The following is a 269,509-nucleotide window of genomic DNA, read 5'->3' on the forward strand; positions in this document are numbered from 1 at the left end:
GAAACTGCTTCTGTCCATAAGTTCCATTAATAAACAATGTAATTTTGAAGTTGCCAATGTCTTTCTTCTGTCTCTCGACCCTGGGAAATTTTCCCAGTACTCATAGACACATGATTCAAATTAGCCTAATCAAAGTCTTAATCAAAAGTCTGGTACTTGGGATGGGATGTTGCAAATTACCTAAAGCTGAAATAGGGAACCAGCTAAATCAAGGTAAGAGAAGTCATAAGTAGGATTCCTCTATCCCAATCCTCATGTGGGAAGCAAGGCAACTGATTACACTGCTCTATCTTGGGATTCGGACCCTTCAAGTAAGTTCTTTGAAAGAAGTGGTAGAAACACATTTGGGTCTTGGAATTTGTTTACCTCTTAACAGATTCAGTAAGGCAGCAGTCCCCAACCTTTTTGGCACCAGGAACCGGTGCTCCGATGAGAATCTAATGCTTGATTATCTGAGATGGAGCTGAGGTGGTGATGCTAGCGCTGGGGAGCGGCTGCAAATACAGATGAAGCTTTGCTCACTTGCCACGCACCTCCTGCTCTGCAGCCTGGTTCCTAACAGGCCACAGACAGGGTAGCGGACCAGTGGCCCGGGGGTTGGAGACATCTGCAGTAAGGTATTTTGAGAAAGGCATAGGCTGCCAGGCAAACTAGCCAGTTCAAAGAAAGATACAGAGGAAACAAGCAACAGCTTTGGTGATAAGAGATCGTGTTCATTTCACACTGTGTGCCAGATGCCATTCTGCATGCTCTACATGGCTTTTCTCATTCTGTTTCCACAATAACCCCACAGAGTTGGAGACTGTTGTTATCCCTACTTTACAGATAAAGAAAGTGAGGCTCAGGAAGGTGCAGTAACCTGACCACGACGACATAGCTAGAAAGTGGCAGTACTGGGAAGCAAACCCAGCCCGTCTTACTCTGGAGTCCATACTTTTAATCCTTCTGCTGGCAGCCAGGTGATGGCGAAAGGTCAGATAACATATGCCTTGCAGGACTGCAAGAGCCAGAGTCTTTGCTTCAATCTAAGGTGCATGAACAAATAGTAGGACTGGGGGCTTGGAGAAAGCAAAGAAATAAGGTGAGAATTTCTTCCCCCAACACCTCCTGCCACATAGAGGTGATCATTTCTACTAAGGTAGCATTCCCTGGAATGTAATCTGGCAAAGGCAAACCCCTACTGTGTCAGGTTTTCCCAAAGCTGAAGAATAGATTGGAATCACGAAGGTAAAGAGGAAGGGTATGTCCAGGAAGTCTGTGGCCGAGAGACAGAAATCACAAAGGTAGGCTCACAGTTTAAGGATCTGAGCCTGTGGCCCACAGAATTGCCGGATATCAGATCAGCCAGCATCTAACTATGTTTTTAAAGGGGTTTTATTACCAAGGAAATGTATATGGCCTGCGAACAGGGGCCTGGAATTCCTCAGCCTTATAGAAATCCTCAGGCTCCCTCAACACACCTTCCATAACTATGCCAACAGGGAGAAGGCTGCCACACGCCTACTCAGGCACCAGAGTAGATTCTCATAGAACTGGCCCCTGGTGCCAAAAAGGTTGGATGATCATGGGACATCCTGCTGCGAAACAGGACCATGGACTTGACTGGCTGACCAGAAACCTACTCCACCACCAGGGCACTGAACCCCAAAATACTCTACCCATAGAAAAAAGTTACAATTTGGATCTTTGATTCCAATGTGCAATTTCCCCTTCTCCTTTTTCCCAAATGGCAATTTGTGACCTGCAGTGCCTCAGTTTCTCCAACTCTAAAGGGAGATAATATTCCTATTTACCACATGGCATTGCTGTGAGGATTAAATAAGTTAAATAAAAAATGCTTAGAGTTCCTGGCACAGAGTTAAGTGCTCAATTAGTGTTGGGTGTGGTTTTGTTGTATCCTGGGTGCGCAGGAAATAAATTATTTGTTAATTTAGATTGTCAGAATGGAGTGGTCACCCATGGACTTAGCAGAGATGGACATCCCCTAATCATCCCAGACTTGCAACTCGGTGAGCTGTGACGTCCCTGTGGATGCAGTAACTGAATCTGATTTTTGACTGTTTCACTTGGGGAAAAGGTGAGTATGCCTGTTTTTTTTTTTTTTAGGGGGTGGTGGATTTTAAGTTGGATCATTCTTAAAATTGTGTAAGAAGGGCATGTATATGCATCCATACATCCATCACAGGACAGAAGGGAATAGACATCTATAGAATGTCGTCTAGTAACTAAACCCCATTTTATGACACTGGCCTCCCAATCCCTTCCCAGCCAGTCAGTGATAACTAACACAATAGAAAATCAAGGTGTTATGTTTCAGTTTCCCTGGAGGTAAGGGTGCTGAAAAGGAAATAGTAGGAAGAGTTAGAAAACCTAGGGAGGAACAGATCATGGTGGGCCGTAATTGCTAAACTACGGGATTTAAACTTCGTTCTTTTATTCGGAATTATAAGGATTCCAAGAGCTTCCTTCCAGATCCCTCTTTTGCAAATTCTAACAGCCTTTATAACCTGTGCTGCCCGCCTTGGCTCTTCCTTCCAATAGGATGACCACCTTGCTGACTGGTCAGTGTTAGTCTGGCTTTCCCTGCAAACCAGGAGCTCTCCACCAGCAGGGCCCTGTCTCAGGCTTCACCTACTTTCTCCAGCTCTGACGCAGCCCTGAGTACGCGGTTGGTACACAGTACGTAATGAACAACCAAAACCGATTTAGAACTACTTTATTTGAAGAGATTTTCTTCTATAGTTCTAAACACAAAAAGAACACGTTTTCAGTGAGTGCTTCATAAGCATCATTGTATATAAATGATATGATATTGTTTACATTTTAAGCCACACGTGAAATTGAAGACTCAATACAACCTTTTAAACACAGTTATCAGTCATAACAAAACATAACTATTCATTCTACAGATTATCATTTTTCCTAAAATGACTACTAGGTATGAAAACATTGTAGAGACATCTAAAGAGCCCCTATTAAGACTTTTTTTTTTAGAAAAATGACATGATAATACAAATTATATTTTCCTTTTCTTTACTAGTAACAAACTATGACATCCATTTGAGAAAGCACCGGCCAAACCTACCAAAGTATTTTCAACACACTTTTGCTCCTCAGAATTGACATCTTTTACATTTAGTCTGTCTCCTATAGGAATGGATAAAAATGGTTACGTCAAGTGCAGAAGTCAGCATGTGTAAACTGGTGTGCATTTTATATCATGTTCCAAAGTTAAGAAAATGAAAAACAAATACTCTTATGTGAATGAAACATGAGGATGGAAAACTAGCATTTGATAGTTATCACAAAGACAAAATCAACCGACTTTTAGCCTAGACTAGTGTCTAAATGACCATTTCTTTATTAATACTTTTTGTGAAAGTGTTTTAAAGGCATAGGTTAAAATGCACATGCAAACAGCTTGCCTCTCTCCCAATACTTACTTCCCTGGCTTTGCTCCTTCTTTTCACAGGCTCAAGGTGCTGAGCCTTCAGCTAGATAGGCTGTGGTGCTTAGTACGTATTTTTAAATAAAGCAGATTACACAATTAAAAAAAAAATGAAGTACATAGAAGACTATGAAAAGTAGTGAGAAAGAAACCATATCATAAAAAAAAAAAAAACCATGATTTTCAGATTTAGAGAAAAATTGGTTCATGATGATTGTTAGTAAACACAAAGGGCAGATTAAACCAGGACTGAAAGGGCAGCCAGGTCAAAGAGCTCCAGGGTGCCTGACAAAAGTGGGCATCTTTGAGAAGGATACTGTAGTTACGATTATGGTGAAGGTGAACATTTTCGTAAAGCAGTAAGCTCTTCAAGGTCAGGGATGGTAGCTTATTTACAGCTGCATCCCCAGTTTTTCGCATTGTCTTGCACATAAGACATTCGGTAAGTATTTTCAGGAACCCGGGAACTGAACTGAATCAGTTCATTGCTTTCAAAGCTATGTTAAGTGGTATCTACTCACCTAATTCATTCACTCCTCTAAGGCAGGGATGACAAATAAACCTCACCTCTCTCTGATGGACTGGGAATAGATGCCTGGAAGCATTGATGATGACCTGGATTCTGAGACCAATTCCTGGCACAGAGGAAAGGAGTGCCACTCATTCTTAATACCACCTTGAAAGAATGGTGGCACAGATGTTATATACTCCCCACCTCTGGTCTAGCAAGAAGGAACTCAATACTCACTCTTATTACCTTTCTGTTGCTATGCTGCCTCTGCATTAAGTGATGCTCATTAAATGCTGGTTGACCAGAAGGCCAAGGCCGTTCCATTCAACTTACCTATGTAGCCAGACAGGTAGAGTTATGACCGTACCTGAAAATTTGAAAACATGGCATCCACAATGCTCAATAAATAATCGTTTACTGAGAGAGAACAGGCATTTACTTGATTTCTCCCTTTGTAGACAAAGAGCTTTGTCCATTTCAGTATGACTTTAATTAGTCTCTAAGGCATTTGGAATTACTTGGGATTTTGGTTCAAAAAAATGGCAGAGTCAAACTCTCTTTGGCATTTGTGCTTAACCTTAATCTACTTATTTCTTACTAGTGTCCATAACCTTCTCAGTACTTCATTGTTATGACTTAACCAACACTATTAAAATAATCAACTCTTATACATTCAGCAGAAAAACTTTTAAAGAACTCAAAGAGGAGAAAGCTCTGAAAACAAGGGTGTTTAAAAGAAAGCCAGAAGGAATAACAGAAAGAACCAATAACCTCCCTCTTCCAATCTACACTCAGGACTCCTTCTCTGCCACTCAGACCCTTTTTAGTAAAACAGTTGCTTCTGGCAGGATGACTACCAGCGGGGGTCCTGCCAGTAACTCCCCTCTCCATAGTGGGAAGTCAGCAGGCTACAGAGGCATTTCAGACAAATAAGAAAAAAAAAAAAAAAAAAAGATAAAGCATTTAGAGAAAGGAAGAAAACAGCAGGATATTATCTAAGAGCAAAATCCTGGGGGATGAGGAGATTCAAAGAAACTTTGCTTTCATCACAGGTAGAGTCTTTGACATAACATTGGCACCAACAAGAGAACAAAGCTGAATTAAAATTATCCTCAAAATGTGAACCCAGCTGATGTGCATGGCAGGAAGGATGATGTCCCACATCCACAGATCTGTTCCTATTACACACTCTGCCCTGCCCAAGCACTGCTGGCAGCCCAGAGTCCAAAACCTTGTTAGAAGTCTGTATATCTTAGAGAGCGCTACTATCTGCCAGTACACACACACATACACACACATGCACACGCACAGAAATGCACACACACACATGGAACCTGATTTATAAAAAGAGTTTTGTGGATCAGAGTACGCCTTCACTTGGTCCAAGAATCTAATTGTTGGCATTAGGAAAACAGACCTCGAAGAATGCAATCAGGAAGTGAACTGGTTGGGAGGACTAATATTGCATTTTATATAATGTGGTTATTTACAAGCTAATCTCCAATTGTTTGTCCAGAACTAATGCAACCAGCTAGTATCTTAAAAATACATAAAGTTAAGCCTTAAAAAAGTTAAGCTTGGTAACAACAGAAGTTACACTATCTAAAATAAATTAGATTTTAAAATACCTATAATGAAATTATAGGTCACTAGAAATTCAATTCTATAATGAATATAAATTAATATAAACCTATTAAAGTACCATTCCCAGGAAAATTTCAGGTCAGAGTTTAAAAAAAAAAATAACAGGCTAAGTATTTGAGAGTAAATGGATATGGCTTAGAAACCTACAAATAGTGTTCTAAGCAGAGTACTGATAAGACTATTTGGCGACAAGATACAAAGATCTGTCTTCATGTCTACCATAAAGGCTCAACACGTTTTACCTAGTAGAAGTATTCCTGAAAAGTTGTGCAAATAGAAGTTTTACAACCATACCCTTATTTCAAATCTACTAGGAGGCCATGGTGGTAAAGAAACCCTGTAGTGACTCTTCTGAAAAACTGAAGCACTCTGTTGAAGTAAGTGACTTCTCTCTACTACACGTGCACAGTGAATGCACCCTGGAGGCACTCGGTAAGTGTCTGCTGGATGCACGAATTTGCCAGCGACAGTTTTTCTATGTGACTTTCTTAAAGTGAGGCACACTGTAACTGGAAGGTTAGAACAAAAAGGTGGAATGAAACTGATTCCATTACTAAAGATCAGAGAATTTCAGAAAGTGTTTTTCATTCAAAATAAAATTTCTATTGGCAGAAGCTTTTATCTTTTGTCAACGGACTAACTGAAACAAACAATTACTTGAGTTGGGTTCCATCTGATTTAACAACTAAGGCAAGTAGAGCTCTTTACCTAATTTCAGAAATACCACCAGATGCCATTCCACTTCTACAGAAGCTATCTCCCCTTCTCTCCAGCACAAATGTTTCACAGCTATTGTCACCTTACCTCACAAAAGCAAAGCGGGAATTAAAAGGCTAAAATTAAATCAGAAAGATGCCTGCTCTAAATATGACAAGGTTATTTTTCAACCTTAAAAAAAGAAATGAGTCAAATACACTGAATAAAAGTAACTATTAAAGGCCATTGTTTTTCTTATTTGGTATTTCCTTCCTGTTCCATCTGAATTTAAATTTAAGACTCAACTTTAAAAAAATATATCCATCCTTTTAAACAATATACCCTCTCTTCTAAACAATACAGAATGCCTAGCAATGTAACTTATCTGACCGCACAAATCTGCAATCTGCCATATAAATGAAGCCAGGTTATATCTATCTATTTACTCAGCATTAATAACTGCAAAAAAAAAAAAAAAAAAAGACTTGGAAAAATAGTTGAGAATGATTTTACGCAAGTATTGGTGAGGACTGAATGCTTGCAAGACTTCGTTGTAGGGTTCCATCATTATAAGTTTCCTGGAAGGTATTGTGCAAATAAAATATCTAAACATAGAACCCTATTTTAAACACAGTGGAAGTATATGTGGGTATAATCAGGGGTGACGAGGGGAGAATGACAGTGTTAATATAAATGTTTGTCAAGGAAATTAATAACAAGGAAATCTCTCACTTAAGGTACTAATAATATTCCAAGTGACCTAAATAAAACAGATTTTAAAATCATCTTTACCATTCATGCCAATTATTAACCAGACATGATGACTCTTCCTTTTGCTGATCAGTTTCAGTCACAGGCCTAAGGGTATCATATTTGGATGAAAATGTTATCATGGATCTGCTCCCATAATTTAAAAACCAATAATTAAAAAAATAATAAAGTTGGTCTCTTTTCTCCACAAGTTTTCAAGTAATTAGTTCAAGTAAGCTTATTTACAGCTGTTGTATATATGACCTACTTTAACTGTTTTCCCTTTAAAAATAAGTCTCCCTTGAAATGGGACACTACAACTTTTTTTTTTTTTTTTTTTGTCTCAAACCAGGTTTCTTTTAAACATTAAGTCAATTCAGTCATGTGTCTGCTTTCTTGGGCAGATAAAGAGAAGAAACCAGCAAGTTATGTCCGAAGGCTGGGAAACGCCTAAACGCTTCCCAACTATCTGAAAAGATGTTGTACTTGAGGAAAACCCGATGCTCCAAACTGGTTGACAGGGTGACGTCTCTGCTCATGATGTAGATGCCATCGTTATGGAGCGCACAAGTCAAGTTAAGACCTGATTTGGACGTGTTCTCCTTGAGGTAGAGCCACTGCCGGGTGACAGTGTTGTAGGACTGCACGGTGAGCATGTCCTCGCTCTGGCTGCTCCTCCGGTTGGGCCCCAGTTCGTGGAGACACCCCCCCACGATATAGATGGTCTCCTCGACAGACACCATCTGCTGCTTGCGAATGTGGACATCACACGTCTCGAAGAGCGTCCAGATGTCGGAAGAGGGGCAGTACTGCAAAATGTTCATGTTCCGGTCTGAAATGAAGAAAGAAGCCAAGTGACGACACAGCCAGGAGTGACACCACTGATTGCCTAGGTGCTATGTAAATGTCTACCGCCACCTGAATAACTTGATAACGCAGAGGCAAAACTATTTCAGAGGAGCAGAGGTTGGGAAAACAGTTTTGGAAATGGCTGGGAAAAGATGCGTTTAGAATTGTCCCCACTCACCTTGCATTCAAGCACGTCTCCTCCCTGGGAGGCTCTAAGAACCAGTAAGGCCAGGGAGATGAGCAGTTGTGCTTTGAGCACATCCCCTCCTCCCTGGCACCTTTCAGAACCACCAGCCTAATGTAAAGAGAACAGGAGCCTCAGAACCCTCATCAACATCTGCGGAACTACTGGCTCCTTAATACAGAGGATCTATTCTTGACAATGAATTCTACTATAAACAAGACAAGTGAGCCAAGCAGGATCTTCAGGAGCTGTCTAAAGGAGAGGACATAAAGTCAAGAAAAATGCAAGAAATGCAAGAGAAAAGCAATTCTCACCTGGCGTTCGAGCCATAGAATCGCTTGGCGATTTTGTTTCTCAACTGTGACTGACACCAGAGACACACTGGCAAAGGCCCTTCCCTCTCCCCAGCCTATCTCACAGGAGGTTAGCCATCGCGTGAATAAAGTCAGCCAGGAGATGAAAGACTGCTCCGACTTTATTTTGAATTAACAGTGTTTTAAGGAAAAACGTTTTCTGCTCTTTTCAAAAAAATGCTTGTGAAATTTAAAATATCTATTATCATTTTTCTTTTTTTAATTGTTCTTTTTTCCCCCTTTTCTTTTCTCCCTGAGGAAAAAAATGGAATATTTTAGCCTCAGCAGAGAAAAAAAAAATGCTCTGAGTTATCAGAAAGAAGGAACTTTCTGTTTGTTGTTATTTTTTAAACAAATAGCAAAATCTATCAGTATAAGAGACAGCTCAACTTGGGAGCTGACACATTACTAAAATAGTTTGATTGCTGCAGAAGCTAGTAGCAGCACTTGCTCCTGAGACTCCCGTAGTCAGCGGTGATCAAAGAGCTCCACCACCGTGTCTGGTACCGAGTCCAGTGCCTCCTAAGAGGGCATGGAGGACCTGAAAGGAGAGCGAGCCTGTGTGTGCACATGTCCCCAATCTGTAGAAATTTCAGAATTGTTACAGCTTTAGGGAACCGTCCTCCTGTTTCCCACCCACACTAATTCCTCTCTATATTTGTTTTTATTGTAGCCATTGTAATACAGCTCCTGTTAGGAGACAGTGAAAGGGAGTTTGGTCACTAACCTATCAAAAAGTGCTCCTTAGTAACCTGGCTTCTCACTGCATGAATAAAGACCTTATTCTAGTGAGGCTTCAATGTATTTCTCAGTTTCAGGTCTGAAGGTCTTTCCAGGTCTTCTGTAAATGTTTTCTCTCCTCACCCAACAAGGGCTCAGACCTGATGAGGTGGTTTGAGTTGAAGGATCTTTTCACTTTTACATTTAGTATTGATTCTGAAGTTTAACAAATCACCCTTCTTCTCTTTAGTTGTTACTCTTACTAGAATTGAATTTCTTTATATTTAAGTGCCTGCTAAATAATTAAAATAATCAAACAGTTATTATAAAAATCATGAACTACTACTTGTTAAATTTTAAAAGTCTCGCCTAACTTAAGACGTCGGCGGGCTAAGAACACAACTTTAAGTCCTGAATTTCTTTTCATGACAATTATGATTTAAGTACAAAGAACTATTAGGAAATGCTGGGAAGAGTAGAAGCAGAGGAGGAGGGAGGCTTTGGAATACAAGTAACTGCCCTGCCCTCTCATCTTAGAAAACTAGTTTTCAGGGCTTACACAAACACCCATCCACTCACATCACCTAACCATCCCATCATGGGTATTTGGCTTGGGGAAACTGGGACAGGAATCACAGTGGGTGGCCCGAGTGAAAAAGGTACATTAGTAGTGGCTTTTGAAACTAGAAAACACACAGGCAAGGGTTTTCCAGGTCAAATCTAAAGAACATTTACTCAGCCAAGGTCATGGAAAAACTAGGAAATCTACCAGCAGAGTACTCTTCGGGTTACAGTGCTGGCTATTAGTGCGTCACAGCTCCTGGTTAACAGAGAAGCCAAGAGATACATGTGCATTATGTCAGCCCACAGGGTGTATTCTGTGTTACAAACTTGAGGGAGGAATCAGAATTCTTGAGATGTTCACAAGCAAATAACGGTCTTTACTTCCCTAGGAGAAAAGACACACACAGGAATTCTCTGGAGGCTGTTGTTTAGTTAAGCATATAAAGCTGACCCCTGTAACCTGAACACCACTGATGAAAGTAGAAGAAATGACTGCTAGGTCTCATTTTTTTCAATTATTTGTAAAGAAAAGGCCGGTAATTATCTTTAGTGCAGAGTCACTAAAGAGGGACAATGGGAATAGCTCCAAAAGGGAAGTAACTTTGCAGTGAAAAAAAAAAAAAAAAAAACTCACTGCTCCCACGCACTCCTCATCACTGCCTCTCCTTCCAAGCATAAACAGACATACTGCTAGGAGTGAGCTGAATGGTGTCCTCAAAAAGGTATGTCCATCTCCTAACCCCCGGAACCTCCAAATGTGACCTTATTTGGAAAAAGGGTTTGCAGATGTAGTTAAGAATATCAAGACACGATCCTCCTGGATTACCCGGTGGGCTCTAAATCCAATGAAGAGTGTGTCCTCGTGAGAGGTAGACAGGGAAAGACACAGGTACACACAGAAGAGTAGGCCTGTGAAGACGGAGGCAGAGACGCGTCACACGACACTAGCCAAGGGCACCTGGAGCCACCAGAGCAGGAAGAGGCAAGGAAGGAGTCCCGCCCTCAGAGGGAGCACGACCCTGCCGACACCTGGATTTCAGCCTTCTGAACCCTCCGGAACCGTGAGAGAACACACGTGTTGTTTTAGGCCATTAAGTTTGTGGTCACTTGTTAAATCAGTCCTGGGAAACTAGAACACCACTGACCATCCTCCCCACCAAATCAACTGTTTAGAAGTACTCCAGAAGTGTTCACCAAAATCTTTTGCTGCCACAAAAAAAAAAGGTAAATCAAGTACTCATAAAACACCTTACATTTAACTTTTTTCTCTAACATAAATCCCTTAAACAAGGCATATTTGGTTATGGTGAAAAAATTTTAGTCACCTACACTATATTAGCCTGTGGACTTCTGTCCTTTACAAAGTTATACACAGTCACATGCAGCCTACTGGAGCCACCGGCATCATTTCTCCAAGCTTCTTATCAGCCCGAGAGAGCTCTGTCCTGCCCACATCATACCAGTGAGGAGTGACAGCTTGTTTCACTATGCCGGATGCAGTGGGACCTCTAAGAGTGCAGTTAGACTCTTTCTGTAAGTTCTGGGCATCACACATTCAAACAGACCAAATAAAGAAATGTTTCCGTGGCCAGGAGCTAACTTAGAAACAATTGCTTTAAGTGCGGGGGGCGAGAGAAAAGGAAAGGCACCCCTCTTCCTGGTGGTCCCCCATCGTCCTTCTTATCACAACCACGTTTTTCCTATCACTATCAATTAGGAAGCTTCCTACCAAGAACACCAGTATTAAAGCCTGCTGGAGAAACTTTTTATTTCCAAATTATTAACTATAAAACGCTCACTGAAAAATGTGGAAAACACATACGTACAGTTTAATAAATAGCACGACTACCTCCCACCAGGAAAGAAGCCTCTCACATTTGTGTTCTTGCTCCTCCTATGATGTGTGAACAAGAACAGCCCAGACCTAAGTGCTCGAGAAGGGAGAAGACGAAACCAAAGATCTGTGAGGACACTCTGGCCCTAAACTTCTGGGTGGGGAGGACTCGGTGTGTGTCGGGGGGAAGGATGAGAGTTACCCAGCCGAGTCATAAGATGACAGACTACGAGCCTGGTTTCCAGAGCAGAAAGAAAATACAGATTTGCTTCACAGCTCCCCCTACCCCCGTTCGACTTGCTCGCTCACACAAAGGCACCAAACGCCCCTCCTTTCCAGACCTCTCCTGTCATACAGGACTTGCTTCCTTCCAGACACGTAAACATACAGTGTGTAATGCACAGAATCACACTCAGGCACACGAGAGCACCCCCCTGGCACCCTTGCCCTCCCCCAGGCTGCCAAAGCTTACGTATATGAGCACCAATTACTTGGCCCCTTCACTTACCTCTGGTCGTATATCCTCCAATGACATAAATCTTCCCCTTACATTCACATGCGGAGAACTCAGCCAGAGGATTTGGTAAGGGTGCCACGAAATTCCACGCATCCTGCTCAGGATTGTAACACTCAACGTTAGAAACGGCCTGCCCACCAATGGCATAGAGTTTTGAATTAACAGCCACAAGTTTGAAGTTAGACCTGAAAGAGAAACACAAGGGCCCACAAAGTCAGTTCTTGCAATCATTAAGAAGACAATAGCACGGACTGCTAAAGCAGAATGTGTAATCTGTTGGACACGTGAAGGAAATTAGCCCTCCAAACTGAGTGCCATTCCGCCTAGGACAGAAGAATGACCAAATGGCATCTCAAATTTCACTCTTGTCCCCCAAAGTCCACAGAATGGTGCATTCTCCTAACTCTTGCAATTGAAGATAAGCGATTCGATATAACAAAAACTGATCTTGCTCAGCCTTATACCAAGAATCAAAGACACTTTGCATACACTAAACTCTTTGAAAACCTTCTTTCAGGAGCAAGAGCAAGTGGTCAGGGAGAAAAGCAAACACCCCACTCCCTTGTCTCTCTACTCAGAATGTTCATCTCACTTTTCCTACAGTGTGGGTAGGCTCCATCCCCGGTACACACCAGCACGGCCTACACACCCAGGCATGTGCAAAGTGTGGTTGCTAAAGGTTGGTTCAGAGACCCCATTACCATGAGCTTACCCAAGAGCAGGGCTCCTCACTCCTCCAAAAGAAGGCATCCTTTATGGTGCTTCATAACATATGAGGTGGCCTCTGAACTAATTAAAAATATTTTGCTCCAGCATTGTTACGGTATTTATACATGTTAACTCAACAAAGACTTGTATCAACCAGTGCTCACTCACTTAGCATAACATGAAATAATTTTTTTTAAAAAAATATACTGGTTTCAAGTCCCATATTCAGTAACAGAATTAAATGCTGCTCATTGGCTTCAGACACTAGATAAAAGTATTATGACTTTTGAATTAAAAAGGCAAAGTTAATATGTTTCATTGCAGCACACAGGGATTAATGGGCAGGAAGGATAAATATTTGGAAGTGCTTGCTGGTCAGTCTACTATGATATGTACAACAGTCTCAAGTCTACAAGACTATGAGCAGCAGCATGATACAAAGGAAAGATCTGGGGCACAATCAGGACACCCAGATTCTAATCCCAGCTCTGCCGATAACCAGTTTTCCAACCCAGACCCAACCACTTCATTTCCTCCTCTCTAGCATGGGGATCAAAGCAATTGGAGCTGATGGTTTATCAGAAAGTAGTGCACAGAGGTAAGACACGAGCATTACAATTTCTCTGTTTTCTAATATTTAAAATAAAGAAGCTGGACTAGATCAATTTGGAGGCCACGTTTAAGCACCAACACAATGATTTCTCCCAAAGTAACAGTATCCTAAGAAAAAACAATGAGGATAGAGACTGCAGATGAACAAAAGTATGTAAGAGGATAGTCTAAGGAGCAGCAATGAACAGGCCTGATCTCCTAACTGCTGTTTAATACACACTGATGCATCGTGACATAGAATGTATGTGAGTGGTGATAGCCACCTACGAAAACATTAAGACTTTTTAAAGGTGCTTGTAATGTTTATATTTCAATGTGCTTTAGTTTAGATTTGGTTTTCAAATCAGAGAGTGAATACTCTTCATCAAGAACCCCATACTGTCCATTAAACCCAGCCAGCCATTCCATTTTTCATGCCAATAGACCTCGCAGGGGTGGCAGTTACTGGGGGGTCCCTGGTTTGTGTTGCTTACCTTACTGCCAATGGTCCTTAAAATATGACCATGATGGCCTCTCTATTTGTGCAAATTTGAGGACCCAAAGGAAATAAAGCTTGAAAATAAGCACTAAATTTTACTAGCCCACAATTTGTTTTTGCTCCTCATAGATACACAGATAGTAAATTTTGTCAGATCAAAACAGTTTTTAGTATTCACCCAGCATAATCATTTGTCCTAAGCAAACACGGAAGGGGCTTCTTTTTGAGGCTGAATGAACAGGCAGTTAAAAGCAAATTCCATCTCTCCAGACCCCAACATGCTCGAATTCACTTGAAAAGAAGGGAAACATTTTCAACACTGAATTTATTTTAAGATAAAACTGCCACCCCCAAACGGACCACATAATGCAGAGGCACAATGCTAAAGGTTATGAGCCCAGGCTTGTACAGGGAAATCTCAGCTCCACTACAAGTCACTGCATTTCAATTTATCTGAGCCTCAGTTTCCCCAAGTATGAAGTGGGGATAAGAAAAGCACCATATCACATATAGTAAGAGCTGAAAAGGGTAACACTTGCAGAAACACGTCACTAGAGGGAATGCTTTCCTGCCTGCCATAAGCCTAAGTTTCTTTCCTTCAGGAGGGTCGGTTTCTCATCTGTCAAACGCAACAGTTACTGGCCGCAATGCATGCTGGGATTCTGCACAAAGTGCTCTCTCGTCCATAAATTCTTGCCATTTAGAGCCTCATTTCCAACTTTCTGAAAATAATTCTTCCACTCTTCACTGCCTGAATGGTAAAGTTATGAATCTAAGCTATCAATGACTTTAAAAATTATCATCTCTGCAGTGTTTTCTTAATGTGGATCCCTGACATGATACATTCAGGAGGCCGAAAAAAATTTTTTAAGCAAATAATTTGTTGTAGCTACATACTTGACTTACAGTAAATAGAAATGAAAGTGAGAAAAATTAGACGACTTAATTTCTACTTCACTTAGAAGAAACAAAAAGCTCTTTAAATCCTTAAAAGCTAAATAACATGAAACAGGATAAACACCAGTGCACAGATATCAATGCTTAACAACAGTTGTATCCAACTGCAGGAAGGCAGGATGGCACAGATGTCTGAGTGGCTTAGAGTACTGGGCCTGTGACTATGTGCAAGGTAATTAAACTCGTTGAGCCTCAGTTTTCCTTGGGGGAAATGGGACCAGTAATAATACCCAACTCTCGGAGATGCTGTTAGCATGAAATAGGAAGTGATAACTAAAGTAGTGACCACAATATGCTGCCCAGAGTAAGAGCTCAAGAAATGTAAACCGTTGTCATGACTTGCTGAATACAAGTTTGTTACCATTACAGTGAAAATCAGAGTGAAACTGCAAGATCCTTTCTCAAGTCTTTTCTCAGCCACTAAGAAAAGGAATGTACAGTCTGTGGACCATCCAGGTCTCTTTGTCTCCTCTTTCCCCCTCTGCTGACTACTTTCTGCCACTTCCCTAAGCATTCACCTCCCCCAGGGAACAGGAAGGGGAGAGAGGAAATGATAGAAAACAGTAGTCGCAGGTTCTACCTACTACCATCTCCAAGAAACTCCAGTGCACCAAGCACTTTAAACTGTTGGCCAAAATTGGGGGAGGGGGATGAAAAGACATAAGTTTTCTTTCTTTCACACTATTCTCAGGCTCCACTGCAACATAACCATAGAGTACAAAATCTCCAGATGGCTGCACACCTCTAAAAATGCTCTAAAATACTAAACTTTGGCTCAGAGGACAGAGGACAGCTCAGTGTGACAACTCTAATGCCAGGAGACTGTACAGTCTCTCCCCTAGCCTTGCTGTATTCACACGCTGATCAGGAACACACACCCCAACTCCTATTTCAGAGCAAAAGTGCAGGGAATGGAAGGGACTAGAGACAACTTCAGAAATAGAGAAATTAAGGAACTGACTGCAGCCCCAGTGGCCACTTTCCGCAAGTTATTACTGATTAAAGTGAGGAGGCAAAGCATGCAGTTTTGTGGGCACCCAAGCCTTTACATGTGAAGTGTTGTCCAGACAACTCCTGAGAGCAAATCCCTGTTCATGAGAATGTTGAATACCTGGGCTTTAAAGCATCTTCTCAAAGAGTGATTTGTATCCATATTGCCATTTTCAAGGATGTGGGCATAGCACTAAACATTTCTTAGCTGCTGCTGGTCACATAGCACCACGTTCTCCAGGCTATAAAGGGCTTTATAAAATCTCCCAATCCTAGAGTTCTTGTCTGTCTCTTGCTATTTAAGATTCTGGGATCATTGCACTGTCCAGTGTCTGAGGAAAGCAGGCTGCTTGCTCTGCATTTGACATCTTTGTCAAAGTAACACAGTACAGATATGTTCCCAAGGCAGTAAATCAAGGTGGATGTGAAATGCTGTGTAAAATTGGCCATTTTTCACTCTGGGTTCTAAGTTTCCTCCAGTGTTTCTGGAACCTGTGTTGAATGCATTACCCAGGAAAAACCCCTTTGTATGTTTCATTTTAACTTATCTCATCATTGAAACTCAATAATAAACTCCTTGCAGGCAGGAACCATGTCATCTTTGTTTTTTATCCAACGATGACTACAAAAATGCTGGACAAAAGGCTGTAGTGCATCTGAGGCACACATGACGAAATTTTAAGAAACAGCACAGTACCACGAAATATCTGTGCTCCATTTTGTGGAAGAAAATAATTTTTAAAAGGAAAAAATGTAAATCTATATGAAGATGGTCACTGCCAGTCTACAAGACAAAACTTGTAAATAATCTAAACATTTATACCTAGTTAATGAACATTTACATTTTGGTTATGCTACTGATCACACACCTTGAGCAATCTACTGAACTTTCTGTGTCTCAGCTTCTGCCTCTGTAAAACAGGAACCTGCCTAGTACGTCCGTGCAAAGAATACGTGAGGCAAAACCATGCAGAGTAGTTGGAACAATAATGAGAACTGAGTAAATGTTCAATTAAATGTTATCTATTATTTTTCAGCTGTTCTAAATAACTATGATGACTTATAAGATAAAAAAAAGTTCAGTTACATTTGAAAAGAATATAAAATTATACATTGACTTTTAGTACAATAATATAAAAATATATGCCACAATTCAACGAACCACGCATTTCAAGCAGCTATTGTTTTTGGACCCCATCTTAGCAGTAGGAAAATATAAGCATTGAGTAGGTAATTGGGCCTGACTAGGAGGAAGAGAGACAAACATAAACAAAAAATCTCAATTCAAGTGGGGGAAGCATGCTAGAGGAGCAGAGTTTGACCATTTAACCAAACTGAGGTTCAGGAAGGGCCTCCTAGTTGAGATTATGTCAGATCTGAATCAAAGCATGAGACAGATAAAGAGGGGTACAAACCCCAATATGGTATCCAAAATCAATTAGAAAATAGAATGGAAAAAGTAACTGTGCAGAAAAAAATATATAGAAAATATTTAAGACTAATCCTAACAAGAAATATACAGACTCTACAAAGGTAATAAAAGAAACTTTTCCTAAAAGACCAAAAGACCTAAATAAATACTAGAAAAACAAACCATTTTCTACCTGTAAAATATTATAAAACTGTAAATCCTCCTCCAAATTAATCTATCAATACTATGTAATCTCAATCAAAATTCCAATGGGACTTGACAAGCTGGTTTTAAAGTTTACTTGGAAAAGATGTGCAAAAAAAAAAATAGGCATGAGAATTAAAATAAAACAAAATAACAAAGGGAGTCTCTGTTCTACCAGACAATAAATAAAATAGATTACCAAGCTACAGTAATTTTAGAATGTATTACTGATATGGGAATGGCCAATCTGCCAATTTAAAAACAGGAAAATGAACATATGATAACTAGGTTTTGCAAATCACAGTGAGAAGGACTGAGGTTACTGGTACATTTAGAAAATATGTTATAATCTTATATTATACTTTATATGAAAAAAAAAATCCCAAAGAGATTCAGATTTAAATGCAAAAAGACAAAACTATAAAATAGATGAGATCGGTAAGTACTTATATATTCTTAGTTTATAAAATCCTTTTCTAGGCAAGATAAAAAGTTTATAGGATATACATGACAAGTCTGACTACAAAATAATTTTACATTTCTTCATATAAGCACACACCATAAATCTGAAGTCCCAAACTGGAGGCTCACAAGGCCAGGTCTGGCCTGCCTCTGTTGGGTCTACAAGGTTTTGTTGTTGTTGATGTGTTTGTTTTTTAAATGGAGTAAAAATTTTAAAAATCTGGATATCTGAAAGTCTGGCAACACCTTTCCTCACTTCCTCTTGGCAATAACCAGCTGTGGCTGAGAAGTGGAGCCCTCTTGTGGTGGGGCGGTTGCTCTCTGGTCTATCCTAATTCCCACCCCCAATTCATTGATTTTACCAACCCAATCACTTCAGGCATTTCATTTTTGAACTTTACAATAAAATAAAGGCAGGGGAAAACATGTGCAACATTACCTAAGAGACATTAATATCTACATACATATGACTTCCTAAATAAATATGAAAAAGATAAACAAGCCAATTTTTTTTTTAAATTAGTAAAGGCCACTTACAAAAGTATACAAAGGGCTAATAATCATACAAAAAGAATAATCTCTGAATCAGAAACATTCGCATCACTGTTTTCGCCCCTCAGATTGGTAAAAATAAATGATAACATCTTGTCTTGGCAAGAGTATGTGGAACTGGCAAGTTCAAACACTGTTGATAGCAGAGGAAATTAGAATAATTTGTGGATGGGCAATTTGGCAGGAGCTACCAAAATTTTAAATGTACAGACACTTTGCCTCACTTATCCAGGAATTTCAGGAATTTGCTATATAGAACTAACTCTAATAAGCCTAGTAAGAAATGCAAAAATATACCAAGATGTTCAATATAGCAGTGTTTATAATGGCAAATGGAAGCAATCTAAATGCTCAAGAATAAGGGAAGGACTAATTACATTATAGTATGGCCATGGCCTGAATGAACTATTACAAAGCCATTAACAAAAATGAAGTGAATTTATATTTGTTGATACAAAAAAAAAACCTTTCAGATGCAGTATACTGTTAAGTAGAAACATTAAGTTCCATAATAACCAACATAACCTCATAAATCTGAGTAAAAATACACATACGTTGCATACACACCCCCACATATATATGCATATATATTTTTCCCTGTTAAACACTATCAACATACTTACATTTATATGACTACACATGTATAGTTTATAAATATATGTACTTATGTCTACAGACTCATCTTTTACTCTATAGTTTTTCATATAATTTGCATTTCATCGAATTATGCATTCCTATATTCATCTAATTAGGTATTCCTGAATATCTTTTTTTTTTTTTTTCAAAGAAGACAGAAAGAGTATTCCTAGGGGGAAAAAAAAGACTACCAAAAATTTGTGAAGAATTTATAAGGTATTGTGTTTGAGTTGTGGAGCTAGGGGTGGCATGTTGAGCATGTCCATCTGATACAGCTGGAGACACGTGTAGAAGTGACATACGACTTGCTGGGCCTTCCACTCCTAATCTGAGCACAACTCATAACCGCTGAATGCTCTCGAGTCACTTCAAATAAAGCTCCTAGAATTTGTTTAAAAAAGCTTCGAATACGAAATTTTAATATGGTATCGTCTCAAAAGTGTAAACAACACACTAAAAAGGGGCTGGAAGTAAATACGTCAACCTGTACATGGTTACTGCCTCTAGAAGGAGGGAGTAGGAGCGAGACTTTCTGCTCCTTTATTCTTTTCCATTTTTATGTATTATTTTTGATCATCATTAAAGAAGCAGGCTTTCCAAAATGAATTTTATATTATAAGAGAAAAAAAGCCAATATTTCCCACTGACCTGGGAAGGATCCTCAAGCCAAGTAAACACGTGTAATGGCCTCCCCATTCCTATTAAGAATTTCTTTGATAGAAAGTGAGTCCCCCAACTCCCTGTTCCACACTTCCGGACAGAAAGTCTAGTGGGGCTGGAGATGGGTACAGGTGGACCAAAAGAAAGGGTATTTCTTGTCCTTTATTGGGTTACATTGATTCTTCTCCCGACTTCTGAATGGCTCTGGGCCATCCTGGGCCCTACCATCTTTACTTCCTACCACTTCTTCCTGTGTTTGCTCTTTGCTCTGTTTTCCTATTCCTTCCCTAATTCCTTTATCTACTCCCCTAATCGCCCCCTTTTCTCTTTCTTTCTTTAAGTAACCCATGTTCATGGTGAGAGGAATTTGCAAGATGGAAAAGGCCAGGGTGGGTGGAAATATTCTAATAGTGTAGGTGACCACTTCCAGGCTCAAGCTGTGGGTCAATAATGATGACTGCCTGGGGAGGAAGTGAGATGCAAAAAAAGAAGATAAAAAATGAGAAAGGCAACCCTACTAATATATAGCAAATATTAATACAATTCTATTGATTATCTCCTGGCCATAGATTGGTGCCCAAGTGTGGAAGGCTTCAAAGTCATTAACAACAAAAAAATCCCCCAAAGTTAGTGTTACAGGTTACTGTCCGTGTGTCATGATCAGATCCTAGAAAATAAAAATGGTAAAAATAAAAGCAAAATTAGTGACAATTTTTAAGTATCTCTCTAGGAAACCACAACATGTTTGGAGGCAAAGAAAGCAGGCTGCCTAAAGACACAATACCTGTAAGGAAACTACTCAGTTAGTTGACCTCACCCTGGTCTCCTCTTCCTTGAAAGTTCTTAGTTCACTGGGAACTTTGCCAGAGTCAAGGCCAGCAACACTCCTGGAGATGTCATCTCCACCTCAGTACAACCTCCTGTGACTGCTCCGTAAACATCAGGGGAATGAATTAATGAAAAAGTGAATGAATGAATGAGAAAGAAGCAGTGCTCTGCTAGGTGCTTACCTCTTCTGGTTCATGGAGGCCACCTGGAGCCACTCGTTGGTGCTGGGATTGTAGGAATGCGCTGCAGAGATCTCCTGGCTAGTGATCCTGTACCCGCCCACTATGAAGAGGTAGTTGTCCAGGATGGCAGACCCGTAACCTCTGACATTGACCAGGTCGGGAGGAAGATTGTTTGCCAGCGGGAACCAACGTTCAGTCATCTCCTCATACCTGAGCATGGACGGGGGCTCTCCCTGGTAGGGGTGAGGGGCCAAGGGTCCCCCCAAGAAATCCCCCAGGGCCACCAGGACAGGAGTCCCAGTCATTCGAGCCTCTCTCAGCCTCTGCTTCAGGGTGACATCCCCTGGAGCTTGAGCAGGAGACCCCAGGAGGTGGAACTGGGGCTTGCACAGCACCTCGTGGAAGTGGACGACCATGAAGCGCAGGCAGGCCTCCTGCAGGTCGGGCAGCCCATACACCTGCGCCAGGCGGTACAGCTCCAAGCAGTTGGTGAGCCGCACCTGGGACAGCAGCAACTGCAGCAGGGACGTGACCTGCAGGAAGGAGGCCGCTTCCACCAGCTCGGACAGCAGGCTCACCTCGTCCATCTCCTCCTCTTCCGCTGCTCCCCCGCCCTTCTCTCCGCGCGGGCCCAGGAGCCAGCCTTCGCGGGCCCCGCCGGCGTTGATGAAGTCGAGCACCAGGCGCAGGCCCGGGGCGCTGAGGCCGCGCAGCTGCTGCACTTCGGGGCCGCCGGCCTCCTGGCTCAGGGCCTCGCGCATGCCGGAGCGGTACAGGGCGCGGAAGTAGTCGCTCTGCTCGATGAGCTTCCTCTTGCTCACCGGGTAGCAGCGGTCCTCCAGGCGGATCTGCACCATCTCCTCCGCCGACATGGCTGGGGGCCCGGGGGCCGCGGGGGTGCCCGCCAGCTCTGCGCGCTCGGCTCCCAGCGCCCGCGCTCGCCGGGGTCCGGGTGCGGCGCGGCGCGGGCCGGCGCGGGGAGGAGGAGGCCGGCGAAGGGCCGCCCGCTGCTGCCTCCCGCGCTCGCCCGGCCTGTCTGGGTCGCGGCTGCGGCCCCCGGGGCAACCCCTCCTCCGGGGCCCAGGCGCGGCGGCTCGGCCTCGCTCCCCCAGCGCGGCGGCCCTGCGCTTCTGGCCCTGCTCAGCTCCCGAAAAGGGCCGGCTCGTCGCGGGCCGCGCAGCCGGGAGGGGATCCCAGCCCCCAGCCTGCAGCCTGCAGCCTGCAGCCTCCTCCCACGCCGCACGTCGCACTTCCGCCCGCAGGACCCCTGCCGCCCGTCAGACCTGCCGACTGGATCCGGCTTTCGGGGAGGGCTGGGAGCCTGCGGGCCTCGGCGGCCCGGGCGGCGGGAGGCGGGAGGCGCAAGGCGGGAAGGCGCGGCCCCGCAGCCTCCCCCGCACGCCGGGCGGAGCGACTCTGCAGCCTGCCGGGTTCTGCAACGAGGCTCGCGCAGGACAGGAGGCCGGAGGAAGCCAGTCTGATTTTTCTTCCACGCTGCTTTCCAAGAGGGGAAGGAAAAAGGCAAAAGAAAGGAGCGTGGGAGATAAAAAATGAAGAAAGTCTGGGGTCCGGCGAGTCAAAGGGGCATCACATCTTGTATCGCCCATCTGGCCATCAGTCCTGTTTGATGTCCCAGGGGTCCGGGGGTCACTGGCCAACTCTGGACATGTAGGTGGCACCTAGAGCTGAGTCTTAGGAATGGTCATTGTGTAGGTAGGAGCCATCTTGCAGGGAAAAAAACAAAACACACAAAAAAATCCCAGCCAGATGGCAGCAGGTTCTGCAGGGCTCAGTGCATGGGTGCACCCGATGAAAAGGTTTGGGAAGCAGAGGAGCTTGCTTGTATTTGCGGCTGGGCCCGTTATCTTCTTAAGCTATTAAAAGAAAGAAGTAAAGCTCAACTAAATGAAATTAGAACACATGCTTTCAAAGTGTTTTCTAACTTATGGGAACGTCATTTCTTTTCCTACTTCATTTAACGGAATGTTAGCTGTGGGCATAAGGTCGGACCAGTTTTGCTCATATTTGCTTGCATGGTGGCTTTAGTTGCCACCCTCATAACCCTTCCTTCCCCTACCCCTGGCCTCACAGTCCGAGGACTTAGGAGTTACTTCTTCTCCATCCTCCTTCACCAAACACTGCAAATAGAAAGCTCACCCCAAATAATATGAAGGACTTTGTATTGCTCACAAGATATGAATTAATCCTGCGGAGGTGGGTATTGTTAGGTTACCTTTGAGTAGAAGAAGAGATAGGATTGGGAGGGAGCAGAGGGTGTGTTCACTCTTATCTTACAAAAAACCCTTGAAAACTTTCCCAGATCAAGATTTGAGAACCAACTATAATAATCCTCAACTTGGAGAGAGTATATGATTGGACTTTTTCTTATTACAAGCTTCAGCTTTCTTCTTGAATGACAAGTTGTTAAATAATTTCTTCATAAATACATTTACCCTATTTCAAACAGAAGATACCTCCTACGACGCTGATTAACATGTTATGTTACAACGGGGGAAGGGTGAAAAACCACAGAAGAAAGCCCTATCTGTAAAACAAGAAATCCTTTCAATACATTGTTCAGTTACATTTGTGCTTCTTTCTGTGTAATTTAGCTGCTTCACAGTGAAGTAATGTCATCCATTAATTTCTTTATAATATGCCATGAATAAGGAACTAAAATTTTAAAGACATAGAATTCTAGTAGATTCTGGCCTCCCTGAGAAAAGTGAAGGAAACAGATGGATCTATGACTGACTTGCCTCTTTCTGTTAGACTGAAAAGCTTGTAGCTTTTCACCTTGTTTCACCTGGCCTTTAAATCATTACTGATAAAACTCCATTCTCACAGGGATCCCTCACACTTGTTCTCAATGAGAGTGCAGTTGACACATTCTAAGTTTCTTTGGGGGTGAGTGACCATGAATTTAGCAACCTCTTTGGGAAGGTAAATTGCCATGTCCAGCATGAGGCATTTAGCTGGGGAACTTGCGCTGGGAAGAGCCCCCTGTATCAGAAAGACTTGGACCTGGGATTTATTTGTGCCTCCGTCAGCCAGCCACAATGCCAGATTCAGTGAGTAAGGCAAGAAGAATAGTCTCTTAGTCTTTCCTCCATCCCTTTCGAATCTTTCACCAATGGATGCTTTTGTTCTTCAACTGTCATAGATATGCCTCAGACTGGTATCTTCTTGCCTTTTAAAACCAGATCAAAAAACTCACACTCAAAGAAGGATGTGCATTAGAAAGGCAATTCTCACACAGTAATATCAGAGCAAGATCAACTTGGACAAGGAATCTGGGGTGTTAGTTTGACAATGCTGGACACTGATCAGGTAAGCTATTTGTCCCCAACAGGATAATATCATTTAAAATTGGAAGCATCTTAAAAGATCAAATCATTTTAGTAACACACAGTAAGTTTTCTGTTAAGCTAGAAATATGAAGTTAGAGCAATATAAATTCCTTTATTTATAAAAGACCAAAAATGCCATTTCCAAGCTTCATGAAAATATTGCTTACATATAACTGGAGGCATAATTTTATAGATCTGTTATTGACTGATCATTGAATAACAAAGGCCGGCCTTGGTGGTAATTATGATTCACCTTAGACACGTAACATCACAATCAGTTTTATAGAAGATTCCAGTAATGGTCAAACAGAGAATTAGGCTATTCTTTAAGAATTTATGGAATATATGCCTTTTGACCTAGAATGGCAAAAAAGCTAAGTACAAGATGTTTATCACAATGCTGCTTTTAATAATTAAAAATTGGAAAACAATGTATAATAGCAATAGTAGCTAACATTTTCTGAATGTTCATTATATACCAGACACAGTTGTAAGTGCTTTATATAGACTATGATACTATTTATGCTATTTTATAGCTGAGGAAACTGAGGTATGGAGTAAATTTTGGTACATATGTAGAATAAAACACGATAGAGCTCTTAGAACTTTTGATGTAGAAACAACTTTCTTTAGAGACACTGAAATATATAATTTTATACTGCATTTTTAAGAAACAGGTTCTGAAACAGTATGGATTCATTTATGTAAAACTATAAATGTATGTTTTTCAGACATGTCTAGAAGGATGTTTACATGTTACATCTTACGATGTTAAGATTGTAAGAGCTTGAATAGTTTTTACTTTTTGTACCTTTTAATATGATTTGAATTTTTTAAATGAGTGCATGTCAATTTAATAAAAGTGAAATATTTTAAGAAAATTAATGACATAGTTAATGTCAGGTCTCATTTCTTTAAAACAATTTCCATCAATTTTGTCAGCTGATGAAATGAAAATGTTAAATAAATAATACAACTAGCAACTTTAAGGATGAAATATTGATTGTCTTTCGAATGTCTTTTGAATTTAGTCAGCCTATGCTATTCATGTCCACTTAAAAATTAACTTTATTTTTTTAGTCCCTCCAATATTCCTAACATAACTTTTTGGGGTTTTATAAGCAAACAGCATTTCTTTTTCAAAAGAGCATATGGGGCAATTTAAATGAGTTAAAAGTAGCACAGTTCTTAAAGTGACTCTTTAATTCAGGTTAAATATCTTCAAGTGGGCAAAACTTCCATTTATTTCAGTCACTTATATCAATGTTTTCCAAACTTTTCAGGAAATTACCTGAGACACTTATAAAAATAAGAATTCTGCTTCCCAAACCATAGCTACTGAATCAGGCTCTTGGGAAAGATTAGTTTTTAGGGTAGAAATCTAATTTTTGAACCCCTCTCAAGAGTGCCCAATTGGAAATAAGTACAGTATATCACTGTATTGTATAATGCAATGATTCTGGGTATTTGAGGAGATTTGTACAAAAGCTATTTAGCTAGGTTTTCTTCAGAGTTGTAGCTGCTTACTGGTTTCTGCAATTTCATCTCACTTGGACAAATTTTGACGCTTGATGCTTCTGGGCGACATAGCTCAACTCGTTCTGTATTCCTCCCTCTGCCTCTACAGTCCAGTTTCTATCTCTCCTTTTCAAACTGCTTGGCTTCAAGAAGTTACTCATTTCCAAACTTACTGTTTAAGCAATCACCCAAAACCTCCTTTTTACAATTTTAAAGCATGCTTTCACATCAGAGTTTGTAGATTCTTAAAAATGCAACTTTGATCTTCACTTGGACATCATTTGATAGCGAAAGAATTAAACAATTGTGGATTGTCTCATTATCCCTTCAGGGAACATGAGAATGTCAAGGAATTATATATCACACAAAAGAAACTACATTTAATGTGACTGAAAGATGTGGAGGTTAAAAGTTAGAAAGTAGACTTTCCGGTTTATGTCCCCGGGGCATGAGCTAATTGAAATAGCTATGGAATCTCATAGAGAAAAGGAGTAATTTTTTGTTCACCTGTCCCTTACTTTGCCATTAGGAAACTTCTTTCTCCTCACAGAACAGATCAGTCAGATTGTTTGCAGGTAAGCAATTGAAATTTGCTTTCTATGAGTTCATTAGAATAAAATATTTATCACTTTCAGTATATTTTATGTGGCTTACGCAATGTTAGAAGTTAATTCATGATATAATTTTTGCTATGAAGAAAGTGAACTTTTGTTTTTAAAGTTATTCAGCCTTTTGAATATTTTCCTCTTTATTATCAATTATTAATAGTATGTTTCTAAAAAATCAAAGGATATATGATAATTAGGTTGTTAGGAAACAGAGAGAAAGAGGAATGTTCAAAGAATGTTAATTTTTGTGTCAAGTTTGAATGATTTATTGTGCAAAAAGGTATCAAAGATACACAGATCACAGGAAAGAAAGTTTCTTTTTTTTAAAAAAAGTACCGTATGTCATGCCCAAAGCTGATTACCACCAATGCTTTGTATAAAAATGGATACAAAAAAGCAACGGTTTTTTAAAAATGGGAAAAAATCTGAATAAATGTTCTATTTGCTTTAAAAATAGCAACAATTTTATGTTTTGAACTAATTTGTCATCTTGGATATCATAGGATATAAAACATGCAGTCTTAATGTAAAAGGCCATTTTCACTGCCTTTAATATATTTTCAAATGTTTTGGTACTGCAATTGAGGTAATTTTATTAATATTTAGAAATTTAAAACCATTTCACTATTTTCCTAATGCACACTTCTCAGGAACTCCTGGTTTCATCAGAGATAGTATGGCTTTATATACGTGCTTCCTAAAGAAGGCTGTTTCATAACTTCCAAACATGAACATCAGAAAACAGATTAGACAACCCCCTATTTGAACTTCCTTACAATTTTCACTGTGACTTATACTTTTCATTCTTGATTAAACAATATACACCTGAATGAGTATTGTATTCCATCTAAATTACGAGGCTGTTATTTTTGCTGAATCTTTAGTCTTCTCAGAAAATTTGTGGCTGCCTTTGGCAAAAAATGCCTGACCATGAGAAGTCACCACAATCTATATTTGACATTTTCAAAATCATAGCAAAATTAAAAATTTTTATTTTTGTTTTAGTTTTCATTGAGTTTCAAGATCTTTTATTTTTAGTAAAAGCAAAAATTTTAAACCAGCGCACAAATTGGTTTTTAGTGAACCTGAATACTAGAACTTAAAGTCAAGAAAAAAGGAGAGATAATTGAAAACAAATCTCTAGTCACAAGTTCCTTACCAACCCTACAGAAGTGCCCTTACAGAACGATGTCTTGTTTCTGGTGAAATGGATCCTTCCTTTATCTGACGTCAAGTGGCTAAACTATTGTTTTCCTCAAAAAGACTCTTGGCTAGGATTTGCACGTCTTTATATTTACTTAGTAAAAGGTGTTTGTGACTATTTGCTTTCAGAGAAAGAAGAAAAGCAGAGGAGAGAATCTACATCTTTAAGAGGCTAAGGGACAGAGTATTGAAATGGCTTGGAAAGTATTCAGAAGTGTTCACCTGGGGCTCAACAGGGATGAATCAAAAGAAAAATCAATAAACAGTCAAAAAACAGCCTCATTTTTCTAGAAGGTGACCTTCCACCCCGCCCCACCCCCCCACCCCTGCCCTGAAGAGTCCCAAGGAAGCTCTCCGAAGCAACAGCTCCGAAGTTGCAGAAAGTGTCCTAAACCCTGATGGTCAGCTCCAGCTTCTATCTGGATATCAGACTTATTGCTGAGTCTTCTTACCAGGGAAATGCATGTGGCAGTGGTGGCAGCAGATGTGATATTGTTCCTAAGTATGGGGTGGACCTCAGACTCTCTCTGCTCACCCACCATTTTTTATAGAGACTGCTGGATTCGTCGTTTCCCGGGTCTTCTCATTGACCTGGAGGAGTCTCAGAAGATGGGAGCTCAGTTCTTGAGGTATTATTCTGAAAGCACTGGCCAGAAATGCAGTAGGAGCTGCTGTCTTAGGAAGGATGGTAAGTATTAATGATATGCCTGAGCAAAAGGAAGAGGAAACTTCCGAAATGAAGAACTAAGGAAGGAATCCTAGGCAGAGGGTCCAGTGAACAGCTGAAAAAGACTAAGTAAGATGTCTTGACATGACAGAGAGGGAGAGAGAGGAAGAGACCTTGAGACTGACTATAGTTTTGGACAGCGTAGGCTGGGCTTACAAATCTAGTAATGACCCAGAATGCTATAGAAACTATAGGTAACAGAGATTCCTCTTTTCTTCACCAAAGTGTTAAAATATTTCCTTGAGTGTTCACTTAATATTCTTATAGTCCAAAAAGTAGCATATTTTATTTTAAAAATCTTTATGATAATTTTCTTTTTAAAGTTATTTGATATTGGTATCATTTCAAATTTTTGCAATGTGCTTAGTTGTGTTGACCAAATGTGAAATGTATTGAACATGATTTAGATTGTGATTCATATTTTGAAGGAAATAGGAAGATACATGTCAAATAACAAAAAGAGAGTAACTTTCAAAATATTCTAACAATTTTTTTTGTCTGAAATTCAGAATTAGGGTTTAATGTCATCCATATAATAAGACCAAAGCCTGTACTTAGGAAAATGTTTCATTGTTACAGAATTTCAAGTTACAATTGCCTAAAGACTTATTTTCCTTTTTCCAAGATTTTAAGAAACAAGGAAAGCAACACATGACTTTAAAATAATTTTCCTGGTGCGTCCATACTTTTTTCCCGTGATTTGATTCTGACTTGTTAATTGCCAATGCCTCCTACCCAATTATGCATGTAAGATTTCCAGATGCAAATTGAAGCTACTTGGAGAGTCTAAACTGATTACAAAAGACCTTAGTGTGAGAAGCTGTCACAAGCTAAGCCCTCAAAAGTTAATCAGGCACAGAAGAGAGCAATTAATTTATTAAAGGGAAATCTTTTTGAAAAAGTGGCCAATCAAGATTTTCACCTTAGAGATGCTTCTAATTCCTGGAAACCTTCAAAGAGGCAGGGTAAGGGAGGGTTGTACCTTTTCAGCATTTTCTCATGGCATCGACTTAGAAGGAAGCTCTGTGGCCTCTGCATTTTCAAGGTAAGATAAACATCTGGTAGAGTTACATGATTTTTGAGACTGTAGCTTTCAAGTTGTGACTCTTTCTCCAGAAGAAAGGACATGAACACACATACCAATTTCTAGCTGGAAGCAGAACTTAAAAAGGCCACAATCCTGCAATAATTGTTAATCTGCTCAAAACTGGGACTCTGAAACGTACACAAGGAGGAATGTAAGACACCTTTAAAAATTGTTTCCTATAGCACCAACTTTCTTATCATAAATTTAATATCTAAATTTGAATTTTTTTTATTCTTTTCTCTTAAAATATATAGCACAGTCCTTGAGGAATGTATATGTAATCTATAATGTATTAGCAAAGTATTATTGACTTTTGTCCTATTCTTTCTCCTACTGGAAAAAGAAAGGGTGTCCCAGAAAAAATGGGGGAGAGGCAACTAATTCTCTACAGTCAACTTTTCACAGAAGCAGTACACGTTCTGTCAACAGCAATTCCACAGCAGCTTTAGGCATACTCTGAGGTCTGGTGATCATATGCAATAACTTTGTAATTTTATTTTATTAAAGAAATTGATGCCTTTTGGCCAATAAATATTTCCCACCACTTGGTTCCTACTCCACTACGGCAGGAAGAAAATGTGTTGCACATTAGGGAGGGTAGACTGAAGACTGGCAGTCAACAAATTCGACAAGTTTTCCCAGTGATAACATGATATGTTTTAAGAAGCAAACGTACTTAGAAATGGGATACTGCGTTAGCAAGTGATGCATCCCTACCCACCAGAATTCCAGGTGCTAACATCCTTGTCCATCTACTGCTTTCCTCCGTGAATGGCAGTGACTAGGCTTTTCATTGGATGTGATTTTGCAACATGGGCACACCTGCAGTCAGCCACAGTCAAGGCTTGTTGCCATCTGGCCTCTCCCAGAAATGCAGTCATTACTTTTTTTGCCCTTATTACTCTCTCTTTTATTACAGTATTTGTCTCTTTATTTTCCTTTGTCTTTCTCTGGTGAATTCCAGTACCTTAGCATTCTGAGAGGGCATTGCACCTAGAAATCTGATATATATGTATAAAACCCTAGAGATTTCTGTAGTCAGTTGAATTTTTCATGCACATAGAATACTGGGAATGGGAAAGGATTCTAAGTAATCCTGTGTGGACTGGAATGTATAAAAGATTACTTAGAGAAAATCAGTGGGTATTTTCTTTTAAAAGGAAGGTTACTACAGTTCATAATGTTCTATAAAAGGTTTGACTACAGCCCTGTAATGTACTGTTAATCCAGTGTTCTTGAAAGAAATATGTTATCAGAGCACATCACACTGGTAGATATCAGGACGCCTGCAGATGGACTTTGCCCGTTTCCCTTTCAGTTGCCTGTAACTTGGCTGTCTTCTACCACGATCCTATTCATGACAACGTTAACTGCCTCCACATTCACTGCCCAACACTGGAAAGCTGCATTTTAGAGCCTGGAACTAGTGCCATTTTATACAACATAACAGACGGTAATGATTCACGTATTTTGTTTTTATTTTGAAGAATATTGGTAATATTCTAATAAAGGCATATATCCTAGAAGTTGGCTGATAGTAGCCATGTATGAATCCAAAACATTAGTCTCCAATTTACTCTGTCTGGGCATCCAGGGCAGAAAAATTTTGAGCTTCTAGGGCAGAAAACTAAAAGGGAATTCCCTTTAGTCTGACACATTCGCCAGTGGTAAGTTCAGTAATGAATTTATTGCAGATAACAAATCACGTGATTGAATAAGAGCTTAAGCATGATGTGTCATTTGTCTTAAGTGCCCTCAGCAAGAACCAAAGTAGGCATTTCTACTGAGGATACTACTAAGAAGTAATGAAAAAGCTAAATGGCAGTTTTGGGGTCCACTGACCCTGCGCACACGTATTCTACAAAGGTGGGTGTCAGGGACAGGGAAATATACCACCACTTACTGACATACATTAGCATATCATTAGTCCCAAAATAACAAGTATAGTTTACTTTAGGAAAATATATATTTAATTGTCCTTTGCCCATGTTTTATAACCTCAGGGTGCAAGTCAGTAAACATGAAAGAATAGGTTTTATCATCAAAATATGAGAGATTAATTTATCGATTTGTACTTATTGAACACCTAATGCTACAAGATGTGCTCAACATTACAGAAGATTGCAGCATATCTCTCTGCCTTCAAGTTCCTTATGATCTAGTTGATGTGGCAAGTCTTACAATTAGCCTAACACATATAATTAAATACAATAATGTGTGATAATCCCTCAAGTACAAAGTCTCCAAAGAAGGGAGAGTAAAGCAAGCTAGATAACCCAGAGGAGGCTTCAGTTAGAGGCAAGATAAGGAGTTCTGTATCGCACCACAGGAAAGTAAGAAAACTGGTCTTCTTAGAGTAAGGAAACATTTGGGGCTAAAATGAAAATATGGGTAAGGTAGGGTAACAGAAGGGCTTTGAACAGAGTGTAGAGTTAGGAACTGACAAAGGTTGTGTCTGGTTATGTTAATCTAGGAAAATTATACATAGGATGCAGGTTAGAAAATCTAGTCAGGGAGGCATTAGATCTGGATAAGGTCATGCAAGTTGCAACAAAGAGGAGAGATGGTTCCCAGCGCATTGGGAAGGGATTGGGTAGCACTTACTTTTTGGATAAAGGAAGGGAGGAATCATAATCACTTGGCAGTACAGATTCCACCATGGGTGATGGAAGAATGGTGATGCTGCTGAATAAGACAAACAGGCAGACAAAATGATTTCGGCTTTGGGAATGTTCAGTGATGACATGGGATGTCCATGTGGGAACCTCCAGTAGAACAAAGGAGAAATGAGATCAGAGCCCAAGAAATTGGAAAAAACTGGTGATGTGAATTTCATTGTCTTCATTGTAGTGGTACAATTGATGATAATCTCTTTGGAGAGAGTAGGTGTGAGATAAAGAAAAAACGCAGCAGAAGTCCAAGAACTAAAGATGGTAGAAACCACACAACCAGTTAGGACTAAGAAAAGAACCAGCAAAAGAAGGAAAAAATGAGAGGCAGGCAGTCTGAAAATTCTTCCAAGGAATCATGGGAGAATTTCAAAAAGAACATGGCCAGCAGTATCAAGGACAAGAGAGAAGCCAAAGCAATGAGACACAAGTGATCAGGAAATAAACTACTGATTATCTGAGAAGCATAGTTTTGACAGAACAGTGAGGATGGAAACAAGATGACAGAGGCCAAAAAGAAAGTCAAAACGGAAATGAAGGCAATGGATGTCACTGTTTGGACGGAGAAAGGCAGGGAGAAGGAGAGAGGGAGAAAGAAATAGTTGTGATCACTATCAGGGACCATTGGAAAGCTGCTGAGCGATTTTTCTTCCCCTTTAAAGGACAAAGTAATATTTGTGCTTGTCTGAACTCAGAGGGGAAAGAGTTAGTTTACAAGGAGAGAAAATACTGAAGACAAAATCAGGGCCCTCAGGTACTGGAAAGGAATGATTTAGGGCTTTGCTTATGATTTTGAATACAGTTACACTACTCAGGCCTTATTTTGCTCAACTATTTCAAATGGTTACTGTTTCTGTAGCTCTTGCACTAACACTCATTATTGTTGCCCTAAAGCCCTGGCAGACATGACATATTCTCCATAATGTATCCAAAATTTGTTCATAACACTGTCTTAGAAAGTTAAGATAAATTCAAATGTGGTCAGTACGTTTCTAACCCTTTCAGAAGTATACCGTGACAGAACTTGAAATTAGCTTAATTCAATAACACATAGCAGCAAAACCAAGACTTCTCCAAACTGTACTTTACGGTCCTCTCTTTTAAATAAAAAATAAAGTGAATGATGCCTTATTTATCTTTCAGGTATAGATCCAGATTTGCTGATTTTTGGACAATCACCTCCCACATATGTAAATACCCATTCTTCATCTAATAGATGGGACAGACTAAGAAATCTAAAAACTATGAGTTTAGATAAACTACGAACGACCATGATAAACCAAATGCTGTCATCAGTAGAGGTTCCGTCATCAACCACACATCAGGATTTGGTTGTAAACACAAGCAATACCAGGTATTCCAAGGAATTAACCACAGATTCTTGGGCAAGGTTTATTTCCCCGAATTATTCCAGTACCACAAAGATAAATAAGGTGTTATCGAGTACTGATTTGATCAACAATCCAGATAACAAGACTATTTCTCCTTTCTTTGTGCCCATAGACACAAAATTTTCTCATATGCCTATTCCATCCCAACTCAACAGCAGCAAACAATTACTGAACAAGACCAAGGGGTACAACAGCAAGAACCACACATCTGAGAACGAAGATGCAACATTGGATGGTGCGTCTGTGACTTCAAAGACGTGGCTAGTTCCTGTGGCCCTTGGTACCTCTGCCATCTTTCTTTGCTGTTGTATAGTCATCCTGGCATGCTGCCAAAAGAAGCAGGGCCAGTATAAACCAGGACAGAAAAAGTCAAGATCCAGGCAAATTTAAAAATATAACATTATGAAGGAAGACTCTTCATAGTAAAAACTGTAGAGATTATAAGCTTTTAAGAGTATCATTTTTAGTTTTCTATAAGGGCAGTTTGGTGAAAATAATTGCACAGGATACCCATTCTTAACAACTTTAAAAAATATTGAGGCTTGATAAACATAACTGCTTTTTAAATTATCTTCATTTTTTTGATTAGTGTACCTTTTGCCAAAGTTCCAAAATTCTGACCTCTGCAGTTACGTAACATCACATACGAGATAGTTTTAAGTGCTGTACATACATTAACTCATAGAATCTTTACAATTCTGTGTTAGGTATACTATTATCAACCATTATACTATTATTATCACATTATATAGATGAGGGAACCGAGAAGAGAGACTAAGTATCTTGCCTAAAGTCACACTGCTAGCAAGTAGGCAGTGAAGCCGGTACTTAACAGCTAGCCTGGTTCAAAAGTCCATACTCAAAATCACTGTTAGACTCAAAGCCTCCATTTTCTTAATAAACACGGAAAAAAGATATAGAGGAAAAGACTACCGTATCTTATTTGTCTCCAGTCAAAATCAAATTATTGTCACGTTAATAAAATTTTACAGTGGTTTGGGCAAAAGAACACTATAAATTATTGGTTGCTAACTCATGAGCAAATGCTTCCTGATTTTTCTATAGTTTTCTATGCTCATTTAATTAATTCTTCTCAATCCTAATCCAGCACCTGCATTTTTAAAACATCTTTCAGTAATTATGGCACTGAGATCTTTCAGTTTTGTGTTGATTTGTTTAATAAAGCTTGGGAGTTTTAGTTTACACCCTCCACCTGTATACATTGTTTTCCCAGGTACAAATATGAGCTCTAGGTATTTCAGCTCTGTGCAAGACCACTCTCACTTCTGACACCAACTGTAAGTTTGGGGTGGGTTAGGGGTCCCCAAATCACCCTTATGTTAATTTGCTAGAATTCACAGAACTCAGTGAGAATTGTTATACTCACCGCAGTGGTTTATTACAAGGGAAGAACATGGATTAAAATCAGTCGTAGAAACACATAGGAGAAAGTCCTGGAGGTTTGCAAATTCATAGCTTTCGGTGTCCCCTCCCCCTCGAGACAGGACACATTACCCTCCCAATGCCAGCAGGTGACAGTATACCCACAATACTACCAACTAGTTAAGTTTGCCTGAGCCTCAGTGTTTGTTTTTATTGAGGCTCCATTATGTAAGTATGACTGATTACCTGGGTGGTTGATCTCAGCTGCCAGGTGGACTGATTTACCAGGTGATTCGAAGCCCCCACCTTAAATTCCATTGTGACCTGCTCATCCCCAAACAAAGACACTTCTATGAGGTGTGACAGAGATTACCTCCCAGAAGCTGAGGGAAGAGACCAGAGCTTTGGGAAAGGTCAAATTCTTTATTATACATCATTACTCCTTCCATTTGCACCTGTGTATTACTACTACTGGACTGATTAATCTACTTTTTCACATTCCTTCAAAATGTTTTCTTCTTCAATCCTGTTTCTGCACCTGAGTCTTCCTTAACTCTATATGAGTCTCTAAATATATAACAATTCAAACATTTTGTATGCTTTAAATCTGATCTAAAACTTCAGTTTTACCTACTTTGCTTTTCATTCTCTAGTTCCATCCCATGAAAACACAACCTACCTCTCCCTCTTTTTTGTACTCAAGGCCCTACGGTTGTCCTTTCTAACCTATAGCCTCTAATACCAAATCGTACCTTCAATTTGTATAAATCTTTGGACGATTGTTTTGAAATTCCTTTTGGCTTTTATTTATGTTCTCTAATTTTGTCAGGCAAAATAAACCTTAGGCGAATAACAAACTCAGCAATTCCTTTATTTTGATTTTAATCACTTGAGGACAACTTTGGAAGTGGTAAAAAATGACTTACAGATACACCTAAAAACACTGACAGCTAAACTGAATGGAATGTTTCTTAGGGCAGTTCTCATTGTGTCATTTACTCCAATTGAGCTCAAGGTTCTTATACCTTATCTCTTTCTTGAGCTGTGGACGCTATAACTGGGGAATCGAGAGATGAATACCAGTTAATCTCCATTTCCACTTTTCTGTAAGCTTGGGTTTGGAGAAATAAGCCCCGGAAAATAGAAAGTAGGATGTTAAACAAAGTTGAAGCAACATAAAGTGATTCCAAAGTAGAAGGATGGAACCAATTTTTTAGGTAAGAAAAAACAAGTCAGACCTGCTTCTAATCAGAATTGGCATCTGCGAAAATGCATTGGGTAGACAGCAGCTATGTACACCGAACAGGGGACTGGGTTCTAGGCCTAGCGCCTCAAATTACGTAAATCATAATTCAAAAGTAACCAGTAAGTGCTAATTCATAGGGAAGCAAATGTAGCAGTTGACAAAATAACGACATGTATAATTTATAATATGTACATATTATAATACTGAAGTTGTTATGGTAGGAATAAAATCAAGACGCTTTAGAACCAGAAGAAAACAGAGATCTAACTAGTCTAATCACCCCAGTGTACAAATAAGAAAATGTGTGAATAATCATTGCCACTGTGCATTAGTATGAAAGAAATAACTTTAACTCTGAAGTAAAAATGTTTTTTTAAACATTTTCAACTTTATATTGAATTAGACAACAATCACATATAGATCATAAAGTTAATAGAACAAGCAATTTTTCTACATAATTCATGTCAGATTTAATAGTCTCTTCACTGATTCTTTGTAGTGAGAAAGGGTATTTTCATTGTCCCCCTCATTCTTAAGCCTAACAACAGACTTTTTATAATCTTCAACTTCTTTAGTACCAAGGAGCTCTTCCTTATTTACTTCCAGATTTTTCTCAGCAGCTTTAATTTGCAGAAGTGTTTTCAGGATATTTTTTTCTGATGCGCTATTTTTCCATATATACTCTTCCATGTCTGCTTCAGTCTTATTTTTCTCCCACTCTTCAGTTTTCTGAAAGGAAAAATCAAGTTCTGAATTCTGAGAAATATTATCCAAAACCAAAGTTGGGATTTCCAGGGGAAGTGCAGTTTGTAAAATGTGGAGCACCCCTGGTCAATACTTCGTATGTACACTCTGATTTGCCTCCTTTACCCAGCACTGCCATCCACCGGCACCAACAGCTTCAGGGCTGCACACTCTGTTATGTGAACACCTCGTTAGCACTCACAAACTCTAATTTCACTTATAAAGCAATACCGTTTTCTAAAAGATACAGAAGATTCATTTTTTTGCAGCTTTATAGTCCCTAAAGTCTAATACATCAACAGTTTACATTTTTGAAGTTAAAAATAATGAGTGGAGACTGTATCTTTTTAACATGCCGGTTGGGATGACAGAAAAGACCAATTATTATTATAACATTAAAAATGTAAAGTACATGTGTAATACATGATTTTCAGTCATAATGATTTTGTATATTCTGGAATTTTGTTTTGGTGTTATCTTTATTTTCTGTTCCTATAACACAAATAATTTTGCTGAGTCAGTGGCCTCTCCAGTGGCCTCTTTGCCTTTGGTGGGGCTTTTCTTTTACCCTTTGGATTTTCTTACAAAAATTACTATGCTATTCTAGGGAACACTGGTAGTTTTCGTAGTAATATAATTCAGACTTAACGATTTAAATGAAGATATAACATTCTGTAAAAAAAAGTTAAGTAATGCAGCTAATGCTCTGGTTCAAAGAGGTTCTGAATACTAGCACGTTCTTTCCAACTTAACACGTAACAACAACCTGAGCTATAGGCTATTACAGAATTGTCCACTATTCTTACATCTTTAAGGTGTTAACCCCCAAAGTTATAACATTTTTAAAGAATTAAAATAGAGGTAGATTTGTAACGCTGTCAGAAATATCATTTTATTTCTGAAAATTCCTTTTGAAAGAGACTCCAGCCTTTTCAGACAGGGCTCCAAGGCTCCTCAGAACTAAGTGAGCACCATGAAAGAGGTAAACAGTTCTCCCCCATGCCTCTCTCCCATCCCTACCCCCACAGGAAAAACAAAAAACAAAAACAAAAAACCCCACAGATTTGTCCCTCAAAAGGTAAAATAAAAGCCCCATCAAAGGCAAATAGGCTACTGGAAGGCTACTGACTCAGCAAACCCCAGTAAGGTCAATGAAGCCTAGGAAAGAGGCTCTCCTACTACAGAGACCCGAAATAAGGAGAAATCCCTCTTTCATCCTTCAAACAGGGTACCCTTTCTCCTTCAAAAGAAACCAATAGGATGTTGAGTGTTTCCTCTGATCCCCAAATTCCTTAGCCAAAGTAGGATAACTATACTCACAGCCCACTATACTGTCTGCCCCAGCTCACCAAATACAGAATTTATGGCTGAGGACAATGTCTCAACTCATGTTCTAGAAATATATTACCCAGTTGAGAATCAACTCTAAGCCTCTTTTTTATGTGGCAGCGAAGCATTAGGGGTGGCTGAGAGGAATGGAGTAACGTGAAACACCTTCTTATTGTGCCCTGCCCCACAAACTTGCAAATAATTTCTAACAGCTAAACTCTGAATTTGTACATTAAAAAAATTTACAAAATTACCCCACTCCACATATTTTTTACTCTAATACTTGGGGAAGAAATAAATGTAAGTCCCTTAAAAACAAATGCCCTAAACAAATGGTCCTATCCAATCTTGGGAATGCTTTATATGTTTCACGGCAGTGTCATAGTTTCTTCATAATTCTGATTCACAAGTGAAATATAATTAATTTAAGAGGCCAACAAATATATTTAATAAACTGTTAAGTAAAAAAGTCAATTAATCTTATTCTTGACTGCTAGAAGACAAGTAATTAAGAGATTATTATTTTAATAAATTAGTAGTTATTATTTGATTTACAAGAGTAATAAAGATTACTTAAATGTTTAAAAAATTGTAGGTTTATCAGGATTTTCTTCGACACTTTAAAATAGATGCTTAAACAGAAGAGATAACCAAAGTATATCCACTAATAATTTCCAACATTTTATTTACGTTCCTCTCACATTTGGTATATATAATTCTGCCCTGGTTTGCCAAGGTGTGTTATAGGTGTGCCATGATATTGATTCCCTCAGCCCTCAGGTGGCCAGGTGAGCTTGGAGTAGCAGGAGCACCCTTCTCCTTTATTTATGTCAGTAAAGAATTTTCTATGTGTGCAAATGACATGAAAAAGATTAGGAAATCCTGCACTAAGGGATAATGTATATTTACAGGAGAAAATTACCATTGCTCTAAACAGTTCCTGGTAAGAGAAAGTAACTGCATTCTGTAAAAAGTAAGGCTTCCTACTAATCCTTTATAGACCACAATGCAGTGTCGGGCTTCGGCTGCAAGCTGAGCAAAACTCATGTTTCGACATATTCTAGCTTTAGAATCCAAACTCTGCATAGTTGAATGTAAATTCCAAGATAATGATAGTAACAATATCATTGTTTTTTGTAGCAACATGTATGACTATTCATATACATTAGAGTGAATATTCTAATGGGATAAACAAGGCAACAAGTAGCTTCAAATCCATTCAGATCTCCTTTTGCTACCAAATAAGTTATGAAAAGACTAGGAATTTCCAATGCTTTTTTAGATTTCCAAATTATAGCTATAGGGGCTGTATATCTGCTATTTGCTCAAGGTCACATAGGGAGGTGGTATGACAGTACTTAACACGGGCTTTGGTGTTTTCTAGAACTGAATGTAAATCCTAGTTTCATCACTTACTACTGTGATAGGCTTGGATTTCTCTAAGAACTGCTCCACAGGGCTATTCTGAGGATTAAGAGGTAAGTAATAGCCATGTACTTAGAGCACCTGGCTCAACTCTTCATTAGCATACCCTCAAAATCTATGTTCCTATGTCAAGGACACCACTACAACTATCAAGCTGTAAATTAAACTTTAAAGGTAAATATAAACACAATAACACAATATCTGAAATTAATAAATCATTGTTTAAAAGTAGGCTGTATACAGCAGAAGTCAGAATTAGTGAATGCAAAGACAGAGCAACAGAAAACTATATTGTTATATATGAGATCTGTACTATGGGATTATAATTATGAGATTCTGAAATCATTTTTATATTATATTACTTCTACTTAACAGGTCCCAACAAATCTAAAATCAGAACAACTAAAGTATCCATAACAGACTGAATGCCTGTGTCTCTCTAAAATTCTTGTTGAAATGGAATCCCCAAAGTGACAGCAGTTAGGTAGAATCTTTGGCAGGTGTGGTGCCCTCATGACTGGAATTAGTGCCCTTATAAAGGAGACCACTGCTCCACACACACATAAAAAGCTCTTGCACCACGTGAGGACAGAGAAAGAAAATGTCATTTAAGAACTAGGAAGCAGGTCCTCTGCCAGTGCCCTGCTCTTGGGCTCCTAGCCTCCATAACAGTGAGAAACAATTTTCTGTTGTTTATAAACTACCTTATATACATAAAAATTAAAACTTTTTTTTAAAGTTTGTGAAAACGTATTTTGGGAAATTTAGTCTGGATCAATGCTTCTTAAATTTATTTTACAGTAGTTATCAATACAGTAAAAACCTATCATTTTTCTATAACTTCTAACTTTAAAAAAGTTCACAAAAAGAAACAATCAGATATTATGTACTTCTTAGCAGACGAACACAATACCAACTATATAGTAGTTAAAAAAAAAAATCACACTGGAATTTGATTAAGCCTCTAGATCCAACTATCAACTTAAAAAGTACACTATGGTGATAGAATCAAGTAAAATTCAAATGATGAGAAAGCCTACAGCAAAAATACATACTTTGTTAAACAAATAAATTGCAAGAAAACAGCTCAACAGAAAAAGCTCCCTTTTGGTCTGTAACTGCTATGGGGTACCCTTTCAAAAAACACTGAGAACCTACTATGTGCTGGGCAGTACTAGGAGAAATATATACAAAAGCATAGAGAAAAGCTCTATGAACTGTCTCATGTATCCATCATTCAGTTTCAACAATCAACTCATGGCCAATCTTGTTTCATATATGCTGCTATGCACTGCTCCCTTAGCATGTCCTTACTGAGTTATTTCGAAGGAAATCTCAGACTTTGTCATTTCATCCACAATATAGTAGTATTTTTCTTTAAAATTAAGGACTATTTTAAAAATCATAACCACAGTAACATTATTTTGATTCATGAGAGCCTAACCTAGGTTAGTTCACTCGTTCATTCAATTCATTTACTCTATTAACTAGCAATTCCTATGTGCAGATCATTGGCTTCCGACAGTTATGTTTCCCTGTTATCATCTTGCCCATCTGGCGACAGTTACTGGACAATGCCAGTAGAGTCTCTCGTTGGAGTTTAAATCTAAAGAGAATGAAATTTAGTTAATTTTTAGTTTTGTTCCTTTGCTCCCCCCTCTCCTCACCTCCACCTTCCTCGACCCTAGAGTGACATGTACCAAGGAACAAAGACATTATAAAGAATATAAAAAGAACAAAAGAATAATTTGATTTAAACCTATCATCTTTTTTCCTCTTACAAGCATAAATTCAATACAAAGAAAAAAGATATAATAGCTAATTCATGCAAGTCGGTTTGTTCTGATATGACAGAAAGTACAGAAAAAGCTGTTCCACTAAACACACAAATCTGTCACCTTCTACCATCTAATTTACAACTCCCTTTGCCTAGGACATGAATCATAGTAATATTCCACTTCTCATGATTACAAGTAAGGCATTGTGCTAATGAGGGAAAACCGTTTAACCATTTAAAAAATCTGAGTTCTTTGAAAATCATAAAAAATAGAGGTAAAGATCTATAAAGGATAAAAAGTTACTGCCAATTCTTTCAGTTATCATAGGTAAATTTTTAACTTAATATGTCAAGGAAGTCAAATCAGAATGTTTTTTAAAAATTTTTCTGAATGCTGACATGCCAGACATTGTACTAGATACTGGGGAAGTAAACAATAAAATGTACAGTCCTTGTCCTCAGTGATCTCAGTCTGATCGAGTTAGGCAGACATGTCTATAGATAATGACCATAAAAGTAATAAAAGAAATGCTAACTGAAAGAGGGAGGAGGGAAAAAAGGATGGGCGGGAAACATCTAGGAGAGATTATATGTGAGATGTATTAAAGGATTCAGGACTTTGCAAGTCTATTTTGAAAAAAGAATTATAAGCAAAGAACAGCACATGTAAAGTTATGAAAGGACACATTATGTTCATTATGGCTGAGGTACAGGATATATTACCCAAGTTTCCTGAGTAAGCTGATAATGAGGTGGCAAAAGGCTGTGAATAGACAAGCTAAGGAGTTTAGATTTAATCCTAGGTAATGGGGAATCACTGAAGGATTTTATAAAGAAATATGATACAATAGACTTGTTTTTTAGAACAATTACTTTAACAGCAATATGGAAGATGGATGAGACAGGAAAATCAACAAGGCTATTACAGTTTTTCAGGTAAAAGATGATGAATACGCATACTAGGCAGCAGTAGTAGGGATAAAGAGGAAAAAATAGTTTTAACAGCTATTTAAAGGCTAAAACTGAAAAGACCTAGTGACTTATCAGATATCAGGAGAGACAGAGAGGGAAGAAAAGAGTAAAACGCTCAGGTCCACGACTTCACATACTGGGAGGAAAGAACACAAACTTTTCTTGAAGGTCTTTAAGTACTTGGTAAGCTCTTGAACATCAGATGAAAAACAAAGTCTTGTTTGAAGGTAAGAGACATGAGAAATATCACCTTCATTGCAACATCATCCCACTCAAGAATCTAGAACAAGGGCCAACTGCCTACCATATTGATTCAAAAAAAATCTATTTATGTATGATAAATAAATCCCTCCATTTTCTTGGCCTCTCATTTGAATTCCCATCCCACACACCCTCAGCTGTGATATTAGACACATGTAGAAAAAATCTTAAAAGAGATATAGCAACCATTTAATCAGTTTCTTTATTAACGACACTCAAAAGCTGGGAAAAATTACAATCAGAACTCAGCCGCAGAGTCACCTGTGGAGCTTTAAAATGAAACACGTCTCACCACTAGAGATTTTGATTCCATAGGGTCCAAGCATCTGTAGTTTAAAAAGCTTCAAAGGTGAGCCTGATGCAAACCCAGGAGAAAAAAGGTAATAAAGACAGATAAATTTTCAATTAGTAGATTGTTAAATTTGAAAAGATAGCAAGTTAAACTAGCAGCTAAAGTTCAGGTTTGATTTTATCTCTTTTATTTCACAGTATTTTATAATAGAAGTCAAAGTTGAACAAAGCTAAATAATATGTTACCATGGAAAGAATATGAAAATTCGAAGCTGCAATTCACGTCTGAAGTCTTCAATTAATAAACTCTATAAACTTGGGCTAAGTCCTCTAACTCTTACTTTCTCAATGTATACAATAAAGAGATTGTAACAGATCAGTTTTTTGATTCCTGATTTTCAATGTTAGGACAAATTAAATGGGTAGCCACCATTAAATGCTTCTGTGTTAAAAACAAACAAACAAACAATTTTAAAGCTCTTTTAAAAAATGGAACGACACCTCCCTAACCTCCACCCCTTATAGTTTACTTTTGTATTCACCCAAGATGAGCATTTGAGACAGCACAGAGGTTAAAAAAAAAAAGAAAGTCAGAGACAGAGGCAGTTGACGCTCAGAGCAACACCACAGAACCACTTTAAAAAAAGGCCAGATGTGCTATTTGTCTGGAGTCAAGTAAAAGGTAGCATGTAAGAACTGTTTACTGTTACTGGTCTACCATCAATGCTCAGACTCATCGTGGGAGTTCCATTAATGTATTTAATTAGTTGTTTTTCTTTAATAAACACTTCAATATTAGTGTATGCATAATTAGTTTACACATAAGTTTATGCATAAAGACATTTCATGTGAAAGAGATGCATCTTGCTAGGAGTAGCCAATATTTTTCTAGAATACAGATTCTGTTAATATTGTCAAATATAAATTAGCATCATGAAATAAACTCATAAAAGTAAACATCTGTAGAGATCTTCCAAAATAATGTAACTATAACACTTTGCATTTAAATATTTTAAAAAACATGATAATCAAGTGGAAAACAAACCTGATCTACACATAACCAAAATCATACATCCATGAAAACTGAGTATCTAAACTGTTACAAAGGTTTTCTTAAAAATTGAGCATAATCACTGATTATTAATAATTTTATTAACAGATAATAATAATAATATATACCAGTAAGCTAAATTATTGCTAGCATCTAACAAGTATGCTGTTTTATATTACTGAAAAGGGAATTTATTACTTATCATCTTACCACAATGAAAACCTTCTACTTCAAAAGTCTATTTACAGACATCTGAAAGAATAGAACTTTTAGTATTGTTACCTAGCACTGACCCAGATACTCTGAAGAACAAAATACAATAAGGTGAGATGCATGCTAATGAGGGCCTTAGGATTAGTTAGACAAAACATACATGGAAAACAGTACATGATGCAACCCCACAGACTAAGACAAACTGTAGTCAAGTCCCACACTGACTAACACAAAATAAAATAAAATAAAATAAAATAAAATAAAATAAAATAAAATAAAATAAAATAAAATAAAATTTGTTACCTATGCAAAGCAGTAGCTAGACAAAGAATAAGAGGTTCATATATATCGAAGGGGCTAGTATCCAAAATATGTAAAGAACTCACCCAAATCAATAGCAAAAGCACGAACACCCTAGCTAAAAAAATGGGCAGAAAATCTGAACAGACATTTTTACAAAGACATACAGAGGTAACTAAAAGTGCTCAACATCATTAACCATCAGAGAAAGGGAAATAAAAACCACAATGAGACATCATCTCACACCTGTCAGAATGACATTATCCAAAAAACAAAAAGATAATCCTTGTGCACTGCTGGTGGGAATGTAAACTGGCACAGCCACAATGTAAATAGCATGGAGGTTCCTCCAAAAATTAAAAATTAAATATGGTGCAGCAATGCCATTTCTGGGTATTTGAAGAAAGCAATGACACTAATTCAAAAATATATCTGTACCTTCATGTTCACTGAAGCGTTATTTACAATATCTAAGACACGAAAAAAACCTGTGTGTCCATCAATGGGTGAATGAATAAAAAATACATGATATGTATATACACAGTGGAATGTTATTCAGCCATAATAAAGAACATCCTCCAATTTTTGACAATATGGATGGACCTCGAGGGCATTATGCTAAGGGCAATAAGTTAGGGAAAGATAAATACCGTATGATCTCACATGTGGAATCTAAAAAACAAAACAAAACAGAACAAAAAAAAATCTGAACTCATAGAAACAGAGAACAGATTAGTGGTTGTCAGGGGCCTGGGGGAGAGGGGTGAGTAAAATGGGTAAGAATGGTTAAAATGTACAAACTTCCAGTTATAAATAAGTCATGGGGATGTACTATAGCACATAGTGAGTCGAGTCAATAATGTTGCATTGTCTATTTGAAAGTTGCTAAGAGAGTAGATCTTGAAAGTTTTCATCACAAGAAAAAAAAGAGGGGTGACAGATATTGACTTGACATATTTTGGTTATCATTTCACAACATATACGTACACTGATTCATTATGATGTATATCTGAAACTAATGTTAATATGTCAATTATATCTCAATTTAAAAAAAGAGGTTCAAAGCAGGTATCAAAGTCATGAAGGATATATAAGAAATATATTCATACTGAAAAATAAAAAAATTGTAAATTATACAACCTTTATAACACTTTAATATTTATTGCTAAACCAATTTGCTTCTACTAGTGTTTCTCAATGGAAGAGACAACGTTTTTCCCCTTAGGTATTAACCTCCATATCCAACAACGCCTAGTGAATATCAGGCAACCAGTAAACATTTATTTGTCCATCAACCAACTAAAAGTTCATTTTAATGAAAGCACACTTGATATTTGCAATAAGGATGGTTAGTTACTCTTTCATAAATACTAAAACCACTGTGAAAGAGGTGTTTTCTCAAAAACAACTAGTAAAATGCTACGTCAGCCCAATGTTGACCTCCAGACACAACTCTGTATCCAAGGTGAGCATTTGAGACAGCACAGAGGAAAAAAAGAAAGTCAGAGACAGGGAGCTGACTCTCACCACAGAACCACTTTTTAAAAAAAGGCCAGATGTGCTATTTGTCTAGAGTCAAGTAAAAGATAGCATATAAGAACCCTTTACTGTTCCTGGTCTACCATCAATGCTCAGACTCAACCTGGGAGTTCATTTAATTATTTAATTAATTGTTTTTCTTTAATAAACACTGTAATATTGGTATATGCATAATTAGTTTATACATAGAGACACTTCACATTAAAGAGATGTGTCTTGCTGGGGTAGCCAATATTTTTCTGTAAATAAGCTATACAACCTGTTTGCAATCCAGGTCTGACTTACTTTTCCAGTCTCATTTCCTACCTCTGCCCTGTTAAGTCTTATACACTGGCCACACCAAACTTCTGCCTGCTCTGTAAACCCACAAGGCCTAGAGTCCTTCACCCACATTTCTTCATTCACCACATCTTCATTCACACTCCTACTCATCTTCCAAAAGCAGTCACCACTTCTGTGAAGCTTCCAAGGAAAATTAATCCTGTCTGAGCCTCTCACGATACTATGTTCCTACCTTTGTTAGCTAGTGAAACAGATTAGAGTTGACCCTTAAACAACGTGGGGGTTAGGAGCGCAACCCCCTGCAGGGAAAATCCGCATATAACTTTTGATTCTACATATATTACAACCATCAATTCCTTCCAGAAATAAAGGTACCTAAAGGCAGAGGCTCATTCATTTTGATAGCCTACAAATACTTATCGTTGTACCATTGTACACAAAAACAAAATCATTGCTGAATGCAAGAAAGAGTAAATAAAAAAACAAACACAGTTCAAGAGCTCTCTAATATAACCTGATAATGAATATGCACAATCACAATGAACCTATAAACCAAACATTAAATGGCTCTGCAAAAGGACTCTTTATTTTTTATCAGAAATATCTGCAACAAGGTCCCATTTAAAAATTAATTTTTAGTGACTATGAAGCTATCCAACTTAGATGATTTTGTTACATGACTTTTCAAAACCACTTTATTATAAAGCTAGATATATTTTTCACTAGCATCAAGACTATCATAAAATACAGGTAAGATAGCCAAAAATTCGTATTTAAAAAAGCAACCATTAGTAATTGAATATCAAAACCATCCAAGAACCCTTGGACTTAATTTCAGATCTCTGTTTTCTAAAGCAAGCGCCTTTTTCTTTCTCTCAGAGTCAATGTTTTAGTCTACCTTTCGTGTAAGTTACTTTCAAAATGTTTCATCCAATCATTTCTTAACTTAATCATTTGTGGAAGGTTTAAAGAATACCATGGAACAAAGCTATTTAGGAAGTTTTGTTACTATCAGTTATGTCAGAAAGTGAGCAGGATATATATTCTAAAAATTTAAATACAACAGGGCACAGATCAGACTACGTGAATGAAGTCTCTGACAAATGAAATGTGAGCTGTATACAGAAATTGTGAATAAATGAATTTAAAATTCTAAGCTTAATCTTTCATCTGTGTATTAACAACAATATTGATAACTATCGTATACTGAGAGCTGACTATTTGCCAGACATTTCATGTAAATTCTCCTCGATCCATCAAAAAACTGAGCATTAGAGGTTAAATGACTAAGGCTATACAAGTAACAATAATGGGATTCAATTCCAGGTCTGTACAGTTTTAAAGGTTAAAACTTAATTCACTCTTATGCTAATAATGTACTGGAATATTAAAACAAATTTCAAGTCTCTTTGCTTCTTCAAACTGCTAAAGTATAAATGGTCTGATGTAGATCTTTTTACCTTCCTAGCACTGCAATTATTATTCTTTGAAGCCTTACTAGCCTCTCTGCTTGAAGTTTATGCTTTGTGAAATCTGTTTTTTAAAGTCTACTTTGATACTTCTATAGTTAAATTGTTTTGAAGAGAACACAACAGTGACTTCCTTAGACTGAATGTCTTTTCAGAGACGTTTCAATACTGTGTGCTACATAAAACTACTACTTTCTTCTCAACACTACTTGCTACTTACGTGTTAAATGCTCTGAAACGAGCCTAAAAAATAAAGAAATGGTTTTAAAGGGGCTGTCTAAATATTTAATTAAATACCAGGGGTAACATTAATTTCAAGCATGAATTTCATGCTGGTAAAGGAAAAAAGGAATTTCAATTCAATAAAAATTCTGTTCCACCAGCTCTGCAAAATTTCACGGCTCATCTGCCGTTAAAGCTTCTTCACTGATGGTACTTGTTTAGAAAGGATCAAGAGCCAAGTTTAATATAGGAATTCTTTAATTATATCTGTTTACAACAGAAGTATGTGGCTACTTATTCTGGCATCAAAGTAATTAGCAGGCAAGATCAAAGGCTTTTTGCATGAATCCAGAATATAAACTTGTTTGGATTCTATGTCATAGAACCACAAGAAGAATCCAGTTAAGTCAACTTTCACTGAATTTATTTATGCCTGTCATTTCCTTTGGGGTAAATTCATTTAAAAGGCTGCTGGTAAAATAAGTCTCAAAACTAATTGGCTTTTATTGTTTGGTATTAACTCTTTAAGGGTAGCCATAGAGCTGTAGCTAATTCAGCCATGCTGCTAGTCATTAATTACCTTAAGCCAAAGGCATTTATAAAATCGATTGACAGGAAAGAGAGATTAACTTTTACTATGATGTTGCTCCTGAAGCCAGGAACTAGAAAATCCGGATCAATTATAATAATTAAAATACCTCAAAAGAGAAGAGTTACCTGCTTTTTCTTCTTTACAAACCTAGTGACAAAATTTTGTTTTCCACTCATCCCCTTGGGCTCTGTTTTAATATCAATGAAATGATGTGAGCAGGTTTAGAGAATGGCTTCATGTGTTCACGGAATTACAATAGTTAATGGAGAGAAGGTTCCAAAGGCCATCTAATGCAACTTACCTATCCAAGGAGTATGTTCTTTTCACCACAGCCCCAACTAAGTAGCTAAGAGAACATTTTCTACCTATAAGAGTAGGCCACTCCATCTTTACATGACTCTCTTAGAAAGGTTTTACTCAGTGAATTGAAGTCCATCTCATTATTGCTCCCATTTTGTTGTATCCCTAAAAGTCATGAAAAACAAATCTCACCCCTCTTTCATATGCAGCCCTTTGAACACCTAAAGAAAGTGACTCTTTCTCCAGCTATCTCCATTCAATCAAATGTTCCTAATATGAAATGCTATGGAGGCCCACATCTGTTGGGCAAGCTACAAAAAACTTAATTTTATGCATATATAAAATTATTTTAATTGTTAAAAATAATATTTACAACTCTGAGTTACCTAAATATGTTAGTTACCAACTTTAAGTCAAATGAGTTGATGCTAAAGCATAGCAAAATCTTCCTTATAAATGTATATGCTTATACTAAAACTCAATAAAGTCAGTCAGACACTAGACTATTTTTAATAATTAATTGCCCTTAATTGTCTCTAATGCATACCAGTGAAATGTTTACATGAAAGGCTATATGTTAACTAAAAATTTAAAATACCTTGTATAAAGTTCTGGAGCTTTGTTCTGCAGTCTATCTGGATAACAAGGCAAATTATAAATTCTCAAGTTATACATGTAATGATTATCCTTCATATCTTTGGCCAACTTTCAGCCAAAGTCAAAAAGACAAACAAAAAAAGTTTAAGATTTTGAAATTTCCAAACAAAGTCAGAAACTCTGAATTTTAAGGGTATTTTAGTCATGTTATTTCTATAAGATTCTGAGATGAACTACATAATCTATTTCAAGATCCTCACTTTCAATGTCAGTAGAAGCTATCTATAACATTTCGTATATCCTTGGTATAGCTAGTGGTTCATTAAACATGCAATTGAGTATTTGATACACGCAGACTATTTTGAAAGATTAAAATATCATCTAAATTACACTGACAAAATGATTAATCATTCACACACTGTCACTTACCCAAGACTCATGGTATAAAACTGTTAGCAGATACATTGCATAATCATAATTCTGTCTCTTTAATGGGCACCTTCAAAAGAGAGAGAAGTCAAAATTCTAAAAATTCAGTATACAGAATTATTTACAAAATATACAAATATTAAACACAAAGGATAACTTATATTCAAGTATTTGCTATCTGCTTTAGGAAAATTTTGTTCTTAGAATAAGACTAATCTATGTAGTTCAAGACTTAAGATTGAAAACTTTGAGAAAGACTGATGATAGATGCTAATCTAAACGTTCACCTTGATTTGCCCAGGGCCCATTCTTTAAAAATGAGCTCCACTATATAAAATATTGCTGCAGTTGTATTTCAAATAGAACTAATGACCTAATATTAGGTAAAACTTGTCCATAAATATGAGACAGTATATTTAGTTTTTAGGTTAACGAAATAATATAGAAAAGGAAGAAATTACACTTTCTTTAAATATACAATAAAACCATGACTTTGTTTATACTTAACAGTTCTCTAAGTAGTTGTTACCATAAAATATACATACACTGACATTTGTAAACTTAGGGGGAAAAAGCTACACTGCTATTACAGAATTGCAAACAATAACATTTTAAAGGTATTTTTTAAGTTGTACAAACTAAAGTACAATATTTCACATTTTCTAAAGACAGCAAAAAAGAATATTACTAATATATTTCAAATCTATTTTCCCCTCAGACAATAATCATCTGAAATCATGGTTCCCAAGCTCTTTCCACCTCTATGCTATTGCCTTCTCACATCTCATGCTCCTTCTTCCAACCACTACACGGGATATAAAATCTAGTTGATATCAATACCTCCAAATTCTTTGAAACTCTGATAGGGAGGGAGAGAGGGTATCTGCCCACTTGCTTTTTTCTAAAGGCAGGTCTTCTATATTTTGACATAATTTAGAAATGACCAAAGTACAATTCTGGAACTAAAATAAGCATTTAGGAAAAACATACCAATAATGTTTCTTTAACTCAAATGACCTAATTTATAAATTCGCATAAATTTAATACTGCACTTATGAACTTCTTTGCTAGCACTAAAATTCTGCTTATTTACAAAAGTACCTTAGTAAATTAAATTTCCATATTTAAGAATTCTAATTGTGAATTATTAGATTTTTATGTACTTTGACTTTGTAAAAACCTTTTTAAGCATTAATCGCTAGTAAATCATACTTTTGTTTTCTTCTAACATCTTCGTTGAGTTTTATTATATAGGTTAAAAATAACAATCATTTAACTCATCAAGGCAAGCTTCTCCCTATATATAAAGATCACAGCAACAGTGGGCTAATGTGAGGATATTAAAAATATAAATCGGACAACTTCTCTGACCTATTAAGTTAATAAGTTGATATACAAAGCAATTCTTATTTTCAACGTCATTTCTTTAAAAAGGACTACAAGGGGCCTAGAGGACAATAAAAGAACACTTGTGACCAATCTGCTGAACTTTTCTTTATTACCTATCTGTCTTGATAGTAAGCACATCTGTGGTCTTGCAGTATCGCTCTCCTACAAGTTTAATAAGTTTCTTCTTTGCATGATCATCTAAATTCAAGCTGGAAAGTTTAACCTTAAAAATAGAAGAAAAAAACTTTGAAAAATATTATTTTATATACTTTTTAAATGAAAAAACAGTAGCAATATGATTTAAAGTACCATTAAAATCAGCAAAAGGAAACCTTTTCAAACTCTTTTCTATACAGAGTTAGCAACTGGCATGCATTATGAGGCCTGATCTTTTACTCATGGAAAAAATGGGAGAGGGAGCAAACTGCTTGGAATTCTTTTTTTAAAAGTTCTGGGCATTAGTACCATTCCTGAAAAAAATCGATGACATATCTCTGAAAAAAATGAAATTAGGGTGCTTATGAGTTGCACTAATAGAATTAAACTCAATTAGTATTAGTAAAGTTGGAATATACAAATAAATAAGATAAAACATAAAGACTCTAAGAAATTTCTACTATATAATTATGAGACTCATTTCATTTCAACTAGCTTAGGGGCATTTATTTTAAAAGATACAGATCTCTCATGGAGGCTGGAATACAGCATCAAAGAATCAAAAAGATATGAAATAATTCAGCTCAACATTTCTCAAAATGTTAATACTAATCCCACAGGCTGCTAAGAAGAATCATTTAAAAAGCCTACTTCTGTTGAATATATTCAGGAAATGCTGAGTTAAATTGGGTTCTTTACAAGAGAATTTCTTAGAGGTGGTAATATGTTAATGAGTGTTCTGAAATTTCAAGATTCAGGGATGTTATGTAATGATTCCCAAATTTATTTGACCTCAGATTTTATTTTTCAAGGGATAGTTCATGGAATTAATCTTCCTTAAAACGTATTTTGGAAAATGTTGGACTAAATGAACACACTTTTTAATTTACAGACAATTAGGATATCACTGAAGGTATCACCTAAAGATGAATAGGCTTAACAAAGGAAGATGTTAGACACTAGAGTATAGTTAAATAAACTACATATTATTTTTCATGGAGGAGATTAAGAATAAGAGTTATAACTGTATGAAGAAAAAAAAGGTAAGATTTTACAATTTCACCCATTTCTTCTAACTTTAATTACCTTGTACTTCCCTCGATACACCATAAGAACTTACTTATTTTTCCCACTAGACTACAAACTCTTGAGGATAAGAAATAAGTCCTGTTCTTGGCAATGGCCTCGCACTTAAAAAGCAGGCAGCATATATTTGCTGAATAAATACATAGATGAGAACAAAGGAGGATATATTGTTTTTTAAGTATTATGAATTTTTATTTGCAGTAGAAAACATAGAAAACAAATAAATAAATATAAACACACTCTTAAAATATATAAGTGGTAAGAACAGACTATTAAAAATCAATCCAATAGAATGGTCATATATTGAAGACACTGTGAATTACTACGATTCCCTGGAAAAAACATGTATCAACAACCAGGTTGTCAGCTTGATGGATAAAATAAGCAATTTTATAGTAACTCTAATTGTTAACAATGTGGGGGATTATTTATAAGGCAATCATTAAATGTACCTACAGTGATGATTATTAATTATGAAAACATGCAAATTTTCATAATTATGAAAACAGATATAGCAGAGAAAAAGAAATGAATAGTTTTTACATTAGAATAGTGAGAATGCAGAGATTTTTCCTTTTAAAATTCCCTTCAATGAATGAAATCGTTTCACAAATTTTAAAATTTACCATTTAAAAAATGTGTTCTAGCTTTTTGTGTAAGTAGTAGTCAAAAAAAAAAAAGGCAGCAATGTTGATCATTATTATACAACTGTTTTAAAATTCATGTTCACACTAACATTTTAGTATTTAAAAAGTATAGTTTATGCCAGAAGCTTATAAATATTTCAGACACAGCTGTGTGGTGCACTCACGCCATCTGCTAGCACTCAAAGGCACTGCAAAACTGTAGTCTTTAACCTGTATATTTGGAATGTTCTGACTTAAAACACAAGACTACATGGTGTACAAAAACTAATTTTGTGAGGGTCCTAGAAGGCTCTTCAAAAAGGTGGGCAGTCATCCTCCAGGACAGATGAATCAAAAGTATATATATTAGTCAGCGCTCCCTGGAGAAATGGCTGATTCTAGGACTGAGACAAGGAATATATAAGATAAGCCTGGTGCATTTTGTGGTGCCAAAAAAATAAGTATTTAAAAAACTAATAATAGAGAATGGCAAAGGAACAGAGGAGCCAACTAGAAGAGTTCCGATGGCCAAAGCCAGGACAATTTGAACAACAAAATAAATATTACTGTATTATAACCCAAAGGATAAAATATCCATGAGTCCATATACTAATATAAATAACTGAATAAATAAGTGGAAAGCAGAAATCTCCCATACAGAAAAATTCCAAGTAATTCACATGACATTTATCCTTTAAGAAGGTAGAGCATTAACTCCCAACCTTTTATGTATCAGCTGTGTATAGTGACTTCCGTCTAAAGAGTACAGTAGGAAAGGAAGAAAAAAAGAGTAGCTATATAGTGGAGAAAACTGGCAAATACTACTTCAGCCAGATGACCTAGGCTACCTCATCAGTGTAAGTCATGTTAGCAGCCTCTATACCTTTGCTATGATGTGATAAGAATGGCACTTATTTCTAAGGTTTTCCTCCCCCAAATACGTACCAGTCTAGCCATAAGAAAAACGATAACAAATTTAAATTGAAGGACACTCTACAAAATATATAACTATTACTTCTCAAAAGTGTCAAAGTCATCAAAAACAAGAAAATTCTGAGAAACCATTACAGCCAATAAGAGCCTAAGGAGACACGATGAGTAAATGCAATTTAGTACACTGGATACAATTCTGAACAGAAAAGGAACATTAGGTAAAAAGTAAAGAAATCCAAATACAGTATGGACTTTAATTAATAATGTTATCAAAATGGTAACAAATTTACCACAGTAATATAAGATGTTAACAACAGGAGAAATTTGGCATGAATTATTCTTCAAGCTTTTCTGTAAATCTAAAACTATTTGAAAATAAAAAGTTTAATTAAAAAAAAAGTATATTGAGGTAACTGCCCCATGACTGTTGTGTGAAAATGATGTGTTATGTACATCAAGACTTCCTTAGCAAAGAAAACTAACAATGGATTCAAATACGAATTTAGAAGTTACTAGGGCAGACACCTGAAACTACAATGGCATATGGCAAGACCCCTGGTGAGTCAAGGTAGGAATTCGATGTTTTCCCAAAGCAACATGATAAGGACAAATTACCCTACATAAAATACTAACAAAGCAAATCGTGATAGAATAAAAGAATGATATACCATAAATTGATCAGTAATGTTTCAGTAATTAAAAATCTATTAATATAATTCATTACTTCAATAATTCAAGAGAGATAATTTCAAAATGCTAGTAAATGAGAAATAGGATATATCGTTAACATAATGAAGACTATTATCTCAAACTGAATCCAATCTCCTATTTAGAGGCCAACGAGGCACACATACCCATTAAGGTGTGGAACAGCATAAGTGACTACATAAACATTATTTTAGAAATTTTATCTAATGTGAAAGACAAAAAGAAAAATCAGGCTATATATATTAAAAGAGGAGAATTGAAAATACCATTAGTTATCATTTATTTCCTGAAAAATCTCCTGGGGGAGTAGGAAGAAGGAAAGAGAAGTATTAAGGTCCTTTGCTGTTCTAGATTTCAAAAGACATAAGAAACATTACAAGCAAATGCAATTGTCTTTGACTAATTTCTGGTTTAAACAAAAGCTACTTTAAAAATTTTGGTGAGACAATTCAGGAAATTTGAGTGTGAAATAGATATTTTATATCATATTAAGGAATAATACAGGAAAATCTCTTTAATTTTTAGAGATAACAGACTAAAGTATTTTAGTGTGAAATTTCAATTAGTAATTTATAAGTAAACTTGTAAACCAAAAACACACAGATACATATACACACGTGTACGAGCACATGAAGTACTCAATATTTTAAATTTGTCAATAAAGTGCCATGTGTGTTTATCATACTGCTCTATTTCTCCATCTATTTGAAATTTTCACAATAAAAGGTTAAAAAACAATTTGGTAAATTAGCCAAGTAAAAAGTTTAAAAATAACTATATCGTTTTCAATAAGGGTGCCAAGATAATTCAATGGGGAAGAACAGTCTTTTCAACAAATAATGCTGGGATTGATGAATATCCCCTTCCAAAAGAAAAAAGTAGGACTCCCTACCTTACACCATGTATAAAAATTAACTAAAAGTGGACCACAGACCTAAATGTAAGAGACAAAACTCTAAAACTCTTAGAAGAAAACATGGGAATAAATTTTCATGACTTTAAATTCCACAATGATTGTTTACATATGGCACCAAAAGAATAAGCCCCCAAAATACATTAGACTTCATCAAAAGTAAAACTTTTGTACTTAAAAAAGTGAGATGACAACCCACAGAATGTGAGAAAATATCTGCAAGTTATATATCTGATAAGGGACAGGTATCCAGAATATGTATTAAAAAAAACAGCATTGAACAATGAGAACAAAAATTACTCAATTAAAAAATGGCCAAAGGATTTAATTAAACAGACATTTCGCCAAAGAAAATATACAAATGGTTAAGAAGCACTTGAAAAAGTGCTCAACATCATTAATCATTAGGGAAATGTAAACCAAAATCGCAATGAGGTACCATTTCACACCCACTGGAATAGTGAAAACTAAAAAGACTGACAATAACTAACTCTGGTGAGAATGTTAAGAAAAATAGAACCCTCAAATATTTTTGGTGAAACTTGAAAGTAGTGAAGCCAACTCAGAAGCTAAGCAGGGTCAGGCCTGGTTAGTATTTGGATGGGAGACCACTTAGGAAGACCAGGTGCTGTAGGCGTAAAAAATAAAAAATAAGGGATTGTAAACTGACGAGGTCCTTAAAAAATCTGTGAGATCAACCAAGGGTTGCCTGCCTTAAAAATAAAAAAAAATAAAAAAATAAAGTAGTGCAGCCATTTTATAATACAGTTTGGCAATGCTTCAAAATGTTAAACATGAAGTTACAATATGATTATGATTAAGCAATTCCACTAGAACTGAAAACGTATGTCCATACAAAAACATGAATGTTCATAGCAACATTATTCATAATAGCCAAAGAGTGAGAACAACCCAAATGTTTACCAACTGAATGGATAAATAAAACATAATATATTCATTAAATGAAATATTACTTAGCAATAAAAAATGAACAGGCACATGCTACAACAGATGAAACAATGAAAGCATTATATTAAGAGTATTCATACTGTATAATTCATTTATATGAAATATCAAGAAAAGGCAAATCTGCAGAGACAGAAAGTAGATCAGTAATTGACAGGGGCTTAGGGGTGGGGAAAAGGGGGAACAATGGGGAGTGACTGCTAATGGGTACAGCGATAAAAATTTCTGGAGTTAGGCAGTGGTGACAGTTAAACAACTCTGAATAACCAGCGAGTTATGTGCTTTAAAAGGGTGAATTCTTAGTATATAAATTATATCTCAATAAAGCTGTCATTAAAAAGAAAAAATAAGTAGATAGAATATCAAATACCATCGAAATGGACAAAAGACTAAAATAAAAGCATTTTATAAAGGAATCAATTCTCACCCTCAGGAAGATTCAAAGACACAAATTTTGAAAACAAGATATATTTTTTACCTATCAAATTGATAGGTAATAGTAATATCTAGGTTGATGAGGGTACAGGAAAACAGGCTGGTTGTTGTATTTTTCATAACTGGCTGGTTGTTGTATTTTCATAACTGGCTGGTTGTTGTATTTTTTATATTTCCTGCAGGAATTTATGATATATAGTCAAAAAACTTAAAAAAGATCTATATCCTTTTATCTGACAGTTCTCCTTTTAGGAAATTATCCTAGGAATATAATTAGGGTTAGATACAATTACTAATTACTAAGGATATTTCATTACATTTTTCTAATAAAGAAAACTGTTAGAAAGACTAAAGGGCCCATAATATGTATAATTAAAATAAATTCTGGAAGATCTATGATATGGAATTGTTTTTATCTCCCACTTCAGTGCCAGAAAAAGGACCATTTCTGATTGACCAACATTATACCCCAGCCTCAAACACTGTCTTGGTACACGAAAGACCTTTGTTTACATGCTATTCTATGTGCCCATTATAAATAATATTAAAGAATATTTAATATTGTTGGAAAATTTTTATTTCATATTACTAACAAGAAAAACTTCAAATAACTAATCAAATGATAGTATCATCCCATTAACATACTCAAGGCTAACTGCATCTATAGTAAATTGAGCTCCTGTAGTCAACAGTGGTCATTTATGAGTAGTAAAATTATAGGCAATTTCATTTTATACTTTAAAACATCTTTATATTATCCAAATTTCCTATGATAAATGTTTCGGTTCTATAAAAATACATACTAAATGCTATTTAAAAATGATGGATTATAATAATTTTTTTTTTTTATCTCTTACCCTTAGGGTGACTACTCGTGCTTTGGGGTTTCGAATAGATGGTCCTGATGAAACATAATCAGCTGTGTCAATCTCAATTGGAAAATGCTTCTCGCATTTCTCATCACTGTCTAGTATAGCTGGCCACTCAGTGCAGAAATCTGAGAATTAAAAAAAGATGATCTCAATTACAGTTTTGCAAGTAAATTCTCATTGTAATGTATGCTACCTGACAAAACCAAATTATTGAGAGAGGTAACATGAAATGAAAGAACAGATTCTATTCTGTACTTTATAGATACATCATCAACTCTTGTCCCTTTTCTTTTTAGGTGAATCCTACTAATGGAATGACTTGAGCAGTTCAGGTTTGGTGGGGAGGAGTAAATTCAGTTAAAAGGGAACTGTGACTTGACAGAAGTTTATTATGGCTTTGTATATACCTGTTATGGGACAGTTAATTCCTCCTCACTAACTAAGAGCAAACAGTTCATGACATTCAGAGCTCATCAGTTTTTGAAAAGGCAATAATATCAATTCACTCTCAAATAAAAGTTACTAAAGATTAGCTGAAGGGAACTGAAAGAAGCTCTAGTAAAGCTCTAAACTATAACTGAGACATGGTCAACATTCTTTCAGAAGCTAAGTTGAATGAGGCCTCAAACTGAAACAGGTACAATGGCCTAGGTCATCCTTAAATGGATCCTGATAGTAACTCATGTTTCTTCTATGTGACTTCTGAGCCACTGGGGCTAAATGGAAAGAGGAACAGACTTTACCTCATATTCAGGCAAGATAGCCAGCCTCGAGAGGAGGTGGGATCAGGTCTGAGACCTGGGCCACAATAGGAAGAAGTTCTAAGCACTGAGAACATGGCTCACTGTCTGTCTCTATAGCATAGAGGTGTAAACTCAGGCGACCATCTGGGAGGCGGTGTGGCATGGAGGAGACTTAGAAGGAAAAGAGCTCCCAGCCTCCCACGGTTAGCGGATTTCATTTTGCCCTATTCCTGTCAAGTTAGTGTGGTACAGGGCTCTGAGCTTGAGATGAAAACTTCTGGCACTATCAGGCTCCTGTCAACGGAAATCTCCTTCCTTAAATAGCATCCTTGTAAGAATAGCTAAAAGTAGTTAGTTTCTTAGGTCAAACACATTAGACCTCATGAAGCTGTGCTTTCTCCAAAAAAGTAGGGCTGTAGGAGAGACTGGTCATAATCACAAGGAGACATGGGAGTTCTAAGACCTAGGGGGCAGTGAAAGGTACTCTGCCAATAACATTTCCCCCTAGCTTACAATTTTCCTATAGTACTTACTATATTTAACTCCCATTTGGGCTTTAACACCAGAGTCAGTAGCTCTGCGTTACAAAGACTTTCTAAGATCTGGGACTAACTATGTGTTAGCAAATTAAGTGTACACACAATTGTTCACACAATTCCCTCCACACCCTGTTTAAGAGATCAATACTCAAGACACTCTAAAGGGAAAGAAATATCTTTGCAATTAAGAACATCTCATCATATAAATAAAATGGACAGGGCAAAATAATTGAGGTAATTTCATTCCTATTATGGACTAACTCCAATATCCTGCCATATAAAATGCAACAGTGCCAAGCACTTTATAAGAGAAACTAGTTTGGGGAATTTTATGAGTTCCTGGGTTTGTACTAAATCTTTTTTGTTTTTTTAACTTTAAGTAAGTCATTTCAATCACCAGATGATAATTACTGTTTTTATATTAAATGACCTAATTAAATGTTTAAAAAAATACAGCCAACTAGAAAGTACCTAATAGACCCCTATTAGTCTTTATTCATCTTATAGGTAGAGCAATGACTAGACTTCAGAAGACCTTGGTTTTTACTTAACTTTTGCCACTGATTATTAAAATTTTGGTAAATTACCTAATTTTCCTGTACTTCAGATTTTCCATTTGCAAATTAGATATAAAATCTAAACTGACCTATTTTAAAAGAAAACTGAGAAGAAATATTTGAAAAGCTTTTGAATTATTTGGAAGATACAATCTAAATCCAGAAGCTGGCAGAAGTATAAAGGCAAAATAAGGAAAGATTAAAACGCTCCCTTAAACACTGTAAAATATGCTATTTTTCTGAATGTGCTGTATGAAAGCCTGTCATTTAAAAATTATGAAGTATTTTAGAAATATCTCAGTACAATGTCCAGTTTCAACATTACAAATATACATCTAAAAACAATGTTTATAAAGGGGAAAAAATGCAATTTATCAGTGTCAAAGGATCAAAATGTGATATAGTTTGTGCCACATGGGGCACAAATTTGTAACAGTGATGTGTCAGTCTAACACCAGATACTAATGAATATAGAAACCTAAAGAAGTAGAAAAACATGCCAATGTTCCAAAACAGAAGAGCACATACATGAAAGGAGACAGAAGGAATTTTTCCTTCCCTCATTTCAAGAGTAAGCTAATTATTCCTACTTTTTAAGACCCTTTCATATCTTCTTCCTCATGTTTCTGAATGGAAGGCCCTCCCTAAAGCTAAAAGTTCATCATAATCATGTTCACTATCTTTATTTCTCCTTCCAGCATAATTAAGCTACATGTGAACTGTTTCTAGATTTCTTTTTCTTTCCTGAAAAGTTTTAAGAAGTATATTGCGCATTTACATATCTTTAGATCAGCATGAATTTCAGACTTCATTGAAAGGTACTAACTCTTGAATTAAATTTACACATTCAATAACTAATAGCTGTGAATCTAAAACAATTCAAATTTGCTTATTCTATAGGCCAATGAAAATGAGACCAGAAATTAAATAAGAACACATATATATTATAAAAACACATAAAACCATGAAAAAAAATATTTTTTGCCTTTACTTCTATGCACGTGGAAGGAAAAATAGTAGGATGAGTGAAATCCATGTTTACATCTAGAAATCAAGAGCTATTGTTCAAAATCAATAAATTCAGGTGATTATATAAACATCAAATAAATATACTCTCTGGGAGTTATTACCAGGCTTAAATAATGACTGAAAGAGAACACTTCTAGCTAGAATGAGGGGCCAGGGCAGGAAAGAAGCATGAGACTATTGCCTTTCATCGCCACCTCTTCTATTATTTGATGTTACCACATGTACACATTGATTCAATTTTCTTTAAAATTTTAAGCAATTTCTTTGAGATAACTCTTCTCTGCAAAGTATACCATTATTGACCTCACTCACTACTCAGCTACTCAGCATGCTTCTATACTATCTTCAGTTTAAATTATATTGATTTGCATCTATTGGAAATACTCTGAAATATTTCAGTCTTTTTATGTATGTGCTTTCTCTAATTTATCAATAAATCCCTAACCTACCTAAGTAAAGATTATGATTTCTGATTCTATTTATTATTCACAGCACGTTGCAGAGTAGTCTGTAAAAAAGAAAATGAAGTCTCCTACCGTTATTGTATTGCTATCTATTTTTCTCTTTAGTTCTGTTAATATTGCTTTATATATTTAGGTGCTTCCACGTTAGGTGCATAAATATTTACAAATGCTATATCCTCTTGGTAGATCGACCATTTTATCATTAAAAATAAGATTCTTAAGTTCAACATCGATATTAAGTTTATGTAAAAAAAAAATCCACTTACCTCGAAGAGCTTCACAGTGCTTTTTAATTGCTACAGGAGTCAGATGCAGAAAATTGGGGATCTAAAACAGCAAAATTTAAAGGATAAATTAGCCAAATGTCTTAAAAATACGAAAAAAACAATTTTCTCATAAAACTAAATCATAGGCTCAACAAACCTTGTAATACATAAAATTGAGTAATTTTTACAATATTAGTTTTATGTGTTATGAACTTAAGAAACAAATTTCTTGAAACATATACTCAGTACCAAAACAATGTTGTTCAAAAAAATAAACACATTTTTAAAGTATTCTTCCTGCCATGAATCTAGAGGTATGCATATTTCCCGTATAAAACTGAAAACACTTAAGGACCTAGATCATTGTTTAATTGTCCTAATTCCCCTGGAATACATGGCATGGTAATACATTTCTACCTGGTACTTAGTAGATACTTTACAACTAAATGGATGAATACATGCAGCAAGCGAATCTTAACTGAATGTTTTTGTGAATATATTTATGATGATACATAAGAGGTGGCCTAATCTTTCGTAAGGCCAATGGAAGTTTAGGAAAAGTCAGAGATTCTTGAATCTTTCAAATAAATAATTAACATTTGCTAGTATATTTCTTGAATAATGTTCAGCATCTGAAGGGAAAATTTAGTTAAACTTGTTTGGAAAGAAAACTTGAACGAGCAGAAAGTGACTCTAAACGTTATGACTGAAATCTTAAGTGCTGATCAGAAAGAGTTTAATTAAGAGTAAACAGGAAATGAAAATTGGGATTATGGGTGGGTGGCTTCATTGTCCTGTACTTTTATTTTTGAAACATAAAAATATAATCTTAAAATTATAAAAGGAAAAAATAATAGGTAATCCTTACAAATATTTATGTAGGTACTGTCCTAAACACTTTGCATATATTTGCTCAGTTAATAAGCTCATCCAATGATATTCTTTAGAAATAGACCACATCATTGGACTAAGCACACGGCGATTCTTAAAAGAGATGGTGTGCATTAAATGTTTGGATTTTTGTGTTTATTAAAATACTATTACAGCCATTAGCATTATTATAAATAAAATGCTACTCTCTCACCCAGTAATATTTTACAAAGACCTTTTCTTTAAACTACGTTCACTTCTCTTTCATTTGAAAGTTAGTTTCCTCAATGTTTTTCTTATGTCTCTTGAAATAGTCTCATTTCCAAATTTCATTTTCCCATCTCCAGAAGCAACCTTTTCTTCATGTTACCATTTCATTTTTCAGCAAATTTTTCTTTTTTTTTCAAGAAAATTCTCATTTAATGAAAAACATGGTTCATTGATGATAATTCCACTGTGTGCAACAGGAAACCCTCTAATATATGCATTCCCAGGCTAAGCATATTTATATTTTTTATTTATATTTTCTTTAAAAACCTATAGTTCGAAAATCATTATAGATGCTATAAACTGAGGCATTTATTATGACCTATTTTGTTTCAAGACAACAACAATATTATTCTACCTTTCTCGACAGAAAGTTTTGAAATCTCTTTTTAAAAAAATGAATCCTTGATTCGCCACAATTCTCAATATCAAATTAGAATATTTCACTTTTCTTAGTTCTAGTTGAAAAATACAATACAAAAATGGTACAACAGAATAGAAAAAAAAACAAAAGGGAAGCCACAGGACCAATTAATTACATTCTTAAATGCCCAGAATTCTTTGAGTCTTCTTTATCATGGATAATCAAAATATAATATCCATTATTACCTCAGAGAAAATTTAAATTAAAATATAATAACCTGCAATATACTGAAACTCGAATTAGAAGAGGGGCAGTTTAAGAGTGGGAGAAGAATCACCATGTATTTAGCTATGTCTCGGCTGATAAAGCAATAACTTATCTTACCTTTAAAAGTTCCAGATTTCCTTCCTTTGCCATGGGCACCCCCCTCTTTACCGGATAACCCATCCGAACAGGAAGAGGTACTACAGAGGGTTTAAATGGTGCTGCAACAGGGTAAACACTAGGCCAATCTTGGTCAACAGCCATTTTCTCTGTCCTGGGAGGTAGTGCCTAAGAAACATAAGGCAGTTTAATATTTTAAACATTAACACATTTTTTTTTAATTTTAAAGCAAAAAAGACCCCTGCAATTAAGAAAAACACTAGCAAAACTGCAACCTAAGTAAAATCTGACCTCCTACAAAACTGCTGTTATTCAAATGAAAAAATACCAAACCTACCTAAATATTTCTGCACTGTTTCCTCAAACTCCCTGGCAAGGATTCCCTTTAATAGCACATTTTCTTCACTAAAAATTTCTCTATCTTGTCTACAGCCATGCTATCCTGAACAAGCCAGATCCCATTTGATCTCAGAATCTAAGCAGGGTGGGGCCTAGTTAGTTCTTGGATGGGAGACCACCTAGGAAGACCAGGTGCTATAGACATAAAAAATAACAAATAAAAAAATAAGGGATTAAAAGCTGACAAGGTCCTTGCAATCTGTAAGGTCAATCAAGAGTTGCCTTGCCTAAAAATTTCTCTTATTTACTTAGACTTTTAGCAATTTTTTAAATTTTGTTTATAAAGGGGTAACAATATATTCCGAAATAATTTTAAAAACTTCTTTGATAGAAGTCAGTACATTGAAAACTTGGAAATAAGTAAATTAGGGTCAAAAACTAATTGAAAAAATATGTAATGAGAAATTACATATCTCCTAGGGTTAGGGAATAGAGTTACATGACAGCTTAGTCAATCACATTAACGTGTGTGTGTGTGTGTGTGTGTGTGTGTGTGTGTTAAACTATATTCAATAGAAGGGGAAGGCCACCATACAAAAGCATCCTTTAAGGAGGCAAAATTCAGTAACACCTATTTAAGCAATATCGAAACCACAGTATATGTCCTGGAACTGGGTTAATATTCCTATGATAATGACAGCTCTAGACATTATAATTTGATGTCATTTAACTTCCAACTAATGTGCCTTTGTTCTGATTCCATGTTCTCCAAGCGACCTCATCATCTGGATTCCTCCAAAGATGCCCACAGGGTGAGGCCAAATGGGTTAGATTAATGCATATATTCCAGGCTCCATGACTGTTAAAAGAATCATCGGAAATAATTTTACACTCTGGTTTAGGTACTTGTTTCCTGGGAATATATCAGTGAATCCACCTCTCAAAGATGATCCATTCTCAGGGTACTGACAGAGATCAGTCAAACACTAGACTCAGGACTGTGGTCGTCACCAAGCAAACATCCCCTTATGAATCCTTCTTGGGAAGCATTCTTCTTCCTCATCGTGAATACCTGCCTCACTTCAGAACTTCAGAAACAATTCAGATAACATATTAGAGTACATTAACTGTTTACCTTTCTTCTCAGTGGCCTCTGAGATTTGGATGTTCTTTCTGTTGTTTCTAAAAGAAAACAATAGTTACAGAGTATTTTATAAAATAGAGTTGTTCAACATTGATCACGAATCCATAATTTAAACATGATTTAAGGTATTGAGTAGCAAAACAAATATGAAACAATAACCCACTTTCTGTAAGCTCAGGGACTAAAATCATCTTAATGAAAAATCAAAATGAAAAATAGATAAGAAAATTCCAGTTATTTAAATATAAACCGAACTCATCATCTAAAGAAATATTTTCAATAAATTTTAAAATTCATAGTTAAACTCACATTTCCAAGTTAAAATAACATAATTGCTCATATTTGGAATTATTCTATAGAAAACCCCCAAAAACCTTGAGTTTTTCCTTCTCTATTGTATATCAGAACTGCCGACAACAAAAATCATAGCTATTGCTAATAAAGTACATAACTGTAGAGAGGGCAGATTACTTATATACAGTATATACCTTTCAAAGTATTATCTTATGCCTCTCTAAATGTTTTGTTACACTAAAATAATAATAGCTATACTTATTGAGACCTTTCACATGCTAGACAATGTGCTAAATGCTTTTCATCATTATCTCATTTAATCTTACTTTTCACAAGAACTGTAAGTACTACCATTATCCTTGTTTAAAGGTCACTTATAGGCAAGAAAACTAAGGACCAAGACATCGTATTCTTAAACTTTACATCACATTCTTTACTTCATTAATTCATCTCTCTTCACAAAGAACCACAAGTCCACTGAATCTCTAGTTCTAGTCCCTTTAGTCTTTCTGAACTTTCTGTTCTCTTTGCCTGGAACATTCTTCCCTTCCATTTGCCAGACTTTTGACACCTTCCCCTTTCCTACCTTATTTCTTTACCAGTCAAATTCTTATTTATCCCTCAGTAAAAATTCCTTTATTCATTCAAAAGTTATTTGAGTGCTATTGTGTATCAAAAACTCAGATGGCAGCAATACACAAAAGAAACATAGTCCTTGCTCTCAAAGAGCAGAAAGTCTGTCAAGATAACTATTTAACAAGTAATTTCATTAACAATGATAAATATTAATGGAAACATTTAGCAGGAGATAAAACCTAGTCAATTAGTTGGAAAGTCTCCCTGAAGAGGCTGACTTTAAGCTAAAACCTTAAGAATGAGCAGGAGGTAGCCCTGGGAACAGGCAAGTGAGAAAGTGTTCTGGAGAGAGAAAAGATGGAAAAAAATCAAATTAAACAAGTTCAGTATGTTTGAAACTTTAGAACAGCAAAAACACTGAGAAAGAGATTGGAGAAATTTAATAGGCACCTCACCCATGACACATCATTGGCAGAGCTCTTGATTTTCTTCTTCCAGTCTTCTCAATCCCTATAAATTGTGTTGCCATTCATCCAATTACTCAGGACGAAAATCTTATGTTTCCTTGAGCCCTTTCTCAAGACCCATCTCAAATCTCAAACCGATCAGTAAGTCCCATTAGCTCTACCTTCAAAATATATCTCAAATCCAACCATACCACTGTCATCTCATTTGGACTACTACTACAGCAGCTTCAAAACTGATCTGGCTTCCGCTTCTTACCCTCCTAAAACTAGTTATCTACACAGAAACCATTGATCTTTGAAAGTGTAAATCACATATCACTTCTCTGTTCAAAAACTTCCACTGTGATCCCAAACTTATAAAATCCAAGCCTTTACAAGATCAGGCCATTACTTATCTTTCTGACATCTTATACTACCAGTGCCTTCTTTGCTCACTTAGCTCCAGCCATGTTGGCCTTCTTTCTTTTCTCTGAACACACCCCTAAGCTCATTCTCACTTTGCACTTGCAGTTCCCTGTGTCCACAGTGCTCTCAGGTCTCAGCATGGTTCTGGGCTCTGCTCAAATAACTTTACCCCAAGGTGGTCTTTCCTGAATACTGACCTTATTCTACCCTATAGCCGCTGCTCCTCCAATTCATCATTCTCGAGACCCTGCTTTCTTTTTCTTCACAGCACTAATCACTACCTGACACTGTACTGACATTTAGCTGTTACAGTCTGATGTCCTCCACAGTATGTAAACTTCATGAGGTGAGGGACCATTATTGTATCCCAGTACCTAGAACGCTGTCTAGCATACAGTAGGCATTAAATATTTGTAGAATGAATGAATTAAAGATAAGAAAGAGACAAGTTTTAATGCCGCGAAGAACCACCATGTTGCATTAAAGGATGTGCCATATTTCTTAAAGCACTGAGAAATCATTTGTAAATTTTGAACAAGTAAGTGATAAGATTTCCTTTTTGAACACTTTACTCTGGCTATGGTCAGAATTCAATGTAGGCGAGCGAGAGTGGAAATAAGGATCAGTAAAGGAACTGCTGTAGAAGAGATGTTGCCCTAGACTGAGCTGTTCGTCCTATAAAAAACAGAGATATTGTAGAAGGTAGCACGGACAGGACCTGGGGAATGACTGCACATGCCCCCCTCCTAGACAGAGCTTTTCCTGACTCCTGCGGGCTCCTCCTCAATGCTCCCAAGTTACCCTATTGGCGCTTCTGGTACAGCATCTCACAATGCATAGTTCGCGTTAACGAATCTTTTTTTTTTTTTTTTTCACGAGGTTCCTCGAGGGCAAGAACGGTATCGGGCATCCCTATAATCTCTCTAGCGTGAAGGTCACCTCAATCATGCCTGTATGAATCAAGGTCATCCCATCTGGTGACAGAAGTAGGCCTGGAATTCAGAGCTGCAGGTTGTCCTGGAACATGCGTGTTCTCTTAACGTTCTGGAAAATCTGCGGTCCAACATTGCCCAAGAAACATTACGGCGCACCAGGAACTTGAGGAACCCCGTGCCAGTGGCCGTGGGACCGAGCACCAGAGCGCGCAGGGCACCGGGGAGGGAGCGAACAAGCACGTAGCTCCCAGATGCAGAAATCTGCGGTTAGGAATGGGGAGACACGCGTGCAGACAACAGGCCCACACCCCCGGCTTTCCTACTGGGGAGGCGGGGGCAGCGACCAGCTAGCAGAGGATGTAACGACCCGCCGGGCGGCGCTGGCTGCGCCACCGCGGCGGCCATCGTGGGTCCGATATTCCGCCCTCTCTCCTCCCCAAAGCCTGGAAATGACGCATCAGACACTCACGCGGTCTTGATTTCTGGGCAACAGTGGCCGGAGACACGGCGCTGGAGAAGGCACGGAGGGTCCTGGCTGCCGGCTGCAAGGTCAGCCACGCGGATGGCGCCGCGGCCGCCATGGCCGCGCAGACGGCAAGCCGCGGAGGACAAGCGCGGTCGCGCGCCCGGGGGCGGGTCTGAGGCCGCTGCCGCGCAGGCTCGCCCCGCCCCGCGGGCGTGCAACCCCGACCCACGTGGGCCCGCGAAATCAGCGCCCAAGTCAAAAGGGCACCCCAAAAGTAGAAAAAAAGTAATGAAATGAAGCAAAAAAAGTAATGAAATGAAGCCAAAATATTTCTTAAAAAATTGACGCAGGCAGTGCAAGGACAACTGCAAATAATGATCGTAAGGGATACGGGGAATGAGGCTCGCGGCGGGCAGGTGTGTTCTGGGTGGGACTTCGTAGGGCCTGGAGTCAGGCAGTTTACCCTCGGGCTCTGCTCCTTTGCAATTGCTGCTTTTTTACACTTCCTTGTATTAAAGAAAAGCATTCGGCCATTCCAAGAGGTATGCTCCAAGGGGAAAGGCAATATCCGATAGTAGTTAAAAGAATGGCCTCTTAAGCCAGACTACTGGAGTTTAAAACTTGGCTTCACCATTTCTAGGCTGCGTGAGTATAATTAAGTTAAAACAGACAAACATCTGGGTAGAATATTGGAGTACAGTGAGCACACTGTGTGCACAGACTGTAACTACTTTCAATGACTTGGTTAGCTTATTTGTAGATCAGATTAGAATTACAAAAAGTCAGTACTCAGCAGGGCCTAGAAAATAATGGTCATTCTTTAATGAGCACTCATTTTCTGCCCTAGGATGGACTGGAATACAGCCCTTAATAAAATTACCCTCTATTTTTTCAGCTGACAAGTATGATAATTAATCAAAATACAAAATTATAATAACAAGAACTGAGAACAAACACAACTGACTCTTGGTAAGCATACAACCAATAGAGCAGAAGTGTGCAGGGTCCCAGAGTATTCTTCCTGTGAGCATTCAGTATGCCATAGGCATCCATCAGTATGTGAGGGGAATAAATGGCTTTATTAGGGACAAGTATTTATAATAACCATTCTCATCTTTTCTGGCCTCTTACCATTCCATTATTGTTCCAAAGCAGCAGTACGGTATATTAGTTTTCTAGAGCTCCTATAAAAACTCCTACAAACCTGGTGACTTAAAACAACAGAAATTTATTTTCTCATAATCATTGAAGCTAGAAGTCCAAAATCTAGGTGTTGGCAGGGTTGATGGTTCCTTCTGGAAGTTCTGAGGAGAGACTCTCTCTGTCTCTCTCTTAGCTTCTGATAGCTGTTGGCAATCCATGGCATTCCTTGGCTTGTAGACACATGGCTCCAGTCTCTCCTCTATCTTCACATGGTGTTCTCCCCTCTCCTCTACTTTTAATGTTAAAAGGATGGCCTTTTAGCCAGATGCATTTGAGGTTTGAATGCAGGCTCTGCTTCTTTGTGATCTTGGGCAAGTCCACTAAACATCTCTTGGCTTCCATTTTAAGAAAAATAGGAACAGTATCTTCCTCGGAACCATTGTAATTGAGTGAGTTATATTTCAGAAGGCATAATATAAATGGCCATTGGAATTAAGCTTAGAGGCAATACGGCAGCCACTTTTTCTCTCTCGAGTTTGTGTATGTTAGTACGACAAAGTGCAAGTCCTATGTCATAGAACTTTAGGGACAAAGGGGTCTGAATCCTTATATGTTTATATTCAGAGAATTCTCAATTTCTGAGCAAGATGTTAAGATACTTAGGTCCTCAGTCTACCTCCCTATGCTTTCTGCTTTTGTTTTACTCTCTCCCTAAGAACAAAGTGGGTAGATATGACTCGTGTTAAAGGAGACAGAAATACTTCTCATTGTTTTCCCAGGCATCAAATACAATAAAGTTCATTTTATATTAAAAGTTAAAACTCATTTGTAATGCTTTAGCAACAGGCAATGATATCTGTTTCATGCACTGTAAAGAGTAAAGCATGGACTATTGTGTACATAGGAGTACTAAGAATTCAAAAATTTTTCAGTTGGAAAAGATCTTAAACTACAATCACACATGATAACAATCTCTTTTACAACCTTCATGACCAAATAACCTAGCAAGTTGTAGAAATCAAACTGGTTTCATGGCATGTGACTTGCATTTAGAAGAGCCCTATGCTTGGCTTAATGCTCTGCTGTCCTATGTCTTGAATTTTTAATAATTTTTGAACAAAGGGCCCACATTTACATTTACTCTGGGCCTCACAAATTATGCAACTAGTCCTGTGTAGCACAATTTTAAATCTTAAGAATTTTTTTTTATAATAGGTGTTTGTTATATTTAAAACTTGGATTAATCCAATGGCAACAGTGACTTTTAATCAAAACTAACTTCATTATAAAAAGTGAGCAAACAAACTATGTTTGTCTATTCACTAGTGTGGTAATATACAATATGCAAATATCCAGGTATGTGGATGGACTTTGCAACCTAAATATCCATCAAAACAGTATTGGTTACATATTATAGTACACATACAATATAGAGTACTACTTAGACACATGTCTTAATCATGATTGAATATGAAAATTACCTCAGGAGAAATTAAAATTATCATTTAGGTCCCCTCCTTCTGAGATGCTGATCAGTTGGTCTAGGTGTGTTTGGAGCATTGGTGTTTTTTTTGTTTTTGTTTTAAATTTCCCAAGTAAATCTAATATGCAGACAGGACTGAGGACCATTGATGTCAGCTTTAAAAAGAATCAGATGGATATAAACTTATTAGCATAAAAAATTGTCCACAATATATAGTTAAGTTTTTAAGGTTTTAAGGTTATGGATTATATGATTCTATTTGTATAAAATATTTTTAATCTACAGTACAGGTTCTAGAAGGGTAAACAGCAGACTGGAGGAAGTGAGTATGGTGTGGAGGTGAGACCCCTAGAACTTAATTTTCCACGTTTCTGTACTTGAACTTTTACATGAGAATGCAGATTTTTAAAAAAGCAGTATTTTTTAAATCAGCAAAAGCTTCATATTTTTATTTTAATTAAAAATATTTTGTCTTTTGATTTATATCCAACTGTTTATAACACAAATAGAATTTGTACTAGATTCTTCAAAATTTTGGTATGCTTACACTCTAGTATAGAAAATGTCACAAGCATTGCCTTCTTTGAACTAGTTGAAGTCATTTCTATTTTACAGATAACAAAAGAGTTAAGCCACTAGATCCTGCTCTTAAGAGAACTGAGACTGAAATCCATGTCTGATTCCAAGTTGAATACTCTTTCTACTCTACTACACCACCTTCTTGATAGCTTCCTCTATCCGACATTGCTGCAGACAGGGGTCACTATATGCCAAGGAAAAACATTAATTGGGTGTTAAAACCTTCCAGGAACATTCAAAGTAGGAATAATTATTGTTTAACAACTTCAAAAAATGTCTCCTGGGTTTAGTCATGTTCACATACTGAAGGCAAAGGGCTTAAATGCTCTCCTTGATCTTTTGGTTTCCTGGAATGAAGGAATGTCAAAGATAAACTTAGTTCTGCCTTTACATATATTCTTCATATTTAAGAAGTTTGGAAATACATTCTAATTGTGATATATTTCATGTTTCTCATCCAATTATCAGCAAATGCTGTATGCTTTTACTTTCAGCTATTCCTAAATTTGACCTCTTCACCCTTCCTCCTCTCCCACTTTGGTCCAGGCCACTCTTTTCTCTCATCTGATTTACCATAACAGGATACTCCCCAAGAATAGGGACTTCGTTCTTTTTACTGCTGGGTTAGCAGGGCATAGGATAGGACAGTGCCTAACATGTAATAGGCATTTAGCAATCATGTGTGGTGTGAATGAATATACCTTCCCTTTATACTTTTAAGCCTTTTTTGCTTTTACCTTCTAGAAGAATAGAGGGAAAATTGTTTCCACCCGAACACAACTGTTATAATCTCACCCAGGGTCTTAAGCAGAGATGGTTTTTATATGTTAATCTACTTTCCTTACTGCAAAAGCTAAACAAATGTTAGTCATTATTACAAGTGATTGTTATATGGGTTACTACGTGTAAATCTAATGGGTAAAGCTAACTCAAGCTGACCCCAAAGTGAATTCCACTGGGGGCCTCTGTGCAGAGGAAGCAGTTTGGGATGAGATAGGAGTAAGGGCAGGGGTTCAAGGAAGAAAGCAGTGCAGGGTTTTGCTTAGGAGTCTTGAATGGAAACTGGTATTGTAAATGTAATTACACCTGTTATGCAATTTTACGCACTCACACCTCAGCCTCCCATCTCCCACCCATAGCAATAAAAACATATTTTACACTTTTAAGAGCTAGACTTGTTTCAAATAAAGACTTTTTTTTTTTTTGGCAAATGAAATTTCTCTTTTATTATTGAGTAAATAAAAATTAAGCCAAATTGTCAGTTTTCCCTGCAAAATGTTTTTTTTTTTTTCTTTCCTCCATAATCATGACACGTGTACGTTTTGACCTAGGTGATAATTTTCATTCAGTGGAGGGTCAGGGGGAATCTCATGCTGAGATGATGCAAGTGGATGAGCTTGCTTACTAGAATAGAATATCTTTTTCTTTTCATCTTACAGGCCAGCCTCATTGCACATATGCAGTTCAGAGGATGCTAATATAAACCTTGCCCACCTCCCTTAGCCCATCTTTCTTACTCAAACAGTTTCCAAGCAGCTCTCTGATGGAGACGCAATCTTCAGTTTCCAGGACAAATTGTGTCACGGCCTTCCCTCCTGGTAGACCGCCCTTTACTGTCTCACTTTTGACACTGTCCAGGACAACTCCTCTGATGTCTTTAGGCTTTCCTGGCACACCAAAGATGATGAACAGGCCCAGACAATCCTCCCCTATCAATTTACAGAATTCTTCCAACTTATCAAATCTACTTGTCTTCCTAGAAGACTCCTCGGCCTTAGCGTCCGGACTGGAGAGGTCACAAGGTTCAGATTCCACAGGAGGGAGAGAAGACATCTGCAGAGTCTGTACTGCCAGCTGAAGCCTTATTTGCTTGTCAGATCCCCAAAAAGTCCAGATCCAGTCCGCCCCAAACAGGAAGGCCTGGTGCTTGGTCATCTTGGTGGTGGTGAGCCATCTATCAACTCCCTTTTCTTGGCAGAAAGTGATGAAGTGGATTAAGAAGATCTCGTTCAGAGTGTTTGGAGCTGGGCACAGATTGCTCAGAGGGTCTTCGAAACCAAGATACTCCTTCAGTTTCTGGGCTGCATGGACTACAGCGCCACTTACCACCTCACAGATGCTGAGATCCTCTTTGCTGTCCTTCAGAGCCAACTCTTGAGATGGTTTTTGTCCCATTTTCTCTGCACCCAATCAATACTGCCTCCAAATATCAAACATGGGAACTTTGTTCAGAATGTCTTTTCAGTGTAAAAATCTTGCAGCAAAGTCACATCTGTTAATGTGGTTTCAGTTTTCTAACTCCACAGCTTACTTGGCATAGCTAAGCATATATACATACAGCTAAACAAACAGGCGTCCCTGTTTGCCAACTGGGTGTGTTTTATTCATGTAGATTCTTACTGGTTTATTCAGTTAGAAGTATTAACTTCCACCAAAAAAAGTCTGTTCTTCTCTAGTAATATTCACAATATTCACTCAATTTTCAATATTTAGTAATCTCTTCCAAGATGTTTCCTCTTTTCAAATTTGTTACATTAGAAATAGCATTTAATTCTTTAAAAAACCATACACTTCCTAGAGCTAACTTCTTCAAATTGACAGGTGGATCCTTTCCCTTTCCTTTTCTGAGGTCCCTTCTGCCACAACCCCTAATCCCTCAGCTCAACTGCCTGTGTTTCTTTTCAACAAAAGTATACCTCAAAGGCCTCAAATTTCTACTTCCAGATACATGCTATAAACCCCAAACAAATTCATGGGAGTTTGTGTTTGTGTCATTGTTCTCATATCAGAAATAAAGCCTACTGGTTATTCTGAACAAAAGGAAATAAAGTAACAGACAATAAAAATATGTGGCAATTATCAATTGACTTTATTTCTTTTCATATGGTGATACCGGCAGTGTATAATACTTTGTAAATAAAATATATTTCATCAGAAAAATTTAACCTTATCACATCTCATCAGTTATGTTACATTGTCCTGAATAAAATATATTTGGCATCTATAGCAGTCTCCTGGTATTTTTAACCAGGTTTGAATAACAAATTATTTTTTAAATGGTGATGTATATCCACATTAAAATAAAACACAAGTTCAGTTAAGAGTCCAATACAGTTACCAAATAATGAATGGTGGGGAGCAAAACGTCATTATTAGCATCGAATCATTTTAGTTATGAATGAATAGTAATTCAGTATTACAGGTTCCTTGACAAAAAGCTTGGTAACTTGCTGATAACTTAAAAGATCATACAGCCGACATTCAAATACAGTTTATAAGCAAGCCCACTGACATGTATCGGACTACCTAGCCCATGCCAATTTTTGAAAACCTGTCTTTACCACACTTGGCTATCACGAGTAATGGTATAGTGAAAACAATATTTTTTCCTAATACTCCTGAAAAATCATAAACGGTAACAGTTTTTGCTGTAGCTTTTGTTTTCTTTATGAAGAACATCTGGGCCCCGTGCTACAGAAAACTATGAATTACATTTTATCACAATATAGCCATTATAAAACTAATTTTGCTGCCTCAGAGTTAATGAACTCTGAGGCAAAATGTCAAATATTCCACTTTTTTTTAAAGATTCCATTCATTGATAGCCTGAGAAATGTATAATTAATAACATTAGTCAGACTGTTAGCATTTTGATGTAACAATATGTTTAGCAAAGAGGAAAATAAGAAACAATACTGTAAAGGTTTTTGTTTGGGTTTGGTTTCTTCGGAAATCATTTCTACAAATTCTGGGGGAGCTTCTGAATGCATTCAAGTTACAGTATTTAAAAGTCCCTCGAGTTCTTCCTTATGAGTTAAAAGAATCCAAGATTAAGGTCGAAATTCTTAAAAAACTAACAACAACTTTGTGATGTGTCATTAAAGAAGGGTTGTTTTATATACACTAATTTAGTTGAATGATCAACATCATTAAAATTCAATTGTTGAGAAAGATTGTCCCGACCTCTCCAAGAACTAGCTGGTATATGAACATGTTTTTCAGTGTGATCTTTTTTCACCATCTTCCTTATGTCACAAAATAAAAGTTCTATATTCTATGTACTAAATATATACATATATTAGAAAAATATATAAAAATAGGTCAGTAAGAGGCAAGTGGATGTGTGGCTGGCATGTAGTGGGACACTGAACGCTTAAAGAAATTCCACGTGTTTGATTCTGAGAGCGTATCGTGTTCTGCTTCAAAGTCTGCAGCGCTGTCACACCAACATGACAGTCATCCACATATGGGTTACTGCTTCCCAAATCGTCCACGCCGTGAAGGTGAGTGGAAACACTATGGTGAAGTACTCACATTAATTGCAATATTTTAAATATAATATATCACAGATTTTTTACATTAAATAGAGGAAAAACAATTCTACTCTCATCCACCAGTGTCTCACTTTCTTTCTGTGGCAACTTTAGAATAGGCACATATCCCCTGCTTTCCATTTCCACTTCCAAATAGCCAATATATAATCTGCTGCTTGTTGTATATACTGTGAGCGTTTGAGAAATTAAGTAGAGAGAGACCAAGGGCTCCTAATGCTCATCCAGGTGTTATGGTCAAACGTTTGAGTCTTCATCAGTGATGCTGGCACTGGGGGAACGGGCAGCAAAATCTTTAAACATGTCGTCTTCCTTTAACATGTGCTGGAAAACAGGGAGATGGGAGTCACACACACTTGGGAGCCAAGAGCTCCAAACTACACATTCTCTACTATATACATGCAGTCCCTTGGGGTTATTTTCGAACATATATTTAGAATAAGATTTCGAATTCATTTTACAGACTTACTGTTAGGTTGTTGATGCCTTCAGAGAAAGCACCTATCTGCCTCACTGTCCCTTCTGAATCTTCCATCTGCAAAGAACATACCATAACGTGACATACTCAGTTGCACTATTACAAGGAAATTGCAGCAAAATGAACAAAAATCTAAGAAGAAATAATGCAAGTTGTATTGAATGGAGTAAGAGCAACAGATCACTTCTGATAATTTCCTCTCACTACTGCAATTGGATGTTAAAAATTAGAAGAGACACTTTATCGGTAACATCTAGCCTAATGCTCTAATGTTGACAATGGCACCAAAGGATTTTTGAATAAAAGGCAATATTCAGTCTCATGACTTAATACTGAAAAGACTAAGTAGTATGAACCGTCCATTCCTGACTTGTTTTAATACACAGATTGCCTGAATATAGAGACAGTCTAACATAGGTAAGTGGCACAGGCTTTGGAGCAGGCTGACAAATTAGAATCCCAGCTCTTCTACCTTAGGTAAATTACTAAATCTCTCTGTGCCTCAGTATCTTTATCTCCCAAATTAGGATAACAATACTCCCTGTGTTTTAGGATGACCATGAACATTCGTGTATGTTAAGTACTTAGAACAGTAGCGGGGATGTAGTAAGCAATCTGTAAGGGTTCACTATTATTACTCACTATTATCTTTTTTATAGGCATTTAAAGAAAACTTCCTTGATTAGAAGACACAGTACACACAACTTCTATTTAGTGTTTCAATGCTGGAAGAACTTTAAAATAGGAATACAGTGTTGTATTTACCTGCTCTAACCGGTCCAAATCGTCTTCATCATACAGGCGCATGTCCAAACCAGATTTAAATCCTTTCTTAGATGTACTTCCTGATGCCTGTCCCAATTCCATTGGACACACATACTCTTCCCCATCTTCCTGTTTCTTTTTTCTCAGATTCCCAAAATTGCTGAAGGTAAGTTTCTTTGGCTTTAAAAGTAAGAAAGAAGAAGAAGAAAAAAAATCCAGGGATTTAGTAAAATTCATGTTGTCGTTCTGTCATAAAAGTCATATGACAAAGAATATGTATAACTTAATTATTTACTTCATCATACATGGAAGAGCAATCGAATGATTTGATATGTATGACAAAAACAAAGGCATCCTAGGCATATGATAGATGCATCCAAACATGATAAATGACCCCTGTTATGAATCTCAGATTACACTTGTTTTTCTTATTCACACCAACTGGCTGGGTAGTCACAGTGAAAAAAGCAAAATATGCCAAGAGCCTTAGTTTTGATTAAACAGGACTTAATGCAACGGGATTTCTCAAGACTAAATCCAATTTTATAAGGTTTTCTGATCTAAGATCAGTAAAAGAAAATGGTCCTTCCTGTATTTTCTTTTTGGGTGAGGCTATATAGTATCTTGTATGCCTATTCTGCTTCCAGGTGACTGCTAAAAGAATCCCTGTTCTTTTGGGGAAAAATGTCCAACGATACTTAGAAGAGAACCTCCATTTTAGCCATTAGATAGTCCCTGAGACTATCTGTGAAGGAGATGGTGATCATGCAGATGCTGTGAATGTATATTGAACAGATTCTCTCAGAGGTTTCAAATCCAGCACATCTTTTAAGGGGAAAGGGAGATGAAGACAAAGTGTCAGGCAGGTAGAGTGAGTAACACAACACAACAAAACAAAAACACTTGGTACCTATTTGTGAAGAAGCTGATAAACCCTATCTCTACATTAAGCTAGTTGAGAGAACATTCAGAGGAGTTAACACAGAGAAGAAAAAGAAATCCAAATTCTATATGATTTATGAATCCAGGCAAACTAGGATTATCCATTCTCTGCTGGTCTACCAGCATAACGTTTCTTAAGTATCTTTTCCTAACTGTCAAGGTTGGTCAATTATAAACCGGACAAGCTGAATCTATAAGAGGAGAAATGCAACTCTTATACTTGATTTATTTGTAGGAAAAACATGACACTGCAATCAGTATTTGGGTCCAAGTTATAGGCTCTCTGCACTGGCAAAGTATCAATTATAAAAACCAACATCATGTTCTTTATTATTGGTAACTCCAGTAAAATAAATGATTTGAGCAAAGGTTCCCCCAGGAGGTAACTTTCAAAAATGCACTTTCATGATTACTCTTAAGGATGCATTTACGTTCAACCAATCCACAAAACTTAGTAAACACCAGAAAATAAGATAACCAAGTAACAGTCAAAATTGAGCCTTTGCTTTAGTTTTTGGCTTTAACTGATCATTGCTTTAATAAATTATTAAATGGTGCGGGCTTGAACAAACCTTCACTTTGGCAGTGGCTGTGAGAAGTACATAATCTGGTAACTCCATGGCATCACGCTTCTGGTGTTGGGCCTCGGCACCAATCAGAAGGTTGAAATGAGTGGCCAAATGTCTTCGCAACAGGGTCTTACTTGGTGGGATGTTCAATAACTGAGCCATTGTTTCTACATTAAAACGAGGTTCTAGAACCTATAAGAAAAATTAAGATTGTTTAAGGTATCATATATCATATATGTCTGTATTGTGCTTTATAATTTGCAAAGCTCTTTCATTTAGTTATCTCCAAAGACTGTCTCAGCAGCCCAGTGAGATACGCAGAGTATGCACTTTGATCTTTAATTTACATGTCATTTCCTTTATTTTGCTCAAGTTAGCGAGAGGTAGAGCTGGTCCTGACATCCAGGCTTTACAAGGTCAGGGCTTCTGCTTCTCTGAAATGTTGCATTTGGGATGCCTTTGGAAGCCAACTTCTCTGCAATATCTGTGTGCAGAAATACAATCTTTATCTTTGTGGAGGTTTTAAAACATGATCATTTAAAAGTCAGTAGCCAGATGTTCTCCAACATAAAAGAAGACAATGAAAGAAAAGTGGGTTTAAAGCTGATTTAAAGTTATATAATAACTAGAATTAGTGCCAGAAGGGTTAGGGTAGATGATTTTAGGATTATAACAAGTAAACCGATAAAATCCTAATCATTAGACTAAAGGAGACAAAATGATAAGATGTCAATTTTTAAATTAAAACAGAGTTTTACCATGAGCCCACCATGGACACCACTGCCTCTGAGATTGGGGGCATATTCTGCCAAGTCCACGGAGCGCAGCCACTCCATCACTCGATGGTTGGTCCACTGCTGAACCTCTGATGGGGTGATGCTGTTCTATGGGAACAAAGAACAGCCAAGAGCTTCAGTCATTAGCTACGGGACTTCAAATACTAAACCTGCATGATCTGTCTAAAAAGTTTGCCCCAGGGAGCAGAGTTGCTCCACATCCCGCTAAATGTTTAGAGAAAGGGTAAAAAGGTGTCTGGTAATAGGAATTCTCTTTGAAAAAAAAATTATGTCACAAAGTTTCAAGCTTTTTTATACACTATTAAAGCAGTACTTTAAGAAAGGAAGTCTTCATAGTGATAGTTAACTCTGGCTTAAGGAGGCAAGAAAATAAAATACACCAAAAGAGGAGGGTATCTAGAAAACAACCCTAGGCTTCAGTTACACAAGTAGAACTATCACAGCGTGAGCAGAAGGAATATAGGAAAACCAAGCCTAGGAAGTAAAAGAGGCTGAATGTGAGGCTCTGGGGGAACCACAGAGGCCCTCCCTGCAGGCTCCAAGAAGAAACGGGTCTTAGTTTTGCACATATGGACAGTAACATGCACAGAAAGTGCATGCTGTGTAATCCTCAACCTTGGATGCTACCTCATCAGACGGCCGCCTCCGTAGACAGTTTGGTTCAAAGTTATTGATCCTCATGACCTGGATGGCCCTTTTGATACTGAGATGATGCAGCACACTCACAACCTTCAAAGACAATAAGTCATCCTGCAGAAAAGAACAAAAAGTGGAGATTCTTGAGAAGGTGGACCTCTTCAGGGACATCTCAGAAAACACTAGTCCAAGTAGAACAGCCCCTCTACCAACAGGCCCCAGGGGCTTGTTAGAGTTCTGAAAGCTTTTATTTAGTAGCAGGACAATTTTCCTTTTCCAATAAAAATCTTCTCCAGGACCCCAATATGTTAAGAAAACCAAAATTAATGTTGTTTCAAATGAAGCCAAATTCCATCTATTTCTCTCTCATCCAGATGCTCTAAGATAGGATTGTGGGACCCCCATAACTCTGAAGAACACAGTTTGAAAAGCAATTGCTGGGTCATTACAAAAGGTAATTTGCTTTGATAAAGCAGGTAGCTAAGAGCAATGTTTATTGATGATAGAGACTTGCTTTTCTGGGCTAATACACATCACAGTTTTGAGGAAAACCAGGAAATGGTCCAATAATAGTAGCCTCAAGAAATATCTAGTTCTAGATTACTAATGCTTTATATAGCAGACATTGTGAGAATTTTGGAAAAACTATGTCAAGCAATGCAAAGGTCTTGGGTAGAGTTGAGTGTAAAGAAATGAAGAAGTTATAAGTATCAACATTTATCACCAATCAATTCCTTCAAGGAATAACTTTCACCAGTCTGTAATTATTGGACACATTTTAAACATACCAAACACACCAAAACAAATTATTTTAGAAGAAGGTGATTTGGGGGCAGTGTCAAGATAAGCACCAGTCTGCTTCCAAACACACCCAGAAAATAAATAAGGAAAATATCAATTTTAGGCACACCTTATTGACAACATATTTCTTGTGAGAAAAATTTTAATTATAAAAATATTTTTAAATAAAATTATTAGACAATAAGTTAAATCCTTAAAGGCTACTTACTAACTGAGCAAAAATTATTCCCTGAATTTTTTTCTGGATTGCCTTCTAAAAGGCTGTGCCTTTAAGTTACAAAGAACATTTATTTATTTTAATCTAAGATTGAGACACCCATTCAAAACATTCCCATGTGGGCTATTTCCAATTAACTAAAGCCTATTAGATTTTTAAAAAGTCTAAATGTATAATGTATATAATATAGATAAAATGTTAATTGCTTTAAGGATTTTAAAAGTCAGAGCCATTTCCTTTTTTTAATCAAAACACTGTTTTTGGATTTTTAAAAATCTTTTATTTTAGATTTTTAGAAGAGTTGCCAATAATAGTACAGAGTTCCATATACCTTCACCCAGCCTCCCCTAATGTTAATATCTTTTATAACTATGATATATTCATCAAAGCTAAGAAATTAACATAGCCATTAATAGAATTAAACTACAGGCTTTATTTACTAATGCTTTATATAGCAGACATTGTGATTAATAACACTCACATTAACTGTATGCCAGGCCCTCTTTTGAGCACTATACTTGTATTAATACTCAAGTCATCAGTTTTTCCATGAAGGCCCTTTTTCTGTTCCAGGATCTAATCCAGGATGCCACATTAAAACAAACTTTTTGTGACTTAGAACTTCTGGCATCTAATTTTCTAAAGTAATTTATTCTTTTACAGCCATGAAAGTTACACATATGTTGGTTTTTTTTTTTTTTTTTTTTTTTTAATGATTTCAAACCTCAATTTGCTTCCATGGGAACTTTCTTATACCTAGATAGGTAGGCAAATATATACTGAATTTGCTCTAGGCAGAGCTGTGAACTCTTAAAAGCAGGGATCTGGAAATAGGCCAGGTTCAAATGTTCTAAGCCTTTCCACTACTTTCTAACTGTGGAGCTTGGTTAAGTTACCCAATTTCTTGATTCCTTTGTTTTCCCATCTAAAAACTGAAGATGATAAGAGTGCTAACTCAAGGATTGCTGAGACTTGAGTATTAATACAAGTAAAGTGCTCAAAAGAGGGCCTGACATACAGTTAATGTGGGTGTTATTACATGTAGGTTTACATGATGTGCGCACCAAGGTATGAACTCTGGTTCAGTCATAGAGAAGAAAACATATCCTATGAGCTAAATTCCAAATGTCGCTGATATTAACTGTCTGAAGCTTTCAACTTATTTAAAGGAGCTGCTTGCAGTAGCTGAATCCATAGCCTAGCTCACCAAAGGCCATTTATATAAAACTATTTGAGGTAGAGCACAATAGTACTAGGAATGTAGAACATGTTCTCCTGGAATCTATCTCTCTCCACTGTTGTAAAGTAGGGGAAAGTCCTTCTAGCCACTGGATGAAAGGCTGGACGTATGAAATAAATAATAATGAAGGAATCAGAGTGAAAGTCTACCCTTCCCTGCTACTTCTTTACCCCAGTGACCACCAGTCCTAGCAGAACTGGGCTGAAGTGAGAAGGGCAAGAGGGTTTCAGGTAGCAGTTCTCAAAAATGGATGGGAAAGGAGAAAACAGCTTTTTGTCTTTTTCTAATGTTTCATGTCTCTGTGGATGTCAGGTCAATAATAGCCTTTTCTGAGCCTCACTTCATATAGGAATATATAATGTAGAAATTACCAGGGCTTCAACACTCCACATTCTGTTTTTTTAAGCATCTTTATAAGACATCATTCATACACCATAAACATTCACCCATTCGAAGTGTACACTTCAACGTCCACATTACTGAATACAGATAAAATCAACTTTCTGGACAGTTTAGTTTAAATTAGGTTTTGTGTAGCTTAAACCAGAGTCTCAGATTTTCCCAAGACTGTTGCAACCACCAAATCCTACAACTTCACCTTAACAGGAAATATTCCTGCCACTATCCTCAATTTAAACACCTTCAAACTCTGGTGGAATCATTGTGAAAACACTATATTTTGCTTACTCTATGTATGTGTTTTTCAGAGAGAAATGATTTTACTTTCCCAAACCCCAGGAGTGAATCACTTACAACGGTCATGTAATGAAGCATTCGACCATCTACTCGTCCTTCATCGAACTGGGTCTTGTACTGGGGGAGACCGATATCATCCAACCATCCTAAAAGAGAGAAATCTGTGTCGTTAACGAGCCACAGAACACCTGCTCTTGTGATTAGAAAGAAAAGGCAGCAGTATTTACACATTTACGTACTTAGTTAGGAATTTAAGAATTTAAAACCTCTTACTAGTGACCCAGTTGAAATCCAGCTTTCCATGATTGGTTTCTTCTTCAGATCCCAGAGCTTGCAGTGCCAGCTGGAGTTTCTTTCGGTGAAGAGAATGCTTGATTCCAAGTTCCTGAAATAATAAACAGAAACACTGGCTTTATAATTCTGTCAACATGGGCTAGATGCCACTGGCAAAGGATACAAATTCCTCCAAAATGAAGCTAGCATTAAAGAGCCAACAATTACATTAAATCAGAATACTAACTCAGGCTAGTATAGTGTTGCTGAACAAAAGGCCCCTAAAAAGCCAAGACCATTGCCGTTAGCCTAATGCTGTATTAGGTGTTCATGAGTAGGCTCCTACCTTTGCAAGACTGAAACAATAGGACAAACAACAGGAAGTCTACCCTTATTTTGCACAAAATGTTAAATAATTGGGAAATAATTGGGAAGAAATGTTAAATAATGGAAGATAAAATATAAAATATAGGGATCTTTTTTTTCCCTTTTGCAAAGTGAAGTTGAACTGCCTATGTTATATTGAGGAGATGGGCTAATTATAAGCCGCAAAATGATTTTGAGAAATTTGAGCTGAAGATTTACTATTAAGGTTATACAATTATTTTTCATTAAAATGCCCAGTGGCTTAAGTGTCCCATAGGAATCATTACGAACAAGTCCTTTCTGTTTTAGTCTCTAAGAGGAAAGAAGCATGAAGCAGGAAACCCAGACTTTTCCAAAAGTACTGACCCCACCCATTCCTCTTTCTGGAGTAGAAAACAATCATATACATTTATATTCTCTGTCTCTCTCTCTCTCGCTCTCTCTCAGTATCTATCATGTAACCAAAATAGAGAAGCAGTTACCTTCTCTAGATCTTGTTGAGAAGCCTGCAAAAGTGTTTGGCCAGATGCAATCCAGTGCTTGCCAGAATTCAGGTAGGACCCCAAGCCTTGTTCCATAAGCCAACTGCAAACCTGCTCCTTGGTCCATTTGGCAAATGGCATATCTAAGTCACTACAGGAAAAGGAACAATGGCGTGAAAAACAACTCAAAGCCAATCCTGTGGCTTATCATCAAAGTTGAAGAACTGTATATTAAATTGATATGGGAATTCCCTGGTGATACATATTTGACCACGGAAACCTTAATCATCAGAACATATCTGTAAGAGGAGGGGCCACTGGAGTTGAAAGTTACTGTGTCAGATCAGTCTTCCTTTCAAATGAAACCACAAAAGATTCAGTGTGATTTAGCAAAAAACATACTCTATAGAAGAAGACTGAGTTAAACCAACAAGTCAAATCACTGTACTAGTTTCAATTGATGCTGTTTAAAGACTGAATTCCCAACAGAAAATACCAGGTCAGACTGAAGGAAACTCAAGTTAAACTTGAATTAACTTTAGCAGAATTCTGGTTTCTCTCTAGATGGTAAATCAGTGAGAGGAGGGCAATATGCCATCGCTGAGTATAGAAAAGTATAGTTGAAGCAAATTTCTGTTTTCTTTTACTTTGACACACACATAATATTCTTGTTTGAAAAAGAAATGTGCAGATAAGCAAGGCTTATTTTTTTATGAGCACAAGGCAGTCCTCTACTGTGTACAAAGAGAACATATGGCAGCTGAGAACTGTTCGGTATTTGAAGAAGGCCAAAGAGAGTTTCCTTGTTGAAGAGACTTGTGCCCAGTCTTCTGCATAGGCAGGACCATGTTTAAAAGGTTTCCGGACCATTATCACTTTTAAAAGATTTAACATCAATGATCTGTGCTATATGTTTGCCAGCTCCACTCTTTTTATGCTCAGTAGGTCAGTGCAGTAGTTCCAAACAAGCCCCGAACTGTGATAAGGGTGTAGGAAAAGTTCTTGGAGTCTTAACAGATCTAATACTACATAGTTCTGATAAATTCAAGAATTCTGATAGGATTTACATCTTTAAGTGCTTTCCAAGACTCTACTAGTCACTAATATTTATTGAACAGTTATTATTTGCCAGATACTTAACACATATTAACTCTTAACACATACTAACTCATTTAATCTTCATAACCACCTTTTGAGGTAGATACTAATTTTTCTTTGAGAAACAGAGGCACAGAGCATGAAAATAATTGTTCAGGGTTGCCAAACTTGTAGGAAGGGGTAAGACCAGAAATTAAATCCAAGTAGTCTGCCTTTAGAATCTACTCTTAAACACTATACTATTCCATCTTTGTGAGGCTATGTTTTAGAGTACTTGTAGTTATTTTTTATGAAAATTTAAGTCCAAGAGTTATTCTAGCACAGATGTGCTGATATTTTAGCTCTGTCTCCTCACCTAGCTCGTTTCTTCTGTATAATTGTTTACCAGTCACTGACAAATTACACTGCTTTAAAGGCTATAGACCCTTCCACTAGGCACAGAAGCAAGCAATGGATTCCATTCTGTAACCCAAGGACAATACTAACATTGCAGGTGTTCCCGAGGCACTGATACTTGGGTAGAGATGCAAAAGTCCATTAATTTTGGCTGTTCTTACCTATTAGATTGTCCCAAATCTCGAGACCAACCCAACCGGGGCCCAGCAGTTGCCCTTGTCCCTCCTCTTTTGAATTCCGTTTCAGATATGTCGTCTGGGTTGAAGGTAGTCGACTGACTTCTCCTAAGTCTGAACAGAAGATACAACACACATTGCCTTGTATTAGACCTGTATTGTCTTGTATTTACACACATTGTAAAGTTAATCAGAACATTTTTAACTGGTGCATACCTCTGAGCCACTCCTCTTTGTATGTAATCAGAATAGACATTTGGATTTAAACTTTGAGACCCAATGAATTAATGAATCTCAAATCACAACCTCCCTTTCATAAGAGGCGCACAAAAGCTTTACAATTTTGTACCCATTTTCAGCCAATTTTCCATTTATTTCTACATTAGAACAACATATAAGACAAAGTCCATTCCACTTGTTCACTCTACTACTTACTTTCCAAAGAGCTTCATGATGCCTCTGGACTTCTTTCTGGAATCTGGAGATGATGGAGATATCTGGAAGGGACTGCCCCCTTGGGAACCTTTTGGCCGAGGAGATACACCAGCCAGATCTAGGTGTTCGGCTGTCTCCTTTTCTGTTTCAGCTATTCAAAGAACAGAATACAAACTTGATGAATTTCAAAATATGAAATGAACATGACTAGATGTTAACCTTCTTGGACTTAGCAACTGGTAAGAATTCCTCTTCTGTTCATCTATAAATCAGTGATTTACAAAGAGCACCCTGCGGGATATTAAAAATGTACCAAAAATGTATGTTCTACTCTACAGTCTATTGTGTATAAAGTTAACTAACCTAGGAATAACAACCACTTTCAGATTTGAACGTGTGATAGGATTTCCATATTCCTTCCTTGAGTGACTTGAAATGATAATGAAATTATTCTCAATCCTGCCAAACCACTTTGTACTGCTGACTTCCTCCTACATCCTTCAAAATGACCATCTCCTTTAGCTTCTTGTCATGACACTCTCCTACAGGAGCCCTCTAACGGTTCCTTCTTTGCTGGAGCACCCCTGTTTTCTCTTTTTCTTGCACTCCGCTCCAACCCAAGATTCTACGCTAAGTTCCCTCTGCGGGATCCCTTGAAAAGCTCACCCACTCTATGCTCAGCACTAAATGATGCCTTCAATATTGAGAAGCAGTTGGCATCAAACTCTCTGAACCTTATCTTTTTCCTCAGCCTCAGTATCTGAATGCTGTATATAGTCCCAATTTGGTGTACCAGGGACATCTTGGATTCAGAAACTCCATCCAATTTTCCTGAGAGTCTTCTCTTAAGTTTTCTTACTTAATATTGCATTAATATTAATTAATATTCTCCCTATACTCCAGTTCAAACCCTTTGTCATTTCCTTTTCACTCCCCTTCTTCACCTTTGGCATTTACTTCAAATCAGTTACCAAGTTCTGGCAATTCTTTATTCAAGAAAGTTATTAGTGTTTATAACCTGTTATGTCTTAGGCATTGAAAGAAGAGTGAAATGGATATGAATACATTTTTTTTTGATATAAAATTAGTGCCTGTTGATTTTGGCTTAAAAAATTAACATCCAAATTTGCTACTCCAAGTCTCCAAGCATTAACTATTCTAGTTCTTTCAGCTGTTCCTCAGTGGATGATCCTACACGAGCAAACACAAGGATTGCTGTTTCTTCACTGTGAGATTTCACATTTTTATAGAGGAAAGTAAAAGTTGCACAAAAATCACAGGAACAGTGTCTTAGCAAGATTTAAAGGTTGCAGAGGCTGACTTTTCTACAAAGCAGAGCTGTGGTTTTAGGGTATAGTAAGCAGCATTTGCCTCTTAGCATTGACAATATATTTCTTCTAAGAAAGATGCCAAAATATTTGAAAATAGTTGTTTGGCTGATCAGCTTATTTTTATTCATCCAGCGTTCATTTTAGATATTTAAGATCACAAAGCGAGAGAAGTCACCTTTGATGATCCACGGACTAGATATGTAGATATCCATACAAGGTAAGAGAACCTGCTAGGAAAATCCAAAGGAACATTTCCATTCGAACACTACACCCATAAAGGGTATGGCTGTCCCTGAAATGCCGCCTAGTCCACCCTCATTTTAAAAGCACTTCATTCTTATTTCTTTATATATTTTAAAAATCTATTTAAATTAGTTTCAAGTATATGGTACATTGGTTAAACATCTATATAGTTCATAAAACGATCCCCCCACCTCATTTTTATTTTGAGGATTTTTTTTCCTCCTCTATCCTGCCCTTTGAAGAGGAAAACTGGGCTCCTAAATCACTTTGGGGGTGACTCCTCAAATAGCACATAAAGTCATGTCACTAAATGTTAGCTCTATCTTTAAGGCAATATATCTCAGAAGAATGTTCCCCTAAGAGAAGTCTAAAAAATCATTTTCAATGTCTTCCACAGACCTCTCACTTTAGCTAAAAACATTTTTTTTTGGAAGCTGGGGAAAGAAAATGTAAACACAGAAAAGGAATGGCAGGTACATGGGAGTTAGCGTGAAAGTAACTGTGTTCAAGGGTGAAAGAATTTACATTGCCAGGACACTCCTGCCCTGCACTCAGAGGGATACCGTGCACGCCTAAATGCCTTCAGAGCTACTTGCAAAGTGTCATTAGCATTGGTTAAAACAGCATTTATGCCTACAAGCAAAGACTCTGCAGAGAGTCCTTTTTAGTAGAGGGTGGAAAGAACACTCTGGAGTAGAGAACTACGTTTTTTGATTGCTGCCAGCTCGCTTTCTAGAGATCACAGATGCCAAGAGCAGGGATTAGCTCGGTTTGGAACACAGCGCTGGCAAAGGCTGGCATGCAGGGGTACGATACCTAAGGTGGGTGCACTGGCACTTCGTTTACGATCTTCAGATATCCCAACAACGCACACAATCACACGCAGCCCAATGGAGAGAACAAAGGGGAATGACAAAATGAAACACAAATCAGACTCCTACTCCCCAAATACACACAGTGGACGGGAAGGCAAGCACTGCACCGTGCTTCCGGCGTCACACACAGACTCCATTAGCTGTGTTGAAATGGGGTTAATTTATCCACCTGAGAAATAGATGGGAAGCTGTTTACAATGAAGTTAGAGAGAAACAGGGTTTCAGGTCTTTCCTCTAAATTTACACCCCAGAACTGAGAGCAGGGTGAGAGTCTACTCAGAACTATCTTTACACCACTGAATTAAATCATGAAAGCATTTTTTACTTTGTCTCTAAGCCATTTACCTTCTTTCCCAAGAAACGGAAATGTACATAAATAGATGAATAAGGAAAGGGAAGAGATTGATCTTTTCCTAGTTCTGAAAGAATCAGGTCAAAGGCATTTGGGGCATACATACCCAAGTTTGGTGCACTTGCTGTCCTCTTGTTACTTTTTATTTTAAAAAAGCCACGACCAAAGGAAGATCTGCCTTTACGAGTGCCAAAGGGGTTGTCATCCACAGAGGCATTGTGTCCTGGAGGTTTGGGAGGGAGGCTCTGAAACGGGCTGCTTGCTTCTGGAGCTTTGTCCTGAGAGAGAAGTAAAAGTAACTGAAACGCAGCACTGATGCTGCGCTTACATGCCAGGTGCAATACTAAATATGCACGTGGTTTTATTTAAGAGAGTAACTGGACTAACATATTGATTATGAATATTAAGTGCCATATTAGAAGTTTAAAAAGTCAATTCTAAAAGCTACTTATGAAAACAACAGCAGCAACAACAAAAACAAGTTCACCACTAACCTATACTCCATGTGTTTAGGACTTTAAATATCAGGATAGATATAGAAAGTCTCAAACTTTATTTGTCTCATCTCCCCAAAGACATGGAAATAAAAAAAAAATTATAGTAGCAGGAGATTTCTTATTTTTCTAACAATTATGAAATGGATTTTGCTATAACAGAGTTCACATTCTTTATAACTACATTAATGGAAGCCCGATATAATATAATTATTCTACAAAGTAGGCATTAGCCCCAAGCTCCTATACCAGCAATATAATGAGATTCTACTCCAATTATTTTAAGTATTCTTCTCAAAGAATTAATAATAAAATGAAAGTATAATCAGCAAATGCTTAAAATATTTTTTGAAATTGGATTCTGGGCTACATTTGTGTTTTGCCTGTAAGTTACCAAACACGGACCACCCATTTTCAAAGACATACATTCAGATACACTTAATATTAAAACCCAACTTGCTATAATTAAATTTTTTTGGTTGATTCAGAAGTTGCTTCAGATTTCTACAGCATTTCAAGGTCCTTATCAAGAACTTCAATTGTGATTAAATTATGCTTTTAAACACTGCTTATTTGACTTTTTCATTATTTGAATAGGCAATTATAATAACATGGTCTTGTTATAAAGTTTCAGTATTATGCAATGATGCTTTTGTTTGGATGTTCTCAATTCTCTAACATCTCTTGCTCTGTTTCTTTTTTTGTGGAGGTGAAGGGAAGGGTGAAGGGATATAGGCTTTTAAGGTAGTTCTTTTACTCTACATATCTACTACTCATAGCAACTAAAAGCTTATAAATGCCATAACTTAGTGGCACTATTATCTATGTCTCAGCACTGACGTCAAGATCATTCAGCTCTTGAGCTGGCAAGACAAAGAGAACAGAGGAGGACTTTAATCACAGCTGTGTCCACTGTGCTTCGTCAGTTATACCTACATTATGATTCGAGGCACTGAGACCCAACAGTCAAAGGACTGCATCTGGAAGTAGCCTGACTACCAGGGTGAAACCTTTACAACATTAATGACCAAATATCAGAGGAAAGAAGGACCTGAGCCCATGAGTCAATGATGTCTTTAAAACAGCAAAATGTTTGCTGTGGTTGCATAAAATAAGTTGCTGGTGATCTAAGAAGGGCTTTCTGTGAGGTCGAAGGGAGCCCAGCCCAGTCACAGTCATTAGAATGTCACACTGTATGACTGAATCTCATTTCTGTTTTATAACTTATGGAGGTAAAATTAATATTACATAAAAGTAACTATCCCGAAGGGAATAATTCCCTGGAATTTAGTACATTCACAATGTTGTGCAACAACTACCTCTATCTAGTTCTAAAACACATCCACTATTCTTAAGTAAAACCCCTTTACCATTAAGCAGTTTCTCCACATTTCACCCTCCTCCACACGGCAACCACCAATCTAAATCTGTCTCTATGAATTTATCTACTCTGGGTATTTCGCATTAATGGAATCATCTAAATGTGACCTTTTGTGTCTAGCTTCTTTCATTTAGCATGTTTCTGAGAGTTTTGGTTTATTGGAGGCATTTAAGCAATCCTATGTATCAGAAATCTAAAAGATTTTTACATTGTAATCTGGACATAAAAATTACCTCTGAAGGCTTCGGAACAGACTCCTTTTCCTGTTCAAAACAACAATATTGAAGGTTGTTATAGCAAGCTATTGATTCAGAATTTATCCCATAAAATTCCACAAATTTACATATACTTCCAAGCTACAAAATCTCAGTTTCGTTCATTTTCGACAATGCTTTATTAAAGCCTCTCTTTTTGGTTTTACATACTACTTTCAATCTTTCATATCATACTTCTTGATATTTATCTTTAACTGTGGTCTCTAATAATTTTCCATTAGAGAAACCACAAGTTCTTCTGACGAGTTTTATTTGCAAAACAGGAAAAGATGAAGATCCCCGAATAGTTTCTCTCAGAGTAACAGACATGAAAAACTCAGAACCAACCCCGTCCGATGACTCTTTCTTCAGATTGCCCAAGCTGCTAGACTTTTGCAGACTTGAAGTTCTAAAAATAAGAACAAAAATAATTAGAATTAATAATGAGTGGCTCTGGTGCCACTGTGAAGTAGAATATCTTGGAAAGTAACTAAAATTGTGTGTGGGTTGAATCTTGGTAATAAAAGAAAATTGGATTCAGGCAGTCACTTATGTGCTTAAGTGAATTATAACATTTAGTTCTTTTAAAAGCAGGGGTGGTTAAGTGTCCTGCCAATAGCTCTAAATGTCCTGCACATGTTAGAGTAGCTGGAAAAATACTTAGGAATATCCTTGCGATGTCAATATTTAAAAATTTAAACCAGTGTTTTCCATGGACTAGTGCTAGATCCTCTGCATGTATATACATTTACACCAGGAATGTTTAAAATACTCGTGAACTATTTTTATGTAATCCTTCTAATTAAAATAAAGAATAAAAATTTAATTTTTCAATTCACAAAGAAATTAATTTTCTGAGCCTAGCAAAGTACTTCAATTTATTATTCTGATCAAAGCATAATAGAAGAAGCCCTACTACTGCCCATAATAATGCATTTGCTATCCTAGCGAAGGCAAAGTGCCGCTGTAAACATCCAGAGACTTTCTCTTTCACATAATTAGCATTCAATTTCATAGAGCTGGTCTCACCCAAAATCTGAAGGTAGGAATATGTGACCAGTTTAAAGAAAAAAAAAAAAAAGTAATACCTTTGTTCTGAGAAACAGAATAATATAAATATACAAACTTGTAAAAGGCATTTCTTCTCATGTATTTATGTGTAAATAAGTTGTTAGAATACCAAATAAAGTAAAAGATAATGGGAAGAAAAGATCTCATCTTTGAGTACTACTCTAAAAATAGATCTTCCTAATTTAATCCAGATGTTGGATAAACATGGATGTTAGGTCAGTTTATTAACTTGAAAGTACAAAAAACCATTGCAGCCTTTCTAGCCATCACATCATTCTCTGTGACTCTTTTCTGCAAGATTCAAAACATGTCAGCACAAAAATAAAATTAAAAGCACGAACTTCAAATGGAATCAGTGAAAGCTAAAGAGCTACAGAAACTTGGCATGAGACAATGATAAATGAGCAAGTATTTCTTTGTAAACGTACAACCCTCACCTCCACCCCCGTTCAATCATTACGGCTGCATTACTTTATTGCGGCCTCACAGTCATTCACTTATACTATTGGTTATTGTTAGTTTAACAGAAGCTTAGTCTCTCCCAAATAATCTGTCACATTTTCAACATTCAATAAACTGTAACTTACGAAAGACTGTCACACACTTGGGTTTCAGAAGCAGCACCAAGGATCATTTTTCCATTACTAAAATGCAAAAAGAAAAAAAAAATTATGAACTTCACGAAGAAAAGGCCATATCTATTCTAAATGAAATGAACTGTCAAAAACAAACAACTGTGCATGGAAAGCCATTTCTTTCTCTTCTTTGATTTTAATTTTTTTTTCTAATTGTAAGAATAGGCAATTTATTTGAGAATATGTTCCCCACAATTTTATTTGCCTATGGAGAAACTATCGTATCAGTGTCCTGCCTCCATCAGAGCCATTGTCCAAATAGCCTCAGGCACATAACTGGTCTCTATACTGCTTGCAACACTTTGATGACCACCTATGACCTAGAATATGAAACCCAAGTTCCCTAAAATCCCTCTCTAACCTGATCACCACATCTCCCCAGCCTCATCTCCAATTGCTTTTAGCTTCACACCTTTTATTTCAATAATACAGAACTGGGTATGGGTTCCCTGGCATGCATTTTGCTGTTTCTTGCTCTCTGTGTAAAAAATTGTATCTATAAATATACGCAATGCACCTTTGCTTTTGGTTGCTCTACTTTTATAAAAATTTATATTGCAAAATTAGGTCATAAATGACATACTTTTCTTCAAATGAAGTCTCTGGCTTAGGAGGCAGTTTTCCTTTTTCAGAAGTTTCCAAGCCTTTAGATGAAGGAACTGAAACTGGCAAGATGCCGGTGTGGAACTGTAGTACGATAATAAAAATTCAAAAATTAATCCATTGAACAAACAAAACATAAGCCACGGAGTAAGAAAATTAAGTAAGACAATTAAATGGTCTATCAATAAAATTTCATATACCTGTGTTCAGAACTCCATTCCTATACTTATAAAATGCTTTTAAGATATAAATATCTAGAAGTACTAATCAGAGAAAACATGCCAGAAGGAGGTAATCTTTGAACTTGGTTCTGAATAAGACACTGAATATTGTGAATAAAATGTAATAAATACCATTAAATAAGTTAATAGCAAATTCTAACAAGTTTAAGTCCTGGCGGAGATCTTGGTTCTGACACATTTACCTAACTGACCATAGTGACCTTAGGCAAATTACTTAACTGGAAATTGTTTTTCTTCCTTGCAAAATGAAAATGACACAGCCTCCATTACAGGATTGCAATGATTTATGATGAGATATGGGTGAAACAAACTAAGTACTTTGTAAGCAAAGTACTGTTTCACTTTAATTCCTACCACTTGTCTAAAACCGAATTTTGGTCAAGCCAGTTAATTATTATTCTATATGTGAACAAGTTGACTAACTGCAATGAACAGAATTGATGAAAAGTATAATTAAAATAACTTATAATGTACTCTGTGGCTGCATCCCTTAAACACTTTGCTTAATAATAACGATATTACAACAACAACAAAAAAATGCAGACTGTACTTCCCTAAACAAATGTCTAGTGTACTCTAAGGATGGACTCTGTGAAAGAATTTTTATACTCTGGTTTACAATAATTTCTGACAACCATAGAGCAGTTAGATTGTGGGCCACATCATGAACAAATAAATGAAACACTTTAAAAAATATTCCAGCAAAAAAATAAACAAAACTCATGTCCAAAAGTTGACTCACTTCTGCAAGTTGAGCAATTCGTGATTCACTTTTAGAAGTCAGCAAACACACATGCGAACACACTTCCAAATACCAACCAATCACCAGTCTCACCTTCATAACCATATACGGCTGATGTCAACTCGATCTTGCTTCTGAGAGTCCACCAATCCCTGAGCCCTAAGCATCTTAAAAACTCTATTTATGATCAGCTTGAAGAGAAAATGTCCTTGACCACCAAAGTTCACCTACTTAAGTAAGTAATAAATTCCGTAACGATACTGGGCCCAAGATGGAGTAGCTCATGTTAACTCCATGTATGTCAGTACCTGCTCGCTTCTCCATGGTACCTAACCCGGCTCCAAGACTCCCCTTTGCTCCAGGTAAGGAGAGTCACCCTGCTTTAACCAATCAGAAAATACTACATATGACTTTCCTGTCTGTTCCTGCTCCCTTCTACAAAAACCCTTTTATTTTGAAGAGCTTCTCAGACCTCCTTTCTATCTCCTAGACTGGATGCTGCTTGATTCATGACTTGCTAAATAAAGCTAATAAGATCTTTAAAATCTACTCAGTTAAATTCTGTTCTTTAACAAGTCATATCATTATAAAATAGGAGATTATTTCACTATCTTTTTTTTCCTCCAGTTTCAATCTTTGATTCATCCTGGGTAACTTATTTAGCCATTATCCCTGTTTCCTTAAGTTTATGGATCTCATTGGGCTCCTAATCATAGAAGAAAAACAGCTTGACCAGCAAATCGATTTTCTTGATTTACTTTCCAACTTTAGGTAGGGCTTAACTCCAACTTCAAATCTTCCTCTTGGCTTTTCTTTTAAAAATGTAGCTAAACACCCTCAATCTTCATCAAATCATTCCTGTTCCAAACTAAAAAAAAATAAATAATCTGTCATTAAACTACCATGTACATGACAAAGAATTTTTTTTAAAAGGACCTGAGATTATCTGGGTGTATCCTATATATAACAGCAGCTTTTCTGTAAATGCAGCACACTCATTGGCTATCAAATATAATTTTTACCTTGAGTATAGATACATATTTAACAATTAGGGTATTTTTTTTCCTTTGAAGTATTTCTATTCCTTAACTAATTCTGTAAGGAGTTTTTCCTTCCAATTTTCTTGAGACATAACTGACATGCAGCACTGTATAAGTTTAAGGTGTACAGCATAAAGACTTGACTTACATATATTATGAAATGATTACCACAGTAAAAAAACTTTTAGGATGTACTCTTAACAACTTTCATATACGCTATACAACAGTATTAACTAGTCGTCACATGCCATATGTTATCTCAGAACTTATTTATCTTAATGGAAATTGGTGCCTTTTAACCATATTCCTCCAATCTCCCCATCCACTAATTTCTTGTTAATGACATATTTGAGCCCTCTCTTACATTTAAGGGAAATGTTAATTGCTTTCTCCTTGAACTCATTTTCATTTGATTAAAATTTCATTGAGTTTCTAATCATAGAAGAAAACTCATTTTCATTCGATTCAAATTTCATTTTCTCATTGTGTAATTATCAGCAACATATACAAAAAGTAAAGATGCCATTTGGTTTCTTCTCACTACCAAGAGTAAAATGTTAGAGAGGACCAGAGAAGGAACTGTTAAATAAAGGAAGCCAGGTTTGTTTCATTCAAGAATAAAACTATGTCTCATTCCTAATCTCGCTAGACAGCACATACAATATAATTAAAAAATGGTTTCAGGGTGCTATCAAGAAAATATTCTTAAAGCCACGTGTGTGGCTTTGTTAAGACCTCAGGACAATTTAAGGTGGTGCTGTCTCATTGAACCCTTCAGGGCGGGGGGATTAAGAAGTACAAATTGGCAGTTACAAAATAGTCACGGGGATATAAAATACGGTATAGGAAATACATGAACTGATAATATTGTAATTACTATGTATGCTGTCAAGTGGTTACTAGACGTCTGGGAGATCACCTCGCAAATTATATAAATGTCTAACCACTGCGCTATATACCTGACACTAATATAACACTGTCAACTGTAATTTAAAAAATTTTAAATAAAAAACTAAAAATAAAGGAATATCCTACAAGGAAACTAAGATAGAGAAGGGCTTATTTTGAAGGTATTTGGGGATATGCTTTTATCTAATGGAAGGAACTACAAATTGATAAGAGATCTAAATGTTTAAAATATTATACCAAATTAAACTAAAAGGAACGATAATCACAGAAAATGAAAAGGCAGCTTTGTATCTATATGGACACTTATACTGAAAACTACTATCTGCAAATACGGGCTTCTTCTTCTGGAAAAGGATGACTCGGAAAAACCAAGAGCCCAGAGGACTGAGCCCTAATAAAAAAACTGACACTATGTGCCCGACTGGATTTTGGAATTGCTACAGACTAGTGACACCTGTGCACCTTTTGTTTTTCCTATTTTTTAAATGAGAGTGCCTACAGCAGTTATGTTAGACCTATCCCACTATTTTATGTCAGGTGTGTGGGGGACAGATCGCTCGCGTCTTAAGTTCCCAGGTCTTAAAATTGAATGGAATGGTATTCAAGAAACTGTGCCCAAGAAAATGCACCTGAGGAGCTTCACCTGCATCTTAATGGATGATGAGTTCCTGGGATGCTGATGCCTAATTGGAATGAGACTGAGGGGTCTTCAGAGAGGGGATAGGTGTATCTTGCATGGGAAAGGGATGTAAAGTGTTGTAGCCGGAGTGGAGGAGTAGATTTATTTCCCAAATATGGTTGCACCAATATATTCCATCCCATGTGTTCTTACAATATGATACTGCCACTTGTCCACCAAGAGGTAAGGCCTATGTTCCTTCATTTTGAGTCTGGATAGGCCTGTGACTACAGGAAAAGAGATGCTATATGACTTCTGAGACATGTCATAAAATCTGCTTAGTCCTCTTCTTGGAATGCTCCTCCTCAGTGGCCAGCCACCATACTGTGAGGAAGCCAAGCAGGCACATACAGTAGTTCCATCAGGTCCCAGCCCACAGCCAACCCCAACCACTAGACAGATGAACGAGCAGCCTGCAGATGACTCAAGCCCCCAGGCTTCATGCCACTCCAGCTGCTGCCAAGTGGAGCAGAGAGAGATGTGCCTGCTGAGCCCTGCCCAAATGACAAATTGGTCAGCAAAAATAAATGTCATCATTCAAGCCACAGAGTTTTGGGGTGGTGTAAAATAGATAATGGAAGTAGTATTGGTGGCATTTTGATGTGAAAGTAAACGAATTTAAGACTTTTATTTTGAACCTCCAGTTGCTTCTTCCAAATCTAAAGAAGTCAGAGGGGAATTTTATTCCATCATCTTTGAGAGTCACAATCAGAAGTGACTAAAATCAATTTCTTTATGCAATCTCACTTTATCTCCACTTTATTTATTCCCTACTTGTTATTTAATTATAGATTACAATCTCATATTTAAGATGACACCTAACTCCAAGGGTTCAAGTTTTTCCCGAATTATATATGTAATTTTGACATTGCCTGGGGCATTTATTTACTAAGGAGAAGGAAAAGAAACCCCGCACATTTCAAATAAAGACCTGTAGGACACAAACATTGCCAGGACAAACTAAGTCAGTAATCAAACTGAGAAAAGAATCCATGTGCTTCGTGTTATCGACGGCACTTTCTTTGACTTTCAATGACAGTCTCTTCACCATGAAAAAAAAATACTGAGAGTCTGTAAATACCTCTTCTGGAACACTTGTGTTAAATGGGTCATGACTGGGAGATCCCATTACTGGTGTAGATGACAGACTTTTCTCCAGATCGCTAAAACTCTGCGTGTCCAGCAGAGTGGAGATGGAACCGTAAGTGAGCAGATCTTCATAGTCACCATCTTGGCCTTGGAAAAGACAAAGCAAAAAGAGGACAATGATAGCTTTTCATTCATTCCCATTTCACTTTTGGAAAGAGATAAGAATCTCAAATATGTTAAATGTCACAATTTTTCTGATCCTCAAAATTCAAAGAGTCAACATCTCTTGGCATCACTTGAAAAGCATGTGACCTAGGAAACATCTTAAACTGTAAGCACCTACCTCAGCACCAGGGCTACCTGAGTATCCAGTAGCAGTATTAATAGAAGTATTAATAGAAGTATTTATAGTGGTTATTAATAGATGCAATCATAGACTCACAAAATAGAAATGCAAAGTTAATTTATCTTAACAACACTCTTGCCATTTTGTTTCAGAATTTGGGGCTTTACAAATTTCAGTTCAGAAATAACCAAGCTGAGGAATGCCAGTGGTGGCACAATAAACTGATTCTGAACGGCAACAGAGTCACCATTCAAACAACTCAGTTTTCATCACCACTGTGCTCCTGAAAAAACAGAAAGGATCAAAAGGAAAGAAAAAAAGATAATGGCCTTTTCATCCCTCAAGGGGACACTTTTATTCCATTCATTTTAAAGCAGAAAGAACAGCCCAAGGAGGAAAAGCAACCACACATCTAGCAAAGCAACAACTTTCAGGATTTTTTTACATTTCTAGAAATGTAGAAGATTCAAGCGTTGATCAAAGCAGGGCTAGCTATTCCTTTTCAAAAATGAAAAGAATGATGCTTAAAACTCTAATCTCTGAATGGAATATAATAAATCATATACTTGCTTAAAGGTATTAAACAAGTATATAGACCTAGTTTCTTAAATTAGTTTTTACTAGACTTTTATCCTAAGTATTAGGATTTAGGTGTTATTAGAGTTGTATGAGATATTAATTAAATAAATATAAATCTTAGTTTGAAATCACTGTTTATATAACTTTTCTTTAGAAAAGAATATAATTTTCAATGGTATATGAAAATTTATCCTGCTCTACATGGGTTAAAACTACCTCTTTTAGCTACATATTTATGTGCATAGAAAAAAAGACTAGAAAGAAATACATGAAAATGCCAATAGGGATCATGCCAGTGCAACTGTAAGTGATTTTTGTCCTTTTTCTCTACTTTTAAAATATTTCACAATATGGCCGACTCATAGAAATTAATCTGTTCTTGGTAAACATAAGAATTACAGTGTTGAGGTTCTATAAAATAAATGATTTAACTAATGTAAAAACTAATTACTCCAAATTTGTAATATTCCTTAAAAGAGAGACTCTTGAAGATACAGAAATGCAGAGTAATGAGAATTGCCATAAGTCAACACTGATAATTAGAGGTATACTTGCTCATTCAGATATTTATAAAGTCTTACCATATGATAGGCCCTGTGAACAAAAAGATGAAGATCCATTTTTTTTCAAATATTCTAATCCAAAGCAGGATTTTCTTTGTGAAGTCACCAAACTTAAAACTTCAAAATTTGAGTGTTTCACGAGTGCCTTCCAAAAAATTTATTAATTTCTAATGCTTATTTTTATATCAAATAACCCCATCTATGCATTGCTAATAAACAAGAGAACTTTCAAAGTTCTTAACATTTTTGTTTGTTTGAATGACTCCAAAGCTTTTCTACATTTGAAGATGGCCAATTGGCCTATCTACAGATAAAATTATAACAAATACAATAAAATGCATAACTATCCTTACTTAGATATCTTACTTTTTTTTTTTTAACTTAAGACATTCAAAGCTGAACACAATTCCTGATGTTCCTTCTCTAGGCTTCTCCCACCTTGGTAAATGGAATTAACATCTGCCTAATTACTTTAGTCAGAAATGTTGACCTTTCTTGAACCTTGGCTCTTTTTTACTGTCATCTAATTCATCACACCATCATGTTAATTCTAACACCTAAATACATTTCCAATCAGTGCCATCGGATCATTCCATTTGAAATACTGCAGAGCCTCCTCATTGGCATTCCTTCCTTCCAACACTGCTCCCTCCCAGGATGGTCCATTTGTTACAAACTTGTTAAGAGACCCTTCAGTGGATCTCTCTGGTCCAAGTAGCAGCCAAATTCCTCACCTGCATGACCTGGTTGGTACTCACGTCTATCATCCCACCTCACTCTTCCCCCTGACCATTACCTTCTAGTCACACTGGTCTTTACTTCTTAAACACACTAAGTCCTTGCCCCATCCCCTCAAAAAGCCCTTGCATGTGCTATTGTACTCTTTCTCTCTGAAGTGCTATCTAACGAGCTCCTTAGAGACCCTCCATGACCAACTAATCTATGGTATGCTCTTTAGCCTACACACACACCTTCTGGCAGAGAACAGATGCCTAACAATACTGTTGAATGAATGAATGAGCTACCTAATTTGAGATAACAGATATGCTCCATGAGAGAAATTGAGGCCAAAATGTAAAAGTTCATAGCCACTTAAAATCAAGGTAAGTAGAAAAGCCTTCAGAGCTACACTACCTTTTTTACCTTGGGGCAGTACCACTGTATCTTGCATTTTCTTGTACCTGTTCAGGCACTGTCGAAGGTCTTCTATTTTCCGATCCTGTTAATAAAGTGAATTATCATCTTTAATACTATGATTTTAAACAGTAAAAGTAATTGCGACACAAAGAATGAGTAGACGTGAATTATTTACAGTATTCAAAAAATACTTCTAAACTTTAGTAAAATTGGTAATATCTAGAATATTTTTCCTACGTACATCAGAGATATAGAAAAAGTACCTCTAAATTTAGAGATCCTATCCTTCAGCTGCCATCTTTAAAAAACAAAAACAAAACAAGGTAATAAGACACAAAACAAGAAAAAAAAATCAACTTTAATTACTCTCCTCTCTAACTTATATGTAAAGTCTTGAAAAAAAGATCTACACTTGCTGTCTTTGTCAGCTCTTAATCACCACCTGGATTTTCTCTTCCCAAAACACTCGACCAAAGTTGCTTCAATTAGTCCTCAAAGATCTTTTATTTACTAAAAACAACAAACCTTTTCATCCTTTTTTCTAATATGATCTCTATTTGGCACTTGATTGACCCCATTCTTTCCTTCTTTTACTTTTCTCTCTACTCTTTCTTTTCTTCTATTTAGATTTCTTAATCCCTCGACCAGATAGATATTCTACTTTCATAACCCCCACTATCTACCCAACCCAGACTCCAAAACATAGAGCTTCGAGGTTGTGTCCTTTTACCCTCTTCTCTTTTCCCCATGCCCTCACTGTGGTTAGTTATAAAAATGAGCTCCTTAGCCCCTCCCACACTAATTTTGGGCTTGACCATGTGACTTGCTTTGGCCAATGAGATATCAACAAATGTGGTTCAAGCAAAGGCTTGAATGAAAAGTATTTGCACATTACAGTTTGCCCTCTCTTGCTGCTCTAGGGAACACTAAGGCCACTATATTAAGAAGCATAGGCTAGTCTACTAAAAGATGAGAGACCATTTAGAGAAGAGACATCTCAGCTGGGGCCAACCCTGGACCAGTCTGTCAATCATCAGACATGTGAGTCACACGTTCCTACACCATCCAGCCCCATCCCAGCCACTGGATAAATATAGAGGTTAGCTAAGCCGACCCAGACCAGAAGAGCCACCTAGCCAAACCACAAAAGTATGAGAAGAGCTAAATGTGATCTGTCATGGAGCAAAAACGAACTGATACATCAACCACAGTTTAGCCCCCACCAATCTACAACTCTGTATATTTCTCCCAAAAATTGATGAGATTCACTCCCTACGAATCTATATGTCTACATTTATCCTGCAATTTAGATCCATATTCTAACTTTCTATGAGAAATCTCCTTTTAAACGTTTCATGAACACATCAAATTGAATATATCCCAAATGAAGCTTATTATTTGCCCCCAGTACTTCGGCCTCTACCTGGATTCCTTAACTCTCCGAAGGCACCATCATCTGCACTCGAATCCAAAGATTTAAAAACCTTGTTAACTTGTAAATTTCTCTGAAATCTCTTCCTTCTTCACCACTTCACTGTCACTCCATGGCCTTACTTCGACCCTCTTCATTACTCACCCAGACTATTTTAACAGCCTCTTAATTTGTCCTGCCTTCGCTCTCCCTTCCTTATTCTTGCCTCCATTCTGCCACCAGAGTTAGCTTTCTAAAACGGCAGTTTAATTATGTCATCATCCAAGTTCTACAAATGAAGACCCAGATCATTATTAACCTAGTATACAAGGTTGGCTATCACTCACTGCAGCTCTTCTGTCAGCCTCATATACTCACTCCACCTCTATCTCATGCTCCGGAACATTCCCAGCATGCACTGGGCTGTTTCAAGCCTTGGTTTTGAAAACATGTTTTTCTTATGGATTCTTTGCCTAGAAGACTTCATTTTTCCTGATAAACAATTCTTGCTCTTCCTCAGAATCTGCTCAAATATGTCCTCTTTGAAGCCTTCTGAAACTGCCAAGAAGTTATATCACTCTTGGTGTTCCTACTTGAGCATCTAGTAAGCCCTCATTCAACATTAGGAGTTTTGTTTTTTATTATTGCTTTTTGAGGGGGAGAAATAAAAATTTTGGTTATTTTTTCCCCAACTAAAAGCTCTGTGGATAGCTTGCTAATGACTTATTTTTATTCAATAATGGGAAAGACTAACAAAAAAGAAACCTATATACATGGATGGAATAAAGATCAAATAAAGAGATGACAGAGTGAGAATAAATACACAAATAAACCAGAGTAGGCAAGAATGAGAGAAAGAAATTTAGAATGGGAGAAAAAGATCAAGACAGAATTCTTTGGCATTTGCTCATTTTTTTTTTTACTTCCTTGAAACTCCTCTTTCCTTGAGAAAATGACTCCTTCTATTCATTGAGGGACATGAGGAGAGAGCAGTTTTGATTACAGGAGCTGAACCCAGCTATTGCTTCCTGCTAGATACACGTCTGGTCAGGTAAACCATGAAGAAACACATTTCTTTAGTAAGGTAACTGCATCTCTGCTTTTAGCAGGATGGAGTGGGGAGATGTAACCAGAGGAAAAGAACTCCTGGAGACTCTGGCATTAGGCCATCACAGCTAAAACAAAGCCTGGAGCCATGCTTGATTTCACTCTGTGCCTCTGCTTTCTGGCACCTTGCTATTCAGGGGAGCAGAGACAACCCCAGATGTGAAAGAGGCCAGGAGTGTGAATGAAATAACATGTATACGAGAAGAAAATCAACATGACTATGAAACTAAAGTTGTCATGGGCTACCTCCTTCAGAGTTCATATGATAGCCCAGAATTTCCAGTGACCACAGAAAGGATGTGCTATGGACTATAACTTTTCATTTGTCACCGGAATATAAAGAACCGATTTGAGAGCTCAGACATTTTCTAAACTCATGGGAGGTAGGGGAGAGTGAATTCTCAGTGGAGCTACTGGTCTCCATTCCTGTGCACACAGCCAGTTACAACTGTGACTCCCGGGGGTAAGCACATGTGGGCAGGAAGGGAGAACGAGTGCCCCTCAACTTCAGGGGTGTTTAGGGTACGCTCTTTCAAACTGGGATATCTCGAGAAAATGCATGGAATGATCAAAACGGTTTTATAACACAACCAAGTAAAGATTTAAATTTCATCAGGATACCTTTTCTTCATTTGCTGCCATCAAAGACTCCACAGCCTTTTTCATTTTTTGTACTTCAATATCTGCAAAGATCACATCAAATCAGGAGTCAGTTCAGTTAACATGTGTGACAGTTGTGAGAAGCTACTGACTCTTCAGACTGAAATGTTTTAAGGTAAAGGTGCTAATCATTTGTTTGGTTTGTTTTAAAGGGCACATTTATATCCATATTCTCTTTTAGGGAAAATATAAAAAGCGAACACCTCTCTCTCTCTCACCTGAATAGTCATCATTCCAGATAAAAAAATAAGAATAAGTGAAAGCTAACTACCATCTCTCAAAGCAACAATAAAATATTCATGAGAACACTGACAGTGAAATTTCAGTGCTATAACAATAAAAACACAGTTTTCAAAACAGAAACCTATAAAGCAGTGGGTAAAAGCGATGAACGAGGTGTACGTAATGACAAAAGCAGAGAAAATGATATTCATTTTTAACTGAGATATAGACACAAATGGTAAGAGTCTGATGAAATGTGGTATTTACATGAGTAGTCATGCTAAGAAGCTGGCTGTGGGTTCCATACAGAAGAATATTAAGTACTTTGCTTCATCTATAAACTTCATTTCCAAAACTCTTTTAAAACATAAAGGCCAAAGAAAATGAATACGATTTTCCTTAAAATTTTATATTCAAATATAAAAGCATGTTACTTTAATAATAATAAAAAAATTAAAGATAAAAAGTCAGCCTAGATGAATCACAGATTAAAAAATAGGAAATAAAAAATTTTCTGCTAAAGTTGCCTGCTTTTGAGGGGGAAAAAAACCACCGAAGATAATTTTTTAAAGCTATGCATCATTCAGCATTGATATAACATTTTCAATTAAGGTATATTCTACGGAAATTTGACTTAAGAGTTCGATGTCTGGAGGAAAGAGCCATTAAGGATTTATCTTCATGCTGCGTTAAATAATCCAGACTCCACGAATCAGCCTGGGTATAACCTTTTCTGTAATTCCGATTGGGTTTATGTTTAACCCCTCCCCTAATGTAGACCTCAGTGAAAAAAATGGGCTACAAAACATTAAAAAGCAAAAGCAAAGTTCAAAATAATCTTTCAACTATGGTAAACCTTAAAAATAGGTTTCCATAGGAGTATAAACATTATTTTCTCCTCTGACCCTGTATTTTCTGGGCCACAGAGAAAATGGTTTCTCACCTCCAGCTCTCTGGGTGCCCTGCCGTATCCTGTGGAGCAAAAGGGCTGAATCAGATCAAATCCGCAAAAACGGTCTTTTACTCCTTGTTTTTACTATTTGTTTATGCTCTATTTTGTACACTCTGAAGAAATGGGCAGCTTATTGATGAAGCAACTTCACATCTTTGGTGAGAGAAATGCTTTAAAACACATGCAAAGAACAGTCCGAGCAGTACTTTTGGTGAATGTAAAGGCTGATGGAAATACACCAAAAACCTTACTTTTTTCTTTGAGCTTCTTTTTAAAATTTTCATCTGTGCAGGAAAACCCATTGAATTGGAAGTTAGCATACATTACAACAATAAATAATACTTTTAAAGCGCTATTATTTCATCTCCTTTTACCTATATAAAGAGACGCTAACCTCATATACTGAATACTAAGCCCTATTTTATGACTTCAGGACCTGCACTATACAACTTAAATGCTTTATGTGAGGTTAAAAGAGAATCTAATGTAATTAATCAGAAGAACTAAATTTGAGTTACTACCCCTGTTACTTCGTCTTTATAAACTTTGATTTTCTCACATTAAAGTGAGGCTTGTGGAGCACAAGTGCTTCTTACACAGCATGTGATGAAAAGCCAGTTAATGTTGCACTGGCCGTTTTATGCATTTCCATTACAGTTTGATACACGGCCCTCCTGAACGTGACTAGTACATTGCTTACGTCACATTCAACTCACCGCTGAAATGGTCTATTTCCTATTCAATGAGATGAGCCCACTGACCATGGAGTTAGATGTCATGACAATGGCAGATTGCCATGAAGTTTCTAAACACTCGCTCTCAATCCCTGTATTTATCTGGTTCTGCACTGGTCGGTAACAAGCAGTTCACAGGCTGGTGGTATCAGTCCTATCGGACCTAGGGTAGCTCTACTCTATACACCCGCTAGCCTACATGCCCCATAATTCCATTTTTTTCTTTGAATCCTAAAAGCATGAACTGTTTGTGAATGTCCTTTAAGAACATACAATTCTACATATGCCACATTATGGAGGGGAAGTGATTCATTTTTCTCAATGTTTGATAAATTGAGTTTTCTGATGGATAGGGAAAGCCTACAGGTATATAAAGCCAGGGTCTCTAGAGCCAAGAAGACTTTAGCAGTAATTTAATTCAAGCCCCTTGTTCAACAGACAACAATAATATGAAAGTTTACATAAGAGATAAAAATGTGCCAAAGCTACACTAAATGGAATTTGTTCTGTTTCCAAGGAGTCAGAAGTTGCTTTTGTCACAGTCATCATTTGTAATTAAAAAAAAAAAAATTGATTTAGTGTTGTCAGATATTATGAGCATTTATATTTCCAAATATAATTCAAAAAAATACATTTCATTAAAGTTCTCTTCTATTGAGTATAACCTACATTATTATTAATTATAGTCCATGTAATAATAACCAGGACAAACCTCCTCAGTTATGCAAACAGTTTTTGGGTAAATTTATGCACTTTTCGAAAAACAGAATTAGCCTATTTTTGCTTTCTAGAAGGTTGAGGGCTCAACGCATCATAAAAAAATTTCACTTATTTTCCAAATACAGAGGCTTTCCCTTCTTCTCTCAACAGGGCAGACAAGGTTTCTAAATGTCTTTATGTTGTCTAAATGTCTTTATGTTTATTTCAGTTTAGAGGGAAATCATCTTGGGACACAGTAATGGTTCCTTTTAATTCTTTTTGACACTCACTTATCTTGCATTTTGGACAAGAACTGTCTCATAATGATAATTTATAATTTAGAAATCTAAAAATAAACATTGAATAAAGTACAGAGTTGCCCTTCTCCAGCTGCTGAAGAGGAAGTTTAGAGATCACCAAGCACGGGCAAGAGTTGCAGGATCCCTGTGGCCCTGGGCCTGGATGGCTTCTACTCTCCTTTCTTTGAGGCTAAAATTATACATCAAATAACATCAGTTTCTTTTAAAGATCTTGGAGGATTTTAATAAAGTATGATAACCAATGTTTATATTCTTACCTCGATCAAAAACTTCAATCCCTTCTCCTTTCATCTTGCAAAACAATTTTTCTTGTAGCCTTTTTACTTCAGATTCTTTCTCTTCCAATTGTTCTTTTAAAGATGCCAGTTCATCCTACAAGGGATAAATTCATTTAAAAAAGAGTAGATTATGACTAAAAGAGAATATTCAAAGAGTATGTTCTTAAGCCAATAATTAGTTTTTGGGATTGAAACAAAAAACTACGAGAATTCAGACACAACTTTCAGAAATCAGACAGTGGCAATGATAAGCGGGAAATAATAGAAGTCCAAGTTATAATAATTATGGTATAATGATTTCAGGTTTCTTTGTGACCAAATTGAAATATTTTAAAGTATAATTAGAACTAGGGTAACCCCAAATTTGTTTATTGTGTTAAACAAAAAATCAGACCAAGTTAATAAAAAAAAAAAAATAATCGAATTAGATGCTTAGTGTCACAAAAGCAAAATAAAATGCAAACTGGAACAAATATATTAAGACTTGCTTGACATTTATTCAGCATTTCAAGATGGCACTCTGGTTCCCTGAACAAGGCAGAGTTTAATTAGGAGGAAAGTAGGTGATAAACAATTTTAGTCAAATCATGGGGCTAAATAATTCATCCTTATCACTAAGATACGCAACTACTAAAGATTCCAAGTCCAATGTTCTATCCACTTTCTAAAGTTTTAACTTTGGTAAAGCATTAACTTAAGCAAATTCGAGTTTTGCTGGCTGTATTTACACAGAAAATAAAGCTATAGGATGCTAATAAATGCACGTTTATTTTCGGTAATACATTTTATTTTTACTCTCTACAGATATTTATTACATTTAGTACTATGAGAAGATGTATCTCTCTGGTGAAGCTAAAGAGTTGGCACTACAGTTTTTATTTAGGGTAGGAGTGAAAAACAAGCACAAGAAATTTTCAGTAGCATTGGAAAGAAGTGCCACCCTATTCTGTGCTTCTTCTACTCAGTAATTTCTATTCACTGCCATGACATAGCTGCTCTATACATTTACTCACGAGAAAGACCCAAAGAATTCTTTCTAATATGAAACAGAATTCTTTCACAGGTGAACTCTCACAATTATTTTATCATGCGTGGATCTCATATAGTCAAAGAGAGCAAGACCTAATTTAGGAACAAATACTTTTTTATTTACCCGTTTATTATTTTTCACTAATTATTTCATGTTTCTGAAAACAAATTAGGGATCACATTGTCCCTAAACAGCTTTAAACGTATTTTTTTAAAAAAACAGGTGACGCACACACACAAAATGAATGCACAAACTACTAAAAACACCATCACAGCAAAATGACACATGCCAGAAAGCAACAAGCCATGGACCCCATGACCCGTCTACTACACCTTCAGTGACTCCCATTTTTGTTCCGTCCGCTGCTTTTCATACTGCATCTGACCCACCTTGATTTTCATGCTAGAAAGTTTGGCCATTAAAGACTGGTAGAGAGACAGAGGAGTGAAAAGAAACTATAGATAGAAAAAGACAAGCTAAATAACCAAGAAAACAGCATCAGTTTATAAAAGAGGTTAGATAATTAAGAGAAATGACAGGTTATGTTCTATCACATTAGTTAAGCCCTGATTTTTATTCAGAATAGCAGTGCTTAAATCAAGAAGTTCTCCAGCTTGGAGAAAAATTTTATTCACTTGTAAAACATCTTCTTTATCATATACTAAGTAGGAAACATTTTATTTATATTGATCATAGATAAGTAGTGGAGTCATTTATTTAAAAGTTTTTGCCATTGAGAATACTTACTTTGGTTGATTTAAGCTTTTTTTCATACTGAAGTCTCTCATTGTCCATTTCACTGATTCTTAACCTCAAATTATTGACCTCCTGCATTAGCCCCTGTCCAAAAAGAACCAAGGAAATACATGAGGAAAGCAGTAACACACTTATCATTACCAAAATAGCAGCTTGGAAATCTTAAGTCAACATCTTAAGTCCTGGTTAAAGTTGTATGTATGTTTCTCCTTGAGAACTAAAGCACTTATCCATTTAAAACACTGCTTTAACTTCCTAATGCCTCTGCCCTAAAATGATGGGATTGTGAAAATAAAAAAATGACTGATTTTGATTAAGAAAGACAGCTGCTAATCACTTACTATCATTGATCAGATATTTCTAGATTAAAATTCATTATATGAACTCTATCTTTTAAAATAAACCAGAGAAATTTTCTTTAGTAAAATCAATTATTTTTAGGAACTTTTTAGTGTTATGGTGGATGTTCATAAAAATATTTTTCTAGTCTCTTCATTTGTCTACAAAATACAGATTGTTCATCAACCCAATCTGGGAGAATAGGATGAAATTTAAATTCTTCAAACTAAAGATTCTCTACTTGAGGATGGATGAGGGTCCTGTCATTTACAAATATATTCAGTATCATAATATTTTATTTGGAAAATAAAATGGAAAATTATCCTAATGTTTTCATACTACAAATATAATCAGACACCTTTTCTACTGCCACTTAAAAAAAAACAAAACTAATTTGTTTGTAAAATTTATTTGTTTAATACTCTGACATTTTTGTCCAGAGTCCAGAGAATAGGATAAGGAAATGAAAATGCCAAACAATACCAACTTCTCCAAAAGAAAGGCTTGAATACTCTGTGAAGGAGATGATTTTTTTTTTTTTTTACTATAAGCCATGAAGGCTCCACCAATGGTTAATGTGTTTTTGTTCCTCTCTTTTGCAAGATGTTTATTCCCGAGCCACAAATTCATGGTTGACAGGACAGAATTATATAAGAATGCCATAAAAAATAAAAATAAAAATAAAATAAAATAAAACAATGCTATAAGAAATAAAACTTTGTTAACAGTGAATTATTCTAAACTTTAAGTATAATGATTCAACCTCACGAAAGCTAGGAAAAGAGATGCTACAATGAAATAACACTTCCCAGAAAACCCTCAAGCATTTAAATATTTTTGTTTAAAGTGGTTTCTTGTAAAATGGGGGAAAGTATTAATTAGCATTATTATGTTATTTATTTGTGTTGTAATTATTATGGATAATGTGTCAATAAAAGGACATCTATTTTGTCCTTCTACAAATGAGTTCAAGAACTGTTTGACATCATTTAATAACGTTTTAGTTGATTTCTCCATCTATAAGCTCAGAATTCGAGTTCAAGAAAAAGTCAGTTTCCCCTATTTGTATGTCTCATTTAATTAACTGTCCTTGCATAATGAATTCTTAGTGACCTTCCTTCATCAATCTGATCTTCTTAATATATATATTTCCCACTTTCTCATTGTCAAGTAACAGTTATGAACTCCTATTTGGTATTGTTGTATTTTACCACTAAGAAATAATAGCAATTTGCAAAAGAGAAACAATTGAATTAAAAAGAATTATAAGTTGAGATCATTTTTCTGTTTAAAAAAAGCTCTTCAATTATCCTTGGTGCCAACACTGTAAATATGAATATAAATCTCTGACCTGAAAGAAGTCGTACCTTCCCATAACTCAAGCTGGAAAATCTGGAAATAGTTCCTTAATATGAGACTTTAAAAAACAGAATACAAGTTTTTTCTAACTGTTTTCTTACCAGAAGATCAGTCCTTTTAAAAAAGAAAATCCCTGTTACCTTTCCCTTTTCTCTTCCAGAGAACTCTAGACTTTCACAGAAATTCAATTTGACATCTGCGCTCTTACCAGAAGGGGGCACTGTTGAACGATGCTAACCGTCTCCTACCAGCAGTTCCTAGAACAGGCAAGTTCTCAATCTTCCAAGGTTTCAAGACTTTAACCTCCTATCTTTGAAAGTACCTATACTTCTTTCCCACGCCAATGTTTTCTTAGAAATTGATATCCAAATAATCTAAAATTCTCAAAGTTACAGAATTTTGGATTTGTGAAACAGCCAAGGAAATATATATATATATATTTTTAATCAAGGAAATAATAATAGGAAAATGAGCATATTCAATTTTAATTTTAAAGACTGTTTTAAGTATTTTCATATATAACAACATTTATCAAACATCCTATAATCTCTGGGTATGTTAATAGTAAAGTTAAATATTCATTAGAAAATTATCAGTTTTCATATGATTAAGAATGTATGACTGAAACAAGGAAGTACAGGAAAAAAAATTTGTGAAAATGCAGACAAATTCAAGAGATGTAAATATTCTGTGGTCTTATTTAAAAAATCATGAAACATCTACTTCAATTTAATCCCGATGTTCGGTTAACATCTAGTATCAAAATTAACCACAGTCACGCAGGTTAAGAAATCCCCTACACTTTATGTATATAATGTAGGAGATCACCTCTTGATCCCCAAACACTGTAATTTCTTTCTCTCCATCAGAGTTAGCTCCATGCCATGTTGTACACCTGGTGACTGATTCTACTGTTGAATTACATGGAGTCTAGGAAAGACAGTAAGGAACAAAGAGGAAAATATCTAAACAGATTTTTACAGAAAGCACAAAGGCAAGTATTTTAAAGAAATTGGGTAACTTTTTTAAGTGGTGAGTCCCAGTCTTAAACAAAGGAGAAACATGCTCATACAGGTGACTGACAAAGAGCTTTAAGATTAAAACTTGAACCAAGTTGGGGATTTCCTTTTGCTACTGAGGAAGTAGTACCTATATCAAGACTCTCCATTGTAGTTATATCTTGATGGAAAACTGAATTTTTAGAACAGCAATGGAGTAAGTCTCATTCAATTCAAATCTATGAAGGGCTTTCATACAGGAGATAATATATGTAATGTACCTCACATGATAAGGACATGTAGTCAGTGTAAAATAAATGTTTGAAATGAAGATAGAGGGGAAAAAAAGGTTTCTTCTCCTCTCTCCTTGGTACTCATATTCTAATCCAGTTTGACACCTCTCCCTACCCCAACTGAGTAAATAAAATAGAGAAAAAAGAAAAGATGGCCCTAGGAGAAAAGGACTTTCTGCAGTCCTTTACAGTTCTGTTCAAATAAATAAATTCAAATGCAAATGCCACCCCCCAAAAACCATAAGCAAATAAACAAACTAGAAGACCTGGATTAAAAATAAAATAGATAGAACAAACAAGAAAGCATGTTTAGCCATAAAACGAGTCCTTCAAATTGTAAAATCTGCCCTGAATTTCACAAAAGTATAGTGAGTTTTATTTAATTAGAATGACTTCTGGGTGGCTTAGATCAAAAGTGGAAGCCCAAATTAAATGACCTCTAAAAATCTGTGATTTTTATGATTATGTAATGAAAACATGTTTTCTATATATATTTTTAAAAATCTATAATATGTTAAACAATTTGTGTGCTTAAAAAACATCACACACTAAAAACAATGATTTCTACAATGAAGGAACCAATATAGATGAACAAATGAATGAATGGACAGATGTACAGACAGAAAGACAGAAGTTCCAAATGTCCTAAAAGTCAAAAGTATTTCTAAAGGCTAATGAAAGAATTAATATTTCATATCAAAAGTCTCAAAATAAAAATTGCCATTAGCATTTAGTGATAAAAAGTCAGTGTACTTAAAGTTGATTCTTAAAAAGAAGCACGGAGTTATTAACTGTCTCCACTTCACACCTCCAAAGAATTTCTATTTGCGCTAGGAGTACGAGTGAGTATGTGTGATACACACATACACACACGCACATGTGTATGTATAGTATATATAGAGAGGGTGCCACTTACCTCTGTGTCTCTGAACCTATCTTCATAATCCAATCTGTCCTTCTCTACAGCAGTCAGTTTTAACTTCAGGTTAGATATTTCAGCCATTAGATCCAACTTCTGAGTTTCTAAGGCTGTCCTACTCAGAAGCTCCTATTAGAATTTAAGAGATACATTCATTCGAAAGTTGCTTTATTAAACAGTCACATGTGGATGTGTCACACTTATAACTACAAAGGCAGTAACTATCAAGTAGAGGATATGATGAAGATTAATTACCAAATAGATACAATGTAGTTAACCTTCATTGAGCAGAACTAAACACACATCTGCTTATCGAGAAGACACATGTTAAATAGATACACACATATATAAACTTTAGATAGTCTTTAGCCCTTTAGCCTGATGATAACACTGATGATGATGATACCGTTATGTTTGCTATGTGCCAGGCACTATTCTGACATGTAGTTAGGGGTTTGTTCCTCAATCCTTATGAGGTAGAAACTCATAAAGATAACTCAGGAATTATCCTCATTCAACAGATGAAGTGAGAACAGAGAGATTAAGAACTTGCCAAAAGTCATACAGCAAAGGAATGGCAGAGCAGGGACTCAGACCTAAGCAATTCTGCTCCAGAGTGCACTCTGTCCACGACATTACAGGACCTCTCAAGTGCAAGCACCGTGTGTGTGTGTGTGTGTGTGTGTGTGTGTGTGTGTGTGTGTACACACACAAGTATTTTTTTCAATAAAGGTCAAATACAATACTTATCTTTATTCTTAATCATAAAAATATGTCCATGGTTGCGAGTTAGGAAACTATATGAAACAATAAAGATAATTAAAGTTACCTACAATCCAGTTAATATTTTATTCCAGATTTTAATTACATGAACACTTCTGATTGTGTTTATGTTTTTTCAGACCCTGTTACTCTAGGTTTTTGCTTATAAGATGCCGGTCTTAGTGAATCATGAAACTTCCTGGGGCATCATCAGGGTGAACACGACGTATAAATGTAGCCTCTCGAATACTTCGGCAGGAAAATGCCACCTGGGGGCCAGCTTTGTACATACCTGCTGCAGCATCTCCTCTGTGGCGTTCAACTTCTCTCTGTGCTCTTCAAGACAGAACTCCAAATCTCGAATCTTCTCTCCTTGAGCCTCTACCTGGTCTGTTAATACACTTACCTGTATTCGGAACAAAATACTAAATGGATTAGGAAGAATCTGGATCCCAATGCAAACTTTATTTCTCTAAATAGAACAAAAACTGTAATGCTGTCATCACTCATTTGTTTGTTAAAAAAAAAAAAAATCCAAGAATTAATAACATAGCAGTCCTTCACACTCCTATTTATGTAATGCTTGTTTACCCAAGGAGTCTGATTCGATTTTTAAGAAAGTTAGGGCTGACTAGGGATGTACAACACTATAGGTTAAAACCATTTCAACCATTTACGAGAGAGAGAGTGAGCATGTACACAAATGTTTTTTGGAGGGTGGGGGGGGGGCAGAAGAGTGGGAAGTAGTTATTAGAGATTTAGAGAGGAACCGGAGGTAATGTTTGAAAGAGAGGTTACCAAGGACTATTCAAGTTTATTTCATGAAGAATAAAAGAAAATCCAGAAAATTCAAATTCCACGAGCTTGCTCATGACCAGGTTGTCCACAAATGTGCTCAAAGCCAGTGTGTGACTTGAAGTCCGAGAGAAGCCACTGCGTTTGTCCTCCACCCTTAGTACTTATCACAAATCTATGAGCTTTTCCCCAGCTATCGCCAGCCCGGTGAACATACTTTATTTGGCTCAAAATACCAAAGCCAAAATGTCTGTCAAGCATTTAAAGCAACATGGATAGACCTAGAGAGAATTATACTAAGTGAGATAAGACAGAGAAAGACAACACCATGTGATTTCACCTATATGTAGAATCTATCAACATGAAATGAACAAAACGGAAACAGACTCAGAGAAGAAATGGTGGTGGCCAGAGGGGAGGGGAGTGAGAGGATGGGTGGAAAGGTGAAGGGGATTAAGAGGTACAAACTTCCAGTTATAAAACAGATAAATCACAGGGACGTAGTATATGGCATCTCGGAATATAGTCAATAATATTGTAATAACACAGTACGGTAATAAATGGTTACTAGACACCATGGTGATTACTTCATAAAGTATGTAAGTGTCGAATTATTACACAGCACACTTGAAACTAATATAATAGTGCATGTCAACTATACATTAAAGTAAATAAATAATTAAGGGGGAAAACATTATGAAGAAGAAAGCCTACAAACGGTATTCTGCTACTCGCTTTGTTTTGTTTGGCTCAAAAAATCGGAATTTCTGCTACACATTAAAAAATCAGCTCAGACGACAGATGAGAAAATCAGATCAGATGGCATTGTGCTTGTCAGGACACTAGCCTTAGAAGAGCTGGGGCTGATTAGGGCTGCTCACACCAGACTGGGTATGCACACCCTGTCCTGCTGCAGTCCTCACCACTTCCTGTTGTACACAGATGGCCTGCGACACTATGCTTATCAACAGCCTGGCTCCTGTAAGCATCTGAATTTACCATCCCACTTTAAAATGGTCTTTGTAAGTATGTCATGAGGAAAGAACAGCATTTAAAAATCACTTGCCTGAAGAACGAGGGATTCTTTATCATTTTCTAAACGTGCTAGCCTTTCTTGATACACATCTCCATTTCCGGGTAGGTGTCCATTTGTCTGAAAAAGGAAGTAATATAGGTAAGGCTGACTCTCTTTAAAATTGAACTACTGTGGGTAAATAAAAAATTGCATCTGCTTTTAATCCAAGGAAGCTGAACTGAACTCAGGATAGCTGCTACTGCCATTCATAGAAAATATAGAATGCAACTTGGTTCATTTACCTCAAAATAGGTAAGACAGGCACATTAGGCATTTAGGCATGTTTTCACCAAACTAAACAACTTCTCATCAAGGCAGAAAATAATGACTCACAAGGAACTGATAGTCACTGATAGTGGATGCACACCTGGGCATGCACAGCTTTGTTGTGTATGTGGTTAGGCACAAAACCCTATTTTTCCCCGAACGCTCAATGCCACTGATTCTGGATGGGGACAATGGGATGCCCTTTCATTCTTCCTCTCTCTTCCCAAATCCAGGACTGCAAATGAGAGGCAGTAGGGGCAAATTACACCACAGGCTTCTTCTTGCTACTCAAATCTCCAAGTCATGGGACAAATCTTCTTTTCTTCTTTGGAGCATTTTTCTCTCCCCCTAAAAGCTTAAGCACTCAGTCCACAGTGACTTGCCGTGGCAGCACTGACTAATCATGCTCATTGGTGATTTGTAAAGTTCCGTCCTGAATTTATTAACTTCTTGTGAGTTTGCTTGTTTAGATAGCCTTATGCTAAGATCCTGGGCAGAGCCTATAAAATGATATCATCTCATAATCGCCACAGCATCTGGCTCAGGGCTCACTCTTCCTTCCCCTACCTCCTGCCCCTCTCATCAGCTTTTGATCAAATTTGGGTATATTTATGCATGATATAAATGTATCAAAGGAAGTATAGATTGGGAAAGCAAGTTAGATCTTTTCCCTCAGTCATCTTATATAATACGCAGGTCATTAAGAAGATACATGAAAAGGCTTATAGAGAGCAGACAACATAAAAACGTCATTTTGAAATATCATAATGTATGTGATGTGTCCCTTTTTATCTCATTTAAATAATTCATAACTATATAATATGTAATCCCAATAGAATTTCCTGATTCATCTTTCAAATACAACAAAAATAAAAGCCAATGGAGGCCAAAATGGTTAGATAAGGCCATCTAGAGTTTACCTGGAAAAGCAAGTAATTTCAGATTTAAAAATCAGAAAATACAAATTACATCCTTACTACCAAGGACATACCTCAAGTGACATCTATTACTTTTCCAGAATTAACTGATATTGTTATTCTACCAATTAATGCAGTTTCCAGTATAAATTTTGGGAATAATGAAAGTCATGTGTTGGAAAGGGAAAACACACACACACACACACACACACACACTCACAAAGGAGCTTTAACAAAAATTACAGGATGTTTCTTCTAAAATCTTATGCACCCTGGATCTACTTCCCACAAGGCCACAAAGGAATCAGAAGCTAATATATAGTAAGTGTGCAATGTGAATTTAGAGTGAATAAAATTTTTAACATCAGCTGCTTGTCCACATACCTGCACCCCTACCGCAGCATTATTCTGCTCATGGTGTAAACTGAGTACCCAGAATTCAATAAATATTATGAAGAGTCTAATGGAGTAATCTAGATGACTTCCACCCCAGGGGACTACTCGGAAAATAAAATTTATGTAACTTCTTGCAGATAGTTTTATGGCAAAAAGCCCGTATGCAGAATGTATGTTCTCAATCTAAGAAAGCGCCGAGACTGACCTTATACAGCCTTAATTTCTCATTTTGATTAAGGACACGAGCAGGTAGGCATCTGCTTTTAAAACTCCATGTAAAAACAAAAACAAAAACAAAACAAACAAAAATAACTCATGCAAGTAGTGTTTTATAAACAAATACATTTCATCAGGTAGGGAAAAAAGGTTTCTGCTCAGTGAGGACACAAAGCAAAAGTTGTCTTTCTTCTGACAGAAGGAAATTATAGCAGGAATAGAAGTGTTTCTACAGCAAATTCTAGAAGTGTTGCATGAAGCAACTGTACAAGATGTAGAAATAAGATGTTCCAAGACTGGTTCTACAAAATTATCCTAAAGGAAAAACAAATACTAAAAATTGACTCACGATGAAAATGCTCATTTTTTCTCAATACTGTGTTGCTACTTACAAGTGCTCATAAGCCTCAAGAGTAGTGTGATTTTTTTTTTAAATACTAAAAGTCTCTACAAGAACATAAGCAAAAGTTAAGAGCCACCACTGGAACAGTTACAGTTTTAAAGCTCTGTGTTGACTTATTCAAGTAGGTAAAGGTTTATTCTAATCGCACACTTACTTATATTTCTGCCAATTTTGTCGTCTTTGCCTTAAAGATGGTAGAAAGATGTCAATTCCATACACTACTACCTCTATTCTTCCTCCGACTCCTGTGCTCTGCCTACCACACCATCCAAAACATCCCCAAACACGGTGTGCTCTCTCATACATTAATTCTAATTCGTGGACAGTATTTCCCACTCTTTGTTCCTCATTCTTCATTCCCTAAGGTCCACCTCAGTTAGAGCTTGGCCCGTGAAGTCTTCCTTGAATTACTTGTCCACTCATATGCCAATTACAGCATCAGATGAACTTTCATTGCGGCAAGTGTCACACTGAATGGAACAGATCAGACTTGGCTACATATGTGTATCTCTCACACAGAAGGCTCCTGATTCCATGATTCTTTTTTTAAAAATTCAGTATCAAAAAGGGAAAGGTAAGATGCAATCCAACAAAGTTCCTTTAATTAAAGATTATCCCTCACTGTTAAAACGTATAGCTGAAACCAAATTTAGTTAATCAATGACACCGTAAAAAAAAAAAAAATAGAATAATAATTTAAAAAAAGAAAGAAAGAAATATTATCTCTAGCTATCAAGAGAAATATCTAACACAAGGGTCTTTCGTGTCCTGATCCATATTATATCTTTACCACCACATTCAAACGTGTATTGCCTGCTCTCCAACAGATACTGTAGGAGGAAGAGCAATTGAGACAAGACTTGAATCCTTCAACCAGAAATATTACAGTCATATTTCATTTGCATCCAACATCACAATAAGGTATCTCACACTCTGCTGTTCAGAGTTGAACACGATACCAGCGACGCTGGAAGTCAAGCCGCCTCTCAGAGGTAGTGCTTCTTCACTAGAATGTCCTCTCACCAGATGTGAAGGAATTAGGCCGGTGAGGCTCTCCCCTTGTGCTGTACATAATTATCTCAGGGCAACTCCACTGCCATTCAAGGCCACTGGAGCATCCCTTCTGAACGGCCAGTGCCCCTATGTACCATAGCACCTCTGACATTGCTTCAGTCTTACAAACAGCCCAGTTATTTTTCCCTCCGAAATTTCTATTGCAGATCAAAAGAGTAAATAAGATGCCAAGGCAACAAGGACAACCTCTTCAGGAAGCTCTCTACTGATTTCAAAATCTTGTCATCTCTGCCACAAAAGAAAACCAGAGGGAAAATAAATCTCACATACACTTCATTAAACCCAAAAAGCCCAAACATGACCTTTCCTGGAAAAGACATCAGTTTATTCAACATTGCCAGAAAGCGCATCAAAGACTAAAATTCAGAATAAGTCTGAATACATTCTGTACTCTCCAGGTCAAGATTACAGATGTAGTCAAAATAAGACTTTGACTTTTTTATTTCTGGGTTTTGTTTTTCTGAGCTTTCATTTTCTCAGTTCTTGTTTTCCAGAGACAGAAAGTATCTTCTTAAGCCAACTGGGGCTAAAACAAGTGCTCTGGAGTGAGAAAAATCAACAGTAGTAGGCCAGCCCCTAAGAGTCACCAATCCAAAAATGTACTACATCTGAAATGCTGGCAAGAGCAGCAGATGACAAGTGCTTTCATCTGCCAGTCTCATTAGAAATATCTTGAGAGAGCTTCCCTTGGAGTATTCAGGTATCTGTTACCAAAATACCTATTGCCGAGATACAGTGGCTGTCCTGTCATGCAGTTAATGCATACACAGTACCTCCTCATTGTGCATCCATGGCTAATACGTACAGGGTGAGTCTGACAGATTTCTTTAGGGTCTCCTAAAAGGTTCTTTTAGACACCTTACTTGAACAGGGAAGATGGGCTCTAACCCCTCTTCACCTTATTTTCATGCACATTACCATGATCCCCAAAAGTAAAGCTTCTACAGTGAGAAGAGGGATACATGTTGAGCCTACAAAATTATCCTGATCACAGGTATACTCCGAAGTTCCCTGAAGGATCGAGAAGAGAAGGTCCCTAGGAGCTAAAGCCTAGCTCCTATTGTAGTAGCATATCAAATTCATTCATTCATTCATTCATTCATTCAATATTTATTGAAAGCCAACTATGTGACAGAATGCAGATCTAGCAAAAGAATCTCTCCACTACTTTGAAAAGGGTTACATGAGATCAAGAAAAAAAAATGCTGTCTTTATTTTTCTTACCTCTTATTTTTTCTTAACTCACTTTCATAATAGAACAGAGAAACCTTTTTCCACTCACTTCGAATAAATATTAGTAGTTGGGATTTCATTAAAAGTGCATCTCTCATTTATCACACTGCATTGGCCTCTCTCAATTGACTATTCTACTGACTTGGTCCATTTGTTTTCCTGTGTCTGTGGACACTTTTCATAGATGTTTAACAGAGGCCTAAAGGGAAAACAGCTTTAACTTTAGCCAGGATGTCTCAGTGAGATGCTACATAACCCAGATAATTGTGACCACATATGGGATACAACCTTAGATGTACCTTGCTTGCCAAGGCTTGAAAAAACATTCCCTGGAGGCACACATGAAAAGAGAAGCCAGTCAGAGCAGCAGGGATCAGAGGGTGCTGGGAATGGATTGCGTGCTGAGCGCCCAGGAGAACAGCCAGCAGCCCTGGAGAAAACATGCTGCATGTCTGAACTCCTTAAATTATGAGTATTTTTATTTTTTACAAAAACTTTTTAAAAAGGTATTTTGAATAAATATCTATTTTTTTTTAACATAGACATATGATAGAAATTATTATGGTGATTTAACAGGTCAGAAACCAGTCAAGAACACCATCTTCTCCATTTATACTCTACCTATCTCATGGGTTATTACCATCAATATTGTCACTCACTCTGTTGAAAACTGCATTTCTGTAATTTCTGCTAATTTTGAGATTGACTTAGAATTAAAAGTGCCAAATAATCAGACACTTTGGGATTTCATGACCTGATCCTGGTCATGATTCTCAGCTTTGTCTGTTGAAAAAAGAATGGTCTAGGGCGACTCATTGAGTTAGACCTAAAGTAATCACAAACTATTTGCCTCGTTCCAAGGCACATATTTCTCTATTTGCCCTCCTAAACTCAGAGCTTGCTAAAGCACATAATTCTCTATTGTTCATATTTGTGTTAATCTTCTAAGTCTTAAAAAATATTTTTTTCATTTCTAGAAAGTTATAGCGATAGCTACCCCATTACAACAAATTCATTCTTGTAGATTTAATACCCCTTCGCTGAAACAGGCTACTAGTGTTATTATTTTCTTTTTTCTTATCCAGGTTCTGACACATGAAGCCATTAAACAGGCAGCAGAAATTAGTAAAGGGATAACCTGCACCCTACAGGAAACCAGGGAACCTCCCTGGCCAGGCAAAATAGTCATTAGAACTACAAATGCCCAGTTACACTAATGAAAAGATTAGTATCCATCTTAGGTACATGGGCTCTCAAGCTGGCCATCATTAAACATGAATAAAATTTTTAATATGTTTTTCTAAAATATTATCGAAGCTTCTTCACTCTCTAAGAAATGCCTGTACCTTTTGTCAAAACAGTGAACTACGTATGAGTAAAGCGTAACCTAACTCCCTTTGGAACTGGACCCAACCCTTTCATTGCAAAAAGATCCTGTTAAAAGTTTTCCCTCGATGCTTTACAATCCACAACTTCAGCATTACCTTTTTTGACTAGTCATCCGCCAGGCTCACTAATAAGCACTCAACATATGTTAGTCCTCAGGGGGTTCACAATCCTGTGTGACAGAAACCATCATCCCCATTTTATAGACCAGTAAACTGAAAAACACAGCTCAAGTAATTTCCCCCAAATCATACAGGTTTCTAAGAGTCAGAAACAACATCAGAATTCAGGTCTGCTGTCTCCAGGGTCCACATTTACAACTGCCAAGATACAATCCTGCCTTGTTTATCAAATTTGCTGCTTTTTTACAACAGGACCTCTTTTATTCGTTATTTTGGCAATTTCCTCATATACTGTATAAAGGGGGGAATTTGCTAGGATTCTGTGTTCTTTCAATTCCAAGATGCCATCCATTTTTATCACACTGCTTATTTTTTAAAATTTTTGACTGTGGTAAAACACATATAAAATTTACCACTTTAACCATTTTAAATGTATAGTTCCATGGCATCAAGTCCATTCACATTGTTGTGCAGCCATCTCCATCATCCATCTACAGAACTCTTTTCATCTTGCAGATATGAAACTCTATACCCATTAAATATTAACTTCCCATGCCTCCCTTCCCAGGCCCACAGCAACTATTATTCTACTTTCTGTCACTTTGAATTTATTTGCATACTCTAGGTAAAAAAAGAAAAGAAAGCAAGACTAATTTCAGCTAAAATGTGTATACGTCCCACTTTTAAGGTCATAAAACAATTGCAAATTCTGAAATATTAAAATGGGAGAAATCTAAAATTATCAGCAAATAATAGAATTGTAAGCCTAAGACCATCTACCTGTTGGATTCTCAATGCTGCCTCAGTTCTCTTTTGCCCAGTTCTAAAAGTAAAGCCTACCACAAGCTTAGTGCTGTGACTACTCATTTCAGACTTATGCCTTATGCCTTTATTAATCTAAACGCTCATTCCAGCTCTCTGCTTCTCAATTTGGGTATTGCCCTTTGCTATCTTTTTTCTTTTATTCTTTCATTTTCTGTATGCTTGAGAAATACATGTAATTTGGAAGTACTGGGATCAAGATGAGGGAATAGATATAAATAAGTTGGATAAATATAAATAAGTATAACTAAAAAAATTTACCTCTCAGGATCCACCTCTAGATTATTTTTTAACTGTTATTTTTAGGGTAAAAACTGAATATTCATAAGTTGTGTAAAGTATCTGTCATTCTGGGGATACTTAACTTAAAAATGTCAAATATTAAGGTAGAGAGCAACCAAAAATACAAATTAACAGGCCATTATCCATCCGAGGAATAAATTTAACACAATGAAGGATCTTAGTTCGTTCAAATGTACACTCCATTTTATCATTCATGTATCATCATTCATTACAAATACACTTACTGAGCACCTATTATATGCCAGGAGTCATTCTAGGCATCACGGATATAGTGCTGTGATGTTTGGGGGCTTTCTTTAAATACACGCAAAATTCTCTGATTCATAATATTAATGTCCCACTTGGAGAGGCAGAAAATAAATGATATAAATATGGCAAATCCACAGGATTTGGTGAGTGCTAAGAAAAAAAAAATAAAGCAGAGAAACGTAACACAAAGATTGAATATGTGAAATTTTAGATACGGTGGCCAGGGAAGACCTCACTCATAGCATAACTTTTAAATATCAGAAGACTATGAGGAAACCAGCCACAGAGATATCTGGGGAAGGGGCTTTCCAGGCAGCGTGAACAGCCAGTTCAAAGGCCCTGAGGCCAGTTTGCCCAGCATGTTTAAGAATCAGTGAGGAAGCCAATGTGCCTAGAGTGGAGTGAAATAGCGGACATGTAATGAGACATGAGGGCAGAAAATATGGGGAGCGACTCCTATAAGGCCTTGCAATCAAGAGTTAGCATTTTGGCTTTCACCTTGAGTGAGGTGTGACTATCATTGGAAGTTTCTGAAAAAGGAGTGAATGACATGATCTGATTTATGTTCAGATATCATCATTATCATTTTTACTTTTTTTCAGAAAGGCTTTAACAGGACATATTGAGCGCATATTAATGGAAATGCTTTTGGACACAAGATTTTGTCTCGGAAAATACTTGTTTTTAGACACGAGTTAAAAATTCAATCACAAGTACCCTTAAGCTATGGCTGCCACTGGCAGCCTCTGAATGTGGACTAGGAATAGGTTTTTCTGCCACTAGTAAATTCCTTTCCCATGATGTGCCAAATGACTAGAAAACTATGGAGTAAAGAAGGGGTGAGACAGGAAGTAGAAATAATCTAAGAAATATGCTAGAGAACATCTAATTTTAGGGCATGAAGCAATTCCTCAAAGAAATCAGCAAGCCTGGATCCTTAAGTCTCTAGAGGAGAAACCTGCAGAGCAAATATAAAGTATAATAACAATGCATCACGTATTACAAAAAATCAACTTCAATTGTGGAGGCTGTGTAGCTGCGCCACCACTAAGGCATGATCGTACATTTGGCACCCAGAAACGAGGAGGCATATTGACTAGGAACATAAGAACATTCAGCTTGGGACTGGCTGGGAGCATCAGTATTTGAGTCACATCATGTAACCATGTTTTAGCTGTAGGATGTAGTATTCAGGTTCCCAAAGCAAATAGCTTCCATTTCTACCACAGACCCAAAAATAGACCTTAATTCTTTCATACAATTTTCATTAGCTTTTATATAAACACAATTAATTCATATGCTTATTAATGTACCTTCCTGAAAACTGAGTATCCTTTAAAGACTTACAAAATAACACATTTTCTATCTTTTCCCTTGAATATGTTTTTGTGATATTCCATAGATTTTATGGGTTTGACATGTATTAAAACCATGGTGTTTACCACTGTGTTCAGGGAACGGGCAGATCTGCCATGAGATTAATTTTTGAGAAGGATACCTAGAAAGAGACCTCTCGGTTCAATGAATAAGATCATCATTTAAAGCCCAAGTTAACTCACACATTAGAATTGAAGAGATCGCCACACACCGCTAAATGGCACTTCATATCAAATACTGCTACAAACCTGCCTTGCTTTTTGATATGTCTATTCATTGCACTGCCTATATAGACTCACCATTGGGTCTTTTTATAGTAAACTGCTCACTATTACCAAGAGAGCATCTATTATGTGCAAGGTTCTTTCTCTTATAGGACTATTTATTCTAAGCCACAGTAGGTCATTCAGGTACAATCTAAAAGCTAGTCCACTTTCTAAAGAATAATCAGGTGACCTGCTGGCACTCATGAAATGTATAGTAACAGCACTTTAAAAAAAATTATTCTTAGGGTCAAAATGGAATTGAGATCTCTTAAGGACAAAGCTGTTCCCTATAATTTTTTTTTTCTTGTTCTAATAGGCTATTCTATATTCTAAATTTTGGAATAAGCAACAAAAGATTCACAGCATGGGACAAGTGACATGTAGATATCTACCATCTGACTCTGAAGCCATTCGATGAGCGTTTCTGCTGTTGAATCTGGGATCTGGCATCTCAAGCCTTCCTTCTCATCGGTTTCCATCATCTCTAACAATCCACGCAGGTCTTCCACAAGGTGTAGGGCTCGCAAGCTTCCCATGAATGGGGAGGTGGGAGACTGGCAATCAAAAATCCCATTGGAATATTCCAGGGCCTTAGAACCTAAGTTTAAAAAAAATCACAGAGAAAGCAAGAGGATTTATATTAGATAACACAAAGCTGAAGGTGGCAAGCAAGTCCAGTCACAGTAAGCAATAGCCATAACAAGAAAAGGGTGAAAAGATAATTCAATCACCTATCTCTCCAATGCAGAGTTATTTGGTTCAAAAATAAAAGCCATATAATTGATGGTAAATATCAGTGGTCAAATACCTAACAGGGAGGCCAATTGTCTGCTATAGTATGAGTATGGTCATTTTTTGTTTTAAAATATGCTGACCTTGCAGAAATGAAGGATAAAATGGTAGCAGATCAGTTTGGGTGGAGCCATGCATTCCAAAAAACACAAATTTTAGGGGTCATAAAGTCTTTAAATTTCCTGTAAGTTACACATTGAAGTGGAAATTGAATAGCATAACTTTGAAGGTAAGAGGGTCAGCTCCTAGTTAACTTACCAGAATTTAAGTTCTGAATAAGTTTGATGAATTACATGTGCACATTTGATAATGTATGCATGAGCATGTGTACATAAATATTTTCCCCCATGACTGTTTGCAGCCTAGCATAAATGCTCTCTTATTAATTTTAGGTTTACAAACAGGTTTTACAGACATTTTTGTTTTCTATTATAAGAGAAAACATTCTACTACTTAAATCCACACAACTGACTCACAGCCAACCTCTTTATCACTTAGATTTTTATTTTTTGGTCGGCCAAACATACCTACTATGCAATATAAATACTAACCTTGTACTTAAATATCAACACTTAAGATATTTAGGCTATCACTTCATAAATCTGAAGGTGTTACAATTGGGTGAGACCTGTGAACTAACATGTAAGTTCTCTGTCCAACTGGCCATCTGGCTTGATAAATTCTAACAATGGAGAGAGGAATTCTCTTTCAGCTAGTTCATTCCATTGACATTCCTAACACTGGACCAAATGATCTGGATCCAGATCTGCCAAACTATTATAATGGCACCCACTGATATGCTAGGCACAGTGTGAAATGCTTCACATAACCCTCTGAATTAACCCCCTTGGGAATGCTGTAAAACTGGGATGAGGAATCAGAAAAATATAAATTGAGGCAAGTATGTTGGGCAGTGCGTGGAGGTGAGGGAGGTGGGTGGGAAGAGCATTAAAAACCAGACAGGCTTTAATGCACTATTACAGTAGTTTCAAGCATTAGGATCACCTGATGATATTACTAAAAATATATGAGCCCATGGTCACCTTCTATTTTGTTAAGTCCCTGTCACAAAACAAGGTGGAGACAGAGGAGAGATGTGTATTTAGAAAAATTACCCAAATGTTCATAGTTATTTCTCCTCTTCTCCCTCTTACCTCAGCTGGAGGCATTAACAGATTCATATTAACATATAAACCCAGATCCTACCCATAATGTTGTTGACTAACTTAACTTGAGGAGGGACCTGAGGAATCTTGATTTTCTTAGTAACTCTAATGCTGATCCAGGGCTAAGGAATAAATACACTAGTCTAGTGGAATATATAAAATGTAAATTCTTCAACTACTGTTCTAGAAATATCACTTCTCTCGACTACAGTTTCACTACTAGTGTAAGGTTATAACCTCTGGTAAGAGCCTAGAATTGGTTCTAGTTATATTTTCTAAAATCGTGACAGAGTAAATCCAATCTCTTTCCCACATAATAGTTCCTCGACTATTGGAAAGCACAAAGCATGTTGCGAGCAACAATACTTTTCTAGGTTAAACGTAACCAATTCCTTACCAGATGTGCTTGTTAAACTCTTCACCTTCATGCTAACCTCCTCTAGATAAGTTATAGTTTTCAGTGACCCTTTGACAATGGTATTCCAAGAACTGAATACAGTCCTTGGGGTATGGTCTAATACACAAAGGAGGTCAAATTGAAGTCAGGTCTCCAGCACATGTAAGTATAGCAAAGGAGACCAAACCATGACACGTCACTTCTCTCAAGAGAACCTTCTGTAAAGGAAAACACCTTTGGTTTCTTCACGCAACCAGAATAGAGTAGGATAAAATTTATGACCAAAAAAGATTAGCAGCTGGGAGCAGGACAACTAGAATCAGGAGCAATAGAGGCCGACTGTATCCTGATCCTGAGCACCAGGTGCGTGCATGACACCACCACCCAATAGCCCACCCAACCTTCTCCTCCTTGTAATGTATTCCTAAATACATAAAAGTACTTATGTTGAGACAAAAATACAAAATGTGACGTGAGACCTTACGTAGCCACCACTCCTGGGAGACTGCAAGGGAGTGAAAGGGTATACCTACTTCCTAGTCGGTCCCCTCAGCCATGATGAGAAAACAAGGAGATAATGGCCTATTGCTTTTGCTCAGCTTCCATAATAGAGAATTGCTGAAGATTCTTAATAAGGAAATATGATGAGATCTGTGTTTTAGAAAGGAGATTCTGGTGGTCCAGAGAAAGATGTACTAGAGCAAGAAAGCAAAAGTATCAGGAATATCAAATAGAGGGCCACTTAGAAAGAGAGAGACAATGACACCGACAGGGCAGATTTCAAAGAGAAAAAAATGGGCATGGTAAAATATGGTAGAAGGTAGAAATGATAGAACTTGACTAAGTAAGTTGGGGAACATAACTGTCTAGAATAACTTAAATTTCTGTTTAGAAAACTATGTGGATGAAGGGCTATGAAATTACCAAAGACTACTAGAGGGGTTTCTGAGGAAAGATAATGACCTCAGTGTTTTAAATAATGACAGTGATTTGTTTGCACAGGAATTGGGAGATATCTAATTGGCAGTTAGAGATAGAGACCTGAAGCTTACCATAGAACTGGAAAAGTAAATACATGTGAGAGTCATTGGTGGAAAAGTAAATGTTGAATTTAAGGGAACAGATTAGAACATTCATGGATATTGGGTAGAGTATTCCTCAAAGTGTGGTCCACAGGCTTTCGGCACCAGAATCACCTGAGAAATAGATTCTTTATCCTTAATCAGAAGCCTAGGGTAGTCCTGGACTTTTTGACATTTTAAAATAAAATTTAGAAATGATTTTGGTAGAAAATGGAGAAGACGGACAATGATAATACCACAGGGAACCTATAGGCATTGGAGAGAGCTAATAAATGAAAACAAGAAAGTGGAAAGGAAAAAAGTTGTAATGAAAAAGCCAAGAGAGCAGAGTAAATGGCATGATTCTATCCTTCAGAGGAGACAGATTACCTGCTATAATGCCATCCATTTGCTCCAGTGCTGCAGCCAACATGTCACTTGCATCACTCATCATTTTGTTTTTGTCAAGGGCAAATTCCAACCTGGATCTGAAAAAATAATGATGTTATCATTATAGCCTCTAAATGACACACACTTCCTAGCAGGTTTAATAATTCAATTACAAATTATAGCTCCATCTAGCAGGCAAATACGGAGAATTTCTGAAGTAGTAGAGCCGAATTAATTGAACCATTTAACAAGCTGTGGCCAATAACCAGCTACTGTACTGCAAGATGATATGCGATACCTGTGTCAGTTAATAAAATAAGATTCAGTTCTTGTACTCAAGGTATTTAAAATCCAGTAGAATGGTTTCCATGCAGTACTCTGTAAAGCTCTAGGTCCCTGTGAAGGGCATAGGGGATGGCTATGGAACCTTGCTGAGGGCTGTTAGGCATGCTGAGTACACAAGACTTCTTTCTCCCTGCACTAGCCCTACCCATCACTGCTCTCCTAAGTTTGCCTTTTTTTTTAAATTTCTGTATAAAGAATTACCATAAGACTTGCATAAGAAAACAGTTCATGAACATATATACTAAACACATACAAATCTACCGGTATTTTATAATGTAACATTAACTATCTCGTAGTGAGTACCTACAGTGGTCCCTATAAATTTACATAAATTTTCCATAATCCTTAATCATGATGACAACTCTAGATATTGGATAAATTCATCTCCATTTTGTAAATGAGACCAAAGATGTTCGTTCATTTCTACATGGAAACACAGCAAGGAAACCCAAAAACAGTTTTTAACCTAGGTCTGTCTGATTTCCACTGAATTTCTATTTACTTGAGCCTATCTGAAAGATAGGTTTACGGTAAAATTGTGTCACAATCTACTCACTATTTTTTTACCTGTTAAAAAATTGAAATTATCCTTGCAAAAACATGGGTCATGAACAGGAAAAAAAACAAAGTATGTGATTTTCAATATCAATTAATAATACATTTCAGGTACCAGACTAAGCAAGCACCCATATAAAATCTCCTAACAGGCCTAAATAAGTCTCTTGCTACTTTGCAGATACTGTGGTATAGCAAATACCTGAGAAATAAAGGGTATGCTGTTTAACAGAAACTTTAACCCTGTCTCCAAGCAGCCGGATTTCACTTACCACTTTATTTTTACAAACATATTTACAGTTCTGATAAACAGCTTCTTGGGTCAGTTCTCTACTGAGTATTTATTCTGATAAAATGCCATTTAATCAATGTGAAATATTACTTCAATTTTATAGATTTCATCTAAGAATTTCCCACAACTTTACTCACTTCAGAAGGTAAAAATATCACTACCATGTTATCTGTAAATACTACAGCACAAAACCACCCGAAGCACATGTTTATAGTTACCCAGAAATCAGATGGTTAACAAGCTAAGTTATGAACCTACGTAGTTCTCAAAAATTTACTTGCACATTTAGCTAGTGCACAATCCAGAGAGGTGGGGCCTCAATTTAATAATCGCACTTCAAGCAGAAAACTTAAAACGTGAAAGTCGAGAACATAAAGAACTAAGCCAAATAGCATACAATTCTTGACTTCCATATAATTAAGCGGCTTACATTCCCTTTCATTTTAAAAGTTGCACTTCAAAGAGCTCTAGATACTATGAGATATATCTTTATATAAAGAGACACATGTCAGGTTCAGCTATAAACATGGGAGATGCTAATAAAACGGAATGATGTTCACATTGAAAAAACTCACTACTTCACTAAATTAGAAAAAATAAATATTTGTCTTTATTAGCAATTATATTTTGTGTAGAGGATGAACACTTTCAAGTCTGACAGGTAGTTATCTATTTTTCCTCTGTTCTGTTCACAGAGCCTTTCAAACCCTATGGCATGGAGGTATGAGAACTTAAGCCATGTTTTGCAAAATGGTGAAAAACAAGTTTTTAAAAAAATTTCCAATTCTTTAGAGATCAATCCTTTGTTTAATGTCATAAAAATATGACAATGTTATTTTAAAAATTTTTTATAAATGTTACTCATAATGATCACATAACAGTCTACAGGTAACAATAAGACAGAAAGTAAACACTACTAATAAATATGTGTATAATATGGCAAAAGTGGTAGGTGCTAAGGGTTAAAAATGGAGCAGGATAAGGGGGTCAAGAGTTTGGAGGGGTTTGCAAATTAAATAGGGTAGACAGGGAGAATGATAGATTTAAAAACCAAAAGTTCAGTGGTATTTCAAATATAGAACTCATACAAATTGATAAAAAAATGGGAACGGTGATAGTATTAACAGACATAACAGAAGAGGAAAATATGAAAATATAAAAATATAAAGAGATGCTTAATGTATTAATAACCAAGGAATTCAAGAAAATAATGCAATACTGTTTTATATCCAGTTAGTTGGCAAAAAGAAAAAAAAATTAACAATACCAAGTATTGCAGAGGATGTGGGGTCACAGAATCTCTTCTAGAATGGTGGTGGAAATGTAAAATGGGCTAACATTAAACATTCACATTCATTTTCAATCTAGCAATATTTACTCCAAGTTACATAACCATGAGCAATAGACAAATGTCCACCATAGGACTCTTAACAAGAATAAAAATCTGGAAATGACCCAAATATCCATCAACATGAGAAGAGATGAAAAAACTGATTTACTCACACAACGGAATTGCATACCATTGTCGAAATTAAAGCAATATGTGTATAGTATGGGCAAATCTATGCAATATAATAGCAAATAAAAAAGTCTGGTAAATTCAGTAAGACTTTTTATAAAGCTAAAAATAATTAAATACAAACATACATGTGTATATATAGTTGTATCATATATATATATATATATGATACACATACACTCACTGTAAGTATATACAAAGAAAAACAGGAATCATGCATGAAATTCATATATATATCATATATATATATCATATATATCATATATATATATGATACACATACACTCACTGTAAATATAGACAAAGAAAAACAGGAATCATGCATGAAATTCAGGATGATGGCTACTTCAAGCCAGGGATGTGGGAGACAGAATTTTCTAAAAAGTTATATAGGTAAATGAAGGTTAGTGTCAAGTTTTTGAGTTAGGTAATGAATTCAAAAGTGCCTATTGCATTACTAAAAATGACGAAATAGAAATTCCATTTCTAATAATGGTAGAATATATTTTATTGGACAAACTATCTCACAAATAGCAATATCAAACAATGGATAAAATATAAAAACAATTTTTGAAGAAATTAGAGCCCCACAAAAAGCACGTAAAAACTGGAGGGAATTCAGCTCTTGAGTAAAGGGAACCATATGAGTGAGATTCACATTTACAGATCTTTTCACCTGTGGACGCTTCTCAGTCTACATGATGCAGAACGGCAAAAATTTATGAAAAAAATCACAATCTTATTGGTTCAAAGGATAAAAGAGGGTACAGTGTTTAACATTAGATGCGAAGATGTTTAATACCAATTCAGGATAGACTGTGGGAAGTTAAGAATAGATAACATAATCCGTTAAAACTATAAAATAAAGAGATAAGTAAAAAGCCAATTAGGTCTATGAAATGTAACACTAACAAAATCCTCAATCCAAAAGAAGGAAAGATGGTAGATTTAAATAATCTCACTTGTATAAATAATTACATTAAATATAAATGGAATAAACACTATTAAAAGTCAGACTGGCTTTTTAAAAAGACAGATTTAACTATCTCCTATTAATAAAGGACTATAAAAGAATGAAAATTGAGATATCATGTATATAGTAAGCCTAGGAAAGCAGGAGCGGCTATATTAATAATAAAAATGACTCCCAATCAAGACATATTATTGGAAAGAAAGAGAGACATTTTCTGTTGATAGGAGTCAATTTGCCAGGAAGTCATAACAATTACAACTTTTTTTTGGCAATTAATAACAGAGCTTCCAAATACATGAGGCAAAAAACAACACAATTGAGGGATAATTACGCAAATTAAGTCCATTCATATTTAATGTAATTGTTGACATGGTTAGATTTAAGTTTACTGTCCTGCTAATTTTTTTTTCCTGTTTGTCCCATCTGCCATTTGTTCCTCCTTTTCAAACTTCTTTCAAAATGGTAGACAAGGTAGGGGAAAAAATCCAATAATGATATACAAGATTTGAACAATACCATCGACCTTGGCCTAATTTAATTTATAAAACAAAACACTCAAATGCAGAATGCACACTCTTTTCAAGTCCACATTATATTCACCATGACAGGCCATGTGTGTAAAGCCACAAAATAAGTCTCAATAAATTCCAAACGGGCTTTAGAGTACTACACAGAGAATAAGAAAAACAACCTGAAGTGGTAAAGTACTAAGACTAAGAATAGAATTTCCACATATATTAAAATTCTGACATGCCCTTGGCTCGAGTAATTTTAGAGACAGCCTAATTTAGTGAGCATCTGTGTTGACAAAGCTATGTCAACTGTCATGACTGGGTCAAAGTATTTTTAAAAATAGAAAAACTACATTAAAAGGCTTCAAAAAATTCCCAAGCTCTTAAAAAGATTTTCCTATATCCTCAAAAACATTTCTGAGAGGATGATCCCTCTGGGTGTTCTCACATACTTAATACAATGGAATGTTATTCTAATGCAGTGGAATATTACTCCACAATAAAAAAAGACTTGACTACTGATACATGCTACATTATGTTGGGCGAAAGAAGTCTGACATAAATGACTATGTACTGTATGATTCCTTCTATATAAAATTTAAGAACAGGCAATATGGTGATAGAAAGTAGGACAAGAGTTATCTGTAGGAAGTGGCAAATAATTAAAGGAGATACTGAGGGATTTCCTGTTCAATATGTTGATTGAGGTGTTGGTTATATAAGTTTATACGTCTGTCAAAACTCATCAAACTACATTTAAGATGTGTATATTTCACTGTACATAATTTTCATCTCAGATTTTAAAAAGTAGGAACGCAGATGACTGAGAAATTAAAATATTTTAAACTAAACTAGATAAATAAATGGACTAATATAAAAGGGAAATCCAAGGACTTATAGTGACAATATGTCATGAATCAAGGATAATGAATATTTCAATTACAGATCTGAGGTCAAAAAATGAAAGACTCAGCATATCCAGGTCCCTTTGTTCTAATTCTTTGCTTACCCAGATACCTGCTGATGTTCATTTGGTCTTTTGGATGGGCAAACCATTTAGAAAATTAAAACTTCAACATCTAACAATTCTCACATGATAGCAAATACATTTCTGGATTTTCCATAGCTAATATATATATATTTTTTGAATGACTTGCTGAAGGAAAAGTTACCAGAAAGTACAACTACTACAACAACGGGTTCAAAGGCATAGTTCAAACTGGAGAAACCCCTTACTTGTCGGATGAGGCAGACAAAGAAGACCAGCTCTGTTTGCAGGAGTCCTCAACCTAGTAGTTTTCTGTTCCAATTGCTTGATAAAAATAAGTTTAGAAAAGCCTTAGAAAAGCAATCTACTGGGGAAAATATTCATATATTAGAGTAAGGAACAAAGAAAGACCTAACAGAAGCATGTTTTGGGTATATTTCAAGCTTGGTCAGGACCCATTTAGAGTAGATTTGAATGGGGTAAAATATCAGGGAAAGTTCCAGCAATGGGTGTGGTGGCTAAAAGGTTGGCAGAAGACTAAAACTTTTTGCAGGGTTGCTGACTAACTAGTGTTTTAGTTCAGGCTAGCTGCCCAGTTTCCCTGTGAAGAAAGAAAGGCTGTATGAAAATTACAAAGTTTGCTTTAAACTTTGGTGAGAATGACATTTGTCCTAGGTTTTGCAGCATTCCTTAGGTAAAATGTTTAAGTTTGAAAGAGAACTTCTAACTTTGTGCCCAGAGATGAGATACAGCTCACTGGCCGGTGGAGTGCTATATTATTATATGGTCATTATGAGAACAATATATTTTCATATAAATTACCCACATATTTCTCACCATTTTTTCCTCCTAAGCTGCTTGCTAGGTGTGTTAATCAATTACACAATGATTTTCAATGTATGCTGCAATACAATCATGGGAAAGACAAAAATGTGTAAAAATGGAAAGACCAAAAGGGAGTAGGAAAGACTATCAGTGGTTATCAAGCTGTGGTTCCTGGACCAGCAGCAGCAGCAGCAGCAGCAGCAGCAGCAGCAGCAGCAGCAGCAGCAGCAGCAGCAGCGGCGGCGGCGGCGGAGGCAGCATCATCTGGGAGTTAGTTAGAATGTAAATCCTCGGGCCCCACCTAAGGCCTACTGAATCAGAAACTGCAGGGGCAGGGCCCAGAAACCTGGGTTTTTACAAGCTGCCCGTGTGATTCCCATGCACACTCAATCACGGCACTAGAGTGTAAGAGGCCTCCATTCCCTCTCCGAGCCCCACCCAGATGAGGCTGGAACTGGCTACCAAGGTAAACAAGGGCAGAGCTCCTCTCCCCAGTCCTCGATCCTTACTTTTGACCCAAAAACAACAGCTCTGAAGAAGCAATTATGTTTTAATCCAAAAAAATCTCTCCCTTTAAACTTCAACTACTAAGTCTTCATGTCTGCAACATGTTAAGGTTCTTAAGCAATCTTCCTTACTTTCTGGTTCTCTGCTACGTATCCATCATCACACACTCTCTCCTCCCTTCTGTATTAGTCCAAATTCTTTTCACCTCCACTCTGCTCTAACATCCCTAGAAAATTAATTCGGAATCACGTGAAAAGGGAAACATTTCAAGGAGTGGGGGTTGAGAGGCAGGGGAAGTATTAAAAATAGAAAAGTTTGGGGATCTTGGCAGCAGGGGTGATATCTACTGTTGTAACACATTTAAAAACTTGTCGAACTGTAAAACAGGTATAATATTGATGATATAACTGCAAATTTGAACACGGACTATATTTGACAATATTAAGGAACTATTTTAATTTTTAAGTTTTAATAGTTCGTTTTTAAGAGTTCTTACTTTTTAGAGATGATTAGCAAAATATTCATGAATAAAGTAATATGATGTAATAAAGAAGGAAATAGGGTAAAGATATAGATGAAACAAATTAGCCATGATTGGATAATTACTGAACGTGGGTGATGAGTACACAGGGTAACATTACACTATTCTATCCACATTTTCACATATTCGAAATTTCCCATAAATATTTAAATGTCTTTTAAATATTTAAATATCTTTCATTCATATCTTTAGACAATAGGATTTTCAAACACCCTTGACCGTAATTTATTACCTTAAATATTTTCTTTTCTATCATTACCTAAAACATACCAAGGGCTTATTAAATATTTACAAACCAAATAAGAAAATACTTGTTATTTTAACCACCTGCATAAACATAAACATGCACTCAGAAAATGAAACAGCATTTCACAGAGAGACAATTGTAAAGCGGAGCATAAAAGAGAGAGTATTTATGACTGTGCATTAGTAAAAGTTACTTCTCTTGCTCACTAAAATGAAGAGCCGCAACAATAATGGGGCAAAGCTGGTAAGTATTCATATAAATGAAGAAGCAAGAGAACAATAAGACAAGATCAAAGGAAATGAGCTTTTCAGTTCTATGTTATTAATATCTAAGAATGATGATCAGAAGGGAGTTGATAAAAGGGTTCATACAATAAGCTAAGATCCTTCGCTTCTTGAATAAAAAGATATCACTGCTATTTGAAAAACTGGTATGTATTAAATATCAGTAAATCAGAAGATCCTGAGATAAATGTAAAGACTGTTCCATTTCTCTCTATCTACTATTATTGGTATTATGACTGCGTGAAGAAGTCAAGGATTTGTCCAAGGTAACTTGGGAAGTAAGATTTGAGTCCAAAATCCATGTCGTTTCCAAGTACGCCTCCCACTGATTCAGTAGGTATTTATTAAACAGACAGTATGCCCTAACTAGGATCACCAACTTGACCTCTCATGAGCTTCTAATCCAAATTATATACTACCCCCAGGACACTCATCACTGCCAGCCTCTCATGCCACACAACATACTCTTCCCTGAATACCCCTGCGACCTTACCTCTCTGTGCTGTCACACGAGCTGCTCCTTCTGTGCTTGGACTACCCTCTTACTCCCTGGCAAATATACTTTCAAGATTCAGCTTGGGCATCCTTAACTCCCAGGCTTTGTTGACCTTTCCAAGAGCATCCATGGCATGACTCCATGAGAGCCTTAATTTTACAGTATTTGTCTCCTCAACTAAGCTGTGAGTTCCTTGAAAACAGAGGTTGTGTTTCTGATCTATGCAACCCAAAATGTTGTACGATGAACAGCAAAGGCCTGCAGCATGGTGCTATGCTCCAGTGGCAACTCAAACATACACACTTTTATGTCACAACTATTCTAGCTCCTATATTCCTTGTTGCTATCACCTTTGCTATCTAGTCTTACAAAGTGATTTTTTTTGCTCTTAAGATGTAGGTGAATCAAATTCACTGGGCTATTTTGGAATGACGTTATTCCTAAGAGTTTGCAAATTTAGTTCTCAGTGTAATGGAGGAATATCAGGGGGCTTAAGCAGGATTTAACTTCTAATTTTTCCACCCACTCTAACCCTAACCCCCTATAGACTCATCTGTCTCTTAGTTTCCTACCCAGGTCTACCAACCTAGCCCTAGCCAAGAGAAGTAGTTCTGGGATGTCGGACCCAGACTTACAACGTACAGAGAGACAATGGTGCATAATAGCTACTTAAAGCTCTGAAAGGCCAGGAAAGGACAAGCTGCCTTATCTAAGCATTCTCTGAGTGTTTTATAAACCATGGGTCATGACCCCAAAGATTAGAAGGTAGTGAAATAAATTTAGTAGACTGCAATCAACATGTATTTAATAGAAAACATCAGAGTATCTCATAAGAAGAAAAGGTTAAGTACTGTTTTGTGAAATTTTGCTTCAGTTATATATACATATCTCATGCAATAAACAAGCCCAATCATGTGCAAGGTACTGGAAATAGAACGGTAAAAAAGACAAGCAAAAAAAAAAAAAAAAAAACTATTTCCGCCTTTAGGTAGCTGACATTCAGTGGTTTCAAAGTGTGTGTGTTTATGTGGGCATGGATATACATGTATTACATCATAATATAAGAGAGTATATCTTATGCTGGGTCAAAAAATTTTGAGAAAGACTGCTGTAAAGTGGTGCTATTTAAAATATGGTCTACAAACTGGTGTTGGTGCACCAACTGTTAGTGGTCTACTATAAGTACAGAAATCGAGAATAAGTATTTAGAAAGTCTTATAGCAACCTGACTTTCCTGTGATAGCCAATAACATGATCATTTTTCAAGCCCACTCAATTTTTTAAAACTGAATTTTATAGAAAGAATCGATCCATGATGGATTGAGGGCGGGTGTGTGGCAAACCTGGTCCTTCCCCAAAGGTGGCTGGAGAAGCACTGCTCTGCAGGATGCACTGGGTGTGTGTCTTGGAATTAAGTGTGAACACCGTATTTTTATTGGAAACTGTAGCCATGGACTATATGGTTAGAGAGAAGGGGCAACACAGGGATAGAGAGAACCTCAACAAATAGGGAGTATGGTTCAGGTCTGTTCTCTCTCCACACATGCTAAATGATAAGAATAATTAAATGGCAAGTGGGAAGCTGTTAGCGCTGGCATTGATGATAGATGGTTAAATTGAGAACAAGTGAAACAGAAAATATTTTTAGCTGTATAAAATTAACATTAATGGCAATAACATAATTGAACTACTTATATGTTTTGCAGAAGCAAAACACTGTAATTTCAGATCTGCTTTACTTTAATAATAGTGATAAAAACAAAAGAATATTGCCAGCATACCAAATTGATTGGGAAGAGTGGTAAAAACTGTGGGCTAGGGAACAGTTTTGTGGAGGAATAAGATTTTATCATAATTTTAAACACTCAACTGTTTGTCTAGTGGGTAATTTCTGTTATTTTCTTGTTCAACTGGGTATTAGTTATACTCTTGGCTATATATAAAGTAAATAAAATGTCAACATTTTTTTTCTTTTATAGTATATGTACTTCTGGCCATAGTCAGTAGCACAGGTATGTTTTTGGCTGTTGGAGGAAAAAATCGAAACCAGAACCCTGAAATTATACAGTTGAAAGTACAAACTATATTCTTACAATTGTTATTCACTATTAAAATATTAAAAGTCATATGGAAATTCTATACAATTAACAAGTACTGAACCAAGTGATAATGAGTAATATAATGCTTTTCGAGTTATTTGTATTTCAGTCCTGAATGACTGGCACTCAGTGCCACAGTAGACGTCCTTAAGGGAGGGGTAATGAGAACCCGGAGAGCAAAGCCAAAAATTATTTCCCAACTCAGGTGTTGGCAAACTTCAGCCCATAATCCAAATCTGGCCCACTGCCTGTTTTTGTAAATAAAGTTTCATTAGCGCACAGTCACACTCATTCGTTTATGTGGCTGCTCTCATGCTACAGCAGCAGAGCTGAGTAGTTGTAACCCACAAAACCCAAAGTATTGACCATCTGGCCCTGTACAGAAAAAGTTTGCCAACCCCTGCCCCAACCCATCCCACAGCCTTCTGAAGTACAAAGGCCCTTCTCCTACTCGCTCATTCGCCCACTGATTGAACAATATTTACTGAGTATCTATTACATATCAGGCACTATTTGAACTGACGAGGATATAGGAGTAAAGGAAAAAGAAATGGAAAAGTAAAAGTTATTGCTCTAATGTCAAGAAACCATAAACAAATAAATAGATTTAAATGTATGGTGATACATAATATGGGAATACAAAGCAAAGAAGGAGGATAAAGATAACACTGTCTTACTTTGTACTACGTACTGTTTTAAGTGCTTTTCATGTATTAATTCATTGAATCCTCATAATAACCCTATTGACACAATATTTATTCCTACTTTATAGGTGATAAAACCGAGGCACAGAAAAGACCCTCAAGTCATATAGCTGGAAAATGGGTTTGAAGCCAGACAGTCCGCCTCCAAAGCCCACACTCTTAATTATGCATTGTGCTGGCTCTTTGTGCAGAAAGGGAATGGTAGGGAGTTACAATTTTAATATGATAATTGGGGAAGGCCCCGCTGATAAAGAGACATTGAGCAAGGCCCCAAAAGAGGCGAGGGAGAAAGTCAGGTGAACATACAGGGAAGGCTTCCAGGTGGAAACAACAGCCAGTACAAAGGCTGGGAGGAGGGAGAGCTTCATCTACTTGGTACTGGGAGAGGGAGGGAGGGAGAACAAGGGAGAGGGGGAGAATTTACACAGAGTGAAATGTGCAGGTCTTAATTGCACAGTTTGCTGAGTTCTGATGAATGCACGCACCCATGTAACATATCAACATCATGTACACTTTGATGGAAAAGCTAACAAAATTTGATACAGTGTTTGGGGAAAGGAAATGACTTGGGGGCTGTGGCCTACTCCATAGAAGAATGAAGTGGCCATTTCCTGAAGCAACTGACTGCCTACTCCCAACCCCAAGCGTAACAGGTACTTCTTCTATCCACCAAAGAAAGCAAGAAGAACTATAAAATTATCATCCATGGAGAGCCAGCACCCACCATCCTTTACACTAAAGCCTAATGAAATAGCTGGATCTTGTACATGAAAGTTACATGTCCTAGCAGAACACCCAAGCAAAACTCACGACCACAGACAGCATCAAGCACTCCCACGACACTCTTTCTTTTTAAAACCTTCACCAATTACCATGTGAAACCTCTGGTTACCTCTACTAGATAACTATTTTTGGCTAGGGAAAAGGTGTGTCTCTGCCTGGTGGGCTCACTTAACTAGGTCCGTGGAATGTTGTCTCTATCAGACTGAGCTTTTAAAGAACAAAGATCTCACTTTTAATACTTTCTATGCCAAGCTTAACTCAAGACATGATGCTTATGTAAAAAGTTTAGTGAATAAATGAATAATTGTTTATATCAATCAACAAAATTACTCATTAATCACCACCAAACACGCTACAGAGAATTGCATATGAAAGAATGGTACATTAATGGGTTTGGCTCCTTCAGGTCTTAGATCGTCAACCTAGATTTCATTTTCACTTTAATAAAAGTTCTGTTATCCAAGAGGTTATCCATCAACAGGAGAGGGAATGAGAGAGTCAGAGAAGAAAAGCAGAATAAATATATTGAGTTGTTTTGACATAAATTTGAAAGCTTGCTTTTACTACAGCTACATGTTGAATGACTAGAGCAGAGCTACCAAACAACCAATATGACCAGGACTTTCTGTATCTTATTATTTTTGGTAGGACTAGTGCTTCAAAATGACATGGATAAATTTATACATTCATTCAAAGAATATTTATCATTCACCCACCATGGGCTGAAAACTGTTCCAGGCACTGAGGAGTTCTCATTTGAGTGACCATCCCCCAGTTTCTGCATTTGCTTTCCAATAAATTCCTTCTCACGGACCTGATTGAGTGAGCGCACCTGCCAGAGACATAACTCTTCCCTAGCCCAGCATAGCATCTGTCTTGTTTTTACGTGGCAACTCCAAAGCTAGATATTCTAAGTGATTGGGGGCACAGAGTCTGCTTAACATAGTGCTCGCTTGAGCTTTAAAACAAGGCAAGGAACAATATACTTGTTTTTTACATTTTTTTCTATTTATACCAGGTGTATTGAATGTCCTTGAATTATCTTAATCTCAGGAAGTCTCAAGTCTTGACTTCTGTTAAAAAATAACATAGTATGAAATATATTTTTTTCCTTATGAAACTCCTTGCTGAGTCTTGATGTAGCTGTACAAAGTACTGCTAGAGAAAGTCGAGTTGGCTCCACTTCAAAAGCCTACTCCAATCTAATCTTGACTGGGTACTTAATGTTACTCAACAATCCTTTTATTCATCACTAGTTCCCTCCCTATCACATTCTTCATAATGACTATCTCTAAAACTTCCTACAAAACCCTCCCCTAATATATTACTATTCCTGCCCACCATAATCTCAGTAGATTAATTCATAGCCTACTCTACAGAGTCCTGGGAAACTCTCCTGTAAAATTTCTATGTATACTTTCTTGTTTATTCCTGGTTCACAGTCTTCTGTCATGGGAAAACTCTCCACCCTTATTCTTAATATCACCCCAACCTTTTAAACAATCACTCGCCCCATTCTTATATATCTTCAATCTCTTCTATTCCTCAATTTCCTTCTGCTCAAACAATAAAATGTTGAAAATCTTGTGGACCTAAAAATTCCAGCCCCCTGCCAAAAAAAAACCCCAAAAAACTCCCAAATCCCTCTTTTCACCCATTATAAGTTACAGATCCAGCTCTGACTCTACAATTATATCCTTGAAATGAGTGGTCCCCACATACTCATTCTTTCACCCTCTCCAGACTACAATTTGGCTGCTGCCTAAGCATCACCAAAAAAAAGAAAAAAATGCCATCAAAGATCATCATCATCATCACTTGAAGAGTGGCAGGGAAGGGATTCAAACAAAAACAAAGCTATGTCAACACCCTAAATGTTAATCAATGGGCTTCTCAATATGTACTTGTGTGATACAGAAAATTTTGGAAAGAGAGCAAAAGGAAATAAGTGGGACTACCTCAAACAAAAAGCTTCTGCGCAGCAAAGGAAACCATCGACAAAATGAAAAGGCAACCTAATGAACAGAACCTACTGAACCTATTCAACCTACCGAAAATCACACATCTAATAAAGGATTAACATCCAAGAATATATAAAGAACTCATACAACTCAATAGCAAAAAAAAAAGAAAAAGAAAAAAAAAAAGCCAAACAACCCAGCTAAAAATTAGGCAGAGGATCTGAACATTTTTCCAACAAGTAGGACATACAGATGGCCAACCGGTACATGAAAAGATGCTTGACATTGCTAATCATCAAGGAAAAGCAAGTCAAAACCACAATGGGATATCACCTCACATCTATGAGAATAATTATTATCAAAAAGACAAAAAATAACATTTGGTGAGGATGTGGAGAAAAGTGAACCTTTGTGCACTGTGGGTAGGAATGCAAACTGGTGCAGCCGCTACGTAAAACGGCATGGAGTTTCCTCAAAAAATTAAAAGTAGAACTACCATATGATCCAGCAATGCCACTTCTGAGTATTCATCTGAACAAAAAACAAAAACACTACCTCAAAAAGATATATGCACCCCTATGCTCATTGCAGCATTATTTACCATAGTTAATATATGGAAATAATCTAAGTGTCCAGTGACAGATAAATAAAGAAAATGTGGTGTATATGTGCAATGGAATGTTAGTTAGCCATAAAAAAGAATGAAATCTTGACATTCGTAACAAAGGATAGATGGTAAGGGTCAAAGAACTTTAGCTGAGCCTGATACTTAGGTGTGTGGGTGATATTTAAAAGATCCTCATACCTAAGCTCTGAAGGAAGATCTCCCCTGGAGAGTGTATTCTAGTCAATTTGGAAATTGGAATTCACGTGGGATGCCTTGAGCTTCTCTTCTTTGGAGAAGTCAAATGCCACCAGGTTACTAGGTGGATGCTGAGAAGTATGGGCTCTTCCCTGGAACTTCTTGGGAGCTTCTGTTGTCCTCTGGGATTTTCTCCTAGAGGAAGCCAGGCATGGCGATCAGGAAACATCTATCGCATCTTAAGTAGGGGTTTTGGTCCTTAGCACTGGAATGATCCAGATCTAAGAGACCCTCTCAAGCTACCTGGTTACCTCTGGAGAGATGGGGACCCAAGCCCTTCTCTTAGGTACAATCAATAGCTCCAGGCTCCATAAACAAAAAGAATCTAGTCAGAGACAGAACTTATGGGATAGAAACCTACATTTCAAAGGCTACCTGAGATGGTCAATATCCTTATTGTTTATTACTTTTGCTAAAAATGTAGCCCACCACCTTGGGGTTGACTAGCAAGTGGTAGAAAAGCCTGTTTTAACCAAGCAATTCATCTCTTAGGAGGGTGGCAAAGAACATGATTCTCATTTATTACATCATTTTGAATACCTAGAGGTCAGGTGGAGGAAAGATGTGCATGCTTGTTCAATTCCACTTGAGAATTCCTCAAGAGGTTCATTTCTTAAAGAGACGTGGCAGGAGCAGAGCGAAATCCTTAAGCTAACCAAGGACCTTCACTGACTAGAAACTCCTCCTTTGGAGGGTATTCAGTCAGGGAGGGCAGGAAGGAGGGAGAGTTCGTTCTTTAAAGATGGAACGGAGAACTGACCTTTTGTCTCCTAGAAATTTATATATACATATATATATTTCTTATTTAGTAAAAATTTTATAATATTCTACTTCATCTTAATAGTAAAGATTACTAGGGCCTTTCACACAGTCAGAAAGGACCCTTTTACCTTGGTCTCCTTCCACATTGCTACAAACTCATAGAGGCATAGATGATGAGGATGCTATGTAGTATATAACTAGCCCTAAATGGTATTTCCAGCAAGGATGGTAGTTTTATTAACAGATTGTCGATATTTTAGAATATACTTGGGGCGGGGGTGGGGGGATGGGGGGTGGGACCTGATTCATCCAGGTCTCTTAGGCCAGGAGAAACAAAATATGGTTGTGTCTCAATACCCAGAAGCCTAAGAAGGTACATACCAGTCACATTAACACATGACACACTTGGGAACAGGGAGGTCAGATTTAAAAACCAGATAAGGGCATATAAGTATGACAGGAGCCAGGGGTCTGCAGGATGGACCCCGAGAAGAAAAAGAAGACATCCTTCAGCTTAAGAACCTACAGCTCTGAAGGAGTCAGTCACTGGACAGTATCACAATGACCTGCCAGAAAGTTCAGCTGCAAACTCACAGCTCTCCAATGCTTTAGACTGACTGTTTATTCAGTCTAAAGCATTGGAGAGCTGAGAGTTTCAAATCGCTCAGCTAAACAAGGCTTATGTGGAAAATAAAAGATGTGCAAGAATGGTGTAACTAAAGCAAGTGCCAAGCAAAAACATGCTATGGATCAGCAAGGTATATTTTAAATCCTCAGAACTTGGAATGGGTTAGACATTTTAAAGGGCGTGGACTTGGATGGAAGGGAGTGGCTGAAGCCCCCTGCTCTCATATCTGTTTTCATTTATTTAACACTTTTTGGCCTAGTGACTCATAAAATGAATTAGGGAGAGATTGTTGTTATCTGCAGAACCGACATTACCAACATTGATGTGCTCAGTTGGGTCAGGAAAAGAGGTGAAAACTCAGCTTATTTACAGATTTCTTTTGGTGATTTATCGAAGACTCCAAAATAAATATTACTAGATTTCTGGGGCTAATTTGTATTGAAACTCAGCTATAGGTAGATAATGAGCTGAAATGTATCTCCTCCAAAACATGTATGTTGAAGTCCCAATCCCCACGACCTCCAAACAGTACCTTATTAGGAGAGAGGGTCTTTTACAAAGGTAATAAAGTTAAAATGGGATGATTAGGATGAGCTATTCCAACATAATGGGGGTCCTTGTAAAAAGGAAAATTTGGACACAGAAACATGCATAGAAGGACAATGATGTGAAAACAAAAGACAGCCAGTTACAAGCCAAGGAGAGAAGCCTGGAACAATCCACCCCTCACAGCCCGCAGAAGGCTCCAGCCCCGCTGACACTTTGATTTTGGGCTTCCGGCCTCCAGAACTGAGAATACATTCCTGTTGCTTAAGCCCCCCTGTTCGTGGTACTTTGTTATGGCTGCCCTAGCAAACCAACACAGGTGGCGAGTTGCTGGGTTATGGCAGCAGTGGATTGACCAACTGCCCAGAGGAAGATGACCCATAATTACAAAGGTACAGGGCATCGTGTGAGGCAGAGTTTAGAGTGTGACTGGCCTGAAAAACCCAACTGGTGGTCTATATAATAGAACACATTTCAGAGGCGACGATCTGCTGGCCATGTTACATTCTTTCCTGTAACGACTTTGAACGATTGCCTTTTATATCCCCACTAACAAACACAATACACTAATTCCATTAGATATGGCAATATTTGGCAATTTCAACATCAAAACAAACATTTCTATTCCTATTGAATGACCTCCAGAGAGTACTGCATATGTGTGGTTGTATTTCATACTTTCTTATACTCCCTTATGCCACATTCATAAATCTGAAAAAAGACACACACACACACAAAAAAGAATATTCAACACTGAATTTAAAAACAAGAAACAAAATCACCCTCAAATCAAAGGCAAAATTATCACAACGATATTTATTGTTTGTTCAGGGAGAGATATGCTCGGATCCTGGAAGAGGACAGGTAGATATATAACATGTACATCAAAGCAATCTAGGTTTAATGAATACTTTTGTACCAACAATGAAACTGCTTAATTAAATGTTCAATTTAAATTTTTACAAGATGACTCATGCCTACCAAGAATTAGGTCTCCTCCCATATCTTCTGCCAGGTCTCAAATACTTTAAGACATTTGCACAAGAACAAACATGTCACATGGAAGAACAAACACAGTAGTCTTCGGGCTGTAATTGTTCAGTTCCAAACTTAGACGCTAGCAGATAGAAACATTCTAGATCATAAATCACTCCTGACCTTCAACTATGAGATGTGGCGGCACAGATATATTTTCAAGCACCATGCTGGCTTGGAAAAACACATACATATTTTCCTCATCGAGCAAAGAATGATTTCTATAGCTTCATGGGAGAAGCCTTTTCATCATTACTATTATTACTACATCACCAGATTATCAGGGATTACCAGAAGTTGGCCAGTATTCTGCTTCTAAATAGGACAAACGGACCTATTTTAATTTGGTGGCAAACCACCTGACACTTCAAGTCAGGGTCACCATTCTGGCTGTGCAGGTTATGACCTGAACAGTGTGTCCTGCCCTGGCAAGAGGAGATTGAGATCCAGCCTGTTCCAGCCCAGGAGCTGCATCTGCCTGGAGGCTGCCATTTTCTATTTGCACAAAAGATCTCTAAGATCTAGTAATACATTCCCCTCCTTCTCTGTGGATACCCTTGGTATAGAGGTCTAGGATCACCTTAGCGGAGGGAACGGTTTTAAGCCTGTTTAGCTCAGGAAGTGAAATAGGCAGTGGGACCGGAGTTCAAGGAACAAAAGGGGAGAGGCTCAAAAAGCCTGGAGATGTTGACAGGGATCATGTCATGCGGGGCCCAGATGAACCATTCTGAGAACTAAAAGATTATCTTATACACAGAGGGATGCCATTGAAGGGTCTTAAGCACAGGAGTGACCCGATATGATTTGTGTTTCTTAAAAAAATCTCTCTGGCTCCTATGTAGATGAGGAATCAGAAGGAAGCCAGAGAAGATGTGGGAGGGTCCAGGTGGGAGTGGGTAGATGGACAAAATGGAGAGCATATACTAGAAGACAGAGTTGACTGGGCTTTGTGAATGATCAGATGCAGGGAAGGAAGCATGAGACAGAAGGAATGAAGTCCAGGATGATGCCCAGCCTGCGCCACAATCAGCTAAGCAGAAAATGATGAATTTTATAAAGCACACTGGAGGGGGAGCAAGTTTTGAGGGGTTAAGGTCATGAGTTCAGTTTTAGAGTTGAGACTTCCATAAAGCACTAGGTTAATAATATGCCTTCTAGTAAATGCTGGGACTAAAATATGATATGCCATTCTTATATTTTTCTTTGTAAAATCAGGGAAATACAATTTTGACCAGAGTTTTAGAAGCACTGTGGGTATATGCTGAATACAAGATTTATAGTTCTCAAATTATTCTCCATAACTATATTGTCCCTACTCCCAGAGTGTTTTTGGTTGGACCAATTGACCTGAGAGTAAAAAAAAATCTCAGAAGGGAGAAAAGATGGCCCATGTGATGGGAGTTCTAGGTCACATAACACCCTGATGACCACCCCGTTCTACATTGTGCCCCACAATTTGTTCCAATTCTTATTTATAGACTTTTGATAAATCAAGACATCAAATTCATTAAGAGCAGTGAGTCTCAGAGTACGGTCCCCAGATCAAGCAGCATCAGCAGAACTTGGGAACTTGTTAGAAATGAAATTCTCGGCCCCATCCCCAGATCTGCTGAATCAGAAATTCTAAGGGTGGGAATCAGCAATCTGTGCTTTAACAAGTCCTCCAGGTGATGCTAAGGCATACTCAAGTTTAAGAACCACTAACAATTGGATCTCCTTCACATCTACTTCCTAAGTTCCATATTTCTTTTGGACTGTTAAAATTTCCTCAGTGCTTCAAAAATGCAATCAATATCTAAGTAAAGCTCCTTCCCCAGATTATGCCATATTCCCTCATGGATCTCACACTATCTTTCACAAGATACCCAGATACCCAGTTTCAGCTCCACTAATCTGACTCCTACCCATATCTTTGAGTTACTTGTTGGTAGTATGGCCCTCGGGCTCTGAGCGCCTTCATTGTACACCAACTGTCCCAGTAAGAAATCCTGCCTTGTGTTGTAAGCTCTGTTAGCATGTTCACAAGAAGGATCCTGCCTTTTATTTGAATTCATTGCAGTATCTAATATATTGAGAAAACCTAGTAAAAGTCTAACTGGTTGTTCTAGATCAGTACTTCTCAAAGTGGAGTCTACTGGCAAGTACATGCCCAGAGAGCAGATTCTAGGCTCCATTTCTGGTCTATTAAACTAGGAATGTCTCCGGACAGCGATCTGCATTTTTGACACACACTGAAATCTGATCTCCCCTGAAGCAGATGAAATTCACCTTAAAAATGACCAACTTGGATCAATTGCTTAAATACAGAATACTGAACTAAGCCCTGAACTAAGAAGAAACAAAATGAGAAGAGCTTACCTTCTTCCTAACCTGGGGTCTACCTCTTCCCCCGCCCCCCCCCCCACCAAGTATAGAGTACATTGGTTAGACATTTATACAGTTTATAAAACAATCCCAATTGCTCTTTTTGTCCTCTGGCTCTCCCCCTCGCCATCACATTAATGCTAACTGCATTCTTAAGTGTATTCTGCAGCTTGACAAGTTTTAAAACAATGACATCACACTTTGTGCTCTACAAATGTTGTGGGATAATTTCCTACCAGTGTGCCTTCCCCAGCCTGCATTTATGGAATTGTATTTCCAGCCTCAATAAATTTTATCTCATTTTCAGTCCAGGAATTTGAGCTTTAAGGCTATTTAGAAGATATCGTTTTCACCTATTTCTCCTAAACTTATTCATCTGTAAATTGTCAATGCTTATTATACTAGCTTCAACAAAATTCAAACACGATTTTTTTTAGGTGCAAAAAGAAAACACCAAAATAGCTGCCAAATGGCAAATGGCATTATTTATAACTAGTGACATGTTATTCCACAGCCAAAAATATTTCCTGGCTTTCGTTATGAAGTTAGACTTACTCCCCCACAACCAACTGCTCCACAACCTCCTCCTATCAAGTGGGTACATGAGCTCTACTCACCCCACACACCCCAAACATGCCCACAGACAGAAGGATCCACTGTCAAAATAGTTACTACAAAGCACATTATATAACGGAAGGAGAAAGAAGTCCAGAGACAAGTGATTTTTTAATATTATTGCAAGAGAAGTATTATGAAACAGAAATGACAAGCTCTTCCCTAGAATTAGCATTGGGGCTTTCTCAAAATAAGTTGTGCTCATCTTTATCTTATCAAACATGTGCAAATCCTTTTTTTTTTTAAACTGCACTGTCTAGTTAAATTTTCACCAGTTCTTTTTAAACTAAGCTACGTAATGGAAAAATAGACACAAAAACACATCTGAAGTCTACAAAAATTACTAGACTTGGATGATTCTAATGTATGCTCTTGTTTTTATTTTTTCAATTGCCAAATTCTATTTCTGAGATTCATTTGAAGAAGATAATTCTAATAAGTGTTCACAGAAAGAATCATATCAACTTATTCTACAAAAAATGAGAGTTTTTTTTTTTAATTGAGGTGTACTTTACACATAGTAAAAATTACCCATTTTTAGGTGGACAATTCAATCAGTTTTGATAAATGTACGGTCATGTACCCACTACAAAATTGGAAAATAAAAAGTGACTGGCTGCATTTGTGTCTCGAATTACATTTTTTATTGTATAGTGCTGATAGAGACTTTTTCTAGTCCCTCTTGCCGCTTTGCAGCAGAAGCCACTTCCCTACCCCTAGCTCCTGGCACCCAGTAACCCGATTTCTACTCTAAAAGTTTTATTTTTCATAGGCTTTTAAAAACATTCTCTCTTTTTTGTCTTGTATCTTCTCATTTTCCATAATCACTGGCATTGTTTTTGCAGTTTAAACAAAGTTATTTTTAACCTCAAAATATTTGAAAAAGGTTTGCCTGATCATTTCCTATAGTTTTCATTAACCATTGTCGTTTTCATTAATTGATATAACTTTCATTAACCAGTCCATAAGTGATATAGGCCACCACAAATGTATTCTGGGTAACAAACTATCTTCCAAAAGGAGGCATGCGCAAGTGGTTCATAATTAAATAGAGACCATTGTGCAGACACACAAGAGCATCTATTCACAGATGTTGGGGGAGATCTGAGCCAGACGTGGGGAACTTCCTGTAGTTTAATTTTGTTTAGCCTCAGGCATGTGGAGAGAAAGCTTTATCTGTGCTAAGAAAAGGTTGGATAGAATGTGAAGCACTGCATTGGTAAATCATTTAAAGTCGGGGATGTACGCTGAGCAGACAGGAGATTTTGGGTCACAGGCAGTGTCTGCTGGTGGGAACTCTGTAATAGCTGATGATAAATGGCCAGAGAGATGCAAAGAGATATCCAACCTGCATCTTGCCCCAGCTCCCACACCAGGCTCACCTCTTCCCATTATGCTTTTCTTCCAGTTCCCTTCTAATTAAACTGAATTATTCTTTATAATGGGTATTTGCATTTCCTGCTCTTATTTACATTCATTCTTCAGATACCATATACCACCTTTCTGATTTCCCAGAATATAAAAAAAATATTATAGGCCACCTTCTAACTGTATTTTCTCTTCGTGGGTTAGTTTGGGAGCTGCATGCCAGTCTATCTGCCTCTGAACTCTTGGGGTCCTTCGGGTAATCAACCTTGAGCACAATTCCTTAGATTTCTAGCCCTCACTCCCACCTCTGCCCCTCCCTTTGCAGTCTCCTAGAAAACTAAAACAAAGGTCTTTGCCTTTTGAGCACTTTACTACTAATCTCTTAAGGAAAGGTATTAAAATGCCAACAGGCGTTTTGGTCTGAGGTCCCTTGTTTCCTCCGAGATAACTAAAAGCAGCTGAAAAGTCTATATCATCCCTATTCTTCCTCCCAAAGATTTCTCATGGAAAACTTTTTCCACCAAGAGGATTATCTACCCAATTGAGAATAGTGACGAAGGGAGAACTGTTGGTCTCAAACAATTTGCATTTAAAGGTATCCGAAAGTCCAGGTTCAGACTTCTGCCTAACCCCGAAAGGATCCCTTCTGGGCATTTCCACCTTAACTGGAGAATACTTTTCCAGAAAGGGAAAAGTCTCCAGTTTGGCTCCCATGTAAGTGGCACAGCGAGAAAGGATACTAACTCTGGTGGTTCCCCGTGACTTCAAGAATCCCAGAGGGGTTTGCTGATCAGGCGCCCTGCTGGTGGGTGTACGCACTATATAGAGAGCATGGTTCTGCCTTTCTCTGCCTTTCTCCACCAGTCCTGCTTCTAGAGGCTTTGGATGAAAGGTCACCTGATCCAAACAAGAACGTTTGCTAAATCTTGATGGTAGAATATTATCCCATCTGCCTCTTTATAAAATTTCTTATGCTCAGAGTGCTACCCGAATGCATAGAACACGGGTACCTTCTAGAGCAACTCTGTCGAACAGAACTTTCTGCGATGATGGAAATGTTTTGTCTGCCTTATTCAATAGGTGGCCACAAGTTACAGGTGGTCACTGAGAACTCGAAATGTGGCAAGTGTGCCTGAAGAACCAAATTTTTTATTTAATTATAACTGCCACCTGTGGCTAGTGGCTCCCCCATTGGACAGCACAGTTCTGGAGCTTACAAAACAAGGCTGTTCATTGTTTTTGTGCCTGCTTGCCATTAAATGCTTGTATGTGCGGCAGAATTTGGTCTGTGAATTGCTCTCGTGGCAATACGGGGTGGTGAAGTTGTCGAAGAGGAGACCTAGAGTTCTCACCTACTACCACTGCTAACTAACTATATCAACCTGGATGGCCAGTTCCCAGCAGCAGCAGCCTAGCTCCAGAAGGTCCTGGACTCCAGAGGCAGATCTGGGTACTCTGAACTGCGCAAGTGAAGACTGGGGTGAAAATACACATACAACTCAGATGGTTTTCATGACAATTAAATGACCAAATATGTAAAAGCACCCAGCAGAGTGTATGGCGTCTGGTAGAGGCTCAAAAACATTTAACTTGCTTACACCAAAACACTCTATTTTAACCATCGTCCTCCTTAAATTAAGTACATGAGCTTTGATAAAGTTTTGTCTGTTTGGAAATGAACATATAAATACAGTGTAGGAAATTGTACCTGTCCTCTCCCCTCCCCCAAAATTAAATACTGTAAATATTTCAGCTACGGATTTGGTTGGAAAGAAAGATATCCTTGTTATAGTAATCCTCATAAAACAAAACAAGCTGTGAGAATAAGAGGCTTCCTTTTTGCTAAAGAGCATCACAAATAGTCCATTTACACTGTTTTTCCCCCCCTCGGTTGTTTTTATTGTGGTAAAAAACACAGCATAAATTTTACCATGTTATCCTTTTTTAGGTGTACTATTAAATGGTATTAAGCACATTCATATTTACATTGGTTATGGCTCCAAAGGTAAGATAATATATTAATAAACAAAATGGCATTCAAGCATACATTAGATAAATTAACATCAAATTTAGAATAGTGATGGTGGCAGAGGTGGGGAACGAAAGGCATCGGGGATGGAGTACAAGAGGGTCTAAGTTTTATCTAGAATGTTTTATTTCTTTTCAAAATATCATAGATCAACTATGACATAATGTTAAGACTTGACTACACTGAGTTATAAGTATATAGGTCTTTGTTACATAATTTACTATACTTTTATGTATTCTTTTTAAAGTTTTTTATTCTGTCCTAATTTTAGACTTACGGAGAACTTGCAACAGTATGCTTACATTCCCTTACCCAACTCTCCCCTAATGTTAGCATTTTAGCACAAAAATGAATAGACCGGAAATTAACTTTAGTATAATACCATGAACTGAAATAAAGAGCATACCGAAATCTACATAGGTTTTCCACTAATGTCATTGATCTATTCTACGATCTATCTAGACTCCCACAGTGCTTTTAGTTATTTCTCCTTAGTGTTCTGCAGTCTCTGAGAGTTTCTCAGTCTTTCCTTGCCTTTTATGACCTTGACACTTGTTATTTGCTGAATGTCTTACAGTCGGGGTTTGTCTAATGATGTCTCACTATTAGGCTGAGTTTATGCATTATTGGCAAGACTACCACAGAAATAATGTTGTATCCTCAGTGCATCATATCACATGGCCCACGATGTCGCTTTTTGTATTGGTAAAATATTTCATAATTTCAAAAAGTGAAAAATAAGTACCTATATTTAATCTAGGTCCTCCAGAGGAACAGAACCAATAGTACATATATGTATATGGGTACAGATATACATGTATATAAATACACATACACACATACATATATGTGGATTAAAGGAAAAAAGAAGTTTATTATAAGGAATTGCCTCACACAGTTATAGAGGCTAAAAAGTCCCAAAGTCCCAAGATGTGCCATCTGCAAGTCAGAGACCCGGGAGAGCCAGTGGTACCATTCCAGTCAGAGTCTAATGGCCTGAGGACCAGGAGAGTTGACGAGGTCATAGCCAGTCTGAGTTCAAAGAGAGGGAAATACCAATGTCCCAACTCAAAGACAGTCAAAGGAGAGCGAATTCTCCCTTCCTCAGTTTTTTGTTCTATTCAGGTCTTCAAAGAATTGGATGAGGCCCATCCACTGGGGAGGACCATCTGCTTCACTCAGTCTACCAATTCAAATGTTAATCTCATCCAGGAACACCCTCGCAGACACACCCAGAATCAAGTTTGACCAAATATCTGGGTGCCCTGTGGCCCAGTCAAGTGAACCCACAAAATTAACTATAACAGCTGTTAAACTTATAAAATATAAGCTTCTTAATCTAGATATTTAGGTTCCAAATCTCATCAAGTCATGGATTTTAGAAAGTGTTCCAATTTTTAGAGTTAGCATTATTACTGGCTCCAGGCCTAAAACATTCTAAATTCATGACATATTATCATTTAGAAACCTCAAGAGGCTTTATTACCGATGATTGTGCTTCCAGAGAAAAGGTAAGAATGAGCCAGCTTATACTGTTTAGATAATAAGACTGTGATCCCTGAGAAGCTTGACCAGCAAGTCAAATTAAGGCCTTAAAGAATTTAACACAAGTGTTTTCGTTAATCAAAACCAAAATCCCCTGAGCTGTGATTAGAGGTGAAAGCTAAGCTGTCTTTTAGAATTGACTAAACTCCTCAGCATGGCATCCCTAAGGATGAGGTGCGTCATCCTAAGGATGATGATATCTTGCCAAAAAAGATCTTAGTGCATTAACATATATCAAACTACTAACAGTGATTATCCCTTTTTCTGGGGCAGGAAAGAAGGGCAGTGAAACAGGCTTTCGCTGTTCTAGTTGTATACTTTTTTTTTTCGAGTTCTATATTTTAAATGAAATATGTATGTGTGCAATTTTACGCATTTACATGTATATAAATACAGAGGTGGGGAGGGGGAGGGAGGGAAAGAGATATGGATGGTATAATAATAAATAAATATAAATAAACAAATAAGAGTTTTCTCTGAGGCTGCTCTTCTATCTTAAAGTTTGAAGCTCTTCTATCTTAAAGATCACTCTAAACTTTAGTCATTTAGGGTGGAAAACAATTTTTTCCTACTTTAATGTTATATTTACTTCAAGGTGTTCGGTTTCCACAGGTAATAAATAGTACAATACGTAGCTTTTTCCTCACTCCAGCTGCATGGCAAGAAAGGTACTTATGAATTCTTTTCCAGGCTCTCAGTGTTCTGAAAGGCTGTCACAGAGTTTTTATGGAAAGCCAGAGTAGAGGGATCTCCATCTCATTATGTCCAAGAAGAAGCTGAATACTTATTTTAAATCTCATTTTAGTCTGCCCAAATGTGGATGTTATTGTTTCAGGCCAGCCCTGTGTACGTGCTCTGACATGTATCTACTTGTATCTTAGAACACACTGTTCTACTCCAAGGATTTTCTTTCAAGGAACCAGAATATGAATTTGATTTTGGACTAGGTCAATTCTCCCCAGAATCTTCCAGAGAGGAGGTGGGAAGGCAGCCTCCTGAGAGACAAGAATGTGTTGAGGGTAAGAACAGGGTGCTTTGGAGCCGGACTGCCTAACTTTGAATACAAGTTCTAGAGTTTATGATCTGGGACTGGGCGCAAGTTATACTAACTGCTCATGCCTTGGTTCCTTCCTCAGTAAAACAAAGCAAATAATGATATTCAACAGACTGGGTTGCTGTGAGAATTAAACAAATACATGTGAAGTGTTTTGAACAGGACTTGGCATGTAGTAAGTGCCCACGAATCCTAAGGAATATCTTGCTCCCAATTTACCCTCCCTGGGATAAATCTAGATCCCTAATCACTTATGAGAGATGTGAGCAGTCTGTGGCTATTTGCCAGGTGGCCTCGAGTTGGGTAGTAGAGATGGTTTCTCCCAACTCTACCTCTGCCTATTTCTTACATCATGGCATCATAATTCCTGAGTTACCTAAATAATCTTTTTAGCATAACCTAGAAATTTAAACGGTACACAGTGAAAAACCTGAGCGTCATAGCGAACTTTAAATATAATCTTGTTTAATAAAAATAAAGACAGAGAAAAATATTTGGAAAAGGTCTTAAGCAACTAATAGATTCCAATGAGTTGAGGTTCTTTTAAGTCAGAGCAGTGTTTCTTTGCTTTTCCTTTCTCTGTGTGTATGTGTTTGTGTGTGTTTAAGCCATGCCTCTCCTTTTGATAAATATAAAAACTTATGGTTTCTTTTAATGCTATTTAAAACCTGAAAAATTTTAAATGTGAGCAAAAGCAAATCTAAGCAATGCTAATTTAAAAATACGCTTTTTCAAAGTACACATGCATTCCATCTGTAGGAAACTCTGAGTGGATATTGTACTCCCTTCCTGAGAATAACTGAATTGACCTACAAACAGCCTCCCATAGCTATAGCTACATTGGCCATGAAAATTTTGCTCATAGAAAAGGTTTCTTTGATTTGGTCTATGCAACTGAGAACCTTCAATCCCACATGAGTACCCACATCTGTCTTCAGAATTGCATGTCTGGAAACAGACAATGAAAGATTTATTACCTCTACCCATGAAGTACTCACTGAGAATATTGTAGCAGTGAAGGCAAAGTGACCAGACTGGATCGCTGGGGAACTATGATCTGACCGATCCCCAAATAATTTCATGGTGTCATTGGAAAGGGAAAGGGAAATGATAGTGGCTAAAGGAAGGGCAGCCTGGGAGGTGGGAGGGTGTGGAAGCAGCAGGAATACCCAGAGGAAGAAGACAAGGTAAATCAAAGCTCCAATTCTGGAAGGACCAAGACACTTCATGTTTTTGAAGAGGTTGTCATGACAGATAATGTTGGGAACAAGGAGAACATGGGCAGGGATCCAGTTAACAGAATTGGTGTTAAAAAAAAAAAAAAAAAGGCAGATTTAATTTCAGGAATAAGGGAGAAGCCTAGTTGAAAAACTCAAAGAAAATGGTGGCAATTAACAATGCATTTCTCCAAATGTTACCATATCCATCTTCATTTTTTTCCTTCTAATATTATGGAATAACATACTCCTCTTACTACGACCAACTCATCTGCCCAGGCCATGGATCCCACACTTACTTTCTCCAAACAAAGTAGCCAACCTTTTATATTTTGAAACTCTCCACTGGTTGACTCCTTACCTCCTTTATTTAGGGGTGGTTGTGGAAACTAAACTTGATTCTGTTTCATCCTCACATTCTCATTCAGATACTCCTAAAGTATAGTCTACACTGTTCCTACTTCTCCTCCCATTCATCCCCCAACCCAGTGCAAACCTATTGATTCCATTCTCATTAAAAACCAGTAACATTCATGCTGCCAAGTCCACTGGAAGTTTTGCTTTGTTTTAACCATGTCAAGTATTACAGTATACTTTGAATTACCTGGAAGAGTACCTGATAAATGGCCACCACTATCTAAGTACAGGCTGAGAGGATAAAATCCAAGTTCTCTAACATGCATGGAAGGGCTTCCTTGATCTCACGGACCCCTGCTTAACCTCTCCACACAATCGGCTGTTTCTCGCCTTGGTGCGCTTGCTCATGTTGTCCCCTCTGCCTGAAAGGCCCTCTCCCACCAGCCCTACTCCGGTTTTCACATCTCTAACTTCCATTCCCCCATAAATACTCAGATCAGAAGCAATCTCCTCCAGGAGGCTTTTCCTGATACCCTCACCCCAATCTCAACCCTGGCTGCATGAGGTACCTCCTTTTGTTCTCTCATGACGTTAATTTTTAAGTTCTGTTGCCGCACTAACCACTTTGTCCTATATTAGGCTGTTTATGTCCATCTCACCAAAAAGGCTCTAAAATACCTTAAATTAGGAACCATTTTAGACATCCACATGACAAGAAGGAAGTAACTACCATTGCATTTGTCCTTCAAGAGGAATCCTCTTCAGCCTGGGATGATATAGGTACAGAATATCTTGGAAGCAAGAAATCCTATGGCTTCCTATCCTTTTTTTTTTAATTTTTCTTTCCATGTTTCTGACTATAACAGGTCCTTGTGTTGCTATGGTAACCAACAGTCCCAGAACACAGGCTGCTGGCAGTTGGACTTTTAGCCACTGAAACTCGGGTTCTGAAGGATTTTGAATGTCTTCAGTTTATGGCTCAGGAGTTAGCAGCACCTCTTTTACGCAGGAAGCCAGCAGAGGAGAGAATGGCAGAGTCTACAATGTATGCATTAGTGTGTGTGTGTGTGTGTGTGTGTGTGTGTGTGTGTGTGTTCTCCTCTCCCTGCCCCCAACTTACTTTCTTACTTGAGCGTCACAGAAAAAGTTGGACAAAAAAAAAATGTCATCAAGTGGTGAGAAAAGGGGCATCTAAATGGCTTTAACCTTCCTGGAATGCAATTTGGTATCGACTATCAGGAGACTTTAATATATTTGTGGTCTTTGATCAATTAAACCCACGTATAGAAATATAAAGGGAGACAAAGATTTATTGACAAGGGAGTTTATTGCAGATTTATTTATTAAAACAATTACCATCACCTGATGATCATTAATAAGTGGTTAAAATGATAGAATAGCCATATGTTTATTGCAGGTTATACCACAAAAAAATAATGTGTTTCAACTGATATGAAATCCATATCCACATATATATGTGAATGTGAGTATATGTATAAATTATACATGTATAAATATGTGTACATATAAAAAAGATTATAAGGAAATCCGCCAAAATGATTTCATGATGGTTATCATTATTTCTGGACAAAATGGGATCATTGGCACATTTATTTTCATCTTTATACTTTTTTTTTTATATCTCAAATTTTATACAATGATTATTTTTCTTTTATAATACAAGTTCTTTCATTGCAACAAGACCAACGATGTGAGGGTTGTTATACAAAGAAACAGGTTTTTAAAGGGAGGGGACTGCCTCTTTTGCCCTTCATTACAGATTGCAAAATTGGATGAACTCTTTCAGAGTGGGATAGATCCAAATAGAGAAAGGAACGGATAATGTTATTGCTTAAGTACCATGACTCCCTTTTTCTCCCCAATCCCATCTATTTCTTCCTTCTTTTGAAGATCCCTGAGATGAGAGAGACTTAAAATTTAAGCCTTCAACTCCATGGCAGACTCATTCTCCTACAGCAACTGTGCTGACACTAAGGACTGCAGCTCCGAATCAAACCTGAGCCTCTCTGTGGGCTGTTATCCTTGTGAGGACACCTTCTCCTCTGAGAACACACTCTCCTGTGACAACACGTCTTCCAAGGGTCCTTCAATCCATTTTGTCCCTCCTGCCCAAGGCACATGGCGGACTGAAAATATAGGGAGGCTCCTGAGAAGACGAGACCAAATTCAGGATGACCTGGAGCAGTTTTGCAAACTCAGAATCCCTCTGGCCTGGGATGTTGACATGGGCTCTAATGATTCTGATTCCATCGCTAACTGGGGTCTGCATGGAGACGACCAGTGGATAGATCGGTTCCCCAGAGAGGAGACGCACATGACCCTCAGCAAATTGGATACTCTTGTGCAAAAGCTTGAGAAATTTCTAGAAAATCAGAAAGATGACACAGATGATGAGTCTGTGTTCCCTGAATCTTTTCAAGAGAAAGATTTCCAGCTGTCCAGCAGCTCCCCTCCAGATATGGCTGAGGTCAGTCATCAAGAACATGAGACTTGTCAAGAGTTGCCCAACTTTGATGTAACAGAAAATGAAGATGTCATCCGGTTTCTACAAATTCCTCCACGGCTTCAGGAACGTGAACATGCTGAGGTGAGCAAAGTGATGCCTCACAGGCAAGCAGGGGACGAGCCTAGTGGAGAGGCCAGGGTGAAATGCCTGGAGCATTGCTACCTGCCATGAAGGAGGGTGGGCCCTCTGGGTGTCTGACATGGTCGGAGGTAGGACAAGGATAACAGCAAGAAAAAGGGTCAGGGAGTTGAAGGGAAAATATCAAGGAGCATTGAAGTAGAGAAAGGGAAGGGAAAGCAAAGGCTAGCAATTATGACCCCTCAAAAAACAAATGTATGTGCGTTTAAGTATCGAGTATTAAAACTTTGCATTTACAGTTGGCTTATTTTTGGTAAAAGGATTTGGGTACCAGAAATGGATAAATATTGATCCCATGTTGTTCAGGTGACACATATCTAACTTATCGCCTATTTTCTTGGCAGATGATAGGCCGTGGCAGCCAAAGGACAAGCACTACAGAAACCGCAAGCTCATCAGATCAGCCATTAGAGAACGACACTCATTCCAGCACACAAGCCCTCTTCTGTCTGAACTTCCGGTGGGTCTTCCGCTGGCTAAGGCAGCAAGTCCTTTCCTCATTTGGGGGAAGAGAGCACCCTGAGAAGACTGCAGAGCACCCCCATCAGCTGACACAAAAGAAAAGACTCTCTCAGAGAAGCAAGAGAATCCAACCTCAAGAATCCCTCGAATTAGGACACCCTGTATCGCCAAGTTTTTGAACTTTTTGATAGTCCCTGTTCTATAATGCCCGTGAGTTAATTTTTTCCCAATAATAAAACACATGTTCTTGTTATCTATATCTTCCTCTTCCAGCTCACCGTCTTGACTCAGGCTGAAAATATGTATGTTATCTAGAAGACTGAAATATATTCTCTGGGAATTTTAACACCTAACACAACGGTGTTCTTTTTTCTCTCCTCTCTCCCTTTCTTATTGTATTTTACCCTATTTTATCATTAACCCAAATCCCCATTTTCAGAAGGCAGCAGTACAACCCACCAGATTCCCAGCTTGGCAGTGTGGCTTCGGTTGAACTTCCGAGGCTAGAGCAAGTGGCAGCAGATACTGAGTTACTCAGGAAGTATTTCAATGGCAGTGTTTCAAGAGATCAGACAGTGGTTCTGATGTTTGTAGGGGACCTGACTGGTTCTAGTCTGTGTTGCCTTGGCTATAGAATAAATGGCCCACTTAGGAGGAATGAGAGGATTTGGCAATGCTACGTTACCACCCTAAGCTTACTTTTTCTTGTTTATGAGATGGGAAAGATAATACTATGCATCTCCTATAGTTGTTATGAGAATTAATGGGATAATACACACACTTCATACATATTGTTGTTGCTGTTGCGATTATTCGCCCCAGATGCCTTGACCCAAGAGATATCCAAGAGTGAGAGTTTAAGAGTCGATTATTTTAAGAGATAAAGCCATGGAAACATGTAACCATAAAGGGGTATTGGTGAGAATAGTCTTACGAAGTACACGTTGAATACTAAAGTATAATCAATTTAACATGGGAAGGTTGATTTTAAAAGGTTTCCTTGACTTAAAAATGTGGTTAGTTTAAGGTGAAAGACCTTAATCTACTGGATCAATTGGTATGGAGTTAAGGTGTGTGATTTTGGCTGGGTATATGTGAGAGACAGTGGAGATGATATTGCCCAAGGAAAGATAGTACAATACGAGAGGGAAGAGATCAAAGAACAGGGCCTTCTCAGCTATATAGGCTCATGGTCACACCCAGAGTCTCTTCACTTAGGCTATCTCTGAGAAAATCTTCCCATCGGACTAGCTCACTGGAACGCCCTCCTCCACTTACGCTTGCTCTTTGACTTCGCCAAGACTGAGTCCCATTACTACCCCTGTTCCACGATGATTATTCACTTCCTTCCAAATTCAACCTACGCACCTCCTTCCCAAACAGCAGCATATCCGCATCTAACAGCATTCCCAGTGTCTTGCTCTCTTCTTCTCCCAGGTCGCCTTTTAATCTGTACTCACCAAATCCCCCCACACGACACTTTTCCTTCTCGTGAGGGCCAATATATAAAATACAGTGATTACCCCCTCCACCCTCTGGAGAAGCCCCTGCCATTGCCTTCTCAAGTCCCCCACGGCCTAGGTAACTCATTTCTCAAAGACTCCACTCTAGGGTTACTGTGAGGTCAAGATTGATCCTTCCAGGAAAAGTTGACCATACTCTTCCTTAAATTGTCCCCAGTCCCCATCCTGCCACTGTCACACAATGACTTGTACTTTTTAGCTGTCTTTACATGACTATTTTACCTACATTAGACTCTGGCCCTAGGGCAAACACCAGGTCTTATTTCCTTTTTACTGCAAGATTCTAACACAGTCTCTCTACCTTTGCAGATGAGTGTAATATATCCTTATTTCTCTGAAATTTTTCCTATGTAATTTTTTTAAAGTTTAAATACAGCAGCTTAGAGTTGCTATTATTTAAGTCAGAATGGAGAGGGGAGACAGGAAGAAGAGAAAATGGCAATTTGTGAAAGGTCAAGTGAAGTGGTGACCTACAAACAGAAACCTAAGATCAGAGGAATTTAGCAACTAATTTGAAATTTTAGTTTAACAAGTGTACATGGAGCCTTAGTGTTGCCTTAGACTAGACACTAAAACATGCCTAAAAGAAAGATGACATCTCTTACTATCGTGTTACTTGTAACCAGAGTTTTGTTATTTTAATTCTTCCTCTTGTAATTAAGTCCGGCACTAAGAAAAACTCAACACAAATGAACTATTTTTAAAGATTGCTCACACGAAATAAGAAGTCCTGTTCATCAATAAGATTTCTGACATAGTTATGTTTATTTTTCAATGCTGTATAAACCTGCTTGACAGGTATGAACCTACTGCTAAGATTCAAGCAATGTATTTTACAAGCCCAAGAATTAGAATTATAAATATGCTTTGGAGTTGTCGTGCTGTATCTCAGAAAGCAAGTCAAAATGTTTAAAAACAGGAAATATTTCGGTCCTCCATCATTCATTATGGTGTTAAAATATGCTATGAAGCTGTTAGCAGCATGCCAACTATGACCAGGTTCTCTGCTCTGTGTCACATACATGGGATTGGGACTGCTAGAGGTCCGCTGCACATCAAAAGGACTGAGAACTGCTGGGAGGGGCCGGGGTCGCAGAAAAACATTAGCTCTGTTGTAACCGCAAGCCTCCTGTTGAATCATTGCACTTCCCAGGCAAATGTGAATCTAACCAATAAGCCTGGGGACCCACTGTCTCAAGACTCAAAATCATTCAAGTGAATTGCTCAACCTTGAAACCCATAAAGCTTAGCTGCTTGAATCAGCAAGGTATTGCCTTAAATATTCATATTCTAGAATCTATAACAACACCGTACTATAAGCCAGAAATACAGTGTGAGAACTTACCAAGTAAAGGAGGGAGTACTCAGCTCTCTCCAAACACAGGATAGGCTAATGTAAATTTTATAGGCCACCCCATGAGAAGCTAATTTCTTACTCAGAGGGATCCCGATCAGAGCCAAAAAGTGTGTTAACATATCATACCAGCAAAACTGGAGCGAATCATTTTTCCAGACTTAAAGGAAAAGTGAAAAGTCATGGCTCCAGAGGATGCACAGGTCCAGGTCTACCTATCATAAAAACACTGCCCCAAATCCTCTTACAAAACAATGGGGAAAAAATTAAGCAAATTAGAAATGAATTCACAGAGAGTGCCTGATAAGATCCTTAGCCCAATATTTAAGAACAGTTTTGTTTAGGTAGGACAGGTAGTTAAGTCCTTCAAAAATAAACATCTTTTCATTATGAATTGCAAGTGGGAGAACTTATATTGCATGAAGGGTACTCTAATTTCAAGATAGATGGGTGGGTTTTATATTACATTGTCTGAAGTTGACCTTTTCCTGCCACCCCCTAATACCCTAACAAAGAGAACAACACTGCTTTCAAAAGGGAAATAAGATCCTCATCAGATAACATGGAGTCACTGAGGGAGCCAGTCAAGAGCAGGGTAGATACAAAAGCCTTAAAATAAATTCCCAAAGGGACTATAAGCTGAGATCAAGAAATGCCCCAACTAAACAATTTCTCTTTACTATCCCACCTTTCAAAAGCATTCCATGGTTTTGATGCCCATTTGATTTCAATCTAACATACCCTTATAAAGAACTTCTGAGGCACTAAATAATGAAAGGGCAAACATCAATATCTTTTCAGATTGTGGCTATTGAATGAAAATTCATCTCATTATTATTGAATTCTTTTAGTGCAGAAGGAAATAAGCGTGGCAATTGTTTTTTCTTTATCTGCATCAACGAAGTTTTATTGTAAGTGTAAATCTCCAAATCTCTCTAGGAACTTTCCTGTACACCCACTCACAAAGTTAAAAAAATACATATATTAAATATTAACGTGTTTGTTTGGATAGTTGTTTTCGAGTTTCACTTTCATCAGCTCCTCTGCCATCTGTTTTTGGGACCTAGATTTTTTTCCCCCAAACAGGGATGAGAGTGAAAAGGAGAATTTTTCTCCAGTAAAGTGACTTCAAAAATTCGGTGAGCATGATACAGCGACCACGACCACCAACATAATAACTGATTCATATAGAGATCAAAAATAAATGCTAAAACCATTGGGTGAATGACTGATTGTTGGAGAACAAGATATGCATATGGTCTCCAAGAATTACCCTGCAGATTACTTATCAGTTACCAAGGAGATTAGGTACCTTTACATAGTAAAGGTCCAGTGAACACCAACTTAATTGAGTGATTAAATTTAGCCTAACCAACAACATATCATGTACCTTCTGAAGAGAAGCAGTGTATACTTGCTATCAATATCTAAACCTGAATCTAATCATTAGGAAGCCAAGTCATATGAACCCCGACTGAAAGACGTACTTCCAGACAACTGTCCTAGACTTTTCAAACATGTTAATGTCATGAAATACCAAGTAAGAAAAAACAAAAAAGGCAGGGAGATAAGAAAGTTTCTAAATGAGACTAAAGAGAAAAAACAACAATGGCTATTTATGACACTTGACTGAATCCTTCATCAAATCTACAAAACTATAATAAAAGGTTTTTTTCAACAGTTGAATATGGGCTGTACATGAGATACTTTCAAATGATCCAGGAAGAAAAATATAGAGAAAAATGAGAAAGTAGAGAGGAAAAAAATATTAAGAAAAACTCCAGCAGGCAGGAAATCCAGATCTCTACTATTAAAGTATATTTGCTATACTTGTGTAACAGAAATATCTTAAAGATGTACATTTGTAAAGCATGAAAATTTTTACTCTAAACAAAACTCAGGTATTAATTTAATTTCTCAAGTGATATAAGCTGCTGCTAGTTCTTTAATTTGCAGTCATTCACTCATCCTGACACTTGCCTTTGGATTCACCACCGGCTGCAAGGAATTTTCAGTCTGATGGGTTAACAAATATTAATCCCACAAGTCCCTCTAACTGTAAAAGGACAACTTGGTCCAGTTGATAGCAAACTAGCATCTAGGCATTTTCCAAAAACATTTCAATCTTTAAAAGTTAGCTCTTATTGAAATTTAAAAGAATAATTTTTGCCCAGAGCTAGAGGGCAGCTAGACTGCCCTCAAATTGTCAACAAGTTTCAAAGCCCAGGTAGCTTATGTTTACCTTCAAATCAACTTCTTGGTCAGTTTTGCTGTTTCTCACAAATCAGAAACAGCTTGCCACTTATAATACTAACTCCTGCAAGCTGTTTTGACATTTCCTTTTACTTGAGGAATATGCTGGATTGTTCTATGTTTACCAACCTAAGAAGCATCATAAACATAAAATCTTGATGCACTCAACGTACTGAAGGACTTTCAAGAGCAAAAGAGGGTGATACTAGTCTTTATTAACCTTTTTTGGTACATACCTCTTATATGACTAAAGCTATAGATTTTTCTTCAACAAATGCACACATTCATATATACCAAACACTTTGCAAACAATTCGGAAAGTTCAGAGTCTCCCTCAAATCCTCTTTTCAATGCTAGGTTTGAAACCCAAGTTCTTAAGGTCCACCACTGATTTCCTGTGGATCCTGAGGAAGTTACTTAACCTCTCTGGGCTTTTCATTAACATTCATAAAATTTATACTAATAGTACTAACCTCAAAGTGCTGTGGTGAGGATTTAGTGAAAGTGCTTGAAACACAGCTTACAAATTTTAGCTGCTGCTAGTTGCTATCATGCACTTCCTTTGTTTTAAAAATCTGCCATGGCTCCTAATGACTACAGAATTAAGTCCGAGCAAACTGCCATTAAATCTCTAGAATAGGATCATGATGTACTTTTCCAGTCTTATTTTACAATGCTCCCCCCTTGACCCTCACTCTCCTTGCAGTACTTCTCCCCTGCTGGTGCTCCCTGTATGTTCCTGCCTCAGTGCCTTTGTTTATACTATTTCCGCTCCTTGAACTAACTGTCCTAACCATGTTACTCCCTCAGTTTGTCCTACTACCTACCGATCCCCAAATGACTCTTCAAGGCTCAGATCAAATTCAAGCTCTGATATAGAACCAAGCAGGCTGGAAATAATTTTGCTTTCCGTTATGCAACCATAATACTACCAATAGTAAGCGCACATTTTATCCTGTTTTATAGAAATGAGATCCCATGTCTTTCTCTCCTATGAGACAAAAGCCCCTTGTTTTATGCTTATCTTTTATGCTCCAAAGCTCCTGGCCCAGTTTTTTATACATAGAAGCTCTATGATAAATATTTGATAAAATAAATGGTTAATCTGCAGGAAATAATTAAAATAGATAACATTGGAAAAGGAGCATCATTTCCTCCCATATAAAGTTTAACTAGCTTCTATTTTAATTAAGCTTAGTCCCTGGATGTTTATATTGGAGGCCAGGGGAAGTGGCACAGTATAGAGTGGAAGAGCTCAGTTTTGTACAACAGACAGAGCTAATTAACAAAAGAACGGCCACATCTTTCCACTTGTCTGTACTCAGAGACTGATATTCTATTCTTTAATTTATTTAAAAAGATTTTTTAAAGGCTTCACATTTCTAAATCGTTCAGATAATGTTTAGATTCACTCACTGATTCGAAAACACTTACTGAACATTAACATGTTAGAGACTGTGAACAAATGTAAGAATAACAGACCCTTCCCCTTGACGAGCTCATACTTGTGGGGGAGACGGGCATCTCATCAGACATAGCACAGAGGCTATAATCTGGACTAGAGCTGAAAGGAAGCCCTGGGAGAAGGAGAAGACAACACTGGCAGAGGGCACGACTTATGCAAAAGCAGAAGTCCTAAAAGGCTGTGATGAGCCTTGCAGAGAAAATGCACGTGTTAGGTAAGCCTTGTTCAGGTATCGGTCATAGTGCTATGATCATGAGTTCAATGTTAATGAATCAACAATATTAAATAAAGTACCTTTAAAAAGAAATAAGTTTATGTATTGATCAATTGAGAAAATGTTGTGATAGAGGTTCACAGGAACCTAAGCCTATACCTCTCTGAGGAGCAACAGTTCAATATTCACTAATTCAGTATTCAACAAGACTTTATAGAATGCATCCACTATAAACAACAAGAATTGACTGTATTATATCAGGCAAAGACTGCAATGAACTAGCCATAACATTTTAATTTTTTTCACTCTACCTTTAGAAGATTCAGAAAAGCCACAAGGTGGGAAAACAGAAATCACTTTCTAGATCCTGCAACACTTCAGTGGGACTAGTCAGCATTTTCCTTCCATCTAGAATCACTCAGATACAGTTTCACAAAGAACTGCTTGCTGCTCTGCTGATTAACCAAGGGAGGAAAGAGGTCAACATGCCATGGGGTATTGTGGGTCAATGTAAATGGGTGTCTTGGGGTGTTGCTGCTGTCTCCTGGGAGAGGTCTGATGCTAGAAGTTCTGCTATTCCTTGAGTGCCACTTATTTCCTGCTTGATATTTGGTTTTAACTACTGCCTCATTAACAAAGGAAGCCAAATTTGGTTGCAAGGCCTCTGAAAGGTGCATAATATGCCAGACCTCAAGCAAGACCAATTTAGATCCCGAAGTCAAAAAGCCAACTTCTCTGAGCAAATAATCCATGCTTTAATTTCTAATGAGACAATTTAAATCTCACCAAATTATCCAAAACTTTTGAGAATGCCTCAGGAAACATGCTTCCCTTTGTAAAAGCTAACCTCCTCAAGCAGGAAACACCTTTAGACATCAGTGTATTGGGAGCCAGCTTCCCTGCTCCAGGAATTCCACATATTAGAACCAAAAACATTAATAGACAGTTCTATCCTGTGTCTTCTCGGCTCCCTCTCAAGGCTGAGATTGTGTTTATTTGTTCAACAAAACAGTCATCCAATTACAGACCCATTGAAGAGTTTCCAAGCAAGATGAGAGGCCAAGGCAAGGAGGAGGAACAGCTAATTGGAAATCAAGGGCAAGAAAAGCTGGATGCAAAATAAATATAGTACAAAATGCCCAGAATAGCCCAGAAAGACAGCTGATGACCTTTTCTTCTAAAATCTCTTAAGATCACAGTATCAAATGGCCTATGTATCTAAAGCCAAACATGAAGGTAAAGGAAAAAATTAAAAACAAATACAGGAACAAGAAAAGCTGATGATACAATGACAACTTGAGTTCTCAAATGCAAACTAAAACATAAAGGCATACAATTATTGTACTATACTTAAGAGTCAGTCATTGACAAAGGATTACACCTCATTTCAAGGAAATAGTCACAGGAAACTGTCAAGGCTATTTCAAGCTCTGAAACCTACCATAATTTCTAAAGAGATAGCATTTATTATTATTTATTTATTTATTTATTTATTTATTTTTTGCCTAAAGACTAAATGACTCCTGCTACAATGGCTGTAAATTGCCACACCCCTAATGTAAGTTTCCTCTTGGCTGAATCAGCTCTAGGCTGTGATTTGACAAGGAGAGGATAGTATTATGATATGCAAGGAAGACAACAAACCCTGGGGACCCAACCTCATTTCTTTAATTATGATGCACAAAGCCCTGAGCTACTGCTATATAATGGATTTAAAAACTATTGAAATCCCTTAGCCCATTTCTTCACTCCTGAAGCAGTGGAGAACCTTAGTAACTGAAATTGTTTCCAGAACCCTGGTTTCCCAGAAATATCCTGATATTAAACCACAGATCCACAAAGTGAGATTCCTTTGAACCCTCTTCATCCTCCTCAAAAAAATGATGAGACTACACAATTAAGTGCTGTCAGAGATGCTAAAGCCTCCTAATTAAATGCATAAATGCATGTCGGCGTAAGAAAAACACACCACCTGTCCAGTTATAGAGCTGGACACACACACACACACACACACACACACACACACACACACACAGATTTGGTTATTTATCTGCTACATGTGTAAACATTTCCTTTCTGTCTGTCTACAGTCACACACTTGCATATCCGTATTAAGGAGAAAAAAAATCAAAGCCACTAACTGCCAATTTCCTAAGAGGTGAGGAGAAAACAAAGCAACTGAGATTAAGACTGCTATGGGGTTTGGCAAGGTGAGCAAGTAGCTTCAGCAGCCCTCAAACTCCATGCAAACCTTCATACTCAAAAGAGGCATCTTCTTGAAGAAATGGCTCTAAAAGCCTAATGACATCTTCATTCAATTGTAAAAGTGATCCTAAATATTTGGTAGGAGAAGGAGGGATTACTAGCAAGAAAAAAAATGGAAAAGAAAATCTTGTGTATGTTTCATGATGAAAAGAAACTTGTTTAGGTATTGTCTCAAGTTATAATGAACCAATGAAGCATAAGACAAACCACATATGTGACACATGATTCCAAGTAAAATTTCCATCCCGAAACAGTAATTTCAGAATGTTAAACAGCTTTCATAATCCAGTTATGCCATTTATTTATATGCGATGTCTTACATATTTATTTATGTAGTATGAATTGCCTAAAATAATGTTTGGTCCACAAAAAGATACTCAAGAATAGAAAAGGTCAACCTATAGAATAATTAAAGTGAGAAAAGCTGCAAGAATGGTTTTGAGAAAAGGGCACAAAGGGCCAGAGCTGTGGTGGACACTTTTTTGGGGGATGACAGTATCTCAGCAGCTATGAATTGCCAGCTTAGAAACCACTACACAACCAGGTGGAGTGATACGTAGGCACGCGTGCGTAATGACCTACACAATCGCATGGCCTTCCTTGGCCTAAAGAAGAGAAAACAGCAATGAAGCCGCACCTCATCCTTGTACCTGCATCCACTCAGCCTCAGAAGTGGTATGACCAGACAGCTTTTGCCGCCATTATGTGATTTCGAGAACCATGAGCGCATTGGAGAAATTAGGGTGTTGCTTGTACTCTGAGACAAATAACAGCTCTTTTATTTGCCAGCTGCCATAACATCTAAATGACTAGAAGTACAAATACTCCAAAGTTTTTAGTTTACTTTTTTTCCTATATGTCTTTCTGCATCAGCTTCATGTAGATACTTCTAGGTTTAAGAGGACAGAGGTCAGAACTTGAAAAAAAGTAATAATTAATTGATAACGCTATTTAGTATTTACTCTTATTACTATTTAAAACAATATTTAATTTCAATGCAGATTCTAAAATACTGGTTTGTAATAAATACTTTATCATTTCTGGAATGATAAAACAAACTCAAATTTTATTTGGGATACTCTTAACTATCCGGGAACTGAGAATTTAAGTAGAGACATGATATAAGGCCAAAGACAGCTTTCATAATCCAGTTATGCCATTTATTTATATGCGATGTCTTACATATTTATTTATGTAGTTTGTACAAAAATATACAAATTCTTTAATGAATAGAGCAAGTGCATTAGAGCTGGTTAAAGTAAATGTCAGCGTGAAAATGAATCTATATATACTTACATAGCCCTGTATCAGTCACAACAGTCTGGTCATTGGTCATTTGTTTTTTTTTTTCCCTGCTGTAGACATTAACGATTTAGCGAACTTAGGTCATATCTTGAAACTACTTCTTCCCCCACTACCATTAAGTACCAAAATCTGCTGTCACAAGAAATTCTGACTTGTGATAAAACCTGAGAAAGAATCTAGCATTTAGAAAAACACAAATACATGCAAAACTAAGTATTACATTAAAAGTCCAAACCTAAAGTAACTTCCTGATTTTGAATATGAAGAAATTGAGGTCCTTAATAAATAATATATCTGAAGTTCTATAGCTAGTTAGTAGAGAGAGAAGTCAGGACTAGAATTTCAAAATCTTACGTCAAATGTTCTCTTTGACTCAAGTCACTCTCAAAGTTTCCTTTTTAGAACACAACATTATTCATTTGCTAGATCAAAACCTCACCCAGGGCAAAATCAAGCTTAATTTGCACCATATGCCCCAATAGCTAGACCAGAATTCACTAACAGGTGGAAAGATGTCACCAACCGCCATCAGCTGAAATGTACACCCTATAATAGCTGTGGTCTGCAATGAATCAGCCACATAGCCTCTCACCAAAGCCCCATGAAAAATAAAGATAGGTCTTTGTAAAATACCTGGCAAGAGTTAAGACTAAAATATGAAATTACCATTTCCTTTATGCACAATGACCCAACTTTCCCATGAATTTCAGTTCCACTGGCCTCTTCTTGAACTGAGCAAAACAGTTCCAACAACCAAGAGTGTCTTCAGTGACTCACTCTAGGGCGGGACATGCCAAGGACACATGAACAATTGTTTCCTCATTTTTCCTCTGAGTTTCAGATTAAGGTGAGGCAAGTTGAAAAATATTTTTGTTACTGTTCACCGTTAAAAAAGAAACTAAGCTTCTCTCATATTTTTAACAAATGATCTAAAAACTCATGTAAAGTATCAGATACAGAGTCAAACTGGTGATATAATAATAACAAGAAGAATAATAAAAAAAATGGCTATTTTTATAGTGCCAGTCCAATGTGCCCAATAGCACACTGCTGACACTATTGCACTAAATGGTCACAGTAGACCTATAAGTTTGGAATATTAATAACCGCCTGGGTCATCACTTTTTCAGGCTCTTGCTCTGGCTGGTGAGATATCCTACCTAATCTTTTCTAGGGGAGTCCAGACTCAGACACCTCTCTCTTCTGTATCTATTTTCTCTTCCTCTCTGCAGTCCTTTTCTATGCCCAACCAAAGCCCTTCTCCAGCAGGGGAGAAAGCCTTACCACATTACATACACATCAGCAAGGGCTTCCAGGGGGCTGCACACCCAAGAGGCTACCTCAAATCAACTGGTCTGCTTTCAAAGATGTTGACTTCAACATCATTCCAAAGAGATGCAAAATCTAAATTACTGAGTGGTCCATGAACAAACAAAATACAATCCTCACCAAAACATGCACAAAAATATTCATTGGAGCACTATTTGTAATACATCCAAACTGAAAACTATCTAAATGCCCAGCAACTATAAAAGAGATGAACAATTAAATAATAGCAAGAAAAATGAAAAGATTAAACTATGTGCAATATCATAGTTGAATTCCACAAACATAGTAAGTAAAATAGGCCAGACAAAAGAATATATATTGTATGATTCTATTTCCATAAACTTTAAAAATAGGTACAACTGATCAATAGCATCAGAAATCAGGAAACTGGTTATTCCTAGGAGCATTAGAAGAGGATGGTTTTTGGGTGCTGGTAATTTTCTGTTAATCCGAGTGCTGTTACATAGGTGTGTCTACTTTGTGACAATTATTCCATCAAGCCATGAACTTATGACTTAAGCTCTTTCCTCTATGTATAAGGTATTCAATAAAAAGCTGACTGAAAGAGACCCTGGAGAACACCTGGTCTGCTCTTTTTAGATGGCATAAGAGTAATTGTTTTCCATGGAGGTTAAATGTTTCAAGGACACACAGGAAATCCAAGGAAGGGGTGGGGCTGGACATGCAATCTCATAACTTCCCATCCAGGTAACAAAGCTACCTCTCAAACATGGGGGGATGTTTCCCCAACTTCCTTCCTCATGGCTACAGCTAAAGTTTAGAAGGATTAGGATCACATTCTAGTGAAGAACACAACCCAGAAGACCCCAGTCTTCTGCCAACGGCTGCACCAGTTAAACCTTTAAACACTATTTAGTATGTGGCAAGTCAGAAAACCAGACAGCGCTGTGTTCACACTCTAGGTGTGCCACTTGCTAGCTGTGTGACCACCAGCGCGCTCCTTACCTGTCTCTGAATCTCAGTATCCTCATCTAGATCCCTGAAATATTAACTCCTGCTTTGCAAGATTGCCAGGAGGATAATATAAGGTAACAGTGTCAGAATCGTATGTTGGACATGCCAAACACTCAGAAAAAGTAATCACTGAATAAATATTGAATTGATTTTTTCAAGTGTTTGTCACTTAGTACAGTCTTAATAAATTGTTGTTGTTGTTGTTGTTGTTGTTGTTATTGTTACTGAGCAAGAAAAATAAGAAGCAAAGGAATAAATAAGCTTCTATGAAAATACCTCATTTGTCTAAGCCTATAGGGTCATTAATGGGTCACCTAAAGATTCCCACTGGCCTAGACAGGACACTAAAGTGCTCTATGGGATAAAGAATAAAGGACTGGAAGAGAGGGTAGTGCTTTTCCTTCTTAGTGCCAAGAAAAGATATGCTCATTGACTGTCACAACATGCCTAAATTCTACAGTGAAATATATTAGTCATATTACCTTTAGAATTAAAAAAAATTTTAAAGAGAGAGGTGGGTCATAAATTCTCATAGACCTAATGAACAGACTGACATAGTCAAGTAATTTACTACTGGGAAAAACTTTACACACTGAGATTACAGAAAGGTAATTGCAGGCTTTAAAGATGTCAGATATGAACAATGGTGAGGAGTTTACTTACATTAAAAAAAAAACAGGGTTAATACTGATTTTTTTCTTGAGCTCTTCAAATCTTGCACGTACTTATTAGCAAACTAATCCATAAAGTTCTTTAATTCTGAAAAGAAACAAATATAGGAAAGATAAATTAAAACTAATTTCGGATTATAGTACACCAGAAAAAAATACAACTTACAGATGGTAAATTATGCAAGCAAAGAACAGCAAACTAGATAACACACACGTGTAATTAAAAACAAGAAAATGTGTTAAGGACCAATAGATTTAACTAACTTCCATTTATCCTTCTGCTGTTTCTTCCTCCCACTTCTCCTTCCTTCCTTCTCCCTATCCATCATTCCCTCCTCATTCTTCCTTACTTCCTCAGTTACTAGACAACCTCAAATAGTCCTTGAAGCCTGAATTTCTGCCGAAACCATCATTAACTTTTATAGCACAAAGTACTTGACACAAGTTAGTTATTCTATGAATATGTGTTGAGTAAATGAATGCACCATAGCTTTACAATATTCAGGTGTTAAGGTTAAAAAAAATTGAAGAAATTTACTGTTTTCTTGTACAACAAGAACAGTATGTAGACAATATGTAGAAACATATATACTGTTTTTTAGACTTATGTTTCTGATTGATTCTCTTATACCTTTAAAATAATATATACTTAGAAAAAATAATCCCATTAGTGTGTGTGTGTGTATATATATATATATATATATATATATGCATGTATATCCCCACATTATAATAAAATATCTTTCAGTAGTGAAGGAATATTTAGGAATAGTAAAAGTTCCTTTTGAGGGGCTTACTTTTCAAATACCTAATAACGACCTCCACCTAAATGAGAAAGCAAAGTATCTCCAAGTTAAATGCTTCACATGTGTTTTTAAAATATAAATATATAGAGAGAAAGTGAGTAAGGGCCAGTCCCAGGCAAAATTATGAAGTAGGAGTATAGCAGCTTCCTTCTCTCTGCCCCTCTGAGGAGTCAGTGATCCAAGATGTTTAATCAAGTAGGGAAACCATAGGCTTAGTGCCAAAGTTACAACTACTTGATGTATATCCTTCCTGAGGACATTTTCATGAAAAAAAGAAAGAAAGAAAGGAAAGAAAAGAAAAGAAAGAGAACTTGAGAAGAGGCAGTTGCTTATCACTGAAATAAAATGCATTGCCTATGATAGAATGGGGGACAGAGATTGTCTTGAAGGAATTTTTGCCTAAGGTATGCATCTGTCCATTCAGCCTCTGCTAAAGCTAGCTTCATATAAGACCCACACATATACACAAATGCAGATAAATTTTAAGCAATTAATGATGCATACTTAGGCAAGCCTGATTTTAAGATCAGTGTGTGCTCCAAAAGTAGTTATATTAATCAGCAGTTTTCAAAGTGAGTGCCCAGGAAACCTCACCCAGAGGTGTTTGAGAATGGAGGCAGGAGTGAGTGGGTGTGTGGTAGGGGGCAGAGCAATTTCACCTTTATCTGTTTTAAACTTTGATCCAAACTTTAGTTGGATAGAGGTTCCTTGAGCTGCTTATAAAAAGTCTAAAACTAAATGATTACATTAAAAGCTAGTGCAGAAATCCCAATGAGTTATACAACACAGCTAACCTAGAAGAGTAATCACATCAAAATCCAACCACCATCTCTAACGGCGCCTTTATGGAAAAATGTGAGTTTCAACCTGGGTCCAAGTGGCTGGAATCAGGCCCTCTCTTCTTTCCTACCCAGTGCCTTCCTCTCCTGCCCTGAAACAAACAACAGAAGACACCTATACCTCCATGAGAACCAACAATAAGGGGACCAGAATAGGGTAGAGAGCCTGTGGATATTCCAGATATGAGGATATAGGGGCTCAAGTAGGAAGCAATACACAGTGGTTTCTGTGAGTCAGTCACTTCCCCAGGCCCTGCCCCCTCCCTCATCAGTCTCCTTGCCAGAAATTACATGAGCAAGGTTTAGATAACTTCACATATGTCTAGACCTCTTAGACAGGAGTGAGGAAAGAGAAAGTCAGTGGAAGAGTTTAAAGAAAAAAATATATCTATGTTCTATAAGACCCAATTCAAAATGACATGTAAAAGTAGAAAACAATTTTTTTTACAGTATTATAACAAAGTATACTGCCTGAACTTGTTCCAGAGGAATTTCTTTAACTAGCAGGCATTGAATATATTCATCCTTTAGCACAGAGGTCTGATTATTTGGCCCAACCAGGACTGAATACATAAAAACATTTATAAACATGAACCATGAGATTTTTTTTGAGTTTCCACCATAAGCCTTATTTAAGTAAATCAAAGATGTCCTTTGTTACGATTTTGATCAAATGAAAGAGACTTTAGTCATTTCCTCAGAAAGACGTAAAATATAAATACAGTCACTCACCAAAAAGCTCGTTGACAAGTTTCAAAACAAGAACACATTATTAAACTGAAAAATAAGATATAAAAAAATCCAAACCCATGCGAACAACATTCCTAGCAGAACTCATAGAGTAATGACAAAGATAATTACGTAGTTTTTTTTATTTGACTCACAAACTTTTCCTATACAGAAATTACAAAAACCAAAACAAAAAAGTCTGTATTTGTGTTCACTTAATAAAACAATCACTTAACATCCTGCCCAAACCTCAGATTTCAAATTCCAAGAAAATCCTCCAGACCATTAAATAAATGACTTCTGTATATCCCTTTGAGATAGAAAACACATTTATTACTATTGCTTATTTTCTAAATCCCTTTGATATTCTAAACAATGACCATCATAATTGAGAGTAACATGTTAGATATAATCACTAAAAAGTTACTATTTATTATAATAATGCCATATTTCATTTTGTAAAACTAAATCAAATCCCAAGTTTCTATTTAGAGCTGACTTAAGTATCTAAATCAGGAAGGAGTCTGTACACAGGGCAAATACAGCCTGCCATTTGTTTTTGTAAGTAAAGTTTTATTGGAACACACTCATGACCATTCATTTACATATTCTCTATGGCTACTTTTGCAAGACACAATGACAGAGTTGAGTTGTTGTAACAGAGACTATAAGACCTGCAAAGTATAAAATATTTATTATCCGATCTGACCCTTTAAGAAAAGGTTTGCTGACCTCTGGTCTAAGAATCAGTTACCTCAGTGAACTAAATCTTGAAATAAGAAACACTAATCCTGGTTTATTCATCCTACAAAAGGGATAACTACCTAAGTCATTTAACCTTTAGCTACTTTAATTTTCTCATTTATAATACAATAATAGATAATATTTATTGGGAACTCATGTACCAGGCACTATTCTAAGGGCTTTACTATTAGTAAATAAACAACGAATTCATTCATTTAATTCTGGCAAACACCCTGCGAAGAAAGTAAATGATTATCCCCATTTTATAGATGAAGAAACTGAGGCAGAGGGATTAACTTATCCAAGGTCACACTGCTGTTAAGTCAAAAAATAAGGATCAGAACTCTGCCAACCAGGGTCCAGAGTTGGTATTAATCTCTGCATTAAACTGATATTTTTTTTTATAAAAGCTACAGATAATAAACAGAAATCTCAAAAGGTCTGTTACTTAGAAATGTTAGATAAAGAAAGTAGAGTACACCTCTGTATGATTTAGAATAAGATACTCAAAACAATACAAATGGACTTACATAGACTGTCTTGTTTTTGTTTTTGTTTTTGTTTTACTTTCAAAGACTTTTAAGATCCTTCTGATTCTAAGATTAGAACTAACCTTAGAGTATTGGGACTATAAAAACCCATAATACTTCTTGACTTCTTGAGGGTTTTTTTTTTCTTTTAACCATGAGTAATCAAAGAGTTAAACTAACCAATGTCTATCTTTCCTTGGTAAATAAGGGCAGTCTGCGCCCTTCAGAAAGCCTTCAGGATACCAGAGACACTCTAAATCTTCCAAATTTTACCCGATATCGTTTTATCCTCTGCCTAGTTTCCATCTGGGAAAAGGCTGAACAAACACCAACAAAAGTTAGGGAAGGCTGTTAATAGCTTGGCAAGAAGAGCTCTATCCAGATATCGACAGTCACATGGTTCAGGAAGGTGGCCCCTGGCTGAATCATCCCCACCACTTCCTAAAGTTCTCCAGATGTTTGGAGGAACTCTGTCACCTAAAGGTGACCCAGTGCTGTTTTGTACTGAATGATAGGTTTATATGCTCCAAATAAAATAAGGGAAAATATACTGCTAAATTACTCATCACCAATTTCACATTTGGAGAGAGACAGTCTCAACTAACTTTTTAATAAGACTAGTCTGCAGAGTGAAGTCCAAATCCTTGAGTTTGACATTGAAGACGCTCCTCATCTTACCCCTTATCTACTTTTCTAATCTTACTTTTTTCTGTTTTTGGTCATTTATGTAACCAGAATGGCCTGTTTTTTCTTCCACACATCATCTCTATACCCGCTTCTGAGGTCGTACTCATTCTGTACTCCCCTATTTTCTCCTACCAACATCACATCCAGTTGCAGCCCCATCTCTGTACTAAATAAAGCAGGACATCATTTGTATTTCCTGTGAGGGCTGGATCTTCACAATCTAATGTGAGAATTCATACACAAAAGACTAAAGCCGATTATTAAAGGTTAAAAGTTCTTATTAGGAGATCTAAAATGACATTAAAGAAAGGCCATCACTGAGTTGTACCTTGAAGGAAGGAGGAAACTGATAGAGTGCTTCAGTTTATAGAGTTGTGGGGTATCCAGATAGTTTACATTACAAACCTCAGAGCTAGATTAGACCTAGGTCCAAAATCCTGCTTCTCTATGACTGGAAATAGGGATTGTTGGAGTCTCAATCAAATAACCATGCTCAAAATCATATTTGTGGCCAGTTCTCATGTGTTATTCAAATAATAAAGCCTTTCATATTATATCTTTACATAGTCTTTCCCTTCTCTTATTGCCAACAGTATTTAGTTTTTTGACCCATTCATTCATTTGGGCATTTAATCACATATTAGGTTTCACTTTCTGAATATGCCGGAAGTATGTTTTGTACTCCCCTCAATAAGTCTTTGTTATCAAAGAATAGATTCTTTCAAATAAACCCTTGGCATTTTCGAATTTTAGGTTCAAGGTCAATGATAAATAGTGCAAGTTTAGCTAAGAAGCAAATTTAAATGACAAGGTTGAGTTGTTTAGCTAGTTACATGATGCCCAGCCCACCATAAACATCTGTATTCCAATATGGCTTTGTTTTTTGCCTATCCAGTAACTTACATGAACAGACTTAAAACTTATTTCCTTGTGGTATGGTCAGAAAAAAGCTAACGGCTAGGGCTAGTGATAGAAGGAACGATCAAGTTAAGCAGTACAAGAAAGTGATGGCTCTTAGTCAAAAAGTAGGTGTTAACAAGTTGAAGAGATTACATGTTACAGTATATCTGAGAATCTGAGGCTGGACAAAGGGCTTGGAATTTATCCCTTATGCTTTTAATAGGTTGAATGTACAGTTTTTTCTGTGTTCCCATAATACCAAGCACCATGCTGTAAATACTAGCTTAATGAAAAACCTGGTAATACCTGATGTTCTGTTTTTCACGCCTAAATCAAATTCAATAGTCAAATTTCCCTCGAAGTTGCAAAATTTTAGTATTTGCAATGTCTACTGACACATTACATCAAATAAGGCCTACGTGTTTTTAACATGTTACTTCTCAATCCTATTTGTAGCATTTAGTAATAGCTTGCCTTTTTTTTTTTTTTTAATTCTAAAGTTTTCATGCATAGCTTTCGTTGCCAATACTGGCAAATTTACTTTTTATTTCCCACAAAAAGATTTTATTTCAAAGATTCTAAGCAAGATTGGAATTCGAAAGCTATTTTCTGAAAGTTTTGACTGAGTTGATTGAAATCATTAAAGTCTGCCATGAAATTTTATATAAAAATAAATATATGCACAGTTGCACATGATGTGGGGCAGTATGTTAGGGTGGGAGTTCGAGAAGGAACATGGCTCAGCTTCCGGCACACCAATTTTTCTTTCTGGCAAATACTTTATACTTTATTTTTCATGACAAATATCATGAACTACAGTGAAGATCTTATACAACAATGTATTAAAACTTTATGTAAAATATTATGGACTATAACATAAAATTTAACCTAACATATAGTTAAACAGTGGATTTCAATTAAATTTGGGGCAAGAACTTTAGAGTAGACTTTCCCATTATTTGCACACTTCTTGAAGCATAAGGTTAGTTTGGCAGAAATCAGAGATTGCGGACTATAGTCAGTCATGTCCTCAGAGGAAAAATTTCTATAAATATTCTGAAATACGTTCTATGCCTATTAAAAAGAAGCAAGGACACTACCTTGAAAATTCTAGCCGTATACCCAAGAAATCCTATAGAATCAAGTCTTTCCACCAACATCATTAACTGATATGTTATTGCAAATATCACCCCCCCAAAAATATGAAGTCAAACCATTTCACTCTCACAAGTATTCTGAAAGAGCATTCTGAACTAATGTGAAATTTGTGGAGAAATTGTTTGAATCGAAACAATGACTTCAGCCTACTAGTATAAAACACTTTATCGTGCCAGTAGGACTCTGAGAACCAGCATACTCGTAAGGTCATCACGGCTGTGGAAAGTGTGTTGGCCCCTTATGAACTCTTATCACATTGCTGACCCAGAAAGTACCATAAGAACATGAACTCTGCATCATGTATGTTTTAGAAAGAAGTGGATTGGTGGGCTCACAAACTTGTTTCCTGACTTAAGCTACTGAATTATAAAGAATTGAATACTATATATATAGACTTTTAACAATACAATACAAAACCATCTTATAATACAGACGTGCCCAAGAGTTATATCCAAAGCTGAGAGTTTTCTGCCTAAAATAGGTCTTACCCAGCTATCTCTTGATAGAAACCCTGCCAACCAACACAAGACCTTGGAGTTTTATAGACCTATTTAATCTAGAATAGGATATAAATAAATTGAACTTAGAAACATCTTTAAATTACTGTACCACAAAGTGGGAATAAAATTTTAAAGTAAAGAAGCATATGAAATCACATTTCATTATTCCTACTAAAATGATTATTGATTGGGGGAGGAAGCCAAAAATTTTAAAACGAAGACTGTTAATTATTTTTGTGCCATTAATAAATATGAAATTATTTCAACTACATAAAACACTTACTATGTCCTTTTAATTCCTACTTTGGTGTATTTACAATATTAGTGCTAATGTGTATACTATTTATAAATAGTAAACATAGCCAAAAGAGATGCTCACAAATTTAATGACAGCACCACCCTAATAGAAAGTTTTAGAGACCATTACAGAAGAAAAACATAACCAAATCTGCATTTCAAAAAGATCATTCTGGGGACAACATCAGAAGATGGTTTTGAAAGCAGGGGATACAATTATGATTTCTGAAGACCTGAACTAGCAGTGAGAATGGAGAGAAGACTAAGGAAAGCTTTAGGAGATTTACCAAGGCATAAAGGAGCATAAGTCAGTGATGACTCTACGACTCTATAGTTTCTGACTTACAGTGCCAGACAATTCAGAAGAGAATATAAAACAAATTGGGGGGGGGGATAAAATTAATTTATCCCAAAATTTATGATCACATTGAGATTGCAGTGACTGTGGAACCACAGGGTAAATCCAAACCATGTAGTTGGAAAAACAGGTCTGGGAAGCTCAGGGCTCATTCGTAGTTGAGCTTCATCAGTTTCTAAGTAGTCATTGACAAGATGGATTTTGACAAGTGCACTGGGGGAGAATATCTAAAGACAGAAGGGCACCAGCACAAAGAATGGGTTAAGGTGACAATGCCATTAAAGAATTTTAGGAAGGAAGGATGGGCCTGGGGGATGGGAGAGACCCAGGAGAGGGTGGAACAAGAAGGCTGAGGAACTGTGACATGGTGACCACTGGCAAGGAAAAGGCTGCAAAGCTAAATGACCAACCACACCTCTGACGCCATCGGTGATGAGAGAACGTCCGGGCATCACATCTACTTCTAAAGCAAAGGAGGGGCCTCCGCTTCCACACTTCATCCCATCCTTAGACATTAGGAAGTTGAAAGAAATGAATATGGTAAAGAAAGGCATAGTACCGGCAGCCTTATAGTCTAAAGAAATGTGTGAACAGGCATAGTTAAGTTAGGATTAAGCTGTCCATGAACAACTTAGTGTATCAAATCACTATTAGGAAAAGAACATTTTCCCTATAAATCTTGATTTTTTAAATAGTCAACTATTTAAAATATATAATTTATATATACATACATACACACACACACACACACACACACACACACACATATAGTGCTGAGATTAAGAGCAAAACTTATGACTGAGAAAACATGAAAAAAATAACTTCTGATACTACTCTTGCTACATTTGCTTGACTGCCTGACAAAGGGTAACTGATGATTCCTCTTTCCCATCAGATCCTAACAACTCTCCTCCTGCATGATATAAAGGTGAGTTTTGGCTTTTTGAAGCAACTACCTTTCAGTACCTCTCTTAAGAGGAAATAAAAGCTAGATTAAAGGCAAATTTTACTATTTTTTCAATGTCTTAAATTTTTTTTTTTAATCTGAATTTCTCCACCATAAAAAAGAGATATAAACTTTATCTTGGGTTTGAATCAGTGTCCTGGCCCCATCTACTCGGTCTACATATTAGGCCAGGATCAAATTTCATGGAAGCTAAAGAACCCTCTCAGATTTAAAAATGGTACCATAAACTGAATTTACCAACTTTTTTCCAAAAAAATTCTTCACTATGCAAAATTGCAAAGATATACAAACATAAATGGATTAATCCAATGAGTGACATGCATCCATCACCAATTTCAACATTCACCACTACTCATGGCCAAACTTGTTCCATCTACGCTCTTTCCCACCCACTTATCCCTATATTATCTTGAAGCAAGACCCAGAAATCATATCATTTTTCCATGAGTATTTCAGTAAATCTCTCTAAAAGGTAACTGTAGGACTATTATCATACTCCCCCAAATTAGTAATAATTCCTATTGCTAGGAAGAGTAATTTCTATTTGAATACTATCACATTTCCGGCCAATAATCACATCTCCCATTTTGTTTGTTTGTTTGCATAAGGACCTCATAGTACTGTGGTCAGTTGATAGGTCTGTTAAGAATTTTTAAGCTGTAGAATCCATCCTTTATCTCTTTTCTTTCTCCTAACAAGTTATGTATTGAAGAAACTGGGTTGCTGGTCCTATAGAGTATCCCCCAGTCTGACTGCATTCCCAGATACACTTTAACAGGTATCGGCTCACCTTCAAAACTCAGGTTGGTTGATTCTTTTCCTGCCCTTTGTAGATAGGTAGGTAGGTAGGTAGGTAGGTAGGTAGATAGATAGATAGATAGACAGACAGACAGACAGACAGACAGACATCCCACGATACAGTGAACAAAGTAGCGCACTTTTCTATTCGGCTGACATTAAGTAATGTAGAAAAGAAACTTGAGAGACAATTTTCAAGAATGCCACTTTATTTGGGGCAAGAACAACAGCTTTTAAAGCAGTATTTGGATCTAAGGAACAGGGATAGAAAACATATCTTCCAGACCATCCTTCCCTTCCCTTCCCACTCCCTCCGACATTATAGAAAGGGCAGGGTGTGCTCTAGAGCAAGCAGTATGGGTTGAATCCAAGGTCTACCACTCTCCAGCTACGTGAGCCTTCAACAAGCTTACTCAACCTCTCTTCAGAGTCCTTATTCATAAACTGGAATTAATATATTTCACACCTACCATGTGAAAATTCGGTGATAATGCAGAAAAAGGGCTTTGTTCTCAAAAAAAAGAAGAAAAAAAGGATGTCATTATTACCCTTTTTTTTTAACATTATCTTTAATTAAAGTAGAAATCTCTTCAAAATTAAAGCTCAATTTTGGGGTCCCACCTCTTTTCATTCCCCACTAAGCGACTACTGTAAATTGAGTTTTACCCTAAAGGCTTTTGCCTTATTTGCATTGCCAATTCTCATCTAAAATGGTATTTCTGAACAAAAACTACCCCTGCTGTTTGATAATATACCTTCCAAATTTTGCAAACAGCAGGCAGAATCAGCCGTCCTTGCACAGTTCACAGAACTAATCTTCTTGGATGTTTAGTAAGCATTCGAATGAGAGACAGATATTTTATTCCCTTCGACTCAAAGCCTGGCATGTGCCAAGCATGGTATTTAGTACTAGAAATTTCATAAATTATAATTTGCTGGGGTTTGGAGGGAGTTGGCGGGGGGTGGGGGGGATTCAACAGTCTTATGTTTTAATTATTAACAACCTGAAAGTTCTCATTTAAAATACGTATTCATTACCTACCACTAGGCTATTATGCTGTAGGGGGTGAAAATTAATAATAAGGCACAATCTCTGGAGGAAAAAAAAGGTCTATAGTCCTTTAGAAGAGAAGGTATAGTAATGATCCATAATATAATGTAATATAACATGAGGCAGGCAAATAAAGTGCTAGAAAAAAAAATCAAGTGGGAAAAATAACTTAAAGGGTAATTATAGAGGCTATTTAAATAAGGTGATGGGTACAATGACAGCAAGAACATTGTACACTATTTCAATAGATCAAAGGAAGAGTTGGAAGAAGAAAGGAGAAAGAATTTCAGACAGAGAAAACAGGGAGATGAGGGCTGAAGTATAGGGGGTGTTCAGGGAACAGCAATAGTTCTGGCTGGATGGAGCACAGGATGTGTAAAGGGACAATGAGAGGTAGTTATATCCTAAAAGCCCTTCATGAGTAGCGGTAAGGCTGGACTAGATTAGTAAGTACTTGAGAGGTTTTGAGGTTTTCTGAACCAGTAAGCAGTATGGTCAGAGTTGTGTTTTACATAAATTAATATGGATGCACGGAGGTGGGAGGAGACCACCTGTATCCTAATTCAGAAGTCAAAGTCAAGAAGATAAGGACATACAAATAACAGCTATATTTTGGATAGAGAAAATACGACTTGGTGACTGAAATGAGAGAAGAGGTTAAGAAGAACTCAAATATGGCTCCAAAGTTTTGAACCTAAATGTCTGGGGAAAAAATCCTGGTACCATTAACAAAAATATAAGTCAGTTAAAAGATCTTGGGTTGGGAGAGAAGTAATATAATGAATCCCATTTGAATATGTTGAATTTGATATAGCAGCAGAACACAGACAATGGGTCCTCACAACGAACAGGAAAAGTAAAGAGAGGGCCAGTGAGAAAACCTTGAAGAAATGTTTAAGACGTAGCAAGGTGAGCAGGTGAAAACAGATTGAGATGCAGTAGTGTTCAGAGAAGAACATTCAGGTTAGTACAAATCACAGGATCCAAAGAATAAAAGAGCTTCAGAGGACAGTCATGAAGACCAAAGACATATTTCAGACATTAATGGAATAAATGAAGATGTAAAAGCAATGAAAGGAGTTGCCTTGTTTAATAAATTCAATATAAAAGAATAACGAAAACATGGAAGATTAGGGACATAGGCAAGAGCACTGAAGAAACGGAAGAAAGGGAAGAGGATACTCTGAATGCTTTTATGCAGATAAAAGGTGGCGGAGGGGAAACAAGTGAATACCTGAGACAGGAAAGAAAACGAGGGGCCAAAAAAATGGAGGCGAATGCAAATACAGAAATATTTCAGAATGAAAAATGAAAGTGAAGCTTGAGAATCAAGATAACTAGCTCTAGAGCTGTCTTGTTGGCCTACAGGGATTTTCAAAAAACGTGACTTGAACTTGGAGAGGTTTCACCTAGCACCCTAGATATTTGATTGTTCTAGATCAAAGAAATTGGGCAACACTGGGCCCAAGCTTCCTCAGGATGACAATCTCCGCTGTCCCCACCTTAGACGCGGCTGGCAGTTTCCCACGGTCCCTACCTACCACCTCATTCATTTTGGTAATTTCAATGGCCCCTGTTGGCAGTTTAGTTTGTGACCCTGGTCTAGATCTTTTCAATAAAAGAAGGAAATGTCATCTTTAGAGAGTGTGGGCTATAGACCAAGACTTGAAATCTGAAAAAAAAAAAAAATTCATGAAAAGAAATAGGTTAGGACGTCAATAAGAGATGAATAATCAAAGGACTGCTGTCTGTTAGTCTGCTGCAGAGAGCAGTGATTCATTGCCACCTGGCAGTGCTCTATAGCCTGGAAGCTGAGGTCACAGGGCAGTTAGGACTTAAGACAGAATGACAAGGGGTTCCAGGGCACTAGTGGGGACCTCAGTGAGGAGACTGGCCGGCGCTTTCCCTTGATAGTCAGTGCGAAGGGGGTAGAGGCCCGGGAGAATGAAAAAGAAGAGACATCATAAGAGCAAAGAACAGATCCCAGGGGCTGGGAAGGTGGGGGGAGGGGGAGCTTGGAAGGCAAGATTAAAAAGGTTTTTCCTGGAATTTTTCTGGCAAGAACTTGCAAGTGCCATCTGGATAAAAATGTTAGAGGACAGACATACATTAAAGGCTAAGTGGAAGAATTGGGTGACATTGGGAGGAAAGTAAAAGCAATTATAATTAGTATAAAAGGGAAAAGTTAGTTCTGCAAAAATTTACCATTAGTGTATCTTCACTCCCCACTATTCAACTTCCAGAAAAGACTAGAACAGATTTTCTTTTACAAAAAAAAAAGTGAAAACATGACTAGACTTGGTAAATCATGATGAAAAAAGTTCAGAGAATTATATTTTTGTGAAATGAGCCATGTGAACATTAAAGAAAACTATTTTCAAACTATGCACTTGACTTCTTTTCAAATATCCTTAAATATGATACTGAAGATAAAAAATACACTCATTCTTTGTTCTTCTATGCAGAGGGCTGTATACATTAGCTCATTTTGAAAAAAGGAGATCAAAAGTTCAAAGTTAAATAAGTTCTCAATGTCTCACACAGCAAGTGCACGTAAAAAGAGAAGAAACCCACACTGTTCATGACCAACTTGCCCAATGTCCGACCCCCTGAGGTCTGCACATTTCCTAAGCCCCTTTATGTTTAAAAGAAACACACACACACACACACACACACCACACACACACACACAAACATGTCAAATGCAAAGAATAATTCTACAAGGTTACACCCAGCCTGGTGGCCTGACAGCCCTGAGGAGAGAACAGCAATGCCTGGTAGTGACATGAGGGAGCAGAAATGAAGGAATTCAGGCTTTATCTTTGATGCTTGAACTATTTGTTTTTACAACGAGAATGTATCTGTAAATTTAAAAAAGAAATTTAATTAAACTTTAATAAAATGAAGTTAAAATAATAATCTAATAATCAAAGAAATGTAAATCAAAATGAGACCCATTGTTTCATATTCTACAAAGACTGGTAAGTTGTGAGGAAACGGGAAGTCTAATATACAGTCTTGTTGCTGTTGTGTTTCCCGACACAAAATTTTAAAGGTACAGAAGGACTTGTTCTAAAAATTAAGATTCCTTCCCTCTTTTCGCAACACCCAGTTCTTCTCCTTGGAATCAACTACTTTTAAGGTTTTTTGGGGTGTCCTTCAGAGAATCTCCTAAATAAGAGGGAGTGTAAATCGAATCGATCACTTTATTGAATGACGGTTTAGCAGCATGTATCAGTATTTTAAACACATATAACATATTACCCAGCACTCCACTCTTAAGACTCTACAAAAAAAACAACAACAAAAAAAAGATCTGTGTACCTAGATGCTCGATGCAACATTTTAGAGATAATAATTGGGAACTATCTAAACATAAATAAATATAGTATATCCATCCAATGAAACACTATTTAGTCATTATGAAACACAAGAGAGCTATATATAGACCCAAAATAATGTTTCATGACACGTTAGGGGAAAAAAAAGAAAGCTGCAAAACAACATAACAGTATGATAGCGTTTTGTAAACCCACAAAAATTTCTGGATATGCATTTATGTGTATACATCTGAGATGACATTCGATTTTTAATTTGTTAATTATAGAGCACTGGAAATGGGAAAGGAGTAGAGGAAAAGAAGTGAAGAAGATTTCCATTTTTAATACTATGATATTATTAGAATGTTGCAATAAGCACATATTGCTTGGGTAACTTAAGAGTTTAAGAATTAAGTTTAAAAAATAAAGCTAAGAGAATCAGTATTACATAGATGTAAATAGCCATCTAAAATATTTTGCATGTATGTTATTAAAAAGATGAAGATATAGTAGGTGTAGACTTAACATTCAAGAGCTGCCCCAAAGGCCCAGGCATGAACCGAAGCACGATTATATTGAAGAATGAATAGGAATCACACATGCCGAGGACTGTTAGGCACAGAAGTCCCAGAGCTGATGAGGGAAAAGAGAATGGACCAGCCATCCACAACACACAAGTTTCTTTCTCTTCTTATAGATCCAAACTCAATAACTCTCATGACGTGACTGAAAATACTAGGGATGAACAAAGAAGATGATGGACATGGAAAGAAGATCTAATAAAGATATTCCTGAATCTAGGAATTCCAGAAGCTCTCCAAGAATATTCCTAAGGATCATCCACTTTCTAAATTTTAGCCAGAAGCCCAAACTTCTTTCCTGAAAGATGGACACCAACTGTAAAAGACAGACTATAACCCAAGAACATATAATACGTTTGTCATGAGGAAATGCTGCGATGGAAAACTTGCTGAAAAAGGAGATTATCAGATGGCATTAGAGTCCCTCTACCCCCAGCACCAACCAAGGGAAAGGATGCATTTACTGGCTCCATGGATGTTTCCCAGTCTTTCTCACAGACAAAAGCCTGGAAAGGAGAATGCTCCATGAGGCAACGTTCCTTCAGAAACATGACAGCTGAAGATCAATACATGTCTTATAGCAGCTAGGCCCAAACATCCTCCCGATATTGGTCTTATTTCTCAAATTCAACTTATTCTATTAGTTTTTCTTTGGCTGCCATAACAAATAACCACAAATTCAGCAGCCTAAAACAGTACCTATTTATTATCCCAGTTCCCATAGATCAGACGTCTGGGCAGAGTATGGTTTAGCTGGCCGTCTGCTCCAGTTTTCACAGGCAGAAATCATTGTGGCAGCAGAGCTGTGTTCCTTTCTGGAGTCTCTGGGGATGAGCTCATTCAGATTTGTTGGCAAAATGAGTAATTCCACGTGGCTGTAGGATTGAGGTTTCCATTTCCTTGCTGGCTGTGAATTGGGGGTTGTTCTCAATTTATAGAGACCATTTGGCTTGTAGCCTCCTTCAAAGTCGGTGATAGTGGGTCAAGTCCCTCTTTGAGTCTCTCTCTCTTTTCCGCCTCATCTCTTCACTGCCCTCCCTCTCTGTCCCATCTCTTAGATTGCGTCTTGGCTTTTAAAGACATAGATAATTACTCACAATGGGTCCCTCCGGAGAACTGAGGTGGCCTCCCTATCTTAAGGTCAGCTGATTACTGACCTTAATCTCACCTGCAAAGTTAATGCACTGCACTCCCTAGATCCGTGTTTGATTGAACAATGGAAGATGCCTGGGGGGGTATCTTTAGAATTATGCCTCCCACATTCATTTATATATCGAGGTGAAAATAAAAAACTAGCCCAAGGATTCCAATCTGCCTGAATTTTTAAAAGTATATTAAAGAGCTGGCATTGCTTTCACATGACTTATTCTGAATAAATCCACAAATGACTACAGGAAATAAATATTATCACAACCATCTTTACAATCAACAAAACTACTTGCTCAGAAGTTAACTTGCCTGAGAACACAAGAGCTGAAAGTGAGAGAATCAGAATTAAACTCAGTCTGAGGAATCTAAAAAGCCCATTTCTTTTAATATTTCTGAAAACATGGCACAATTATGACTTTTCAAAAAAGAATGAGTTAGTACTATGAAAATAAGGCAGGTTGATGTAAAGTGGAGGGAGAGACCACCCAAAAGGAGTTAGTAGAGTTAGTAACTATTTGGTTCTATAAATGAAGGTGAAGGAAAAATGAAATCGAAGCTAATTGCCATTTGAAGGACAAACTGAGGTTAACAAATCATGTAAGTCCAATGAAACCTCATTAACTTCTACCAAGAAGGTGGAGAAGACAATTTATATTATCAAAAGTCTTAATAATTAAAAATTATAAAATAACCATATAGTGGTTATTAACCAGTCACCCCAATAAATTTAATAAAATATTTAAAAAATAAAATAGACATATAATGGAATACTAAACCTAATGCTATGCAGCCTATAAAACACCATGTATAAGATTGTGCATGGATATGTGTGCACATGTGTATACATTTTCACACACATTTTCATTTATTTATTTTATTAAACAAATATTTATGGAGCATCTCTTATGTGCCAGACACTCATCTAGTTGCTGATATAGCAATAAACAAAACAATGTCTCTTCCTAGAAACAGCAAATATATAAATAAACAAGTAAAAATATAAGCGCTAGTGATAATACCATGGAGAGAATACAGCAGTGTAAGGAAACAGGGCACTCAGAGAGGAGGGTTGTCATTTTATACAAGCCTGTCAGGGAGGGTCGCATGATGTGGTGAAATCAGAACACGGTCTCAAAGGAAATGAGTGTGTGCCATGCAGTTCTCTGGCAGAAAGTATTCCAAGCAGAGGGAATGACAAGTGCAAATGCCCTGGGGCAGGAGTGTGCTTGGCGAACTAGAGCAATAGAAAGGAGGCCATTGTGGCTGGAGCAAAGCAAAGAAAGTGGGAAGGAGCAGGAGGAAAGATCCAAGAAGTCAGAGAAGCTGGAGGCAGGAATGATGCAGGACTTTTGTGTCATTTTAAAGACTCTGGATGTGATTTCCTTCTGAGGAAATCAGAAGATTCTGTATAGAAAAAAAAAAATAGAGCATGGAGGGGTGGAGAAATAAGACTAATGTTGAAGAATACAAACTGTCAACAAATAGTAAATAAGCCATAGACATCTAATGCACAGTAATAATGAATACAGACAACAATATTGTACTACAATCATCAAATCTGCTGAGACTAAAACTTAATTATCCCAACCACTAAAAAGAAAGGATAATTACGTAATGTGATAGAGATATTACTACAATGGCAATCATATTACAATACATAAATGTATCAAATTAGCACCTTGTACAATTCAAATTTACACAATGTTATATGTCAAATATATTCAATAAAAAAAGAAAAATGGCAGTTTATCTATAAATAATTAAAGTTCAGAACGCGGAATCTAACAATTACTTTCTCATGATAAAATCATTTACGAACTTTTGTTTTCCAATTTTACTTATTTATTATTTAAAAGAAAAGGTTTGGTGCATAGATACCAAGTTAGTTTGTAAGTGCACAGAAGTGAACCTAACAGTGGTTCCAGGGGGAAAGAATAGTTAGGTTCACATGCTCAATGCCTGTCAACCTCAGCATACTTACCTTAAAATGGAGGTAATAATTCCCATCTCATCTGGCTATTTCGATGTAAGTAAAGCCTTTGCACAGCTCTGAGCTCATAGTAAGAGCCCAAAAAGTGGTATCTGGCAGTATTACCTCCAAACACAGATCAGGCCAGGCCTGCTTTAAGGAACAGCTAAAATGCACTGGTAATTTGTAGCATGTATTAAATGCAGACCATGTGCTAACCTGGGCTTCTTCTTTTGTGTACCCTCTGCAAGGCTCTCTCAAATCTACTCCAATATAAGTAATTACCATAACCAAAAGTGATAGAATCCAGAAGATCTTGCAGCAAAGGAAACCAAACCCAAATCAACAAAACAAATAGACTTATTTTGCATTTAATTCATTCCAGAGGGTTTATGAATTCATCTGTCCTTAGGAAAATCCCTGATCCTCTATTTCTCTCAAGCTTTTCGGGTCAAGGTCTAAATGAGTTTATAATTCAAATTCAAAATATAAGATTATTGACTACTGTTTGAGAATAAAGAAAAAAATCCTTGAATTTTCAAAGATTAAAAAAATAATAATATATTTTACACAAGGACAAATTTCCTTGTGCAAATTTTGAAAACATTCAAATATGTAAAGTTTTCCATATGTAATATTTACCTGTTAACATAAATTCTTTCCAAAGATAAAGAAGAATATTACATAGACTTCATTATTAAGAAAAGCCTCAGCCACTTACATTGGACATTCTAGCTTAAATGACAATTACAGTGTTTTGTTTTCTGAGGGGGAGGAATAAACAACTTTACCATCTCTTAGTCCATGTATCCTCTCTAGGATATAGCTTTGGCCCAATTACATTTATTTTTCATGTAGGAAAATAGCAGGGTTTTTTCCACATTGGTGCTGTGTATGCAAATAGAAATTTCACTATTTAATTTTTGTGTCTGGAAGGAGAGGAGCTTATAATTACTCCATGAAGTATAACTATAATTAGGTTTTCAAATACCATAGGTATCCCTATGATCCAATTGCAAAATAACAGAGTTCTGGTACTGTGTTATTGGGTTGATTTTTTTCTGCCTTAAACCATCACATTCTTCAAACCTTAGGAGGCATGAGAAAATCCTACAGTTAAAAAAGTTTTGTTTTGTTTTGTTTTTTAAATAAAGAAACTAAGCTAATGCAAACTCTCATCAGTATTTAGCACTGATGAGAATTTCACACATACCTGTTGATGCTTAAAAATTATTGTTATGGCTAGGAATTATGACCAGCAAAATAGGTAATTAGCAAGTTTCGGTTAAGTTTTAACCTTGTAACTTACGGTGATGCTATTAAGACTTGAAAATAACACAACTTCCTAATCGAGGCCATAAAGTGCACTTTATATGTGTTACTTTATGCTTCTATTTTGTAAAAAATTATACACATATACAATGGGTAGGTATTACTCAAGTCTAAGCAACATGTTTGTGTTTGTGAGAGTGTGGGAGGCGGGGAGGAGTGCACATATACCGAAACTCGTTTCCCCAACCATCCTCAAAAAGCACATAAGATATTTCTTGACCTATATGATATGTAATAATGTAATATCCTATATAATTATATATTCCCACTTTTCTGTACTGTTCCCACTCTGGGAAGGAGGGAGATAAAATGAAAAACATTCTCAATTCTTGACTGTATGATCTCATTATTTGGAAGAAGCTCTGTTCATCTAAAATCACAGTTACAGGTTCTAAACACCAAATAATCTTGGAAAGACACAGAAAGTCTCTAGGGAAAAGACAAAGGTATGAGAAACAGAATATGTGAACATGCTAATAAAGTATCTGTAGAACAGAAAATGTTTAATAATTTTATTCCAAAGTATTTCAAGAGCTGACTTCCACTCAAACATACCCCCTGCATTACTAAAAAATAAATAAATAAAAATAAAAATCTTGTGGCGTATGGTAGGGCTATGTTTAAGAAAAGGACTGACTCCAGGAAATAAAGGAATAGAGCTTCAAATAAAACGGGATCCCGTAAACAACTGAGTGATTCTCAGCTCCCAGGATCATAAGAAAACAAACAAAATTAAAGATAGAATATGTAAGGAAAAGAGAACTTTCTTGAGTACTTGGAAATGTTGAGAAAGAAGTTCACATTCCAGTTAATACTAGGTTTGTCCTCAGTAAAATCCTCATCATTCATCTCTCATACAAACCTATAAGGAGGCACTTAGCACTTAAACAAAATATGTCTACAGTGTTGGAAATTAGGATCCAACCTACCAGTAAAAACAATACGAGAAACTAATATTAAAAAGACAGAGCTCTTATAAGTAGTAAAGCTCCCCATGTAAACATCTATATCAAGTATCATTCTACAGACTTTTTAGGTACTTAGTAAACATTTTACATTTTTAATTTTTCAGATTATTCCCTTTTCTCACATAAAAGTATTGTTACCATGATGTTACTTCTAAACTTAAATTTGTTACAAAAAAATAAAAAATAAAGTTAGCAGGGGAAGAGAAAATTTATTCCTTCATTGATTTAAAAATAAGTTATAAGAGATATCTAAAACTGACTCTCATCTTTTTACTAAAACATACATGAAACCAATCATAGAGGATTATTAAATAAGAAAACTCAATGCGATTTCAGATTTTGAAATTAAACAAAAAATAAATTCAAGCCGTTTAAACAAATTAGTAATCTCTGCCTCAAAGTTGTTTTTTTGGGGGGAGGAGATCCTAAAGGGGGTTTTTATTGAGATTTTAAGACACTTAGACCCTTTCTCCAAATATATATACCACAGCAAATGTAAAATAATTACTCCTAGATATGCAGAATGCAGGTCTTAGCCTCCGACAATCCAATAGCTCCAAAAAATAACCAGTTTGAAATCTGAAGCAGAGAGGTTAGATGATTTATTATTAATTCTGTGAGTCATTCTTCCAACTTGTTCTTTCCTGGTCAATACTGGATGTTAGGGTTGTACTTGGCTATAAGAAAACTCTCTAAAACAAGACAAATCCAGACCGCCAACAGCAAAGCATAATGGAAATTTCCTATTCCCTCAGTAAATGACAAAAATCCTAATGTAGATCGCATTCAATTCTTGGGAGAGAAAAACAATAAACATGAGACTCCATTTTGAGTTCCTACCTGTTGTACACCTAACCTCATACCAAATCTTTCGCAAAATCTGTATAACTAGTAATGCAAGCTAAGCTCACAACAGCTAGTCTTTCACCAATTTTCTGGGCATTACCATGATAACTTCTCTTTGGTGATATCCCAAAACTGGTTTTTCACTTTGTGATAACAAATGTTATCATTGGGAAAGAATGGAAATATTGTTCAAGATTCAAGTCTCATACAATTTTTTTTTTCAGAATTTACATGTTTCATTAAAATACAGAAATGAATGTTGATGCACTTGTTACTCCCAGGTGGCCATGAGAATGGCCATATTAGCCATCTACACGTCACAAACCTTATAGTTAGGCATGTAGGAAATCAAAAGCTCTACTTGACCTGTGATTCTCCCACAGATCTTACAACTAGCATATCGACCACAGCAAGATGACTCAGAACCAGCATGTTATTGTGCCATAAAATACTCCAAAAGCAGTAGATGTATTTAGGAAGCAGTTTTATTCAGTGGGCTAATTGCTCATTTCAAAATACTCTGTATTCATTACTCATAATTCAACTTAAATTTCACAATTTAAGGGCTAAACTCTGAACATAAGTTTAATGTTGACAAGTAGTTTTTTTCTAATGCACAACTTCTTTCAACCAGAATGCTAATATTTAAGTAGGCTATTCACAATTTTATGTAAAATGGTGGCCGATATGCTTAAAAGAATAAAGATAATTGCCAATAGGATCAGGGTAATTAACATGAAAAAGGGGCATTTTCCCCCCAAAATAATATTTCTTAAAAAGATCTGAGTTAATGAAACCACAAGCTTGATAATAGATAAAAGGCTTTAAAGCTTTAATTCTGCTTTTGCAATGCTATATCATTCCAAGTGACTGTTATTCCTTAGAGAAAGAAGGAAGAGTTGGGTTAAAATATCTTTTCCCTTCGATCCTGATTTATGATTTCCTCCAAAGAAAAGCACAATTTCTGCCAAGAAGAGGAAAACAAGGCTTATCTTTCACATGAAGAAAAAAAATAGTAGCAATCTTTTTTGCATATAATAATCACTGTTATTTAGCCTACTCAAATAAAAAACAAAACCAAAGAAAAAAATAAGGAATCTAGTCTTGACAGGATCTGCAGAAAAGAAAAAACATGAAAAGCCCTGTACAGAGAAATTTTCAGAACTTTTTCAGCTCTCATCAGAAACGGTTACTGCATTTTTTATTTCCTGTCCCACAGGAAAGAAATGTCCTTCTACCTCCATTCTATCTGTCTGAATAAAATAATTTTTAAAAATAACTGAGAGAAGCTGGCTATTTTACAAAACCGTGGGACCTTCTTGTTGAAGAGACCTAAGCCAGCATGTAGATTCAAGCACTCTCTCAAAGCCTGAATATTTTCCCATGGATCTAGTTGAATTCTGTCCCCTCCCCTAAATGGCTAGACCTATTAGGTTACTGGAAGGGCCTGCCTCCCCTGAGTCAGACTGCCTGTCCCACTCCAGTCTGATCACCAGTTGAGGACTGTCCTCAGGGATCAAACAATACAAGCTTATTCCCCCTTCTGCTTGGCAACCAGACAAAAGTTTTCTGATAGCAGTCCTGTCCCCTTTAATCTCCTAGGATATCAAGCTCCAGTTCTTCAACCCACTCCTAATAGGACACAATTCCCAGACCTCTGGTCTCACTATTTTCACACTCGCACGCCAGAAACCTTTCGATCTGGCAGCATTCCTCTTTAAATGGAGTGTATGGAGTCCAGCACAAGAATCTCCAACACAGAAAAAGAAAGCGGCCATTATCTCCAAGAAACAGGACACTAACGTGCATTAAATCTGCTAACCATGGTTAGCCCAACTTTCCATGAGCAGAACATCATATTTGTGCTCAACTACAACCCCCAGGAAGCTTCTGTCAAAACATGTCATCTCCATTTTTAGTTGACTTTTTTAAAATGTTAATTCACATGACAAACAGCCCCATTAATTAAAATGTTCCCAGCTTCACTTTACCATGTCAACTTGCACGAATTATTTTCTGAATTTTGACTGTCATTACTTGTCTCTCCCAGCTTTGTTTCAACCACTATGCCTAATCCCTGATAAAAATGCTGAAGAAGAACCCAGTGGTGAGCGCTTCTAAGTTCCAAATCGTTTCCTCCGGGTGTACATCTTTTTCTGACCAAAGAATATACGAATTTTCATGACGTAATCATTTTAAATAGAATGCACAGTTTCACTAGGCTGAGAAATCTGGTGAATGGCAACATAAAATAACTGGTTAAGAACAGTTCTGCTGGAATGCATGTGATAGCCATCTACCAGCACTGATATCTCTGCTACCATTGTCTTGATTACACGCAGCTATGTGTGTTATGTCCAGGACTTAACGGGAGTCTTAACAGGAATGCCAGCTAACATCTACAGGTTGCAATTTTAAGTCATTTACCATAACATACACCAAGCACTCGATGTTAACCAGATGGGTATTGTTAAGCAGCCCTTGGTATCAAATTAAATTTTGTTGAAACACTGCCATTCCCAAAAGATGCCTTTTTCTGCCCTGCTCAATTTTGTGAGACAGAAGGTTTATCCAAGACACTCAGCATGAGCTGCTTGTAAACTGCCTCTTTAATTAGTTATTTAAATAACGTATAATTCAGAAAGTATTCTAGTTATTCCGTTTGAAAGACCTGGAGGAGGGAAGAAAAGTAGGAACCATTTGATCAGTGGCTGCAGCCAGCTCCATGCTCTAACAGAGGACACGAGCAAATGTTCTCAAAGGTACAGAGAATTACTAAGGGAATCAAATGCTAGCTAGCAATATAAAAGATGTGAATGGCACCCCATGGAGTTGTCCCTGATTATAAGGCTCAGAGTGATCTGTGAACTTTCTTAGGGACCTCTTCCTTATCATCACCCATAAACTTTGTAGACAAGAATTATTTTTTATTTAATTCATAGGTCACCAATCCATAAGGAAATCAACTCTCCCTAGGGAGTTAGCCACAGACCATGAAAGCTGCTGATTGAGAACTCATTGGGCACAGAGGCCTTCTCCAACAGGTGTCATACAGCTTATCGGTCCCTCAATGTTGGGTACTCTTAGAGTCTGCACTCTTGCAGAAAGTGATATTTGGCACTCTTGGTTTCTGTAGGGCACGTCAAGTAGACAGGTTACCTAGCAGGGCAGCCAAAGGCCTGCAGCCTCTGGACAATTAAGAGAGCAAAGGGGACACCCTATTTGTGAGCCAGAAAGGGCTGCAGAATACAGCACACAGCAGGGCACAAAACAGCATTCACACACAGGCCTGATGAGCACAATCCCCAACCCAGCTGGACTGAGTGATGACAGAGGCAGCATTGTTAAAGGCCCACAGGAGAGATCAGACTTGTCAATCACCAATTTGAAGAAATAGCACTCTCTTCATATCATTGTAAACCCAAGTTCATCTTTATTTTTCGATTGCCCCCGACACCCCTCCACTCAGGGCAGTGAGCAGAGTCGTGCCACAGTATATAAAGTTCAGTGTTACCAAATAGCCTTGAACCACAGTATCTGAAAAGAAGCTTTTTCCCTTTTGAGACATGGACTTGGAATCATCCCTCTAGAATCCCACTTGGAGTACAGTGGGCTCAGTATGAATGCATTTTTTCTCTCCCATCCTCAGCCCCATCTGTCCCTTAGTCCCGACCTCGATGTTCCATTGCACAGCTGGGCCTCTCTCTGCTCCAGGCATCCCTTCAATAAACCTACACACAGTGTCAGTGTTCCTGACTGCAGTTCAGGGAGGCTCAACTAGACACTGGCTCTGGGATTATTGCAGCAAAAGGGCATTTTGACCCCCCAAAACCTACCGCTGCTCAATTCTCTTCATCAACAATAAGTCATCTCTTTTCAAAAGATGTGGAAGAAAAATATCCACAATACTTTCCCTTTGAAAGGCAAACTGCAGGTGATTAGAATATAAAATACGGTATCCATATCAATTCACTGACAAGTAAAGTCAGAGACCAACAAATTCAACATTCGGTGATAGATCCCCTGGTGAATTAGTCATTTAAAAAAAAAAAAAAAAAGGTGTGCTAGAATTCTTTAGAAATGTTTGAGTCAAAAAAGATTTAGAGCCTGAGATGTTTGCCAATATCTAACCCACGCCATCATTTTAAAGACAAGGAAACTGGGGGTAAGAGGTTCCTGGTGGGCCAAACACATGCCTGGAACACAGCAATTAGGATCCTATATTCTGCGGCCTCTTTCAGACTCTTCTAATATCTCTGTCTACTTATCGATGGCAGGTTATCAAAATTTTCAATGACAGAAAACCTATTCATTTAAAAATATTCTGCTTTATTTCTAGATGGCAGTTCAACACATAATCTTCACATCATTTAGTAACACATTAACTTGAATTAAAAATCACTAATTCTGTAAAAACAGAAAAATAAAAAGCCAAGCAGTTGAGTTGCCACAGAAACTGGCCTGGTGGCGCGTGAGAGCAGATGGGGCTCGCAGGGCCTAAGAAGGCAGGATGTAACATAAAAGTTGTAGAAAGAATACTTGATCACTCACTCATTTGACTTAAATTACACAGTGACATCGAATAGGTGTTTGGGTTTTTTATCCTATTTTTTGGATTTACAAGACCTTCCATACAGCCACCTTTCTAGTTCTCAAACAATTGTCTACCTTATAATGATTCTTTTGAATCATATCAATTGCTCTTTGGAAATGGAAAAGACGTAAATTATAAATAAAGCTGTTTCTTATAACTATTGCTGGGTTAAAAAGGTGTACCAGCAGAGGCCTGTAACCTAGGGTAACCAGGATTATTTTTACCATCGGAGTGGCTGGGGATGGAAAGATGGACTTTTCTTCTCCTAGTTTGGGTGTCACCCCCTTTGGGATTTCTTCCTGACCCCAGGGGTGGAACACAAGCTTTAAAATCAGACAGGAATGGGGCCGCATGCAGCCTTTACTATTTACTACAGTTAACTAAGTAAAAAGGTTTTTTCACTTTAATATCCCAGAAATTAGAATATTTTACAATCAATGGCATCTTACATTCACTTATGTATTTATCTCTAACCTTGCACAAGTTATTTGATCTCTGTAAAACTGGTGATAGTACCCTTCTCTCCTAGAGTTGCGTGCAGTAAGGCACGAATAACATAATCAGGCAAATCCCTCACACACTACCATTCCATTCTGCACCTTTAAGTGTGTCCTGTGTATAGGAGATGCTTAGGAGGCAAATAATATTTGTATGTTTCTAATGGAGCAACCCATTATCCATGGAAATTTAAAAATAGCATGTGGACCCATTCCAAGCTGATGTGTATAGATGTCCCTGCTGGAGCAGCCCACAGAAAAGATCAGGAGGGGCAACGTGTGGACACTCAAGACCCTTTGCAAGGACCTGCAGCTGCTTTAAACAACCCACCCAGAGCCTTGGATCTTGGATTACCATCCAGTTCCCACATGGGGCCATTTACAGAGTCAACCTCCCTGCTGAGACTGAGCTCAAGTTCAAAGTTTGGATGGTGAAGCCAGAGAGTATAGGAGGTTGCTTGTTATAAATCTAGTTATAGCTCTCGGCATATAATAACAGTTGCCCAGTTTTGAGTACTTCATTATACTCCGCTAAACCCTTCACTATAACTCTATGAAATATGACCAACCTCATCAGCATTCCTGGTTTCGAGGCCCAGCATTTAAGTCACACCTTAATCAGTGGCAGAATTCTGCCTGGTTCCAAAGCTTGTGTCCTTCACCACTGGGTCCTCTATCAGAGAGGTTATGAAACATCGGCTGGAGAAGGAAGTGTAGATTTCTCACACTTCAAGGTCTCACCTTCAAAACAGCCAAACAGCAAAAAGGAGTAGGCAGATATGGCAGTTCTGTGTGGAGTGAGTGTTTCAGTGAATTCCAAGCCCAGCTGGTGCTGCCTGTGTCCCCAGACCCTGGCCAGCCCTAACAGGCAATGTTTTTGATTTGACCTTTTCCCATTTCCCTTGTTCATGATTTATTTCCCACAGCTCCAAGCAATACTCTGCAGATTACTTCTGGTTTTTCCTTTTCTTGATAGGCTTTCTCCATCTTTTTCTTTTCTTTCTTTCTTTTTTTTTTAATTAAATTCTGGTTCTTCGACAGCTTCTCTCCTTTTAACAATTTCTCTTTACATAGTTCTGCACTTCCTGGCCAAGAAACTCTCTATTCATCCTTCACAGATGTGAGTCACAATGAAAAGTCATAGTTGAAGGTTCTTCATCTGAACTTTCCAGAACACCAATGACTAATGCACATGTGCAGGCACGTCAGAAAGATAGAAAAGCCAGAGGAAGACGTGCACACAACATTATGACTTTCCTTGTCCCCAGTTAGGATGTCTGCTCCTGGCACAATCACATCACCTGAGACTCTAAGGTCACACAGAGAAAGATCACCCAAGTGGAGAGTTCAAGACAGCAAAGTGCACATGTTCGACGGTCTCACTTTCAGCCTTTCCTCTACATCAGGGTCTATGCTACATGAATTTCCTTCTCATCTGCCGTCTCCCATTTCCAGACAATACAATAAACCAGCTGACAGATTATCTGCTTCACATGCAATCACCAAATCATCACATCTCTCCACAAGGTTCAGACAGGTGTGTTTTTAATATAAAACTTATCACCATGGCAGCTGGAGTTGTTCGGTTTCTGCATAAGGAGCAAGTGTCCTATTAACCTCTCTCTCAGTGGAAACAGGTTAGTAACATCTTCCATGACTTGGCATTACAGAGCTCCTGGGTAGCAAAGCAGATCAAGGCAAAGACTATAAGGGTTGTGTAGGACTTTGTGGGAAATGAAATCCTTTGGTCAGAACACACACTCCATCCCCTTTGCTATACTCCAAGCCTACATCATCAGACCTCCCTACCTCCAATCCCCACAACACACTCAAACTGTTGAGATGATGGGTCAGCAGAACACACTCTCTTTCAATTACTAGAAGATAAAAAAAATGAAGAACCATAAATATGAGTTAATCTGCAGTTGGGAAAGACATTATGTATGACTTTAGCCATGTTTACTCATGCCACAAACCATGCCAGACAGTTTCAGACATTTGATGAATACAACTGTCTTTGATAAATGCCAAAAAACTGATTCATTTATTTAAAGCATATTAACTTGTTCTTTGGCAGTATAACTCCTAAATCGTTATGCTCGACCATGACTAAAATACCATATCAGGTGATTGAAACTTCCATAGATGCTATACTCTCCCATATTTGCCTTCCATCCCTAGGATATCCTGGAAAATTCTGGGTTTGATGGTTTGTGTGCCTTACCTGCTCGCCTACCTTCTGTGGTGGTGACCCACCAAGTCTATAAGCTCAACATGAGTTAAATTTCCCAGAAACAACTGCATTTATATATATGTGACTAACATTCTAAACATGCAACAATTCATGCTTAGGAAAAATTATTCGATTACGGTCATCCATTTCACAGGGATAGAAGCTGGCCCCTGCTACGTCATAATCAGGTATAAATATTATCCAAATATCTCATAAACTTTTGAGAAGCTAAAGATCTGTTTGATTTATCATTAACAAAGGGGTATGACCTCTTCCTTCAGTGTTGCTAAAGGATCCAAACTTTCTAACTTTGCAGATAAAGGGACTTACCATACACTGGGATTTGGGTGCTACCTTATTATTTGTTGCTTTTTTAAGGGGTTAAGTTCTTAGGGACAGGGTAGTTGACATAGGTGTGTTCCACCCAGACCTAATTTTTTAGGGTCAATGTGCACATCCTTGGCTGCTGATGACTCACGGGGAAGGTCCTCAGCTAACTGCAGGACACTGCTTCACCCGAAGTTATGCCCCCAGAAGGGGTTGCTATCTGCCAACAATTAGAGATACAAAGGTCTAGTCCCTTGCCTCAACTGCGGACAACTCAGAAGGGCCTTCCCAGCCCCAGAGCTCCCCATAAGGAAAGCTGAGACTTCAGATGCAAGCCCATCGCTGGTCAGCTTCTCCTCTGCCCAACCCCGCCACCCTCTTTTCCTCACCCCTAAAATCCTTCAGTACCCAACTCCCAATCTCAGTGTGCTTCCTGCAAACCCAGTCGAACACAGGCAGAATGTTATTTTTTAAATTGTTCTGAAGAAGTTACAGGCCCCAGAAGGACATGTTCTATCAGAAGTCCTATGAAGGCCGAAAACAGTCTTTGAAAAATACTGTGATTCAGTTTAAAAATTACAAACTTTTGATAATCTATCTAGATCACTTTCTGAACACCAACCCAATACAGTCAACAGGAACAGGAGTTAAATGATGTCCCAGAATATCTCAGGTTCACAAATATGGGAGGTGAGACATTGTCAGGCTAGTGATTTACACATCACAACATCATGTGGCATTGAAAACTGACATCAGAGCACAGGATGCCAGACCTGTGGTTCTCAACCTTAACCATTAGAGTATGCCCCTCTCCGCCTAAGATATACACGCTTTATAACCTCGACGCCTAGCAAATCCTTATTCTAAAGGTATTGGAAAATAACAGTCCTATATATAAATATGAAAATGAGTCCTGAACACTTTTTTCCCAACGTTTCACACTTTTAATAACAGGGAACAGTTCCTGGAGCTGAGAGATTATTGATGACTTTGCAGTATTTACTATACCCTCAAGAAAGTGGCTGGCAGACAGGCCTGAGCAGGAATCAAGACCTACTACCACCGCGTTGCCCAGAACACAGCCCCATCTTCTAAAATATTTCAAGGAACTACCTAGTAGTCATCCAAGCACTAGTCAATTTTAGGGCCCAGGGATGGGTTGAGGATTTCATAGGACTACAAATCAGAGGAAAAGCAGGTACTTGCATAGTGTCTGTATCTTATTACCAGAGGTTTGGGTTCAGAATGTTAAAAACGTAGATAATGTACTTTATATAAAAAACTCGACTTAAATTCATTCTACTGCTTAATGTCTTACAGCTTTTTACACTTTGTCTCATTTGACCCTCACAGCCCTCCCTTGAGGGCTAGGCTGGTATTATTATCTCAATTGTGTGACTGATGAAGTGACTTGCATAGGATCGCACAACTGATCAATGTTAGGATCAGATTGTCAGATTCTTGGTTCAGGGTTCTTTCCTATAAAATTCTGCCAATTTGCAATTTTTCTATATATTTCTCCAGGTTTGTGTGCAAAGCCCCAAAACTCTGTCTCCTTCCTTCTCCTTTCCTGGCTCCCACCTTCATACTCCAGATCTATATTTGATAGGAACAAGGACTATCAGTAGTCCTAAAATGGCCACAAACCACAATCAAAGGTGCCCCTATCTCTCGCTCTTCCTTCCATCTTTCTCTCTGTGACTCACAACAATCCAGACTCTGTTAATACAGACCATGACTTATGAAGTTGTGGCTGTCAAGAGGCTGAGGTCAATATCTGTGACAAACCTAGTTCATGTCAGTCACATACACAAGGGAGGGTGGAGAGCTTTAAGCAGCTCACTGATTTCTTAGACCCAGTCATCGTTCTTGGGAAAATGCCTTTTACCCTGGTCAGTAGTTTTTGCTACTGTTATCTGAAGCACTCGGTGGGTTTCACTCTTGCCAAGTTGGCATTCCATTTCTGCAATGAGAAAATGCATGGACAGAAGAGATCAGATGGGGATTTTCATGGTGTCAGTAACAGAAGCAAGCATCTCTCTGCTTCAAGTGGATGCATTACAGCTTGTAGGAGTGTTAATGAGAGCTAATTACTCCATTTACTCCATAAGCCAACCAGCCAGCAACAAGAAATGCCTGGTAAAACTTGCTGGGTTCTCAGGCTTTGTTTTGAAAGGCTGTTGCCAAACCGATTTGGCTGAAGTGATGGGTACAGGGCTGCCTGACTGGATTGTTATCTCAGGATCACAAAACATAGACTCTAGTCCTTTGTATCCTGTAAATCAATAGTCAAGTCGGCACCAATTTTATTCTTCCAGACTTAATCTACACTCTTTACCATTATCATTACTACCTCTGCCCTCAAATGTCCAGGTTGGCTGTAAATTTAAAAATCAAATAGGCCTGGAATTTTAGGAAAACAATTGCCTACTGACCATTAAAACTGAGTGTGGCCTTTTACAATTCCTTACACTCAGTTTACAATAGTCACAAGATTTGGCCAACAATTTACTCACTTTGATCCTTGACCTCCAGACAGAAGGAATTTAGAAACCATGTAAATTTCACTTACTGATATTTAACTGTATCCATGTTTTATGCAAAGCACATATAACATATGGCATGAAGTATATAAAAATGCAACTAATTTATGAATGTATATAAATTATATTTTAAAAGGCTTTCCCATCCTTGTCTCTCCATTCCTTCCAAAGGGTTGGAGGAAGTGAAAAACCACAGGCAACAGATCTAAATTTCCCACAATAGGATTGAGGTTAGTTATTAACTCCATAAAGCCCCATCCACGTTAACCTTTCCCATATTCCAATTTACTAAGATAGTATCTTGTTGAAAATACAACCCTGGCTTTGGGGACAAAAAAAAAAGAAGGTCCAAGACATATCTTAAAGAAGATTCCTCAAAGGTGTTATCTTTAACTCCACAGAAACAAGACTCCATTGGATTATGATATAATTCAAAGATAACAGCATCTATAATTACTTGTCTTAATTTAATAAAATGGAAAAGCCTGAGTAAACATACAGTAGAAGTTAAATTGCAAGGCAACTTTCATGTTGAAATTCTGTAGACAGAATAATTATCAATGGAGTTCTTTTTATGTGGCTAACGAGGTCTATCTAGCATAAGACCCATCAAATCTAACCCATCTTGTATGTGGTATAAAGAAAACAAAAATTTACTCCAACTTTTTTCCTGAGTTATTTAACAACTTTATCTTTTTTCATGATCTTCTACGATCTTTTTGTTGTTGTTGTTAAAGACTGTTCTGTTACCTGAATGTTTATGATACATTGACAAGTAACTACTACTCCATAAATGATGCCAAAATTCCCAACTACCTCTAAAAAAATGACTGGGTTAGTGCTCTTACAAAGAGCTGTCTGTGCTTTTTACACACACAGATAAAATATGTTTTATTTTAGCTGTGAGAACAGTCCTAAGCTCGGGATCTTCACAAAATTCTCCAAGCAGAAGGATTTTAGAGAAGGAGGTGACATCCGCAACAGGAAAGAAAAACTACTGAACAGGAAAATAAGAAGGTCAGATAAAAAAATATTTCCTGCACTTAAATATACATGATATTTACTAAAATTTCACAAGTCTATCAGAGTTACCAGTTATTTGACAATTTTTAAACAAAAAAGAACTAGTATTTTCAGCTTTGGAACTAGGAAACAATCGTTACTGAGCTCCTACAATGAACAAGTACTGTGCTAGGCACCTTGAATATATTATCTCAATTTAATCTTTCCAGTATTCTTACAGGGTAGACACTGTTGTCCCATCTTACAGATGAGAAAACTGGGCTCAGGTTGGGAAAGTAACAAAGTCATGATGTTAAAACATGACTATGTTGAGATTCCATCCAAGATATGTCTTCCTGCAAAACCTAAAACGTTTGCTGCTACCCTCTGCCCAATAGCACCACCAAGAAATTACAACCAAAAACTACAATGATAGAATTATTTCATAAGTAGAGAGGATCAGCTCTGGAGTCAGATGCTCTAGATTTTAATTATACATCTATTGAGTGATGGTTTCCTCCAAATTAATGGCAATGAAAATAATATTTAACCTCATAAGGTTGAGGTGAGAAGCATATAAAAAGGCTTCAGTGAAAGGGCTTTGCAAAACAGATAAGCACTTGTTGTTATTGTTACCTCCCTATTCAACCTTCTTGGCTAATGCAGCAGCAGAACTGCAACAAGGCTGTGAGCTTGTGAGCCCACCCACAGGGCAGGGAGTTACCTTGACCAGGCTGAGCGAGACAGAGGCTGCAGCCCAAAAGAAAAACCAGAAGGGGTGAGGACTGGAGGGGACTTGGCCACAGTCTCTGCTCAATCTACCTTCTCATGCGCTAAACAAATTTTTAAAAATGTAGAACAGCTGCTTGTCCCAGACACTGGGGCTCTTTGGGAATCTATGGAAGGCCCCTACCCTTAATAAGTTCATTTCCACCCTGAGGGAAAGTAAATACAAAACCAAACCAAAGGAGCCTTGGCCAAACAAGCCTCATCTTTTTTCCTTTTTCAATAAGTACTTGAGGCCCATTTATCTTCATTAGGAAACTCTATAGTGGTCACTTCCGGATAGAATTTTAAGCACTAATCACACAGCATATTGACTTCCAGAGCAGAAAGCATTCATTTCCGTACAGACAAAAGAAGGTTGAATACCCCAGGTGGAAAAGACAATCAATAGCTTTAAATACATAAAAAATGTAAACTTCCACATGACATGACTAAAAACAAAATTAAAAGACAAACAAAAAAAATTAGGAAAAAAAACTCAGTGAAAATAGTTGCAGTAATTATGAGAGAGGGTTAATAAAGGCAAATAAGTGAAATACATAAACCAGAATTTATGATAAATAAGAAAAATACTAATACCCAATAAATAAAATAGGCAAAGTACATAGTTTGTTAAATAGGAAATATAGCCAATATTCATATAAACATGTTTGGTCTCATTAATATAAAAGAAAAAAAGAAAAGAAAAACAAAATGGTCCTAAAAAATCATCGAATATTATTAAAATGAGATTAGAACTCTGTTACTGGCAGCAAAAATTAGTAGAAACTTTAAGCAATTGACAGCAATATTGATCGAGATGTCCATACACATCCACATCCTTGGTTCTACTTCTGATTATCCTTTGTAAAGATAAGAATAATACACAGAAAATGTTGACTGCATAAAGACACTCATCAAATATTGAAAACAGGCTATATGTTCTGCAGTGGGGTTAAATAAATCATGAGATACCGATAGAATATTTTACAGTCCTTAGAAAAAATATTTACAGATATTCCAGTAGTTTGAGGAAGGCAAATCAAATAGGTTAAGGGAAAAAAAGGACAAAATCATATACTCTGAATATTTCAAATATGGAAAAAAATGTATAAATGAGAAAAAGATAAAAGAAACAGAAGTGTGTGGTAGAATGACTGATGACTTTTTTTTAAACTGTCTTTCTGGTTTTTTCTCTACTACTTAAATCTTCATATATTACTTTTATAATAACAAAAATTTAAATAACCTCAACTGCAAATCTACAATAAACAATAGATGGAAATCCAACAGCTCCCTAAGCCACTCTCACAAATACCAAACACTGTGCAACAGGCAAGGGAAGTAGTAAACAAGGGGAAAGGTGGCTTTGTTTAAAATCTAGGGCTAGAAAAACATTAGTTTCTTGATATAAAAACAAAAACTTCATGTCCCCTTATTAAAACATTTTTTTTTTTTTTTTTGAAATTCACTAACCAAAACATTCTCTACCAGATTTAAACCCACACACCAAAATTATCTCCACAGGACAAACTAGCTAATAAGCAAGCAGGAAGTTTACCAGGAACACCCTAAAAATTAATAATTGTTTTTACAGCTCTGATAAATCCATGCCAGCTCATGTTAGTACACAGTGTAACACACAATCTCAGTGAGTCTGTCGTCACTTCTAAATAGGAGAGCATGAAATCCTTGGCATAAGGCTCTTCCTTGGCAAGTATTATAGATGCTGCTGAAATTAAGCCTTTTGGGGTTCACCCTCTCGAAAGCAGTTGTAATCTTCAAGCTAGTTTTCCTAGAGTAACAGTTAAATAGGTCAAACTCATTGCATTCATTATCGTGTTTTATATTCACAACCCTGTAAGGCAGGGCTTCTCAACTATGGTACTATTGACTGTTCGAGCTGGGTAATCCTTTATTATACCGGGCTGTCCTGTGTATTGTAGAGTGCCCAGCATCCCTGTATTCTACTCACTAAATGTCAGTTTTCCCTCCACCCTGAGTTGCGACACCAAAAAATATTTCCTGGCATTGGCAAATGACCCTTCCAGGGCTAAATCACCCCGGCCGAAAATCATGCTACAAAGTATGTACTGTTATTGGTCTCATTTTACAATTAAGGAAAACGAGGCACAGCTATAGGCGCATCTAACTCTAAAGCTCAAGATCCAAAACTCTTGATTGTAGTTGTGCACAAGTAGGAGGCAAATCTTATAGTATCAATGATACACACTTATCTTTTCTACTTGAGTCTCCTTGGCATCCTCAGAGCCTCATCTAGGCCTCAATACATATTAAGTGAACCATTACTCTCATTACATACACATCGTTGAGTCCCTGCTGGGTAACAGGACTTGGCAACAAAAGCACAGTCGTGGCTTTCCAAAAGTTTATGATCTATTTGAAGAAATAAGACATAAGCAAAGGTAATTCATTTAGAGTGTCAATTTTGGAAAAAACTCTGTTTACTCGTCTGTAAAATGGAGGTACCGCTCGTGCTGCCCTCATAATTCACTGAGATAGTACAACCAAAGTTCCCTTCATGAAGTACAATTTCGAAGACCAACGACATACCAAATTCATGACAATAAATAGGCACAGGCGTTGGAAGAATCATAGCATCCTGGAATCACCGGGCTGGAAGGAATCTTCGAAAATGACCTAAACTCAGTGCCGACTTGGTACTGAACATTTAAAATCCACGAATTCCATTACCCACTTCCAGCAGAGTTCGTGGGCTGAGCTCTGATTGAGGCTCTCATCCCAGCAAAGGTTTCCTGAACTGCTTTAAGAGGGCCTAGAGGAAAAAGGAGGGTTTAGGCAAAGAGCAGAACCAAAAGGAAAGTAAAAAGGTTGAGGAAACGGACTTAAAGCACTCCGGGAGTGCAGACTCTTGTCTGAGCACAGGGGACAAGGAAAGACAAACTTGGAGAAAGAGGTCAAGCTCAGAAGTGGTCACCAAGTGACCTAAGGGTGACCAATGGTGACACTGGCCAAGTGAGACTTAAGAAATATTTCTCCTACAACAACAACCGACGGCTGCTGCAAAGCATACAACTGATTTACATTAGGAAAGTAGAGAACTTCTCAGACTGAAAGATGGGCATTGGAATTGCTTCACAGCATTCCCTAAAAACAACAGGCAGATACTGGCTTTAAATTTACATAAGTGAAAATGATTTGGCCAGAAAAGAGTCTATCTGCCCTAAAAGCAAACCCCAATTATTTGTCCCCGAAGTCCACAAGTACCCCTTCCTGTTCTCTACAATACCAGCCCAGCACAAGAAAACAAGAGCCCAGAGAAGCCAGATCTTCTCTTTGTAAAATCTGAATTTTAATAGGTGAAACCTCCCAATCTTTAAGTCTCCCAATCTTTAAGTATCGGCTTAAATTTCTTAAAACACATGCTGCGCAGGTCAAACTTTCCTCCATTCAGTCTACACAGTAGGACTCTGCTGTAAGCTAGAGTTCATGGGAGGTCAAAAAAAGCTTTGCAGCAGGCAAGGTGGCCTCACACCAAAGTTTTATTTGAAAGATTTGTCTAGTCATGAGGTATAGAATACAGGGATAAAACTAACTGCAGGGGTCCAGGAAGAAGACAATTACAGGGTCTATATCAGAGATGAGTCAAGCAGACAAAAAGAGAAAGGTTTAATATCAGTATCTTTACTTTTTTTTTTTAACGCCTACAGCACCTGGTATTTCTAGGTGGCCTCCCATTCAAGTACTAACCAGGCCCAACCCTGCTTAGCTTCTAAGATCAAATGAGATTGGGCTCATTCAGGGTGGCATGGCCGTTGACTGTTAGTATCTTTAATGGCACTTTTTTCCTGCTTTCTGAACAAGGGGCCGGACACGCATTTTCATTTTACACTGGGCTCCACAATTATGTAGCTGGCCCCATGGAGAACCATTAAACTCAAGAATATGATGCCTATCTAAATATGCTACACACACTTGAATAAGTTTTTATAAATGCCTTTCAAAGAAACCCTTAAGAGACCCAGCTATGGATTGATGGGAGTGGTGCTGATTTTAGTACCAGGCTGTTAACTACTGAATTGCTTCGGTCCTTTTCTTCCATGCCCCTAATGTTATCACAACAACAAATCTGCCAAAACATCTCAACCCAACATCTTTCCAACTAAAGAGCTCTCTAGAAATAATTAGCTGAACTGAAGACTAAAGAAAAACTTACCAGCAGTAGCATTTAACACAGAGGTCTCTGCTGGGCCACTCTCTTCCTTAAAGTATTCCTGGGGCTTTGGTGGTTCGGTTAGAACCAAACCCAGGCCGTGTTCCAGAATGGGCTATTTCTCACCATTGAGAGTGCTCAGGTTTTCCCTGGGAACTGCTTCTGCAAACCATTAAGTCTGGTTGTCTAAAGATTCTTCCTTTATATACAGTCAGGTATTCCTTTGTCTCATTTCATTCTCTTCTTCCTTTTTGTACTGCTACTTTCCACCTCAATAAATTAATTTCTTGCCTGGAGACACATCCTGGCAAATGTGTCAGTTTGTGTTGTTTAGATGAGACACTTCTGCCACTCTTTCAAATTTTTCCTCTGTACCAATAACCCCAAAAGCCAGCCTTGCAGGAGCCTGAGTTACTTGTCTATAAATTCCATTTCACTGCCTCCCATTAAACTGAAAAAAAAAAAAAATGCAGACTGCCTAAGGTAAACTTATTCAATTTATCTCTTTCGATCACATTTTTTTCCATTTTCCCCAATCCTTTCTTCCACCCCATCTGAAGAAGAAGGGTTCTTATGCATTTCAAGGTTAACCTGCCACTCTCTGCTTGATTTTGAATCTATCCCTGTCCTTCTCCCTCAGACTTTGTACCCATCCATTCACACCTTTCTTTCTGATCACCCTCTCTACGTGTACCTGACTCAAACCGAAGCTATGATAGCATGGCTCTCCTTGTTCAATTCCTTGAAAGATTGAGCTAACGAGGGCACCTGTAATTCATCATCTGCCATGTATTTCTCAAATTTTGGGCACTCTGGATTTCACCTCTATTGTGCTACTGTAACTGATCTCCAAGTTCACAAATGAGCTTGCAGCTAGACTTGGGCAGTTTCTCAGACCTGTTCTTGTAATAGGTCTGCAGCACTGGACGGCACGGAATATCCACTTCTGTTGGGTGTGCTTCTTCCCTTTGTCACAATCATCTTCCACTTCTCTGGTCATTCCTGCTCTATCTCCTATAGCAACTTTGCTTTGGCCTGACCATATCTGAATGTCAAAGAGTTCCCTGAAGGCTATATGCAGTAAGTCCTCACTTAACATCGTCAGCAGGTTCTTAGAAACTGCAACTTTAAGCAATATGACATACAAGGAAACCAATTTTACCACAGGCTAATTGATATAAAGAAGAGTTAAGTTCCTATGGCTTATTTCTGGTCACGAAACATCACGTAACTAAATGAAGACCTAAACACTTCTAATATTAAACAATGAAATAAATGTGAGCTATACACACATTTTGGAAAGATCAATAAAAACCAGTAAGATCATTATTTTCCAACCCACTTACTCCAGTTCAGGGTCCAGGTGGCTAGAACCTCTTTCATGAGCAGCTCAGGACGCCAGGCAGGAAGCAACCCTGGACAGGACGCCTTTCCATTGCAGGGCACACTCACACAAACCCACACTCAGACTGGGACAACGTGGACACACCAGTTCACTTCATGTGCACATCTTTGCGGTATGGGAGGAAACCAGAGAAAATGTACACAGACATGGGGAGAACATGTGAACTCCGCACAGTGATCCTGGCTGGGAAGCAACTTTTTTCCCCTCAAAGTTATAACAAAACGTTATTTAGGACCTGTTATACTTACTTTTTATTCTACATCCTCTTCTTTGGCAAGTTTGCCTACTCTCATTCTTTATGGACATGATCCATCAATCTAGGGTTTTGCCTAAACTCCAAACCTAAATTTCTAATTCTTAACATTGTCATGTGGATAAGATCAACCAGCTATTTAATAGCTTTTAACATGCCAAGTGCAGAACTAAGCCAGAGGCAGAAATATGAAGAGGCTGAGGATGGTGACCCTGGAGACTGTACCTACCTGCAATTAAATCCTGAGTCCAACACCTACAATCCGTGCAACCTGGGAAACTCGATTAGCCTCTCTGTGCCTCAGATTCCGCACCTGTAATACAGAAATAATAATAACAATACTTTTTCTTAGGGCTGATGTAGGGATTATATCTAAGTTAAAATATGTAAGGTGTTTAGAACTGTGCATGGTACAGACCAAGTGGTGTGTTAGCATTAGCTATTATTGTTGGTTATTCTCCTAAAACCCTGAGACAAGTACTATTATTTTATCCTTTTGCACACTGAGAAAACAGATAGGTTATTGTGGCATGATAGAATCTCAAACCCTAGATGTTCAAATCGTAATTCATCATGTTTCCCATTAAAATTCAACTTCTGCTTTGTGCCTTTCTTGATTAAGGATGTTCTATCCATCCCCATCCCCTTTGCCACCTACAACCCAACTAGCTCCGACATACTAGTTCCAGAGTCATCTTTATAAAATAATAGTTCTCATATCCCTCCTTACCTTACACCAAAAAATTCTCATTTTAAAGCATAATCTTATCATTCTCTTTAAAATCCTCTAAGATCTGGCTCCAGTATATCTTACTTGTTTTAATAATATTGATCTTTCCATCTTATCTTTCTCTAAAACTAATCTCACTATATTCTACGTTCTGCTCCAAACCCAAGTTTGTTCATCTCCCCGCACTATCTCCTCAAAATCTCCTACTCAGCCATCAAAGGCCATTCAAACCTCACCTCCTCTAGTGGGGCCCCACTAAACCCAATCCTGTGCTCAAGTGACTAATCTAGTTCATAGCAAGATCTTCCCCACCTATCGCCAAAGGCCCAACAAACTGATTTTTTTTTTAACTTTAATACTTTTTATATTTCAAGAGTAATGCATGACTGATGTAAAACAGACATTAATATGCTGTTAAAAAAAACAAACAACTAAAGGCCCCTTCGTTTTCCCTGCCATCCTAATCCCATCCCTCACAAATCATTTAGTAATTTTTCATGCACTGACAAATATAAACTATGTATGTGTGCCTGGTTGCTTTTTTCTTAAAATATTTATCACAGGCATCTATAGAAGTCAGTATATTTTTGCAACTTTTTAACAGTTAAATAGTATTCTAAATCTGTCTTTTATTACAATTATGTAAAAGGATCATCCCCTTTCTGCCCCATCTCCTGCACGTGAATATTCTTAAGGGTAAATATCATCTTTGTTTGTCCTTACATCTCCAAGAGGACCTCCTACCAAAGCCAAGAATTGCTTAACAAATGTTCAATGAAATACTAACATCTGTCATCAACAGTGCTCATTGTGTGTAAAGAAAACAGCTGTTAGTGCTCCACATATATTAGCATATTTAATTCTCATAACCACTCGAAAATTCCCATTTCAGAGAAGGCAAAATCACACAGCTAGTAAGGACAAAAGATTCTAATCTACGTTTGTCTGATTCTGGAGCCCACCCCCTTCATCCCTATGCCATATCTAAAAAATTTTCATAAGGACATCCTTTGCTTTTTCAGCCAAAGTTGGAGAACAGAAGAGCTCCAAGTATTCTGGTTTAGGCAGGTGAGACTGAGGATAAGAGATGGATGCAGCTTTAAAGCCAACCTACCATTGAGCCATTCAACCTACTAGAAGTTGAATTACTAGCCTCCCCCTCTTCAGGCTCCCCACGACACTCTCCTTCAGTAACAGCTGCCACCATTTGTTGAAAATCTGTCATTATTATTTCTATTAGTAATTTCTAATTATTTCTAATACTGACAAAAATGCTATGAGATAAAAATCAGTACCACCATTTTATAGATGAGAAAACTGAAACCCAGAGAAGTTGAATCACTTGCCAATATTAGACGTAATAAACAGCAAAGCCTGGATGCAGGTTGAGGGTCTGTAGGGCTCCAAAGTTCAACCCCCACCCCCCACCACTTTTTTTTTTTTTTTGTCATACAGAATGCTGCCTTCTAATTCTTAGAGAAAAGATAACCTATGACTTTTTAAAAATTTAAACCCAGTTAAGATCACGTTTGATCTCACTTCTGTGGTTTAACCAAATTTTCTTTTTCTCACAAAAAGTCAAGAGACGGGCAGAAGAGGTCTGGTACGGCAGTTCCAGAATGCCATAAGCTTCTCAGCCTGCTTACCCCTCAAGTTTCTTGTCTTTGGGCACAAGATGGCTTCTCCACTTAGAAAACAGCATCCATGTTCCAGGGAGGAAGAAGTACAAAGAACAAAAGTCCTAACAAGTGGATGCATCGAGGTCATCCCCTTATAAGAGCTTTCGGGGGGAGCCCCACCCAGCTACTTACATCTCATTGGTGAGGGCTATGTCCCTTAGACACCCTTAACTGCAAGAGATTCTGGAAAATCAAGTTTTTTGTTTTTTAACGGGCCAGGTTGGCCAATCGAACCAAATGGCTTCAGCTGTTATGAAGAAGGAGGTGGAATGAGTATGAGTTGGGCATCTAGCTGCGTTTGCCTCACAGGGTGATATAAGAGTGCAAGTCATCCTAGAGAATCAAGGTCCCTTGAGGAGAGAAAAGCAATACAAGAACCTTAAGTCTGTGTTGAAAAACCCTCTTGGTTGTGCAAAGTCACACACTGATGGGGATGGAGGCTAAAGAATGTGAAAATTTTACAAAAGCAGCCAAGCAGCTGATCCTGAGGAAAAACGAAGTCTCAGGTGACTTTGCACAAATCACCCCGGCAGACTCACAGGTCAACCAGAGTGTTTCCTCTGAGTTGTCACTGTTTTGCTTCCTCCCGCTCACTCACCTCCCATGGTTAATGTACGTGAGAACCCACAAGCTCATTCGACTCTCCTATCGCTCAACAAGAAAAAAGTACAGCATGTTCAAATTCCCATTTAAACAAAACAAAATTATCTACTATGTGTTGTTATGAGAAACAACATCTTTAGAAAAAAATACGCATTGCAGGGACATTATTTAGGAAACTGCAGTCATACAATCGAGTTATATGAAGAAAGAAGGGATGGAGTTTTAGCCTTGTTTTCACTTTCTTTCAGATAAATTCAATAAACTTTCCTAATGAAAACTTTATACAACTTTGTGGTGGCAAGATGACATTCGTGTAAAGTACTATAAATGAAGAAGGGTGACAGAAAGCCAGCAAAAGGACTTCTATGAGTTAGATCCTAAGCACAGAAATACAAGATAATGTAGGCACATTATATGGTACGTATTACATTCATAGCATGGAAAAGTTAATATACTTCCCAAAGAGCCCATCTGCTTCTTTCCAAGAACTGCCCTGCTTGCCTAAAGAATTTGGTCACTAATTTATCAATGGACTTGCCACTGAAAACAGCATCCTTAGTCTCCCCTTGACCAGGTAAAATTACGTTTTCCTTTGTTAACAAAGACATACACACTAGGATTAAGCACATCTGCTCCCTTGAACATGCAACTGTTTTTATGTCAAATGCCTGATTTCCCTAAACAAGAGGTGAAAATACCTAGCCTTACTCTGGAGTTCATAGAGAGCCCATGAAACCTACGGCCAGGTCCAAACATTATAGTACTTCATCTTCTTCCTCCACGATCCATATTTGAGACGTGAGTCTTTGCCAGAAAGACTGCTATTCAATGCAATTAGAGTTGGTAAGATTCCTTCAAGTTATGGACATTTTTAGGTGCACCACTGTACAGAAACCACTAAATGATCTTCCTATTCTGAACTCATTCCACTTGCCAACAGAAACAAGGATGTGTGTGTGGGCCAGTCAAAATGTGAATCACACCAAGTTCCAGGAAGACATACAACCAAAGTTCAGTCACAAACTGTGACAACACACCCACCTGGACCACTGACTCCGAACCTGTATTTCACAAATCGAAGCTCTTCAAAGGCTACAGACTGGTACACGTTTCCCTCAGACCCTTTTCTCCCCTCAACAATGCTTAACAGGTCTACAAACCGAAAACTCCTGGAAGTACTCATTTTTTAAATCTAAAATCCAGTTGTTTGGTGTTCTAGATCCTTCAAAATGGGGAAAAAAGATTGAAGTAAAAGAAATCCTCTCCACTTGGCTTTTGGAAACATTAACAACTAACACCAAACTGGCATCAATAATGACTATATTTAAAATGAAGAGTATACAAGAAATAGAGGGGTCTTTGTATTTTGCAGGGAGGATTAGTTCAGTTTAGTTTTTTTAATCCATTAGCTCTACTTAATAAAGCATCACTCTTTGTGGTGGTGATCTATGTGACAAAAGCTGTAGGCTTTTGCCTAGCGAGAAGGTTCTGACATGCACCGCAATGAATTTGAGAAACAAATGACATAATATACTACAGATGCAGGAAACTGCACAAGCCATGAGCAATTTTTGGATAGTGTCAACTCTGGGACAGTTTGATGACTGATTTAATTATGACTGATTTAATTATTATCAACCTTTAGTAGAAGGAAAATGCTGGCTGGAGGACAGACTCCTTGTTTCCTGCATCTCCAAGCAACACACAGCTTCCCTAAACTTAACGTTTTGAATCTCACACTTAAACCCATCTGTTGGACCATGGCTAAAACAATAATCATAATCATGGGTCCCTGAAAGATTCACAATTGGCCGCTCAACTATTTTTCTCAACTTCAGAACGAATATGACTTTCCAGGGAAATCTCTGCTTCATAATGCAATATCTTTTACCTTGAAGCAGCGTTTCTTTTTTCAGTATATGTGCTGCCAAAGCGAGCACGAAGCAATGTTTCTTTAATAAAGAATCAAGACACAGGTCCAAATGTAAATGTATATTCGCTCATTAATTCACTCATTCACTCATTGTTTTGAAAAGGTAATTCAGATCAGGCCATGCAATATGAGAAACATGCAATATCTTTGAAAAGACAGAATGATGAATGAGGTCTTTTAGTTAAGAATTTGAAAAATGTGCTATTTGGGTTATAGGTACTTTTAAAAATGAGAGATGAAACTCGAAAAGCTAATTTTACTGTAACGAATTACTAATATAATCAAATTAGCTACAAAGATGAAAATATTTCATGAATATGAAAGATAAGTTTTAAAAAGAAGTGAGCTAGTCATTAACTGAGGGGGAAAAATGACCTGTTCTGATTTATCTCATGCTGGTACAGTGAGTGACAAAGGGACTACATAAACAGTAAACAAACTCTCACTCACTGAACTAGTTTCCCCAAAAATGGCTATGATGCCCTTGAAATTATGTACTATTGATCTGGAACGACAGTGTGCCCTGGATTTCAAGTCAACATTTGTCCACGAAGGCCAGATTATCTTTTCTTTTTTAAGAAGCTATCTGAACTATGATAGTTGCTGGTCAAAGGTAATTTAACCAAAACCTAAGCCTACCTTTCTCAACAACAAACATCTTTATTAAAGTTTTGTCCTTTAAAAGTAATGTGTTTTACTATACCGCATCTGCTTCATAAACACAGACCAAGGATGAGAAATACTGGTTAAAACTAAGTATGTAAAATTACTGTATGTAACATTACTGTTATTACTCAAAAAAACTGTTAATGAAATTTAAAGCTTTGGCATATTCAAGTCCCTAAGCCAGGACTAGTTTCTTGGAAAGAAAGCATAAATCTGAATTTGGCGCACCAGGATAACATCCTAAAGATATTCTTTACTTGACTGGTTTTTGCAACTCCATCTCTGAGTATTACAAACTGCAGTTTGAACACTCCATCGGCCAAGGCTCCAGTGATTTCACATCAGCGCACAGGAATTCCACATCACCTCCTCTTTCCTACTGGAAAACAGTGTTGTACGTGCTTCCTATAGAGCATAAATAGAAAAAACTTGTCCACCATTATTTCTGAGCCGTTATAATTTCTGTTCCAGAGTCCAAAACACAAACCAAAATTAAAATGTTCTGGTCTTTCTAGTAACGCACACCTTCCCTTTGCAAAAAGCTTGCTCTTTATCCACTCTGTGCTAATTAATTTTTTCAGGAATTAAGAACAAACAATACAGACCCAGCTAGTTTTATAAACAACAGCAAACAAAATATTTTTTTCTAGCTCTAGCTCTTTCTAGCTTGTCATCTGTGAAGTCCTATATCTCAACATTTTCTGATGGGTTTATTAGATGTAAGGCTGTGGCTTCTTTCCTCATGCCTTGGAAAAGCCCTTTCTTTCAGGCACCAGGGATACAGCTTTTGACTCACAGGAGGAAGTCCACGAAGTCCACACGAATTTCCTCCAGACCTGGCAACAGAAGGATCCTCACTGTGAGGGACAGTGGTAAATGAAAAGAGAAACTTGACTCAGGAGTCTGAGCCCATACATGTTTTTCCTTCTCCAAAAGAAAGAGAGCCTTAAGCAATGATAACTGAGGATTCTGAATCATTTTGTGGAGTTATTTTTCTCCCCTTGAAAAATCAATCACAACTAATTTGTGACCTGGGCACACAAAATCTCCAACCAGAAAAAAAAAAAAGAACAGGATTGAAACAAGAAATAAACAAAATTCAGAATTCTATACTCCCAGTTCTCAAAATATCTTTTCCCCCCAACAGGCAATTGGTTTCCCTAATTACTGAACTCGGACACTAAATCAAATTCTCATTCTATTGCTCCCTGAACTTCTTATTGAAAGGAAGGATTTGTTTTGGTCCCACATGTTGAGAAATGCCTGTTCCTATAATTATGAGTTTGTATGCCATGCCTTCTGCCACATTTCTCTGTTAAAACGCCCTTTTCTAAAAATGATCCCTGAAAATACAACTACCAGCCCTCATCCTTTTCTCAAGCAGCCACAGAACACAGATCTGAAGATCCTCAGCAGCCTTCCTAACCCCTCTAGATCAAAGTTGGCAACGAAAGGGATTCTCGCTTAAAATTTAAGAGTGAAAAAGAGTTGGAAGTTAGAAGTGTGCCCCCAAGAGACTAGCTTTCCCACAAGCTCAAGTGAATTTCTCACATCCTGACTAGACTACATAAAAAGATTTTTTATGCTGATATATAAGGATAACAATTATATTCTTTCATTTAAATCAATATGTAATATGCCATACAGGAACTAAAGAGATACAGAACTTTAGTTCTCTCTCAAAGAGCATCATTTTTCAGTCGACATTTCATAAATTTGGTGACATTGCTGAATAACACCCCCAACCCATCGACCTCCCCCCATACACACACATACACACACACACACACACACACACACACACACTCAAGTATTATTGGGAGACCAGAATGCGGGGGGTCTAATGACACAGACAAGACTTTACATGTCCACCCCTGGTGGTATTGGGAGCCCCAGGAGTTAAGTCCTACCCCCACCCGAAGAGTCCGTTCCCACTGGGAAACAGGAGTGAGTTGGAAAAGGAAATCGACCCAGGGAAAAGAAGGAGCAGCTGCAACACTCAGCTGCAACCATACAACGGTGCCACTTCCCTCCGGACTCCGAGAGGAGTTAAACACCCTTACCTGGGGGGTGGAAGCCGCCAGCACCAGTTCCAAAAGTTCTGGTTCACCTTCTGCCCGAGTTCAAAGCCCCGGCACTCTGGCCCCGCCGCAGGCTAGCAAACCTGAAGGCAGTCCCGTCCCGCTCCTGCCGTCCCCACCCTCTGGGCCCTACACCATGTCAGGAATCCGGGCAGGCACCGAGCTTGGAGCTGACATCACTCCCAGTTCCAGGTACCTCCCCCTCCCACTGCGGCCCTCTCTCCTCCCTCCCTGCAGGAATCAGCCAAAGAGAGTTCGCAAGGGGGAGGGGTCCGCAGCGCCCTGGCTCCCGCTGATTGGACCCAGTGACAGTCACTCAAAGGAGTCAACTAATTTTATACATTCTTTGCTGAGCCAGACTGGAGCTGGAAGTGGGTGTTGATGGAAAAAAAAAAAGGGGGGGGGGGGGGAATGCTGCCTTTCCTGCTATCTCTCAGGAAAGGAGCTGTATGGTGAAGAACCTTGCGGGTTGTGTTTTAAACTTTTCTTGGCATATTTACGGTATCCCAGATCAGAAATGAAACTAACCCACCCAAACCCCCTTTCTAAGGAAAAACAATTGCCTCTGTGTCACGGGCAAGTACGAGTCCGGCGGCGTGTGGAGCAGAAAATGGCTAGCTTTAAGTCAGGCAAATAAAGGAAAACGCCAGCTCACTCTGCTACCCTTTTATCTTGGGACTGCTGGGTGTTCCCGTAAATGGGAAATCTAGAACTTAAAAAGCACTTCGGGAAAATGTGGAAGAGAATGCTAGAAAAGGCGACCCAGCTCTGAATTGTTAACTTATCCTTGCAGCGATATCGACCATGTGGCTGCTTTTGCTGTTAGCGATGAAAATCAATCACACCACGCGAGCTTCCAGGCAAATAAATTTGAACCTCTAAAGTAAGAAAAATTACTATTTGCCTTTTTAAGAACCTTAACGCTCCTGTTTTCATGCACAACTGAAAAGGGGGGTAGATCTCACAACTGAGTACAACAAGCCACATGAGAATAATTACTGTTGAATGGAACCAATTGCAGAGGCTGAGCTATCAATTAAGAATAACTAACATTTACCATTGATGGACATCATGCTGTATAATCCCCTTGGCTAATAGAACAGAAAGATTCTCAGGAGATGGTTCTTTCAATTTGACTAATATCTGCTCCAAGGCAGAACTGAATGGAGGAAAGTGGCTCTATTCATATGAGATATAGGTAGCACGATATCCATCATCTTCTGTAAGTACAGTGAATTAATTATTGACTTTCTATTAATGTTTATGGCTTATTTTTGAGGGATGTGAATGTCACACATTTCGCCAGCCTGCCCAAAATGGTAGAGGGATGTAGACTCCAACATTGTGTCTGATTTAATCCTCACAACCATCCTGGCAAGTGAGTGTTACTGGCTCCTTAACATAAGAACAAAAGGTTCAGCAAGGTTGCATAACAAAAATTACTCCAGAAATGGAGTTGAAACCAAGGTCCATTCAACTCTAAAGCCATTTATTCTCTTTACTCTAAAGCAGTGATTGCATACAATCTGCACTCATTGAAACACTGTAATGTTTTTAAAAAATCCACAGACCCAGGCCATGCTCTCTGTTTGTCAGACCGAGCTATTCCAAGCTCCTAACTTATAATTCTTATTCCATTTTTTTCCAATTCTTTCTAGGTACCACTACAGGGTGAGTTTTCTAAAACACTGTTTGGTTTTGCCATGAATATCTTCCCCCTCTAAATCAACGCCTCCCTCATTTCTCTGTAATTCTTGGCTAGCCATTTAAAATTGTCCCTAATCTGGCCTCTATTTACCTCTCGCATCTTATCTCTCACTTCAGTCCTGGGAAATACTCTGCTAGAGTCAAACTGGTCTGCTCACAAATCTGTGCTCCATTCTCACCTCTGGCCCAACTGGAAACCCCACCCTTCTCTGAGTGTGGGTTTGTTGTTTTTGTCTTTCAAGAACTTTTAAGATCTCTCTTAGCAGCTTCTAGTATGTAATACAGTATTAACTATAATTTCCATGCTGTACATATCATTCCATGATTTATTTACTTTATAAGTGGAAGTGTGTACCTCTTGACTCCTTCTTCTGCATGTTAAATCCTACCCTTCTCGTAAAACCTAATTAAAGTCCTTGTCCTCACTGTGCACTACAGTGGACAGAAAAAGGACTTGGGGTCTGTTGCCCAGTTCTATCATTTACTTGCTGTATAACTTGGCCAAGACACTGAAACATGCATCAGTTACCTCTTCTATGAAATGGGGCTGATAATACATCAAAGGTTATTGTAAGCTTTATTGAGATTGTATAGATGTGTAAACATGTGGTTATACATGTCTAGTTATATACATTTCCTATCTTCTTAAACTATAAAGAGGTGATGCCTCTTTGTATTCCTTACACACAATTCAAGTAAAAGACTCAATAAAAAATACAGGACAGAAAATGGATCATTATATATACTTCTAATCCCCCTCCATTCCTTAAATATGCTCAAAACTCAAATAATCTCACACCCAGAAACCATAACTATCTTTTCTTCCCGTCGCCCCTGCCCTCAGTCTCTCTCTCTGCTTTGGCCAGAGTCCCTCCCTTTCCCCACTCTCCAACCATGCATGCAACAACCCTTTACCCCCTCAGATATTTTCTGCACCAACCACTTGACCTGCTTCTTAGCCACTCATCTTTCCCTCTCCCACCATCAGGGACACATTTGTCTGTCCTGCTTCTTGCCTGCTTTGCTCTCCCAAATGCTTTCAAACAGTAGCTGGTGGCTACCCCTCATTCTTCCAGCTCCAGTCACAGGATAGCTACACCCAGCAGCAGGAGATGGGGGAGGGAATGTCCCACCCCCATAGGGATGGCAGGATAGAATAACAGGAAGTTGCCTCCTGCCTGCCTTGCTCTCTCAAATGCCTTCAAACAGTAGCTAGATAGCTACCCCTCATTCTTCCAGCTCCAGTCATAGGATAGCTGTACCCAGCAGCAGGAGATGGGGGAGGGAATGTCCCACCCCCATAGGGATGGCAGGATAGAATAACAGGAAGTTGCCTCCCATCCCCTCCACAGCTGGAGTGATAACAGCTGCCATCAGAATCCGGAAAACAAAAGACTCAAGAGGAAAGCTGCAAACAGGCCAGGGCTCCAGCGCTAGTGTTCAAACTAGGGTTCCAGAATGGATGAGACGGGAATCCATGGGCCAGGTTTCAGCCTGCTTCTCAACACTTCTCCCTCCCCTCTGATTGGGTTACAGATCTCTGTTCTACATTTTTTTGGCTTCATCATAATGCTTCAGGTTTAAAAGAGGCTCTAATACTTGAAGAAATATATCGAAACCACTGGCCTCTGGGTATCTTGTGGAAGCCCCAAAGAATCAGGACATTGCAGCAGAAGTGAAATAGGGTTCCCAATGAGCAGCTATCCAGAGTTAACCTACTACCCTGGATCTTAGCTGACTTAAGGCAAAAGTCTGTTTACAACTCCTGTGGTTTCAAGACTAATTGGGTCTGAAGGTCTAAATGTCTATTTTCTGCCTAGTTATTCCTATGCTATGATCAACCTTTCCTTTAGCACCTATGAATTTTGCCAGGTTCTATCACCGTGGGATGGGAGTAGGGAGGAGGACACTTTAAAAGCAAGAGAAACCCTGATGAAAATAACATAAGTCGAACCTGGAATGGACACTAAAGGTCATCTGATGCAACCACGTATGGCGGCAAGAATCCCTTCTAGAGCATTCCTGGCAAGTAGCCGCCTAGCTCCTGCTCTAATTTGCCTGACAACAAAGACCACATGAGCTAGAAGAGCAGCCCGCCACTAAAGGCCTTTCTCCTAGAAGCCAGATCCTGCCCTTCTGACTGTTCCTCCTAAGACCTCTGTCTTATCTCATTTAATTTTCACAACCATCCAGTAAAGTGTTACTAGCCCCATTTTACCACAAGAATCAAAGGCTCAGCAAGGTTACATAAGTAAATTGCTCCAGAACACCCAGAACTGGGATTGAAACCAAGGTCTCTCTGACTACAAGGCATTTTTCTTTGTATATCACGAAAACGTTGATCGTCCACAACCTCCTCGCTTTCAGTTCTGCCCTCTGGAAAAACAGAGTGTAGGCTGACTCTTTTTCATTGCTTCCATCCCCAATCCTGTGCAGGCATGAGGACACATCCCCTACTTAGTTTGTCTAGATGCAGACACCAGGAAAGGCTCGCCCAACGCATCAAGGCCAGGTTATTTGCCTATCTGGTCTTCACAGGCTGCCAGCAGCAGCTCTCTAAAGCACAGTCCTGATCACTCTTGATTCCTTTCAAAACACTTGAACCCTCACCAAGGAGCAAAGCCCACATTCTTAACCGGCATCCAGAGGTCTATACATCCTGACCCCCATGCTACCTTTCTGACCTTATCGTTTACTCTGCTTCATGTTCCCACACTGCGCAGACTAAAGGACTGCGTTTCCTCAGGAGGATAACTTTTGCACATTTCTACTAAAATCCATTTCATAGGGTTGTTGTGAGGATCTGATGAGATGTCATATGCAAGGTGACAGAGCATGTTGCCTGACAAGTAATGTCATCAGTAAACATTTTCCTTATGACATAAAACAATGAAACTATTATTTTTATATGTGGCTTATGTCCCTCACTGACTGTAAATTTCTTACAGTTTTTGAAGGCATGGTGCCAGTTTGTCTTATCTTTATGTCCTTTATAGGATTTAGAACCATGCATTGTCCCATGGACAGTCAAAATTTACTGAATGAATGAATGCTGTCTTTTCTTAAATTTTCTAACCTATTAGTGGCTAGGTCCTTAGAAATTCAGGAAGAACGTGACCAAAATGATCTTTAAAAATCTAGTGCCTCAGATTGTTCTCATCCCAGTTACATTGCCAGACACAGAGCAGGTTGAACACATGGTATAAATCATGAACCGAATTTCAGATGAAACAAGCTTAGCTTTAGAATTTCTTCTAAAGGAAATTGCTGCATATTCTGTCTGATTCTAAGCATGGCAATGCTGATAATCCAAATACTACTTTAATATCCTTTAGCTAGATATTAAGCCACTTCTCAGCTTTCACCGCAGATATCATTTATGAATCCAACCCTCCTCCCCACTCCCTTCCTGCCCGTGGAGACAAGTTAGAAATAGGCCCAATATCTCACACAAAGCACAGTCTTATTTTAATCAGTCTTTTCTTACATCCCAGATTTTCTGGTTACCTGCCAAATAAATCAAAAAACCTAGTTACATTCAACTTCCCATTTTATTATTCTATTTATAAGTGGAAAAAAATGTTTAATTAAAAATTGAAACTATCTCTTTTTCATGATCTGTGATTAATGTTCAGTTAATGGCTAAATTAAACAAATTAAATTTCCTTAAACAACCTCATTTACAAATGTAGTTAATTAAATTTCCTAAAAAGTATGTCTGAGGCCAAAAGGATGGAAAGTGAGACTTTTTAATACATTGCAGTAATTCCTCTTTTCCATTCCACGTAGATGATATGCGTAGCATCCTTTCCAAGCTGGCCAAACCCTTCCTCAGGCCGTCAGGGTTTTTCAGGGGTGACTAGTCACTACCATTCCTTTCTACCAACGTGCACTGTTCACAGACCTCTTTAGAGGTCCTGGGAACATGCTCAATCAACAAAAAAGCATTGCTCATAACCAGTAATTCCCACCTTGATTTTCACCTGCCACAATATTAAGTAAAGCTTGTTTTTCCAATAATAAACCATGGCTCACTATTAATCAAAATTTACCCAGTTTGACATTGTGGGGCACCCCATTCTCTGGAACAATGCCATGTACGATTCCCAGGCCTCTGACTGATTCATTAATTACTACTCACCTTTTTACCTGGACAATCATTAATTTACTGTGGCTTTATTCAGTCTCTCCTAATCCTTAACTAGAATTCTTCTACTTAACTAGAATTTGCATTTTAAAATGACAGGTTAGACTTGAATCCACAAACTTCTAAGAGGACTGAGAGTGTTAGCTAAAAACAGATATAAGATAAAGATGGAACAACTGGTTAAAATAAGTGCTTCCATTAAAGGAACTTTCCTGACAAGTCAAAACAAGTTACTGATTAACAAATCTTCAAGCTCGAGCATCTTATCTCCCAAATCCTATAAAAGCAAGGTTCTCTGCTGCTTTCCCTTGCTCCTCCAGATTCTATCTCCAGAAAAGCCTTTCCACTGAAGGATGCTGACTGTGTAGCATCTGAATTGCCAGATAATTAGTGTTGTAGTTTGTTAAACTGGCCAAGATTTTAAGGGAGCAAAGAGAAAGAAGCTTCACTTTAGTCCGTGTCTTTTAAATGCTTCAAACCTCTTTCCTCTTATTTCACCTTACATAATTTCCATTTAACTCTGTATTGCTTGAATTCCAAGGCAGATATAGTATAATAGCCATAGAACTACCTTTTACAATGCAAGATGCCATTTGTGAAAAAGATCATCACCCGTTCCTAAATAAAAGGAAGTGTAAGAAATAGCACCTCTTGTTTGATAAAATTAAATAAAGCACTGTATGTACTTTGAGTTATAATACCTAGGATCACTTGACATTTTTGAGCTTCAGTTTCTTCAACTATAAATGGGATGGCAATATTGTTAAAGAAAGAGTATACTGGAGAGGAGTCATGAAATCCTCGATGCTGCTCCAAAATAGTTCTCTACACACAGGACTCTCAGTTAACATCCTCAGACCCTGACCATTTGAACAGTACTGGTTAGACAATGGATTCCCACCTGGATCAAAGAGAGTCAAGTATAAACAGCCTGGACAAATAAGCTTAGGAACTCTTCAGCAGAGCTCCATACTAGATAGTCACTAAGTGGCCCTATCAAATCTTCTCTCAAGACAATGAATGTAAGATACATAGAAAGCCAGACAAAGTAGAAAAGAAGCAAAGAAGCAAATAGAATGAAAGCAATAAACAGAAGCATGAGTAGGCAGAGGTACAAAGTATGGAAAAAGAGATCAGAGGAAAGTCAGTAACTCAGGTAAAATATAAAGCAGAAAGGAATAGATGCCGAGAGTCACACATAGAAACAGGAGTAATCGGAACCATGAGGCACTAGGCACAATGAGGGTAGTGAAGAGTAGCTATGGAAGTAATGGAAAATATAATAACCGTAATAAAATGATAATTGGAAACACCAATTTCTGTGTTCTTGGTACTATTTTAAATGTTTTAAGTATATTAACGTCAAACCTCTAAGTGTTTTCATTTCACAGATGAGGAAACTAAGCCACAGAGAGCTTAAGTAACTTGCCCAAGGTCACATGCTAGGAAGTAGCATGATTACACCCAGTCTGGTGCTAAAGTCTGTGCTGAGAGAAAAGCTGAGTTATAAGAATGATGAACAAGTAGAGTTAATGTTGAATTTTAAACCATATTCCAGTTCTCGGGAGACTTAATGGTTAAGTCATTTCCTATATTTCCTTCATTCCCCAAGAAGTCTCCTACTAAATCTCCATCACCTAAAGTAATTTGAATGCTCTTTAATGCCTCATCACTTGAAAGAGCCTAACACTGTGACTTCAAATGAAATAATATGAGAGCATTCTACTTGTTCTGAAAGAAATGTGACAAAGTGTTGTTATTCTGAAATGAGGCGAAAGTTCTGAAGATACGGCCTAGTGATCAAGATTAAGTCTCTCTCTAAATCATGTTCCTTCGTGACATTACTTTGGGCCAGCCTCACTCTGTTTTGGTATATTTTGCCACACACTGTGGGAATTTTAGAATGTATTAGTTTTCAGCATGCAATTATCATTACACATTAATTAAATATAATTATATTAATTACATGACCTGTTCTACCTCATTTCTTCCCTAAGCGACAAGAATGAGGAGGCTACCATTATAGGGGCACTGAACAAAGTTTGAACATTGTTTTATCTTTCGACCACCAATCACAAGGGCAGCTGGATCACTTAGGCTCTCGAAGGAGCTTAAATTTACTCCAATTACAATGAGAATAAAGTCAGGGCATATCTTACTATCTTGTTTCACTAAAAAACAAAAACCTACCCTCAGTCAGCCTCATTTTGGTTTAATGGAGTACATTTGTGGGAGTGACCACTGGTGTGAAGACTGGTGCTGTTTTCTTGTAGGACTCATTTGCAAGGTTCAGAGTTTTGCTATCAAAACGGCAATCAATGGATATTGTGGAACAGTGATGCCATCTTCATGCGAAGAAGAATAAGAGTTGGAGTCTAGATTCAACCCTGCCTAAGGAGAGGTCGAATTATAAAGATTGAAATCTGCTGCAAAACCACTTAAAGATTTAGAACTTTATGTCTTGCATTAAAAATTATTTCCATATGATATTATTGTTTGAAAAATTGTTAGTGTTGGGCATTTTATTATAATCCTTTTAAGCTGCTGACTTCTAAACTTTTTTAGAAGATAATAAATATGTCAAAGAAAATTATCACCCTCTTCCAAAATGCCACTCAAAATTCTGACTTTCTTTACCTCCTAATGAGGATTAATCTTGTAAGGATCAGCTTTATTTGTCTGTCCTATTTTAGACATCAGGAGTGTTCCGTTGCCTTCCAAAGCTTTATTTATTTATAGAATAAAAGAGTCATATGTGTGGAAATAACAACACTTTTGTCAGAAAGTCAGGCAGCAACACGGAAGCTCTGGGATCCAAATGCTACTTTCAGTGAAGCATACTTCCTTGGGCCTTGAGAACGGGCAAGGAGAGAGGGCGGAGGAGGAAGAAATTGCATGCCCTGCAGCAAAGACCCTAAGACTATAAATATCAAGTTATCAAACAATCTGCTTTGTTCACCCCAACAGAGAGTCTCAGCTCTGAGATGTTTCTGTTTCCCACCCCCAGCTTAACCTCATCCCACCTCCCCATGACAGCCAGTAAGTGGAAGGTCCACTAAATTTGTTTCATTTCTCTGTGCTCTATTTGTCTTCACAAATACACCAGTAAGTAAGATCAGCTCCCGTTATCACCAGCATGAGAACTAGAGGCACAGAAAGTTTAGTACTTGCTATAGTGAAACAAAATGGCAATGCAGGAAACATATTAGTATGATAGCTCTGGGTCCAAACCTCAGCTTTCCTGGCACTGAATTTACTACTGGGCTCATACTGCCTTTTACAACCTACACACACAGACACTGCTGCCAGAAAAGGCTGGCTCTCTACACAAGTATAGGTTCTCGGAATGTCTGCCTATGGTAGTTTTCAAAATAGCACAGTTGACTCTGTTTCTAGCCAGGAAAAAAAATCATCATTCTTCTACTCACAAGTTATACAAAGGCACCTTTGTGGAATGCATCCCACATCCCCATAGTGCAGACTCTTTATCTCGCTCTTTGGCTGGCTCCAAGCTGTGAGAGGTGAGCAATGAGAAGTAAGTTTGCTGGAGATAACTGGGGAGTAAGGTAACTCATTTAAATGATAAAACAGAAAATCCATTTCCAGTTTGGACATGGATAGTCTTTTAACGTGAACAGATCTGGAATCTGGACTGAAGACCTGGGAGTATTATAATACAAAGTGGCAAAGAGCGGGGTGGGGGGCGTGGGGGCGTGTAGAGATTTCTTCTAAGAGAAGAGCTCTTTGGTGACAGCTGGGCAAGGAAAGCATTGATTGTGCTTGGGCTGAAAGGGACATAGAGTAGGAAGGGAGGCAGATTAGAGGCAGTACTCCGTTCCTAGTTCTGCTCTGATACTAATGCAGAGCAGGTTTCTTTACTTCTCCAGACCTTAGTTTATTCTCTGCAACTTGATGCTTTAAAATCTCATTCTATCTCTCAAATCCAGTATCGTTGATGGGGTGGGATAAGTGTTCTTTGGACAAATGAGAGAGCACGACATACCATTTTTCACTAAATTCAGTTTCCAGTTATTGCAATATAATCTTCTTCAATTTGTTATTTTGTAAAATACATTTTCCTTTATGAGTAAAAGAAATCATACATCAGTGGGGAAACGAAACACTTTGACCAGGTGAATAAAAGTAATTTCACCAATGAGAGGCAAGTGAACTTTGTATGCCTCCGGCTATGATGCTCTAAGAGGAACAAAACATCACTTAGGTAATGTTCTGTCCCAAAGGCATTATCTGAATCTAATTATGAGGAAATAGCAAACCCAAATGAAGGACTTTTTGTAAAATGATTGGCCTAATCTTAAAAAATGTCAGTGGCATGAAAGACAAAGGTTAAGGAAGTTGTCCAGGTGAAATGAAGTTAAAAAGATAAATATGACAGTTAAGACATGATCCTGGACTAGGTTTTATATGGAAAAATATTCCTATAGAGGATACTATTGGGCCAATGACAAATTAGGATATGGGTTACAAATTAATGTACATTGTTAAATGTTCTAAATTTTACAACCATATCAGTCTATAAGAGAATATTCTTGTTCTTAGGATATATACATTCAAATTTTATGGAGTAAGGAGAATGATCTATGCAGACTTTCCAATCATTACAAAATGTAGAGAAAAAGAAAATAAAATAAATGATGCCAAAATATTAAATATTGGTAAATCTGGGTAAAAGATATATGGGAGTTCCTCATTCTATTGCAAATTTTCTGTTTGAAATTATTTTAAAATAAAGTGTTTTTTGAAAGTAATACATGCTCGTTAAATAAAATTTTCTGAGGAAGAAAAACCACTTGCACTACCTCCACCGAGAGCTAAATGTTAACCTTTTGCATATACAGATATACCCCAGAGGTATTTCAGGTTCCATTTCAGACCACTATCATGAAGCAAGTGTCTCAATAAAGTGAGCTGTATTCTTTTTGCTGGTGGAGGATCTTGCCTTCAACTTGTAAAAAACTCATGCATGGTCTACCGCCACACCACCCTGAACAAGCCCGATCCCGTCTGATCTCGGAAGTTTAGCACGGTAGGGCTTGGTTAGTACTTGGATGGGAGACCACCTAGGAAAACCAAGTACTGTAGGCATAAAAAATAAAAAGTTAGGGATTGTAAACTGACACATTCCTTGCAATATGTGATGTCAACCAAGGGTTGCCTCTCCTTAAAAACAAACAAACAAACAAACAAACAAACAAAAAACCTCATGCAGGAAGTGCAATAAAGCGAAATGCAAGCAAACAAGGGTATCCAACTTATTTTGAAGAAGAGAGTTCATTGTTGACAGCTGGGCAGGGTGAGTGTTTGTTGTGCTTTGGGTCACAAGTACAGGGGAGTGGGAAGGGTGGCAGGTCACAGACAGCAACTGGCTTGTGGTGGCCTATAATCTAGTCTGGACAATGGTTCCCAAGAGGAAGTCTGCTGGTAGTTTCTGGGAAAGATCCCTCCACCCCGTCTTTTCTTCTGTTGCATGGTATGTCACATGAAGACGTTTGGAGCAACGGTTACCATCTTGGGACCATGAAGGTAGAGCCAAGAGAATGGAAGATAAGGTGATTCAAAGTACTGACTGACGTCATTGAACTGTTTAATTAACCAACCCTGGAACCACCCTTGATGCACATATTTCATTACATGAGGTAATAAATATCCTTATGCTTTAAGCCAATATTATTTTGACATACTGTTACAGACCAAAGCATCCCAACTGTGAAACCTCTACTTTTAAACGAGGTAATGCAACCATTTGCTTTGCTCACTTATCAATCACATGTAGCGAAAGCTCTTCCAAAGTGGGGGGTGAGGAGGGGGAATCACAGAACTAAATCTGGTTTTGGAGCATGTGGTTAGTTCACCAGCCAGAAGCTACAGGGAACACAAGTTTCCAGATTGGGACAGGCATTGTGGGCTTCATGCCCGGAAAGGGAGAGTCAACCAAACTCCCTGGTCCAGAGAGGCATGAGCATTAGCAGAAGTAACTGGACTTCGAAATGTCTGTGGCTTCTAGAGGGGATTCAGTTTGGGGAGTAGAAAAAGTAGAAAAACAGAAAAGGTGCAGTATCTTGGCACCGGTGCCTCACATACACTCTGGGTAAAAAGTGGGCCATTGGCCATTCTAAGCCTATGTTAATGACCTGTACAGAAATATGTCTGTCTCCTGGAAGTAGTGATCAATTTCAGAGCTGATGCCGGAGAAGGGCAATGTGGCGGGTGGTGTCTCTGAAAGCTTAAGCACTGGTAGAAGCTGCACTTGACCCTTAATAAATGTTAGTTCATTGAGTTATTAATGAATATTTTTTGAGCACCTACTATCTTCTATGTGATGTACTAGATGCTAAATATATAGGCCTTAATATGGCATTGTTCCTGCTCTCACAGAGCTTGCAATCCAGTTTTGGGAGGCTGTGTGGCACATGAAAAGGCCCCAGGAAGTACAGCCAGAAAGATCTAGTTTCAAATCCTGACTCTACCATTTATAGCGAAACAATGAACAAACTACTTATCCAATCTGTGCCTCAATTACTTCATGCATAAAATTGGGAATAACAATACCTACCTTATAAAGTTATTGTGAAGGTTAAATAAAAAAAAGATATGTGAAGTGCTTAACATAGTACGTAGAACATAGGGAAAAGTTGTGACCTACTTGCACTTAACCACTCCCATGGGGATCTCTGAGTCTGGGATAGCCCTTCAGAAAGGTACCCTGGCCTAGATCAATCATGAATGCAGGTTACCCACGGGAAAGGAGAGGAATTTTAGGTTATACAGGTCTCTTTAACCAAAGGCAAGTCCAAGGGAAGATCCTCTCTGTGAATTCTCAGCAGCCCACACTCTAAGCAGCTAGGGAAGAGGGCTCAGATGCCCTAAGAGGGAGGGGGATTAAGTACCCCTTCCCCCGCCCCCCCCCAGAAAAACGTAGCTGCAGATTACTTTTACTCAACTTTTAATCCAAGTTTAAAGCTCTTTTCACTACATCATAGCTGTCTTCACTCAAAAAAAAATATATATATATATATGACAAATGGAGATTTTGTGACTACTCGTTTTCTTTCCTCCTAGTCCAAAATCAAGACCATATTTGAAAAGTGATTCTGACATTTTTAGTAAGTGATTTTGAGCATAGCCATTGACTCAATTGAATATGGCATTTAAAAGGTCTGAAATAAGATCCAACCAACCGAAGCAGTTAACTGAATTACCACATGTAGACATTTATATTAGCTTAATATTACAGTACTTTCTAAATGTTTCCCTCTTTCAGTAGAGTAGAACATTGTGATATCCAGCCTTCCAGCTTGGGATAATAACAAACTGGGAAAAAAAAGAAACTGATGTGAAAATAGTATTATTTCTACTTTAAAGATATTTATCCCTCAGGGAAAATTATTCTGTTTTAGTTAAAATCCTAATAAAATATATCTTGAAAATTAATAAAATATTAATTTATTCTTTAAAAAATCTAGTTCCCTACCTTATTTCATCACTAGGTTTATATGATTACTGTAAGACTTTAAGCTTTTTTTGAACTACTTAAATTCAATACCTCTTTTTTTTGGTTTTACAGATAAATCAGCTGATACTGTATCCAGAATGAGAATTTGCATAAAGATTATCAAAAACATACACCTAGCCTTGTCTACTTTGGTCTGAATAGTTCCTTTATCAGTAAATCAGTCTAGCTGTGACTTTTTAAAATCTGTCAGCATATCCTCTCACTATCACAAGACCTTTTGAATATATTACTCATTGTTCCTAAAGGTTTTGGCTTTTTCCCTTTCTGTGTGTCCTGGAAATTCCCTCACCCATCCCCAGCCTCCCTCCCTTCCCCCAAAAGTTAGTCACTTCTTGATTGATGTTGCATGGGATCTCAGTCAAATTTTAATTCCAGGTAGCTTTTGCCCATAGCACAGCATGATAGCTCTTAAACTTTGAGTCCTAAGAATTAGGAAAAACTATTAGAATAAAAGATTAATTAAAGATTCATCCTAGATCTACAGAGTCAGAATTTCTGGAGGACAAATATATAATTATAATTAAATGTCTCTTTGTGAAATTCTTTTAAGCATCACAGCTTGAGAAACACTCACAAACATATTTCACATTTCTAGCAACTGATATAGTTTTCTGGCTATAGAATATAAGGATAAAAGTGGCATTCGGAGGTGATTCTTTTTTAAAGTTGTATGTGTAAATAGCAGCCAAGGAAAAGTTAAAACATTAGGCTGGCTTTTCCCAGCAGTAATACATTTATTTGTATGATAAGGCCTACCAGAATGGAGATATTATAAATACAAAAAATGGGGGTGATCTGGGGAAAATTGCTGTGGAAGAATTGGAAGAACCCAGTGTTTTCAAAAATGTTAAAATAAAAAGATAGTTAAGGAGTTGAAGACGACTTCAAGGAACTAAGAAGATAGGGGCTCTTGAAAAATGACGATGATGGAAATTATTGAACAAATACTGAATGTAGCACTGGATGATGTGATGAGGAGGTCACGAAGATAAGAATATGTAATTTAATTTACTTCGACAAGTATTTATTGAGTACCTACTATGTCTACAGTATTGTTCTAAAGTTGTACCAAGATATGGTTCCCAAATTTGAATTTGTATTTGATTCAATTGAGGAGATTTTTAAAAATAAATTTCCTGAACCTCACATTAGCTTTTCTGATTCTAAGTATCTGGAGTTGGGATTGGAAATATCTAATGTATAAAGCTCCCCAAGTGATTCTGATGCATACAATCAATGGACCAATATTTGAGAATCACTGTTCCAAAGACCACAAAAATAAATAATGTACGGTGGTTATTTTTAAGGAATGCATAAACTGGTATGTTGAGCAATATGCTCTACCAACTTTCCTGACTGCCTTTTATTTATGGCTCTTGTTTAATTCATGATGTATCTTTTCTCTAAAATGCCTTTTCTTTATCTCTACCTTAAAAATATTATCTGCCCTCCTACTCCAATTTATCCTTTATGGTTCTATTAATCTTACACAGTTTAACTATAACTGTTTTTCATACCGCAAATAAAATTTACTATTTCCTCATTATCTAAAAAGTTACAGATGAAAATGCTCTAATCTGGCATTCAAAACTGCTTTATCAACTAGCCATTTATTATTATTATTATTAGCAGCAGCAGAACCAAACCAACTCTGGCTAACTTAAGCAAAAAGAGATATAGACTATTTCACAGAATCGACATTCCAATCATTTCCCTTCTTTGTATGATTCTCAAAATTCTCATTCTAGGGGAATGTTTGATTCAGCATATTCTCATCACTTGTTAAGAGGAAAACAAGGGACATTGACTGAAAGACCACCTACAATCGTGCTCACTAGGGAAAGATAGATCTTTCAAAGTAAAATTAGGGTGCTGTCACAAAAAAGATAAATAAATGTTAGGGAACAAAGCCAAAGAATATGGCCCCAATCAAATTGAAGTAAAATTGGAAATGACTGAGAGGAATTCTGTGCTTTTTTTTCTGAGACATCAGCAGTAAAATGAGAGAAATAACCAAGTAAACCAATATATGATAGTCTCAATGTCCTCTGGATTGAGTGAGGAGAGAGGCCGGTAGTTTGAAGTAAATGTTTTAAACAATGTGTGAATGATTCAAGAAGTCATTGTGGACTATAAGGATAAATATAAACTGTTTTCATGTTTTCTGTCTGTGATCAACTAATTTCCACATAATTACAACATCTTATGCAAAACACCCTATAACATTTTTAAAAAAGTTAAGCACCATAATACAAGAACAGCCAGAATTTTATTGGAGAGAAAGTCAGCAGGGTAACAGCAACTTCTGGATCTTTAGGAGGGTAACAAGTCTTCCACTTCTAAATTTAAGAAAGGTGCGATAATTTCCCGTAGTTCCCACATTCCGCGGTGCCCAAGCATTGCAGGGAGCACTCTTTCAAAGATAAATGTAGCATCAAAAAACAGTATATAACATGAAAGTCCAGTAATGGTGAGGACATAAAACATGATGAAAATCCTCAGTACACGTTTCCTACAAGGAAAGAAAACATCTGTGTTAAATAATTCTGAAGAAAACCATATTGATGTGGCTTCTGGTTTCTTTACCCAGGTAGCTCTATAACTTCAAGTAAGTGACAGAAATTCTCTTGATTTCAGTTGACGTCTGCAAAAGAAGAAGCTTAGAGCAGATTACCTATTAAGTCCATCCTAGGACTGGCATTGGAATTCTAAGATTCTGTAGCCCTGAAACAGTGACACCCTCATATTGTGAGTTTCCTTTGAAATGTTCTTCTCACAGTCTACGAGATTATTGCCATTTTTGCCTCACTTGTGAGGTAAACGATGCCTGTCTGGGGGAAAATGAAGGTACAGGCAGTTAGTTTTTCCTTGGGACACAAAATATTGTATGACAAATGGAATTCAGTTCTCTCTACACCAGTTTCGTTCTGGCATCAGACTTGCCTTTATAAAGTAATATAGGCTTTTTCAAATCTTTGAGGACTCCTTCTTCTAGGCTATACCTGTGATAAACTTTATTTATTTGCTTTTAAATCCTGGCATTATTATTTTCTAACTATGAATGCAATACACGATTAGGGTAGAAGATCTGGAAAATCCAGGAAAACACCAAGAAGACAAGAAATGTCACAGATAATCCAGTTACTTGAAGGTAATTACCGTCTATAATACACTTCAGAAGAGAAAATCTAGAGCATAGTTAAAGCTAGCTATGAATCTATTTTGTGAGCCAACTCGGTGAATTCTATAAACACAAGCTAAGTTTCTCGGCTTTATCACCACTAGCTATCTATTAGTAGTTGTACAAATAATTGCTTCTACAGGACACATTTATTAAAGAGCCAGTGTTCTTAAAATACTCTGTTAGGAAGAGGCTTTGAAGGCTGCTAAAATGAAGTGCTCTCAAGAATTACTATACTAAATCTAGATTTGTTCTCTCTTATGAAAAGAAAAACGACTTACTGCCAAAACATACCTAGTAAATAAACACCATTCTTTCTAAATTCCAAAATGAGTCATCTTTGAAAATGCTAAACTGGAATGTTTTTAAAGAGACACATTTTAAGATTCATTTTTTAAGAGAACAACAAATTTTCTAAATTACAGATAATTTAGAAACAAAGAAATGAAAAAACTGTAACCTCGCTTTTATATAATAAAAATTATTATATTATATATTATATAATACTTTTTTCTTTCCTTCCTTTCTTCCTTTCACTCATTCTTTTTTTTCAATTTTGTTTTAGTATTTTTTTTTTCTTCTTGGTTTAAAGTATGCCTTTCAGTTATTTCTTTCCTACAGTGAAGATTCTAGGTGTGGTTGGATTCAGTCTTATTTTTGACACTACTGAATCATGTGATTTTTAGTTGCAAGTCAATATGATGTAACTTAAAGATCTTCTTTTTTAATTTTCTGTTATTAAGTAAATAAAAGAGTATGTATAATATTTATCTTAAAAGGTTCAGACATTTTTCTTAGGAAAATATCATAGTTGCTAAGTCAGAATAAATTGTTTTTATAATATTAGCTCTACAGAACCAAAATTTAGTTTTATTAATAATTTTATTCATTTTGAATTTATCTTCTATAAAGAATAAAAACATTCTTCTGATATTTGAATGCTATATTTATTTATTTATTTAGCTATTTATTTTTCAAACTTTGACATGCATAAAGTCTTTAATCTTTTCTAAAACGTTCACATTATTTGTGGTGAATACATAAGGAAAAACTATAAGGAAATAGGGATATTATGGGGATAATACAAAGAGGCCACCCTCTGGAGCTAAAAATAGCAAAATTGATACATAATAATTGACTAAGTCTGCGAGATAAACCTCTTGAAAAAAATAATACATAAATATGCTTAATGGAACTAGTACATTTCCAGTTCTCTGACAAGAGATTGGTCAAAATCTTGGGCAATTTTAACTAAGATGTAATGGTATGATGAAAGGTGACCAAATCAGCTGGGTTGTAATCTGCCCATATAACACAATTAATAATAAAAAAGCATTCATTTATTTATCTGTTTGTTTTTGAGATATAATTCACATGCCATACAATTTATCCTTTAAAGCGTACGATTCAGTGGCTTTTAGTCTATTCGTAAGCTTGTACAACCATCACCACAATCTAATTCCAAGAAATTTTTATAACCCCAAAAAGAAAATCTATACCCATGCGCAGTCACTTCCTAGTTCCCATTACTCCCAGGTCTACCAGCCACTAGTCTACTTCCTATCTATATGGATTCTCCTTTTTCGAACATTTCATATGAATGAAATCATATAATATCTGAAATTTTGTGTCTGACTTCTTTCACTTAGCATAATGTTTTCAAAGGCCATCCATGTTATAGCATATATCAGTACTTTATTCATTTTTTTTTGTGACTGAACAATACCCCATTGTATAGATACAGCATATTTTATTTACCTACTCACTAGTTGATTAATATTCACAGTTTCTACTTGTTAACTATTAGGAATAATGCTGTTATGAACATTCATATACAGTTGTTTTTTTTTTGTAGACATATATTTTCAGTTCTTTTGGGTGCCTACCTAGGATTGAGTCATATGGTAGCTCTATGTTTAACCTTTTCAGGAACTGCCAAGCTGTTTTCCAAAGTGGCTACACCATTTTACAATCCCACTGGCAATATCTGAGGGTTCTGATTTCTCCACGTGCTTGTTATTGTCTATTTTTTTAATTATGGTTATTTTAGTGGTGTAAAGTGATATCTCGTGATTTTGATTTGCATTTCCCTAATGATCAATGATGTTGAACATCCTTTCATGTGCTTATTGGCCATTCGTGTATCTCCTTTGAAGAAATGTCTGTTCAACTCCTTTGCTCATTTTTCAAATTAGGTTGTTTTTTTGTTGTTGAGTTGTAAGAGTTCTTTATATATTCTGAGTACTAGATCCTTAATTTACAGAGTTCTGAAAAAGCTAATTCTGACCCTTTTTTTCAGCTGTCTCATTAATTCTATGGAGGAGAAAATTTTCTGGAGGTTTTGTTCCTCGATTTTTACTAACACCATTTATTACTTATTAATTTAATATTTGTTGAGCATGATGAACATCTTTTGTACTTCATGTTACAAAATGATCAAGATTTATGTCTTCAGCTAGCCCATGGAGTATTAGGAGGAGAGAGATTTTAAATAATTTAGTTGCAATTATATGATGTGAGCTCTATGTCAGGATGACGTGCAGTGCACACACATGAGAGGGAGCTGAAGATTCTGCCTAGGTTAGTGGTTGGGGATAAAGAATTGGAAGTTTTCTTAGAGAAGGATACTACTCAGGGTTTATATGATGGTGTGGCATCTCTGAAAGGAATTAAAGAACTCAGAATTTGCTGGTATGTATGTCTTTAGTACTGTACAAGAGAGGTACCCTGTCCAGCAAACAAAGGTTTTTCAAATCTGTTTAATAGGTATGTTCTTTTGGCGGAGGTAGCTGCATCACAGCTTGCAGACAACATCCTTTAAAATTTATGTATATATAGTTATCTAGAGCAATAACAAAAATATATGCATATCTATATCTGTATATCTAATGCAATAGCTCTATATCTAAAATGAGAAAAATACTATGACTTAAAGAACAAGAATAGATAATTTATAAAGGAAGATAGAACAAATTTTTAGTCAGTCCTCGAAGAAATTTAGTCTTACTATAGTTAATACATTTTGGGGCCTCCTTTCTCTGACTTACCACATTGTAATGCGGGGAGGAGAATTCTGCACTAAGGGGGGTGGTGAAGCCTGAAGAAGCAGGGGCTCCACTTCTCCAGCACTCTGAGAGTCTGTGTTCCCTGCTTGCATTTGGTACATCCCCAGTTTTGAATCCAGCACAGACATGTCCTTGCAAAAGTTCTGGAAAAAATGTCAACTATCACTTTTAAAAAACAATTCTAGGTGTCTGTCAGTCTCATTGTCAATGATGCAGAGTTCTTTTCCTCCAGAGCACCTCAGGGGTCCACACTGCAAATCACATGTGAGTCACATGAGGAAGTCACTGGCAGGCAGATCGCCTTTTACAAAGAGACTTACACATTCACAGAGTAAGGCAGCGCCATGGTAGAAAATTAAATGAAACTCACATGCCAATCTTTAACTACTGGATAATTCACGTAGGAAGATATTTATCCTTGTACTGAATTTGTTTATTCAATTTGTTCATCTATATAAAACATGTTTATTGAGTGACTCCTACCATGTACTCCTCTAGGATACAATGCTTAACAAAATAAACAGTGAATGTGCATTCTTTTGCATGTGCTTTTAAAAGACAAACTAGACAAGGAATTACATGTACATTTATTGGAGCTAGGGGACAATCAATCAACAACTAAACACATATATGGGGCGGGAGGAGGTAAATAGGGGTAAAAGGGGTCAAATATTTGGTGACGGAAGGAAATCTAACTTTGAATGGTGAACACACAATGCAATGTATATGACATACTGTTGAACTGTACACTTAAAACTTATTGGATTGCGTTAATCAATGTCACTCCAATAATTTTTAATAAAAAATAAAATAAATAAACACGCATATTAGATATAAATTAAGATACATGCTAAAGAGGAGATAAATAAGGTAATGAGATGAAGTAGCTGAGGTTTGATGGTAGGATATCTACTTTAGAAGGTGGGATGATTAAGCACCTCTGAGCAGGTAACAGGTCGATTTATTCATTTATTATTTCATTCAGTCATTCACATTTACCTCGATGTGTAAGATCTTGTAGGAGGAGTTCAGAAATGGAATCATTTTTCTAGCTAGGGGAGGTTAGGGAAGGTCTGGAAGAGGAAATGACATCCGAGCTGAACCTCGAAGAATGGGTGATGTGTGTGCACACATGGAAGATAAGATCCAATTGGAGGAGATATGGAAGGGGTATGAGAGCTTGCAGGTACACCAGACATGTGAGACCTGTGAGATGTGCTGTTGATCCAAAGCAGAAAACCAGGAGATGGAAAAGACAGTGATAAGGCAAAAAAACACTAGGGAAAGAATTACCTCTGTATGTAGACTTAAATCATATTATTTTATCATTATTTAAACTTGAGTAACTGTGAAATCTTACCTCTTTCCTTACAACAAGTTTCTCCTTTAATTCATGAGCTTCATTACAAGCATCTGCCTGGAAAGACATCCACAATTTTGGGTAAAATAAAAATTATGTTTTTCTAGTTTATACAATAAAATCTCACTCATTTTGACACCACTTAGTTGTAAAGTAGCTTTAATGAAACTTCCTTTTACTGAGTAAAATCCTTCTTCTTAGAGCAAGTTCATAGAGTAATTGTAATAAATTGTAGGAGGAATAACCAAAAGATTAATAAAATTATTTTTAATGCTTTAAAAGTATAAAGTTATATAAATGCTGCTTATTATATCATCTTTTCCTCTATTCATTACTATTACTCTTCCCTTACTTCTTAAAAAATATCCATCAGGATACTAGTTGGAAAATCAGTCTGTTTCTGAGAAAAAAAGGAAAATTATATACCTTTTAAATATTATATACCTTTTAAAATTTATAATATATAAATATAAATGCACATTATGTTAGTTTGAATATTCAGGCCTTATGGTTTACCAAGAGGGCTATCCATAAAAAGGTCTGTTTCTTCTTTCCTTCTCATGTCTCCTATAGGTTGTCAGATAGAAATAACAGATGGTTTTTGGTTGGTTTCTATCAGTAAGATCAAGAGACAGGCTGAAAGCAAACCACCTCTTTCTAAGACATGAATGCTAATTGCCATATGTCGGGAGTAGAACGTTTTAAAGGCTTTTAATTTGTCATCCCATAATAGACTTGCAGCTTGACTTGAAAAGTAGAGCTATAGCAGGAAGGAAAGTGTTCAGGGATTCAAGAAAAATGGGTCCTAGAGGTGCCATGCCTAGAAATTGATTTTTAAATAAGTACTTGCCAAAGCAAGCAAAGATGTGGATTTCTGAGGCATAATTTATAATAGCTAACATTGATTATAAAGCCCCAAATATCCAACAAAATAAATTTGATACATCTAAAAATCAGATCCCAGTGAAAAGGTAAAATGGCATCTAGTTGCATAGAAAGTTGTTGAAGAAAAAACACTAAGAGAATAAAGCAAGTTGCAGAACATATGGTAACAAAATTCCATAAAAATAAAAGTAACATATAAATATATGTATAGAAAGATTTTTAAAATATACTAAAATGTTCACAGTGTTTATTATCAAGATAGTGGGATAATTTTTTATCTTTTAATATGAAAACATTCTATAATGTTTTAATTATTAAAATAAGCATGTGTTCCTTTTCTTAGAAGAAAATATATACATGTATTTATATATACATGTATTAAAAATATATACATGTATTTAAAATATGTATTAACTATTTTATATATGTAAATGTATATTAAATATATAAATATATAACACCATATACACATATTTATTTATTTGTTTATTTATTTATTTATATTTTTAATGGGAGAGCAAGATCAAGACTGGGTCTTTTCATCTAGAAATATGAGCAAGTCACCTCTTGTTTCTGAGATGTGCTTTTCTCTCTTGAAAATGAAGGTATAGATTAAATGACAGTGAGTCATCGAGTTTTAAATTCCATGTACTAAAATTCTCTAAAGCTAAGATTTCTTTGAGAACTGTTCTTTCTTAATAATAAAGCCATTTTACTATTACCTGGACAAATTTGTTATCCATTTCTCCTAACTGCTTTTTAATTTCCATGATCTTCTCCTTTAAAACAAAGGATATAAAGCAAAAGTTGTAAAGAAGGATGTGTGAAATTGAAGCAAAACAAATAATGATATTTAGTAGAAAGCTCATTCATGATCAAAAAGTTTGAGATTTAATAGAAACTATCTTTTCCATACTGATGTGGATGTTGATCTCCAAAGCCAATATCAAATCAAATCAATATGATGTTATTTGTCACATCTTATGTAAGTGGCCATTGAGCTAGGCATTGTGCTGATTGGATACGAGTATTAAGGGAATTTACTTTCAAACAGCTGTAGAGAATGTATAGTCTATACTCTTTTTAACAAGTTCATTCATCACTAAACCCTGAATTGTGTGACTTAATTACTCAGAGAAGAACTCTAATATGAAAATCATATTTTACTCAGTGTTCTAGTTTATTTATACAGAAAATATCTTTACACAGTACTTATCAAAGATAACAGAGATGGAAGTCAGTCTCACAATGAAAGCCTAGACATGGATATGGAGATTTCAGAAAGTTTTCTGGACTTGTGGGGAGGGGATCAGTTATTAGGCAACACCCAAAGCCACCTGGAATTCCTTTCTTCAGCTTAAAGGTCTTTTAAATTTGTTACTGGTGTGTGTGTGTTTAAATACGTTTATCAACTTTCCCTCCTCCCCTTTCATGGCTTTCTAAATCATGCCATTTCTTCATGAGATGTAAATGAGCTAATACATGTGACAGTTTTAAACTTTGTTAAGTTATTTCTCCTTTAATTTTTCCACACTATGTTTGCTGTTCCTCTAACGATTTTCGCCAGAGTAAATCTACAGCCATTCCTACTGACTTGGCATCAGTAACAGTTATATTTAAAGTTTTCTTATTCATTATATTACTACGTTTGTTTTTACACAGGCCTTCCCATCAGCCTTAGACATTTTGAGGACAGAACTTGTGACAATTCTTTAAAGTTATATTTATTGAGGTTATAATTTACATTCAGGAAAACTCACCTTTAAAAATTCATGGTTCTATGAATTTTGACAAGTGCGTTGTGTCATGTAATCACAACCTAAACAAGGTATGGAATATATCTAACATACCCAAAATGTCCTTGTGCCATTTTGTCAGTCCCCTCCTCCCTTCCCCACTCCATTCTAGCAATCACTAATCTATTTTCTTTTCCTATAGTTTTGCCTTTTTCAGAATGTTACAGAAATGAAAATATGAAGTAGGTAATCTTGTGGGTTGGGCTTCTTTCGTTAAGCATAAAGCACCAGAGATTCATTGATCTCGTTAGATGATTAAGAAGTCCATTTCTTTTTACCACTGAGTAGTATTTCATCATATACATGTACCACAGGTTATCCACACATGAGATGGGCTGTTTTTGGTTTTTTAAATTCACACCTGTTTTTTTTTTTAAATGCATATACAACTGCATATCTCCATACAAATTTGTGATATCTTCCCCTTTCATATTATCTTAAGGCCTTGTTGGTTTGTTTTTTTAATCTTTTATTTATCTTTGTGCTCTTCTTTCTTTTCATTCTTTTGATATTCATCCCTCCCTATCCCGACCTCTTGCTGAAATCCACATTCCTGTAATATGGCTGAGTTTTGAAGGAAATTTTCTAAGGTAAAATATATCTTGAACTTTGTCCTCTTCCCTCTGTGCATAGTTTGTTATTTCCAGAGCCTAAGGATAGTGAAAATAACTCTTGACTTCTCAACCAGCACAAAACCAGGTTGCCACTTTAAAACATCGCACTAAATTGTGGTTAAAAGTTCATTTTTTTCCTCGGTGATAAATCTGTACTGATCTGTAGATGACTTTTAATATGTAAAGGGTCTAAATAAACATTACCTTTCTACAATAAAAGACATTTCTCCTTTACTTCTCCTAAAACCATCTAAACTCTTTGGCTTAAGCTAAAGCAAAGGCTGCCAGTTTCAATAAAGAGGTAGCTAGATACAGATTTTTCTTTTTTGAGAGATTTTTCTTCTGAGATCTGAAATTTTGTAGAGCAGAAAAGCTAGCAGACAGGGCTCTAAAGTCTAATTCTTATTTAAATTTGATCACTACCTTTTCAACATTCCAAAAATGAAAAATTAAACTTTTCTTGGAAAAGAGTCGCTAAGAAATGCAAGGAGACAAAACAACAGGAAAACTTTGGAGACAGTGAAAAACAACATAAGAACTCTTTATAAATAAATCAAAGACTAACACTAATATATCATTCTAAGGCTGCAGGTCTTCACAAATATTTATTTCCCATCTATGTTCTCTGTAATGTTTGGTGCTAAGATGCAAAGATTAAAAAGAGACGTTTTCCCTTAAGGTACTCATCATTATCTTAAGATGGCATCAAGAAATAAACTTATTAAATTTGTCTACCCGAGCTTCTAGACAGAATAGAAAAATCTAGAGTTTTTGTGTCATCAGAGACTAGAAGCGATGGTACATGGCGAAAGGCGTTGAGAACTGACCACAAGAGAGCATTCCTCCTGTGACAGAAGATGGGTTTTAATTCTTGTTATGACCTGTTAAACAATAGAAGGTGTGGGAAGAGGTGGCAGAGTCCCCACAAGCTCCCAGATTGTCCTCTCCGAGCCTCCAGCTTACCTCGATGTTTGTTCCCTGAGCAGGGTCAAAGTCCTGGTGCGACTCCAGCTTTTCGATTTGGCCTTCCAAGGATACCACCTCATTTAATACGCTGCAAACAGACCAAGAGATGGGCTAAGTCCATGGATTAAGAAAAATCACTCAGTGGACAATCTTTTTTGATATTTTTTTAGAAAGATCTTTTTTAATCTTTCAAAAATGAAATTCTATTCCTATGTAAGAGAACTCTTGGGCAGTGGTTGTGTTGGAATGAGAAGACATAAATGCAACTCAAAAAAGTAAAACAAACTCTAAATAATTTAGATAATATTAAAGAAATGTAAGACCCAATTGGATACAGGAGCAAAAGATTTAAATGATTAAAATTAAAGCTTAGTTAAAGTTCTAGGGGGGGAAAAAAAGAAAGAAAATCTTAGGGATCTAGGACTAGGCAAAGAGACCTTAAACTTGACACCAAAAGCATTACTGATAGTGAAGGAACATTGATAAACTGGAACTCATTAAAATTGAAAACTTTTGCTTGGCTAAAGACTTTTAAATAGATTTGTATATCCCATATCCGGCAAAGGTCTTACATCTAAGATGTATGAAAACCTCTTAAAACTCAACATTAAAAAATGAACTCTCCAATTAGAAAATGAACAAAAGACATGCAGAGACATTTCACTAGGAAGATATATAGATGGCAAATAAACACGTGAAAGGATATTCATCACCATTAGCCACTAGAGATTTGCAAATTAAAATTGCAATGAGATAACACTATACATTATTAGATGTCTAAAATAGTGATAATACCAAATGCTAGTGAGGATGAGGATGTGGAGAGATTGGATCAGTCATACATTGGTGATGAGAATGTAAAAAGGTACAGCCACTCTGGAAAATAGTCTGGCAGTTTCTGTCAAAACTAAAAACAGTCTTACCACATGACCTGGTGATTTCACTCTTGGACAATTGAGAAATGAAGACTTATTTTCACACAAGAAGTTGTACATGATTATTCAAAGTAGCTTTTTTTCACAGTAGCCCCAAACTGGAAATTATATAATTGTCCTTTGATGGGTAAATGGTTGACCAAACTATATACAAATATATATGTATACCATGAACTACTACTCAGCAATGAAAAAGAATATTGATACATGCAACAACTTGAATGAACCTCAAGGAAACTATGCCGAGTGAAAAAGCCAATCTCAAAAGAATATATACCGAATGATTCAATTTATGTAATATTCATGAAATGACATATAGACGTGTGGAACAGATTTGTTGTTGCCAAGGGTTAGGGATGGGTGGGAGAGAATGGGTATGGCTATAAAGGGGTAACAAAAAGGAGTTAAAAATCTCACCACAATGAAATCTCCAGGCACTATGACTTCACTGGTGAATTCAACCAAATATTTAAGGAAGAAATTATGACAATTCTATACAAACTCATCCAGAAAATAAAACAAGTAGGAAAACATCTCATTTTTTTCTATGAAGTAAGTATTATTATGATACTAACACCAGACATTACAATATAAAAAACCGTGGACCAATATCTCTCATTAACAAACATGTAAAAATTCCATTGTAGTAAAGTGAATCCTATAACATATAAAAAGGATAATATAGTATAAGCAAGTGGGGTTTATTCTGGGAACTTAAGGCTGGTTCAGTATTAAAAGATCAGTTATTATAATTTGCCATATGGAGACTGTAAACAGTGAAAGCTATTTTAAAAATTTTGGTATCATTCTGATTTTGAAAACACCTCAGTAAAGTAGGAATATAAGAAAATTTCTCAATCCAAAGAACGGCATAAAAAAAAAAACCCTAGCTAGCATCATATTTAATGCTTTCCCTGTCAGACTGAGAACACGGTAAGCATGTCTTCTGTCTGCTGTCACCCTAGGTATTCAACATTGTACTAGAGATTCTGGCCAATACAGTTAGGCAACAAAAAGAAGGAAAAGGCATACAGATTGGAAAGGAAGATATAAACCAGTCTCTCCTCGCAGATGACATGATTATCCATGTGGAAAATACCAAATAACCGGTAAAAACTACTGGAGCTAATAAATAAGTTTAATAAGGTCACAAAACACAAGGTCGATATACAAAAATCAATTGTATTTCTATATAAAAATTGAAAAATTTTAAGTATAACTTATAGTAGTATTGAAAACATGAAATACATAGGCACAAATCTAACAAAATGTAAAATACCTACATACTAAACACTATACAAAACTGATGGAAGGAATAGGTATACTGTATTCATTAACTGTATTCAATGTTGCTAAAGTGCTCATTCTTCCCAAATTTACCTATAGATTAATGGTAGTTCTAATCATAGAATTGACAAGCTGATTCAAAAATATAGCAAAAATAAAAAAAATAGCCAAAAACTTATATACGAATGTTTATAGTGTCTTTATTCATAATTGCCAAAAAACCTAAATATGTTTCAATTAGTGAATGGATAAACTGTGGTATATTTATACAATAGAATACTATTCAGCAACAAAAAGAAACAAACTACTGATCATGGAACAACACGGTTGAATCTCAGATGTATTAGGCTAAGTGAAGAAGATAGATTCAAAAGGTTATCTATTGCATGATTTTATTTATGTGACAACTGGAAAAGGCAAAACTATAGGGCTAGAATCAATGGTTACCAACAACTTAGCCAGGGAGAGTAGCTAACTATAAAAGAGCTTAAGGGATTTGGGGAGTGACAAACATGTTCTATATCTTCACTGTGGTGGCTATAGAACTGTGTGCAGAAAACTTACAATAAAAATACATTACTATATGTAACAAATGTTGGTGAGGATGCAGAGAAAAAGGAAGCCTTGTACACTGTCGATAGGATTGCAAATTGGTACAGCCACTATGGAAAACAGTATGGAGGTTCCTCAAAATATTAAGAATTGATCTACCGTATGATACAGCAATCCCTCTTCTGGGTATTTACCCCAAAGACTTGAAAACCCATATCTGAAAAGATATTCGCACACAGATGTTCATAGCAACATTATTCATGGCCAGGACATGGAAGCAACTGAAGTGTCTTATGATAGATGATTGGCTAAAGAAGCTGTGGTACACATATACAATGAAATATTACTCAGCCATAAGAAGAGATGAAATATTGCCATTTGCGACAACACAGATGGACCCTGAGATAATCATGCTAAGTGAAATAAGATAGACGGAAAAAGTTGAAAATCACATGATATCACTTATATGTGGGATATAAACCTAAAAGCAACAAATGAACAGGACAAACAAACAGAGACTCATGGACATGGACTATAGACTAGTGGTTACCAGAGGGTAGGGAGTGAAGGAGGAGGGGGAGGCAGATGATTAAAGGAGGTCAAATATAGGGGATGAGGGAGAGCGAAGTGAGTAAAGGGGATCAAATATAAAGTAGTTGAAGGAAACTGAACTTTGGGTGGTAAACACAATAGAATATACAGATGTCAAATTATAATGTACCCCTGAAAATTATATAATTGCATTAACCAATGTTACCCCAATAAGCTTAATTTAAAACTAAAGAAATACATACAAAGTTTTTAAAAATTACTATATGCAAATTATGCCTTAATTTTAAAAATGGAAAATAAATTTAATATATGGGATTTGAATGAAAACAGACTCTTTTAAGAAAACAAATATTATTAGTGCTTTGAATGAAAAAAAGAGCCATTTTGAATAGGATGGGTCAGAAGAAGGCTGTCGTTTAACCGAAAGGTATAAAATTGTTTAAGTGAATTTTAAGTGAATATGAAAGAGATGTTTAACTAAAAGGTAAGAAAATGTCTAGAAGAAGGGTAGCCCTGAGTTTGGGAGGTGGTCGGATGGTTCAGAAGGCAAGAGAAAATTATTTCTGAGAATAGCTTACATTTATGATTTATTGTATACCGGGCACTGTATTCATATTTTTACCTACAGTATTTTATTTAATCCCCACAAGAAACCAATGAGGTAGCTGTCATTGTGCCTTTTTTATAGAAAATGAAAGTCAAGGCTTAGAAAGGGTTGATAAACTCATCCAAGAAATGTCAATGTCAGGATTCAAATTTTGGTCCCTCTTACTCTAAAGCCCATTCTTGTTATACCAGCAACTAGATAAATAACAATTAATTTGATCTTTTCTGTTTTATAACTTTCTGCTGAAATTCAGATATGCATTAAGCAAACATACTTTAATATTTTTTTCATGTTGTGCTGGTTGGATCCCTTTAAACAACACTGAGTAAAACTCAAAGATCATTGGAGAACTTAAATCCAGAGTGTCCTAAATTTCTGAAGCTATAAAAATTTTCATTATTTTCTGACCAACCTCAACATCCTACAATTACCTCTTCACTGTGGTTTCTGTTAGGTTTATTTTTTGTATAATATTGTTAATTTTCTCCATCCAGCCCATGTGATCAGCTCCGAGTTCTTTCACTTGTAGACCCATCTGTGTATTCCAGTGGTTTAACTGGAAGAACATGTTCTCCTGACTCCTGCAGAAATATTATTATGATCAGTTTTTACACATAAAATTGGGAATGCCACACATGGCCCTAAACCCTCTTTCTCTGAATGGCAAGTTGGTCTTTTTATTCATTTTCTTTCATCAAAATAGGCCAGATAGGCAGTTAGGCCTCAGAAAGAAGTTTGGGGATTTATTTGATATCCATTTTAACAGATCTTTATAAGGCTGGAGGAAATAAAGCATATTTTACATTTAGTAAATATATATGTATTTTTTTAGATTTCTCTATATGGGGTGAATGATAAGTATTGATTTCAGGACAGTGGTTGCATCTTAGGGGGGAAGGAGAAGTATGAAATAAGGAAAAGGTCTACAAGCACTTGTTGATATATTTTTAATGATAACTATAATACTTTATCTATCTAGAAAATTATCTGAGAATGACAAGATATGTATTAAGTCCAGGCTTCAAAGCAAAGTTTTCAAAGAGCACCCCATGGCTCTGCCTGTATCCCTAGAATGTCCTTATTCTGCATTCTTGCTATAACGTAGTTACTTGTGCACGTGAGTGCTTCATGGTTCAATTCATGTATGGATTTTAAATCTTTCGGGCTTACTCTCAGTCCTCTGTAAAGTTTTACTTGCCCCTCCACATGTATCAAGGCTTACAATTCAGGGATGTTCTCCTCTGAAAACTGCAAAGAGGTGGACACTTGAGGATCCTCATGTTGAACTGTTTCTTCCTCATCCTGTTCACTCCGCAGGTCCTGGTTATGTTCAGCCTCCAGCTCCAACATATTCTGATAAAGATGAAAGAAGCAAAACAGAACAAAAGGGTTATCACAAGTGGTGGGGTTCCTTCTGGCCTACCCATGCCCCCTTCTCTGGAGGCAAGCACATAGTCCACTCTGAAGCCTTTGAATGCATTTGTAAGATAAGCAGACATGGCTTCCTGCTCCATTGACAGAAGAAGGCTGGAGCAAGGATGTGTAGAACATTCACGTGCACAGACAGAGCTCTTTGAAGTGTTGATGAATATTAAAACTCCATTCATCCATGGACTCCAGCACTCCACCCAAATAAGATGACCGGTCTCTTCAAAAAAGTCAGTGTCAAAGAAAAGAAAGAGGGAGTGGGACTATTCTGTATTAAGAGAGTCTAGAGAAATAAAATAACCAAATACATTTCATACATCTTGTTTGGATGCTGGTTTTAAAAAATATAGCCACAAAAGACAATCGAGAGAATTACAATATTTTGAGAATTGAGAATATTAGATTATATTATGAAATTATTGCTAATTTTCCTAATGCTATAATGGTATTTTGGTTATTTAGAAGAATGTCTTTATTTTTAGAGATGCTGTCTGAAATAAACAGGGATGAAGTATTTGTTGTCTTTGACCTACTTTTAAGAGGTTCAGGAAATTCCATTTACATATATAAAGATAAAACAAATGTGACAAATGGCAAGGATTTTAAAATATAAGTGTGAAAATGTGAATAATCATCATATAATTCTTTTAAGTTTTCTTTTTATTTAAATTTTTTCATAATAGAGAGGTCTGGGGGAAATCCTACTCTCAGTTTGACCCACAAAATTTCTTTCTTTCTTTATTCTTTGCCTTGTCATAGAGAAACATTCAAGGCATTTTCTGGTATTTCAAGTGTGTGCATGCACACAATTGACAAGGATTTATCTTCAAACATTTTTCTTCTTTAGTAACTACACTGTGAAATATTTCTTCTGCCCTTTGAAAAAGTTCAGTCTGAAATTCTTATGTTTCAACAAAACTATTTTTAAACTGGAAGGAGAAAAAATTGGATGGGGGAGAACAAATCAATCTTTTATTAAAATGTCTGTATAAATTCTGGCCAAGACAATACAAATGACTAACATTCACGTAACACCTTATAAATTTCTTTCATATGCATTCTTTCTGTTACTTCTCATGATAGCCTTGAGGACAAAGGTAATTATTGAAATCCCTTTGGCCATTCACATTTAGTGATCTTCCCAAGGTTGTATGGCACAGTGGTCACCTCAAAAAGATATGTCCATATCCTAATATTAAGACCCTGTGAATGTGACCTTATTTGGAAAAACAGTCTTTGCGGATATAATTAATTTAAGAATATTAAGATGAGATTATCTTGGAAATTCTGAGTGGGCCATAAATTTAATGACAAATGTCCCAATGAGAGACAGAAAAGAAAATGCAAACACAGAGGTCATATGAAAATAGAGGCAGCCACAAGCCAAGGAATGCCTGGAGCCACCGAAAGCGAGAAGAGGCAAGAAAGGATTCTCCCTTAGAGCCTTCAGAGGGAGCGTGACTCTGCTGAGCACTTGGTTTCAGAATTCTGGCCTCCAGAACAATGTGAGAATATGTTTTTGTCACCAACTTTGTGGTAATTTCTTACAGCAACTACAAGGAACCAATACACATGGCTGGTAAGTGTATGGATCAGAACTTGAACCAGTTGTTCTGATTCCAAGGCCATGACTTTTTTCACTATATCTAGGCTTCAGATTAAGAAATATCTAGCCCATACCACTGTCACTTTCACAACCCATCGGCACCTCATCAGTGATGTAGGGATAATTATCACATATATAGATGAGAAACTAAAGTTAGATGTTCCAAGTATTATATGACTCCGCTGTATCTTAACTACCTCTTTGTGAAAATAAAAAGCATTCACAGTTTCAGCTCCTTCCCACCAAATCTTTTGCTAAGAAATTCAAGAGCAACAGAAACACTGTGGTGTAGAGAAAGAACGCTACATTGGGAAGTGGAGAACCTGAATTCTAAGCCTTGTTCTACTGCTATGAATGTAGAACCAACTAACTACTCTAACATTCAGTTTCCTGTTCTGGAATAAGAAAATTGGACCAGATCGCCTCTGAGGTTCTATGTCCAGTTTTCTATGATGACATTTTTTATCTTTACCAACCAATTTACTGTCATGGTTAACATACCACAAAAGAGTCGAAAAGCACAATAGAAATAAGCAATTTTTTTAAATCTGTAGGATTGAACACATAGTTATGTGTGTATGCTTTTAATAACAAACTGAACATGTGCTTGCATGAAATACACAGCCTGAGGGCATTACTTTCCATTTATGTGCAGCTCTTTGAAGAGCTTATATTTCTTTTTTGGATGTTTCACAGGCACCTCAGATTCAGCAAGCAAAAAACTGAACTCATCATATTTCCCCTCTACTTTGTCCAGGTTCACCTTCTTGCATAATCGTCTCTGTATCTATCCAGATGCCTCTGCCAGAACCCTGGAATTGGTTCCTGAGTTTTCACGGGAGACATCCTTTTCTCTCTTCATTACCCACGTCATATCCACTTGGTGTCCAAGCCCAAGAATACCTGTCTTTTAAATCTATGTCTTTTCCCTCTGATCTTCATGACGTCCCTGCTGCCAGTCCCCATCAATTCTTGAACCCTATCAGCATCCAGCTTCCAGTCTGCATCCTGCTCTGTCTCCACTTCCTTAGTGTCCCGCCTACCTGCTTGCCCTCCACGCCTTTGCTTTTACCCTTCCTCTCTCAGAACAGTTTCTCTCTGGCCCCTTTGTCTTTGCGTGTGCTGTCCCATCTTTCTAAAATGCTTTGCTCCCACTCAGTTTATCCTTCAAAACTCAGTCGTCATATTCCCAGTCATCTATCTCCCTGTACAGCCCCTGCCATGACTGTGTAGCACATCTGCTACTCTGAGCATGAATTTACCGTACATAGCCATTTTCTTGTCCGAGTCCCTCCAAGTGTGAGAGCTCACTGAAGTGAAAGGATTTGATATAGATGTATCCCCAGCACTTGACAGTGCCTAGCACATAGTTGATGCAAAATAAGTGGTTTTAGAATAAATAGGCTTCAGCAGTAAGTAAATACATTCGGCTTGTGAGAGATGCAAACAAAAGCAGAAAATAGAAAAGTCTGTTCACTCACCTGACACCTGAAATCAACATTGTATTGAGCAGTGCAAAGGATCAGAAAATATGAAACCAGAGCAAAATATTCATTTATAAATATTTTTTTGGGGGGGGAGTGGTTTGGATAATTAGATATGGCATCTTTGGCAGTTTGGTTAAAGTCTATTTTGTTAATTAAACCAACAATTAAAATTTTTTTAACTTCTATCAACTTTCTCTGTTTTCTGAATTTGTCCTTTAAATTTTATAATCTTCCCTTATAAAAAGACAAATGTAAGATTCTGAAAAGTAGAGACCTTCTGATTTGCTTCCAGAGAATAAGAGAAAAATGTTTCTTCCTTAAGAAGTCACATGTTTGTCATTTTATCAGCAGAGAGTCTAACTTATTAATACTCATTTGTTAATTATGTAACTGCATGTGATTTATTTTTATGTAATTACAGAGTTTTCCATGTAAATAAATTAATATAAAGAAATACAATCATAAAAAATTTTTAAACCTTTTGTTAAACCTTGTGCCCTGACTTGAAGTTTGTAAGAAATACTCTATGTGCCTTATACCCTGAAAGTATGGGCTACTTGGGAAACTCTTATAGAATGAATAATTTTATTCTCTAATTAGACTTATTCTGTCCCGAGTCAACAGTGATGGTGTCACAGTTCACTGATTGACAGGATTCATTCAGCAGGCACACTGATGGTGAATGCCAGGAAGGTGGGTCCACTGATAGCAGCATTTTCCTGGAGTCCAGGGACAAGCCGCCCACAAAGAATCAGATGATACTATTTGTAAAGTAATACCTTTGATTCACGGGTTCCCTGAGATCATAGCCACCACCCCCCCGGCGTCAATTTCTCTATTTTTCTTTTCCCATTCTCAGACTTTCTGTACACTTAATCCTAAGATTCCCCTTCTAATTCAGTTTCTATTATTCTTTTTTTTTTCTCCATAAAAGGTACCTGTCTGGCTATCTATTTCTCCTATCACTTTTTGTCTGCCTCATTATTATCTATTCTCCAGACCCCTGTCTCCTTTTCTTCACGTCTTCTATTTCTTTGAGGTGTTGTTGCTGTTGTTGTTTACCTACTGTAGAGTCCTTGAAGGGAAAGTCCAGCTTAGAATATTCTTTGGGAACCTTTCCTTCTGTGGGTTTGCTGAGTTAGCCATCCCCAATTTCAAAATATATTCAAAAGAGAAGTAGACAGGTTGAAACCACCTTCCTCTGTAGCCAATAGCCTGGGGAATCTATGGAGAGATTGGCTCATCAATAATAAAAGGGATCTTGGTCATGCCTTTGCTTTGATCTAAATGGTAGTGAAAGCATAAACTCTTTCCAGGACAAGCTCAGGCTTTGTCTTAATTTCCTTCATTCCACATCGGCTGGGTGACTGAACTTCGAAGAATGAGAGAGGTTCAGACTGAATAAGGAGTAAATAGATCTTTCTGACTCATTCTATTGGAAGATAATCTGTGAGCAGGGGGCAATTTTACATACGGCAATTTGCTCTAAGGTGGAATATGTCACAAATCTCACGGACAAAAGTAACATGCGCTGCACAGATTTTTGCACGGGAAGGTTACTAAGTCTCTCGTGTTATGACAGTAGCCCTCGGCGGAGGCAATGCCTCTTTTGGTTTCAAGCTGTGAACCTCCTGCACCTATTTGTTATAAGAAAACCTTCGGAGATTTCCTTACTGCTTTGAGATGTGAGAAATGAAGTTCCTTTCTTCCCCTGCTGTGACATTTAAGTTTCTCCCTTACCCATTTTTTAGTCTCCACCTCTTGAATGTAGTCAGTTTGAGGATTTTCCAAGAAGATGCCTTCGTCATCATCTGATCTGTCCGAAAAGTGGTCCATTTTGTTAAATTCCCTTAGCAAACTGTAAGGCACACAATCAGAACAGATACCGTGACTATGTCTTCGGTCTACAGTTTAGGTCTGCCCTAAACATTTCTAGAAATAGAACACTGGGATCTTTCTGGGACTCAAAAAGCACCCACTATCCTTGCACTGATTTCTTTCTGTGTGACCGATGTCTAGCACAGTTTATTGCACAAGATAGGAATAAAGAGGCTGGATAAATATCTGTTGACTGAATCAATACATGATTTACTAGTGAGATTCCAAATTCCAAAGCCATTGCAGCTGTGCAGCTCTGTGTGTGTACACATGCACAAATGTGTAAAATAGTAAGTTCTTTTTAAAAAGTAGTCAAAAAGCGTCATATGGTTCAAAAGACTGTGCAGAAAGGAGTAAGTCTAGTATATCATCTTGATCTCAAGCCCCCAGATGTCCTCCCCCCAATGTTTACTAGTTTTTTTATTCTTCCACAGAGATTTTATGTATAAACAAGCATATGTTTATATAAATACATATGCCTTTTTAAATATAAACAAAAGGATATTATACATACTATTCTGTACCACATATTTCTTTTTTAACAACCTATCTTGGAGTCCATTTCATATTACTATATACAAAGTTGCCTCATTTTAAAAATGGTTATATGGTTCTCGCATGTGTCTCTCTAATAATTTGCTAATCAGTATTTATTAATGGATATGTAGATTGTTTCCAATCAATCACTACTATAACCAATGCTGCAATGACTATCCCTACACACTTACATGCCAGTGTGTATATGTACAAGTATATATATTGAATAATCCTAAAAATAGAATTGCTGGGTCAACATATGCATATTTTAAATTTTGACAGATTTTACCAAATTATGCTCTCAAGAAGTTAAATCCACTTACATTTCCAGAAAAAAAAAATGATAAGAATTCGTCTTTTCCACTCTTTTTCTACAACCGTGTATTATTAAAGGTTTTTATCTTTTCCAATCCTGTATGCTTAAATTGGTATCTCATTTTAGTTTTATTACTTTTTATGAGTGAGTTTGAGTGTCTTTGCCTACATGTATAAAACTCATTTGTATTTTTTTTTCCATGATAATTGTGTTGATATCCTTTGCCAATTGCCAATTCCCTATTGGACTATTATTATTTTGCCAGAGTGCATATATGCATATATAAGTATATACACACAGACACACACACTCACGTATACTTCTGAATGAATCACAGTATATTTGTAATGGAGGCTTATGACAGTGCTCCCAGTCTGTGGGCACTCTATACCTACCCTGCATAGAAAGAGGTCCTGGAATCTACACACATTTCTATAGAGTGAACAAGTATTGTTTACATTAATAAACATTGTTCAAAGTTTCTAAATGTATATGCTACTGTTATTAATAAATTATAAATGAATTTCAAACATCTCTGATATCATAATAGCTTTTTCAATGTATGAGGGGGCCTGGAAAATCTTTTACTTTAAAAAAGTTTTTCCTGTTTAAAAAGATTATTAACCACTGGTTTATATTAGTACCCATTTTTTATCCTGTATTTAAAAATGCATATGTGTACTTACATGAATATTTGTACTTCCTCTACTCTAGAAAATATTTCAAATGGTTTATGCCTTTAGCAAGTGGAGGTATTGAAAACACAAAACAATGAAAGTACTTTTGTAAATTTAGACTAGAGTCTTGACCATTTCTTTTCAACCGATATCAGCCTAGCTTGTGACTGTGGCATCTCACAGGTCGTACCACAATAAACACTCATGAGGTCAAATTAGAAGAATTGTAGAGAATAATGTCATCCTTAATCCTGAACTTGGAAATCTGATTATTTGAGTCCTATTGGCCCGATGAAGTCTCCAGACAGGCCTCCAGAAACTGCTCCTGAGAGCTCAGCCCTGGCTTACTTCTCCATTGCACCTTCATCCGGATCGATATTTTGAAGAAAGCCGTTGTTTTCCTCAGTTAACTGCTGTTTCTTCCCAACTGCCTTTATCTGCAGAGCCATCATGTCACTTAGCTCCATATAGGCCATTTCTTCAGCACTGCAGGGACAATGATGACAGCAAGGGAGGTTTTGTAGCAGGTTTGGCAACTACATTCCCTATGCTGGTATGCCGATTGCGGGCTAATTTCAGGAAATTTGGCCTTAACCTCTCTTCTTCTAAATAGACCATTAATTGGTTAAATAAGCTCTTAGGCTTTTCTGCTCAAATATATGTGGGAAGGTCTTGTGTGTGGCTGTCCCTACAGACTTCTCTGGTTAACATGACGGTTGTCTGAGCCTGTAAGTGTATATTTTGAATCCTTGAATGGAAATACTATAGAGCAATACAAAATAGCCAGGCTAGGGAGATGAGAAACTTCATTTTTATAGTCTTTTTCACATCATATATATGCACATTGTAAGAAATAGAAAAGACCAAAGAAGAAAATAAAAATCACTGCTACTGCAGGGATAACCAGAGCAACCCCAGAAATATCCAAATGAAACCACTGTCAGTATTTTGCTATATTTCTTTCCATTTTAAAATTTGATATCTTTTAAGTTATTTTCCTATTTTTGGCAATTAGGTGATCTCTAATTTTTCACTATTATAAATAATATAGTAATGAATATCCTTGTCTAGTAATTTTCAGTGCATCTCTATAATTTACTTAGGCTACTTCTCTAGAAGTAGAATTACTGGGAATATAATATACAGATTTTTAAGGATTTAGAAAAATATTTCCAAGAAAAAGTATCCTAAATTACTTTTCTAAAGGTTCAACCAACATGCACCATCACCCGCTGGTGGCGTGAGAATAGGGAACTTCATTCTAGCCTTCTAAGCAAGTGTTAGCTGGGAGCAGAGACTTGTTAGAGTGCCTAAGTAGTTAGTGAAAAAAAATAAAGATGAAGGAAGAGATGTGTGAGACAGGTTCTAGGAAGCGCATATGAAAAGCTATAAGAAAGAATATAAAACATAACTCCTACTTATTGACAGAAATCAGAAGGCTTGTACCCAGGCCCAAATAGGAAGAAATCTTCTCCTCTGTTTACTCAAATGAGTGACCGTAGTAAAATGGCCCAGAACTGGAGAGTAGCTTGGTTCCCAGAACCCTGAGGGTCAGGACCCCAGAGGGACAGAGAAACTGTAGACTGATGGGAAGGGAAGTGAGAGTGGGGATTTTCCTGGAAGGCTGATTTATAGTTGATATTAGGAATGGGAGAGGAAGGAAAGAGGTAATGGGAACCACAGAAATCTTGGAATCATCTGGGTAACCCAGGGCCTGGTCTATCACTATAGCAGCAAAATTGAGTTTTGTCCTTGACCTGTGCAGGGATCCACAATGGCTGTGATGCAAATGGGACCCTGGTGAAGGAGAAGCAACAGGAAAAGGCTAAAAACTTTTAATGTGAGATAGCTCCATCCTTCCTAACTTTGAGTGCAACAGAGAAGAATAAACCTTTGATCTCTTTTCAGGAATGAAACTGAGACCTGCCCAGCTCCTATCTGGACAGTTTCATCTGTTTCCTGAAAGTATTACTAAGAAAATTCCAAGCTCTGAAAGATGAATGGCCCGTGAGATCTGCCTGGTTTTGTGTGTCTTTCCTGTCCAAAAATTAGAATATTGTATAAATAATAAGAATTCTTTATTTTAGTAACTCTCTGACATCTCAGTAGCTTCCATTGGGTAACTTAAAAGAACATGTATCTCTCTAAATCCAGGTACCTACACAAAATCTGCCTTCATATATTTTCTCACATTTCAAATAACAATTAGTATCCTAATGATGGCTTATGTTTGTGCAGCTCCTAATATAATAGATTCCAAAGTGCTTTTCATGCATTTCCTTATTCGGTTCCCACAAAAACACAGTGAGGACAATATTGTCCCTGTTAACCAAAGCTCTGGGAGATGGTATGATTTGCTTAGAGTCATATAGCTGGCAAACAGACAAAGCCAGGACTCAGAACTTCCACGTCCTCATGGCTGCTTGTAAGGGATTTCTCTCCTGCTCCCAAAGATGATCTAGATCAGGGCTCTCCAATACAACTTTCTGTGCTGATGGAAATATTCTCTGCACTGCTCAGTGCAGCAAGCACTAACCACATGTGTCTATTCAGCACTTGAGATGTGGTCGATTTTTAATTTAAATAAGTTTAAATTGAAATAGCCACATGTGGCTACTAGCCACCATATTGGACAAGCCAGACTTTTCTAGACCAGGGATCAGTAAACTGGAACCCACAGGCCAAATCCATCCTCCTACCTGTTTCTGTAAATAACATTTTATTTACAGAACATGGCCACAACCCTTCCTTTACATATTGTTTACGACTACTTATGCACTGCAGTGACAGGGTTGCGTAGTTGCAAGAGAGACCAAAATTTGGCATACAAAGCCTAAAATATTTACTACCTGGCATGCAAAGCCTAAAATATTTAATACCTTGCCCTTTACAGAAAAATTTGGCCAACTCTTATTCTATATCATCACCTTCTACGATGCTGGGTGTTTGCTACAATGAGTCGGCTGAATATAGTGAATAAGAGCTTGAGTTTTGAAGTCAGGCCAGGGTCATATCACAGCCCCAATACTTAGCACCGGGTGTAACCATAGTGTTCTAGGCCTTACTTTCCTCATCTGTAGGATGGGGCTAACATTAGTACTACTAATGTGATTAGAGTTGTGGAGAGTAAACCGAATAATCCTACTGTGCTTAACAGAGTCAGATAGATGTAAACATTTGGCAATGTTACCTGTCTATTAAAGTAAAAGTAGTGGAAATGGGAGTTAGTGTGTTTTCTTTAGCTTCAAATGTAATGATGATAATAATAAGGTACACATGTACAACACTTTCCATTTATAAAGCATTTTTACTGAGTCATTTCATTTGCCCTTCACATCCACCCTGTGGTCCGGTGACGCAGACATATCTTATTACCTCATTTTTTAAATGAGAAAACTGAGACTCAGAGATGATCCATAATTTGCCCAAAGTGTTATTTGCAGGATTTAAACCTGCAAATTCTAGTTACAAGTTTTATAATCATCTTACTATTATACATAAATTTAATGCCCAATCTATTTTAATGAATTGGTTAATAGCCTTCTTACCTCCAAAATAAGCCATTTTTTTGAAGCTAACTTTGAACTGGTTATAAAATGTAGGTCCATACTATAGACCAGCAACATCAGCATCACTTAAGAACTGGCTAAACATGCAGGATCTCAGGTCCCACCCTAGACTCACAGAATCAGCATCTGCATTTTCACCAGATCCCAGGAGGTTCATATCCATATTAAAGGTCAGAAGTACTCACACCCTAGACCTTATAAACTAGAATCCCTCTTCTCCCTATACCCTACCCCTTCATTTCTATATCCTTGGCCTCTCAGACTATTTGGTACAATTGAAATGAATCCCTCCTCCTATTACCTCCCCCATCAAAACCTTTAAAATTACAAATTTGGAGAAACATTAATCAAAAGGAACAGATGAACTATTTTTAAAAACAATCAATGAAATCTCTAACTTAAATTTTGTGAGACTTTTCTCCAGCCTAGACCACCCAGCCCACCCTCTTTAGTACCTGGTAGCTGAACAATTTGGGAACTTTGAAATGTTAAAATATTATTCCACTAATCAGGTTTTGATGTCACCACAGGCTCCTGGCAATGTTACAACGAGATGATATAGGTGTGAAATAATATATACCTGGTGATATCCTTGCTCATCCCAATTTGGTGATCACAAATACCTCTGACAGTTGAGTTTCTCCGGAAAGTTCTAATGATGCCAGATCCTTCTTTCCCCAGCACCAAAAGCAGAGAGGAGGCGATTTATGAGTGGTATACAACTAGGCAGGTAACTTTGCAGTTGGACTCGCCCTCTCTGACATTCCACTTGGAATGCGGTGCATGCAAACCTTCAACTCCCTCTCACAGGGTTCCAGGGATACAGTGCTCTCTTGCTTTTCTTTTAACTTGCACCTCCAGCCTATCTTCCAGCTTCCTTGATTCTCTTGACTACTCTTTGGAAACAAAATCCTTCTCCCTCCCCAGCCTTCTATTAGTCTACTAGCCTCGGACATGATGTTCTGGGATGCTCTTCCAACTTCAGCTGCTTCCGCTATGCCTGCCCTTTTCATTTCCTTGCCTGAGCAAAGCATCTGAGACCTTATACAGTGGAGGACACGACTTCTCCCACTCCTTCCCCACTCCTCAGGACCAAGAAGAAGCAGCTGATCTTCTTGTAAACCAGGGCTGGTCCCACCTTATGGCTCTGTCACTAATTTGCCTGTGAAGTCCACACTTCCTCTTACTACCCTCCACAACTCACTCTCACTTCTTCCAGGATTCAATATCGAGGTCACATTTCCCTCTGTACCTCAACTTCTCCCATCATTCTTGGGGAACTCAGCACCAGTGGGAGGGGCCTAACATTCTGACCTTACAGGTTCTAAGCCCCTCAACCCTTAGGCATCACGCTTCACCTACCCAAATTCTTCAGCAACATGGAGATGAAATACAGAACAATTTTTATAAGCATGGACTTTAAAATTAGATCAGTGTTTGAAACCCGGTTTTGCCATTTCTTAGCTATTTGATTTGGAGCAAGTTTTAATTTCTTCATCTGAAAAATGGGTTTGATGATAACTGCCTAATTGGTTTGTGGAGAAGATTAAGGCAATAATGTGAGGAAGGAGTCTAGGTCGAGCCGGATGATTGCTAGTGCTCCTGCTAGAGTATATGTTCCAGGAGGACGGGGATGTCTGTGTGTTTCATTGACTGCTGTATCCCCAGCACTGGAAGAGTGGCTGCCACATAGTAGGTGCTGAAAAAATCGTTTGTCAAAGAAATGGAATGAATGCATATATGGTAGCCAGAATTTTTAAAGTGATGTTTTAGGTTTTGTTGTTACCCTAAGCATTTCCTGAGCTAAAAGCTCAAGCTCAGATGTCTCACCTCTGTCCCCCTGAGTTTTACTATACTCCCTACCTAGTTAGGATCCCAGACTCTGTCACCTTGTGACTTCTTACAGTGCCTGCTGGGCCAACCCTCAGCCGTGGGTTCCTGCCTCATGTCAAGACTATAATCCTACTTTCAGTTGTCCCACGTGACCTCATGTTTCTTTAAGAAAAATCACAAGATTTATATGAGTGTTTTCACTACAATTTAATAACAACACCAATACTAATAACAGGTAATCCTTATTGAGTGCTTACTAATGTGCCAGGTGCTCTTTTAAGCATTTACATATATTACCTAGTTTAATTCTTACCACCTTTTGCAAAGGGGGAATCTGGGATCCAAACCCAAACCTGGTTAATCCGGATCGGGAGCTGTGCCTTTAAGCCATACTGGATGGACTCTTCTTCGCATTGGGTTCTCACTGTTACTCAGCAAAGCTGCATGCATCTCTCGTTGACTTCCAAACGAATGGGACCCAACAGCTGTTTTCTGTCTATCCCACTCTTGAATGCTGCCAGCTCCTTCTAAGAGCAGTGACCTGGCCTCCCACATTGCTGTACTGGTCAAGGCCATCTGATGGGAGTCTTTCCCTCATAAAACAGCTCCTTTACGTAGCCTCTCCTACATTAAGAATATCCCTGTGTTTTCCTCGTCCTCTCCCTCTCCTCTTCTAGCTCAGAGAGAGCACTTTCCCACTCTCCCGCCTCAGGCTTTCATGATTCAGACCTTTTTCATTCTTTGGGATCATATTCCGTTAGTTATCATTTCTCCTGCGATTTCAAAAACTTTTTTTGAGCGACTTTTTTGGCATTCTACTAAGGAGCTCACAATTTATTTGAGGAAACAGACATATAAATATATATTTTTATCTTCAAGGTCTACCTTTTTGTGGTTGCTTTGTCTCTTCGTGATCCTGTTTACCCTCATGTACAAAAAAAATCCTTCACTTTGTGTATTTAAGCTACCATCTTATCTCTCTTCTTCCTTTTAACAAAAATTTCTCAGACTTTCAGAGACTGTAGTTGCCATCTCTGTTTCTCAGTATATAGTCTTATCTTAAATGCTTTCAGCATGACTTCTTGATTGCAAGAATTTTTTGCTTATTTTTGTATTTTTAGAGTCCTTAATGATAATGTAATTTCTTTGGTGGGGAGAAAATGGGGTACACTTTGCTTCTCACACCTATTTGACCCCAGAGCTATTTCTGTTCTTGCAGCACTGTGTTTTTGCAAATGGACTATATTTGGGGAAACCCTATTTTAAGATTATGGATAATGTAAGCGAATTTCCAGGCACAGGAAGCTCTCATAAACAGCAGTGACTGTAGTCATGGGGCCCCGTTGTTGCGTTCTGGATTTTACAAACTTGATAGCTTTTCTGAACCACTTCTTTCTGTCTAGTGTCATAATCTCTAGGTGCTCAGAAATAAACTTCTACCCAGGCCTGCTGCAGCTGGGTCTAAACCCCAGCATCTGTCCCACACCAGCAGGAGGTTCTGATTGTGGTTCCAGCTCGTCCTACCTGCCTGTCACCAAACCACCCCCAACCCAGTGAGTCCTGAAATGTAGCCCTTAGTATCAAGAAGGATGTTGGATCCCTGTGGAAACCCTCAGCCCTGACTATGTGAGCAAAGGCCTCACTGAGGGCCCAGACATTTCAGAAATTAAAGATAGAAAGGAGTAAATATGTGTTCGTTTATATTCTCAAAGGAATTGGAAACTTTAATGAGCATCTTTCTTTGGAGAGATTTGGAATGTTTTACTTTACTCTCTAACTCTGTTGCGAAGCTAGTAGTAACATAAGCTAAACTGCTTCAATTGTGTCTCTTTACATTTTGCCAGGAAAGAAGGAAAACTGCAAGTTACTTAATGTCTCTGACCTTCCTTTTTCTTATTAACAAAACTAGGAGACATCTACCTTGCAGGCTTGTTGTGAGTAGGAAGTGGAATAATTGTGTATAAAGCACCTGGTAAAGTCCCTGAAACACAGTAAGCACTGAAAAAGAGAAGTGACTCCCTAGAGGAATAGAACATGTAAAACCTCAGGTGGTAAAGGCCTAGACCACGAGGATAAGGAGAACACTCTTCACTACATCTGGGAAGCCCCTGGTTTCTGGCCTTTAAAAAAATGATCGAGTCACTATTTTTTAAGGATGTTGAGTTGAAGGAAAGAAAAAGAAAGAGAGAAAGGGTATAAGAGGGAAAAAGAGGAAAACCATGTTGGATCATATTAAGGAAAAACCTTGGAAGCCAAAACTCTCCCATTAGACCCTAAACAAGAGTGATATCAGGGTTGGAACTATAGAAATTGATAGAAAGCACATACAGTGAAATTGAATAAGGACAGTCGTGACTACAGCTCCACAGACATTTAGGAATAAAACAACAATGCGAAGTCCCCTTATGTGATGGTAACAGCATCCTCGTTTCTATTATCAAATATTCATCAGCTGCTTATTGAATCTAGGGCACTGTCCTAAGTAAGGCAGAGGTTTAAAGAATGTCCAAGACAGTTTTACCTTCAGTTTGGAAAAAGAGAAATAACACAACAGCTAGTATATGTTGAATGGCAATTACTGAGCGGCATATACAGTAAGTGCAATAGGATTACAGAGCAAAGGGATTGTTGGAAGGACGACTACATGGCGGAAAGATGGCTTTTCTAATACTTCAAAAGAGTTGTACACAATAAGCATGACTCTAGTCAAATATTGTTCAGATAAATGAAGAAAAGGGAAGAAAGTTTCCTAGAGAGTGGGAACTGCCTTAAATGCCACCATAAGGAATTCGACTTGAATTTGATGAGAAGATAGCTTTTCTAACAAATTTTATTGTATTTTATTCTATTGTAATTTAATTGACGTTTTAACCAATTAAACAGGAGAGAATGCAACAATGAAAGACACATGTATGCCAATAGTTATTTGTAGCCATATTTATATATTTTTTTGCATAAAGAGATAATTTGCAGGATGTTCACTCAAAGGTTAAAAGTGGTTACTTTAGAGTGACGGAACTTTTCATGAGTTTTCTATACAGTACAGGTTTCAGAAAGGAGGAAAGAAAGGAAGAAAGGCAGGAAAGCAAACAAGCCTGCTGGCAGTGGGACGTTAGCAAGGATTCCTGTGCAAGGACATGACATGACCCAAGTCAGGCTATAAGAACACAACAATTTAGGCAAGGTTTTAGGAAAGAATACATGGTCTCTAAGCAAACTGTTAGAAAAGGAAGCAGTGGTTTCTGGGCATCGGTGTGGGTTTTCCAAGACGAGCCCTATGAAATGAAACACATTTCATTTCTGTTTGCATGACAGAGATACAATTATTCTTTCCTGCACACAAAATCTTATCTCATTTAACAGTTCAATTGACAAAGGATGAGAAAAAATGAAATCATTGGAAGTAAGTAAGTTCTAAGGAAAAAAATTCTTTTAAGAGTTAGAATACAGGTTTTCTCATAGTCTTCCTCTACCTGAAACATCAGCCATCCAATGTTCTCTGAGATGAGATAACAGGAAGACACTACATGTCATTTCTAACCAAATGTTCTGGTTTAAACTTTCATTTTTTAGGTTACCTGCAGATTTTTGACTTAACGTGTACTCTCAGGCACTTTCTACAGAAATCAGGAAGACATTTGGAAAGATACACTGTGCAATAAAAGTGCTACAGATGTACCTGGCATTGACATGCTTTGACTGCAAAGACTTGAGCCCATATATTTCCTGAAATTTTCAGTCACTTAAAGCTGTGGTTTCAGGTACCAGATGCTGAGGGCTGCTCAGAAGGCTTCTCAGGATTCTGTCTTCCCAGGATCCACTCCCTCTTTGGCTAGTGAGTTCTTCTGAGACTTTGAAAGCTCACATAAGACTCTTGGAACTCAAAGAGTGTCTAGTCGCCTGGGTACATAAGTTGCAGGGCCCAGTGCAGAGTGGAAATGTGGAACTCCTATTAAAAAATTGTTAAGAATTTCAAGACATAGACAGTAGAGCCTTAAATCAAGGTGTGGCTCATGTGACTGCACAGATCTCAGGCCCTTGAAGCTGATTTGTAATTAGAGCAATATGAATTTCAGGTCTTATATATGTTGGAATTTCGCTTAAGAGTTTGGGTTGAGGGGAATTTTTCTGCTAGGAAAAGCAAAAATAAAACAAAATACAAAAGGAAGACAACTAACTTCAATCCTTTTTTTAAAAGAACGTTATTAAAAATCATACAGTAAGAACAGTTTATCATTATAAGAATTCAAGCACGATTAACTATACAGACCAAAAAATGAGAAACCTTTTACTTGTCTTATAATCTCATTATTCTCTCCAGAGGTATCGATATTTTGATGTATGTTCTTCTCAGACACATATGCTTTCATAAATACATTATTTTACATATTCAAATACTTTTTTCATATAACATTACTGTTCTCACACTGTATATACTGTCCCACAGCTTGCTTTTCTTTCTCAATATGTCTTAGACCTTCCCATATCATTTATATATCTTCACTCTTTCTAATCATTATATAATATTTCATAATATAGATGATCATAAGTACCCCTATTCCTGAATATTTCATTTGTTTTCAGTTAGGGGAGAGTATTATTCTTATTTTAAACAACACTACAATAAAAGTCCTCTTTTTGCCTCTTTTTGCACATAGAAGAGTATTTTTCTTGGATACATATCTACACATGGATTTACTGGGTTGAGAGAATCTGAGAAGCAAAAAACCTGCCCTACAGATTGTAATGGCAAAGTTGATTTTTTAAAAATAAGATTGGTAAACATAAAAATTAATAATAATAATAATTAAAAATAATAACTTTTGAAAAATAATTTGGAACTACATAATAAAAGCTCTATGAATGTATTATATTTTTTGACTCGGCAAAGGTATATCTGGGAATAATCAGGGATTTGTGCAAACTTATCTATAAAGATGTTCATAAATGTTCTATTTGTAATATTGATATATATATTTCAATGTTCAGAAAATTTTCATCAATAGGACTGTATGTGTTGTTAAAATATTTTGAAATTCCTTTGTTATTTATCAATAGATGCTACTTGAAGCACTCCCCCTGAGTATCCTTACTCTGCCTATCTCCTGGGTCTTCCCCTGGAGTTCCCTGCTATTCAAACACTAAACTAAGGTTCTTGCCAGGTAGGCTAGGTTCTCCAGAACTGTTTTGGTCTGACTGGCTGGTCGTTCTGCTTGTTCAGCCCATGCCTGCTGGCTCTTAAATACTTTCTATGTATTTTGAGTATAACCCCTGGAAATAATGTGAAAGTTCAACAATAGGAATTGGTTAAAAGAATTTTGATATTAGAAGACCATGCAGCTATTAAAAATGGTGATCTGGGAGGGGGATGTTGATAATGGCAGAGGCTATGTATGTAGGGGTTCATGGGGTATATGGCAAATCTTGACATCTTCTGTTCAATTTTGTTCTGAATATAAAAATAGTCTATTCTCAAAAGAAGATGTTCTGAAGATATGGGCTATCATGACAGTATTCTTCAAATATATTGCCAAGTGGAGGAGAAAGGGCAATATACAAAACAGTATACCCAATATAATCCCATTGAAAACGCTATCTATTTGTATTGATTCATAAAGTCTTAAAAAAAGCAATAAAGATGTCAACAATGATTATATCTGGATGACAAGATTACACTTAATTTTTGTCATTGGCTCTCTTGCTTATCTACATTTTCCAACTTTTTTTACGGTGAGCCTGACAACTTCCATAATTAGAAAAATATATATAATTTAAAAATAAACAAGAACTAAAGTTACTTAGCTGGGAAAAGACAATCATTTTTCTTGATTCATGCAACATTTGCCATACTTGCTTGAATACAGTTCCCTGGGGAATGAGCCAAAGAGTAAGCCAAGAAGGCTGACAGAAGCTCAGCGAAAACATCTGTAGAGAGGAAGGCTGGGGGTGGAAGGGAGGAGAGGCCAGGAAATCAGCCAACATCCAGTCTCCTCTCACTTTTTTCTACCTCCTTTTGTTCAGACAATTCATTTTGATGAGGCCGCAGGCATTTTTGAAATTCTCCAATGTGGGGAGCTGCCACGGGCAGCCTTGCTTTTCTTTCATGTCTAAGCATATGTGACCGTTTTTCAGGGCATACATACAAGAGAATGTTCCATCCTCCAGCTGGGCTTTAATCCAAAGTATAGATTTACAGAGCTATGTACACAGCCACTGAAATAACACTCATATGCCCCAATATGAGATGGGGCAGCAGCTTTTATCGCAGCAGGCTCTGGTTAGAATCATCTTGTTATAATGATAAACCTTTAAACAATAGACAGCAGACTCAAACCACACTTGAAAGGTTGTCATAGAACATGCTTTTTCATTCAGTCAGCCCCAGGGGAAGGTACTCCCAACACCAGGGATTATGGTAGGATGGATGCTCAACCCCAGGATTCCATCTGGTTGAAAACTTGAGGCCAATTGACAGGTAGGTCCTTGAACATTGAGATGGATGCTTGAAATATTCATGGAAACCCCAGGGAGAATGGGGTGCGGGCTCTCATGCTCTGATGTTGCTGGCATCGAACAGAACTTCAGAAGTCACCTGTTTTCTGCAGGGAACAGATGTGAGCTAGTAGGAATTGCTATGATGTAATAGCAAAAATGTGCCTTTTTTACTTTATTTCCCCTAGTATCCCCCACCCTACCACTCAACAGAGGTGCAATTCCTCTATTAAAGTTTCGTTCTACATGATTAAGAAACAGGCTTTACAAAATTATAACTATCTCTGAAACAGGTACTGTATCAGCTATGACCTATTAAATGTGGTTGAATTTACTGCATCCAGTTCCTGCTAGCTCACATCTGTTTCCTGCAGAGACTGATAGATATCAGGTGACTTTAACAGTGGGGAGAGAAAGGATCCTACTAGGGACTTTGCCTCAGGAAAGCAGGTCCAGCAGGATTCTAAAAGAGAAAGCCAAGAACTAGGGCATTTGAGGGAGAGGTGGATGGAGAACCAAGGATATATATAGTCATTCATTATTCACAGATTCCATGTTTGTGAATTGACCTACTCATTAAAATTTATCTGTAAACCCCTTGGCACTTCTGTTGTCATTTGTGACCTCGCACAGAGCTGTGAAAAATTTGAGTCCCCTGACCACACTTTCCCAGCTGAGGCTGGACAAGGTGAGGGTGTACCTTCTCCTTTTAGCTCTTATATTGTAAACAAGTTTTCTTTGGGGGACTATGCAGTACCATGTTTTGCATTTTTGTGCTTTTTTTGGTGACTCCACTGTTTGAAAGGGCCCCCAAACACAGTGCTACGATGCTGTCTGGCGTCCTCTGCACGAGGAGGCTGTGATGTGCCTTACAGAAAAATACCATGTATTAGAAAAGCTTCATTTAGACATGAGTTATGATGTTATTAGCCGAGAGTCCTCTGTTAATGAATCAATTTTATATATATATATATATATATATATACACATATATATATTACACTATTTTTAAACAGAAATGCACATAAAAGGAAGTTATGAATTGATCAGTTGATGGAAATGTTATGACCAGAGGTTTACAGGAACCTAATCCTGTGTTTTCCCTAAGAGACATGGTTTAGTATTTGCTATTTCAGTGTTTACGGCGACTTCATAAAACAATGAGAATCAACTGGGAGCTGATTTTTGGAAGGAGAAGAAATGGCAAATGGTAAATAACATCATTAGTGATCAAATAAATGGTAATTATATTTAAATCTTTCTATTATTCACATGATAAAAGATGAATAAGAGCCTCAGCTTGGCAATTTGTGAAGTTTATCAAAACCAAGAATTTCTTAGAATAGATCAATATTTCATAAAAAGTCTAAAAGTTCTCTTTCACTTTCCTGAAGGGATCGTGCAGGGGAGCAATTCTTTTCCTGTGAGGATAACCTTGTTCTCTGACATGCCCTGTGGTACTCATTGTATGAAGCCAATGATACAAAAAGGTGGTGAAACTTCCTCTTCGAAAAAGTTAGCCCATTTTGCCTTAATTTTGGCCTATGATTTTCATAATTTTATTGTTGACAGACTAAGTTGCCTAAAATGTCACATCTAAATAACTACAGGAACAATCATTCACCGACAAACATTATTTCTAACATTCCCTTGGTAATTTTTTTCATTCCAGATCTAGGTGAAGGTTTGAAGTGCTACCCTCTCCGTGAGGACTGTGGGTTACAGTGCTGAGTACGCTAGTTTACAGGTCCTAAAGTGTGGATTCCTGAGAACTCCTGGAGGGGGGAGGGGTGTAAATTAATGTGAATCGACACATGTTCATCACACAATTAATATTGAAGTTAACAGTCCTAGGAGTCCTAGTAGTGTTAGAGTCCAATAAACTTCTCTAGGTAAGATGCTTCAACTAATTGGTAACACCCACTTAGGATGAGTACACAAGTGGTTCAGTGAAAACTGAGCATCAGAAAAAAAGAGGTCAGGTCAAGTGGTACTTGTCAAACAACCCAGCCCTGTCTGCAGGGGTTGAGGTGGAGA

The 269,509-nt window shown here is 37.3% G+C and overlaps 7 protein-coding genes and 3 pseudogenes across 18 annotated transcripts; 4 read left to right on the top strand and 6 right to left on the bottom strand.

Annotated features, from left to right (window-relative positions):
• Positions 1-2,699: 2,699 nt before the first annotated feature.
• Positions 2,700-22,107, bottom strand: KLHL42 (kelch like family member 42). Its single transcript, XM_016134089.2, has 3 exons — positions 20,751-22,107; positions 12,062-12,255; positions 2,700-7,881 (listed from the first exon to the last, which is right to left on the bottom strand). Exons 1-3 carry the CDS (start codon positions 21,620-21,622, stop codon positions 7,430-7,432), a joined length of 1,518 nt encoding a protein of 505 aa, XP_015989575.1. The 5' UTR covers positions 21,623-22,107; the 3' UTR covers positions 2,700-7,429.
• Positions 22,108-27,880: 5,773 nt separating this feature from the next.
• MANSC4 (MANSC domain containing 4) lies at positions 27,881-34,002 on the top strand. Of its 2 annotated transcripts, XM_036236852.1 has the most exons (4): positions 27,881-28,117; positions 30,562-30,696; positions 33,056-33,266; positions 33,416-34,002. In XM_036236852.1, the coding sequence occupies exons 1-4, from the start codon at positions 27,889-27,891 to the stop codon at positions 33,513-33,515; spliced, it is 675 nt and encodes a 224-aa protein (XP_036092745.1). In that variant the 5' UTR covers positions 27,881-27,888; the 3' UTR covers positions 33,516-34,002. The 2 variants fall into 2 exon arrangements, with proteins under 2 accessions (XP_036092745.1, XP_015989590.2); XM_016134104.2 differs by having other exon boundaries at positions 33,056-34,002.
• Positions 34,003-35,536: 1,534 nt separating this feature from the next.
• On the bottom strand, positions 35,537-68,072 carry MRPS35 (mitochondrial ribosomal protein S35). Of its 2 annotated transcripts, XM_016134090.2 has the most exons (8): positions 67,922-68,072; positions 64,767-64,813; positions 63,293-63,460; positions 61,408-61,468; positions 57,795-57,934; positions 51,228-51,337; positions 49,726-49,795; positions 36,309-36,661 (listed from the first exon to the last, which is right to left on the bottom strand). In XM_016134090.2, exons 1-8 carry the CDS (start codon positions 68,031-68,033, stop codon positions 36,392-36,394), a joined length of 978 nt encoding a protein of 325 aa, XP_015989576.2. In that variant the 5' UTR covers positions 68,034-68,072; the 3' UTR covers positions 36,309-36,391. The 2 variants fall into 2 exon arrangements, with proteins under 2 accessions (XP_015989577.2, XP_015989576.2); XM_016134091.2 differs by lacking the exons at positions 49,726-49,795; positions 51,228-51,337 and having other exon boundaries at positions 35,537-36,661.
• Positions 63,717-63,835, top strand: LOC118614589 (annotated as a pseudogene).
• Positions 68,073-72,323: 4,251 nt separating the features above from the next.
• Positions 72,324-73,849, bottom strand: REP15 (RAB15 effector protein). Its single transcript, XM_016134103.2, has one exon. It carries the CDS (start codon positions 73,296-73,298, stop codon positions 72,588-72,590), a length of 711 nt encoding a protein of 236 aa, XP_015989589.1. The 5' UTR covers positions 73,299-73,849; the 3' UTR covers positions 72,324-72,587.
• A 120-nt stretch (positions 73,850-73,969) lies between these two features.
• Positions 73,970-218,654, bottom strand: PPFIBP1 (PPFIA binding protein 1). Of its 10 annotated transcripts, XM_036236763.1 has the most exons (33): positions 218,444-218,653; positions 210,999-211,082; positions 172,419-172,514; positions 142,369-142,560; positions 127,933-128,030; positions 124,519-124,724; positions 115,087-115,173; positions 113,518-113,631; positions 112,461-112,592; positions 108,547-108,639; positions 108,132-108,224; positions 106,749-106,863; positions 104,990-105,022; positions 103,526-103,587; positions 100,384-100,468; positions 97,754-97,908; positions 93,041-93,144; positions 92,410-92,466; positions 91,100-91,160; positions 90,731-90,760; positions 88,729-88,900; positions 88,212-88,244; positions 85,822-85,972; positions 85,372-85,500; positions 83,717-83,867; positions 82,869-82,980; positions 82,653-82,741; positions 79,633-79,755; positions 78,967-79,092; positions 78,212-78,400; positions 76,698-76,877; positions 75,924-75,989; positions 73,970-75,778 (listed from the first exon to the last, which is right to left on the bottom strand). In XM_036236763.1, the coding sequence occupies exons 5-33, from the start codon at positions 127,994-127,996 to the stop codon at positions 75,692-75,694; spliced, it is 3,099 nt and encodes a 1,032-aa protein (XP_036092656.1). In that variant the 5' UTR covers positions 127,997-128,030; positions 142,369-142,560; positions 172,419-172,514; positions 210,999-211,082; positions 218,444-218,653; the 3' UTR covers positions 73,970-75,691. The 10 variants fall into 10 exon arrangements, with proteins under 10 accessions (XP_036092656.1, XP_036092658.1, XP_036092655.1 ...); XM_036236765.1 differs by lacking the exon at positions 142,369-142,560 and having other exon boundaries at positions 100,393-100,468; positions 218,444-218,654; XM_036236762.1 differs by lacking the exon at positions 142,369-142,560.
• CUNH12orf71 (chromosome unknown C12orf71 homolog) lies at positions 157,900-158,702 on the top strand. Its single transcript, XM_016134105.2, has one exon. The coding sequence runs from the start codon at positions 157,900-157,902 to the stop codon at positions 158,641-158,643; it is 744 nt and encodes a 247-aa protein (XP_015989591.2). The 3' UTR covers positions 158,644-158,702.
• LOC118614546 lies at positions 208,600-208,718 on the bottom strand (annotated as a pseudogene).
• A 10,648-nt stretch (positions 218,655-229,302) lies between the features above and the next one.
• LOC118614371 lies at positions 229,303-229,421 on the top strand (annotated as a pseudogene).
• A 4,741-nt stretch (positions 229,422-234,162) lies between these two features.
• Positions 234,163-256,075, bottom strand: SMCO2 (single-pass membrane protein with coiled-coil domains 2). Its single transcript, XM_016119210.2, has 8 exons — positions 255,927-256,075; positions 253,929-254,028; positions 248,872-249,002; positions 248,081-248,230; positions 243,710-243,804; positions 239,456-239,508; positions 238,078-238,238; positions 234,163-234,361 (listed from the first exon to the last, which is right to left on the bottom strand). Exons 1-8 carry the CDS (start codon positions 256,052-256,054, stop codon positions 234,163-234,165), a joined length of 1,017 nt encoding a protein of 338 aa, XP_015974696.2. The 5' UTR covers positions 256,055-256,075.
• Between the last annotated feature and the right edge of the window lie 13,434 nt (positions 256,076-269,509).

This window comes from Rousettus aegyptiacus, unplaced genomic scaffold, assembly GCF_014176215.1.
Source record: "Rousettus aegyptiacus isolate mRouAeg1 unplaced genomic scaffold, mRouAeg1.p scaffold_m13_p_2, whole genome shotgun sequence".
Lineage (NCBI taxonomy): Eukaryota > Metazoa > Chordata > Mammalia > Chiroptera > Pteropodidae > Rousettus > Rousettus aegyptiacus.

Coding starts and splice junctions, on each gene's coding strand:
- CUNH12orf71 (XM_016134105.2), top strand. CDS start 157,900: ATGGCAGACTCATTCTCCTACAGCAACTGTGCTGACACTAAGGACTGC.
- MRPS35 (XM_016134090.2), bottom strand. CDS start 68,033: ATGGCGGCCGCGGCGCCATCCGCGTGGCTGACCTTGCAGCCGGCAGCC. Junction 57,935..61,407: donor GCACTGTGAAGCTCTTCGAG/GTAAGTGGATTT, acceptor TTTAATTCTCAG/ATTTCTGCACTGAGTGGCCA. Junction 51,338..57,794: donor CACGAGTAGTCACCCTAAGG/GTAAGAGATAAA, acceptor TCTATTTTTAAG/GTTAAACTTTCCAGCTTGAA.
- PPFIBP1 (XM_036236764.1), bottom strand. CDS start 127,996: ATGATGAGTGATGCAAGTGACATGTTGGCTGCAGCACTGGAGCAAATG. Junction 91,161..92,409: donor CAAGTGTGTGACAGTCTTTC/GTAAGTTACAGT, acceptor TCTTATTTTTAG/AACTTCAAGTCTGCAAAAGT. Junction 79,756..82,652: donor TGCTTCATTACATGACCGTT/GTAAGTGATTCA, acceptor TCTTTTCTGCAG/GATGACTTATTGTCTTTGAA.
- KLHL42 (XM_016134089.2), bottom strand. CDS start 21,622: ATGTCGGCGGAGGAGATGGTGCAGATCCGCCTGGAGGACCGCTGCTAC. Junction 12,256..20,750: donor GCCTCCATGAACCAGAAGAG/GTAAGCACCTAG, acceptor TTTCTCTTTCAG/GTCTAACTTCAAACTTGTGG. Junction 7,882..12,061: donor TGGAGGATATACGACCAGAG/GTAAGTGAAGGG, acceptor TCTTCATTTCAG/ACCGGAACATGAACATTTTG.
- REP15 (XM_016134103.2), bottom strand. CDS start 73,298: ATGGGACAAAAACCATCTCAAGAGTTGGCTCTGAAGGACAGCAAAGAG.
- SMCO2 (XM_016119210.2), bottom strand. CDS start 256,054: ATGGCCTATATGGAGCTAAGTGACATGATGGCTCTGCAGATAAAGGCA. Junction 254,029..255,926: donor GATGAAGGTGCAATGGAGAA/GTAAGCCAGGGC, acceptor TGTGCCTTACAG/TTTGCTAAGGGAATTTAACA. Junction 243,805..248,080: donor ACAGAAACCACAGTGAAGAG/GTAATTGTAGGA, acceptor GTCTGTTTGCAG/CGTATTAAATGAGGTGGTAT.
- MANSC4 (XM_016134104.2), top strand. CDS start 27,889: ATGCATGTGGCAGTGGTGGCAGCAGATGTGATATTGTTCCTAAGTATG. Junction 28,118..30,561: donor CTGCTGTCTTAGGAAGGATG/GTAAGTATTAAT, acceptor TTTCCCTTTCAG/TTGCCTGTAACTTGGCTGTC. Junction 30,697..33,055: donor TTTATACAACATAACAGACG/GTAATGATTCAC, acceptor TTTATCTTTCAG/GTATAGATCCAGATTTGCTG.